This window comes from Lithobates pipiens, unplaced genomic scaffold (genome assembly GCF_037356315.1).
Source record: "Lithobates pipiens isolate NorthernLeopardFrog02 unplaced genomic scaffold, aLitPip1_a1.2 Scaffold_13, whole genome shotgun sequence".
Lineage (NCBI taxonomy): Eukaryota > Metazoa > Chordata > Amphibia > Anura > Ranidae > Lithobates > Lithobates pipiens.
The window spans coordinates 426,022,768-426,311,125 of record NW_027507718.1 but is presented as its reverse complement, the minus strand read 5'-3'; the positions used below and the strand labels follow the sequence as shown (position 1 = coordinate 426,311,125).

Below are 288,358 nucleotides of genomic sequence, written 5' to 3'. Positions count from 1 at the left end.
GCTTTGCCGCCAACACCCCCCCCCCCGCCCCAGTGTAAAAGTAGCCTTAATGCATAAATTGTGTGCTGTATAACAATATGTTCATGTACCTATTTCTGTTTTTATGCATATTGTATACTGTTTCAGATCTGAACTTTAAAGTTACATATACAGCTAGTATTATTAATAATAATGAGTACATGTCTAGTTGTGATTAAAAAGAAAATTGCCAGCTGTCATCTGACGTCTCCTTTTGTCTAATACATCAGTCAATACATTAGTAAACGAATACAGTGATGCACTAATTACTATTTCACCTCTAAATATATTTATTTTTTTAAACGTTTTTATTTATATTATTTTGAATGTGTACTTGCTTAAAAAAATGGCTGATAGCAGGTGCAAAAAAATCCCATTAGGGGTTGCCTGCAATAGAACAAGTATATAGTAACATTTTCAGTGCCCCTGTATCTCTTATTTACAAGCATTCAACACTTTCTGGTATTTTGTATGCCTCTGACCCCTATATCCTTCACTGACCCCTTTCTCTCTAAAGGACACAGCAGTGATGTAGGGCTCAGAGGATAGAACCACAGAACATGGCAGGGGACACAGGCATCTAACACTCCCATGGGTCTTACATACTGAAAGGTCTTTATGTAGACTACAATGATCGAGTGAAATGAAGCTAGGAGACTCATGCCATCAGAAAGTAATTTAGCTGTCTTGTTGCATAGAAATTCAAATTGCATTGTTTATGCGACTGACAAGGCCACTTTAAAGGGGTTGTAAAGGTTAATTATTATTTTTTTTTAATAACAAACATGTCATAGTTACCTCCACTGTGCAAGGGTTTTGCACAGAGTTGCCTTGATCCTCCTTTTCTGGGGTCCCTCAGCAGCTCTCCTGGTTCCTCCTCTTGGAGTGCCCCCACAGAGAGAGCCGCATTCCATTGGGGCATACGTGCGGGCGTACTCCAGATTCCTGCTGTTGCATCCATTGGCACAGACAGCAGGATTCACCCCCCTGACTTTCATGTCACTGGGTTTGATTGACAGCAGCAGGAGGCAATGGCTCCTACTGCTATCAGTCTATCCAATGAGGACCCGAGACAGCGGCTGGAGCCGATGTGCTCGTCCCCGTTGCTGGAACAATCGGGCTCATGTAGGTACAAGGGGGGCTCTGGGGGGGAACTGCACTACAGAAGGTTTTTCACCTTAATGCATAGAATGCATTAAGGTGAAAAACCTTGAGGGTTTACAACCAATTTAAGTAACTCACTTGAAAAAGGTTGAACTACCAGTATGAAAAATGAAAAAAAAAAAAACTCCACTCCTAGGTATACAACTAAATTATTAGAATGAGCAGCCGCTGTCTATCCATCCAAAACGGCAAACATCAATAAATATTCAGACAGCGCTTAAGCTTAAATTAATAAATTATACTTTTAAATATGATGATATGTATTGTGAGTATCTTTAATAAAATGAAAACAATCAGTGTACCAATATAATTCTAATGACTAATAAAGTGACAGTGCAAACATTAAAGTCATTTGTGTAATATTGGGTGATTTGTGCTTTCCTTCAAGCCTGTGTTCTGTATATTCACCATGTGAGGTATGTAGTCACTCCACACTCATCAGATGTTGGTGACTACTTTACTTTACAGCAAGGAGAGTCAACTAGACTTGCAGGCCTCTTATTGGGGGGACCTATCCCACTGGATATCCTCTGCTGCCTCTCACCGGTCCAGATTCCCTCCTGTTGTAATTCCAGCAATCCTTCAAGAGTGTGTTGTTAAAGACAGAACATAAATGGAGAGGTGGCCTCTCATAGTATAAAATCCTCTTATGTTAATTCTTACAAGGAAATTACAGGTAGAGGTCAATAAAAAAAAAACAATAAAAATAGCGCCACCATACAATAAAAATTAGCCCTCTAGTTGTTTTGAGTAATGGACGCTCCCTGTGCCCTGGCATGTGTTCCACTCTCTGTTTCGGAAGTGACGTTTGTGAGAATCATATTGACGCGTTTCGTCATCAAGCGGTGACGTTATCAACATCCGGTGAGTGCGGAGCGACTACATACCTCACGTGGTGAAAATACAGACGTGGGTCCTTGCCCATTTTTTCTGCTTTTAAAACATCAACTTCAGAGACGTGTTTACTTGATGCCCAGTAGATCCCACCTGCTTTTAGATGCCATTGTAACAAGAAAATCAGTATTATTTACTTTACCTGTCAGTGGTCAAAATGTTATGGTGGATCAGTGTATGTGCTTCATGCAAACCAAATTTATATGTGAAATACAGGAGCGGGTTTACCTATCAAAGGATTTGCTAGTTTATCCAGCCAGTCATAACATGTAGCTCAACTAAAACCAGTAGCTGGACAAGGACGGAGCAACAGCACAATGATAAGGCCAACACTCCCCCTTTTATGTCAGCATGTTGCTTATTTTTATTAACTGGTTGGCAAGTGGCTCTCCTGCACTGGATCTTGTATCTAGTATGTGATCTGGCACTTCAAAATAGTGGGTGCGCGCCGCTGGGGGCGCAGCTGTGCTGTGATTAGACACATCACAAGCCGATCAGTGGTTGCCGGCCAATGGATGTCCACCTGCACCCGCTGATCGGTGAGGAGAGACACAGAACAGAGCTCTGCCTATATAAATAAGTTAGAGCTCTGTTCTGTCAGCACGAATGTGATGGATATTCTTTCCCTGCACAATGCATTTAAAAAAAATCGATTTTTTAAATGTTTTTATTGGATATGTTTTATAGCAGAATGTAAACAATATTGTAGTTTTTTTTTTCTTTTTGCCTTATTTATAGCGCAGAAAATAAAAAAAACATTAAATATTGATATTAAACTCCAATTTCAAAAATTAAAAAGAAATCTAGAAATTGGAAGTACTCTGTAGCTGAGGCTGTTTTGCAGGCTGAACTTAAATATATAGCAAATCCTACTGCAGGAACCCAGCAAAAATGAATACAAAAGCAACAGTCTAATGCAGAAATATCCTATAAAAAAGTGGAGCAGAAACCTTTTTTTTTTCTTCAACAACCTTATTTTGAGGAGGGGGAAAACACTGTTCATCTCTTAGCTACAATTGTAAAAGCCCAAAAACCTTTGGCCCATGTGGTAGAATTGCAAGAATCTCCAACTAAAATGGTAGGTACTGCTCTGGAGGTCTCATCAGTGTTTTATGATTTCTTAAAAAATGTATACAGTAGCAAAGTATCTTATGAAGAAGCTAAACTGCAACTTTTCCTTGACTCCATTATGTTACCAGAACTGTCTGCAGCTGACAGGGAGGTGCTGGATAAACCTCTGACATTAGAGGAACGCCAGGCCGCTTACTGCCAGTCTGCCTAATAATAAAGCCCCAGGCACTGATGGGCTGCCAGGGTAGGTTTATAAACCGTATGGAGCTAAGTTACATAGTTAGTAAGGTTGAATAAAGACACCAGTCCATCCTGAGCGAGTGTCTGCAATTGTCCCTATCCCTGTACATTGCACACTCACATCGGTCCCTACCCTCAAGGAGCCCACAATCCAAGGTCCCCATTTATATACTAGGGCCAATTTGGGACAGAAGCCAATTAACCTACCTGCATGTCTTTGGAGTGTGGGAGGAAACCCACATAGGCACAGGGAGAACATGCAAACTCCAGGCAGGTAGTGTTGTGGTTGGGATTTGAACCAGCGACACTTTTTACTGCTAGATGAGAGTGCTAACCACTACACCACTGTGCCGCCCTATGACCAATAGACCACTGTGCCGCCCTAAGTTGCTACCTAAATTATTAGAGGTATTTTATGCAGCACGGGAATGTGGCCATCTTCCTCCCTCTATGAATGAGGCAGTTATTAGAGTACAATTAAAACCTGGTAAGGCTCCTAATAATCCAGAATCATACCATTGAATATCATTGCTCACATCAGACGTAAAGTTATTAGCTAAAGTATTAGCTACCAGACTGGCGAGAGTAATCTCTAAGATTGCGCACCCAGCCCAATCTGGGTTTATTGCAAACAGATCTACCGCTACAAATATTAGACGTTTATTCCTTAATTTGCAGGTTCTGTCTAATAATTTAGATAACAGAGCTATATAGTCACTTGATGCGGTAAAGTTTTTGATAGTATAGAGTGGAATTTTTTATGGTATTGTTTTCAGAAATTTGGATTTGGACCTCAGTTTATACGTTGGGTACATCTTCTCTTTGTGGCCCTGCTGGCTCAGGTTCAGGTGAATGGACATGTATCAGACCCCTTCCCTTTACAGTGAGGAACAAATCAGGGGTGCCCATTACCACACCTTCTTTTTTGCTCTTTGTGCACTTTATCACCCTTGGCCACTGCTATACGTCAGTCACCAAACATTAATCGGATTTTGCAGATCCCTAGGAGAACACAAGATTGCTTTATATGCGGATAATTCTCTCCTATTCCTGGGAGATATTTCGCCCTCCCTAGTAGCAGTGATGTCTTTAATGACTACATATGACACCTTTTCAGGTTTTGCAATAAATTGGGACAATACAGTTCTTTTACCATTAGACCATCCGGTGGCTAATTTTCCAAGCTTTGCATCCCAAATTGATGTAGTTTCTGCATTCAAATATTTACGGTAAGCGTTTAAGTTACACCACAAGTGAATGAGTATGTAGAGAGGAATTTAAATCCACTGCTTAAGCTCCTTAAATAAACAAGGGAAATATGGAGCAAGCTACCTTTAAACGGTAGTTGACAGGGACAATCTGGTAAAGATGGTATGGATGCCACAATTGTTGTATCTCCTACATATATACCTATATGGCTGCCTCAGAAAATTTGCCAGCAGGTCTACACACTTTTTAGAGACCTTATAGATTGTAAGCTCTAACGAGCAGGGCCCTCTGATCCCTCCTGTATTGATTTGTATTGTAAGTGTACTGTCTGCCCTCATATTGTAAAGCGCTGCGCAAACTGTTGGCGCTATATAAATCCTGAATAATAATAATAATAATAATAATATAAACAGCCACGGATTAAACTGGGAGTCCTGCAGTTGTCCAAGGATGGAGGGGGTCTAAATGTTCCTAATGCTAAACTATATTATCTAGCCTATATGGCTGGAATATCATAGATCCTGAGGACCCTATACAGCAAATTGTATTTTCCCAGTTTCCAGTGGTGCAGTTAATAGAAGCATATCATCTCTATAGTAAACTCTCTTTCCCTACATTCCATTTAATCCATAAAGTTTGGACTACTGTTCAACAACTTACTTCTCATGAGGGATATACCCAATATATGCCTATATGGAATAATCCAAGATTACCAGAGGTAGCGAAGCTCAAAAACTTTGATTTATGGAAAAGGCCTGGCATTGTATTTATTTATCAGCTTTTTGATATTGGGGTTTTATACCCATTTGACAAACTGGCAGAGAAATATCATTTGCCTAATAAATTGTTCTTTCAGTACTTGCAGCTATGGCATGCTTTGCAGAGTCAGGCAGCGATGTTATCATTAAATTATATTTCCTCTCCAATTCTAACTAAGGCAGTATCCACAAGTTGTTCCAAAAAGGCACTTATTGGTGATATATATGTATTTTTACAAACAACAGTCAGCGTAGGGACCTGGGGACTCTTAGTGATAAGGAATGGGAGCAAGCTTTGGAGAACCTGACCAGAGTCTCCTTATCCTCCTCAAAGTGTATGGCTGCTATTTATCATTCACAGGTCTCACTACACTCCTCTAAACCTACATTCCTGGGGTAAAGCAGCTACACCAAATTGTCCAAGGTGTACTACTGCCACTTGAACACTAATGCTGTGGCACTGCCCTAAATTACATTGATTTTGGGAATATATATTTGAATCTTTAAATACTTTATGCTCTACATATGTCCACCGTGCCTTGTTAGGAATTATAACGGGAGTGACTCTTCCATTTGAAATGCATGTGATGTGGCTGCGGTCTTTGTATATAGCACGTAAACTCATACTGCAGAAACGGATATCAAACTCTCCTCTGTCAACTGCCCAATGGTCTGATACAATTATTTCTAACTTACGAAGGGTGGAATTGACATACAAACATAGAAAATGCCCCCAAAAAATTCTGAGAATTTGATATTGATAGCTAGAATTCAATCTGTTTACGCACTATGCTGTGTCTACCAATACAGCTGTGGAAAGCTAGCAGTGGGATAGGTCCCAGGTTTGAGATGACTGCTCATATATATTATTATGATGTAATTTTGAAATTCAGTATATTTGCTTGTTTTATATTGCCGTCAATTCTATATATGAATATAACTGGCAACATATTGCTTTGCTTAGAAGGTCTTAAAGCGGTTCTTCACCCTAAAGGGGAAGTTCCGCTATTCTGATCCCTTCCCCCCTCCGGTGCCACAATCGGCACCTTTCAGGGGGGAGGGGGGTGCAGTTACCTGGATAATCCAGGTAACTGTACCCACTTCCGGCCAGACCGACACAGACCCCCGCAGACGCCCCGCCCCCCGTTGTGTTCTGGGAAACACACAGTTCCCAGAGACACAGCGGGGGACCATAAGCGACGCGCAGCGCGACTCGCGCATGCTGTCACGATCGTCCTGGCGTCTCGTTTGCGCACGAGAGACTTACCCACAGAAGTTTGTTGTCAAGGACCCGTCGTGCTCCGTTAACGCGCGCTAGAGCGATCGGACGCACTCGCGTCGCCTTGAACGAACGCACGCGTACACGTGGGGGCATGAACGGGCGCACGTCCACTCGCGCACGCTGACTCGTCGTGCGACCGTTTGGCGCCCTACAGTCTTCTTAAGGCACTTGCTCCCTTCCACTCGTGCTGACCAGTCTACAGCGCGTTCGGAGATCCTACTACCCTATACCTGTATCTGCTACCTTAGTTCCTGTTACCCGGCTTGACCTTGACCCTGATCCGTTGCTGCCTGCCTACGACCTCCTGCTTGTCTGACTACGCCTCTGCCTCATCCCTCTTGTACCACATTGACCGCTACCTGCTGACCCGGCCTGTACCCGACTCTGCTGTTCCTACCTACCTGGTTGGATATCCTGTGACTGCTGTACCCGCTGACGTCCGTCTGCCAGCCAGTCTACCACTTGTGCCTGCCTACACCAGTCTCTTGTCTTCAGCTTCATCTGCTCGCTGTTGGTGTCCTGCTGCCCATCCGGACCAGCATCTACGCGCCAGGCACTTGTGCCCCCTGAACTGTTGAGCTTCTGTTACCATCTCCAGGGGTTCTTTAGCCAGGGGCTACGAGGGGCCGCTTCCTGCATTCCGGGCTCGCCTACTAGGTACGTGACAGTACTGGTCAGCCATGTCCGAGCCTGCGCAGGGAGCCTCCCCCATGGACGAACTGTGCCGCCATTTGGCCGGCCTTACCCAGGCAGTAAAGAGCCTACAGGAAGGCTACGGCAGACTGGAAGAGCAAGTCCAAGCACTATCTGCTTCTCCGCCCGTTGTTCCAGGGGGCCACACCCCGCCTTCAGTGGTGATGATGCCACCTGAGCCCAGAGTACCAACCCCCGAGCGGTTCACTGGTGACCGGAACAAGTTTAGAGCCTTCCGTAACTCTTGTGAGCTCTACTTCGCCCTGCAACCGAGGACCTTCTCCCTCGAGGCGACCAAGGTGGGGTTCGTTATCTCCCTCCTAACGAGCGAACCCCAAGCCTGGGCACATCGCCTACTGGAACGCAAGGATCCATCCTTAGACACCTTAGACACCTTTTTTATGGCAATGTCAAGACTCTATGAGGATCCCCAACTTGCAGCAACTGCAGAGGCAGCCCTACACGTTCTGCAGCAAGGTCGCAGGCCTGTGGAGGACTACGTGTCGGAGTTCCGTCGATGGAGCGCTGACACGGACTGGAATAACGCCGCCCTGCGATATCAGTTCCGCATGGGCCTGTCCGAGCCTTTGAAGGATGAGTTGGCACGTGTTGGCATCCCCGAAACCCTGGAGGGCCTGATAGACATTTCCGTTCAGATTGATAGGCGCTTGAGGGAACGCCGCCAGGAACGTTCCTCTTCAGCCGCACGCCCTGTCTGGATGTTGCCACGGGTACCTAGTTCCGCTCACCCAGCTCCTTCAGTTCCTGCCACAGCCACGCTGGATCCCCCAGAACCGATGCAGTTAGGGCTACTCCGTCCATCACTGACCCCAGAGGAACACCAACGACGCCGGGTCAACAACCTCTGTATGTACTGTGGAGAATCAGGACACTTTGTTCGCTCCTGCCCAGCCAAGATACGTAAGTGCCTACCTGTTCCACCTGTTCCTTCGTCAGTGCTGTCTGAAAACTCCTCTCACCTGGCTGTTCCTGTTCTTTTGCAGCTTCCAGGAAGGACTATTTCAACCCACGCAGTTATTGATTCGGGGGCATGCAGTGGGTTTATGGACGTATCCTTTGCCCTGAAGAACAAGATTCCCCTTAGACCGAGAGAGAAGGGACTCTCGGTATACCTGGCCGATGGGTCCGCTCTAGAATCAGGACCGGTGACTCAGGAGACTAGTCCCCTCTCTGCTGTCATCGCCGGGACTCACCAAGAATTTCTGTGCCTAGACGTCATCAAATCTCCCCTGTTCCCCATCATTCTAGGCATGCCTTGGTTGAAGGCACATAATCCACGTATCAACTGGGCCACCGGAAAGATTGAATTCCCTTCGGACTACTGCCTCCAGCATTGCTATCCAGCAATTAACGGGGACTCTCCGGCCCTCCTCTGTTTGGAAGCAGATGATGACACCCGGCAAGCTGTGCCTAGAGAATACCACGACTTCCTAGACGTGTTCAGTAAAAAAGGGGCTGAAACCCTACCACCTCATAGGACCTATGACTGCCCTATCGAACTACTCCCGGGGGCCGAGATTCCCTTTGGAAGAATTTTCCCTCTGTCTGAATCTGAACTTAGCACTCTGAAAACCTACTTGGATGAAAATCTTGAAAAGGGATTTATCCGACCCTCTACTTCCCCAGCTGGTGCGGGGATTTTCTTTGTGGAAAAAAAAGACCACTCTCTACGCCCATGTGTGGACTATCGGGCGTTGAACAAAATCACGATCAAGAACCGCTACCCTTTGCCATTGGTTCCCGAACTGTTTCAGAGACTAGGTTCCGCTAAAATATTCTCTAAGCTGGATCTTCGGGGGGCTTACAACCTCGTCCGCATTAGGAAAGGGGACGAGTGGAAGACTGCCTTTCGTACCCGTTTCGGGCACTTTGAATACCGAGTGATGCCGTTCGGGCTGTGTAACGCTCCTGCCACGTTCCAGCACTTTGTCAATGACATTTTTAGAGATTACCTTGACCTGTTTGTAATTGTCTACCTTGATGACATTCTGATTTTCTCCCCCTCTCTAACAGATCACCGGGTACACGTTAAAAAGGTCCTGACCCGTCTCCGTCTTCACGGTCTATACGCTAAGCCCGAGAAATGTGTTTTTGAACAATCGAGCATCCAGTTCCTCGGCCTGATTATCTCGGTAAAGGGAATTGAGATGGATCCGCAGAAAATCTCCGCAATTCAGGACTGGCCTGCCCCCTCCGATAAGAAAGGAGTTCAGCGATTTGTGGGGTTTGCGAACTTCTACCGCAAGTTCATTAAGGGCTTCTCTGCAATTATCGCCCCCATCACCGGACTAACGAAGCAGTCTCGGAAGTTTCATTGGACTCCCGAAGCACAAGAGGCCTTCAAAACCTTAAAAGATTTGTTTATATCCGCTTCTGTCCTGAAACATCCCAATCCTGCTCTACCATACATCCTCGAGGTCGACGCTTCGGAGATTGCAGTAGGAGCGATACTTTCCCAGAGGCAGGGGGCCAAGTCCTTACTCCACCCAGTTGCCTTTTTTTCCCGTAAGTTGTCGGAGGCGGAGAGAAACTACGACGTCGGGGATCGTGAGTTACTGGCGATAAAATCCGCACTCGAAGAGTGGCGCTACCTGCTGGAGGGAGCCACCCACCCGATCCTGGTCTATACGGACCACAAAAATTTGGAGTACCTGAAAACCGCAAAGAGATTGAAGCCCCGTCAAGCCAGGTGGGCACTCTTCTTCTCCAGATTTTCATTTCACATTACCTACCGTCCCGGATCCAAGAATACCAAACCAGATGCTCTCTCCCGCATGTACAACCAATCGGAGAGCTCGCCATCCACAGATACTATCCTCTCTACGGGGAACTTCCTTCTGCTCCAGGGGGATGTGCTATCCCAAATTAAGCAGGCTTCCGTAGGCCTAACACCTCCACCCGGTATCCCGTTGTCCTCCAGCGATGACCTTTTGTGGCATGGGAATCAGATCTTTGTTCCCCAAGAAGTTCGGACCCCAGTCCTGGCCGCCTGTCACGATCACCCACTGGCCGGCCACTTTGGGGTATTCAAGACTCTGGAACTACTCCAACGCACATTCTGGTGGCCTCGCATGAAGGACGACTGTAAGAGGTACGTGGAAACCTGTGTCATCTGCACCCGAAGCAAAGGCAGCAAGTCAAGAGCCTGGGGCCTGCTAAGACCGCTGCCTGTTCCTGATAGACCATGGAGGATGATCTCCATGGATTTCATTGTTGAACTCCCCCCGTCAGAGAACTATTCTACGATTTTCGTTATAGTCGATAGACTTACCAAAATGGCTCACTTCCTGCCCATGAAGGGCACTCCCTCAGCTACAGAGACAGCCAACACCTTTATCAAAGAAATCGTAAGACTCCACGGCATTCCCGTTAACATCACATCAGACAGGGGGGTGCAATTCACCTCGAGATTTTGGAGAGCGCTCTGCGGAGCCTTAAAGATCGATCTTTGTCTGTCCTCAGCCTACCATCCACAGACCAACGGCCAGACTGAGAGGACGAACCAGACCCTGGAGCAGTACCTCCGTTGTTTCTCCTCCTTCTCCCAGGACGACTGGGCCTCTCTCCTGCCTATGGCCGAATTCGCCTACAACAACACGGTCCACTCTGCCACCAAACAGTCCCCCTTCTACGCGAACTTCGGCTTCCACCCAGTGTTCTTGCCTGGCACCTTCCCTGAATGTTCGGTACCAGCAGTACAGGATCGTCTTAACTTCCTTGAATCAAACAACAAGCTTCTACAAGAGACCCTGACCAAGTCCCAAGAGCACAACAAGGAAGTTTTTGACAGGAAAAGGAGGGGGGAGCTGGATCTCAAGATTGGGGACCAGGTCTGGTTGTCTACCTTGAACCTCAGATTGTCCTGCCCCTCTAAGAAGTTGGGTCTGAAATTTGTGGGCCCCTTTCCGATCAAAAGGAAACTGAATAACGTGGCTTTCGAACTTAAGCTTCCCGAGTCCTTCCGGATCCATCCAGTCTTTCACGTGTCACTACTCAAACCCGCAGTCCCGGACCCCTTCGTTGACAGGATGACCGGCCCTCCAGAACCCGTGATGATCAATGGAGAAATTGAATTTGAGATCGAATCCATACTGGATTGCAGGAAAAGGCGAAACCAGACCCAATTTCTGGTCAAGTGGAAGGGGTACGGCCCGGAGGAGAATTCTTGGGAGCCAGAATCTAATATTCACGCTAAAAGACTCATCCGTGCTTTTAAGAACTCCCATCCGAGTAAGATGGCTCGGTTGGGCATCCGGAGGCTGCCCTTTGGGGGGGGGCAGTGTCACGATCGTCCTGGCGTCTCGTTTGCGCACGAGAGACTTACCCACAGAAGTTTGTTGTCAAGGACCCGTCGTGCTCCGTTAACGCGCGCTAGAGCGATCGGATGCACTCGCGTCGCCTTGAACGAACGCACGCGTACACGTGGGGGCATGAACGGGCGCACATCCACTCGCGCACGCTGACTCGTCGTGCGACCGTTTGGCGCCCTACAGTCTTCTTAAGGCACTTGCTCCCTTCCACTCGTGCTGACCAGTCTACAGCGCGTTCGGAGATCCTACTACCCTATACCTGTATCTGCTACCTTAGTTCCTGTTACCCGGCTTGACCTTGACCCTGATCCGTTGCTGCCTGCCTACGACCTCCTGCTTGTCTGACTACGCCTCTGCCTCATCCCTCTTGTACCACGTTGACCGCTACCTGCTGACCCGGCCTGTACCCGACTCTGCTGTTCCTACCTACCTGGTTGGATATCCTGTGACTGCTGTACCTGCTGACGTCCATCTGCCAGCCAGTCTACCACTTGTGCCTGCCTACACCAGTCTCTTGTCTTCAGCTTCATCTGCTCGCTGTTGGTGTCCTGCTGCCCATCCGGACCAGCATCTACGCGCCAGGCACTTGTGCCCCCTGAACTGTTGAGCTTCTGTTACCATCTCCAGGGGTTCTTTAGCCAGGGGCTACGAGGGGCCGCTTCCTGCATTCCGGGCTCGCCTACTAGGTACGTGACACATGCGCAGTAGGGAACCGGGCAGTGAAGCCGTCATGCTTCACTTCCTGATTCCCTGACAGAGGATGGCGGCGGTGGCAGCAGCGTCATCTGCCGCCAACATCGCTGGAACCTGGGACAGGTAAGTGTGATTTTATTAAAAGTCAGCAGCTGCAATATTAGTAGCTGCTGGCTTTTAATATTTTTATTTTAGGTGCAGCTCCTCTTTAAGTAACAAATAATAGTGACTGTACAATCTGGAAGTTGCATAATTAATTTGAGCTTTTCAATATAAAAAGAAGTCACCATTTGTTTTTTTTGTTTCTTATTCTCTTGTCGTTTTGTTTTATTTGTGGTTGTTTTGTTTTGTTTTTCGTTTGGTTTTTGGTGGGAATGCTTGATTTTTGTTGTAAACTGTAAAAATCTTTCTATAAAAATCTGATTTAAAAAAAAAAAAATACATTATAAATATTGCCCTACAGCTAAGCTTGTAGAAAGTCTTACATTGGAAACCTGGGTCCTTAAGTAGATCTTTTCATCGGCTCCATGCAATGATGTCATTGACACATGCACAGTACACTCTGCATTCAGGGCATTCTGGGTGTATTCTGATTGTAGAAAGTACTGGGTCGCAATACTGACTCCCGTGTACATGAATGGGAGTGATGCCATCCCGGCCTGGCTAGGGGAATGCACACCTGTAAGCCCTTGTACACACGGTCGGACATTCCGACAACAAAATCCATCGGATTTTTTCGGACGGATTTTGTCCAAAACTGGTGTTGCATACACACTGTTGTCGGAAAATCCAATCGTTCAGAACGTGATGACATTCGTTCGCTACGACGGGACTACTTTGCGGCTAGTAGCCAATAGCTTTGGTCTTGTAATTTGATCTGAGCATGCGTGGCACTTTGTCCGATCGTAAATTCTCTACAAACAATTGGACAAAGTCCGATCGGATCATGTTGTCGGAAAATTTTATATCCAGCTCTCAAACTTTGTTGGTCAGACATTCCGACGTAAAAAGTCAGATGTAGCCCACACACGGTCAGATTATCTGACAACATGGTCCGATCTGACCTTTTCCGTCTGAATTTCTGACCGTGTGTACAGGGACTAAAGAAGACTGAGTGAAAATGGAAGTGCTGAAAGAGGTTGGAGAACTCCATTTGAAAGGTAAGATTGTCTAGTACAATATGGCATAAACCTGCAGGGGGCCCATTTTAACTCCCTTAATGCAGGGGACTTACACCCCCTTCCTGCCCAGCCCATTTTTCAGCTTTCAGCGCTGTCATACTTTGAATGACAATTGTGCGGTCATGCTACACTGTAACTATGTGAATTTTTTATCATTTTCTTCACGCAAATAGAGCTTTCTTTTGGTGTATTTAATCACTCCTGTTTTTTTTTTTTTTTCCTAAAAAACAAACAAACAAATAAAACAAAAGACCAAACATTTTGGAAAAAAAAAGTATTTCTTAGTTTCTGTCAGTAAATTTTGTAAATAAGTAATTTTTCTCCTTCATTGATAGGTGCTGATAAGGCAGCACTGATGGACACTGATGAGGTGGTATTGATGAGGTGTCACTTATGGGCACTGATTAGTTGGCATGGATGAGGAGGCACTTATGGGCACTGATAGGTGGCACTGATGAGCACTGATAGGCGGCACTGATGGGTGGCACTGGGCACATATAGGCAGCCCTGGTGGGCACAGATAGGCAGCACTGGTGGGCACCGATAGGTGACATGGATAGGTGGCACTGATGGGCATCACTGATGGGCACTGATGGGCATTGATGGGTGGCATTGATGGGCAGCAGTGATGAGCATTGAGGGGCACCAGTGATGGGCATAGATGGGCAGCACTGATAGCCTGTACTGATTGGCATCACTGATGGCCACTGATTGCTGGCACTCGTGGCCACTGATTGCTGGCACTTGTGGGCACAGATTGGTGCCAATTGTGGACACTGGTTGGCGCTGATTGCTGGCAGTGGTGGGCATACATTGCTGGCACTTAATTGTAATAAGGGCACTGATGATCAGTGCCCTGATTACATCACTAGATGTCCTCTGTGAGGAGATACCGCTGATCAGCTCTCCTCTCCTTACACTCTGTCAGTTTGAGGTGAGGAGCATCGATTACCGGCATCTCTGTGTTTACATGTGACCGGCTGTGATTGGACACAGCTGGTCACATGGTTAAAGCCATGGCTGGGGCTCTTTACACAGATCGGCATTGCTAGGACATAGAGCGGCCATGGTCGCTGCACTGCCCGCCTCTGGGGGCGCGTGACAGTGGTCATTCTGGATGGCCGTCATATGACGTACACCCAGAACGAGAGTCGCACCGCCCAGCCGTCATTTGACGGGCAGCGGACGGGAAGAGGTTAAAAAAAATTCAGAGTTTAATATCACTTTAATATCAATTTGAATTTAATTACAACAAAAATTTAATCATAATATTAATACAAAATGAACATAATAACAAATTATAGAAAAGGGAAGGCAACCAATAAATAGAAAAGTACATGGCTCTAGGTAACCTTGTTCTATCAAATTATTGACCCTCCCTCTCACATTCTTTGTGGAGCTGAATAGCAGATGGATATCTCCCAACTGTCCCTCATTTGGAACAAAGTCCCTCTGTTCCTCTTTCCTCCTCATTTTTCACTCATTTGGGTCTGATCTATATAGTGTAATAGTGAGTGTCCCTGTGGAAATGGAGCCAAAATGGACACAGAGTCTGCATGTGGCAGACTGCAGAGCTACAGAGCGTAGCTTTGAAAAGGAAAGAACTGCTCTGGCAGAGCCTCTGTAGTTTGGAGATTCCTTTAGAGTCTTGGGTGGGACGGGATCTCCAACCCTGTGTCCAGGTGTTGTGGACAGCCAGTAGGGTGTGTGTCTAGGTGCATATAATGAGGGGCTGGTGAGAGCAGTGAGTGGAGGAAGGTGGGGTGTGAGCAGCTTGCTATTGTTTGTGCTGTGTGAAGACAGACCTGTGTTTGAAAAGTGGTCTACCCTGTGGGAGACTGCAGCCGATGTAAGGGGGATTCTTTCCTCAGGAACTGGGAAAGGCTGGCCAGCCTTGAGTCGAAAAGACTATGAAAGCCAGTGAGTCCCAGGGGCTGGAAAGAATCAACTCTGTTGAGAGCAAGCATAGAAACTGCTGTCAAGAGAGCCAGGAGGCTCGATATGTTTTCCTTATTTTGAGACTTAAATGAAGTTAAACCCCTGCGTGGGAATCCTGAATGGACCTTTTGCTTTTGTTTTTCCATTTAATAAATGTGGGCTACCAGGCCCTTAACTATAATGCCTGTCTGACGTGGACTCACTGCACAAAACTCACTGGCTGTGGACTGCACTGCGCATCTACACTTGAGCTAAACACCCCAATCTCACAATAGTTATATATAAAATGCACTATTCATCTTTCAAAAAGTATTTTTCAGTGCTAAACCTTTCATTCAAATGCTACATTGTTGCATTTGTAAATTTCAAAAGCCAGTATAAAGGATTAGTAATGTAAAAAAACTTTGGGGGGGTTTATAATTATTTTAGGGGGTGTGGCAGGGGGTGTGGTCTATGCCTACATACATTTGCTAATAGGTGTCCTTCATTCCCATCTCAAAATGTTGGGATGTATGCAGAAGCAGTTGGTGGCCCCACACCATAAATAGAGGTATACAGTAGATTTAATAGACATGCGGAGGATGCCACAGACGGAAAGTGCAGTCAAATGAAACTGGTCAGGGATTTTTCATGAGTGTCAGCAACAGAAAAAAGTTATACCTGACATTTTGGTGGGCTACGCCCAACCACTTTCCCTTGAATATAAGTATGCCCTCTGACAGTGCTCTGATATAGTGATGTAACAGCTAGGAAAAGTGGAAGCAATGTTCAGTAAGTGACCCTTTTAGGCTCCATTCATAGATGTTCCTCTTTCTTATGGGCATCCTGGGATTTTTTTTTTTTTTTTTTTTTTTTTTTGTTTAAAGACATTTTATTGAAGTTTAGTGTATAACAAAAACAGTAAAGTCAAACGGTAGGGTACAGAGCAAAAAGGAAAACAAAAAAAAAAATGTTACAATGCCTCAAATAGTAAATGCAATAGTTAACAGAAGGAGAATCGAAGAGTAAACATTTGTACGCTTATAATGGTATAAGGTGAGGATACCTGATAGGTACAGTGTTGTATTCTTAAGTACAGTGTCTAACTGTGATTTAGAAGATGTTAAGTGAGCAGAACAGGCACTGTGTGTGTTTGAAAGAAGCGAGATCCAATACAGAGTCATTGTCCTTTAGTAGATAGATGTAATTGTTGTCATTAGTATGTTAGTGTGACGATGGTATGTGTAGGTAAATTCAAAGAGGTATAGTAGGTGGCAGTCTCCAGTATAGAGAACTAATGCATACTGCAATAAAGGATTTTCATTAAAGGAAGGGGAACTGGTCCAGCCAGTCATTTTCTCAGAACACTGATATAGCTAGTGCTTTAGGAGAGCAATGAAAGATATTCTGGGGATGTACTGAAAAGCAACCAACTCGACCACATGCATGTGAAGGTAGAAGGGGTATCATTGGCTTGATGTATCAGGTTTTCCATCTCAGCTGTTTTGTTAATACGGTTGAACCACTCCAGTAAAGAAGGGGGATGTGTGGATTTCCAGTTGGCTGGGATGCACATATTCGCCGCCATAATCATATGCATAGTTAGGGATCCCATGTATGCTTTTTTGGATTGAGTGGAGACATGAAAAAGAAGTTGAGCAGGGGAAAACTGTATTGGGCGGGTAGAGAATCTTTGGGTGATTCTATGGACTTCTTGCCAAAATGGCTGAACGATGGGGCATGACCACCAAATATGTTCCAGGGTGCCAAGACTAGCCTGACATCTCCAACATTGTGGGGAGACAGAAGGGAAGATACGATGCAATTTTAGAGGTGTGTTGTACCACCTGGATAATAATTTAAATGCATTCTCTTGAACACAGACATTTCGGGAGCCTTTATGTATGACAGAATATGTACTTTCCCAATCCTTGGGAGTTAAGGGTGATGGCAGGTCTCTATTCCAGGCTTTGGTAGACCAATCTTCATTGTTGGTCTGTTGTGGGAAAAGTATATTATACGAAAAGGAGATGAGGTGTCTTTGTGGTTCGATCAGTGTACATGTTTGTTCAAAAGAGGTTAAGGTTCGAACTCCAGCTAGGGAGTGGGGCCTGGAAGTCAGAAAATGGTGTATCTGATGATATGTCCATTGGGAGAACCCACTTTTGAGCATATTTCTCGACAGGTCAGTATAGGATAGAAGATGATTACGGTCATAGAAATCTTTAGACAGGACTTTAGGATGAGGCCACAATCCGTGGAGAAAAGAGGGGTGCATACCCGGTGGGAACGCTGGATTGAGTTTTAGTGGTGTTAGTGGGCCCGTGACTGAGGAGATTTGGTAGGTTTTGCAAGCATATCGAAATGCGTTGAGCGACGCGGCGATTAACGGGTGCGCAGAATAGCTACGGGGGACATGTGTGGGGAGTAACCATGGTGTTTGAGCCACAGGTATTTGATCAAGGGATGATTCAAGTTGAACCCAATCTTTCGTGCTGGAATGGACGTTCCAGTCAATTATTCTGGCAAGGTGACATGCTAAGTAGTACCTATAGATGTCTGGCAAACCAATACCTCCTTGTGATTTTGGTGTAACGAGTCTTGAATAACTCAGTCTGGGTCTTATGGAACCCCAGACAAACGTCGAACTGAGTTTGCGGAAGGAGGCAAAGAACGTTTGGGGAAGTGAGATAGGTATAGTCTGGAGGAGATACAAGATCCTTGGTAAAATATTCATTTTTATGATGGCTGCTCTGCCAAACCAGGAGAATATGCCTTTTGACCACCTCTGAAGATCAGTGGACATAGTGCGCAATAAAGGTAGGAAGTTAAGATCATATAAATTATCTAGGGATCGTGGAAGTTGAATACCTAAGTAGGGTATACTATCAGGGCTCCATTTAAAGGGGAAATTCGCCCGGCATTGGGCGCACATTTTTTCGGTCAGCGATATATTTAGTGCAAGGGATTTCGTGAAGTTAATTCGTAGGTTAGAGATGATATGGAATTGGTTGAATACTTTGAGTAAGGTAGGGATGGATGTTAGGGGTTCTGTGAGGAATAAAAGAATGTCGTCCGCAAATGCAGCCGTTTTAAATGTTCTTTTGCCTATATCCACACCCTTAATGTCTGGGTTTTCTCTAATTTGTCTCAATAATGGTTCAAGGGTAAGGATAAAAATTATCGGGGATAACGGGCACCCTTGACGTGTGCCATTGGAGATAGAGAAGGCATTCGACAGGTGGCCATTGACTTTCACTCTCGCCGTTGGTCCTGAGTAAAGCAGATTGATATAATTGAGCATTCTATTAGGTAGACCAAGAGCTTTTAAAGTCGCTGACATGTAATCCCAGGCCACCCTGTCGAATGCCTTCTCCGCGTCCAGGGAAAGGAAGAATCCAGCTTGTTTTTGGGAAGATAGCCAATGGTGGACATTAAGCGCTTTGAGAGTGTTGTCTCTCGCTTCCCGGCCAGGCGTGAAGCCCACCTGGTCTGGATGTATAAGGTCAGGGAGTAAAGGCAAAAGTCTGTTAGATAAAATTTTAGCGTACCATTTAAGGTCAACATTTAGGAGCGAGATAGGCCTATAGTTGGCAACCTGTGTGGCATCTTTGTTTGGTTTTGGGATTACGGCAACATGTGCAGACAACATATCTCGCGGGGCAGAACACGGGGATGAGCATGTGTTAAAGGAGGATAGAAAGTGGGGTAGTAAAATATGTTCATAGGTTCTATAATAACCAACGGGCAGTCCATCAGGGCCCGGGCTTTTACCTGCATGCATGGCTTTAAGAGCCATTCGAGCTTCTTCTGAGGTCAGTGGAGTATCAAGCATCTGGCATGTGGAGGTGGAGATAGGAGTTGGGCTATATTTATTTAAAAAGTCCGATATAAGTTGAGTCCACCGCTGGTTAGAGATTGTTGGTGTAGTAGACGAAGAGGTAAGGTTGTATAGATTTGAATAATATTGTACAAATTGCGTGGCGATGTCAGGTGTTGTGGATAATTTTTTGCCTGTAGGATCTGTGATATTGTGAACAGTGATTGATGCTTTCTTGGATTGAAGGGCTTTAGCTAATATTTTCCCAGATTTATTACCATATTCATAAAACGTTTTCTGAGATAGTATATATTTGCGCTTAGTCTGTTTTCCCAGTAATTCTAACATTTCTTTCCTGGATTGGATAAGGGTGGCATGCAGTGTGGTGGTGCTCTTTAGACTATGTGCACGTTCCAAACGTCTCATTTTAGTGGCCAAATCATTGAAGTGTTTTTTGTACTCTTTTCTCTTTTTTGCCGCCGCTGCTATGAGGGTTCCTCTTACTACACATTTGTGTGCGTCCCAGTGAATGAGGGGAGAGGTATCTGTGGCTTTGTTTTCTAAGAAGTAATGTTTCATTGTTTGCTCCACTTCTGCAGCTATAATCGGATCAGTTAACAAGGATTGATCTAGTCTCCAGGAGTGGGCGCGTGGGGTGGAAGATGGGATGGATAGTGTGATTGAAACCGGATTGTGGTCCGAGAGAAACATAGGGTTGATGGATGCGTGTGTAAGATAAGGTAAAGCTTCTTGAGAGAGAAAGAGAAAATCAATTCTGGAATATTTTCCATGAGGTGTCGAGTAGAACGTAAAGTCCTTTGTATCTGGATAAAGGGTTCTCCAGGCATCATGTAAAAGCAGAGTTTGCATCTGGGTTTTTATTGATCGAAGGGCAGCGTAGGTAAGGGAGGAGTGTCCATTAGAGGTGTCGAGTATAGGGTTCAAAGGAACATTGAAGTCCCCTCCCATAATAAGTGTGCCTTCTTGAAACGAGACCAATTTGGACACTATTCCCTTGAAGAACGGTACTTGGAGTGTGTTGGGCGCATATATGTTTGCAAGTGTAAATGGTTTGTTTTGGAGGAGTCCTTTAAGGAATAGAAACCTGCCATCATCATCAGCTAGAGTATCAGTGATCTGGAGGGGGCAATGTCGTGCTAGTAAGATGGAAACACCTTTTTTTTTTGCTAGTGTGGTGGTGGAATGGTATACTGTGGGGTAGTATTTGCACTGGAGTTTCGGTATATTGTCTGATCTGAAGTGTGTTTCTTGTAAGAATAGTATGTCTGCTCCACTTTTTTGCATGGCTAATAACAGTTGTGAGCGTTTTTCCGGGATATTTAAACCCTTAGCGTTCAAGGATATAATTTTGAGATGGAGTATATTGGTTGCATCCCCAGAGGTAGTCATGGTGTCGAGATCGGAATGTGAATGTAGATGCGTCTGGGGAAAAGGGTAGTAGAGAGAGGAAGCAAATAATAATAAAAAAAAAAAAAAAAAAAAAATAAATAAATTGGGGGAAGGAGTAAACGGTAATCCGGCAACAGGTAAGAACCCGCTTACCTGTGTCAAAGGGAAGGGGGTATAGGCCGGAATGTGGTAGAGGCCTGTAGGGTATGTCCCGTACGAATGCACTGGACAGTCCTACAAGCCACTAGGGAGGAGGTGATTGTCGAGAGACAAAGATATAAAGTACGAGAACCATCACACCACAGCTTTAAGTTGCAAATATAGAGAGTTTGCCGACATATTGCCAATTGTCACCCTTTTGCAGTGTGCTCGGAAGAAAAAAAAAAAAAAAATCGTGGGTAGGAGCGTTTAAACACTATCGGTGGGGGAAGTACCCGTTAGTAGTATTGATAGTGAACCTAAGAACCCTGTATAAAATATGAAATATGTAGGGGTGGAGCTACCTTATTGGGTAGGTGTTTTCAAGTAACATTAGCGTAACCTAAAAGTCTACAAGCCCTCCTTTGTAAAACAGGAACCAGAGGAACAGACCTATAAGCGAAATCAATAACAGAGATACTTATCATGTTAAGAGGTAGCCAAGGGCTGGAGGAGGATGGGATTATCACATCAAAGCTGTGACGGCACATGGTATATAAAAAGGTTCTTTCCAGTAGGTGCTGGTAAGAGGACCAAACTAATTTTCGATGTAAATAACTAGGCTAGGCCAGAGGTTTAGGTATGGCTTTACCGGATTGATGTGGGAGATCACATCCCCTCGTCCTCAATGCAATAAAAGAATCAAATGTCGACAGGTCTGACGTGTAGAGCGTTTGAGCAATTATACGCTATCTTTTCAACAAGGTTAAAACAATAATGTTAGTAAACACACTAATGAGAAAGAAAACACATACTATAGGTATGCTTATTGGAGTCATGCTGCGGGGCATGAAACATCTTCTGGAACACACTGCATTGGTGTTTGTGAGCCAGTGAGGAAACCTTTGCGTGCAGAAGGCAAGGGAGGCATTGTCCCAGAGATCAGGGCAAAATAGAGGGGTTTAGACTATAGGGGGGATAGGTTAAGGAGAGGACAATAGGTAGTGAGCCCATAGGTTGTGGGACATGCCTGGATCAATATGATAGTGGGTAGAAGATACTGCCTATTGATATGAAAGAACGTGATCAGTAAGTCACCATTAAGGACAAAGGCTGCGTCCGTCCGTTTAAACGATGGGGAGTTCCCGAACGGATTGGGCAGCAAAGATAAACTGAAACTGGGGGCCTACTAGGAGAGTAGACGGTCGTCATAGAGAGTCCTGAAGACAGTTCCACGAATAAGGTCGGGCAAGTGATGAGGCGAAGGGGGAGAGGAAAGAGTTACCTCATCGTGAGCTGAATTCCAAGTTTAGGAATGATCCGACCGGTGGATTCGACATAGCCATAGCCTCAACGGTCACGGCGTGCTCTGCGGGACGTTGGCGCAGCAGTAGGACTGCGCAGATGATCGTAGGCTTCCGTCGGAGAAATTCGTCGGATCGATGGAGAGCGACGTCTTCGGTACGGCGACGGCTGGGTGTCCATCCGATCGGTAGACCTGTAGTCTGAGCGGGACGAAGATCCTTTGAATTCCGCATACCAGTCGGGGAGCGAGACCAGAGGTATGTCTAAGGTGCGGCAGAAGGCGAGCAGTTCCTCAGGAACCCTCAGGATGGCCGAACGACCCTGATGGGTAGCAGAAAGACTGAATGGGAAGCGCCAACGGTAGGGGATGCCATTATTTCTTAAGACATCTAAGAGGGGGCGCAGGTCTCTCCTATTACGAAGTGTAATGGCGGAGAGGTCTTGGTAGATAGAGATACGTTGGCCCTCATATTGTAGATCTTGTTGCAGTCTGGCCTGCTTTAGGATCATTTCTTTGGTTTGAAAGTCACAGATACAGCAAACCACGTCTCTGGGAGGATCTGTGTCGCGTCCGCGGGGTCGGAGAGCACGATGGATGCGTTCCATTGCAATGGGTGAGTGGCTGGGTTGTTCAAGGAGCTGGTTGAAGATGGCAGTGACCACCGGGGTGAGGTGATCGATGTCCACACTTTCGGGAAGGCCTCTCACCCGGAGATTATGCCTCCGACCCCTGTTGTCCAGATCTTCAACGTGTCGCTGGACGTCTCGCAGTTGTGCAGTATGTGTGTCTATGGAGCGGTGCATCGTGGAGATTGCCGCTTGATGGACGGCGGTGGTTTTCTCTACTTCCTGCACCCTTCCCGCAATGGCTTGTATTTCGTGCTTAAGGTCCGTTATGGCAGCAAAAAGTGTGTCTTTGATGTCAGCTGCTACCGTGCGTAGATCTAGCAGGCTTGGAGATTGTAAGGAATCCGGCTGGGCCGCAGCAGTTGTGTGAGGAGAAGGGTTGGGAGTTAGTAGTATCCCATCTCATGAGGGAGCTGAGGTGCTCGTCGCCATATTGGATCCCTGTGATCTGAACAGATCGGCGATATTCCGCGTTCCTCGGCTGGGATGCTCCCTCGGGGATCTCGATCTGGAGGTAGAAGAGTTCCTGGATGCAGTACCCATCATCTGGGGTAGTAGTGAAGGGGTATTTCTTCCTCTCAGGGCTAATAATGAGCTGTGGTGTGAAGGAGCTCAGGAGTTATGCTGCCATCTTCTCTCGCGGCAAGCCACGCCCCTGACAATCGGGCATCCTGGGATTTTGTTTGCGTGTTTTTACCGTTATTTTACTGTGATTCATTGGGCGACAGTTACAGCAAAATTGCACCATGATTTGGTGCCATTCAAAATAGCAGGGATCATAAGGGTATCCCATGATTTGCGGCATTTCTGAATCACGGGCAGAATCATGGAGATTCCACAGGTAAAACGGATTGCCATAGTGTGAATGAAACCTAAGGGTCCAACGCTAACTCTCATTCACAAATTCATATTTCATTAATTTACAGTTGAGGTAGGGTTATAGAGGGGATGGCCATAGAGGTTGCCCTTCAAAGCTTGACAGTGTCCAATCATTTGAAGGTATCAGCCATTTATCCCAGGGTCTTTGAATATTCAGCCTGTGTTCTGTACTGTATGATTAATATAGGTTTTTTACTGTGGTAAGACTTATATATACACTATATTACCAAAAATATTGGGATGCCTGTGTTTACACACATATGAACTTTAATGGCATCCCAGTCTTAGTCTGGGGTTTCAATATTGAGTTGGCCCACCCTTTGCAGCTATACCAGCTTCAACTAATCTGGGAAGGCTAAGCCCCCGTACACATGGTCGGACATTCCGACCACAAAATCCATCGGATTTTTTCCAACGGATTTTGTCCGAAACTGATGTTGCATACACACGGCCGGACAAAGTTTTCGGAAAATCCGATCGTTCGTAATCTGATGATGTTCATCTTTTGTGACAGGACTACGTTCAGGCTAGTAGCCAATAGCTTTGGTCTTGTAATTTGATCTGAGCAAGCGTGGCACTTTGTCCAATCGGAATCCTTTACAAATGATCAGACAAAGTCCGATCGGATCATGTTGTCGGAAAATTTTATATCCAGCTCCCAAACTTTGTTGGTCGGACATTCCGACGGACAAAGTCCGATGTAGCTCACACACGTTCGGATTTTCCGACAACACGGTCCAATCGGACATTTTCCATCGGAATGTCCGACCGTGTGTATGCGTACACACAGTCCGATTTTCCACCGGGAAATGTTGGATGTGAGCTTGTTGTCGGAAAGTCCGACTGTGTGTATGCTCCATCGAACATTTACTGTCGGAATTATCGCACACAAATGTTTGAGAGCAGCTTCTCAAATTTTCCAACAACACAACTTGTTGTCGGAAAAGTCCAATCATGTGTATACAAGTCCGTCGCACAAAAGTTCACGCATGCTCTGAATCAAGCAGAAGGAGCCTCACTGGGTATTGAACTACCTTTTTCTTGGCTTGTCGTACATGTTGTACTTCACTGCATTCTCACGTTCAGAATTTTGGGCCAACATTTGTGTGGACAAGTTTGAGCCAACATCCTTCAGAAAAAAATGAATGGTTTTGTTGTTGGAAAATCCGATCATGTGTACGGGGCATAAGACTGTAATGCCAATAAAGTTCATGTGCATGTAAAGACAGGTGTCACAATACTTTTGGTAATATAGTGTATATATGTATAGCATTAATAATATTGAGGGGACACTGTTATACCCTGATTCATATTTCCCTTACTAGCGAGGAAAAAGGTGAGTGTTGTAGTACATAAACTCCATTACTTTAAAATAATGTAGGTAACATTTCCTCAGGCTTTAAACTGTTGTTTGACTATTCCCCTACCTGTCATATCCCAAATGTCATGCAGTTATTTGAAATACTGTACCAGTTACAGTTCCCTCACATCTCTCCAACTACTGTCTTAGTCAATTCTAAACATGTCAGCGTGAAAGGTTTTGACCCATCGTTTAATCTCTATCTTCTCCCGTTCCCTTGAAACATGAAAAGGAAACGCAGTCAATATGTTTTATTTATTAAAATGCATGAAGCATCTTGGACTTACTACAAGCATCATACAAAATTAAGCAAATACCAGAAACCCTGTTATGTATTCAATGCGTATGCTTTTTGTCACTTCCGATGTTGAATGAATGAATGTATTATGATTTCATAGATTTTTGTCTTGCTGTGAATGTTTTGTTGTATGAATTATTTAATTAAAATGCAAAAGCAGGAAATAAAAATATAACCGCATTATATATATATTATGAATAGATAGATAGATAGATAGATAGATAGATAGATAGATAGATAGATAGATAGATAGATAGATAGATTTGGAAAAAAAATTATAGATAGATATATAGATATAGACTGATAGATAGATAGAATTCCAGCCTGCAATGCAGCTCCACTCTTTCTGTTTAAACATATATATATACAGTATCTCACCAAAGTGAGTACACCCTCACATTTTGTATATATTTTATTATATCTTTTCATGTGACAACACTGAAGAAATGACCGCTGCTACATTGTAGTGTACAGGTTGTATAACAGTGTAAATTCGCTGTCCCCTCAAAATAACTCAACGCACAGCCATTAATGTCTAAACTTCTGACAACAAAAGTGAGTACACCCCTTTGTGGAAATGTCCAAATTGGGCCTAATTCACCATATTCCCTCCCCGGTGTCATGTGACTTGTAGTGTTACAAGGTCTCAGGTGTGAATGGGGAGCAGGTGTGTTACATTTGGTGTAATCGCTCTCACTTTCTCATACTGGTCACTGGAAGTTCAACATGGCACCTCATGGCAAAGAACTCTCTGAGGATCTGAAATGTTGCTCTACAAGATAGGTTCCACTCAGTGCAGGCCTCACCATGATTGACCAAAGAAGTTGAGTGCACATGCTCAGCATCATATCCAGAGGTTGTCTATGGAAAATAGATATATGAGTGCTGTCAGCATTGCTGCAGAGGTTGAAGGGGTGGGGGGTAAGCCTGTCAGTGCTCAGACCATATGCTGCACACTGCATCAAATTGGTCTGCATGGCTGTCTTCCCTGAAGGAAGTCTCTTCTAAAGATGATGCACAAGAAAGCCTGCAAACAGTTTACTGAAGACAAGCAGGCTAAGGACATGGAATGCTGGAACCATGTCCTATGGTCTAATGAGACCAAGATAAACATATTTGGTTCAGATGGTGTCAAGCATGTGTGACAGCAACCAGGTGAGGATTACAAAGACAAATGTGTCTTGCCTACAGTCAAACATGGTGGTGGGAGTGTCATGGTCTGGGGCTGCATGAGTGCTGCTGACACTGGAGTGCTACAGTTCATTGAGGGAACCATGAATGCCAGCATGTACTGTGACATACTAAAGCAGAGCATGATCCCCTCTCTTCGGAGACTGGACCAGAGGACAGTATTCCAACATCATAACGACCCCAAACACACCTCCAAGAAGATGACCACTGCCTTTCTAAAGAAGCTGAGGGTAAGGGTGATGGACTGGCCAGGCATGTCTCCAGACCTAAACCCTATTGAGAATCTGTGAGGCATCCTCAAACAGAAGGTGGAGAAGCGCAAGGTCTCTAATATCGACCAACTCTGTGATTTCATCATGGAGGAGTGGAGAGGATTCCAGTGGCAACCTGTGAAGATCTGGTGAACTCCATGCCCAAGAGGGTTATGGCAGTGCTGGAAAATAATGGTGGCCACACAAAATATTGACACTTTGGGCCCAATTTGGACATTTTCACTTAGGGGTGTACTCACTTTTGTTGCCAGCGGTTTAAACAATAAAGGCTGTGTGTTGAGTTATTTTGAGGGGACAGCAAATTTACACTGTTATACAAGCTGTACACTCACTACTTTACATTGTAGCAAAATTGAATTTTTCAGTGTTGTCACATTAAAGGATATAATAAAATATTTACAAAAATGTGAGGGGTGTACTCACTTTTGTGAGATACTGTATATAAAATCATAAATGCTTTTGTTGCATCCTGATGTTTAGGCAGGGTTGCTCCTAAATTTACCTGGCAGGCGTAGTTGCCTTGGCCAATTGTTAGGGATCAATTTATTTCACCCTAAGTTTGGAATTGCTGCACTTCTCTCTTCTGTCGCTGGGTGGCCTGGTACCTGGTGACATTAGATAAGACAAGGGCGATGCAAGGACAGGTTAGGAGTATATGGGGTGTCTCAGCCAATGGGCTGGGGTTTTCTTGGTCCCCTTAGCCTGCTGGGAGAACCTATATATCTGGGTGGAGTCAGGTGATTGGGGTTCTGTGCCACCTGGACGGCTGTTTGGGTGGATATGTTGTTGGCTACTTGGGCTGCTAGGCTGGAGTTGGGGCCTGTCCTGGGTACATCTGGCTGCTAGGCTGTCTGAGGGCCTATCCAGAAGCAAGAGAGCAACGTGGGGTTGAGACTGCTGCTTGCAGTCCAACAAGAAGTGGCAGTTCTTCCGGCCGGAGCCAGGGACCACAGTGAGCAGCTGAAGAAAGTACCGGACAGTGTTCTCACCAACCGGGGACGGTGAAGAATCGGGAAACCACAGTAGGTGCCAAGCCAGGGACTCAGCCAGTGAGGTGATGCTTGAGGAGTATCTGGAGTGACAAGCTAGGGACCCAGCAGGGAAGCGGGGGTGACGCTTGAGGAAGATACTAAGCAAGAAGATTGGAGGAGCTCATAGAGTTCATTACAACTTGTGTTAGGAACTGTTATAAGACTGTTGCCATAGTAGACATCGCTCCTACACATGCAGATGTGGTGCCTTGCTGGCTACCTTTCCCACCATGGCTGTCTGCCTATAGAAGTCTCAGAGTCTGCCAATTAACATTGCAACTACTAAAGGGTGACCTGGCCCTGAACCCTCTCTTCCACAGTTCTGAATAAGAGACAATAAATCGCTTTCCATTCCAGAAGTGTCTGGCGCTCATGAATCTATCTTGCAATACACCCACCAGGATGTTAACTATTCCTAACTCTAGAGGTTCTCATTAGACTAAAGGAGGCCTGGAACTTTGCTACACTTTTAAAAATGGACACCCAGAAAGACAGCTCAATTGACACAGATACAGATTCCAAAAGTACCCCCCCCCCCCCCCCCGGCATTTTTCGTATTTTGTTGCCTCACAACCTGGAATTAACATGGATTGTTTGAGGATTTGTATCATTTAATATACAGAACATGCCCACAACTTTGAAGATTTATTTTTTTAATGTGACGCAAACAACAAATAGGACAAAATAAAAGAAAAAGTCAGTGTGCATAACTATTCACCCCCTTAAAGTCAATACTTTGTAGAGCCAACTTTTGCGGCTATCACAGCTTCAAATAGCTTAGAATAAGTCTCTATGAACTTGCCACATCTTACCACTGGGATTTTTGCCCATTCCTCCTTGCAAAACTGCTCCAGCTCCTTCAAGCTGAATGGTTTGCACTTGTGAACAGCAATCTTTAAGCCCTTGTACACACGGTCGGAGAATCTGTCGGAATGAGTTTTATCGGACCGTGTCGTCAGATAATCCGACTGTGTGGTATGCATCGGACTGATTCCGTCCGAATCTCCGTCCGACCCAATTTTCCAACATGTTGGAAATATTTCCCGACCAACTGGGCCAGACGGACCTAATCCGGTCATGTGTAGAGGATTTTGATCGGACCAAGTGCCACGCATGCTCAGATCAAATTCCTACATCAAAGCTATTGGCTACTAGCCTGAATGTAGTCCCATCGTAACGAAATTACGTCATCACGTTCTGAAAGATCGGATTTTTCGCCAACTTGGCCCGACCGTGTGAATGCAACAGTTTCGGACACAATCCGTCGGGCTAAATCCGAGGGGCAAAATCCGACGGATTTGGTTGGCAAAATCTCCGACCGTGTGTACGTGGGCTAAGTCTGACCGCAGATTTTCTATTGGATTGAGGTCTGGGCTTTGACTAGGCCATTCCAACACATTTACATGTTTCCCCTTAAACCACTCAAGTGTTGCTTTAGCAGTGTGTTTGGGGTCATTGTCCTGTTGGAAGGTGAACCTCTGTCCTAGCCTCAAATCACACACAGAGTGGTACAGGTTTTGCTCAAGAATATCCCTGTATTTAGCACCATCCATCTTTCCCTCAACTCTGAGCAGTTTCCCAGTCCTGACTGCTGAAAAAAATCCTCACAGCATGATGCTGCCATTAGCATGTTTCACTGTGGGGATGGTGTTCTTTGGGTGACGTGATGTGTTGGGTTTTTGCCAGACTTAGGCCGCGTACACACGCGGGGACTGTTCGCCCAACTTTGTCCGCTGAACAGTGTTTCGGCAAACAGTCCGCTCGTGTGTGGGCTTTCAGCGGACAGTTTCAGCGAACAGTCCGCTGAACAAGGTTTTTCGGAAATTCCGAAAAACTGTCCGCTGAAACCTTGTTTCAGCGAACAGTTCCCTCGTGTGTAGGCTTGTTCGACAAACTAAGTTCCGCGCATGCTCAGAAAGGCTTTACACGCCGAAAGTTATAATGCAGTGTATAGGACGTCGTATTTTTCGTCCCGTCGTACGTGCCGTTCACGTCATCGCGCACGGTTTCAGCAAACTGTTCGTACGTCGTGTGTGGCCATGTCCGTCCATGCTAATTTTGAGCGGACTGTTTGCCGAAACTGTTTGACGGACAAAGTTGGGCGAACAGTCCCCGCGTGTGTATGCGGCCATAGAGTTTTCTTTGATGGCCAAAAAGTTACATTTTAGTCTAAGACCAGAGCACCTTACTCCATACATTTTGGGAGTCTACCACGTGCCTTTTTGCAAACTCAAAATGTGCCATTTAGTTTTTTTGCTGAAAGTAATGGTTTTCTTCTGGTCACTCTGCCATAAAGCCCAACTCTATGGAGTGTACGGCTTATTGTCGTCCTATGTACAGATACTCCAGTCTCTGCTGTGGAACTCTGCAGCTCCTCCAGGGTTACCTTAGGTCTCTGTGCTGCCTCTCTGATTAATGCCCTCCTTGCCTGGTCCGTGAGTTTTGGTGTGCGGCTGTTTCTTGGCAGGTTTGCTGTTGTGCCATGTTCTTTCCATTTGGTCATGATAGATTTGATGGTGCTCCTAGGGATCATCAACGATATGGATATTTTTTTATAACCTAACCCTGACCTGTACTTCTCAACAACATTGTCCCTTACTTCTTTGGAGAGTTCCTTGGTCTTCAGTGTTTGGTGAGTGGTGCCTCTTGCTTGCCTTGTGTTGCAGCCTCTGGGGTCATTAAAAAAGGTGTGTATATGTAATGACAGATCATGTGACACTTAGATTGCACACAGGTGGACATAATTTGACTAATTATGTGTTTCTGAAGGTAAGATCTTTTTGTGGGCTTCATAACAAAGGGGGTGAATACATACGCACATGCCAATTAAAAAAAATTATTTCTGAAAAATTGTTTTATGTATATATTCTTCTAATTTTACTTCACCAACTTAGACTATTGTGTTCTGATCTATCAGGGGGGGGGTAGTGGTTGGGGATTTCGGGGTGAATACTTTTGCAAGGCACTGTATGTCTTCCATTGGCTTTAACGGCCATTAACGGCCATTAAGGTTCTCCTTTTTACCAAACTTTGGGGCAGGTTTGTAAATGCCCTCTGCAAATCAAGCCTAAGCAGTTTTGTCTATGAATGCTACTGGGAGAAGATCAAAAGAAGTATGTAGATCAATCACAGCAGTACAGGGAAAGAGTATGCACAAAAAATAAAAATAAAATTATATATATATATATATATATATATATATATATATATATATATATATATATATATATATACACATACATACATACATATATATATATACACATACATACATACATATATATATACACATACATACATACATACATACATATATATATACATACATACATACATACATACATATATACACACGCACACACACACACACTATATTACCAAACGTATTGGAACGCCTGCCTTTACACGCACATAAACTTTAATGGCATCCCGGTCTTAGTTTGTAGGGTTCAATATTCCAGCTTTAGCAGCTTCAACTCTTCTGGGAAGGCTGTCCACAAGGTCTAGGAGTGTGTCTATGGGAATGTTTGACCATTCTTCCAGAAGTGCATTTGTGAGGTCAGGCACTGATGTGGACGAGAAGGCCTGGCTCGCAGTCTGCGCTCCAATTCATCCCAAAGGTGTTCTACTGGGTTGAGGTCAGGACTCATGTGCATACCAGTCAAGCCCCCCACCCCAAACTCACTCATCCATGTCTTTATGGACCTTGCCTTGTGCACTGGTCCAAATTGGTTGGTGGAGGGGGGATTATGGTGTGGGGTTGTTTTTCAAGGGTTGAGCTTGGCCCCTTGGTTCCAGTGAAGGGAACTCTTAAGGTATCAGCATACCAAAACATTTTTGACAGTTTGGGGATGGCCCCTTCCAACATGACTGCTGACCAGTGCACAAACAAGGTCCATAAAGACATGTAGGAGTGAGCTCGTGGACAGCTTTCCCAGAAGAGTTGAAGCGGTTATAGCTGCAAAGGAAGTCATTAAAGTTCATGTGCGTGTAAATGCAGGCATCCCAATACTTTTGGTAATATAGTGTGTGTATATATTATATATATATATATATATATATATATATATACATACATATACATACACATACATATATACATATATACATACACATATACATATATACATACACACACACACACACACACACACACACTGTATAATGACATAGATATTGAACTATATGTAATCTCATGAACATAAATCAAATTACAAGAAGCGTGAATATAGAAATAAACTGCACAGAACACGATTAGAGGGTAAATTTGATATATGGGATGTAATTTCATAAGTTCATGCATGAATATGAGAAAAAGAGATAAATCAATGCTGCAAAGGATTGCTACACAGAGAACACACTATCAACCAAGAGGGGAATGAGAGAAAAAAGAAATAAGCTACACTGAAACCACACAACCAAATATACAGATGTAAAATCATTACCAAAAATGTAGGATAAAGGCAAAATAAAAATACGTCTGTGTAAAATGTAACAAGGCCTAATGCTGAGGTGTCACTTGAAAACCAAAATTTAAAAAAAGGAGCCCGCAGAAAGAAAAAAGAAAAATACTCTTACTTTGGATGGAAGTGACACTAAAATGTCTTTATTCTTCAAAAATAATCAATACGTGTCCTCTACTTCGTAGCCCTGTAATCTACTTTTCATGCTATTGGTTCTTGTTGTGTTTTTCAGTCTTGTGCTTCGTGAACTCTTGAACCTCTCCATTTGCCGCTCACTTATGTTTGTATTGAATAAGCAGGGCCGATTGTAATAATGTGCACTGCTTAATGTACACTAAAAATCATATAGGGTAGTCTATATTGCCTAATCCAGTGTTTCTCCAGACCTCAAAGCGCCCCAATCGGTCATGTTTTCAGGATTTCCATTATTTTTCAAAGGTGATTTGATCAGTTTCACCGCCTTAGTAATTACCACAGCCGTTTCCTGAAAACATGACCTGTTGGTGCGCCTTGAAGACCTGAGTTGAGAAACACTGGCCTAATCCATCTCCGGCGTGACCAAGAGAGGGTGGCTTCATTCCTACATACAGTGGGGCCATGGAGAACAAACTTAGCCACCCTCTAGCAGGAATTTGGAGCACAGCAATAATAAAAAGGAAGTTGGAGATTTGGAGGAGGCAGAGAGCAATGGAAGGCACGTTGAGTTATAAATAAATACAGTACTTGGATATAACTTTCTTTTTATCTAAGTAGTGTCAATTTAAGCACTACAATCCATGGAAGAATTTTGGTACCCCCACAAAACTATTTTCCTCCCACCGGCACATACATCACTACTGTCATTCAGCGGGGAACACATTTTGAGAAACCCAAAAGTGTATTTGATTTGGTTAAAAATGTGTCAGGGCTGGGCTCAGCTCTCCCTTGTCAGTGCTCAGGTTGCTCAGCTTTTGGTTAAGTGGCTCATCTGGTGTTCATTTCATAGTCTTCAGTTCAGCCCACAGCCAGCCCCTTCTGGCTATTTAAACTGCCTGGCTTATTTATTCGGCGCCTTCGCCCTGGTCACCATATCTAGAGACTCTCTGCTGTGTACCTGTTGAAGACTTGCCTGGCTGATGTCCCTTCTGGTTTCTGATCCTGTCTGCTGCTTCTGACTACGCTGATCTCTGGCTTCCTGATTTCCTGGCTTGTTCTAGCTACCCGATGTGGCTACCGAACCCTGGCTATTTTTTGACTACATTTACTATTTGTACTATTTTTACCACTTTATTAAAATGTGTGATTTTTTAACTGCATTTTCTTTCTCCGTGTGTTTCATAGTTCCTGACAAAGTGATTGATTTACATATTCTGCTGGAGGCCATAGCTGTTAAGAACAGAGATATACGTATTAAAGGTCTTCTTTTGCAGAATTCCTTATGTTGATTTTTCTTTTGCAGGAAACAAAAACACTTTAAAGTAAAACTCCATCTTGCCAATCATAAAACTGTTCTATCCAGGTCAATTGTCAGGACTGTAGCAAATTACAGCTATTTAGTGGTTAACACTTCTGCCTTGCAACACTGGGGTCTGTCTGAATGGGATTTATATGTTCTACCTCTGCTCATGTAGGTTTTCTGTCATACTTCAAAGACAAGCTGGTAGATTAATCCATTCCTTTTCAACCGGGGTGCCTCCTGGGTTCTTCGGGGTGCCTTTGCAAAATGCCTTAAAATTGCCCCAAATTGCCTAAAATTTGCCATCAAGCTGGCGAATGAATGAAGCCTGCCTTTTTTTGTTGCACAAAGCTACAGCTTTTTATTTTGCAGAGATACAACCTCGGGCACCATGCAGGCAAGCTGCTGGCATCCTAACAACTGATGACATCATAGGTTGATAAGGAGGACGTTGGGTGCTGGAGGACATCTTTGTTTTGCCCTTCTCCATCAGCACTGGAGTCATGTTAGTGTGTTAGATGTTAGATGTTGGCAAGGTGTATTTGCTTTGTAAGAATAAATTGCCAATAATGTTGGGTGCCCTACATGTGTGGATGCTGCTACAACATGTAAAACTATTAGTTTAGTCTTTTACATTTTAGAATGGCGTGCGTCAAGACTGCATAATTTTAAAGGGTGCCTTGACTGAAAAAAGGTTGATAAACCATGAATTAATTGATTCCTGTCTAAATTGACAGGAGTCAGTTTACACATGCAAGATATAGACCTTAGATTGTAATCTCCTTGAAGGCATGGACTGATGATAATTGTCAACGCTATACAAATATCTCTAAAAAATAAAAATTGCAGCCCCACCTGCTACCATTTGTATTGAGACTTGCGTTTGTAGAGGTATTTTTTTTTTTTTTTAATTAAAATAACAAACATATTATACTTACCTGCTGTGTGCATTACTTTTGCACAAATGGGTCCTGAACCTTTTCTTTTGGGGTCCTCTGCCAGAGCTCCGGGCTTCTGCTCTTCTCCATGTGCCACTTACTTTGGTGGAACGCCTGTGGGCTTGATTCCTTAACACATGCAGCACAGCAAAGCCCCACCACCTGCTCTCTGCTCACAGAATTTGACTGACAGCAGCAGGAGCCAATGGCTCCCACTGCTGCCTCTGGGAGCAGAGAGAGAAGAGAGGGCTACTGCAGATGGGTACAGCGCTGGATCGAGATAGGAATAGGTAAGTATAACGCAGGGTGTGCGGGCGATACAACCACTAGGACATTGCACAGAATGCATTTTTAATCTAAAAACTGTCCAGGCTTTAGAACCACTTTAATTCTTACTTTTTGAAGCCACATATTTTTTGCTGAGCTGGAGAGGCTAACCATTGGAGCAGTTTTCTCAACTGGGATGCTGCAACAAAAGGACATAAAACTGCCCAAACTCTGTACACTCTGATCTGAAAGCTTTTCTTGGTTGCCGATAAGAGTACAGATAACAGCAGAGAGAGAGAGCTGGGAGGAGGTGCATGCTGTGCTCTCTCCCTTCTGTCTGTATAGAGAAGGTAAAACAGGAGCTTTCAGAGTGTCTAGGGCTTGAATACCACCCCATCCCCTTCCCAGACTGCTCCTATCCTGTCAACAGAAATTGTGAGTAGCGGAGGTAATCAAACCCTGTACAGTCCTAATCTGAGAGTGCTCTGTGTTAACTCCTGTTTACAGACAGGAGAGAGAGAGGAGCTGGAGCCCCCCTCAGGGGAGAGCCCATTTCACACCTCATCTCAACTCTCTCCTCTTTACCATGGTCTGTAATCCTGTAGTGATGGGATGGGTGTGGTGGGATGCTAGGAGTGGGGGTTTGAAGGGGGATTTAAAACCTACAGACCACTTATTCTATTTTACAAACTACATTTTAGGTCTTGTTTTCTTGCATTGTACAAAAATGCTCTGCTTTTTCCAGGCGCGTGTGTGCCGTTAAATTTTAATGGCACCCCCATGCATCTGGAAAATGCACTTATGTTGGCACCCTCTAAAATGCATGGTATTGAATTATTATTATTTTTTTGCGTGTTTCACAAGCACAGAGCAGCCCATTAAAAAAATGTGACCTGTGGGAATGTGCACAAAAAGCTTGTACACGCTCAGGGATGCTCGCCTTCTGCCAGGTTTGGCCCTGGGATTGTGCGCAATTCTGAAAGGTACCTTCAATGAAAAAAGTTTGCAAAACACTGTACTGGTGTCACAATTAAGTGCTAACAAAAGCAGTGAGTTAATCACATGGGCAGGAAATACCATATCTGTGCCAACAACATACAGAATGGCATCATACAAGGAAGCCAAGTTTGATTTTTCTTGACAGTGTGTGACTATCATAGCTGGTAGGCAAATTAACTGACGTAATTTTGATTTGCAATAAACTACTAAAAAGTCTTATATATCAACTATATATATAACTACTTACAGCAAGGATCAACGAATAGAATAGTGCTGCGCTATATAGGGAAGTAGGGTGTGGGAGTGGGTAGGGAAGTACTGGACTATTTGACAAGAGGCATTAGTGCACATAAATTGCACAAATAAAATAACTGCGAATGTTTCATAAAAGTAAAATGAGAAAAAAGAAAGCTTGCACAGTCTTGCAATTACTTGCATGGATATTACTATTATTTTACCTACTGGCACCAGCACTTGATATACTTTATATTGGATCACTATAAGTTTGCACTTTAATTATTTTTTGCAATACTCTGCACGGACAGTTATGCTGATTATCCTATGGACTTTTTCTTCTCATAATTTACTTTAATCAAATGTTTTTTATTACCACTCATTAGCACTTTATAATTTGGAGTAATTCTTGAAAATATTTTGTTTGACATTTTTGCACTAGAAGAGGTTCTTTCACATAATTAGACTGTGACCTTCTTTTTTGTCATTTTACTTTTATGAAACATTCGCAGTTATTTTATTTTTATAATTTATGTGCACTAATGCCTCTTGTCAAATAGTTTAATACTTCCCTACCCACTCCCACACCCTACTTCCCTATATAGCGCAGCACTATTCTATTCATTGATTTTTTTATATCTGGGTCTGGTCACCCCTTTCAGTGCATGCAGCAATATCCATTCCCCCGTATCTGATTGGTTGGCACAGGGATATTTTATTTCATTACTTACAGCAAGGATTTTTACAAATTTTCTGCAGGAAAACTTTATTAAAAACCCTTAATAAGTAGTAAGCACCCAAAAAAAGACTAAAATGTGACCATAGTTTTACTGTGGGCACATTTAGCAGCAAAATGAACTATAATTTTATATGTTAATAAAACTTGTTACAAATGTGTTACCAGCAATGTGACATTCAATTTTAATTTCAGGCCAGAGACGACTTTGTTTTTAATGTTATTCTCACATATTCTAGCACCTCATTTGCACTGACATATAAGATATAACGTACCTTTGTGCTCTCTGAATTGCTGAAAAAGAATGTCTCTTCATATGGTGAGATTGGATTATTGCTTTCATCTCCAGATTGCTCTGCATTAATTAAATAAATGAATAATCACATTCTGAATACAATTCACACACATCAATGTTTACAAAAAGACAGTGGCAAACTTTAATCTTGCGCAATGTTAACCACAAACATCAAGCACAAGACCTGAATGGAATTCTAAGCACACACTATGCATTTGAAATAACAGTTTTTGTGCTGAGACTGTCCCTCTTGTGCACCCAAATCCATGTGTCAATCTTTCCGAAACAGTTGTCTTACTTTAAAGGAATTCTATGGTCACAGCATACACAATGGTCAAGGCTCGATTACCAGAGGGTATCAAGTTAAGTCTAGTGCGAGTCCGAGGCTGTGGAGGAGTCCGCCTGCCATTTGGACCAAACCTTGCCATATTTTTGAGGGCATCCTCTGTTAGCATAGCAATCCTTATAGAGAGGCAAGTTGTTTTTAACCAACTGCTTCCACAGGGAAAAGGGGGGGGGGGGGGGGGGGGTCGTTGGCTTGCACCAACTAAGAGCTATGGCTCTGCAGGCATAAAAGAGAAGTAACCTGACCAGGGTAGGGCTTGCCACCATTTGAATTAGTTGCTCTATCAGGCCCAGCATGCATATCGACATGGAGGGTTGGAGTGGTATGGAAGTGACCTGGGTTTTTACCTTCATCATCTCTTTCCAATATTCAACAATGGCCAGGCAGGTCCAAAAATGATGCGCAAAGTCACCTGGTATTATTCCACAACGCCAGCACCCTGGGGGGGGGGGGGGGGCGGGATTCATTTTGTGTAGTCTGTGTGGAGTAAAGTATTCACAATGGACCATCTTCAACTGGATTAGCCAGTCTCTCAATGAGACCAGGTATCTAAAAAGGAAGTCCCATATGTCATCCCAATCATCATTGGTCCAGACGTGGGGTTCGGGGAATTTGTAGATATGCTCCAGGGTGGGGTTCAACCATAGGGGGGGCAGCAGTAGAGAATGCACTGTTAGGGTATCTTTCAATTTTTAGGCCCACCCTTCAAGCACGCAGCGTGGTGCGCATGGAGGGGGTCAATGGTTATGGGGCCCTGGGGCTGCGAAAAAGCAGGAATTTAGGACTTCCAACGATCTCACCACTGCCGCCTCAACCAAGGTAGTAGGGTTTTTCTTGTTGGGAGTGAGCCACCAAGCCGCCATAACCAGCTGCATGGCCAGGAAATATTTATATAAATCAGGGCATGCCATGCCTCCCTGGGAGGACGGGCACACAAGTGTTGACCATCTGTATCTGGGGGACTGGGTCCCCCAGATAAAGGAGGTAAAGAGGTAATGCAGCCCTGTGAAAAAGAATTTGGGAATCCATTGCAGTGAGTGGCAATGTAAATAAGTAATTTTGGGTAGGATTTTCATTTTTATCAGGTTTATTCGACCCAGCAATGATACGGGTAGTGACTCCCATGCTTTCAGTTTCAGCCGTGTCTCCTGGACCACTGGGGATAGATTCAGGGTCAGTAAATCTGAAGCATGTCTCGAGATAACCACCCCAAGATATCTGAAACTCTCAACCCATTGTAAGGGTACATCAGAGGGGGCGGTGGTACGAGCTGTGGGGTCTATAGGGAACAGCAGGGACTTTGACCAGTTAACTTTGAGGCCTGTGATGATGGAAAATTTGTTTAGAACCTGCAGTGCACCTTTGAGAGATGAATCTGCATCGTTGAGGAAAAGGAGGAGGTTGTCCGCATACATGGCCACCCTCTCCTCCAGCCAGCCAACAAGCTGTCCCTTAATGTGTTGGGAGGTGCGTAGGGCCTCCGCTAGTGGTTCATCAGGATGGCGAAGAGGGCTGGAGAGAGAGGACAGCCCTGCCTCTGGACAAAGGGAAGGACTGTGACAAGCCCCCCCCCCTCCCAGCTTAATGGCTGATGTGGGGTGCCTGTAGAGTACCTGTAGCAATGTGATACAGTAAATAGCAAGGGGAACCCCATTCTTCAGAGGACCTCCCACAGAAAAAGCCATTCCACAGGACATTATGCCATTTAGATATGTTAATACACGTGTAGCACTACTGACAGGTTTTGCCTTGCAGCCAGGAACACAGGCTTATTCACATGTTTCTTCAATAAAATAGTCTAGGGGTGTTGTTTTTGTTATTTTTATTTTTGGAGAACTAGGGTTGAGGATAGTAGGTGGGAAACTCCAAAAACATGAATTATGTACACTTGAGGACTTAGGTATTCTTTCCTGAACAAGCTATAATGAAGCTGTGGCTTGCAACAAACAGTAGAATTCAGCTTATTAGTAGTAGTAGTTAGAGAAACAAGAGCAACATCCCTTTAATCATTTCCTTCCCCGTCCCACATCCTCGGCTTCCCGACTGTATAGGGGGCATACACACGCCACTGCATCACCAAGGAGCCGATGCGCGTAGTCGGCGGCCACCATGTATGCCGGGCACACACAATCACTTATGACAAAGCAGGAACGTGGATCTGTGTGTTTAAACACACAGATCCAAGCCCTGTCAGGGGAGAGGTGACAGATCGTGTGTTCCTAGTATATAGGAACACCAATCGGTCTCCTCCCCTATTCAGTCCCATCCTGCACAGTTATAATCACTCCCTAGGTAACACATTTAACCCCTTGATGCCCCCTAGTGTTAACTCCTTCCCTGCCAGTGACATTGAAGGAGCATGCGTGCTCCTTCATCAGGCTCTACACATAGAGAGATAGAGCCTGATGAAGGAACACACATGCTCCGAAGCGCCGCTCACTCAAGCCCGTTCTCAGAAGCCTTCACTACCTACACACAGTGGAACAGGAGGAATACATTGATCAGCTGCGCTCCAACCACCCGGAAGTGCCGTGGAACACACCACACCGCCGGCTACTGGTTAGAGAATGGATGCTGACACCTTTGTATATTAGCTCCCAAGGTCTGTGTTTCCTAGGGATATACGGATGAACTCAATAATGTTGATGTGCCTGTACACCACTACTTTCATGTGAGTGTTTTTAATCCACATAATAAATCCTTGTTAACCTAATTTCTGCACTTAGAGGGTGCCGTCTCTCTTTCTTTATCTTGTCAAAAAATAAAAACTGCAGAGTTGATCAAATACCACCGAAAAAAAAGCTCTACTTGTGGGGAAAAAAATATCAAAAAATTCATTTGGGTACAGTGTTGCATGACCGCACAATTGTCATTCAAAATGTTACAGTGCTGAAAATTGGCCCGGGCAGGAAGGGGGTGAAAATGCCCTGTATTGAAATGGTTAAGTAGAAGGTTGGATGGACAAAGCTCTTCAGGACACCAGCCGGCGTCTTCTTTAAATAGACCCACAGATGACTATAAAGAATCAGAAGGGTAGCAAAAGCACAGTATTCCCCAAGATCTCTCAAGCATCTGTACTCACAAGGCTCAAGGAGCTGGTAGCCTCCCTTCATCTTCCAAGTGAAACCTTTGTGTTATACCAGATCTACAGCAAACAGCTCCCCTCAGTCAGTTCTCTTTAGCGACTGGGTCTCAGCATTTAAGCCCTTCAGGTCACCCACCTGAGGCATCATCAATGGCAGCTTTCACCTGAGAGGGCAACATACCCCCCAGACTGGACTAATCCACTCTGAGAAAAAACCTAGAGCTCACTATGCTCACAGAATATATAGCCTCCCAGCATGCTATCAGATCCTGCCTCTCTAGAATAGGCCAGGGCTGTATCAATATTTTTGGTGCCATCTGCACAGCTCCACACCTATCATCCAGAAACTTCTCAAGTTCCCTGGATACAGAGGAAGCTATATCTTGGACTGGCAGCAGCTGAACAAGTGAGCAGACCTTACTAGCAGCTTGCAGCTTCATTGAATGCAATGAGCAGAATATGCTTTTACCTAAAAAAAGAAATACAGACACACTAACTACAGTGCGGCAACTAAATGTACCTATTAAAAACACAACTAATTTTAATTTATTTAATCCCTCTCAATTGACAGATTTGTAAATCCTCAGGGAGATTAAGAATTTTAGTCCCCTCTTGGCAAAACTCCTCTTTTAATGAACAATGTTAGCAATGTTCTGGTGTGGGAGAATGTTCTGATGGACAGTTTAAAGGGGCCTCCAGCCCAGAACTACATATATACATTACTCTAATGTCGTGTACACATGACCAGACTTTTTGACAGCAAAGGTCCGATGGAACAAACCTGCCGGACAATTCGATTGTGTGTGAGCTTCATCCTTTGCTGTCTAAAAATCAGACAGACTTTAGATTTAAAACATGTTTCAAATCTTTCCGACTGACTCGAGTTAGGTCAAAAAATCAGTTCGTCTGTATGCTAGTCAGACGGATGAAAACTGACGCTAGGGTAGCTATTGGCTACTGGCTATGAACCTCCTTATTCTAGTCGTATGTCATCACATTCAAATCCGTCTGACTTTGGTGTGATTGTTTGGGGTCAAGTCGGTTTGTTTGGAAAGTCTGTCGGAACGCCACTGAAAAGTCAGTCGGGAAGACCGTCGGACCTAGTCTGCAGGAAAGTCCGGTCGTGTACATACGGCATAACATTTGGTGTATCCTTAGCCTGAAAATTAAGGTAATGGTCTTTCATTAGCAAAGTGCTCTGCTATGTTATCTCAGGAGAGAGCAAACACTTTACTCATACAGCTGGCAAGGGAGCAACACATAACAGGTGAGTGTTTTCCCTATACATTTTAGCAACTCAGTAAGTTCTGGTTAGTGTGACATGGGCCATATAGGTGTGATGAGACTATGGTGATCAGATTTATTTATTTAAAGTACTTATATAGTGCCAATTCAAGCAGCGCTTTAAATATATATTGTACATTCACATCAGTCACTGCCCTCAAAGAGCTTATAATTTAAGGTCTGTACCTTACACATACTAAGGCCCATTAACCTACCATCATGTCTTTGGAGTGTGTAAGGAAACCCATGCAGGCAGAGGGAGAACATGCAAACTTCAGGCAGGTAGTGCCATGGTTGAGATTCAAACCAATGACCCTAGTGCTGCTAGGGGGAATCGCTGTTTTGGTTTATACTCAAGCCAGAGGTGGAAAAAAAAAACTAGACTAGCTTCTAGAAGTTAAGTTATTTAGTTAGTTTCTTTCAAACTATTTAAAGCTAACAATATACTGACAGCTTCATTTTGTGCAACCTGGAAGATGAATGAAAAAAAACACAAAAAAGAGATTCCTCTATCCACAGAAAACAGCATGGATGGACAAAGCCCCCTAATCCCCTCATACAACTGGGCTAATGTATTCTTACAGCTGATTCTGGCAGCTATCAGAAACTCCAAACAGTGACGGCAACTATTGTTTTGCCAACAATTTTCTTGCATGTTCCTTCAACAATAACCATTTTTTCAAAAGAAGTGGTGCTAGGACTATACATGCCCCTACCAGATTTTGGCTGAAATTCAAGCAGTGTATGGCAAGCTTAACTCTCTTCTGTGATGCCCCTTTACATGTTTTTTTCTCTCTGATCTTTTATAATAGATCCTATTGGCTAAAATATCAAATTTCAAAAAATATCAAAAATCATTTTTAAGGGGATTGTAGAGAGCATTGATCTTCAACAAGGTTCTAATAGCAGGGATCTCTAGCAGTCTCATGAAGCCTTTTTCCAGACTCCTGAAACATATCCCAATCTCTGACCATCTCTTATTGCATCTTTGGTGGTGTCAAGGGCTGCATTTTAAGCCCCTGTTTTAAGAAAGTTGACCACCACTGGTGTAAAGTGTGCCGCTCTGATTTTATAAAATTTTGAGATGTTAAGATGGGGGTGTGCATTTAATATACAGGACTTTTATGCAGTTCTTTAAAACCAGAACAAATATGCATGAAAGGCTTTCTAACTCATCTGCTCTGATTTCTCTGATCTTCATACTTGTTCCCCACCAGTAACTACTGAAGCTAGAGAGTCAACATAACCGCTAACAAACCGGCATTTTCAGAAGAAGGTCTCATATGAGATCTCATATAGCCATCATCTTGGCTGACCTGGTTTATTTAAGAAAATCGGCAGCAACATGTTTCGGGCTGGGTTATTATTCATGCATTTCACAAACAAAATTCCTTGTCTGCCCACAATGGTTGCCTCAATGTTTGATGTCTAATTGCAGTCTCTTCACTATTCTAAAAGAATACACAGAATAACTGTAGGGGTTAAGGAATTTATGTACAGTTTTATAAGCCACTAATGTTGGAGATGAATTGAACCAAGAGAGCTGTCTGTTACTGTGTCAGGAGAGAAAGATTTCACTATCCCTCCAGTCACTTTACAAGCAAGATGGCAGCTTGGGAAGTTCCGAGAGTCATACAAACCATCACATAACAATAAATCTCATAAAATAACAAATGTCCTTTTTTGAGCATCCTGCTTTGCTTGGAGGGATACAAATCCCCTTCAGTCATAGCTGAATACAGAGAAAAACACACTTCTATTGCAGTCTTAGTTTCCATCTTCCACCCTCTCTGTCTCACGGAAATCTTCAGCGGTTACATTTCTTCTACGAGCAGAGAATCCCCAGAAGCTAATTCCCCTCTTCCATCTGCTCTATTTTATTATGGCTTGTCAAGATCAGCAACTCTAGTGCTGATATAGTGCTTTGATTGGCAAGGAGTGCCAAAATAAACACAAAAAATATGTATTCATGACTATGAAAAGCATATTTTATACTAAATTCCCTTTCTAGTTCAACGAGACAAACATATTCTAAAATGAAATCTTGAGGGGGTTGGGGGGAGGATTTAGAGCTCAGACTTGACTCAGAATTAGGATACTAAATACGCCCTGGTTTAAAAAAAAAAAAATGAAAAAAGGTTTGCTCAGCCAGGTCTCTGGTCTATTGGATCTTATGAAAATGAAACAACTGTGGCCCTTTAAACCTTTTTTTATGGCAGGGATATCATTGTCCCATGTTTGATTATATATATTATATCTAATTGTTATGTGCAGTTCTGGTTTCTTGTATTGTGAGTGTTTTTGTGCATTTCTTTTATCCTCACTGATTTTTCTGACTTCTTATGGTGTACTGCAGCATTGCTTTTTACAGTATAATCCATCATACACTTCCTTATTACCGTTGAGGGTTATATTACATACAAACTTCATGTTTAAATATTAATTTACCCAGTCTAATGCTTTGAGATTTTTAGGCATTATATGCAATGTTGTCCCATTTTTGATAACTGATTATTTACTATTAATGGACAGTTATTTGCTGGTTCTTTGCTTTTTCTGCATTTTTTTTTGTGCTGAGTTAAATGTTATCTTCACTGTCTATTGGGACCTCTTGTGGTCTTATTAGAGTAGTGCAGTAGGCTCTTTTTTATAGTCCATCATACACATCCTCGTTGCTGAATAAAGATCACACCCATGATTACATTTTTAAAAACTGATATGCTAAATCATATTTTCATTACATTTTGAACTTATAATAGCATACATCATAAAACTGTTGTACTTTGAAGCATGATATCAGCCCCTGCACCAATAAAGCTAACATTATAATACCCCATGTCATGCAAACATTAGTGCCAGTTATATTTCTAAGCCAGTGGCAGTATATTTTTTTATATCAGAGACAATCCAAATTCCCAAGGCAACACTACAGAAATACAGAGACAGCATACTATCTCCATGTGTACCTGATCTCAGTGAGAGTAATTCCCAGAAGGAAAGTAGTGTATAAAGTCAGCAGCATAAGCCACTATGCTGGGGAGCCGTATACTATGGATAAGATGAAAACAGGGCCGGTGCTACCACTAGGCGGATTAGGCAGCCGCCTAGGGCGCACTTCCGCCTAGGGCGCCTGGCCACTGGTGACCCTCTTCCCTCTGTTTGCAGTCAGCTACTATGTCCATCTTAACACAGCAGGCAGCTGCTCCCGAGGCCCCGTACTGTCTCAGTGGCGATGGGTGGAGAACTCTGGTGCTGCCTGTGACCCATCTAAAGGGATGCCGGGGATGCGCCGGTTTTCTCACTTCATCCACAATACATCAGAGCGGAGAACAGATATCCACTAACCCTGGTCACTGGAGGAGGAGGAGGGGGGGGGGGGGGGGGCGGGGGACTGAGCACACTCCATCTCTCCTTCCCGGGTTCATACTCAGTCTGGTGCCGGCTGGAGCTCTGTGGGAATCCACTGATGAGAGCCGCATGTGTGATCTCCTGAGAGCTGGAGAGACACAGAGTCCTCCTGCTAGTTGTCATCCGCAGCTGCCTGACTACCCATCACCATGGGGTAAGTGTGTGCCTGAACACCCCCCCCCCCACCTGTATATGGTTCAGTCCTCCCACTATCACCTCTATGCAACTTTCTCTACATTTGGTCACCGATGTGTAATAATGGGGTTCCTCCTGTGTAGTGATGGAGGGGTCTACCCTGTGTATTAATGTGGGGTTATCTGTAATAATGGGGGCAACTCTGTGCAGTAATTAAGGGGTCACCCCTGTGTAATAATGGGGGTCAACTATTGCGTAGTGATGAGGGTTACCCCTGTATGTTAATGTGGGCTCACCCCATGTGTACTGATATGTAATAATGGGGTCATCCCTTGTGTAGTGATGGGGGGGGGGGGGGATCACATTCCCTTTTCACTTTATTGAGGACTTGCTCCCTCCGAGGTGTATCAGAGTGTGTGTGTTCCCACGTATCGTGTTTTAGTGCCGGTTCACACTTGTGCGATGCCAGACATCGCATGTAATTCGCAGCGCACTGCTGTTCACATTACATGCGATGTTTGTGCGGTGCGATGTCAGCCGTACAGATAGTATGGCTGATATCGCACCGCATTCAGTCCAAACACGCACAGGATGCTTTTTTCTGTTCGGACCAGAATCGGATCGTATGTGTGTTCACATATATGCGATCCGATTCATGTCCAAACTGTCAGTTCGCAGTGCGATATGCGAGCTGAAATGGGGGTGTCGTTAACATATAATGACACTCCCCAGCAGTTCGCATATGGCAGTGTGAACTGCCGTGCGTGTCGTTCGCAGGGTTCTTGCATCGCACTAGTGTGAACTTGCACTTAAGGAAGCCTATTAATATCAATGGGCAGCCGTGTTTGCGTGAAACGTGCAATAAAGATGCAAATGTGATTTTTGAAATTGCTTCACACCAATCTGCATTATATTGCAGTGCAGTCTGTTTTGGTGGGTATGAATACAAGTGTGTTTGCTGCATGTGTGGGGATGCCATAAAAAAAAAAAATTAATGGATCCCATAAATTTCTGTATTTTCATGTGGTGTGGGAAAAGTGCAGAAATCATACAATCTGGTATCGTACGCAGAAATTTTTCAAGCATGTCCGATCGTATATATCAGATGAACTGTCATGATTGGCTCTGGAATGCTGTGTACAATCAGATTATCGCACGATCGATTCAAAAGCAATATTTTTTGTTCTGATCATGTGTATGGGGCCTAAATAAACAAAAATATTGACTACCTGCTGCTGCCTCTGCAGCTGAAGAGGGTAGCAGTTGAGTGCTCAACCATGGGGATTTATAGTTATGTAGCAGGAGCCGGGCCGGTGTTACCACTAGGCAAACTAAACAGCCCCCTAGGGCGCACTGTTGCCTAGGGGCACCTGGCCACTGGTGTACCTACTCTTTTCTCTCTGCAGCAAGCAACTTAGCCTCAGCATCACCAGGCCACCACTGCTCCGTTTGCACAAAGTGTCAGAGGCGCAGCGTTGGCAGAGGACTGTGTCTGTGTCCCAACTCCTGAATGAATGCAAGCAAGCAAACATTCATTGGTAAGCTGCATTGATGGGTGCTTCATTAAAAAGGTGGGGTATACATGGGCAGGGCAAAGGGGATGGAGTCAGGGGTGGAGCCAAGGGGGCGGCAAAATGAGGTTTCGCCTAGGGTGTCAAAAATCCTTGCACCAGCCCTGGATGAAAAAAATAATAAATGCAATGCTTAAAGCAGATCTTCAGTCATTTTTCCCTCTTTCCATCTATTAAATCTTCTGCCCTTGTTGTTTTAACTTTGGATAGTAAAACATTTTTTTTTTCTGCCAGTAAATACCTTATACAGCCCACTTCCTGTTTCTTGTCTGGTCATTAGCCTAGGCATGACATCATTGACATCATTCACAGTCCTCTCACTCACTCTTATGAGAGTTTGCCAGGAAGGGAGGGGGTGAGTCATAAGAGGGCCAATGAGGGCTGCAGAGCTGGGGGTGTGCCTCAGTTTGTCTTTGTAAATCCAGAAAGTGAACAGGCAGCAGCTTCAGCTGCCCACAGTTAAAATGGTTGCAGACAGACTCAATGGAGGGAGATTTCTGCAGCATATTTGGCAAGTACAGAATCACAGTATATATAAAATAATATGCACAGTGGTTGGAGGGAAGCTTCAGAACGGCAAAGATGTTTTTATTACAAATTATGTGAGCAGACTGCAGTTCCTCTTTAAGCCCTTGTACACACGGTCGGAGAATCCGTCGGAATGTGTTCTATCGGACCGTGTCGTCGGATAATCCGACTGTGTGTGGTATGCATCGGACTGATTCGGTCGGAATATCCGTCTGACCCAATTTTCCAACTGGGCCGGTCGGACCTAATCCGATCATGTGTAGAGAATTTTGATCGGACCAAGTGCCACGCATGCTCAGATCAAATTCCTACATCAAAGCTATTGGCTACTAGCCTGAATGTAGTCCCATCGAAACAAAATTACGTCATCATGTTCTGAAAGATCGGATTTTTCGCCAGCTTTGTTCGACCGTGTGTATGCAACAGTTTCGGACAAGATGCGACGGACAAAATCCGACGGATTTGGTTGTGGAAATCTCCGACCGTGTGTACAGGGGCTAAGAATCCTAAACGTTTACACAGTAGATACTGTATGCATAATACTGCACATTTTAACCTCTTGCTTACTGGGCACTTAAACCTCCCTCCTGCCCAGACCAATTTTCAGCTTTCAGCGCTGTCACATTTTGAATGACAATTGCGTAGTAATGCAACACTGTACTCAAATCAAATTTCTATCATTTTTTTCACACAAATGGAGCTTTCTTTTGGTGGTATTTAATTACCAATGGGGTTTTTATTTTTTGCTAAACAAACAAAAAAAGACAGAAATAAAAAAAAAAAAAAAGTTTCATAGTTTGTTATAAAATTTAGCAAACAGGTATTTTTTCTCCTTCATTGATATTCGGTGATGAGGCTGCACTGATGGGTACTGATGGGTTAAACTGATATGCACAGATAAGGCGACACTGATAAGACGGCACTGATAAGACAGCACTGATGGGCCCTGATTGGGTGGCACTGATGGGTGGCACTGACAGGTGGCACTGATGGGAACTGATAGGTAGCACTGATGGGCACTGGTAGGTGGCACTGGTAGGCAGCACTGGTAATGACGATTTATTGGTGATTTATAGGCGGTACTGTGGGCACTGATAGGCGGCACTGTGGGCACTCATAGACAGCACTGTGGGCACTGATAAGTGACACTGAGGTCACTGATAGGTGACACTGTGGGCACTGATAGGCGGCGCTCTGGCCACTAAGTGACAATGAAGACACTGATAGGTGACACTGTGGGCACTGGTAGGTAACGCTGGTGGGCACTGGTAGATGATGCCAGATGTCCCTCTCGTAGCCGCCGGTGATCGGCTTTTTTTTTTCTGGTAGCGTGAGGAGGAAAAATAGCTGATTACTGGCTCTATTTACATTACGTCATCAGCTGTCATTGGCTGACATCTGATCACGTAGTAAGGGGTCGGGATCAACCCCTTACTCCAATCTGTGATTAGGTGAGTCTGATAGACTCGCTTATCACAGAGCACGGTCCGCACTCCCTGCAGGGGGCACGCAGGCCTCTCAAGCACAGGAGGATGTCCAGGGACTAGGGATGAGCTTCGTGTTCGAGTCGAACGTACGTTCGACTCGAACATTGGTCGTTCGGGCGTTCGCCGAATTCCGAACGTTTGGGCCGTTCGCAGCAAAATTCGTGTGGCCCACAATGCACTGCGATGGCGCAGTGCATTGCTGGCTCATGATTGGCCAAGCATGCACTGTGACCCCGCATGCTTGGCCAATCGCAGCGCCAGCAGCGAGGAGAGCCATGATTGGCCACGGGCGTCCTGCCTGTGGCCAATCATAGCTCAGGCTGTGTAGTGCACGCCCCACACTATATAAGGCCGCCTTTGAGGCGGCCTCGTGTAGTGTGTTGGCATCTGAAGCAGTGGGTGTTCTGTGTACCTTCAACACAGTTACACACCAATCGTTTTTGGCTGATTTCCTATCTTGCTCTTGTGTAGTGGTTATTGTCTGTGCCCTGACCGCAGTATACACCACTATATTCACCTCACCTATATAGCTAGTGATCTATCTTTAATAATAGAGCTTGCAGTCAGTAGTGTTAGGAGATAGTGCGTGCTGTCTGCATGCTCTGTACCCAGTACATACCGCTATAATCCACCTACATAGCTGTTCTCTATTTGAGCCCAATTACCATCTGCAGGAGTTATTGGAAGTTGTGTGTGCCTCCAGCACAGCACAGTATACATCTGTATATACCCCTTTATCTCTGCTGTTTTCTGGTTATTGTCTGCATGCCCTGACCGCAGTATACACCGTGATATTCACCTCAGCCTAAGGCCCAATTTTTCTGCCTCTGTTTAACAGGGGCGTTTAAGTACAATTTTTGATGCAATGCTTTGCAGCAGGGCTAATTCCTGCAATAAAACTAGAGTATATGGAAGAGGTTGCAGTGTGGTGGCACCAGCAGCAGTGCCTAAGGCCCAATTTTTCTGCCCCTGTTTAACAGGGACATGTAATTACAATTCTTGATATAATATTTCACAGGAGGGCCCCTTCCTGTGCCCACCCAGAGTAACGGTGAGGACTTATAGTGTAGTGGCACCAGCACCACAACCACCAAAGGTAAATTTTTCTACCACTGTTCAACAATGGCATGTAATTACAATTCTTTTTTTTTTTTTTTTTTTTTTTTATGTATAATAAATTTTTATTGAAAATTTCCAAGAAATCTTACATAAAGCAAGACATAGAATAAAACAAAACAATACAGACAAAACTACCGTGTCATACACTGTGTAATAGAAGCAAACATATCATTAACAATACATGTAAATTAGAAAACTATCCAGTGGTGAATCGATGGACAAAATAGAGCCTGGATATATACGTCAACTATTCCTCTGCCCCGCGGCCACCCCATCTGGGAACAAGCTGTAGCCGGGGGGGGGGAGGAACAGGATTGTGTCAAGCGATTCAACATAAGAGAATGTAGTGCCAGCTGAGGTCAACTTTTATGGTAACCAATGAAATCCTTTAGACAAAAAGTAAAGGCCAGTATTATTCTCACATTAATGTGAGCTCCGAACTAGTCAAGTCATGCCTATCAATAGTGTGGAGAATGTACTAAAAGAAAGAAAAAAAAGTGGTTATAACTGCATGCGCATTGTGTAAACAGTTGTATCAATATGTGGTAGACTTTTTAAAGACTTTATTATACCAAATGGACCAAAGAGACCACTCTTTTTGTTTTGATCTAAGATAGCCTTTGCTGGATGCATATATACATTCATATATGCTATGTAATTGGGTAGTAGCTATGACTTCTGAACAGGAAGGGCTCTGTTTGGAGCGCCAACTGCGTGTTAGAGTTAGTTTAGCCGCTAGAAGGATATGTGTGAGTATGCCTCTGAGCGGATAGGGGAATTTATCAATACCTATATTCAATAGCGCAAGTTCCGGAGAGGGAGTAATCTTAACATGAGTTACTTCTTGGATGAGGTTGAAAACTGCCGACCAAAATTGATTTAGCAATCTACACGACCAAAGGATGTGTAGGAGTGAGCCATGGGTTCCACAATCTCTCCAACATAAAGGGGACTTAGTGGAGTCAATTATATGTAGGACATGTGGGGTCACGTACCATCTAAAAGCAATCTTGAAGGACAATTCCCACAAGTTGGCTGCTTTAGTAACCTTGTAAGTAGCATTTAAGGCCTCTACCCACTGCTCTTCTGAGAATTGAGTCCCTATTTCCGTTTCCCATTTAATCTGGGGACGGGTCTTATTAAAAATTGTCTTATTTTGAAGCGCTTGGTAAAAGATTGATATACCATGAACATGGAGGGTGTCACTGAACCAAAATTTTGAGAGATGGGAAGGCACCACTTGAAAGATATTAGGCGAGTGAAGTAGGCAATGTGTTATTCTAAGGTATTGGTAGTATTCCTTTTTTGGGAGATTGAACTCCTTTTGAAGCGTAGGAAAAGGTTTCAATGCTTCGTCTGCATATAGATCAGAGATTAGGGTTATCTCGTGTTGTATCCATGTTGAGATATTAATATCAGGGGTCAGTAGAGGAATCACAGTTATAGGGATGGGAATTGGGGTCAAGGAGCCATGGCACGATGTTTTAAAGATCAAATGATGGAAGGCCTTCCTAGAGGCCAAAATGGTAGGTGATAGGTGGGGATCTACCTGGCGTTGGTGAAGTGTGCTGAGAATCCATCCATGTAGATTCCCACCGGGGACTTGTAGGTTCTCTAAACGACTCCATATATTATGAGGATGTGGTTTAAACCATGCTTTCAACTGTGTGAGGAGTGTGGCTGTGTAATAATCTCTTAAGTCGGGGAGGCCAAGTCCTCCAGCTGTTTTATGTTTGATCAATTTGTCGTGGGAGCATCGCGCTTTCTTCCCCTGCCAAACAAAGTGGTTTACAACCCTTTGTAGTTTTCGAAAATAATAATTGGGTATGGGAATAGGAATAGTGCGGAAAAGATACAGTAGCTGTGGTAGCTTCATCATCTTGAAAGATGCCAACCTACCCATCCAGGAGAGTGTTAGTTTGGCAAATTCGAGATAATTCTAGAGGAAGGGATTGGAGATAGGGAACAAAATTTTCCTGAAACAAAGAATTAGGGTTAGCCGTGAGTTGTATACCAAGGTATTTTATAGATTTCTCAGCCCATAGAAAAGGGAAACGTTCAGAGATGGCCTTTTGAGTCGCTGTGGGAATATGAAGACCCAGGATGTGTGACTTGGATTCGTTAATTTTGTAATATGAGATAGAACTAAACTCTTGTAGGGTATCGCTTACCGCTGTTAAAGAAGCTTGTGGATCTGATAACATGAGAATCACGTCATCCGCAAACAGGTTAATTTTATGTTCGTCTGTGCCAATTTTTATTCCTACTATGTTGGATTGGGATCGAATCTTCTGGGCTAACGGTTCCATAAGGAGGTTGAATATTAACGGGGAAAGGGGGCAGCCTTGTCGGGTCCCATTAGTTGTAAGAAAAGTGGAGGAGAGCATTGCAGAGCTATAGACTTGGGCTGAGGGTTTGGAGTAGAGAGCCATTATAGCGGAGAGAATATGACCTTGAAAACCAAATTTTTGCAATGTCAGATGGAGATATGACCAATGAATTCTATCAAATGCCTTCTCTGCATCTAGCGCTAGAAGCAGAGAAGGCACTCGATGTTTGTTAGTGTGGTGAATGATATTAATTAAATGTCTGGTGGCGTCCGCTGTTTGCCTCCCCTTTGTGAACCCTGATTGGTCCGGGTGAATTAAAGTTGGAAGTATATCAATAATTCTGTTCGCTATTATTTTGGCATAAAGTTTCAAATCATGATTTAGCAGAGATATGGGGCAGAAATTTTGGGGTGAAGAGGCTTCTTTACCTGGTTTAGGTAATGTGATAATTAAGGCTTTCAACATATCATCAGGGAAAGAAGAAGAGAGTGCAGCCGCATTGAACACCGATGTCAAAGGATCCGTTAAAATGGTTGTGAAATGTTTGAAGTATTCGGCAACAAAACCGTCAGGACCCGGAGCCTTGTTGTTGGGAAGCAATTTAATAGCTCTAGCAATTTCTTGGGCGGTGAATGGGGAGTTTAAAGTGTCAAGTTGAGAAGAGGATATTGTAGGGAGGTTGATGGATTGTAGGAAGGTTGTTATATCAGAGGTCGAGGGATGCTTGGTATGTGGGTCATTTTTTAGGCTATACAAAGAACCATAGTAATCACTGAATGCATTAGCAATCTCACGGGGGTTTATTAATTTTTCTTTAGTGACCGGGTGGTACAGGAAAGGGATGGACGTTTTAGAACGCGCCCCTTTAATTTGTTTAGCAAGAAGTTTCCCAGCTTTATTGCCAGTGGCATAAAGGGTAGATTGAAAACGTTTGTGGGAGATTTCGAATTGTTCCAATAACATGGAACGAAGTTCTAAACGGAGTTGGCCCAATTTAGTTTTAAAGCAGTCGGATGCTTTTTGTTTATTTAAAGTATCCAGCTCTTTGATTTCTTTTAGGAGGTTATCAATGCGGTGCGATCTCTCCTTCTTAGCCCTAGAACTTTGTTGGATAAAAATCCCCCGCATATAAGCCTTGTGGGCTTCCCAAAGCGTCGCTGGGTGAGAAACAGAGTCCTTGTTAGTTGCAAAGAATAGTTCTAGATGGTCCTTTATAATTGTACCGTAGGGATCTTTCTGAAGCACATTGGTGTTCATCCTCCAGAGGAAGGTCGGAGATAGATGTGGTGAGTTTGTCAGGGTGATACTCACTGGTGAATGGTCTGACCACGTGATCGGATGGATATCTGAGGCAGAGATTTTTTTGAAGAGTCCATTGGTCGGTTAGGAATAGGTCTATTCTGGAGTATGAATTATGACACGGTGAGAAGTAAGTGAAATCTCGCTCTGATGCATGTTGGCATCTCCAGATGTCTTGTAACTGAAATTCTTGTAAGAGAGGGCCCAGGGAAAGATTACGGCGTCTAGAGGGGACAGAAGAGTCCAAATCTGAGTCTGGAATTAAGTTAAAATCGCCACACCAGAGGAGAGTGCCCTTTTGCACGTTGTCTATTTTCCTTTTGAGCTTCCTCAGAAATTAGATTTGGTGGACGTTGGGTGCATAGACGTTCACAATGGTAAACAAGGCCTTGTTCAGAGAACATACTAAGATGATGTAGCGACCGTTGTCATCTAGTACTTGATGGTGCAGTTCAAAGGTTAAGGACGAATTAATTGCCGTTAGCACCCCTCTTTTCTTCGAGTTGGTACTTGCTGTAAAGATATGCGGGTATTGATTATTGGAGCATTTCGGTGGTGCAGCCTTGGAGAAGTGCGTCTCCTGTACGCATAAGATGTCACAGTGAGATTCTTTAGCCAATTTCCAAAGAGACGACCGTTTTACCGGGTGATTAAGACCGTTCGCGTTGATGGATAGAAATTTGATAGACATTTTGATTGTCTATTCTGCAAAGGCCCCAGAGACAGCTAGTTACTTTATTGGACGAGGTAGAGATCAGTAAAAACCTCTATAGAAGCTGTAGAGCAGAGAACTAATCCAGCGGAAGTTGTACACTAGATCAAACCAATAAGTATATGCGACAGTGATGACACAAACTAAAAACAGTGCCAAAATTAGGTAACAAGAGAAAAAAAAAAAAAAAAGAAAAAAAAATATAAAAAAGAGTTAATCAATCAACGCCAGAATAAGCGTAACGGAACTTTGTGCCAAGTGGCCGAACAGATGGCCTCGTTGGAAAGTGACTTGCACTTACTTGGCAATAACGTGGGGAAAAAGTTCAAGTGGCCTGAATAGAGCCATGTGAGAATCCGGGATATAAATGATGCATTGATTGGACCTCGTTCAGCGACTGGATGGGTGGTGAGGGCGCTGAGTTGGGTGAGCCTCCGAGTGTGGGATAGAATGCCTGTGAGTTTCCATCGGTGTGGTTGCGGTATCAGGGATTATGCCCCATGAGCGCAGATAGTTTAGTCCTTCCGTCAGGTTGGAGGCTGTAACTTTAGCCCCATTGTAGGTTATCAAGAGCTTAGCAGGATTTATCCATTTGTAAGGAAGATTATGGTTCCTCAGAGCTTTTGTAACCGTATTCAGCTCTCTACGCAGCTGAAGCGTATATTGTGACAGGTCAGCAAATATTTGTAGGTGCGAATACGGATCGGGTAAAGATTTCTCGTTTCTAGCAATTTGCACTATCTGCTCCTTGACATGGTAAAAATGAATACGTAAGATCACGTCACGTGGAACGGAGTCAGGTAGGGATGGTGGTTTCGGCAAACGGTGGATACGGTCTATCACCATTTCCATATTTTTCAAATTGGGTAGTAGTGTTTTGAAAAGCCCTTTAGCATAGGCTGATAGATCTTGGGGTTGCACCGTTTCCGCTATTCCTCTAATTTTTAGATTGTTGCGACGAGATCTATCTTCGAGATCTGCCAATTTGCGTTTAATCCAAGCGTGATCTTCTAGGTTAACCTCATGTGCGTCAACAAGATCATTCACGGTCGATGCGAATCCCCCCAATCCGTTTTCAATATGTGATACTCTAGTAGATACGGAGGCTATATCAGCATGCAGGCGTTGCATAATTGATACCATATCCGTTTGCATAGAATTTCTGAGGGTGGATAACATATCCTTAAGTGTGGTATCAAGAATAGGCTGGTTGTTGGTAGGGAAGCTAGCAAAAGGATCAATGGCATTGCAGGGGTTAATAGACTGTATAGTGTTCAGGCTCACCTCAGGTGCTACTGGGTCCTCTGAGTCCAGCCTCATTCTAGCCTTTGCAGGGCTACCGGTCAATGGAGTGCCTGGATAAGAGGCAGGGAGGCTCTGTGCAGTGCTAGTGAGCTCCATGAGACCCTCCTCTAGCTCACTGGTCTGATGGCTCTGTAACGCTGAAAGCTGTGAGGGGAGACCTGCAGACGCTGCAGCCGCGGCACCATCTTGGATTTTTCCGGCGGCCGGCTGGTGTAAATAGGCCGTTATTTTTTGTGGATGGCGGTATCCCTTCCGTTTAGAGGACATACTGCCACGCTGCAGGGATATCCCAAGAGTTCCCCTGTGAAGTTTTCGTGTGAAAACGAGGTCTCAATGCGCTGTGGTAAGTCGCTAATCCCGGGTGTCTCTCAGCCCTCAGTGAAAGACGTCCATGCCGCTCGGAAGTTGGCCACGCCCCACAGTTTATCATGTAATTACAATTCTTGATATAATCGTTCACAGCAGGGCGCTCCAGCGCCCACCAAGAGTCACTTTGAGGGCTTACAATGTTGTGGCAAAACCAACACCTTGTTCCGCCATTTCTGCAGAGCATATAGGGCAGGCCCCTACTTTCAAACATCCAACTTACAAACATCAGACAGCAGCAAGTGAGATGAAAAAAGATGGACGACAAAACAAATTCTACAGGGGTGATAACCCTTCCCTATGTTTTCCAAAAAGCTTAAAAATAGTTTTTTTTGACTGGAGCTACACTTTAAAAATGTACCAGTTGAAAATTACAAACAGATTCAACTTAACACAACAAACCTACACAGTCCCTGTCTTGTTTGCACCGCCTGTATACTGCTGTTCTGAGTATATAGGGCCTGGGGGCCACACGCATTTCCTTTTTTTAATATGGGTACAGGGTTCCCCTTAATATGCGTACAAGACCCAAATAGGCTGGTAATGGGCAGGGAGGGCTACCCATGCCATTTTTCTCAATGATTTTCAACCATATTGCAGGAACCAGATATAACATTAAAACCCGCAAGCAGTTTTAAATGGTGTTATTTCCGTTTAATGTCATTTTGTGCAGGGACTGTTCTAAACACGGGAAACACGTGGCACTTCACAGGCATACTACAGACACCCCCCCAGGCACCATATTTAAAGGAATATTTCACTTTTTTTTTTTCACTTTAATCGTCATTAAAATCAGTGCTCCCGCCAAAACGGCCGTTTTTAAAACTTTTTTTTGCATTGACCCATGTCCCCTGAGGCAGGAGTCAGGTCCCCAAACCCTTTTTAGGACAGTATCTTGCATATTAGCCGTTAAAATTAGCACTTTCCATTTCGAACGTTCGAGTCCCATAGACTTCAATGGGGTTCTAACGTTCGTTTCGAACGCGGGGTCCGTTCGAAAGTTCTGGTGCGAACCGAACCGGGGGTGTTCGGCTCATCCCTACCAGGGACACCCTCCCGGCAAATTAAGTCCACGCTGTAGCCGTCTTTCGGGCTATAGCGTGGACAGAAAGTGGTTAAAGCTGAGCTGCATGCAAGCAGCAGTATGTATACACACACTATATTACCAAAAGTATTGGGACACCTGCCTTTACACGCACATGAACTTTAATGGCATCCCAGTCTTAGTCCGTAGTGTTCAATATTGACCTGGCCCACCCTATAACAGTGTCAACTCATCTGGGAAGGCTGTCCACAAGGTTTAGGAGTGTGTCTATGGGAATGTATGACCATTCTTCCAGAAATGCATTTGTGAGGCACTGATGTTGGACAAGAAGGCCTGGCTCATAGACTCCACTCTAATTCATCCCAAAGGTGTTCTAGCGGGTTGAGATCAGGACTCTGTACAGGCCAGTCAAGTCCCTCCACCTGAAACTCACTCATCCATGTCTTTTTGGACCTTGCTTTGTGCACTGGTGCCAAGTCATAATGAAACAGGAAGGGGCAACCTCCAAACTGTTCCCACAAAGTTGGAAGCATGGAATTTTCTAAAATGTCTTGGTATGCTGATGCCTTACAAGTTACCTTCACTTGAGCCAAGGGGCTAAGCCCAACCCCTGAAAAACAACCCCACACCATAATCCCCCCTCCACCAAATGATTTGGAGCAGTACACAAAGCAAATTTCATAAAGACATGGATGAGCGAGTTTGGGGTGGAGGAACTTCACTGGACTGCAGAGAGTCCTGACCTCAACCCGATAGAACACCTTTGTGACATAGGTGTGCACAGCCTATTGCATTAGGTTGTGAACCCCAAATGTATTAACCACTTGACCACCGGGCATTTAAACCCCCTTACTAACCAGACCAATTTTCAGCCTTCGGTGCTCTCACACTTTGAATAACAATTACTCAGTCATGCAACACTGTACCTATTTGAAATTGTTGTCCTTTTTTCACACATATAGAGCTTTCTTTTGGTGGTATTTAATCACCGCTGGGTTTTTTTTTTTTGCGCTATAAATCAAAAAAGACTGAAAATTTGTTTAAAAAAAATTCTTAGTTTCTGTTAAAATGTATTCCAGAGTATTGGCGAGTATTGGCGAGTATTGGCAGAGTTTTGGCAGAGTATTGCAGAGTATTGCAGAGAATTTCAGTGTTGCAGAGTATTGGCAGAGTATTGCACAGTGTTGCAGAGTATTGGCAGAGTATTGGCAGAGTATTGTACAGTGTTGCAGAATATTGGAAGAGTATTGCACAGTATTGGCAGAGTATTGCACAGTATGGGGAGAGTATTGGCACTGAGCAGCGCTGTGGGCACTACACATCCAGCCCACAGCGCTGCTGCCATCTCCCCCCTCCCCCCCACACTTTACCGATCATTTGACGGAGCAATCACATGGTACCAGCAGCTGTTTACCGTGATCCATGATGCGCTGGGTCTTCCGGACACGGATATATGCGGCAGCGCACCCCAGGGGGGGCGTGAGAGCAACATTCTGGGAGAACTCCCATGGACGTCCACCCAGAAAAACACGACCTCGCTGCAGCCGTCTTTCGGCTATGGGGCGGTCGGCAAGTGGTTAAAACATGAACAGTGTTAGTAGGCAGTGGAATTTTCTGTATGGCAGAGGTTGATGTCAGTAGAGCAGTGGCCAGTGTAAGTAGTTTTTTATTTCTACTATTTTATAATTTTTTTACAATTTTTTAGAAGTCCTATTGGGGGGCTTTGGTGAAATTTCAACAGGGGGAATTTGTGCCGCACAGGGTGATCAGGGTGTGCCCAGGCATACCCCCTGCACACACCTATGCTTTGGGATGAATTAGAAGGGAGACTGAGAGGACTTCTGCCCATCTCCCTTGCAACACTATTCAGTAAATGATCCCTTCTCCAGCATAGCTCCAAGGGGTATCTTTCCCTAAAGCTTATGGGCTATAGCAAATGCTGGGCCCTAGCACAAGTTTCAGTTTCCCATATACTCAGGTTTCCTCCTAAGGAAAGCCTAAGGGAAGAGAGAGCTTTTGACCAGACCCTTCCAAATATTTATACCTGACTTCTTCCACGGGTAGGTATAATTAAACCCCAAGTTTAGGATAAACCTACAGAATCCTGAAAAATACATTTCAGCTCAGCTGGCTAAAGCCCATAGTACACTCAATTTAACCAGCCTATAGCAGGGAAGCTACAAAGATATAGAGAAATAAGAGGCCAAAATCTCTATCCTTTAGTGGTAGTGGTAGTGGTAGTTAGAATGGCTATTACTTAGCACATGTACTATGTAATTTTTTGTTTTTTTTTTGGTTGTTTTTTTTATGTCCCTGAGCATAATAAATAGTCTTTACAAAATCAATGTGATTTCCAACATTATTATTTCATTTATAACAATGTTGATAGGAGAAACATATTTAAAATTATAACTTTGCAGTATAAATGATGTTATTTTCATAAATCCAGAACTTATTGAATTTTTTTTTACAAAGACTGTACATTTGATGTCAAATAAATTATAAATAAATTATTCTGCATTTGAACAAAAAAAAAAAGTGCAGAGTAAATGCATGTATGCTGAGCAGGTGCATAACTTATATTATTTAGTAAATCATTCCCGTGATGAGATTTGACAGTTCCCTAAATGAAGAAGTAGTGCACTTCAACAGTATTGCATGCCAACCCAATCCATTGTATTACTGTGTGCATACAGCATAGGCAATCTCCAGACCTGGTGACAGCTGCCTTGCTGTAAATCTAAGCTAAAATTCACTCCATCTCTATATTAGTTTAGAATGTACTGTAGATGAATTTATGCAAGTTGTTGTGTAAGATTGACTTACTGTTTTCTAAGTTGATAGTAAAATCTCCTTTGGGATTGGTATGTTTCATAATTTCCCCAGAATGTCTAAAACAAAGAAAACAAATACAAGATTCAGACTGCGTAATAAAATACATTATATTATAACAAATGTTAAAGTGAACCTAAACTCAAAACCGTGAAGATTTGCAATCTTATGGGAAATCTCTAGAAATGTTAATTGCACATAAGCAGTACACTGAAAAATTGACCTTTTGTCTTGAATTGCTCCGAAAATTACAGTGCACTTATTGTGCCTAAACATTCCCGTGCTCATGGCCTAATAGTTGTATTTCTGCAATGTGAGATTCCAGTGTACTGCTGCCTCTAGCTGCTAGTCTCATCGGATTTGGAGTGAGATTTGGTAAAGTCACTATTGTGATGCTCAGGGCTTTTTTTCTAAAAGAATAGGTGCTGGAACACAAACGCGATTCTCCCTTTACCCAACCACAACAGAGGGAGAGCATGCCACATCAGATGGTGGATGTGGCCAGTGGGGTATTGGTAAATACACAAAGTGCAAAGCTTAGGAGTGCCCCATGTACAGAGTGCAACGTTTAGGAGTGTGCTACATATAGAATGCAGAATTCAGGAGTCTGCCATGTACAGAGTGCAGGGTTGAGGAGTGAGCTACATACAGAGTGCAGGGTTCAGGGATGTGCTATGTCCAGAGTGCAGAGTTCAGGAGTTTTCTATGTAAAAAGTGCAGAGTTTAGGTTTGTGCTAGGTACAGAGTGCAGGGTTTACGAGTGTGCTATATATATAGAGTGCAGAGTTTAGGAGTGTGCTACATACAGAGATACAGAGTACATGGTTCAGGAGTACACTATGTACAGAGTGCAGTGTTTAGGAGTACACTGTGTACAGATTGCAGGGCTCAGGAGTGCATGGTGCAGGGTTGAGGAGTGTGCAAAGTTGAAGAAAAGGGTCAAAAATGGTTTGTCCCTCAAATTCTCTCCCCAGTACAGAAACTCTGCCCACCAATAACCTCTCCCTCTGCTGCCAGGAAACAACAGGTGATACTAGTGACTTGTCCTTTGCCCTCTGCTTGCCTTTAAATTAAAAAAAATCTACAATTTTGACTCCCTCCGTCTTGAAACACCACAACTGTGTGAGTATCCATAGTTGAAGCAGCATCCATTCTTGCACTACCAGGTGCACACTTGCTCAGGGGCAATGAGGTTGAACTTGTTCATGTGCTTTACTACATGCCATTACCCTGTAATTAATATATGGCCCCCACAGCATGAGAAGATCTCTATAGTCAAAGTGTAAGTACATAAATGCTAGTTTACAAACACAGCTTCACAAACTATGTCAGCACAATAGCAATGAAGACCCAACTCTTGGTCCTGGCAGGTAGGGCAGCAGTTTGAAACCTTTTATTATTAGTTACTCAAATTACTAATATAGCACCCTCTAGTGATTTACTTGCTAGGTTAGATTTTTCTATAGAGTAAAAAAATCATGTTGAGGACAGTTAGCACTAGAACTATTTCTACATTGTAGGGGCCCAGGGTCCCTGCTCGCAAAAGGTGATTCACTAAGGCTTGGCTGAGTTAGTGTCAGGTCCAACCATATGGTGCAGCAAGTGAGGTGCTGGAGGAGTAATGGTCTGCAGCAAGTGAAGTGCTGGAGGAGTAAGGGAAAGAGGTCTTAAGCAGGAGTGTATATAGTAGTCCCAAACAAGTTATACTGAATCTTTGTAGGCATCCCATAATTTGCCATTTTCCATCCAAATTCAATCTCAATAAAAAAACAAAAAACAAAAACAAAGCTTATGGACTGTTCTATGTCTCTGAGTGCCTGAGAGATGGATGTCAGGCTAGGCAAGGGTGAACCACAATATTTAGCAGCCCCTACAGGGGTTTGGCAAAACTAGCATGATGTATGGATGGCTTCTGGCAGCCCTGCCAACTCTAGACAATACCTGTGTTGACTATGCAGCAACCCAGCCCTGAATAACAAGCCCTAAGCCATTAAAGTGGATGTAAACCCCGAAAAATGTTTTTTTTTTTTTAATGTCATAATGTAGAGTATACGATTTCCTATCATTTGAGCCCAGTCTTGCCACAAAGTTAATCCAGCTCTGAGCAATCCTCTTTTATTGTTCTGTGAGATAAATCTTGACAAACAGAGAAAAACTTTGACAAATCCCCCCCCTTACTGTGAGTGACAGGTGATTTACATATCTCGTGCACTAGCTTTAGAGACATGCATTTTTTTTTTATTCCACCCCCCCCCCCCCACTCCTTTCTTCTGCTGCTCTGCCAGGATTGGATGCTCCCCACCTCAGCATAATTGGGCATGCTGAAGTCATGTGGTTACTTTCCTGTCTTTTCACTGGATGTTAGAGATCATAGCAGAAGTTTAGTGTAAAAAATACACAGGAGAAAATGCATATTGACAAGGGGAGTGTAGAGGTGAGCGGGGAGTCTACTGACATCACGACTTCACCCACTGAGCTCCAGACAGCAGACCCACCCACAGAATCTGCAGTTTTTTCGGGTCTCATAACAGACAGAGGGGAGACATTTGACAGGTAAAGATACATGCAGGAGGCATGTATATCCTTCTAGATAACCCCTATGGCAGTAGTTTAGAAAGGATGACGTTGGGCTTACATCCACTTTAAATATCAGTTTTGGTTGAAAATCTTCTTCACTCACCTGCTGTAGGATGTACTACTGGCAGAAACCGGTAAATCTGGAACAGGTCTGTTTCTTAATATGAATGATCGAGTTGGAACTTTCTTTGTTTTTGTTTTATGTACTTCACCCACATCCCTTGTTCCATATAAATCATTTTCAACCATGGATCCTTGGAACTCAAAAAAACTAGAGCTCTCCGAGTCGTTTTTTTCCCTGAAATCCAGTGTTGCGTCATATTCAGATATTTTGGATTGTTCAGGACACATGTCCTGGTCCTCATCCTTGGAGTCGGTAGAAACACCTTCACCAACTTTCATATAATCTGTTAAATAATCTGTGCAGTCTTTGTTGGATTCATTAGGTAGGGCATTAGCCAGTACGCTGGTCTTAAACAAGCTCTGTTCAGGTAGCAGCACGTTGTCATGTTCTAATAATCTGTCCTGACTTGTCTTCACTGTATCAACAGTGTCATCCTCGGGAGTCCAATATTGTTCCATTAATTCTTGTATCTTTTTAAGAATCCTTTTCCGATGCCCAGTAAGCGATATTCCCATTGTTTGAAGTCTTTCATGATTTAACTGCGTACAGTCTGATATTGTTCTGTAGCCTGCTGTCTGAAAAAGCGGATGATAAATCTCTAAATGGATATCAGTTAGCATCTGGTCAACATCGTATTTATTGTTGGTTGTCATTATGAACTTCTAAAACATCATGCATTGTCAGTAGACAAAGGCAGATGTGTTTTCTGCGAGTCTTCAGTACCTGGAAAATAAAAACATAAATGTGTACTTATAAACATTCATATACAGTGAATAAAAGAATAAAGAGATAAACAAGTAAGTTAATCATTCTTACGCAGCTGGAAACATGTTCAAAGAATAAAGCCTATTTTATGCATGCTTGAAAATAAAACATTAGAGAGAATTTACAATGTGAATAGAAACTCTTGCAGACCCTTGTAAACATTAGCAAGACCTTAGCTCTTTAGATATATCAATTTGCAGGAGCTGGTACTGCATGTAAAATCGGTAAATATGCTTCCTAGTCTTTTGCAAAGGCAAGAACCAGCAGGAGGTGGAAACCACTGCAGAGATTTTAGGATAATAGAATATTCCAATGTAATACCAAATTCTCAAATTTATGTGTGCCATTTATTTTCTTAAAGTGTAACTTCACCCATAACAACTTGATAACAAATAATATTCTTTAGCAAGGAACATACATTCCACATTAATAATTATGATACCAAAATGAGTGTGTGCTGTAAATTGCCTCCAGCATTGCTTCTGTTTCTTCATGCTGGAGGCTGCCATTTTGAACAGCAGTAAATTATAAAGCGAAAACTGAGGACTGGTGTCCTCCACCAAACTGTCAAACCATCAAATGACTGGTGTCATAACTGATCACTTGTTCAGCACCATGGCAGTTTCAGAGCAAACAGGAGCCAGCTACCTTGTCTGTAAAGGATAGGGGGATTTAATTCCACTTTACAGCTGTCAGCAGATCTGCCTTGGTTGGGTTATTTTTCCCTTTTGTGCTGTGGCACAGGACTGCTTGCTTCAGATTTCCTATGCTGTTTTACAGGAGGTTGTTCTCTCTGCCTGATGCTTGTACTGCTGAGTCCGGAGCTGTTGTATTTTCTGCTAATTTCCGGTGTCTGTTGGTATAGCAGCAGAGCTGTTTTAAATCATGCCGGTTTATGCCGTAGCTTCACCCCACTGAGGAAGTTCTGGTGAACATAACACGTACGGGGGGGGGGGAGCTATGTTCAGACGACGCCACCCGCTGCCATCCTAAGATATTACACAGTGCGCTGTCCTGGGTTATGTGCCTGTTTTTAGTGATATCATGTGAATAGAAATCTTCGTTTCAATAAAGCATTGGAATAATTTAATGGAGAACACTTATGCCGTGTACACAAGACCGGACTTTTCGACAGCAAAGGTCCCCGGACAATTAGATCATGTGCGGGCTTCATCAGACCTTTTCTGTCTAAAAATCAGACAGCCTTTAGATTTAGAACATGTTTCAAATCTTTCCGACGGACTCAAGTCCAGTCGAAAAATCCATTCGGCTGTATGCTAGTCCGACGGACGAAAACCAATGCTAGGGCAGCTATTGGCTACTGGCTATGAAATTCCCTATTCTAGTCTGGTCGTATGTCATCACGTTTGAATCCGTCGGACATTGGGGTGATTGTGTGTGGCCAAGTCTGTTCATTTGGAAAGTCCGTCGGAACTCCGCTGAAAAGTCCATTGGGAAGACTGTCGGACCTAGACTGCCGGAAAGTCCGGTCGTGTGTACACGGCATTAGATCTCTTTTTTATTGGTATGGTCCTGGTATATTGTATTGGAGAATCAGAATTACCAGTTTCTGCTGTACTTTGCCCTTGCGAGGGAACTGCACTTGTGACCGCCTGTTAACTCAGGGGTCAATTACCTGAGGTGAGTGAAGCGAGTATTTTGGAGGTGGAGGGACTGTCACTTCATATGTGTGTTCCTGAATTCCTTTTCAACACGTGGAAACTTTCTGCCCACTTTAAGGTGGAACTTTAGTCAGAAAACGAAGTCAAGCTAGATCACTTCAAGCTGTATATGTAAAACATTAAAAATAAGTGCCTATACTGTTTGAAATCCAGTAATGCCCCATACACACTAGTGGATTTTGCGTCGGAAAAAACTTGGATGTTTTTTTTTTACGATAGCATTCCGCTCAAGGTTGGCTTGCATACACGCGGTCACACATACGTTTTCTGCACTTTCGACCGTCAAGAACGCGGTGACGTACAACACTATGACGAGCCGAGAAAACAAAGTTCAATGCTTCCGAGCATGCGTCAAATTGTTTCTGAGCACGTATAGGAATTTTGCGTGTCAGAATTTGTACAGACGAGCAAAATTTCCGTTCAAAATTTTTTCCGAGCGAAAAATAGAGGACCTGCTCTCAATCTTTTCAAATATAGTATGCTGCGCTATCAAAAATGAAATCTAAATAGTAAGATATAGTATGCTATAAAGCCACAGCAAATAAAATTATATTACTGTACTGCATAAATGCACGCAATATTGCTAATAATAAAGTGACAATGTGCATTCACGTGAAAAATATTGTAAATATACCATCCATATGTTAAAATACAAAAGCAATCTTTACAAAGACCTTGCTGTTTAGGCTTAGTCAATGCACGCATTAGAACCACTAAGTGGTTCAGCAGTGTATCCGGAATCCTGGGTTGGCCTCACTTACAGTATGTCTCAGTGTGTCAATGGTATCCCACTTGTGCCTCGGTATATTAAGAGAGAGGAGGACTTCATAGTGCAGTATGTAAAATAATTTATTTATAAAACACAATAAAATCCCACACAGGGTACTCACAATAACATGGCGCGTCAGGGCGCCACTCTAATGCCACGTACACACGAACGAACTTTCCAGCAGACTTGGTCTGGCAGACCAAAATCTGTCAGACAATTCGATCTTGTGTGGGCTCCAGCAGACTTTTTTTTTGCAAAAGTCCGGCGGACTTAGAAATAAAACATGTTTCAAATCTATCCGACGGACAAAAAATTGGGAAAACCATTCGTCTGTGTGCTAGTCCGACGGACCAAATACGACGCAAGGGCAGCTATTGGCTATTGGCTATTGAACTTCCTTGTTTAGTTCCGTTATCATGTCATCACGTTCAAAACAAATGGACTTTCGAACGGACTTAGTCCGGTCATGTGTGGCCAAGTCTGTTTCGTTCAGGAAGTCCGTCAGACCTCCGCCGAAAGTCCGTCGGTAAGGCTGTTGGACCTAGGGCGTCAAAGTCCAGTCGTGTGTGCACGGCATAAAACAGCGTGAATCAGCGGGATACAATGGCCAATAAACGGGTGGTGTACTGATTGTTCTCAGCAGGTTCACTGCCTAGAGTTCCGTCCTGTTGATACAAGGGATTTTCCGTATCTTCCTCAGGGGGCAACCTTTGGCTGGCTGGAATTCTGCCAGCAAAACTCCGATGGAGCATACACACGGTCAGAATTTCTGACCAAAAGCTCACGTCTGACTTTTTCTGCCAGAAATTCTGATCATGTGTATGGGGCTTTGCTCAGTTGCTCTCTGTTTACTGCTGTCCATGGGTTCTGGGCTTCAGCAAAATTACAGCCACTGGCTAGAAGAAAAAGGAACAATGCTGGAGGCAATTTACAACACATACTAATTTTGGTAGCAGATTTATTAATATGGAATGCATAATGTTACAATCTTTTTATCAAGTTGTAATGGGTAAAGTTCCACTTTAAAGAGGAACAAAATCCATCAATTTATGGTTTAAAAAAAAACACGTATATTCCTGGCAAGCCAGGAATGCTAACTGTCACAATGTTTGTGCTTTCAACCACACTGTCAAACCATGAAATGGCTGGTGTCATAACTGATCACATGTGCAGTATCATGCCAGATGGAGGTTGCAAATAAAACATAGACTAAGATGGCAGCTTCCTTGGCTGAAAAGAATAGGAGGGTTTCACTTTAAAGTCATTTAATATCCTCATTTACAACAGTAGATACTTACCTTTCTTTTGCTCCTCAATTAATAGCTTACACAGGGCTGAGGAGATGACCCACCCTATGGACAATTCTGGACAATCACAATTGTATCAGCACTGTCACTTCCTGTGAGTCACATGTTTATCCATCCCTAGAAGGACCCAATTCTTTTTTAATTCCCAGATGGTTAACTGAGCAGCAGGGGGGAAAAAATATGACTTCATGCTCCTGGGATTCTGATTTCATCATCAAGGGACTAGGCTCAGACTGGGACAAAAAATAGGCTCGGGCATTTTAGACTGATCATGGTAACTGGCCCCTTCCCCACTCTCCATCCTGATGTATTCTCTGGGAGAGGGGAGGGGGAAACCGGCAGCGCTGCTGGGGGACCGGGAAAGAGCATGGGGGGCCAGAGAGCACAGGGAGGAAGTTAGAGATAATGGGGTGGGGCAGAGAGCAAAGGGGGGCTGGAGAGCATGGGAGGGAGGCAGAGAGCACAGGGGGAAGCGGGGAGCACAGGGAGAAGTGGAGAACACAGGGGGGTAGGTGGAGAGCACAGGGGAGAGGTGGAGAACACGGGGGGACCAGAGAACACAGTGTGGGGTGGAGAAAACAGGGGTGGCAGAGAGCATAAGGACTGGAGCCCAGGGAGGAGGCTGGAGAGCACTGGGGAGGGGTCAGAGAGCATGGGGAAGGTGGAGAGATCTGGGGTGACCGGAGAGATTACAGGGGGGAGATGGAGAGAACAGGGGGTGGGGGCTGGAGAACACTTGGGGGTCTGAGAGCATGGAGGATCAGAGAACACGGGGGGATGTCAGAGCACTGGAGGGAAGCAGAGAGTATGGGAGAAGAGGCAAAGAGCACAGGGGAAGGTGGAGAGCACAGGGGAGAGGCGTCAAGCACAGGGGGGATGTCGGAGAGCACGGGGGGGTGGAGAGCATAGGAGGATGTCAGGGAGCAGAGGGGGATGTTGGAGAGCACAGAGGGTTGTCGAAGAGTGCATGGGAGAGGCGGAGAGCACAGGGGGATGTTGTAGAGCACAGGGGAAAGGCAACGAGCACAGAAGGGAATGTCAGGGAGCAGAGGGAGATGTTAGAGAGCACAGGGGGGTGTTAATGAGCACGGGGGAGGGGCGGACAGCACAGGGGGAGGTGGAGAGCACAGGGGTAAGGCGACAAGCACAGGGGAGAAGCAACGAGCATGGGGGGGCTAGAGAGCACATGGGACATCAGAGAGCACTGGGGGATGTCAGAGAGCACTGGGGGGCTGGAGAACACAGGAGGATGTCTGAGAGCACAGGGGGATGTGGGAGAGCACAGGAGAATGTTGGAGACATTGAAGACATTTTTGTTGAAGAGGATACTCAAAATCTGTTTAAAGAGGAAACTGCTCAGAAGTAAAACAAAACGTGAAAAAAATTAGTTGCCAACACTTTTAGATCTTGACACAAAATCCTACATATATTTTTATTAAAAAAATGTAGTGCTCAAAAGAAAGCTATAAACAAATTATACAAACAATATTCAAATAAGATCAAAAGTAAAAGAAAAAGTGTCCATCCAAATAAATGGAAAAGAACAAACAGGAGGTAAAAAACAGCGTGAAAAGGGCATTTATAGTTCTAATATGTGATAAATCCACACAAAGAGAAATTCCTATTCGGAAATTGCCAACAAATTAGTAGTGAATCTTCCAAAATAAGTTCATTTTAAAATGAATGGAGTGAAAATGAGACACCTTCACTGCAAACAGGTGCTCTAGTGGATAGATACACCTTACCAGAATGTTTGACCACCTTTAACAGACGGTCACACAAGCTTTGTGTATATTCCATGTGACAAGACAAGGGGGTCATCAGACCCCCTCCAGACTCCTTCCTCATCACACTACACTTCTCCCAGCAAGCCATCACAAAAGCTTGTGATTACACACTAGCACACTCCAACTTCGACCCCTTGGGGAACGCACAGAAACAAGGAACAGATCAGGTCACGTGACGCCTCAAGTCAACCCAACAATTTCTCCATCTAATACATTGAGGACGTGGAAGTTGACGCGCAACACGAGGAAGGAGTCTGGAGGCTTATGTACTGTTACAACATAATGCTTGTTTACGGCATTTGTTTTGTGAGTAGTTTTATTCATTTGTAATAAATCAGCTTTTACTAAATACTACACTATGAGAGTCCTTTATATCTCCTTTTGACCGGAATGGATTTCTTGTGAGTCACTACATGGAGAGCTTTCCAGCAGAAAGTCTGATGGTCGCCTTGTGTTGTCACATGGAATATACACAAAGCTTGTAGGTGGTCAAATAAGATGCATATATTGACTAGAGCACGTATTTGCGGTGTAGGTGACTCATTTTCACTCCCTTAATTTTGAAATTAACTTATTTTGGAAGATTCACTACAAATTTGCTGTGAATTTCTTACTAGTTCATATTAAGCTAAATATACTTTTTTAACGGCTTTTTTTACTTCCGCTTGTTCTTTCCGTTTGTTTGGTTGGACACTTATTCTTTTACTTATGATCTTATTTGTATTTTGTTTTTTATAATTTGTTTATACTTGTCTTTTGAGTGCTACACTTTTTTTATGAAGATGCCCAAAATCCGACTTGTATCTTAGTGCAGACTTCTGGGAAAATCACACACACACAAAATTACATTTCTGGGTTGCATTCTGTACACCAACTGAACAGAACACCTCCAGGTAGCCTTAGGTTACTTTCACACTGAGTCACTCAGTGCACTGGTGGTAAATATTTAGTATATTTAGCAGCTCTTTACCGCCATTTTAGCGGCGCTGAACGACACTGAGCGGCGCTGATTTTTAACCCCCGCTAGCGGCCGAAAAAAGGGTTGAAATCACCCGCAAGGCCCCGCTGCAGTGGCGCTTTGCAGGTGGGTTTGGAGCACTGCCCCATTGTTTTCAATGGGAAGGGGCGCTTTAGGATCGGTAAATACAGCGCTCCAAAGATGCGGCTTGCAGGACTTTTTTGACTGTCCTGCAAGCTCACTGCTCCAGTGTGAAAGCCCTCAGGGCTTTCACACTGGAGTGCACTGAGCGGCTCTTTCACGGCGCTTTGCGGGTGCTATTTTTAGCACTTAAGCGCCTGCAAAGCTCCTCAGTGTGAAAGGGGCCTTATTGTATTTCATTTTACAGATAATTGCAGTGATTGAGAAAGAAAAGCTCATTCTTAAAACATTTAATTACAATAAGACTTGAGTCGCAGTTGTATTTGCTACAATGTATTATTTTTTTCTATTTGCTAGTTTTTGCCCACCAAGTGGAATTACTCTTTAACCGCTTGCCGACCAGCTGCCGCAGTTTAACTGCCACAGAATGGCATGGCTGGGCAAAACAATGTTACCTTAAGTTTCTTCGCCTTTTGACCACTAGGGGCACGCGTGCCCAGAGCCAATACAGATGCCTGCCGGGAACGATGACCGCCAGGCTCCCGTGATAGCTTGTGACAGAGCGAGAACTGGGATCTGTGTGTGTAAACACACAGATCCCGGTTCTTTCAGGAGAGAGGATACAGATCGTTTGTTCATACTGTGTATGAACAACGATCTCTCTCTCTCCTCCTAGACAGACCCATCCTCCCACAGTTAGAAACACACATAGGGGACACAATTAACCCCTTGATCACCCCCTAGTGTTAACCCCTTCCCTGCCAGTGACATTTACACAGTAATTAGTGCATTTTTATAGCAATGATTGCTGTATAATTGTCAGTGGTTTCAAAAATGTGTCAGAAGTGTCTGATGTGTCCACCATAATGTCACAGTCTCGATAAAAATTGCAGATCGCAGCCATCTAGTAAAAAAATAAATAATAAAAATGCCATAAATCTATGCCCTATTTTGTAGATGCTATAACTTTTGCACAAACCAATCAATATACGTCAACTGTGATTTTTTTTTTTACCAAACATATGTAGAAGAATACATAGTGGCCTAAACTGAGGAAAAAAAAATGTAGGATATTTATTATAGCAAAAAGTAAAAGATATTGTGTTTTTTTTAAAATTGTGATTCGTCTTGCTTATAGCGCAAAAAATAAAAACTGCAGAGGCGATCCAATACCACCAAAAGAAAGCTCTATTTATGGGAAAAAAAGGACGTACATTTTGTTTGGGTACAGCGTCACACGACTGCGCAATTGTCAGTTAAAACGACGCAGTGCCCTATTGCAAAAAATGGCCTGGTCATTGAGCAGCCAAATCTTCAGTGCTTTTTTATTCCATAACATTTAAAAACAGTTGCTGACAGTAATGGGTTAAAAGAACAAGCATCTCAGCTTACATGAAGTGTTTATCCCCTCAAAGGTTTGAAGTCTATTTTTTGGTGACCAACCTTGATCAGGTAACTGTTCACCGTAAATTTTCAGACAGCACTGTAGAAACACTAATGAACCACTAGATAATTAGAGCTTTATTTATTTCAGGGTCCAGCGCCATCTGACCTGTACACAAAAGCTTTTACAGTTCTAACTGTGATCTGTGGTATTTGATTTCAACTTTTTAGAGCCAATAACCTTTTTGGCATCAACATCATTATGAAACAAAAATAAGGAGAAAACAAAAAAAATTAAAAATAAAATATATATAAGAATACGTGTTTGGATAATAATGGTGTACAAGGTGCAAAAACAAACACTGTCATTTACAAACTAAATAATTTTTCTCCATAAACAAGCAAGGGTTTTTAATTCACTGTTCTGAAGGAAACCTTAAAGTTAAAATTTCTTCCTGCCCAAAACTTCAGGTCTGTCTACCTGATATCTCAGTTATAAGTGACTTCAGAGGGTTGAATCACCAATTAGCTTCTTTTAACTGGTGGGACTCCATCACAAACACGCCTTCCTACCACATAGTCTCACTAATCACTACTAATACTGTACCTAGAGGTGTTTCAGTCATTTTAGTTCAGTCTTACCTTATTAAAAGTTTTGTTATATACAGAAAAGCAAAAGTACAGGAAAAAAAATGTACTTGCAAAAACAGTTAAAGTGGTTGTAAAAGCACAAGTCTTTTTTACCTTCATGCATAAGGGTAAAAAACCTTCTATGTGCAGCAGCTCCCTAATACTTACCTGAGCACCCTCTCCATCCAGCGATGTCCACGAGAGCCTTGCCTCTCTGGGTACTTGCACTCCTGATTGTTTTTTGGCAGCAGAGGGAGCCATTGACTCTTGCTGCTGTCAGTCACAGCCGGTGAGCCAATCAGAAGACGAAGGGGGCTGTAAAGAGCAGCAGCTCCATGTGTGAATGGACACACAGAGCCGCGGCTTGGGAGCGTGCTTGCTTGGGTGCCGACAGAGCAAATTGCTTGCTGTGGGGGGACACGGCAGCAGCGAGGAACCAGGAGCACCAGCGTGGGACCCGAGCAGAGGAGGATCCGAGTTGCTTTGAGCAAAACCATTGCCCAGAGCAGGTAAGTATAACATGTTTGTTTTTTTTGTTTTTTAAAACAAGGCTTTAATATCACTTCAAGTTTTTACAACACGGGTGGTCTTACATACAAGGGAACAATAAAAAAATGCACAAAATACCACCACATCAGTGTCGTCCTATGGTGTTTTGGTCATTTTGATGGGCTCTCCAGTAATATAAATGAACAGAGTTGTTGTATCCAGGGCCAGATTTGACCCAGATATTTGGGGATAAAGTATGGTTGGATTAAAACTCATGTTTATTTATTTATTTATTTTTGGGGCATTCTGTGTCCCATTTTAGGGAGATTTTCCTTTCCAACAATTGAAAGGGGACCTCTCCAGAGTTGGAGAAAACTTGTCTTAGCCCTTGTACACGCGGTCGGATATTCCGATGGAAAATGTCAGTTCGAACCGTGTTGTCGGATAATCCGACTGTGTGTGGACTCCATCGGACTGTTTCCGTCAGAATATCCGACCGACAAAGTTTTAGAACTGGGCTATAAAATTTCCCCACAACATGATCCAATCGGACTTTGTCCGATTTTGTGTAGAGAATTCCGATCGGACAAAGTGCCACACATGCGCAGATCAAATTCCTAGACCAAAGCTATAGGCTGCTAGCCTGAACGTAGTCCCTTCATAACAAAATAACGTCATCACGTTACGAACGATCGGATTTTCCGACAACTTAGTCCAACCATGTGTATGCAACACAAGTTTTGGACAAAATCCGTCAGACAAAATCCAACGGATTTTGTTGTCGGAATGTCCGACCGTGTGTACAAGGGCTAAAACAGTTGTCACCAAAACAAGTCTTCCCATTGCATGCATTCTCTGCCATTTCTCTCCTGATAAGTTAGATTTTCTCTTAACTTCAGTCCTTCTTGCAATGATCACCAGAACAAATAGGGTGAATACCCCAACATTAGGTATCCCTGACATGTGTCAGTTGTATCATGTACTTGTAATAAAAAAAGGTATCCTGTTTACTTTGCATTGCTTCCTTTGTGTGAAATACCTGGTGATTCTGCTAGTCCCCCAGCTTTCCTATTTCAAACTGACCACATTAGGGCATGGAAACCAATCCATTACAGCATGTTCAGACTTCAATCCTGTGATCCTGTGATCATACTTGTGCAAAGAGGCTTGCATGTACAGCTCTTTAATGGAAAGATCAGTGCGTTGCTGTTTTTCTGTCTCCCGATGACATGCCTGCCCTGCACTATCCACCCCCAGCTCACTTCTTGCTCACTCTAGCGGCCACCGAAGAGGGGTGACAGTTCATTGTACTGGGCTGGCCCGGGTATCATGCGAACACTGCGAACACTGCGAACACTGTGACCAATCACAACATTCACAAGTCAGTTGTACTTAAAGTGGTGTTGCCACCAAAAAAAAAGAAATAAATAGCTGAAAATTCATTAAAAAAATTAAAAATAATAATTTACTCACCTCTAAATGCCTGTTGCTAGGGGGTCCCTCGTAGTCTGCCTTCTTCAATGCCCGGGCTGGTGACATCACTTCCCCTCGCACCACACAGTCATCTGGGACCTGTCACGTGTCCCAGATGACTGTGTGGCGTATCGCGGCACCCGGAGCCGCTCACGCATGCGCAGTGGGTGCCCATCTGTAAAGCCACAGCCGGGTGCCCACAGTAAGAATACCAGTGCTGCGAGCATAGCGGGGAACGAGGGGGGCTTCGTTCCCCTGCATCGCTTGACCCTGGGACAGGTAAGTGTTCGATTATTAAAAGTCAGCAGCTGCAGTATTTGTAGCTGCTGACTTTTACATTTTTTTTTTTTTTTTAGGGGGCACCCCACTTTAATGAATGACTTTCATTCATAGCCATTCATTGTGTACTGTTGTGATGATCTCTGTGATTGGTATCCCTGATCATCACCACACCAATCATCTGGTGACACTATACTGCTCTGGTGACCGTTTGTAAAAATTACTTGATTTAATTTCTTCATTTTCCAAAAAACTCACCATGCCTCTTACTAAATATCTTGGACTGTCTAATTTTCAAAAATGGGTCATTTGGGAAGTATTTGTACTGTCCTGGCAGTTTAAGGCCTCAACAAATGAGATAGGAAGAGGGATCATTAGGGTGGATCAATTTTCAAACATACTGTATATACCCCAGTTTGGAAACTCTATAATGTTCACACAGACTCACAGACTAGATTAGAATAATACATGATTTGGGTTATTTTCACCAAAGAAATGTAGCAAAATACATTTTGGGCTACATTTATGAATAAAGATTCATAAATTATAATTATATTTGTAAAAATGTTGTAATGGAAATGAAGGAAATGCTTGTTTTTTTGTGCAAATTTGTAATATTTTTATAAAAAAAAAAAAAACAAACAAACACACTAGTGATCAACTACTTCCCGACCAGCAAGTTGGTTTTCCCCGGCGCGAATCACTGTCATTGTACATCGGGCGCCTACACGGCAATCTGTGGGCACGCACGAGTGCCCATTCGCTATCAAGGGAGCCAATCAGCGGGTCCGGTGGACTCGATGTCCACCCGCAATCGTTCCACAGAGAGGCAGAACAGGGATCTGCCAGTGTAAACAAACAGATCCCCATTCTGTCAGGGCAGTATCAGGAACAGCGATCTCTCTTTACTCCCTGTCAGTCCACTCTCCCTCAGTTAGAAAGCACCTCCCTAGGGAACATTTAACCCTTTGATCACCCTTGGTGTTAAGCAGCACATTTTTATAGCACTGATCGCTGTATAAATGTCACTGGTCCCAAAAAAGTGTCAGATTTGTCCACTGCAATTTGCAGTCCCGCTAAAATTATCAGATCACCGCCACTAGTAAAAAAATAAAAGAAAAAAATAATAAAAATGCCATAAATCTATCCCCTATTTTATAGATGTGATACCTTTTGCGCAAACCAATCAATATACACTAATTGGGATCTTTTTTATCAAAAATGTGTAGAAGATTTTTTTGGGATATTTATTCAAAACTGTTGCTCTTTTTTTTGTTTATAGCACAAAAAAATAAAAATCGCAGCGGTGAAAAAAGAAAGCTCTATTTATGGGAAAAGAAAGGAGATCAATTTTGTTTGGGTACAGTGTCGCACAACCATGTAATTGTCAGTTAAAGTGATGCAGTGCGGTGTCACAAAAAATGGCCTGGTCATTAAGGCGGAAATCTTTGTGGGGCTGAAGTGGTTAAATACCACCAACAGAAACTGCTATCTCTCTCAAAAAAATGATACCAATTTAATTTGGGTACCATGTTGCATGGCTGAGTAATTGCCATTCAAATTGTGACAATGCTGAAAGCTGAAAATTGGCCAATCCAGGAAGGGGGTAAATGTGTCTGGTATTGAAGTAACTAAAAAAATAAATAAAAAAAATACTTTAAATAGTATAAAAATTTTATAGTTTTAATAACTAATAAATAAAGTATTTAATAACTAATTATAAATTACATTTGTAGTTTTTAGGCACTACAAATATACAATATAGTATTTTTATTTGCATAGCTGATATCCTGTCCCACTTAAAGTATCATGACCCTCATCACTTCCAAAGTCCTTTAGCAAAAAAGATTATTATTATTTAGGACAACGTGTTTAAAGTAAAGTTCTGTACATTATCAGATAACTCATTGGGGTTAATTTACCAAAGGCAAATAGTCTGTGCATTTTGCAAGTGCAGTTGCACTTGTTTTGCCCAAAGCTTAATGAATGTGGTAAAGCTCTGTTGATTGCCATCAACCAATCATATACAATAAAAAAAAAGATTTTTCTTAATTTTCCTTGCACCTATTCGGCATTCTCTACAAAGCGAAGCTTTACTATGTTACATTTATTAAGGAAAACGCGTGCAACTGCACTTGCAAAGTGCACAGTCTATTTGCCTTTAGTAAATCAATTCCTAGGAGTTTGCAAGCCTAATAAAATGCAGCTACCCATATGGCTGATATCTTATCTCAAAAGCAATTAAGCAAGGACTCTGAATGAAATGGTGTCAGACACAGAGCTTTCCCTTTCACTTTCTGGCTAATTCAGAAATCTTTAAATGTAATGCGCAATTGAACCTTCAGTTTAAATCAACTAAATATATTACAGGCATATCAAAACAAAAGGCGTTCAATGCCTTAGCCCGTGTACACACGGTCGGACATTCCGACCACAAAATCCGTCAGATTTTTTCCGACGGATTTTGTCCGAATCTGGTGTTGCATAGACACGGTCGGACAAAGTTGTCGGAAAATCCGATCGTTCAGAATGTGATGACGTTATTTCGTTACGACGGGACTATGTTCAGGCTAGTAGCCAATAGCTTTGGTCTAGGAATTTGATCTGAGCATGCAAGGCACTTTGTCTGTCGGAATTCTCTACAAACGATCGGAAAAAGTCAGATCGGATTTTTTTGTCTGAAAATTTTAGATCCTGCTCTCAAATTTTTTTCCGTCGGAATTTCCGACAATATAATCCGATCAGAGTTATTCCATCTGAATTTCCAACCGTGTGTACAGGGCATAACAGTTTGTTTTCTTTTTAAAGCAGCCACAGCCTAAGTAGAAATCCTGCCAGGAGAATTAAACCCTTGCTCTCTGTATGAAAGCAATGGTCTCCCTGAAGAGGTCATACATAATACCCCTTACCAGGTCAGACCTATAGCTCTGAAATCAGCAAAACTCATGCTCCAATCTGATTGGCTCTGCTCAGCAGGGGCTGTAAAGAGATCACTATTTTCACACAGAGAGTAAGGGTCCTTCTGTAGAGCACACTGGAAGAATACTTGCTTTTCTACCTATGCTGCTACAAATCAGTTGTACGACATTGAACACCTTTTGTTACATATATTGTCTGGGACATAATGTGCACTGAAATGTATTTATAATTGTTAAAAAAAAAAAAATTTACCTTTTTTTATTTTTATTTTGCATTGGAACCTGCAGAGCATTGTAATCATGAAAAGTGGATCATGGGTGCAATGCACAGGCTCCTGCAGACTCTTCCACTACCTTCATACAGGCCTTCATACAGGCCTACCGTTATGGAGCTTGAGGAGGAAATCAATGGCCTACAACTGCGGTGGGGTCCCTCTGCTGTGCTAGTGATAGGACTTACATATCTCTGTGACAGGATCTGTGAATGGATGACGTGGCCGTGAGAGTGGAGAGTGGAGCCATGCACAGTCATGCCATATTAAAAAACCATACTGCAGGAAAAAAACAAACTTGTATTTCATAGAAGTTTGGAGGAGGCAATTTGGGGGTAGGTAGATGGGACTGTAAGGCCGCGTACACACGCGCGGACTGTTCGCCCAACTTTGTCCGTCCAACAGTTTCGGCAAACAGTCCGCTCAAACTTAGCATGGACGGACATGGCCACACACGACGGACGAACAGTTTGCTGAAACCGTGCGCGATGACGTTTCGGCACGCACGACGGATCGAAAATTTCGACGTCCAATACACTGCAATGCAACCTTCCGACGTGGAAATCCTTTCTGAGCATGCGCGAGACTTAGTTGGCCGAACAAGCCTACACACGAGCGAACAGTCCGCTGAAACCTTGTTTCAGCGGACAGTTTTTCGGAATTTCCGTAAGACCTTGTTCGTCCAACTGTCCGCTGAAACTGTCCGCTGAAGCCCCACACACGAGCGGACTGTCCGCCCAAACACTGTTCAGCGGACAAGGTTGGGCGAACAGTCCGCCCGTGTGTACGCGGCCTGACTATTTTTCTTCTCATGTACTTCTAAATATGGGTGTAAAATGAAAGATTAGGGGGGTTACTTACGAAAGGCAAATCCACTTTGCACTACAAGTGCACTTGGAAGTGCAGTCGCTGTAAATCTGAGGAGTAGATCTGAAATGAGTGGAAGCTCTGCTGATTTTATAATCCAAACATGTGCAAGCTAAAATGCTGTTTTTTGTTTTGCTTGCATGTCCCCCTCGGATCTACAGCGACTTTACTTCCAAGTGCACTTTCATGTGCACTTGCAGTGCAAAGTGGAATTGCCTTTAGTAAATAACCCCCTAGGCCTTTAACCCCCCTAGCGGTAATCCCGAGTCTGGCTCGGGTTGGGAATTTACTAGCAGGAGCGGTAACCCTGAGCCAGACTCGGGATCGCATCGCTGGATACAGGGAGGACACAGGGAGAAGTTACTTACCTTGTCCCCTGGATCCAGCGATGTCCTCCGCGCTGTGTGATCAAGCTGTCCTCCGCTCGATTCACAGTGCCGAATGCCGCCGAGCTCCGTTCCCTGCGGCGTTACGGCGCACGGGAGCGGAGAACGGCGGCAAATTCAAAAAAGTAAAAAGACACAAAACACACACAGCACTGTAATCTTACAGATTACAGTACTGTATTAAAAAATACACACCCCCTTTGTCCCTAGTGGTCTGTGCAATGCCCTGCATGCACTTTTATATTATAAATACAGTTTTTTCTGCCTGAAATTTGGAGATTGTCCATAGCAACCAAAACGTGTCCCTTTTTCAGTGTTTTAGGATTTGATTACATTATTGAATATTTTTTATTATTCTTTATTATTTTATAAACTTTATCATACCCGGGATGTCTGCTAGACTCTAGTTTGAACAGATTTAAGAGAGTTATTCCTAAGAATTACAGGACTACAAAATAAAAGCCAGATTTCCATGCAAAATAATTGTACCGCTTTCAGCACCTAAAACCAGAACGAATCATACCGCCAGGGAGGTTAAAGAACCATTTATGGGTCTTCTACTCAGTGTAGGCTGTGCTGAAATGTAGAGGTGGTTTCTAGAACTGCCATATTTTACAGCCCTTTATAGAGAACAGAGAGGCATTCACATGAAGCCTTGGTCCTCAGAATACAACACCCTACCATACTCACTAGGGTCAAATAATAAGTAGAATGTCTTTGGATTATGAGGGGAAGGAGGTACTAGGTAAACAGACAAACTCCATGCAAATATTTTGCTTGGGAAGAATTGCATACAGAGTCGATAGCTGCAAAACAGGCATGCTAGACACTCAATTACATTGCTACCCACCTATATTTGATCACCATTCACCAAGAGTAGCTTTAGGTTGTCCAGGGATGCCACAGTTATTAACTATTAAAGCAGAGTTGCACCCAAAAATGGAACTTCCTCTTTAAGTGATGGTGACCCCCTGCATGCCACATTTGGCATGTCATTGTTTTGAAAGTGGGGAGCGGATACCCTCTTTTTAGAGGGACCCAGCTCCCACTTCCTCCCAGGGCTCTGTGGTGCCAGAAGGACTTTCAGCTCTCTCCCCTCCCTCCTTGCAATCTTCTGGGACATGTCACAGGTCCCAGAAGATTGTCCGGCCATTCACAGTGCACACCGCAGCTCGTGCATGCGCAGTGCATGCACGGCTGTGAAGCCATACCCGGGCGCCCACAGTTACGATGCCGGCGCCACAGAGAGGAGGGCGAGAGGAGTGGGACTTTGTTCACCCACATCGTTGTACTGTGGAACAGGTGAGTGTCTGATTATGAAAAGTCAGAAGCTACCCTTTTTGTAGCTGCTGATATTTAAGTTATACAATAGCAGGTAGCAGAAACTGTGTCGCTTATGCCCAGTGGCAAAGCTAGACAGTCTTTAAAGGAAACCACCAGTGGAGGTCTTCCTTTGCTGCCACTTTGTTTACCTGGCTGAGCTGTCATTGCACTGGCATCCCCAGGATCCCTTCAGGTGTGCCGATCCCTGCTTGTCAGTGCCAGCCGCAAGAGTAGAGATACCGTTGTCAGCAGTATCACCCTTCTCAATGTGACATCCAGGGCACACCCCCCCCCCCCCTTAGTTTCAGCTCTTCTTATGCCATACCATGTGGAGCTATTTATTCCATCTGTTAACAATCATTTACCGTATATACTCGAGTATAGGCCGACCCGAATATAAGCCGAGGCCCCCAATTTACCCCCAAAAAACTGGAAAACTTATTGACTCGTGTATAAGCCGAGGGTGAGACATGGCTGTCCATCCCTGTGTGTCCGTCCATCCCTGTGTGTGTGTCCGTCCATCCATCCCTGTGTGTGTGTCCATCCATCCATCCATCCATCCATCCCTGTGTGTGTGTCCGTCCATCCATCCCTGTGTGTGTATCCATCCATCCATCCATCCCTGTGTGTGTGTGTGTGTGTGTGTATGTGTGTGTGTGTGTGTGTGTATTCATCCATCCATCCATCCCTGTGTGTGTGTGTGTGTGTGTATCCATCCATCCATCCATCCGTGTGTGTGTGTGTGTGTGTGTGTGTGTGTGTGTGTGTGTGTGTGTGTGTGTGTGTGTGTGTGTGTGTGTGTGTGTGTGTGTGTGTGTCCGTGCAGCCTTGTGTGTGTGTCCAGCCTACCTGTGTCCCAAGCCTCCGTCCCGAGCCGCCGTCGTCCCGAGCCTCCTCTGTCCCGAGCCTCCTCTGTCCCGTGCCTCCTCTGTCCCGTGCCTCCTCTGTCCCGTGCCTCCTCTGTCCCGTGCCTCCTCTGTCCCGTGCCTCCTCTGTCCCGTGCCTCCTCTGTCCCGTGCCTCCTCTGTCCCGTGCCTCCTCCGTCCCGTGTCGTGCCGATGGATCGCCGCTCTTCTCGGCGGCCATTCTACAATTCAAAAGCCGCGCCTCCGTCCTCCGCCTGTGATAGGCGGAACACTCAATTTCCCAGCAGCCTGTGTTCCGCCTATCACGGACATCCTCTCATACTCGTCCGTAGTATGAGAATGAACGGATGTCCGTGATAGGCGGAACACTGACTGCTGAGAAATTCAGTGTTCCGCCTATCACAGGCGGAGGCGGAGAAGGAGGCGCGGCTTTTGAATTTTAATGTCCGCCGTCTGTCTGCTCGATACGCTGATCGAGCAGTCAGACAGCGGTGACTCGAGTATAAGCCGAGGGGGCACTTTCAGCCTCAAAAAAGAGGCTGAAAATCTCGGCTTATACGGTATAGATTCATTGGAAACTAATTTATCAGCACAACCATAGCTCCCAACTGTCCTTGATTTTGAGGGACTGTGCCTGATTTGGAACAAAGTCCCTCTGTCCCTCTCCCCCCCTCATTTTGGTCTGATCTATATAGTTGTATATAAAATGCACTTTTTATCATTCAAAAAGTGTTTACCGGTGATAACCCTTTCATCCAATTCCTAACTTGCTGCATTTGTAAATTTCAAAAATCAGTATAAAAGAATAGTAGTGGTAAAAAAGGCACTTGTGGGTTTAACTAATCATTTTTGTATACTTTTCCTTTAAGGGAGTGTGGCAGGGGGTGTGTCCTATGCCTACATACCTTTGCTAATAGGTGTCCCTCTTTCCCATCTCAAAATGTTGGGGGGGTATGAGCACACCTGTCACAATTTGTCCTGTTGAGCCATGTCCCTAAGAAATCCCAAATTGTGCAGCTGTCACCAGAACAGAAATAGAGGTGAAATCTTCTAATGGGACTCCTGTTCTAGTGACACAGACAACTGTCTACAATTGGATTTCCCTGTCTTTGAGAGATTTCTTCTCACTTTCTATTGTGTCTTGAGTAGGAAGTGAATTAGACAGCAATAATAATAATAATAATATATTTTTTTATATAATATTATAAATATAATAATAATAATAATAACAATAATAACAATAATATTAACAATAATAATAATAATAATAATAATAATACTAACAATAATAATACATAATAATAATAATAACAGGGGCCTTGCATTTATTCACTTTATTTAAAATGAGAAATTATTTTTTTTTGCTTTAGAAGTAGCTATATTTTGTGATATCTGCACCATGTTGTAAATAGTTTTGGTTCCCAGTTACACCATATACTATTTATTTAAAAACACATAATTGTATCACTCGTAACTTTGTCAGTATACAATACATGGTATCAGTGATAACATCTTTTATTAGGGATGCACTTGAAAAAGTCAAGAACACAGGCTGATCTTGCTGTGCTCATCTCACAGTGAGAGACAGCCTTGTAAGTGGTGTTTACCATTTATACTACAATAAAGTTAATGGTGAGCTGCAATGGAAAACAAAAAGTTTCTAAGGAAGTCACATAAAGAATAACTGCAAGGCTAATAGTAGAGAGCCCATATAAACATTGCCTGGGGCTATAGAGCGGTACAGACAACTTGAGTTGCATTTCAAGTGACAAAGCTGAGCCAGGACTGAGATTCCAGCATCTCGCATGTCTTCTACCCACCATCACATTTCTCTTACCTTATTGTAGATCTGAAAATGTCATTGTTACTGGATCCGTGTAAGCTCCTTATCACCATTCTGTTCTCCAGTACAACATACATGCTGTGTAAATATGCTAGCCATACCATCTATTAATTCAGCTTTTCCTGGTTCCGCTTCAGACTTTGCCCATACATAAAAAAAAAACGTTAAGAAAGGAGGGCTCAGCTCTTTCCTTTTTTGTGTTATTACCTGAGCAAGTCAATAAGTCACACCCAGTTCTGTAAACTGTAAGACTGAGTCAATGGAAAGGAATGTTTATTTCAGTATGAGCTGCAGGAGATTTCAACACAACATCATTTAAACTAGACAATGCTAATTATTTATTATAGCAAACAATTGGGGGTTATTTACTAAAGGTAACTCCACTTTGCACTACGAGTACACTTGGAAGTGCAGTCACTGTAAATTCGAGGGGGACATGCAAGGAAAATAAGAAACAGCATATAAGCTTGCACATGATTGGATGATAAAATCAGCAGAGCTTCCCCTCATTTCATATCTACTCCTCAGATTTACAGCGACTGCACTTCCAAGTGCACTTGCAGTGAACTTGTAGTGCAAAGTGGATTTTCCTTTCGTAAATAACCCCCTATAAGTTGTAAACATATAGTAAGCTATGGTATTCGATTAGTTATTATTAAATAATGATTCAATAATAATGATTATTAAATGATCTCACATTAGTCTGCCACCATGAAGTTGATGACATTTTATTGGTTGCTGAAAGGTAAAACACTTTAACTTAACCATAAATACAAAAGGGTAGTCGCACAAGTGATGCCACTACCCTAAAGCTTGGAATGCTTTGGAGTGGGGAAAACAGCAATATACTTTCGACATTGTCTGATGTCAGAAGATAAAGTAGTGACTAGAAAATATTTTCAAACCTATCTTATCAATCTTTTCCCTCTGGATTATTTGGGCTGTGATTTTCAGTAACATGTACATTACCTCAACACAATAGTGTGAATATAGTCTAAAGCCAGTCTAAAGCCAGCCATAGACGGGACTGGTCAAGATTCGATCCATCTATGGGCAAGCTGGCTGTCCCTGCCAGGAAAGCACAGCAATTACTGCTAGCAACTATAGCCACCGGCAATAATCGAATGCTAGAAATTCAACATACTGGTTCTACCCAAGTTGATTGATGGATCGACTTGGGTACAACCAGCATGCCGAATTTCTATCATTCGATTATTGCCAGTGGCTATTAGTGATGGACGAACGTTTCGCCCGGCGGTCGTTTCGCGGCGAATTTCCGACATTCGCGGTCCGCACGTTCGAACGCCTTTTTCCGTCGTTCGCCGCGGCGGACTTACGTGTTTAATGTATACAAGAACTTTAACCTTTGGTGACACGTTTATCATGTGATACAGGACAGCCAATTGAGACATGACAGCACATGGACACTTGGACATTCCCCCTAACCTATAAATACACCCGATCCGGTGGCCATTTTACATTCTTTCTTCTGTTACGATAGGGACAGGTTCCTGTGTGGAGTAGGGAGAGATAAACCACTAGCTATTTGGTACACAAAAGTTCTTTTCAGGACTGGTATAGGTGTTAGGTGTTGATAGGTTTGCTGTGCTGCTGATTCTTGCAGCAGCCTGAGTGTCTTTTGTTAGTTTAGAGAAAGGGAAAGGACGGTGTATGCTACAGGGACAGCCAGATTAGTCTTTCATCATCATCATCATCATCATCATCATTAGCTGTTACTATCAAGGTCCACAAAAGAGCTGTTCCAGTAACCACTAATCGTTCTCTTTTTTTGCCAATTTGTATAGGGACAGGAAGGAAGCAGTGTTGTCAGGCAGTGAGGGTAATTTTAAAGACTTGCTGTTATTATTAGTTCCACAAAGGTTCTTTTCAGGACTGGTATCAGTGGTACAGTAATAGGCTTGTACATGTATAATATTCTTTCTTCCAAATATAGAAAGGATATTATACTTGACTGCTGCCCTTCTGCTGCAGTCTGCTAAACATTCACAACTCACTTGTTCCACAAAAGTTCTTATAAGGACTGGTAACTTGGTATAGGGTGCTACGGTACATAGGCTTGAGTGCGGTACAGTCTGCTGTTCTGTAAGGACCGCTATCGGTCCACAATAGATAGGGTTGACGTGCACCACTGCTGACCGCTGCCCTATACTGCAGCAGTCCTTCAGCGGTATAGGGACTGACGTACAGTCTGCTAATCACTAACACACAACCTGCTTGTTCCACAAAAGTTCTTATAAGGACTGGTAACTTGGTATAGGGTGCTACGGTACATAGGCTTGAGTGCGGTACAGTCTGCTGTTCTGTAAGGACCGCTATCGGTCCACAATAGATAGGGTTGACGTGCACCACTGCTGACCGCTGCCCTATACTGCAGCAGTCCTTCAGCGGTATAGGGACTGACGTACAGTCTGCTAATCACTAACACACAACCTGCTTGTTCCACAAAAGTTCTTATAAGGACTGGTAACTTGGTATAGGGTGCTACGGTACATAGGCTTGAGTGCGGTACAGTCTGCTGTTCTGTAAGGACCGCTATCGGTCCACAATAGATAGGGTTGACGTGCACCACTGCTGACCGCTGCCCTATACTGCAGCAGTCCTTCAGCGGTATAGGGACTGACGTACAGTCTGCTAAACACTAATACACAACCTGCTTGGTCCACAAAAGTTCTTATAAGGACTGGTAACTTGGTATAGGGTGCTACGGTACATAGGCTTGAGTGCGGTACAGTCTGCTGTTCTGTAAGGACCGCTATCGGTCCACAATAGATAGGGTTGACGTGCACCACTGCTGACCGCTGCCCTATACTGCAGCAGTCCTTCAGCGGTATAGGGACTGACGTACAGTCTGCTAAACACTAATACACAACCTGCTTGGTCCACAAAAGTTCTTATAAGGACTGGTAACTTGGTATAGGGTGCTACGGTACATAGGCTTGAGTGCGGTACAGTCTGCTGTTCTGTAAGGACCGCTATCGGTCCACAATAGATAGGGTTGACGTGCACCACTGCTGACCGCTGCCCTATACTGCAGCAGTCCTTCAGCGGTATAGGGACTGACGTACAGTCTGCTAAACACTAATACACAACCTGCTTGGTCCACAAAAGTTCTTATAAGGACTGGTAACTTGGTATAGGGTGCTACGGTACATAGGCTTGAGTGCGGTACAGTCTGCTGTTCTGTAAGGACCGCTATCGGTCCACAATAGATAGGGTTGACGTGCACCACTGCTGACCGCTGCCCTATACTGCAGCAGTCCTTCAGCGGTATAGGGACTGACGTACAGTCTGCTAAACACTAATACACAACCTGCTTGGTCCACAAAAGTTCTTATAAGGACTGGTAACTTGGTATAGGGTGCTACGGTACATAGGCTTGAGTGCGGTACAGTCTGCTGTTCTGTAAGGACCGCTATCGGTCCACAATAGATAGGGTTGACGTGCACCACTGCTGACCGCTGCCCTATACTGCAGCAGTCCTTCAGCGGTATAGGGACTGACGTACAGTCTGCTAAACACTAATACACAACCTGCTTGGTCCACAAAAGTTCTTATAAGGACTGGTAACTTGGTATAGGGTGCTACGGTACATAGGCTTGAGTGCGGTACAGTCTGCTGTTCTGTAAGGACCGCTATCGGTCCACAATAGATAGGGTTGACGTGCACCACTGCTGACCGCTGCCCTATACTGCAGCAGTCCTTCAGCGGTATAGGGACTGACGTACAGTCTGCTAAACACTAATACACAACCTGCTTGGTCCACAAAAGTTCTTATAAGGACTGGTAACTTGGTATAGGGTGCTACGGTACATAGGCTTGAGTGCGGTACAGTCTGCTGTTCTGTAAGGACCGCTATAGGTCCACAATAGATAGGGTTGACGTGCACCACTGCTGACCGCTGCCCTATACTGCAGCAGTCCTTCAGCGGTATAGGGACTGACGTACAGTCTGCTCACTTCCTTGACCCAAAAAAGCACACCGTACTATATGCCCCTACCCTCCTCTTTGAAGAGGTTGAGCGGTGTCATATTTCTACTGGGGCTGCTTATGATATCCCTGTGCTGTGCTGACTTCCTCCTGGGGGTTCTTATTATGAAGGGATCACACTATCCCTGTGCTGTGCTGACTTCCTCCTGGGGGTTCTTATTATGAGGGGATCACACCATCCCTGTGCTGTGCTGACTTCCTCCTGGGGCTGCTTACGGTGCTGCTGTCAGTGCTGTATGTCACGGTGCTGCTGTCAGCGCTGTATGTCACGGTGCTGCTGTCAGCGCTGTATGTCACGGTGCTGCTGTCAGCGCTGTATGTCACGGTGCTGCTGTCAGCGCTGTATGTCACGGTGCTGCTGTCAGCGCTGTATGTCACGGTGCTGCTGTCAGCGCTGTATGTCACGGTGCTGCTGTCAGCGCTGTATGTCACGGTGCTGCTGTCAGTGCTCTGTATTACGGTGCTGCTGTCAGATGCCTCTATCACGGTGCATGTGTCATTCCGGTATGTCACGCTGCTGGTGATCATCTCCTGCACCCTCTTCTTTGCCTACCCTGGTCCCTGACCTTCCCTCTCCTCCATTGCCTTCATTAGCTCCATAGTCCTGAATTGTTAGAACAATTTCCCAAATAAAATAAAAATGCTTGTAGTTATCGATCCCAAATTCACCTCATACATGTATTATGTCATTGTCCAGATGGTGGGACTACGTTTTACCCCCTAATAATTACCACGTGGCCGCAAATTCGACATGAAGGTTTGCAAAGTTCGCCTCCCATTGAAGTCAATGGGGCCCGCGGCGAACGTTCGGTTTCGCGAACGTTTGGGTCCGTTCGCATTTCGCTTTCGCGAAACGTCCCGTCGGAAGTTCGTCCATCACTAGTGGCTATAGCCGTTAGCAGTAATTGTTGTGTTCTCCTGGCAGGGACGGCTCCCCATGCTCCCCCACCGAGAGAATACAATAGCTCCACTGGAGGGATTCCCACATCAACACTGGCTGAATCAGGTTGCAGGAAAGGAATTTGCATAATCTATGGCCTGCCAAAGTCAGGATGCCCATGACATCATTGGCCAAATATGAATTTGAATACATGAGCTATTATCTGCTGGACCTTTAATTCAGTGGGAGTGAAGTGACAGAACAAGATGCCATAGCGGGCGATTTTTCTTTTTTTTTGGGCAGGCATTGAATCTCATGACTTGACGTGTAACTACATGTGGATGACGTGACCGATGGAGGATGTACACTGTGGGACTTTTTTTTTTAATTAAAGGCTTTGTCAAAAATGTTGTGTGTGTGTTTTTTTTGTTTTGTTTTTTACTGTATACATTTTTATAAGGAGAGGCTGGTATCTAAGAGCTACCTTATTGATAAAGTGGGCTTCCAAACTCTAATAAGCCACCAACTCTCAGACCCCCACAACCACCAGGCCAGGGTTGTGGGAAAGAGGCCCTTGTCCTCATCAACATAGGGAGAAGGTGCTTTAACAGACCCAAATGGGGGTTCACACTGTTTGGTTTTTTTCACAGGGCCCCCTTAACATTCATACAAGACATGAAGGACCTGGTATGAATTATGGGTGGAGCACCCACACTGTTTTTTAAACTATCCCTGGCTCCTTAGCTTACATGGCCAGGCAATTCCTTTCATCTATATCAGACCCTTATCCTATATGTTAATCAAGGACCTGCACTTGCCAAAAAAAAAAATGGCGTGGGCACTTCAGGTCTGATATGTATTTTAGAGGGCAACCCTACAAAAAAAAAAAAAAAAACAATGATTCTACTGTACGTTATTAAAACAGACAGAGATTTGTTTTGGCAGCATTTAATCACCACTAGGCATATTTAATTAATTTACTTTATGAAGGGAAAAAAGCTGTTACCCTTTCTTCCTGTTAAAGAGGAAGTAAACTTCCATCTTTAAATTTTATAAGGCTTCCCTATAGGTAGTGTAAATATCTCCTAAACGTGAACTGTTTAGGAGATATTTTCTGCACATGCAGTCAGTGACATCACTGGCTCATGCGCTCTGAAGGAAAAGCCACCCGTGCCGTTCCTTCACAGCCCCATGCCATGACCGTCAGCTTCCATGTGTGTGGCATCATTACGGCTTTGGCCAGTGACAGAGTCGGAGTCCGCAAACCCGAAAGCTAGATGGGTTAAGATGGAAGCTGTCTCCAACGATGACATTGCATTGCTGGAAGGCTTCGTTTTCAGGTAAGGTTCACATAATGTGCTAGTATACAATGCATACTAGCACATTAAGCCTTTGCCTTGCAGGTATGCAGCGGTTTACAACCACTTTAAAGTAAAAATGCAAGGGCAGTATGAACACCCCTTTTTGGAAAGTAGACACCCTAAGGTGATCTCTATTTTATATATATATTTTTTTTTTATATATTTATTATGCCACAGTTATTTGGAAATAAAGAAACATGTTGGTATTGAGGTAGTTTAGTAATGGTGCACTCCACTGGGGAGTTGGTGGAAGATGTTAAAGTACTGGTCACAGCAGGAGAATGAAGATGAAGGGGTTAATTTGCCGATATGTAGCTTAAGAGAGGTGAAGAGTTAATATATAGGTCACATTCAGAGACAGCATTTACTGTAGATCAGATGTGTAGAAAAGGAGAGGTAGGGAAAGGATTAAAAAAAAAAATCCTTATTGCTGCTGCCCTGTGGAACTAATAATCGACTTACTCGTTGATTATTTGGGCTGTCTCCTCTTCCTCTGGTGTAAAGTAATGGGAGGGCTTTCAGATGTAAACACAAAGCTGTGTACATTGGCGATCGATGTGATCTCTTTGATCAATCAAAGCAATCAGAAGTTCAGATCAAGGAAGGCTTGATTAGATGCATTAATGAGCATACTGGCTGATTGCAGGTGTTTTCTGGAGTCCCACATACCAGTACCCAGCTTTCTATGCATTTTGATAGTATTTTGCCTATTAAACCTAAGAAAAGGACAGAATTTAACGAGGAACACCCTCCCCCCTTTCTCCATAAACTTCAATTGCATTTGTCTCTAAGTTTGGGTTTACTGGATCTTGTAAAAGATTTGCAGATTCTTTGGCAAATCAAACCCAAGCAGATTTGTGCATCACTAATATTGAAGAGCAAGCTAATAAAAATATCTGAGTCACACCAAAAATATACTGTTTAATATTTGAAATATATGCTTATTATTAGAAATATACAACATATTATCTTTAAAGAAAACGACTTATAGAATGACCCTTGTCCTGGAATGAGCCTGTCCATTAGGGGTGCTCAGGCACCACCCCCTCTATCCACGTCACCCCCTATATGTATAGATAAATTCATGCATAGAATGAATCTAGCCAAGGCAACGCAACTGTGGCTACCCCCTATTCATGCATCCTGCCCCTTTCAGGATGCCAGGTGCCTGAATTACATTGACGGGGGTGTTTTATTGGAGCACCTGATTAGAGCCATAGGCTTTAATAGGCTTCAAAATAGGGTGGGCTTGAGGCGCAGAGCATTGCGCCATGAGCCCACCCAGTTGTTACAATAGCGAATTAATATAGACTGTACTTCACTCTTGTATTCTTTCTTGAACTTGGTTCAGTCTGTGGCACATCTGATTTTTTTTTTTGTTTAATAGACTCTAGCCTTCCTCTTCCTTCCTGACCAGTGGAGGCCAGTGGCCTCCCACCCCCCCAGTCATAGGTAGTACTTACCCCATCACGGCAGCTCTCCCTGCTCTGCGGTGGCAGCCTCCTGTTCTCCTGCTCTCCGTGGGTTATCACGATGATGGCAGTGGCGCCTCCCGTTTCCTCCCTCCACCTCGGTAGCCAATCAGGAGTCTTCTCTTTTTGACCATTGGAAAATGGGTCTCACACCCGATTGTCCGGATTAAGGCTCAGTGTTTCAACAGCGAACATTCATTCGCTGTTGTAACACACCTGGGTGGGCTCCGGTCAGATTCTCTGCGACCCAAGCCCACCCTATTTTGCAGCCTTTTAGAGCCTCTGGCTCTAATCAGGTGCTAAAAAAAGAAAAAAAAACCCTGGCCACTGTAATTCATGCGCCCGGTGCCCTGAAAGGGGCTGGACACATGAATAGAAGAGTGGCCGCAGCGACCGTAGATAGATTCATGCTATGCATATATATATATATATATATATATATATATATATATATATATATATATAGTGGGTGGCCTGGAGAGAGGGGGCGGCGCCCGGAAGCTCCTAATGGACGGGCCACCACTGTTCCTGACCTTTTACACATAATTGAAATGCTTTGAAAAGGTAGAATTTTAATATTCTATTCTATCTAATTTAAATAAAAAATCTCAAGTCACTCTAGTAATTTCCTTTTTTTCTCTAATTCCATATTGAATCCTCAGGGAGATGATGATATGAATTTCCTTCTGAAAAACTCTCAAAACCATCTGTTTATAATTATCTTCATCCCCAAACATGACACAGACCTTTTATCGGTTTGTTTAGTATTTCATCAACTTTTAATTCACCAACTGCATGTTCCACATCGATACAGCACACTTTTGGTTTGTTAGTCATTGTTGAATCCTTATAACTAGTCTCTGCATGTCTTGGAATTATCTGCAGCTGTTCTTATGAACACCTGTAGGTAAAAGTACATTCCATTTCAAAAGGTATTTACATTTCTATGTTGTAATACGTCATTCTTAGTATGTTATGCAATCTTGAATGCACTGTACAGATAATTTGCAAATACCACACAGCGATTGACAGCTTCCTTTTTCCACAAGGTATTTGAATTACAGTGGAACCTTGGTTAACAAGCGTTTTGAAAGACGAGCAACTTTTTTTTTTTTTTTAATCCCGACTTGGTTTGTGAGTGTGTCTTGCAAAACTAGCAGAATTCAAGCTAATGTGGTGTGCAGTACCACATTTAACCACAGGTGAAGGGGCGTCGGTGACGCTCGGAATGGTTCGGAGCCGTTCAGAAATACTCCGTTCCCGGAGTATTCAGCCAAGCTGTCCCTGAGTATTTTCGAGGCTCTCCGGCGCCCCCCCCCCCACCTCTGGCCACATGCGGTATTGCATGCAATAGAAGTCAATGCCAAACGAATTATATCAGTTTCCATTGACTTCTATGCGAGTGCTTTGAATTACAAGCATTCTCCTGGAAGGGATTATGCTCGTAATCCAAGGTTCCGCTGTAGTACAATTATATCAATTAAGTTATTCTACTTTTAGAAGAAATCAATTAAGTCCGCTTCATTGCTTTTAAAGTTGTAAAACTGATATTTTAGAACTGGTTTTCTTTCTGTAATATTTCATGTTTACCTGGCTAAAAATATGTTTAAATATATTTACATAAATGGAATATATACAAAACCACCACACATCAGGCATAATATGACCACCCACCTATTATTGAGTAGGTCCTGCTTTTGCTGCCAAAACAGCCTTGACCTGTCCAGGGGTGGACTCAAAAGTAACATCTACATAAATAACAGGACCCAAGGTTTCCTAGCAGAACATTCCCCAAATCATCAGACTGCCTCCACCAGCATGCCTTCTTCCCATAGTGCATCCAGGTACAGTTTCTTGCCTAGTTAAGCAATGCACAAGCACCCAGCTATCCATAAGATCAGAGGCGGCTCTAGGCTTTGTGAGGCCTTAGGCAAAATTTACACATGAGGCCCTACTCACACTCTTTGCAGGGGTTAATGATGAACCCCGGGGCGGAGCATCTTATTACTGCTGCTGCTTGTGTGGGTGGGATGTGTACTGCGCCAATCACATGGGATGGATAGGAGAGGAGGGTCAGCAAAGATTGACGCAGTACACATCCCACCCACCAAAGCAGCAGCAGTGGTAAGATGTTCTGCCTCAGGGTCCTTCTTTAGCCCCTGAAGAAGGAGGGGTAAAAAAGGGGGGAGTGGGTAGGAGATGAGGGATGCTTAGAGGAGAACTGGAGTGAAACTGGGAGATTCTGGTCTGTATAGAGATAAAAAAGGAGAAGGCTTTGTGCTGGCATGGGGGGGGGGGGGGGATACTGTTGGATGGTGAGGAATAGCCATTGTATAATCCAAGCAAATGGACTGGCAGGGAGGGGGAAAGAAAGGAAGGAAAGAAGGAAAGAAAAAGTATTGTGGCTGTGGGTAGTTTGTGCAGGAGAGGGGCACAGATTGTATGGAGGTGGGTGGTATGTGCAGGAGAGGAGCACGGAGTGACTAGGGGTGGGTGGTATGTGTAGGAGGGGGCACAGAGTGACTAGGGGTGGGTGGTATGTGCAACAGGGGGCACAGAAGGACTAGGGGTGGTATGTGCAGGAGGGGGCACAGAGAGAATGGGGGTGGGTGGTATGTGAAGGAGGGGGGCATGGAGTGAATAAGGGTGGGTGTTATTTGCAGGAGGGGGGCACGTAGTGAATGGGGGTGGGTGGTATGTGCAGGAGAGGAGCAGGGAGTGACTAGGGGTGGGTGGTATGTGTAGGAGGGGGCACGGAGTGAATGGGGGTGGGTGGTATGTGAAGGAGGGGGTCACAGAGTGAATGGGGTGGGTGGTATGTGCAGGAGGGGGGCACGGAGTGACTAGGGGTGGGTGGTATGTGCAGGAGGGGGGCACAGAGTGACTAGGGGGGGTGGTATGTGCAAGAGGGGGCACAGAGTGACTAGGGGGTGTGGCTATGTGCAAGAGGGGGCACAGAGTGAATGTGGGTGGGTGGTATGTGAAGGAGGGGGCATGGAGTGAATAAGGGTGGGTGGTATGTGCAGGAGGGGGGCACGGAGGGAATGGGGGTGGGTGGTATGTGTAGGAGGGGGGCATGGAGTGAATGGGGGTGGGTGGTATGAAGGAGGGGGGAATGGAGTGAATGGGGGTGGGTGGTATGTGCAGGAGGGGGCACGGAGTGAATGGTGGTGGGTGGTATGAAGGAGGGGGGCATGGAGTGAATGGGGGTGGGTGGTATGTGCAGGAGGGGGGCACGGAGTGAATGGGGGTGGGTGGTATGTGCAGGAGGGGGGCACGGAGTGACTAGGGGTGGGTGGTATGTGCAACAGGGGGCACAGAAGGACTAGGGGGGTGGTATGTGCAGGAGGGGGCACAGAGTGAATGGGGGTGGGTGGTATGTGAAGGAGGGGGCATGGAGTGAATAAGGGTGGGTGTTATTTGCAGGAGGGGGGCACGGAGTGAATGGGGGTGGGTGGTATGTGCAGGAGAGGAGCAGGAGTGACTAGGGGTGGGTGGTATGTGTAGGAGGGGGCACGGAGTGAATGGGGGTGGGTGGTATGTGAAGGAGGGGGTCACAGAGTGAATGGGGTGGGTGGTATGTGCAGGAGGGGGGCACGGAGTGACTAGGGGTGGGTGGTATGTGCAACAGGGGGCACAGAGTGACTAGGGGGGGTGGTATGTGCAAGAGGGGGCACAGAGTGACTAGGGGGTGTGGCTATGTGCAAGAGGGGGCACAGAGTGACTAGGGGTGTGTGGCTATGTGCAAGAGGGGGCACAGAGTGAATGTGGGTGGGTGGTATGTGAAGGAGGGGGGCATGGAGTGAATAAGGGTGGGTGGTATGTGCAGGAGGGGGGCACGGAGGGAATGGGAGTGGGTGGTATGTGTAGGAGGGGGGCATGGAGTGAATGGGGGTGGGTGGTATGAAGGAGGGGGGAATGGAGTGAATGGGGGTGGGTGGTATGTGCGGGAAGGGGCACGGAGTGAATGGTGGTGGGTGGTATGAAGGAGGGGGGCATGGAGTGAATGGGGGTGGGTGGTATGTGCAGGAGGGGGGCACGGAGTGAATGGGGGTGGGTGGTATGTGCAGGAGGGGGGCACGGAGTGAATGGGGGTTGGTGGTATGAAGGAGGGGGGCATGGAGTGAATGGGGGTGGGTGGTATGTGCAGGAGGGGGGCACGGAGTGAATGGGGGTGGGTGGTATGTGCAACAGGGGGCACAGAGTGACTAGGGGGGTGGTATCTGCAAGAGGGGGCACGGAGTGAATGGGGATGGGTGGTAGGTGAAGGAGGGGGGCATGGAGTGAATAAGGGTGGGTGGTATGTGCAGGAGGGGGGCACGGAGTGAATGGGGGTGGGTGATATGTGCAGGAGGGGGGCACGGAGTGAATGGGGGTGGGTGATATGTGCAGGAGGGGGGAGCAGAGTGAATGGGGGTGGGTAGTATGTGCAGGAGGGGGCATGAAGTAAATGGGGGTGGTTGGTATGAAGGAGGGGGGCATGGAGTGAATGGGGGTGGGTGGTATGTGCAGGAGGGGGCACGGGGTGAATGGGGGTGGGTGGTATGAAGGAGGGGGGCATGGAGTGAATGGGGGTGGGTGGTATGTGCAGGAGGAGGCACGGAGTGAATGGGGGTGGGTGGTATGAAGGAGGGGGCATGGAGTGAATGGGGGTGGGTGGTATGAAGGAGGGGACATGGAGTGAATGGGGGGTGGGTGGTATGTGCAGGAGGCGGGCATGGAGTGAATGGGGGTGGGTGGTATGTGCAGGAGGGGGGCATGGAGTGAATGGGGGTGGGTGGTATGTGCAGGAGGGGGGCACGGAGTGAATGGGGGAGGGTGGTATGAAGGAGGGGGGCACGGAGTGAATGGGGGAGGGTGGTATGAAGGAGGGGGGCACGGAGTGAATGGGGGTGGGTGGTATGAAGGAGGGGGGCATGGAGTGAATGGGGGAGGGTGGTATGAAGGAGGGGGGCATGGAGTGAATGGGGGAGGGTGGTATGAAGGAGGGGGGCATGCAGTGAATGGAGGTGAGTGGTATGTGCAGGAGGGGGTGCAGATGGGTTGAAAGTGCATGGTGTGAACAAGCCCTAATGCATTGCTCCAGCACTGCAGAGAGTGACCACTGGTATGCAGTGAGGAAGTGAAGCTAGCTGCACACACACAGCACCAGAACTGGCCTCGCACCTCCCTGCAGACATTGCTCTCACGGTCACACCGTCATCTCAACCACAGTAATAACTCCCGGAAACTTGCACAACTCCACCAACTTACCACCCTGCACACACCATGCAGAATGAACTCGCGCTGGTTCTATCCCTCCCCGTGGGATCTCCGATGTCGGCGCTATGAGCTCTCAGCATCCTATTCAATCCCAATCTCAGCACTTGTCAGCTGCAGCTCCGCCTCCTCCCTTGTTGTAAGATTTTTTCTGAAAGTGCAGGAGTACACTGAGCGGGAGCGCCACAAAGAGCTGAGAGAGGGAGAGGATAATCCATGCCCGTGCACGGCCGTGTTTTTAGAAATGTGACAGGAGTCAGAGAGTTACAGGCACGGCTTTGTCTCATCCAGACCATGGGTACTCTGTGAGCCAGCCTCAGAGCCGTCTCTTAGGCAAATTAAGCAGCTGCAAGCGAGGCCCCTTTGAGCGCGAGGCCTTAGGCAATTGCCTAATTTGCCTAATTAGAGAGCCGATAAGATGTAAAAGTAAACGTGATTCATCCGACCAGGCCAACTTCTCCTATTGCTCCATGATCCAAATCTGATGCTCACATGCCCAATGTAGGCATCTTTGGCTGTAGACACAGGGCAGCACAGGCACCCCGACAGGTCTGTAGTAGGGATGAGCCGAACACCCCCCGGTTCGGTTCGCACCAGAACTTGCGAACGGCCCCCACGTTCGTTACGAACGTTAGAACCCCATTGAAGTCTATGGGACTCGAACGTTCGAAATGGAAAGTGCTAATTTTAACGGCTAATATGCAAGATACTGTCCTAAAAAGGGTTTGGGGACCTGCCTCCTGCCTCAGGGGACATGGGTCAATGCAAAAAAAAGTTTTAAAAACGGCCGTTTTGGCGGGAGCACTGATTTTAATGACAATTAAAGTGAAAAAAAAGTGAAATATTCCTTTAAATATGGTGCCTGGGGGGTGTCTGTAGTATGCCTGTGAAGTGCCACGTGTTTCCCGTGTTTAGAACAGTCCCTGCACCAAATGACATTAAACGGAAATAACACCATTTAAAACTGCTTGCGGTTTTAATGTTATATCTGGTTCCTGCAATATGGTTGAAAATCATTGAGAAAAATGGCATGGGTAGCCCTCCCTGCCCATTACCAGCCTATTTGGGTCTTGTACGCATATTAAGGGGAACCCTGTACCCATATTAAAAAAAGGAAATGCGTGTGGCCCCCAGGCCCTATATACTCAGAACAGCAGTATACAGGTGGTGCAAACAAGACAGGGACTGTGTAGGTTTGTTGTGTTAAGTTGAATCTGTTTGTAATTTTCAACTGGTACATTTTTAAAGTGTAGCTCCAGTCAAAAAAACAATTTTTAAGCTTTTTGGAAAACATAGGGAAGGGTTATCACCCCTGTATAATTTGTTTTGTCGTCCGTCTTTTTTCATCTCACTTGCTGCTGTCTCCTTGCGTTTACAAGTAGGAGATGTTTGTAAGTTGGATGTTTGAAAGTAGGGGCCTGCCCTATATTATAGCGGTATGTACTGGGTACAGAGCACGCAGACAGCACGCACTATCTCCTAACACTACTGACTGCAAGCTCTATTATTAACCACTTGACCACTGGGCACTTAAACACCCTTAATAACCAGTCCAATTTTCAGCTTTTGGTGCTCTCACATTTTGAATGACAATTACTCAGTCATGCAACACTGGACCTATATGAAATGTTTGTCCTTTTTTTCACACAAATAGAGCTTTCTTTTGGTGGTATTCAATCACCTCTCAGTTTTTTATTTTTTGTGCTATAAAAGAAAAAAGACCGGAAATTCTGCGAAAAAAATGCATTTTTCTTTGTTTCTGTTATAAAATTTAGCAGATTAGTAATTTTTTCTTCATAATTTTTTTTTTACTGGTTACATGTTTTGAGTTGCAGAGGAGGTCTAGGACTAGAATTATTGCTCTCGCTCTAACGTTCTCGGCGATACCTCACATGTGTGGTTTGAACACCGTTTTCATATGTGGGCGGGGCTTACGCATGCGTTCGCTTCTGCATGCGAGCACATGGGGACATGGGCGCTTTCATTTTTTTTTTTTTTTTTTATTGTTCATTTTACTTTATTTATTTTAGTTTGACATTTTTTTCCCCAAAAATATATTTTTGATCACTTTTATTCCTATTACAAGGAATGTAAACATCCCTTGTAATAGGAATATGGGGTGACAGGTCCTCTTTACAGTGAAATCTGGGGGTCAATATGACCCCACATCTCACCTCTAGGCTGGGAAGCCTGAAATAAAAAATAAAAAAAAGATTCTGGCTTTGATCGTACTGGCGAGTTGGTAGAAGCACCGGAGGGCGGTGAGGGGTGGGGGGAGTCTATGGCTGGGTATTTCAGGGTATCACCGAGTATGGCTGGGTATCTCCGAGTATGGCTGGGTATGGCAATTTATGGCAGGGTATTGCAGAGTATTGGCGGGGTATTGGCGGGGTACTACAGAGTAACAGCAGGGTACTGCAGAGTATTGGGGGTACTACAGAGTAATGGCAGGGTACTGCAGAGTAATGGGGGTTACTGCAGAGTAATGGGGGGTACTGCAGAGTAATGGCAGGGTACTGCAGAGTAATGGCAGGGTACTGCACTGCAGAGTAATGGCGAGGTACTGCAGAGTAATGGCAGGGTACTGCAGAGTAATGGCAGGGTACTGCAGAGTAATGGCAGGGTACTGCAGAGTATTGGGGGGTACTGCAGAGTAATGGCAGGGTACTGCAGAGTAATGGGGGTTACTGCAGAGTAATGGGGGTTACTGCAGAGTAATGGGGGGTACTGCAGAGTAATGGGGGGTACTGCAGAGTAATGGCAGGGTACTGCAGAGTAATGGGGGTTACTGCAGAGTAATGGGGGGTACTGCAGAGTAATGGCAGGGTACTGCAGAGTAATGGGGGGTACTGCAGAGTAATGGCAGGGTACTGCAGAGTATGCACTGGTATTGCAGAGTATTGGCAGGGAATTGAGGGGATAAATTCGGTGAGCAGTGATGTGGGCACTGCAGATGCAGCCCACATCGCTGCTGACACCGATCTCTTTCCCCTCCGCTGTACCGATCGGTACAGAGAGGGGAGGGAGGAACCGGCGTCATAACATGACGCCGGTTTGTTTACAAGTGATCACTCCGTCATTTGACGGAGTGATCACGTGGTAAACGGCCGCGACGAGCGGCCGTTTACCGTGATCCGTGATGCGCCGGGTCCTGTGGACCCGGCGGTCACGGATGCTCTCAAGTGCGCGCCCCAGGGGGCGCGCGAGAGCAGAATTCTGGGAGGCCGTTAATTAACGGCCTCTCAGAGTTAAACAACCGCCCTGAAGCCGTTAATCGGCAATGGGCGGTTGTTAAGTGGTTAAAGATAGATCACTAGCTAGCTATATAGGTGAGGTGAATATAGTGTAGTGGTGTATACTGCGGTCAGGGCACAGACAATAACCACTACACAAGAGCAAGATAGGAAATCAGCCAAAAACGATTGGTGTGTAACTGTGTTGAAGGTACACAGAACACCCACTGCTTCAGATGCCAACACACTACACGAGGCCGCCTCAAAGGCGGCCTTATATAGTGTGGGGCATGCACTACACAGCCTGAGCTATGATTGGCCACGTACGTATCCTGGCTCTGGGAAATGGTGCCCACCGCACCACACTGCAGCCCACTGGGATCTGAATTGCAGGTGTCTCTGGATGGCCTGGAACACCCTCCGGTCCACTGCAGGGAAGAAGCAATGCTCCCCGCAGAGGTCCCTCTGGATATAGCTGTCCGGCTCCCTGCTGTGTAGGCTGCAAAATCATCAGAAACTCACTGTCACTCAGACCTCCTGCTGGCAGAGTGAAACGGCGTCCCGAGAGACTGATCTAGGCCACACTAGACCCTTTTATATCCTTCCCCGGCAATCTGTCCACTCAGCATTCTGTTAATTGTAGTCCAGATCAGTCCTGCTGGCATAGTCACTTCAGCATTCTGAACTACACATCCCATGATGCTTTTCTCTGAATCCCATCACAGGAAAAGGGAAATTGATACAGAGTCCAGCAAACACTAGAGGGAGCCAACCCCACATTAATAACACAGAAATTGTCTCTGGATTTTAGCCATAATAGCCAGCCCAAGAGCTGTAGTTTGGCAGTTGTTCTGACCTGGTCGTCTAGTCATGACTATTTGGCCCTTGTCAAAGTCGCTCAAACTCTTATGCTTTCTCGTTCTTTTCTGCTTTCAACACATCAACTTCAGGGACAATATGCCTGCTTGCTGTCTAATATATCCCACCCACTTTCAGGTGGCATCGTAGCAATATATATATAATGTTATTCACTTTACCTGTTAGTGGTCATAATGATATGACTAATCGGTAGACTTGTGCACAATGGAAAATTTTGTTTAGTTTTGGTTCGTTGTCATTCGTAAAATACATAATTTCATTCTGTTATATTCGTTATGTTACGTTAATTCATTTTCAGATAATTCATTATTTCTGTAGAGTGTCGATATTCGTTATACTAAATCTCAAATAGTGTCGAATCCATTGGTTATATGCGCTATAATTTCATTTGTATTTGTTGAAATTCGATATTTATGTATGCATATATATTTGTGATAATGATTCATACTTTGGAAAGTTGTTTGTTTATTGAATCTATTAACACACACAATGACAATATCTCTTTTCTTCGGCTCAAATACAATACATTACCCTTCTCACTCAGTTCTCAGGAACACACTTTGCCAATAATCCAACCTCCAGCACAAAATTATTCAGCTGATTGGACTGTAAGGTTTACTTTGAGTTGACCTTTTGTTTCAATAGATGTTTAACAAATTACCAAATCATGTAGAATTCATTTGTTATATCCACTATAATTTCTTTCGTATAAGTTGAAATTTGTTATTTTTTTTCCTCAATTTAGCTCCTAAGTCTATAAAATCATTCTTTAGGACACTCCATCTGCCTCTGACTTTGTCATTGGTGCCAACGTGCACCATGACATCTGGGTCTTCCACAGCCCCTCCCAGTAATCTGTCCACCAGATCCGTGATGTGCCGACCCGAGCATTCGATAGACAACATACAGTTCGGTGCTTCAGGTCTTTATTACAGATTGGCCTCTCTGTCCTAAGAACGGAGTCCCCTACCACCAGAATCCGTCTTTCCTTTCTCTTTGCTTACCTGCTCTGTGCAGTTGGTTTTGCTCAAAGCAGCCTGGATCCTCCTCTTTTCAGGTCCCTCTTTTCTGCTCCTAGTCCCTCCCTCCTTTGAGTGCCCCTCAGCCAGCAGCTTGCTACAGGGGTCTCCCAAGCCGAGTCAGCGCTCGGACATGATCATGGCTGGAGCATGCGATAGGCCTTTAGTACATCAGGTGTAATCAAGTTTCAGAGATTGGCACCATAGCTTGTAGACATTATAACTTTCACAAAAAGACCAAATACATCAAATACACCAAAGACCAAATACACACTTATTGTGGTTATTTTTAGCAGTAAAATTTTGGCCAAAATGTAAGAATTCTTAATTTATAACCGAAAGAAAAATGCATTTTTAACAAAAATGTCTACAGAATGTTTTCACTTATAGCGCAAAAAATTAAAAGCCCAGTACTGATCAATTTTGGGAACCAGTGACATTATTAACGACTTAAGGACCGCCGCATGCCAATGTACGTCATCACAATGGCATGTACAGGCACAAGCACGTACATGTACGGGCTTGCCTTCCAGCGGGTGGGGGGTCCGATCGGACCCCCTCCCGCTGAATGCGGCAGTCCGTTTCGTTGCAGGAGCGATCCGGAATGAGGGGATGGCCGTTGGTTTCTGGCCACCCCCTCTCGATCGCTCCTGGCGAATGAGAAGCTTCCTCCCACTGTGTATAGTAAACACAGGCAGGGAGGAAGTGATGTCATTCTCCTCGGGGCGGTCTTTTTGACCGGACTACGAGGAGAAGTGAAAGTAAGTGTGCACCAACACTACACTAACATGTAGGCACACACAGGCACACAAACCCCCCCCCCGATCTCCCCCCCGATCGCGCCTCGATCCTCCCCGCCCCCCCAGTCACAGTGTCACTGATTGCAGTGATCATTTCTTTACTGATCACTGCATTCAGTGTCAGTTGTGACAGTAAAAACTGTCAGGGCAGTTAGTGTTAGGTCCAGGGTAGCCCCCTACCACCCCCCAATAAAGGTTTAACCCCCTGATTGCCCCTAGAGTTAACCCTTTCACCCCCTTTTGCCAGTGTCACTAAGCGATCATTTTTCTGATCGCTGCATTAGTGTCGCTAGTGTCGCTAGGTAGCTAGTTATTTTTTTAGGTTCACCGCCAGGTTTTTATAGCGCTAGGTACCCCGATATACTAACCAATAATGGTTTTAACCCCCTGATTGCCCCTAATTAACCCTTTCACCCCCTTTTGCCAGTGTCACTAAGCGATCGTTTTTCTGACCGCTGCATTAGTGTCGCTAGTGTCGCTAGGTAGCTAGTTATTTTTTTAGGTTCACCGCCAGGTTTTTATAACGCTAGGTACCCCAATATACTACCCAATAATGGTTTTAACCCCCTGATTGCCACTAGTTAACCCTTTCACCCCCTTTTGCCAGTGTCACTAAGCGATCATTTTTCTGATCGCTGCATTAGTGTCGCTAGTGTCGCTAGGTAGCTAGTTATTTTTTTAGGTTCACCGCCAGGTTTTTATAGCGCTAGGTACCCCGATATACTACCCAATAATGGTTTTAACCCCTGATTGCCCCTAGTTAACCCTTTCATCCCCTTTTGCCAGTGTCACTAAGCGATCATTTTTCTGATCGCTGCATTAGTGTCACTAGTGTCGCTAGGTAGCTAGTTATTTTTTTAGGTTCACCGCCAGGTTTTTATAGTGCTAGGTACCCCCATATACTACCCAATAATGGTTTTAACCCCCTGATTGCCCCTAGTTAACCCTTTCACCAGCGATCACAGTATAAGTGTCACTGGTGACGCTGGTTAGCCAGTTAGTTATTTAGGTTCCCCGTCAGGTTTTTATATAGCGCCAGGGACCCCCATATACTACCTAATAAAAATTTGAACCCCCTGATTGCCCCTAGTTAACCCTTTCACCAGTGATCACCGTATAAGTGTTACGGGTGACTCTGGTTAGTTTGCCTTTTATAGCATCAGGGCACCCACCATTTATTACCCAATAAAGGTTTAACCCCCTGATCACCCGGCGAGTGATATCAATTAGGTTTTATGGTCAGGGTCTGCGTCGCCCCAGGCAGCGCTAGGTTAGTGCCAGTACCGCTAACACCCACGCGCAAAGCATAAACCTCCCGTAGTGGTATAGAATCTGAACAGATCAATATCTGATCTGATCAGATCTATACTAGCGTCCCCAGCAGTTTAGGGTTCCAAAAAAACACATTGTTAGCAGGATCAGCCCAGATACCTGCTAGCACCTGCGTTTTGCCCCTCCACCCAGCCCACCCAAGTGCAGTATTGATCGATCACTGTCACTTACAAAACACTAAACACATAACTGCAGCGATCGCAGAGTCAGGCCTGATCCCTGCGATCGCTAACAGTTTTTTTTGGTAGCGTTTTATATTTAAATCCGGAAGGCAGTGCTTGGTTTTCGGGGTCCTGTACGTGGCTAGGCATCCAAAAAGTCCCCCACATGTGGTATCTCCATACTCGGGAGAAGCAGCAGAAATTATTTTGGGGTGTAATTTGACTTATGCCCATAGCATGTGTGAGCAATATATCATTTAGTGACAACTTTGTGCAAAAAAAAAATAAAAAATTTTAATATTCCTGCAACTTGTGGCAAAATATAAAATATTTCATGGACTCAACATGCCTCTTAGTAAATAGCTTGGGGTGTCTACTTTCCAAAATGGGGTCATTTGGGGGGTTTTTGTGCTATTTTGGCATTTTATGGCCTTCGAAACTGTGATAGGTAGTGAGGAGTGAAATCAAAAATTTGCACCCTTAGAAACCCTGAAGGCAGTGATTGGTTTTTGGGGTGCCGTACGCAGCTAGACTCCCAAAAAGTCCCACATATGTGGTATCCTCGTACTCAGGAGAAGCAGCAGAATATATTTTGGGGTGCAATTACACATATAACTATGGCATATGTGAATAATATATCATTTAGTGACAACTTTTTGTAAACTTTTTTTTATTTTATTTTTGTGTCATTATTCAAATCACTTGGGACAAAAAAAAAATATTCAATGGGCTCAACATGCCCCTCAGCAATTTCCTTGGGGTGTCTACTTTCCAAAATGGGGTCATTTGGGGGGGTTTTGTATTATTTTGGCATTTTATGTCCTTCGAAACTGTGATAGGTAGTGAGGAGTGAAATCAAAAATTTGCATCCTTAGAAATCCTGAAGGCAGTGATTGGTTTTCATGGTGCCGTACGCGGCTAGACTCCCAAAAAGTCCCACATATGTGTTATCCCTGTACTCAGGAGAAGCAGCAGAATATATTTTGTGGTGCAATTCCACATATAACTATGGCATGTGTGAGCAATATATCATTTAGTGACAACTTTTTGTAAACTTTTTTTTTTTTTGTGTGTCATTATTCACTTGGGACAAAAAAAATATTCAATGGGCTCAACATGCCCCTCAGCAATTTTCTTGGGGTGTCAATGGGGTCATTTATGGGGGGTTTGTACTGCCCTGCCATTTTAGCACCTCAAGAAATGAGATAGGCAGTCATAAATTAAAAGCTGTGTAAATTCCAGAAAATGTACTCTAGTTTGTAGACGCTATAACTTTTGCGCAAACTAATAAATATACGCTTATTGACATTTTTTTACTAAAGACATGTGGCTGAATAAATTTTGCCCTTAATGTATGACTAAAATTGACTTTATTCGATTTTTCTTATAACAAAAAGTAGAAAATATCTTTTTTTCTCAAAATATTCAGTCTTTTTCCATTTATATCGCAAAAAATAAAAATCGCAGAAGCAATCAAATACCATCAAAAGAAAGCTCTATTTGTGGGAAGAAAAGGACGCAAATTTCGTTTGGGTACAACATTGCATGACCGCGCAATTACCAGTTAAAGCAGTGCAGTGCGAAATTGTAAAAAGACCTCTGGTCCTTAGGCTGAAAATTGGTCCGGGGCTGAAGTGGTTACAGTAAACAGTGCTAAAAATATGTACTGTTGCTGTACTAATAACACTGGCAGGGAAGGGGTTAACATCAAGGGCAATCAAGGGGTTAAATGTGTTCCCTGCAGGTGTGTTCTAATTGTATGGGGGATTGGTTGCCTTGGCAAATACACAGATCTGTCTTCCTGTATAGCAGAAAGACAGATCTGTGTGATCTCCTCTGTCAGAATGGAGATTTGCCTTGTTTACACAGGCAGATCCATGATCGCAGGTGACTTGCGGTTATCGAGTCTGCCCCACCTGCTGATTGGCTTCCCTGCTGGCCAGTGGGCACACGCGTGTGCCCAAAAACTAGAGTTCTTGAGACAACGTACAGTGACGGCAGTTGGTCGGCAAGTAGTTAAGTGCCCAGTGGACAAGAGGTTGATGCACGGTTGTGTAGAAAAATAAGCCCTAAGGGTTAAATTCGATTGATCTGGCAGGTTCGAGAAACCTGTCAGAGCCTTAATGTTTCCCTAGACATAAGTCACCATTGGATCTGTCTGCCTGTGCTTCAATCCTCACTTTGCCAATATGTACCTTTACCCGTATATAATATCCCTTTCATGACTAAGCCTATTTTTGGAATTTGGTGTTTACAAGTTAAAATCCATATTTTCTACTAGAAAATTACTTGGAACCCCCAAACATTATATATATTTTTTTAACAGGGACTCTAGAGAATAAAACGGCGATTGTTGCAATATTTTATGTCACACGGTATTTGCGCAGCGGTGTTTTAAATGCGACTTTTTGGGAAAAGGGACACTTTCATGAATTAAAAAAAACCAAAACAGTAAAATGATCCCATTTTTTTTGCATAATGTGAAAGATAATGTTACGCCGAGTAAATAGATACCAAACATGTCACACTTTATAATTGCGCGCACTTGTGGATTGACGACAAAGTACGGTACCTAAAAATCTCAATAGGCGACGCTTTAAACATTTTTTACGGTTACCAGGTTAGCGTTACAGAGGAGGTCTAGTGCTAGAATTATTGCTCTCGCTCTGACGATCGCAGCGATACCTCACATGTGTGATTTGAACACCGTTTACATACGCGGGCGCGACTTCCGTATGCGTTTTCTTTGCTTTGCGAGCTCGCGGGGACAGCGGGCGCTTTAAAAATTTTTTTTTATTTTTTAATTTATTTTATTTATTTTAAAATGACTAAATTGTTTAAAATAAAAAATAAAAATTTGATCACTTTTATTGCTGTCACAAGGAATGTAAACATCCCTTGTGACAGTAATAGGCGGTGACAGGTACTCTTTATGGAGGGATCGGGGGTCTAAAAGACCCCCCACCCCTCCTTTACACTTCAGTGTATTCAGATCGCCAAAAACGGCGATTCTGAATACCGGATATTTTTTTAAAACAGGCGCCATTGGCAGCCGAGTAAATGGAAAGTGACGTCATGACGTCGCTTCCGTGTTTACTATGAGGAGACTGGAACGAAGCCGATTACGGCTTCGTTCCAGTTCCTCCCTAGCGGCCGGAGGCAGCGCAAGTTGAATCGGTGCTCCCGATCGAACGGGAGCACCGGTAACAGCGGCGGGAGGCGGTGGGAGGGGGGGACGTCCCCTCCCGCTCCTCCGGCATAACAGCCGAGCGGCTTTTAGCCGCATCGGTTGTTATGGCTGGATAGCCAATCGCCCGCTGAACAAAACGGTACCGGGATGATGCCTGCAGGTGCGGGCATCATCCCGGTATACCCCCCGGAAGCCGAGTACGCAGATCTGCGTACGCTCGGCGGGAAGGGGTTAAACAAGCATATCGGTCTGTAGATTAATCTGAAGATAATTTCCTTGCCATACTATCATCCTAAATATATCATCTTTAGAGTGCCAAAGAAGAATGTATGCCTTATAGTTTTAGCTTTATAGTGGTTGTAAAGGCAGAAGTTTTTTTTTTTATCTTAATGATTATACACGTTAAGATATAAAGCCTTCTTTGTGCAGCAGCCCCCCCCCCCCCCCCCAATATTTACCCGAGCCACATCTCTATCCAGCGATGTTGTATGAGAGACTTGGCTGTCCGGACTCTCCCTCCTCATTGGCTGAGCCTGAGACAGCAGGAGGGAGAGGACAAGAGCCGAGGAGAAGAGGAGGATCAAGGCTGCTCTATGTAATTTCACTGCACAGAGCAGGCAAGTATGACATGTTTGTTATTTTAAAACAAAAAACGCGAGACATTAACCACTTGACAACTGGGCACTTAAACACCCCTCGTGACCAGACCAATTTTCAGCTTTCGGTGTTCTCACACTTTGAATGACAATTACTCAGTCATGTAACACTGTACCCAAATGAATGTTTTGTCCTTTTTTTCCCACAAATAGAGCTTTCTTTTGGTGGTATTTGATCACCTCTGGGCTTTTTATTTTTTGCGCTATAAATGAAAAAAGACCGAAAATTTTGAAAAAAAAAATTTTTTTTCTTTGTTTCTGTGATAAAATTTTGCAAATTATTTATTTTTTTTCATAAATTTTGGCTACAATTTATACTGCTACATATCTTTGGTAAAAATAACCCAAATAAGTGGATATTATTTGGTCTTTGTGAAAGTTAGAGTCTACAAGCTGTGGTGCGAATCATACAAAATTGATCACATCTGATGTACTGGTTGCCAATCTCATTTCTTGTGACCCCAACAAGCCAGGAAAGTACAAATAACCCCAGGCATGGTGAGGTTTTTTGTGTTGTCATTTTGTTCCCACAATTCTTTGCAAAATGAAGATGACAGATGGCACTAATATGTGGCACTGATGACACATGGCAGTGATATGGCACTGATGACAGATGACACGTGGCACTGATGATATGTGGCACTGATGTGGCACTGATCACAGATGGCATTATACGTGGCACTGATCACAGATGGCACTTATACGTGGCACTGGGGACAGATGGCACTGACAGGTGGCATTGGGGCAAATGGCACTGACAGGTGGCACTGGGGCAAATGGAGCTGGGGACAGATGGCACTGACAGGTGGCAGTGGGGACAGATGGCACTGACAGGTGACACACTGGGGACAGATGGCACTGACAGGTGGCACACTGGGGAGAGATGGCACTGGCACACTGGGGACAGATGGCACACTGGGGACAGAAGGCACTGGCACACGGGACAGATGGCAATGACAGGTGGCACACTGGGGACAGATGGCACTGGCACACTAGGGACAGATGGCACACTGGTAACAGATGGCACACTGGTAACAGATGGCACTGGCACACTGGGGACAGATGGCACTGGCACACTGGGGACAGATGGCACTGGCACACAGGGGACAGATGACACACTGGGGACAGATGGCATACTGGGGACATTACTCACGGCTGCTGCAGCTGTTCATCTCTCCCTCCTCACACGCTGTCTGTGTGAGGAGGGAGAGCGGTGCTGACAGACAAGCTCATATGTTTACATATGAGATCATCTCTCATTGGGCACGCCGATCGTGCTGTAAACGGCGAATCACAGCGACCTGTGACTGTCCGGGGGACGCGGCCAGCACAGAACTTCCCCGATGCACGCTCGCGGGAGCGCACATTGCGGAAGTAAACAGGAGGACGTCCAGGGACAGCCTCCCGGCAATTGGCGTCCGATCTGCAGCCGTCTTTCGGCTATAGAATGGACGCCTAGTGGTTATTATCACTTTAACCACTTCCCTCCCAGCCTATAACCGAATGAGGGCCGGGAAGTGGTTCTGGTTTCCTGACTGTCATATGATGTCCAGCTCAATAACATGCCGGCTTGCTCGCAGGGGTGCGCAGCGTGGCGATCACGAGTGTGGCGTGTCAGTCTGACACACCACATTGTGATCATGATAAGAAGCCTTCTTACCTTGTGATCAGCTGTAACCAATCACAGCTGATCGTCGCGAGAACCAGGAAGTTCCGGTAAATGGCATTCATCGGCGGCTCTCCCTGTCAGAGAGGGGAGGTCTGTGCTGATAATCAACACATTGATTATCAGCACAGCCCTGTCAGATGTGCCAATCAGCTGCCAATCTGTACCCAGCAGTGCCCCAATAATAAAGTCTGCCAGTGCCCATCACAGTGCCAATCAGTGCCCATCACAGTGCCAATCAGAGCCCACACAGTGCCAATCAGTGCCACCTTATCAGTCCCAACTCATGAGTGCCCATCGGTGCCACCTCATCAGTGCCCATCAGTGAAGGAGAAAACAAAATTTTATAACAGAGAATGAAGAAAAACTTTTTTTTTTTCAAAATTTTAGGTCTTTTTTAGTTTGTTTAGCAAACAATAAAAAAAAAAAAAAAAAAAAAAAAAAAAAAAAAAAACGCAGAGGTGATCAAATACCACCAAAAGAAAGCTTTATTTGTGGTAAGAAAATGATAAAAATTTGGTTTGCATACAGTGTTGTGTTGTATGACTGCGCAATTGTCATTCAAAGTGCGACAGCACTGAAAGCTCAAAATTGTTCTGGGCAGGAAGGTGTATAAGTGCCTGGTATTGAAGTGGTTAAAGTATAAGTTCACCTTTGACAACATGTAACATGTTCCCAGTGCTGCAGCCGCTGCCCTTCCCTCTCCCTGTGACAGCAGTACAGGGAGAAGTTCCTCATACTAGCTGTCAGGTTTTGAAATCAGTGCAGCCATGCAGGTTCTGTGAATAAATGAATGAACTACAAATACTGACTTCCTTTGCAGATGTCGGTTTGTAGTTCTCAATGAACTACCATGGCAGTGTGGATCTCCATAGTGGTTCATTGATTCTTCCTGCCAGTGTATTTGCTTGACTGTATGGGATGTACGGGCACACAGATACACTGACAGGTCTGCAGGAGACCTGCATGGCACCAGTGATCTGCAGATTGCTGGTGCAATGCTTTACAGGCGCCAAAAAATGCACGTTTACCTGCAAAAAAATGTGTATTTGTTTTTTTTGTTTTTTTTAAAAAGGTGAACTTATCCTTTAATCCAAATCTACTATCAGTATAAAACAACAAACACTGTTAGTTTAGTACAATAAGTCACTCCTGTTAAGCCACTCTCTAAATCTATGTTGACATGGAAAGCATCAGGTAACAGTAAACTACATAAACTAGCATTGCAACAATAAACCAGGAAGTAGCAATTACCTCAACACAATCATCCTGTATTCATGTGTTGTAAAGTGATAAAGCATATCAGTCATTTTACAACCACAATCTGGCTAAAATGATCATAGTCACTGCAACTTTTATTAAAGCAAATGTAGTTCTAGCCCCAGAGGTGCCACTGAATAGTTTTGTGATTTCTCAGCACCCCTGAAGATGACCCACCTCGCTCACCCAGCACTTACTGGAAGTGTTTGACATTTAGCAACAATTTTATTTTTAATGCCACTTTTGCTGGAATATGTCACAGGTGCGACATTTTACATGCAGGTTTAAGGTATCCAAGAGTCCTATGTTTTGTTAAAATACACAATTTAGACCTGAAGATTAGTTTAACCGCTAGCCACCCGCCAGCTGTCATTTGACGGCCAGGCAGCGCGCCTCTCATTCTGGAAGGGTGTCATATGCCATCCCTCCATTTAAACAGGGAATGAGCATGATCGTGCGCACGCATCCCTGTTCCTTCTGTGACTGTCCTGGTGCTAAATGACCTTCAAAAGTGTGATAGGTAGGAATAAAATGAGATGAGTAATTTATGATCCTAGAATGCCTGAAGGTATTACTTCAATGTTGGGCCTCTGTATGTGGCCAGGCTGTGTAAAAGTCTCACACATGTGGTATCGCCATACTCGGGAAGAGTAGCAGAATGTATTTTGGGGTGTCATTGTTGCAATATACATGCTATGTGTTAGAAATATCATATAAATTGACAACTTTGTGTAAAAAAAAAAAAAATGAATTTCCACTTTCTTTCCACATTTTCCAAAAACTTCTGGGAAAAAATGAACCATTCAAAAGACTCATCATGCCTCATAGATTATACGCTGGGGTGTTTGCTTTCCAAAATGGTGTCATTTTGTGGTCAATTCCATTGTCCTGGTGTTCCAAACTGTAATAGGTGGTTGAGAAATTAGATGTGTCATTTATGCTCGTAGAACTCCTGAAGGTGCCACTTCAATGTTGGGCTTTTGTATGTGGCCAGGCTGTGTAAAAGTCTCACACATGTGGTATCGCCATACTCTGGAAGAATAGCAGAATGTACCTTGGGGTGTAATTTTTTGTATGCATTTGCTGTGTGTGAAAAATAACCTGATAATATGAAAATTTTGCAAAGGATTGTGGGAAAAAATTACAACTTAAAAAAACTCACCATGCTACTTAATACCTTGGCATGTCAACCTTCTAAAAATGGGTCATTTGGGGGGTATTTGTACTTTCTTGACTTGTTATTGTCTCAAGAAATGAGATGCATCTGATGTACTGAAGGCCTGATCAGATGTGATCAATTTCAGTGTTTGGCACCATAGTCTGTAGACTCTATAACTTTCACAAACACCAATTAATATCCACTAATTTGGGTTATTTTTATGAAAGATATGTAGCAGTATAAATTTATGAAGAAAAATTACTAATTAGCAAAATTTTATGACAGAAACAAAGAAAAAAGCATTTTTTTTCAAAAAATGTACGGTCTTTTTTTATTCATAGCACAAAAAATAAAAAACACACTAGTGATTAAATACCACCAAAAGAAAGCTTTATTTGTGTGAAAAAAAGGACACAGATTTCATATGGGTACAGTGTTGCATGACTGAGTAATTGTCATTCAAGCTGTGAGAGCGTGAAAGCTGAAAATTGGTCTGGGCAGGATGGGGTTGTAAATGCACTGTATTGAGGTGGTTAAACTCTATACAATATATTTTTTCCTGAAAGCAGAGACTCTGTAAAATAAAATGGCGGTAGTTGCAATTTATGTCACATGACATTGGCACAAAAATTTATCAAACCTGTTATTTTTGGTAAAAAATAAAATATACTAGAGTAAATTTTAGTGTATACAAAATCAATATGGTACCCAATTTTTTGGTAAGATGCAAGAGATAAGATTGTGCCAAGTAACTAGATGCCCAACATGTCAAGAGTTAAAAATTGCGTGCGCCAGTGAAATGGTGACAAACTGCAGTATCCAAAATGGTCCATAGGTTACACTTTAAAAGACCCTATAAGTCTTTAGTTTAGCATTAACCATAAAAAGAAAATAAATGTTTGATCTGAGAAAACGAGGAGACGGGAATTCTCTGAACTCTAGTTTGTAACCTAGAGATATTGAGGAAGCCACCCATCTGTCTTGCCATTGTTCCTGCCAGACCCTTGAAAACGGCAGAAGTCTTGAGCAAGTGGGGGTGCCCCTTCCTAATGAGGTTTTAGTATTTAGTTTTGTTGGTTTCCTCCCCCCAGGGCCTCTTTTGACCATGGGACTGACCCTGAGATTTACCTCTTGAACCTGACGGTGGAGGCCGTTGTGACTGCCTGGAGGCTGATGCTCCTGGCACTGGAAAAGAAGCTTGTCTAAAAGAAAAACGCTTCTTCTTAATCGGTAAAAGGGAACTTTTCCCATTATAAATTCTTTGGATGTATTTATTCAGGTTGTCTCCAAATAACCATTCACTGTGAAATGGGAAACTGGCCAAGAACTTTTTGCATGGCGCTTCAGCTGACCAATTTTTCAACCATAAGATTCTACGCACATGTACCAACCCTAGCATAAACTGTGGTATTCACATGATTGCTGTGGAATAGCATCAAATATAAAGCTCAACGCGTTTTGTGGGTTGTCTCCACTCATCAGGAGCAGCTATATATGAGAAGTACCTATAATGAGTTGTAAATTAAATAAATATTAATCAGGGTGTGTATGCTCCATCGGTCTTTTGCTGGTGGAATTCCAACGAGCAAAAGATTGAGAGCATGTTCTCTATTTTTCGGTTGGAAAAAGTTCCTATCCGAAAATGCGATTGTCTGCAATAAAGACGCGCAAAAAAAATCACATATGCTTGGAAACAATTTGACGCATGCTCGGAAGCATTGAACTTCATTTTCTTGGCTCGTTATAGTGTTGCACGTCACCGCGTTCTTGGCGGTCGAAAGCTCAGAGAACTTTTGTGTGACCGTGTGTATGTAAGACAAGCTTGACAGAATTCCGTCGGCAAAACCATCTAAGAATTTCAGACGGAAATTCCACTTGTGTGTACGTGGCATTACACAGTGGCAGGACCTAGCACTGTCACATAATGTACATGCATTGATATAAACTAGGGGCTATATGGGCTATCAATGCATCACATCCCAGGTTTTAACCTACTCCTTTTTTCCTCCAGCACTGCACACCTCAAGGTATTGATATCTGTGCATTGTGGTGTGCTGAAATGCATGCAAGTCAAAGTGCATTTTGTATATGCATTGGAATGCCATCCAAAATGAATGGCAATGCAGCAATATGCAAATAGGATCGTGTGTTAATTTGCACTGTCTAACACTCTCTAAACTACATATTTTACTGTGCTTTATCACAACACAATAGAGATAGCCCATCCTAAATTACATTTATATTTTGCATTATAACTAAACTGATGCTTTTATTGCGCTTACCTTTTTATCTTTTTTCTACCCAACTTTCTCCTCAAGTACAACATAATATATATAAATGTATGTTTTGTACCTATCTATGCAGCAGGTGGCGCTGTAGTATTATAGTGTATAGTTCATGTTTTCAGGATATAATAGGATGTATTGTCTATCTCATTGCATGTAGTTGTATGCTCCTGGTTCCTTTTCCATGCTGTAAGATATGTTCTGCCATTCTCCATAGAAGCAAGATGTTTTGCTGTATACAAGAAGCTTCCAGCCCAAGGATGCTTATCTCCATGTGCAGATTTTCCCCGCTCACCAGAAATATTTACACTTCGAGATAGAAAATCTTAATTTTCAGTTTGTAGCTCTGCCCTTCGGTCTAGCTACTGCACCTCGAGTGTTTACAAAGGGCTCAAAGTATAACAATACTAGCCTACTTGGACAATACAAAGGGCTCAAAGTATAACAATACTAGCCTACTTGGACAATCTACTCTTGATATATCAGTCAGTAGCCCGCTTAAACCAAAGTTTGGTCACTACAGTCAGCTACCATGAATACCTAGGTTGGATTCTCAACCTAGAAAAATCCTCCTTAAAACCATCAAGGAGATTGCAGTACTTGGGGCTGATCATAGATACAGTTCAGAAGAGGGTGTTTTTGCCCCAGGAAAGGATCAGTTCTATAAGGGAACTGATTCAGTTGGTCAAAACAAAGAAGAATCCTTCTATTCGACTTTGCATGAAATTGTTGGGAAAGATGGTGGCTTCTTTCGAGGCCGTTCCTTATGCGCAGTTTCATTTAAGACTGCTGCAAAACAGTATCCTACTTGGAACAGTATCCAACTTGGAACAAGAAAATCCAAGCTCTGGCCTTCCCAATGTGTTTATCCCCCAAAGTGTGTCAGAGCCTCAATTGGTGGTTGATATCCAAGAATCTTCAAAAAGGAAAATCCTTTCTACCAGTTACCTGGAAGGTGGTAACAACAGATGCCAGCCTTCTGGGCTTGGGAGCAGTCCTGGAAGAAGCGCCTGTCCAAGGGAAATGGTCCAAATCAGAAATGACATTGCCCATCAATATTCTAGAGATTCGGGCAGTACACCTGGCCCTGAAGGCCTGGGTGCTCAGACTATGGAATTGTCCTGTCAGAATCCCATCCGGCAATGCCACAGTAGTGACCTATATCAATCCCCAAGGGGGCACGAGAAGTCGTGCGGCACAAATAGAGGTGAATCATATCCTATCGTGGGCAGAAGACAACATTCATTTTCTTGTTTGCCATATCTTCTACAAGAAGAGTATCAGAGTATGCTGCTCTTTCTTGTAAAGAGCCATATTTGATTATTCATAAGGATAAGGTTGTATTATGGCCTCATCCCAATTTCCTACCAAAGGTAGTGTTAGGTTTTAATTTAAACCAGGATATTGTTATGCCTTCCTTTTTTCCAGAACCTCGTTCTGTGGAAGAAAGGTGACTACATTCTCTTGCTGTGGTGAGAGCGGTCAAGGTCTATTTGAAGGTGACCGCTCAGATTCGTAAAACAGATGTTTTGTTTGTGTTGCCAGACAGTCCTAATAGAGGACTGGCAGCGTCAAAATCTACTATTTCTAAATGGATTCATCAAGTGATTGTTCAAGCTTATGGTTTAAAAAGGAAAATTCCACCTTTTCATATTAAAGCGCACTCCACCAGGGCTGTTAGTGCTTCTTGGGCAGTGCATCACCAAGCCTCCATGGCTCAGATCTGCAAGGCCGCAACTTGGTCTTCAGTCCATACATTTACCAGATTCTATCAAGTAGATGTAAAAGGTCATGAGGATATCGCATTTGGGCGCAGTGTACTGCACGCTGCAGTATAAGTCCTCTAGTTTCTTAGTGCCCTACTTTTGTTGTGTCTCCCTCCCTTCAGTTGGCATTGCTATGGGACATCCAACATAGTATGGCTCTGTGTCCCGTGATTTACGATAAGAAAATAGGATTTTTAAAACAGCTGACCTGTAAAATCCTTTTCTTTGAAGTACATCACTAGACACGGGGGTCCCTCCATTCTTTGGTATACATGTGTATTGCTTTGCTACAAAACTGAGGTACTCCCAGTAGTGGGAGGGGTTATATAGGGAGTGCACTTTTTGTCTTAGGGTGTGCCAGTGTCCATCACCTGAAGGTGGCCTATAACCCACATAGTAAGTACTATGGCTCTGTGTCCCGTGATGTACTTCAAAGAAAAGGATTTTACAGGTAAGCTGTTTTAAAAATCCTATTGTTTTGAACTTTCTTTTACTGTAAATAAAATTGGGTCAACGAGCCCTAAGTCTACGTTCACATCTATGCAGTTGATGTGGTTTTTCCGGTGTGTTTTACTGTGTTTTGTGTTGTTAAACCCGTTTTTTGATGCAATTTTGCATGCAGTTTTCATGCATTTGGCATTTCTCTTCTCTTTAAACACACTGTATATAGCTGTATATAGCAGGCCGAGAAGCTGGCCGATGCATCCTTAACAGCCAATGAGTCATCAGCTGTCAGCAGGGCACCCCTTAGCTATTTAAGAAATGTCACACAGTGTAGCAGGCAGACTTCAGGATCGTTTGTCGCGAGTGGAGCTTTTTTTTCTTTTCAGGTCCAGGCGGCGGGCATTGTGATTGACAACGGATCTACATGGGGGGGGGGCATTTTTTTTTTTTTTTTTAATAAAGGACTTTTCAAAAACTCTTGTGTCTTTATTCACTTTTACACCTTTTTAGTGAATGGGTAGGGGTACTATGTACCCCATACAAATTCACATTGGGAGGGCAGGATCTCTCGTTAACAACTTCAGCCCCGGAAGAATTTATCCCTTTCCTGACCAGGCCTTTTTTTTTTTTGCGAACTGGCTATGCGTCGCTTTAACTGACAATTGCGCAGTCTTGCGATGTTGTACCCAAACAAAATGTATGTCCTTTTTTCCCTCTATGGTTTTTATTTTTTGTGCTATAAACAAACAAATGTGACAAGTAAAAAAAAAAAAAAACCACAACATTTTATACTTTTTGCAATAATAAATATCCCAAAATGTGAAAAAAAAACAAACACATTTCTTCATCAGTTTAGACAGATATGTATTCTTCTACATTTTTTAATTTTTTTTTACCAAAATTTCGCAATAAACATATTGATTTTTTTTTTTTACCACAATATCGCAATAAGCGTATTTATTTTCACAAAAGTTATACAAAATAGGGAATAGTTTTATGGCATTTCTATTTTTACATTTTTTACTAGTAATGGTGGTGATCTGTGATTTTTATTAGGACTGCAACATTGCGACTGACACATTGGACACTTTTGTAACTTTTTTGGGACCAGTGACATTTATACAGCGATCAGAGCTAAAAATAGCCACTGATTACTGTATAAATGTCACTGGCAGGGAAGGGGTTAACACTAGGGGCGATCAAGGGGTTAACCATGTTCCCTATGTGCGTTTCTAACTGTGGGGGGAATGTGGCTGACTAGAGGAGGAGACAGATAGCTGTTCCTAATCACTAGGAACAGACGATCTGACTATCCTCCCCTGACAGAACCAGGATTTGTGTGTTTAAACACAGATCCTGGTTCTCGCTCTCTCACTGCACCAGTCGGGCACACGCATCTGCTCTGGGGACACGCTGCGTGCGCCTGCTACCGTGTCTTAAAGAGCCAATGTACAGTTACGACGGGTCGCCCAGGGGAGCCTGCTGCAGTATAACTGTGGTGGCTGTTCGGGAAGCGGTTAAAGGAGGCTTCCAGATTCCGATAAGCCTTCCTGCCCACAGACCCCCATAACCATAACCACAGCCCAGGGTTGTAGGGAAGAGGTCCTTGTCCCCATCAACATGGAGACAAGGTGCTTTGGGGTGGGGGGCTGACAGTTGATGACTCATCGGTTGTTAAGGATGCGGCGGCCAGCTTCCTGGCCCGCTCCTTAGCAACCAGCTACCCACTGTGTGTTAAAGTAAAAAGAAAAATGCATCACTTGCGTTTTTGGTGTGGCTCCCTGACCCTTTCCAAAAACGCATCGGATGAACAATGCATAGATGTGAATGTGTACTATAAAAAACCATGTTATATGGACTGCAAACTGCAAAACACACTAAAAAAGGCATAGGTGAACGAAGGGTAAAACAAGACTAGAACTCATTGGTAAGTACCACACTAAAGCACTATCACAATTAACAAACCAAAGCAGTATCAATTTGACATTTCTACATCAGATTACTACATACTTGTTTTGTAGGGTAAACAAAGAAAAGTTTTTGTCCAGCTGATCTACGCTCTTGCATCTCAGATCACACAGTAAATCCAGATTAGGGATAGGCTAGCACTTTGCTTCTGAGTTCAGGTGTTTACAAAAGAAGACTTCTCAGTGTTGCAATAGGAAAATAAATACTTTAAAGAAAGCTTATGTCATGCAGAAAAATGACTTACTGTAGAGGAAGTAAATCACTAGCTGAAATCTGTGTATTGTGCTGCCACTCCTTCCTGTTACTGGAGTAACTGCTGTCCATAGTAACTCAATGACTGGCAGGTCAGAGCAGGACTGGCTGGGTCATTAAAACAGGCAGAGGACTGTGGACCAAAAGCACATTTCAGATTTCCCTGCTACCTGAATAGATGCAGCCGGCCACAGGATCACATCAATATACAGCCAGAATGGAATTATTATCCAGTAACACCACAAATACTGAGGATCAGATTCATCATCTTCTTCTGATTCTGACACACATTAAACAATTCAATAACCATGTGGAAGATGTACTAGAGGAAGCGTCCCTTAAAAACAGGGAAAATGTAGAGGAATTGGTCTTCGCACTAATTCCACTAATACAAGATCTCATTAGAACTTTCTGCGAAAAGATAAACAGAACAACAGAAACATTAAAGCCTACACTTCACCTCCTAAACAGGATTCAGGACACTTTTCAGGACCTGAGCTCAGTGAACGGTAAGAATAATTGCACTCTATACAGTATATACAGCACACTGACTTATTTGGGAGAAACAGCGTTGTATTATTTTCTTAATATTACATCTGCTCTTAAAGTGTATTAGATATTGTTTTTTTTTTGTTTGTTTTTTGCTGTCTTTTTTTGTAGATTTTTCCAACAGATTGGAGATTGCCCTTTTTAAAATTTTTTTACCAAAAACCTTATAGGGGTATATTGATAAAGCAGTAAATGTGACATTCACCAAACATTCAATGCTGGTAAATCTTTTTGCTGTATGTGTTTCAATTTCAGTGATTTATACATCTGGAATGAAAGTAACATTCACTACTTTAATCATTTGCAAAGAGAATTTGTGAACATTGCTGGTACGGTCGTACCACACTACAGGAAAAAAGGTCTATTATTGTTTACTTGTTATAAAAATGAAACATGAATAAAATATTGAGATTTATAAAATGCATTCAACTCAAAATATAAACTAATTTGTTTTCTTATACCGCTCCTGATTACCCTTCACCAATTGTGATAGATACACACACACACACACACACACACACACACACACACACACACACATATATATTTTTATTTTTTTTTCATATAGCGTTTTTACTAAATAATTACTATGGTGTGGTACTGTTTTAGCCTATCCGTTCTTATTGAAACAAATGTATTCTATTGTTCGGATATGTTACCTCAGCCTAACAAATTTTTAACACTCACTACTTTATAAATGTAGCGCTACCCCTGTAGGGGTCGCTGGTGAATAGGGATCCCCTACCCTGCACAGCCAGACACACCGAACTTCCACAGCACACTCCAAGAGTCAGGAAACAGTCCTGCAACGTTGTTTTGTTTATTAGGGGTATTAAACTTGGATAGGGATATTGTGGGATGGCCACTTGACATCAGTAAAAGAAACTCTTTAGGAACACAACTATATACAGTCCATATACACACTCCTCTTTTGCCTCCTGCACAAATATTGCTTGCAGAAACATTCATACCGAGATGGAGCACTGTTTGGGGGATCTGACAAGGCACTCAGCCAGATCCAGTAACAACCCTTTATAGGCAGGGACTGCAGGTCCCTTTGGTGTGTAGAAAACTCCCAGTGTGCAGCTGTCTTTCAGTGTGCAGCACCCCCTCTTCAGGCACTGCCAGCCCGCCTGGCTGCAGCTGCCCCTTTCACTAGCCCTCCTGGCTAATCTTCCACAGTCATCCCAAACTGACTCTACAACCATCTCAGACTCCTCAGTCCTCCCAGACTGTCTCTCGGTCCTCCCCAACCGTCTCACTCACCAGCCACCTGGCTGTCTTCTCCCTGGGGATCTCCATCTCCAGCTGTCCTCACACCTGCTCCCGTGCCACTGGACAGGACTCTTCCTTGTGCTGTGAGAGGATCCCTCCTGCACCCAAGCCCCAGGCCCGAGGTCCCCCCTCCCAGAATAGGGGGCTCCCATCAAGGGCCTCCAACGGCCTCCTCTGCACTCCTTCTCCAGCTTCCACCCAAACTCCTCTGCCCCTGCTGTTTTGAGAGGTCCCTCCCTCTACCAGCCCATTTGGCTGTGGGGTTGGCAGCACCTCCTAACCTCCTTGCTATACTTCTGGAAGTTTCTGCAAAGGTCCAGCAAGTAGGGGGGGAGCATCAGAGATGCTGCCTGATGAGTCATTCCAGCATCCCTGGATCACATACCCTGACCCAGATTCAAACACATGCTTGGCTGTTTAAATTTGCCTACACTACTGAAAAAAAAAAAAAAAATCATCATACTAAGCTAGAGAGTGCTACCAATATGTTTCTAAAAAGTGTAAGTAAAGGCAATTTTTTTCTTATTGTTAGATAAAGTAGTAAAGGGTTAGACCTTTTGACAAGTTTTTATTGCAATCAACACCCCTTCCTCCTTCTGGGAAAACTCACCACAACCCTAATGCCATGTACAGACGATCGGAATTTCCAACAACAAATTTTTGATGTGAGCTTGTTGTCGGAAATTCCGAATGTGTTTATGCTTCATCGGACATTTCTCAGCGTGTGTACACAATTCCAACACACAAAAGTCCACGCATGCTTGGAATCAAGCAGAAGAGCCGTACTGGCTATTGAACTTAATTTTTCTTGGCTTGTCATACGTGTTGTACGTCACCGCGTTCTTAATGTTCGAAATTTCCGACAACATTTGTGTGACTGTGTGTATGCAAGGCAAGTTTGAGACAACATCCATCTGAAAAAAATCCATGGTTTGGTTGTCGGAATATCTGATTGTCTGTATGTGGCATAAGAAGGGAATTACATTCATTTTGGAAAGATTTCCACTAATTTTTTGTTGCATTTCCAGGGCAGGAAGTTAAGACATAGGCTTACAAAAAATAAGATATGAGCTTTAACCCTTCTCTACTCTAAAATGTAAAAAAGATGTTTTATTTAATGGTAACTCTTTTTCTAGGAGTCTTCCAGGACAACTCTGAGACATAGGCATGTACACCCAAATTGCTTAAAGGTGGTCCTCCAGGCCTCCCTCTTCAGGTTCCACACGAACCGCCAGAAGGCTCTGAAAGACATAACACACTAGCACAACGTCAGTACATACCTCCAACACCAGTCAAAAAAAAAAACACCAGCTGGAAAACCAGGCTGTCCTGGAAGACTCCTAGAAAAAGAGTTACCGGTAAGTCTAACTCCGGTTGCCGCTCTGCAGATATCCTCCAGAGTGGCACCAGCCCTCTCTGCCCATGAAGCTAAGACAGCCCTGGTTGAATGGGCTTTAACTAGCGGCCCTTGCTTCCCTGCCAATCCATATGCCTCCATAATCGCCATTCTAATCCATCTTGCAGTGGAAGATTTTGATGCTTTTCTTGCATGCCAACGCAAAGTTAACAAATAAAGAATCTGACTTCCTGACGTTCTTACTGACCTCAGGATAAGCCACAAAGCTTATAACATCCAATAAACTAAAGGTTCCTTCCTCATCTACTTCTGAGGTGGAATAAAATGTTAGAAAATAATCTCCTGCGTTCTGTGAAATGCAGACGATACATTAGGGCAGAAACAAGGATCTGTTTTGAGCACAACCCTATCCTCCAGAAATAACAAAAATGGGTCTTGAATCAAGAGCGCCTGCAACTCACTCACCCTTCTGGCTGAAGTGATTGCTATCAAAAATATTGCCTTAAGTACCACCCACTTAACTTCCGATTTCTCCAGGGGTTCATTAAAGCTGATGGGACAAGGGCCTCATTCCCACAACCCTTGCCCGGTGGTTGTGGGGTTCTGTGGGTATGGGGCTTATAAGAATATGGAATCCCCTTTAACAAGGGGGCTCCCAGATCCCGCCCCCATATGTGAATGGGTATGGGGTACATTGTACCCCATACCCATTCATTCACCAAAAAAAGTGTCAAAAAGTAAAAACCACAATACACAGTTTTTTACTGTTAAAAAAAAAAAAAATTAAGGAAAGTGTCCTGCGATGTCTATCCATCTTCAATCATGGCGCAGACGGACCCGTAAGATTGAAAGAAAAAAAAGCTACGCCTCGATGGGAGGCATCCTGCCAACTGCTGTATCTTGGCTGTGACAGCTGTTATACAGGCAAGGGCGGGGCCACCCGATGATGTATCTGAGTGACCCCACCCCTTATGACATCATGTGATGTCAGAGGGGGCAGGGTCATCTGGTTACGTCAGCGGGTGGCTCCACCCTTGCTATATAGCAGTTGTCACAGCGAAAAGAGTCGCCGGGAGGCCTTCTATGGAGACACTCCATGGAGAGTATTTTCATTTTTTTTTTCTATTTTTGGGGTCTGTCTGTGCTGTGATTGAAAATCGAATATCATGGGACACTTTAAAAAAAAAAAAATGAATAAAGGAATTGTCAAAAAATGTGTATTGTGGTTTTTACTTTTTGATACTTTTGATGAATGATTAGGGGTAGAATATATCCCATACCCATTAACTACATAGGACGGGGGCCCCCCTTGTTAAAGGGGGCTTCCAGATTCCAATAAGCCCCCTGCAACCTCTGAGCAATGGTTGTGGGGATGAGGCCCTTGTCCCCATCAACCTATAGGTAGTGTAAATATCTCCTAAACATGTACCGTTTAGGAGATATTTACATTACATGTAGCCAGTGACATCATCGCGGCTCTGATCAATCACAGAGACAGTGCCTGCGAACCCGAAAACCAATCACAGAGATGGAGCCCATGAACCCGGAAGCAAGACGGGTGAAAATGAAAGCAGCTGACATCGTGGTGTTGGAACAGCTTCATTTTAAGGTAAATTGCACATAATGTGCTAGTATGTGATGCATACTAGCACATTATGCCTTTACCTTGGAGGACAAACAAAATATAAAAAATGTCCAGCAGTATACAACTGCTTTAATGAACCAAGGTAAGGTTCAATTCATTAAACTGTAACACCAGTATGAGGATCTTTTTTTTGCCCACGTGACTATAATTTTTTGAAACTCATTGGACCCATTGGTTTGAAAATAACAAATTTTTTTGGAGAAAAATAAAAAAATTCTTTTGACATGTGTTAGTTATGTGACTTGAGCCTATAATATACAGAGACTGATCCTCTTCTTGGAGTATGTAATTTAGTTAAGGAATTATTATCTAAATCGCTAATACTTTGAATATATGTTTTAGGTTGCTTAAAAGATTTATTGGTGAGAAGGATTAGACACTATGGTTACAAAACAAAGGCAGCAAGATAAATCCTTAATGCTACTAGCGTTGTTAAGTAATCATGTGGTAGATATGCTGTTTGCCTGATACATACAATTGTTGTCCAGTAAATTATCTTTTTTCCAGCAAGGAATCAACGTGTACCCTTGTAGGTAGTTCTGGAGCAATTCTGACAAGGTTGGGCGGTAAGCTATATATACCAGCATTTCCCTGGCACAATGGGATATGCATTATGTGAAAAGAACCCATTTTTCCCCTTTTACTTTAATGGAGAGTAGATACCAACAGATCCTATTGACTTCAAAATACAAGATGTACAATAAAACCCTCCAAGATGATGTTAAATATGGGTTTACTCTGACAGATTTATTAGAGGGATTTACTCTTTTATTAACTTTTCCATTGTGCATTTTAGTTCAGTTCCTCACTATTATCATTGTGCATTAACCAATAGAATTATAGTGGACTTATACTTTGACGATCCAATGTGTATATGACAGCTCTGGACAGTTTACAGTCTTGTATCAATAGAGGTGGACTGCGTTGTCCTTCAGGGGGCCTTATAACCGATGAAGATGTGAGTGCCGAGGCATGCTCAGTATAAAGGTTAGTCACACTTTTGGTTATAGTTCACAAGTGATAAGTAAAACCAACGTGTTAGGGGGGACAACTAGTATATAGAAAAACATTAAAAATGACTCGTACATATATAAAGATTATGGTATCCAATGTTTAAAAAGAAAATGTTTTGATAAATAGACAAGGTAAGATAGTAAAATATCATAAATTTATAGAAGGACACAAAAGCACAAAATTATAAGTTCAGAAATGCTAAAACTTTACTTAAAGCGTAACTCCACTTTTGTTGAGAAAAAAATATTCCCCTCTGGGTGATCTATGTACATTGGAAGGATTTTAACACACTTTGTTGCAGAGTCCTACCTTTTGTTATTCTGAAGAAATCACTGTTTGTTCCTTTTCCTATTTTGAGTATCTCACCACAAATTTTGGTTGCAGGGGACGCCAAACATCTTACTGTAGACTTCTGGGAAAATCAGTGAGCCAATCACACAAGCAGGAAATTATGTTTATAGGGTGCATTGTGTACACATTCTGTGTACAGAACACCTCCAGGTTGCCATATTGCATTGCACTTTACAGAAAATGACAGATCTGCAGATTGAAAAAGGAAGGGTAATTATTAATGACATTCAGCAACAATATGACTTGTATCACATTTGTATATCCCATATTTTTTTTTAATTTGGATTAATTTTTTTCCATGAAAGTGGAGTTACCCTTTAAGCAACAGCTATTGTAAAATACATGTACAGTATATCTAATCCTACAAATAATAATAAATTCAAGGGCATGTTAGTATGAGACTTTTGGGTATGGGCCATAAAACTAGTCCTGGTTCTAGTTACTGGATTATATTAATAATGACATTGAGCAAATGCAGAATGCCTACCATGCGGTCTTTAATACACATTATTCAAAGAGTAACGTTTCCTATCTCTTGACTTTTAGAAGAATAGGCATAAAGCCACAATATCACATCTAGTACCTAGCACCTTCATGTAATAAAAACAAAAACAGTTGTTGATTGGAAAGGCAAGGCCACGGCTTTATTTATCCATAGTCAACACAAGTCCAATGAATAACTCAAACGTGAACATAAAGGTTCCAGGAATGAACGTGCCTGTCGCAGCAGAGCTGCAAACATACAAACCTAACATAGGGGTTTATTTACTAAAGGCAAATCCACTTTGCACTGCAAGTGCACTTGCAAGTAAAGTCTCTGCAGATCTTAGAGAGACATGCAAGGAAAATAAAAAACAGTATTTTAGCTTGCACATGGTTGGATGATAAAATCAGCAGCGCTTCCACTCATTTCAGATCTTCCCCTTATATTTAGAGCGCGTGCACTTCCAAGTGCACTTGCAGTGCAAAGTGGATTTGCCTTTCATAAATAACCCCCATAGTCTACACGCCTGACCTAAGCATAAGTTCAGGATAAGAACAGTCTGAACACCAACTACTGAGGTGATTACCCAGATAATTTGTAGATGACAAGGTGACAATCTGCATAAAGCTGTGAGTGTATTTAATAGTTTTTTCTCTTTTTAAATGGAGGAGGAGATCTTCTCATACAGGAGGCAGAAGTCCAAAGAAAATGTACTCCCTCCCACAGGTAGTTTTATACCCCTCAACCTGGCTCACCCACCTTAGAGCCTAATGCCCTGTACACACGATCGGACAATCTGCCCGTGTGTGGGCTCTGGCGGACTTTTTTTCCCCAAAAGTCCGGCGGACTTAGAAAGAAGTTTTGACTTTTGAAATGAATGGACTTGCCCGCACATGGAGAAAAGTTTGTTCATTTTAAACGTGGCTCCAGGTAAACAGGACTAGCGCAGGAGGTCAATGTCGCCACCTCCATTGACACCTCACAAGCCCCGTCACCTGGTATTAGGGGTGCAACGGATTGTCACCAATCCGTGATCCGAACGGGTCAACCCGCTCGGATCAGCACATGCCGCGATCCGCAGAGCGCTCCGCGGTCTCGGCCTTAGGAAAGGCCGCGGCTTCGGCCTAGCTCCGAAGAGGCGGCCATCTTTCTACACCCGACGGAGCGATCACTTGTAAACAAACCATGACGCCGGTTCCTCTCTCCCCTCTCTGTACTAACCTGTGCAGTGGAGGGGAGAGATCCTGAGATGGAAGCAGCCATCCCTCCATACCCTGCAGTACCCAGCAATACCCTGCCAATACTCTGCAGTACCCCAATACTCTAGCAATACTCTGCAGTACCCCAATACTCTAGCAATACTCTGCAGTACCCCAATACTCTAGCAATACTCTGCAGTACCCCAATACTCTAGCAATACTCTGCAATACCCGAATACTCTGCAATACCCTAATACTCTAGCAATACTCTGCAATACCCTAATACTCTAGCAATACTCTGCAATACCCCAATACTCTGCAATACCCCAATACTCTAGCAATACTCTGCAATACCCCAATACTCTAGCAATACCCCAATACTCTGCAATACCCCAATACTCTAGCAATACCCGAATACTCTGCAATACCCCAATATTCTAGATAATACTCTGCAATTCCCCAATACTCTAGCAATACTCTAGCAATACCCCAATACTCTAGCAATACCCCAATACTCTAGCAATACTCTGCGATACCCTGCCAATACTCTGCAATACCCTGCCAATACTCTGCAATACCCTGCCAATACTCTGCAATACCCTGCCAATACTCTAGCGATACCCTGCCAATACTCAGCAATACTCTGCGATACCCTGCCAATACTCAGCAATACCCTGCCTGCCAATACTCAGCAATACCCTGCCTGCCAATACTCAGCAATACCCAGCCATGCCCAGCCATACTCAGCCATGCCCAGCCATACTCAGCCGGGCCCAGCCATACTCAGCCGTGCCCAGCCATACTCAGCTATGCTCAACCGTACCCAGCCATACTCAGCCAATATTACAGTGGGGGAGATTGTGGATATTACAGTGGGGACTATATGGTGGTGGAATTTTCACAGGTTTTTGCAAATTAAATTATTATTTGCTGATCCGAAAAATGATCCGATCCATGACTCTGATCCGAGGAACGATTCGATCCGTGAGTTTTTTGATCCGTTGCACCTCTACCTGGTATGGACTTAAAGGGGAAGCCCTACACCGAAAAAACGGCGTGCCCCCCCCCCCCAAAGTCCATATCAGACCCTTATCCGAGTGCATAGCCTGGCCGGTCAGGAAAGGGGGTGGGGACGAGTGAGCTGTTCCATTTCTGTGTAGTACACACAGGAAAATTTGGCAACATAAAGAGACTTAAACTACATTACAGATTACCTAAATCCACTCTCCTTCTCCATTCTATAGTTATTGTCTAGGTGACAACACACAGTCATTGGCTAACAGCACAGTCAGGGCCAGTTCACAGCACATGCAGTCAAGTGCATTTTTGTTTGGCATTAAAATGCATGGAAAGTAGGTTCTATGGTTTCCAATAACATAGTTCACACCAGTGCAGTAAGTTCCAGGGCTTTTCAGTACCAGAAAAATAAGAACATGCTGCATTTTTTCTGCACTGGACTGTACTGAAACACAGTAAAATGCATCAAAAATGCACTGGACCTAGTATAGGAAAAAAAAGCACTGGAATGCGGAAACGCATCAAAAAACGCATGCAGAAATGCATCCGGAATGGATCTGGTGTGTGTTTTTGTGGTGTGAACTGGCCGTCAAGTCCTCACAGCAGGAAGTGGACATTCCAGGTTTTAAACTTCTCCCCTATAAAAGAAACCTGTCATAAGAGAAATGTATAGGTAGCTTTCTCTGAAAATCACAGACTTGTAATGAGCGTTAAGATCAGAAGTTCTGGAACAGCTTACCTGTTGCAGGTCACTGACACCGAAAGTACAGAACCTAAAGGCCATCACAACAACCAGGCAACTAGCATTTTTAGAAAGAGTTCAGTAAACAATGGCAGCCTCTAAATTTCACTAATGGCGCATTTTACTTGATCATTGATCTTCCAATTAATTTAGGATCTGTAGCTATCTTTAGCCCTACCTAGATTGATTTAACTAGAGGACCGACGTTGTCCATATCCATCAGTAGGAAACAGGACCCCTGTCTGCCTGTTCTCACTTCTTCATTTACACACACACTGGAGATGTGGAGGATATGGGGATCCCACAATGGCCTCAGCTGTGGGGAAATTGGTAATTTGGATTATTTTAATGAAAAGGACTTAGGTGAGGTTCGGTTTATCTGAGCAGGCAATTTAAGTCATACAGCTAGGACTTTGCCCTGACCAAGACATAGATCTTTTTGAAGTTATAAAGATATCCATATGTTTATTAGAAAAGATACTGTAACATGGGGGACCATTAGCTCAAGTTGATAGATGAATTTTTGTGCAGTGAGTCCACATCAGACAGACATTTACAGTTAAGGGCCTGGTAGCCTACATTTATTAAACAGAACAAAAAAGTCCACTCAGGAATCCCACATAGGGGTTTAAATGCCATTCAGACATAAATGAAAATGCTAGCCCACTAGGGATAAGCCAAACACCCTCCTGTTCGGTACGCAGCAGAACATGCAAACAGGCAAAGAATTCAAATGAACACACAAACACTGTTAAAAGTCTATGGGACACAAACATGAATAATCAAAAGTGCTAATTTTAAAGGTTTATATGCAAGTTATTGTCATAAAAGGTATTTGGGGACCTGGGTCCTGCCCCAGGGGACATGTATCAATGCAAAAAATGTTTTTAAAAACTGACGTTTTTTCAGGAGCAGTGATTTTGTTTATGCTTAAAGTGAAACAATAAAAATGAAATGTTCCTTTAAATATCATGCCTGAGGGGTGTCTATTGTATGCCTGTAAAGTGCTGCATTTTTCCAATGTTTAGAATAGTACCACAGCAAAATGACATTTCTAAAGGAAAAACTGATTGCGTAATTTAAAACTGATCGTGGCTGAAATTAATTGTCAGGTCTCGGCAATATAGATAAAACTCATTGAAAAAAAGAGCATACGACCCCCCCCCCCCCCAGTCCATTACCAGGATCTTTGAGTCTGGTATGAATATTAAGGGGAACCCTGAACCAAAGTTAGAAAAAAATTGCATGGGGGTCCCCCTAAAATCCATACCAGGTCCTTTGGGTCTGATATGGAAATTAAGGGGAACCCTGTGCCCAATTAAAGATAAAATGGTGTAGGGGTCCCCCCAAAATCCATAGCAGACCCTTCAGGTCTGCTATGGATTTTAAGGGGAGCCCTGCACCTAAATAAAAAAAAAATGGCGTAGGGACCACCCAAAATCCACACCAGACCCTTATCCGAGCACGCAACCTGGCAGGCCACAGGAAAAGAGGGGGGAACGAGAGAGTTCCCCCCCTGCTGAACTGTACCAGGCCACATGCCCTCAAAATGCCCCCAACAAGATATCTCTTGCCTTTTTTTTAACATTTTGATGCTTTTGTTTGTGAAATGGTAGGGCTACATTTGTACCTCATACCAACTCACACGGGGGGAGGCTGGGATCTGGGGTCCCCTTGTCAAAGGGGGCTTCCAGATTCCAATAAGCCACCTGCCCGCAGACCCCCACAACCACCTAGCAAGGGTCACAGGGATGAGGCCCTTGTCCCCATCAACATGGGGACAAGGTGCTTTGAGGGGCTACCCCAAAGCACCCTCCCCATGTTGAGGGCATGTGGCCTGGTATGGTTGAGGAGGGGGGGCGCTCTCTCACCCCCTTCTTTTCCTGCAGGTTGCGTGCTCAGATAAGGGTCTGGTATGGATTTTGGGGGCGATTCCTATGCCATTTTTTTTATTTTGGTGCAGGGTTCCCCTTAAAATCCATAGCAGACCTGAAGGGTCTGCTATGGATTTTGGGGGGACCCCTACGCCATTTCTTCTTTAAATTTTCCGCAGGGTTCCCCCATAATTTCCATATAAGACCGGAAGGGGCTGGTATGGATTTTAGGGGGACCCCCACCCATGCCAAAGGGGCCTGGCATGAATATTAAGGGGAATACTGGTATACTGTTCTAAACACAGGAAAAACATGCCACTTTATAGGCATACCATAGCCGCCCCCCCCCCCCCCCATCTGATATTTAAAGGAATATTTCATTTTTATTGTTTCACGTTAAGCATTAAAAAAGTCACTTCTGAAAAAACTGCCGTTTTGCATTGATACATGTCCACTGGTGCAGGACCCATGTCCCCAAACACTTTTTATGGCAATAACTTGCATATACAGTAAGCATTTAAAATTAGCACTTTTGATTTTTCATGTAAGTGTCCTATAGACTTTAACTGTGTTCCGGCAGCTTTTGAATTTGCCTTGAACACCACATATTGTTCACTATTCAGCGAACAGGGGGAACACCTGATGTTCGACTCGAACATCGGGCTCATCCCTATAGCCCACTTTGCTACTCTTCAGCAGCACTGCTGCTATAGTTACTGGTCACTCAAACTACCTGCTCTTCCAGGCCCACAGTCTTGGATACATACAGGTCCTTCTCAAAAAATTAGCATATTGTGATAAAGTTCATTATTTTCTGTAATGTACTGATAAACATTAGACTTTCATATATTTTAGATTCATTACACACAACTGAAGTAGTTCAAGCCTTTTCTTGTTTTAATATTGATGATTTTGGCATACAGCTCCTGAAAACCCAAAAATCCTATCTCAAAAAATTAGCATATTTCATCCGACCAATAAAAGAAAAGTGTTTTTAATACAAAAAAAGTCAACCTTCAAATAATTATGTTCAGTTATGCACTCAATACTTGGTCGGGAATCCTTTTGCAGAAATGACTGCTTCAATGCGGCGTGGCATGGAGGCAACCAGCCTGTGGCACTGCTGAGGTGTTATGGAGGCCCAGGATGCTTCGATAGCGGCCTTAAGCTCATCCAGAGTGTTGGGTCTTGCGTCTCTCAACTTTCTCTTCCCAATATCCCACAGATTCTCTATGGGGTTCAGGTCAGGAGAGTTGGCAGGCCAATTGAGCACAGTAATACCATGGTCAGTAAACCATTTACCAGTGGTTTTGGCACTGTGAGCAGGTGCCAGGTCGTGCTGAAAAATGAAATCTTCATCTCCATAAAGCTTTTCAGCAGATGGAAGCATGAAGTTCTCCAAAATCTCCTGATAGCTAGCTGCATTGACCCTGCCCTTGATAAAACACAGAGGACCAACACCAGCAGCTGACATGGCACCCCAGACCATCACTGACTGTGGGTACTTGACACTGGACCTCAGGCATTTTGGCATTTCCCTCTCCCCAGTCTTCCTCCAGACTCCGGCACCTTGATTTCCGAATGACATGCAAAATTTGCTTTCATCCGAAAAAAGTACTTTGGACCACTGAGCAACAGTCCAGTGCTGCTTCTCTGTAGCCCAGGTCAGGCGCTTCTGCCGCTGTTTCTGGTTCAAAAGTGGCTTGACCTGGGGAATGCGGCACCTGTAGCCCATTTCCTGCACACGCCTGTTCACGTTGGCTCTGGATGTTTCTACTCCAGACTCAGTCCACTGCTTCCGCAGGTCCTCCAAGGTCTGGAATCGGTCCTTCTCCACAATCTTCTTCAGGGTCCGGTCACCTCTTCTCGTTGTGCAGCGTTTTCTGCCACACTTTTACCTTCCCACAGACTTCGCACTGAGGTGCCTTGATACAGCACTCTGGGAACAGCCTATTCGTTCAGAAATTTCTTTCTGTGTCTTACCCTCTTGCTTGAGGGTGTCAATGATGGCCTTCTGGACAGCAGTCAGGTCGGCAGTCTTACCCATGATTGCGGTTTTGAGTAATGAACCAGGCTGGGAGTTTTTAAAAGCCTCAGGAATCTTTTGCAGGTGTTTAGAGTTAATTAGTTGATTCAGATGACTAGGTTAATAGCTTGTTTAGAGAACCTTTTCATGATATGCTAATTTTTTGAGATAGGAATTTGGTGTTTTCATGAGCTGTATGTCAAAATCATCAATATTAAAACAAGAAAAGGCTTGAACTACTTCAGTTGTGTGTAATGGATCTAAAATATATGAAAGTCTAATGTTTATCAGTACATTACAGAAAATAATGAACTTTATCACAATATGCAAATTTTTTGAGATGGACCTGTACAGTCTTATGCCGCATACACACGATCAGAATTTTTATCGGAAAAAGCTCTGATGGTTTTCCCGATGGAATTCCGCCGGGATTTCACCCAAGCTGTCTTGCATACACACGGTCACACCAAATTCTGACTGTCAAGAACGCGGTGACGTACAACACGTATGACGGGACTAGAAAAAGGAAGTTCAATAGCCAGTAGCCAATAGCTTCCGTTATGTAGTTGAATCTGAGCATGCATGAGTTTTTACGAGTCAAAATTGCATACATACAATCATAATTTCTGATAGAAACCTTTTCCGTCTGAAAAATTGAGAACCTGCTCTCAATCTTTTGCTAGCGAAAATTTGGCCAGCAGAATTCCGATGGAGCATATCCAACGAAAAGCTCTCATCAGTCTTTTGCTAGCCGAAATTTCCGACCATGTGTACACGAAATTAGGCTCCTCAAGCGCATACAGACTCGGGCTCCTTGAACACACACAGCTTAAAGCCCTTCAATGCACACAGCTTCTGGCTCCTTGGATGGACACAGCTTTGAGCTTATTAATGCACACAGTGCCTATCGTCGCATAGAGACTCTTTCACTAGCAGCCACTTCTCCAACGCCACTTTCTTCTTCCTTCTGCTCTCACCAGCCCCTAGTTGTATGGGCTGTGTGCACCTGGACACACACCCTGCTGGCTATCCTCAAGACCCAGACACAGGGTTGGAAATCCCGTCCCACCCAAGACTCTAATGCCACGTACACACGACCGGACTTTCCATCAGAATAAACTCTGACGGTCTTTCTGACTGAGTTTCCGACGGAGTTTCGACCGAACGGACTTGCCTACACACGATCACACCAAAGTCTGTTTGTTTTGAACACGATGACATATGCCGGGACTAGAAAAGGAAGTTCAATAGCCAGTAGCCAATAGCTGCCCTTGTGTCAAATTTTGTCCGTCGGACTAGCATACAGATGAACGGTTTTCCTGAATTGATTCCATTGGAAATATTTAAAACATGTTCTTTTTCTAGGTCCGTCAGACTTCTTGAAAAAAAAAAGTCCGCTGATGCCCACACACGATCGGATTATCCGATGAAATGATTCCGTCTGACCTTGCCGGAAAGTCCAGTCGTGTGTATGCGGCATTAGGAATCTCCAAGCTACAGAGTCCCATCCGGAGATAGCAAAATCCTGAGAAAACTGCCAGAGCAGTTTTTTTCTATTTCAACTGTACACTCTGGAGTCTTGCAGTCTGCATATATGCAAACTCTGTGTCCCTTTTACAACCAATTTCATAGGGACAGAGCCTTGCTCTGTCACAATACATTACAAGCATTTCATGATAAGGACCTAATTATGTCCAGGTCCATCCACTATGCAGGACATGGAAATCTAGAAGGATTTCTCTATTAATTTTCATGCACCACGTGATCCTATCAAGCTGTGGAAGGAGAGTAATGTACCGATGGAGGATCCTGATGTCACAGCTGCCCATACAATAGGTGAGTTTGACAATATATGTATTTTGGATATAATCTCTATTAACTTAAATTCTGTACAACATGGCATAGCTTTGCCTTTATATAAACAAGACATCTGTGACATATTAGTAGTAGAGGGTACATACTTACCTCGGAATGCATAGCTGGTCACCACTAATATGGAGGTGCTATATAACTCAATACCTCATGAGTAGTGAACGGTTCGAGCCGAGCAAAAGTTCAGCCCGAATATCGCCTGTTTGCCTGTGGATGTTCGACCACCAAGCACCCCACAATGCACTGACACTTAGGGCACGGAGCACTGTCAGAGCCCTGATTGGACAAAGTGATGATGACATTCTCCAATCACGGCTCAGTGCTCATAGTCCCTCCCCACACCATAAAATGTTCCTTCCAACTGGAAGCTTTTGCAGTGTGTTGGAGTGGAGATAGAAAGAGCAGGGCTCGGTTTGCTACTAGCGAGTTCATGTGTGTTTACTTATTATGACTCTGAGTGTAGAGTGTTAGTGTAGTGTTAGTATAGTTTGTCAGCATCGTGTAGCATGAGTATAGTGTGTTCACTTATTTTGACTCTGAGTGTTGAGTGTTAGTGTAGTATTAGTATAGTGCGTGAGTAAAGTGTGCCAGTATAATGTAGTGTGTTAGTGTAGAGTGGTGTTTAACACATAATATTTAGTGTTATATAGAGACTAAGGAAACCCCCCAGGCACTATATTTAAAGGAATTTTTCATTTTTGTTGTTTCACTTTAAGCATCATTAAAATCACTGCTCCTTTAAAAACTATATGATTATATTTAACGTTTTTTTGTATTGGTACATGTACTCAGGGGTCAAGTCCTGGGGAAGAAAGTGTGGGAACTCCCACCCAAGATCCACTCCCCCACCAAAAAAAAGGATACGCTCATATGCACAAACGCTTCAAAAGTGATATTTTTCATCCAATTTTCGTATTGTGTATATGAAGCTTAACTGTTAGTACATAAAAAAAAAAACAATCCTCAATAAACATAAATACGGTAATTCTCTGAATAATCAGCATTCATTCCATTGTCCTTCCTTGCAAATGTGAACATCATGTTCTGATCTTTATTGGGGAATGTGTTATTTTGTATATAGAGTGTTTATGTGGTGAGTTTACACTTTTCATTGAACAGAGTTTGGATAACACAGGGTTAAACGGAAAGGTCATAAATTAACTGCACATTATCTGCACAGAATGCCTGGGGAGATAGTGATGTGTTCCTGCTTAGGAGATGTATGTTAGCTTGGGGGGCTGCAAACTCTGCAGGGCTCCAACACACACTCGCTGCTATTCCAACTCATCATATATTTTCACATAAACTTCCCTCCTGGCATTAAACTTTGCCAGGTATTGTGCTCAGCTTACCACCCCAAACTGATGTTCCTCCCTCAGCTCACCTCTCTCCCTGCATGTCCTGTGAGCAGAATAGCTGTGCTCCTCATCTGGGTTCTCTCATCATATGGCACTGAAGATAGAGGAGGGGGGGATTCAGCAGGACACACAGAGCAAGTATGCAGGAGACTGGGGGGGGGGGTGAGGAGACAGAAAATTAGGAGGTGCCGGCGGGGAGGAGCGCATCACGAGAGGTCTGACTAAATACAATCTCTTAGCAGCAGAGACCTGATCTACCCATCAGCTAGCTGTGATTGACAGGTAGATCGAAGCGGAAGCTGTCATGGGGCCCTCTACTTGCAATACCTGAATGGTCAGTTCACCCCTGGTGTGCGGCACTTACTATTGCGAGCTGTGTTGGCAGCTGCTGGTGTAGCACCTGCCACCCAGCTCGCATACTTCAAAGTCTTGCAGGACGCGGCTGCTAATGGGAACTGAGTTCCTGTTGTGGAAAAAGTGCAGGAACTCTGTTCCCATGCGTTCCCGCAGGACTTGAGCCCTGCATGTACTCCAGGGCAGTAGCCAGGCCCCCATACCCTTTCTATGGCCAATAACTTGCATATAAGCCTTCAAAATGGAGACTTTTGATTTATTTTTCAAGTTCCAAACTTTTGCCATGTTCAAGAGTTCTGGCAGGAACCGAACCAAAGGGTGTTCGGCCCATCTTTACTCATGAGAAGAGCCTGAAAGTAATATTTTTTTTTTGGGCAAACCAGACAGTTCCTGTTTTAAGTATGATACAGGTGTGCTGGAATTGCCTTATCAGTAATAATTTTATTTTCAATAGTTCCTACTTCCTACTTTCTCCAGGTGCAGCGATTTCAAATGGAGATGCGTTGAACCCCATGGTATGCTAACCTGTACCCGGAGGGTGGGAAAGGAAATTGATTTCAATTGAATACTCCTCATCAATGTACCTGTGTCTTATCCTTGTGTGTCACAGGTACATTGACAATTGAAATCGAGAGTTTTATAACCCACGTTGCTAAGTATATCCTGAATGGGCAATACTTGTGTCTTTGATAGGGATGAGCTTGATGTTCAGGTCAAACATCAGTTCGACTGGAACATTGGGTGTTCGCCCTTATGGAGTGTTCACGGGAAATTTGAGCGCCCGTGGAACGCCCCATAATGCACTCGCAGTGCATTGCTGTATGATGATTGGCCAAAGCAGGCACCTGACCTGCATGTTTTGGCCAATCCCAGCGCCCTCTGCTAAGATACAAGGCTTGGGGTTTGCTCAGACCTCTGCCTGTGCCCGAAAGGCCATGGACCACGATCTCCATTGACTTTAAAGTTGAACTGCCACCCTCTGAGGACTGTACAGCCATCTTTGTCATAGTTGACCGGCTGACTAAGATGACCCATTTATTACCTTTGAAGGGTACACCCTCTGCTGTAGAGACTGCTCGAGTGTTTATTAATGATATCGTTAGACTCCATGGGGCTACCCATCAACATTTTCTCTGACCAAGGAGTCCAATTTACCTCAAGATTTTGGAGGGCACTATGTGAAGCCTTAAAAATCAAACTTTCCATGTCATCTGCATACCATCCGCAGTCTAACGGTCAAACTGAACAGACTAATCAGACGTTGGAACAGTACATCCGTTGTTTCACGTCGTTTGTCCAGGATGACTGGGTATCACTCTTACCTCTACAGTGGTGTGAAAAAGTGTTTGCCCCCTTCCTCATTTCCTGTTCCTTTGCATGTTTGTCACACTTAAGTGTTTCGGAACATCAAACCAATTTAAACAATAGTCAAGGACAACACAAGTAAACACAAAATGCAATTTGTAAATGAAGGTGTTTATTATTAAAGGTGAAAAAAAATCCAAACCATCATGGCCCTGTGTGAAAAAGTGATTGCCCCCCTTGTTAAAACATACTATAACTGTGGTTGTCCACACCTGAGTTCAATTTCTCTAGCCACACCCAGGCCTGATTATTGCCACACCTGTTCACAATCAAGGCATCACTTAAATAGGAGCTGCTTGACACAGTAAGGTCCACCAGAAGATCCTTAAAAGCTACACATCATGCCGAGACCCAAAGAAATTCAGGAACAATTGGGAAAGAAATTAATTGAGATCTATCAGTCTGGAAAGGGTTATAAAGCCATTTCCAAAGCTTTGGGAATCCAGCGAACCACAGTGAGAGCCATTATCCACAAATGGCGAAGACATGGAACAGTGGTGAACCTTCCCAGGAGTGGCTGGCCGCCCAAAATTACCCCAAGAGCGCAGCGACGACTCATCCAAGAGGTCAAAAAAGACCCCACAACAACGTCCAAGGAACTGCAGGCCTCACTTGCCTCAGTTAAGGTCAGCGTTCATGCCTCCACCATCAGGAAAAGACTGGGCAAAAATGGCCTGCATGGCAGAGTTCCAAGGAGAAAACCACTGCTGAGCAAAAAGAACATCAAAGCTCGTCTCAATTTCTCCACAACACATCTTGATGATCCCCAAGACTTTTGGGACAACATTCTGTGGACCGATGAGACAAAAGTGGAACTCTTTGGAAGGTGTGTGTCCAAGTATATCTGGCGTAGAAGGAACACTGCATTTCATAAAAAGAACATTATACCAACAGTAAAATATGGTGGTGGTAGTGTGATGGTCTGGGGCTGTTTTGCTGCTTCAGGACCTGGAAGACTTGCCGTGATAAAAGGAACTATGAATTCTGCTGTCTACCAAGAGATCCTGAAGGAGAATGTCCGACCATCTGTTCGTGTACTCAAGCTGAAACGAACTTGGGTTCTGCAGCAGGACAATGATCCTAAACACACCAGCAAGTCCACCACCGAATGGCTGAAGAAAAACAAAATGAAGACTTTGGAGTGGCCTAGCCAAAGTCCTGACCTGAATCCTATTGAGATGTTGTGGTATGACCTTAAAAAGGGCGTTCATGCTCGAAAACCCTCTAATGTAACTGAATTAGGACAATTCTGCAAAGATGAGTGGGCCAAAATTCCTCCAGGACGCTGTAAAAGCCTCATTGCACGTTATCGCAAACGCTTGGTTGCAGTTGTTGCTGCTAAGGGTGGCCCAACCAGTTATTAGGTTTAGGGGGCAATCACTTTTTCACACAGGGCCATGATGGTCTGGATTTTTTTTTCACCTTTAATAATAAACACCTTCATTTACAAATTGCATTTTGTGTTTACTTGTGTTGTCCTTGACTATTGTTTAAATTGGTTTGATGTTCCGAAACAATTAAGTGTGACAAACATGCAAAGGAACAGGAAATGAGGAAGGGGGCAAACACTTTTTCACACCACTGTAGCTGAGTTCGCTTATAACAATTCCTGTCATGCAGCCACCAAGCAATCTCGATTTTATTCAAATTATGGCTTCCATCCCACCTCTTTGCCCGACCTTGTCCCTGAGTCTTCGGTACCATCCGTCCAAAGTACTGTGGATTTCTTCGATCGCAACAACAACAAGCTGTTGCAAGAGGCCCTGACCAGTGGATGCTCTGTTGGAAAGGTCTCCAAGTCTGCTCTTGCCCTTAGATATTCCTGCACCATGTAATGCAGATGCTGGCGATGGTTGCTTGAACCGATCAGACCTTGACACTGAGGACTGAAAAATTGTCTAAAGACATCGGTCAGCTGGCCACCTTCTGCACCGCTCTTCCTCTGACTGAACGAAGCCTCAGCAACACGTTGTCCAGTACCAGGAAATTGCAAACTCCCAGGGTCTGGAAATGCATTCCACAAACCTTTCTTCAAGGCCTCCTGAAGATGTTTCATCCTCTGCTCCCTCTGCGAAGGCAGGATGAGTTCTGCAACCTTACCCTTGTAATGTAAATCAAGAAGGGTTGCCAGCCAGTAATGATCCCTCTCCTTGATACCACGAATCCTAGGGTCCTTTCGCAGGCTTTGCATAATCAGGGAGGCCATGCAGCATAAGTTTGCAGAGGCATTCAATTCTGAGTCCTCTGGGTCACTAAGGATCACAAAACCATCCCTTGAAGACTGTTTTGAGTGTTATCCTCCACGTCCATGCTGACACAATCCTCCTCCTCTTCGTCCTGTGTGTTTAACGGGCCGGCAGGAATACTATCTGGATAAAGGGGACCTTGAGAGTTAAGGAAGTCCTCCTCTTCCTCCTGCTGTTCTGCCTCAAATGCCCTGTCCATTATTCCACCAAGCGTGTGCTCTAACAGGAAGACAAGAGGGACAGTATCACTGATGCATGCATTGTTGCTGCTCACCATTAAGGATGAGCCGAACACCCCCCTGTTCGGTTCGCACCAGAACCTGCGAACAGACCTAAACTTTGTGTGAACTTTAGAACCCTATTAAAGTCTATGGGACTCGAACATTCAAAATCTAAAGTGCTAATTTTAAAGGCTAATATGCAAGTTACTGTCCTAAAAAGTGTTTGGGGACCTGGGTCCTGCCCCAGGGGACATGGACCAATGCAAAAAAAAGTTTCAAAAACTGCAGTTTTTTCAGGAGCAGTGATTTTAATAATGATTAAAGTGAAACAATAAAAGTGTAATATTCCTTTAAATTTTATACCTGGGGGGGTGTCTATAATATGGCTGTGAAGGGGTGCATGTTTCCCATGCTTAAAACTGTCCCTGCACAAAGTGTCATTTCTGCAGTAAAAAAAGTATTTTAAAATCACTCTCGGCTATAATGAATTGCCGGATCCCGTAATACAGAGAATACTCATTGAAAGTCATTGATAAAAAAAAAAGTGTGGGGTTCCCCCAAATTCAATTACCAGGCCCTTCAGGTCTGGTATGGATATTAAGGGGAACCCCACGTCAAATTTACAAAAAAAATTGACGTGGGGTTTCCCCTAAAAATCAATACCAGGCCCTTTATCTGAGCACGCAACCTGGCAGGCCGCAGGAAAAGAGGATGGGACAAGAGAGCGTCCCCCCTCCTGAACCTTACCAGGCCACATGCCCTCAACATTGGGAGGATGCTTTGGGGGTCTGTGACCCCTCAAAGCACTATGTCCCCATGTTGATGGGGACAAGGGCCTCATCCCCACAACCCTGGCCGGTGGTTGTGGGGGTCTGCGGGGGGGGGCTTATCAGAATCTGGAAGCCTCCTTTAACAAGGGGACCCCCAGATCCTGCCCCCCCCGTTTGAAATGGTAAGGGAGTACAAAAGTACCCCTACCATTTCACAAAGAAAGTGTAAAAAATAGTTAAATAAGACAAACACACTTTTTAAAAATTCCTTTATTAAAAATAAAAAAAATTAAAAAAAAAAAGATTCCAGCGGTGGTAATCCACTCTTGCTATCTAGCGACAGAGGATCATCTCTCCAGGGTCCGACGATGGCTGATCTGATCCAGCGACGGGTGATTTTCAGTCCAGCGCAGTCCATCCAGAGACACTGTGGGATCCCAGCGCTGATGTTTCTTATATTGGGAGGGCGGGGCCACCTGTCACCTGACCCTTCCCCCTCAGAAGCCAGGGCTTCCCCCATGACGTATGGGTGACCCGCCCCCCTCTGATGTAACGGAAACCTGCATTAAACCAGAGGGGGGCGGGATCACCCATACGTTATTGGGAAACCCTGGCCCCGCCCTCCTAATATAAGAAACGTCAGGCGCTGGGATCCCGCAGTTTCTCCGACAGTGGAGACAGAAGATGGATGCATGGATGGACTGCGCTGGACTGAAAATCACCTGTCGCTGGATCAGATCATCCATCGCTGGAGCCTGGAGAGATGATCATCCGTCGCTGGATAGCAAGAATGGATTACCACCGCTGGAATCTTTTTTTTATTTTTTTTATTTTTAATAAAGGAATTTTTCAAAAGTGTGTTTTTCTTATTTAACAATTTTTTACACTTTCTTTGTGAAATGGTAAGCCCTTACCATTTCAAACAAGGGGGGGCCAGGATCAGGGGCTCCCCTTGTTAAAGAGGGCTTCCAGATTCTGATAAGCCCCCGCCCGCAGACCCCCACAACCGCCGGCCAGGGTTGTGGGGATGAGGCCCTAGTCCCCATCAACATGGAGACATGGTACTTTGAGGGGTCACAGAGCCCCAAAATATCCTCCCAATGTTGAGGGCATGTGGCCTGGTACGGTTCAGGGGGGGCGCTCTCTCGCCCCCCCCTCTTTTCCTGTGGCCTGCCAGGTTGCGTGCTCGGATAAAGGGTCTGGTATGGATTTTTAGGGGGACCTCACGTCAATTTTTTTTTTAATTTGACGCGGGCTTCCCCTTAATATCATACCAGACCTGAAGGGCCTGGTATTTGGGGGAACTCCATGCTTTTTTTTTTATCAATGACTTTCTCTGTGTTCTCTGTATTACGGGAGCCGACATTTTATTATAGCCACGAGTGATTTTAAAAGACTTTTTTTCCTTTTTCCTGCAGAAATGACACTTTGTGCAGGGACAGTTCTAAGCATGGGAAACATGTGCCCCTTCACAGGCATACTATAGACACCCGCCAGGTACGAAATTTAAAGGAATATTACACTTTTATTGTTTCACTTTAATCATTATTAAAATCACTGCTCCCGAAAAACAGCCGTTTTTTAAACTTTTTTTTGCATTGATCCATGTCCACTGGGGCAGGACCCAGGTCCCCAAACACTTTTTAGGACAATAACTTGCATATTAGCCTTTAAAATGAGCACTTTAGATTTTTCCCATAGACTTGAACAGGGTGTTCCCGGCTTTTCAAATTTGCCGCGAACAACCCAAATTGTTCACTGTTCGCCGAACAGGCGAACAGGCAATGTCCGAGTCGAACATGAGTTTGACTCGAACTCGAAGCTCATCCCTACTCACCATCCTCGTAGCCTCCTCTAATGGTGACAGGACAGTGCATGCATCCTTGATCAGTAGCCACTGGTGTGGTGAAAAGAAGCCAAGCTCCCCTGGCCCTGTCCTGGTGTCATACTCACACAACTACTCATTGATGGCCCTCTGCTGCATGTGTAGCCGCTGCAGCATTGCCAACGTTGAGTTCCACCTGGTTGGGATATCATATCTGAGAGATATTAAATCTTAAATATAGTATACGGGAAACAGACTGCATGGGCGGTCGTCATATGTTTGGTCAAGCATGAGGTGCCCAAGCTGCTGCTGTTCTGGCCACGCTTGATCCGCTTCAGACTTGTGATCTGCACATTTGTCAAAAAAGTCCCACACCAAGGAACTTTTCAAAATCAGCGGGGGATCAGCAATGTCCTGCACCTGCGGAGCTCTGCGTTGTGAAGCAGTAGGGTGGCTGCCCTTAAGTTGCCCCCTATTGGACATCCTGCATCACTGGATTTGTGCCTCCTCCTTTCTACTATCAAGCACCCAAATAGAGTCAGTGGGCTCATCATCCCCTCCCTTCTTGTCACTGGAGCAAACTTGGCACTATGCTGCAGCTGGGGGAACATGACTGCCAGTTTCTTGTCCTTCTTGGGCACCCCCTCTCTCTAGGCTCAAGTTACTCCCTTCCTCAACCTGGGAACCAACATCGGAGCCTTTAAATCGCTGTGTATCCTCAGAAGCATGTACCCGACACTGGGGTCGAATAATTTGGGAGGACTCCACCGTGCATGATGGTGGGGTTACAGAAGGAGTGACTGTGGACAAGGAGCCAGTTGAATAGGCTGCTTTGGCAGCTGCAAAGGCAGGAAAACTACTCTGAGCTTGGGTGACAGAGGATGAGGAGGATGAGGACGGCTTTGTTATCCACTCCACCAACTCTTCTTCAGGTTCTGGCTCAATAACATGGCCAGAAGCAGAGAAATAGGACAAGCTTATCCTGGGCAGGACTTAGGGTGGTGGGGACCCCTGGACTTGAGTCACTTTCAGGCCATACCTTCTATACATTACCGCATTTATGGGCATATAACACGCGCCGGCGTATAACACGCACCCCAAGTTTAGGAGGGAAGTTTAAGGAAAAAACTTACATTTAAATGCCCATCAATGCAGCCTTGTCCAGTGTCATTTGCAGCCTTGTCATTGTAGTCTTGAAGTTTAAAAATGGTGCCGCCAAGATACAGAGTCCTGTGTATCTTGGCGGCTCTCCTGTCCTCTTGGCAGCTCTTGGCGGCTCTTGGGTCCTCTTGGCGGCTCTCGTGTCCTCTCGGCAGCTCTCGGGTCTTCTTGGCGGCTCTCGGGTCCTCTTGGCGGCTCTTGTGTCCTCTCGCAGTCCTGAGCGGAGCCGAGAGTAGCCGAGTGATCTCGGCTCGGCTCACAGTCACGCCCATTCCCTTTGTTATGTCCATCATAGGGTGGGACTGGGCATGACTGTGAGCGGAGCCGAGTACACTTGGCTATGTATCTCGGCGGGCCCATGGGCTTGAGCTCAGTCAAGCCCAATGGTAAGTCCTGCCCTGTGCGTGCCCCACGGCCACCTGCAGAGGATGCACCACATCCAGGTGTCCATGACCTGCACTGTTGACTATAGACACAGAGCCTGCTTGCCCTCTTTTAGTGGCCTGTGAGCATCTACCTCTCCGTGGCAGTGGCATTTTAAGAGCATCATAGGCCCCCGGGCAATACAGTGCACTGAGGCCCTGTCTACACAATTACGCATGAGAATAAAAATGCAAATTATCAATAAGGCTATATTTATTGGTACTTCCAACAAAATCAGTATTTAAACATAAAAAAATTATAGGGTGGTGTTGCGCTCCTAACGTGACGGTATCAATAAATATTAAAATAACCTATAAATCCATATAAATCCAAAGTGAAAAAGTGCTGCAATATAAAGTGAATAGTGCTATTAAATAAAGTGCCAATGTGCTACTAGATGGCCACAATATTCACAATAATCATATACAATCAAAAAGTAAAAATGGTGAAATCAATAATCAAAACAAATGCATGCGGGTGTGAGCATAAATAGTAAAGAACAGATAAAAAATACCAACATGTGTGGCACACTAATGTAGATAAAGTCTGTGACCTGCAACATTTACATATAGCAAAATATAAAGTGCAAAGTGTCTCTAAAGTGAAAGTTCTCATGTGGTGAAAAAATCTTCCAAATGACAGTGAAGTCAGTGGAAATCACACACAGGTGGCAAGCAGTGTTCAAAAGCACTGGTGATTCTCTGGAGATTCTCTGGTATCTACAGAGCCCGTAGGAGTACTATATAATTGCCTTACTGTTGTAAGGTGAACAGCGTGAACCATGAAATCCTCCACACAAGGCTGGCTCCTGTATTTTGCTTCTCCTGTTCAAACTACCTTCTTTTTGTCCAAAGTAGGTATCAAGGGTAACTTGAGAAAACTCATAAAATAAAATATGGGGCCTGCTATGGTGTAGTATTTTATATAAATCAAGCTTAATTAAAAAAATTAAATTACTACTCACATTCCATAAGATCAAATCGCACAATACATAAATACGAGCATTTTTCATTCATACAGTATATAAGGAGGGATAGGCTGGTATTTGGGCAGTTGAATCTAGGGTCTTTTATAATCATTTTGGCTTTTTTTTTAGAACTTACTCCCTCCTGGCTTGGATCCTGGGATATGCCATTCTCCTCTGAGCTGTCCATCTCTCTAATATTTGTGGTATGGTTTTGAGCATGCTCTGCATCTCTTGGGGCCTACCTTGGGGGTTGTAAATATCCTAAATACATTTACAATACTTTTTTGTGTTTTCAGTGAAACTTGTGCCAGTGCTTTACTCTGACCTGGATCAGTGAATTTACCCTGAGGGTGTGCTCCCCCAGGGTTGGTTTGGGCTATGTGAAGCATCCCTACCATACCTGGATTTTTAGTATGTTAGTGATACCACTAGACCTTTACTTCTTGATATATTCATTTTGATGTAGATTGCTCTTTTGTCTAATCAACCACTTGCTGCATATTATCTAAGGAAATTTTATTTAATGTTTTGTATTGTTTATTTGTTTATAGCACATAACTCCTGATGAAGCTGCAATGCAAAACATGTTAAGTAGGAGGCAAATTTTATATTAAAGATATCAGCTTTATTATCTTATCTGTGTTGACATATTTACATCTGTAAAGCGTGTTATATACTAGCGTGAACTAGTTCTTGGTATAGTCTCTTCTGGGTGTAAATATATTGCAATTCATTGTCATGCACTGTGTTTTTTAGCATCGTTTTTCATTTTTGGGCACTAAAAAAAGATATGAATTTTATGTTTATGTGTGGATCATTTGCTGAGGGGTAAAGTCCTGCCCCACCTTTTTCATTTTTCACTGTTACAAATATAGTTGGATGTGGTGTGACCAGGTACTCCTTTGGTTATACGCCTAAATCTTTGACTTTGAGACCCCTGGCATCAGTTAGGGGGTGGGAACTACCTATAGTTCTGATTTTATTTAATCACTTGCCGCTCGCCCTATAGGCAATTGACGGCTGCAAAGTGGTTTCATAATCCTGATCGGACGTCATATGATGTGATCAGGATTTCGAGCGCGCATCGCGGCGATCATTGTTGCGGGGTGTCAGTCTGACACCCTGCAACTACGATCTCGGTAAAGAGTCTCCGATGGAGACTCTTTACCACGTGATCAGCCGTGTCCAATCACGGCTGATCACAGTGTAAATAGGAAAAGCCGGTGATCGGCTTTTCCTCACTCGCGTCTGTCAGACGCGAGTAGAGGAGAGGCGATCGGCTGCTCCTCTGACGGGGGGGGGGGGGTCTGTGCTGATCGATTATCAGCGCAGCCCCCCTGTGGATGCCCACACTGGACCGCCATGGATGCCACCAGACCACCAGGGGTGCCCAGCATAAGGCAATCCTCCCTGGACCACCAGGGATGACAGTCAGTGTCCACAATGGATGCCAATCAGTGCCATAATGGATGCCAATCAGTGCCCACAATGGGCATCACTGATTGGCATGCATTATTGTTTAGGCACTGATTGGCATCCATTAGTACAGTATAACATAATACAATGCCGCCTATCAGTGCCCACCTGTGCTGCCTATCAGTGCCCACCTGTGCCGCCTATCAGTGCCCATCCGTGCCACCTATCAGTGCCCATCCATACCCATCTGTGCCACCTATCCATGCCCATCTGTGCCACCTATCCATGCCCATCTGTGCCACCTATCCATGCCCATCTGTACCGCCCATCCATGCCAATCCATGCCAGCTATCAGTGCCAATTTGTGCCACCTATCAGTGCCCATCCGTGTCACCCATCAGTGCCACCCATCAGTGCTGCCTATCAGTGCCCATCAGTGCTGCCTATCAGTGCCACATATCAGTGTCCATCAATGCCACCTCATCAGTGCCACTTCATTGGTGCCACATCATTGGTGCCCATCAGTGCTGCCTTATCAGTGCCCATCAGTGTAGCCTCATCAGTGCCCATCAGTGAAGGAGAAAACTTACTTATTTACAAAGTTTTGAAACTGAAACAAAAAAAAAACATTTTTTTTCAAAATGTTTGGTATTTTTTTATTTGTTTAGCAAAAAATAAAAACCATAGAGGTGAGCAAATACCACCAAAAGAAAGCTATATTTGTGGGGAAAAAAATGATAAAAATTTGGGTACAGTGTTGCATGACCGCGCAATTGTCATTCAAAGTGCGACAGTGCAGAAAGCTCAAAATTGGCCTGGGCAGGAAGGTGTTTAAGTGCCCGGTATTGAAGTGGTTAAGCTTCTAAAACATAGTCATTCTAAATGTTTGGATAGATTTAAAATATGTACCACCCACTTTTTCAGGGAAGCATAAATTAAATATTTTGTTATCCAGGACGGTCATTTTTGAATTCGAAATCTGAAAGTAAACCAAAAAGTCTGGTTGCTATTAGCACAAGAATGCTTGATTTTTAGAGGAAAGAAATTGGCCAAAGTCAGTAAACATTGTGCAAACAAGCACTATTATTATTATTAGTATTATTATTTTTAGAAAGTGAAAACAAGAAAAATGCTAGTTTAGACAATCCAAAAGAATTTTAAGGTAGGAAGAAGAAAAAATGTCTTTTCCTGTCTGTGAGGCACCAGAATATGAAGTGCAGGCTTTTACTGAATGCTAACTCTGGAGTCAGCTTTGTGTTGTTCTGTAGAGAACACAACATTGAATTATGACACCTCCGTCTGCTTAAGTGCTCTAAGCACATGATTTGTTGCTACAGTATTTCTTCTGTAGTGTGATAGGTCAAAGGGAGATGGATGGCATGCACATGATAAGGAAAGTAGGAAGGAAGAAAATGTTACTGGCAATTAGGAAAACAAACCAGCAGGGTGAAGAGGAAATAAATAAAGCTTAGCAAAAAATGTCATATACCTCAAGTGCACTTCCCAAAATATGAGCTTATTTAAAAGAACTGGAGCAAGAATAGCTGAACATGTTGCTCACAACAACCAGACTCTAGCTGTCTGTAAAAACAGGTCCTAAACAAAGCTCATTTTTTTAATCAAATGCTTATTACCTACATGCTATATAACTGCAACATAAACAATATTATCTATAATGTTTTATAGTTATGGATTTCTTTTATCTAGATCTCGCTAAGGCATTTGATACCTTAAAGGGATTGTAAAGTCAGAAGGTTTTTTTTATCTTAATGCATAGAATGCATTACTATAAAAAACCTGACTTTACAACCCCTTTAAAAAAAGCTTTCTGTGTTCAGCAGCCCCCCTCAGCCCCCCCTTACCTGAGCCCCATGTCTGTCCATCGATGTCCACAAGTTTCTCAGCCATCAGACTCTCTCTCCTGATTGGCTGAGACACAGCAGCAGCACCATTGGCACCCACTGCTGTCAATCAAAGTCTTCTAGCCAATCAGGAGAGAGAGGGGGCGGGGCTTTAATGTGTAGAATTATACCTGCTCTACAAAGGCAGTGCCAGCAGAAATCAGAGATTACAAAGTTAAACTTGTGTAGTACAGCTAGTGTCCTGTACCAACAAGACAATATTTTGTAATTATTCTCCTAGATGGCCCTTGTGAATGTTGCGAAAAATTAGAATCCAGTCATCGTGTGCTAAGTCTAATTTTAGACCATGGGCCCATGCTTTACAGGCTTACCCCATTTCTGAAGATTTATTTTCCCATAAGAGATGGTAAATTGGGGAGATTACATGTGATTGGGGTGTTGTTTTAGTGCAAAGGTTCTTAAACTTAGTAAGGGGTCTAGACATCACAGGGGCTTGGGACTTGGGGCGCAAAATATTATGAAGTTGAAAATATTCCCATAAGGGCGGATGAGCAGTTAGTTCGGAAAAATCCTACTTGGGCAGAGTTGTTAGATGTTAGCTAGAGTAATCAGTTTACCCCACAGGGATCCTTTTAAGAAAAATGAACGGCCTTTTTCATCTGTGAGTCAGTGATCGGCGGAGGGAGATGTTTAGGAATTACTATGGAGACTCCTTTCATTTTGGCGAGTGGGTTTTGGCATGGTAAACAGTTGGGCATTTCCGATTATGTAATTTGGGTATATTATTAGAGCAGAAATTAGTTTCCTGTAGGAAAATAACATCTGCATTCAGACTACGCATGTTGTTGAGGAGTTGTGAGCGCTTTTGCAGGATATTTAGTCCTTTAACGTAAAGAGAGATGATTTTTAAATTCGCATTAGTAGTTTATTAGTGTTAGTAGACATTGTGCTTGGTGGGAGAATGAAAATGCATTAACTTAGATGAGTAAGGGAATACTTGAGGATGAAATATGTGTTTAAAAGATGGTAAAGGGCTGGAAGAACTTCCAGAAGGTATTGCAGGAGAAGGAGGAGCAGGGAGGGAGAAAAAAAAGGGTTGGTAGGGGAGTAAGGAATATAGATTTAAGGTGGGGGAATAAATAATTATTTAGATAACAAACCCAACTCGAGATGGTCAGAGGGTTCTGGGGGTGTTAGCAAATCATTGTTAGGATTAGACCTGCTAATCCTTAATCTCCTTGAGCTGTTTGTGGTCAGCACTAGGAGCATGAAGGTTCGGTAGCATGAAGGTTTGAATTGAAGTGGTCAAAAGAGTATAAATGAGCAGTAAATATGTAAGTGAGCAGGGTCTGCCGGCCTACGAGAGGTCAAGCATTACAATGCTTGCTGAGAATATTTACAATGCTTGCTGAGTATATGAAACCTTTAAATATATCAATCGGGTGAATAAGGTTCAAGAGGGCAGTTTTTCCAATATGAAACCAAAATCAAGAACATGTGGACCTGACCTCAAACTAACTGGAGGAAAAGTCAAAACTAACCTTAGAAAGTATTATTTTTGTTAGAAATTCTGTATATAGCCCTACGGAACAGACAGACAGTGCCCAGTCCACATGGGCTTTGCTGCTTAACTGCAGACAGGAAGCATTAAGACAGTATTGGCAAGTTCTTTATAAAAAAAATAAAATAAAAACATGTCCCCTGATTTTTTTTAAAAAATGCTGCCTGCCGAACTCATCCAGTACTGTCAAGAGATATATGTGCCAAATAACAGCCGCTTGCCAGTAAGTAAAAATGGGGGCAGGGTCACCGAGACTGTGACATCAGCGTTTAATTATGCCCCCATACATCACTAGTGTACAGCGGGGGAGGGGCAGGGTTTTTTTGGGGTTTTTTTGTGTGGGTCGGCTTTTGTCATGATTGACACTGGATTTACATTGGGGGACATGTTTTTATCTATTTGATCTTTTAAAGCACAGGAAGGTTTTACCCCCTTCATGACTGGAGCATTTTTTTGCTATTCAGCACAGCGCTACTTTAACTGGAAATTGCATGCAACACTGTATGCAAATGAAATGTTTATCATTTTTTTAAACAAATAGAGCTTTCTTTTGGTGGTATTTAATTATCACATTTTTTTTTTTTTTGCAACATAAATGAAAAATGACTGAAAATTAAAAAATATAATATATATTTTCTACTTTCTGTTATAAAACATATTCAATAAAAACATCAAAAATATTTTTTTTTTTTTTATAAATTTAGGCCAAAATGTATTCTGCTTCATGTCTTTGGTAAAAAAAAAAAAAAATCACATAAAGTGTATATTAATTGGTTTGTGCAAAAATTATAGCATCTAAAAACTATGATATATACAATATATAATTTTTTGTAGCTATGACACTATATTGGCAATGGCGGTGATCAGCAACTTATAGTTAGACTGTAATAGTGTTGCGGAAAAAATTGGTGCCAGCTGGTGCTGGTTGGGAGATACACTAACTGACAATGACATCAATACAGTGATCAGTACTAATATTATACACTGTCACAGTACTAATGACACTGGCTGGAAAGTAATTAAAATCTAAGGGCAATGGTACCCATTTGGGGTGCCCGGAGAGGGGCGGCCCTTCCCCCCCCCTTATGTTTGATTAATGTACCTTCGCCCACTAACCACAGTTGTTTCTAAATATATCTATTTGAGATTTCTTCTCTTATACGTTGCAGTACTATGCATTTATTATTCCACTATGTAAAAGAATTGGCCGGCGGACATCGTGGCCATTGGCCACACGCAATGGCTTCAGTGCCATGCAGCGTGTGCACGTGTGTCCGCTGTATCTGTTACACAAAGCACCGTACCAGCACAGAGATTCACACACTAGAACCACCCTGCCGCAGAATATCTGTGGCGGCTGGTTGGGAAGTGGTTAATGTTAGCTGTAAACAACAAGCTCACACTGGATAGATAAAAACACTTACATTTAAAGCGGTTGTATCCCCGCTGCCACTTTTATTTTTTTAATACCCCTGTAAGGCAAAAGGCATAATGAGCTAGTATGTACCGCATACTAGTTCATTATGAAATACTCACCTTAGAACGAGGCGTCTGTAACTCACCTGGTCCACGCTGAGGGAGATGACATGTTGCCTTGGCGTGTCTTCCGGGTATCACGGCTCCAGCACTGTGGGTGGCTGGAGCCGCGATGTCATCACTCCCGCGCATGCGTTCGGGAGACTTCTTGCCGACAAGGTCCGGCATCTGCCGGTCTTTCAGCCCAGAATCCCTTGTGCGCATGCAGTCAGCGGCTCATTGCATGGGGAATATCTCCTAAACCGTACGTTTTTTTAGCTACAGGTAAACCTTATTATAGGCTTACCTGTAGGTATAAGTTTAAAAATAGACTATACAACCGCTTTAAGAGAGCCAATTTGACAAGGATGAGGGCTGCTCTCTAAAATTTAGACTGGGTGGGAATATTGCCATCGATGAACACAGAACATAAATGGAAATTCTTCAAAAAGACAGTATGTGAATACACTGCAAAAAATAATCCCATGGGCAATATGTTTAAAAGGCTAAAAATAAAACCTATGTGGCTCATGGCCAACATTAAAAAAAGCTATAGATAATAAGAAAAGAGCTTTAAAAATATATAAAAATTAAGGAACACTATCAATGTTTAAATGTTACAAAGAATATAATAGAATATGTATGTAAAAAGGAAATCAAAGTCGCAAACATTCAAAATGAACTACAGATTGCAAAACAGAGTAGGACAAACCCCCAAACATTCTTCAAATATATGTTAATAGTAAAAATGTCAGGTCTGAGCATGTTGGCTCTTCATAAAATAACCTAGAGTGGGTGACTAGCTCTGTGTATATAAAGGAGCACAGGGGAGCTCATGTCCATAATGAGGATGGTATTGACACAGCCCCAAATGATCCACCATGACTCAAAATTGATATGGTCCAGAAATATTTAGCCCGCATAAAGGTGAATAAACCGCCTGGACCATATGGCATACACCCACGGAACCTAAAAGAATTAAGCTCTGTCATTTCAAAGCCACTGTCTCTAATTTTTAGGGACTCTTTAATGACTGGAATGGTACCACTGGATTACCGTAAGGCCAATGTGGTGCCTACCGTATATTAAAAAAGAGATCAAAGTCTTTACCAAGTAACTATAGACCTGTTATGCCATGTACACATGATCGATGAACGCCAGACAATTCGATCGTGTGTGGGCTCCAGCGGACATAGAAAGTAGTTTTGACTCAAAATTTGACTAAGAATGACGCATGCTCTGAAGCAAGTACGAGACGGCGGCTATTGGCTACTGGCTATTGAACTTCCTTTTTCTAATCCCATTGTATGTGCTGCACGTCATCACGTTAGAAATCGCCGGACTTTTGGAGAGTCCATGTGTGGCCAAGTCCGTTCTTATAAAGTCCGGCGGATTGTTTGCTGGATTGTTTGCCGGACCAATTCCGCTGGACAATTTGATCGTGTGTACGTGGCATTAGTTTAACTTCTATAGTCAGGAAGATAGAGTGTTAAATAAAAGACCACATAGATGAGTTCTTGCTGGAAAAAATAAATATTTTAGGCAAAACACAGCATTGGGTTATGAAAGACAGAAGTTGTCAGACAAACCTTTTTTTATGAGGAGGTAACTAAAACCTTAGACAAAGGAATGGCTTATAATGTAGTATCCTTGGATTTTGCAAACACATTTGATGTGTAATGTATAATGTGTAAGGTAAAGTCCACAGGCTTGGAAAAATCTGATTGTAAATGGAAAGAACAACCAAAATACAATTTCCCTATGGGACTTTTATGAGTGGTGCTGAATAAAGTAATACCTTGAGTATGCAAAAAAGTACAAAAATATATTTCAATTTTTACTCAAAAGACAAATACAATTCAACATAGATTATATCATAATAAAAATCAGATTAACCAACGTACATTAAAGATGCCAATGTGGTTAATAATTAATTATTGATTTGCGGAAGTTGTAGTCTCAATGCATTTCACGGGACAACACCCATTTCATCAGGAGACATCCACAGTTGGGTTATGTGTACATGTAAGGGTTAATAACCAGACCCCATGTTAAAGGCCAGGAAAAATAACAGCTGGATCCTATGCTGTGAAAACAATATCACAGCAGGGTTCCCTCCGGGAGCTGAGGGTACGTGGGTGACCCAAGGGGGGTGGGGGGCAAGGGCCCCCCCTGCAGCACCCCTTGTTGGCTAAGAAGACAAGTGGCTGCATGGGGAAATGCTGCAAACCCCCAAAAGATCAGTCTGCAGTATTTTTTCACTAATTGTCATTGCCCTATAGGATCATACACCTGGCATCCTTATGACTTCCTTTCATTTTCTACATTATGAGTCTTTGAGAGTAATGAATAAAAGTGAAGTTTTAAGTCATAGGGGGTTTGGTGCGTGGGTGTAGAGCACCCCTGCTGTTGTTTCTGTATTACCATTTCCCACGTAAAGACCAATCTTACAGTTTAAGTGTACAGGTAGTATATCAAGTAGTTTTTTTGTGTGCTTTGAAGCGGCTAATAAAGGATTTGTCAAAGGCTGTCTTTGTGTTTTTATTTACATTTGACATTTTTTTTGGCAAATGAGTAGGGGTACTGAGATCTGGGGCCCCCCTTGTTAAAGGAGGCTTCCAGATTCCGATAAGTCATTCCCCCAAACCCCACAGCCACTGGGGCAGGCATGCCTTCAGGGGGATCCCCCTCCCCTAGAGCACACCCCATGTCTCCATGTTGAGGGCATGTGACCTGGTTCGGATTTGTTTCTGGCTTGCAGGGCTGCATACTCATATAGGGGTCTGGTATGGTTTTTGGGGGTAACCATGCCTTTTTTTAAATGTTGGCATGGTGCTCCATGCCCCTACTGGAAAAACCAGGCCCAAAGGTCCTGGCATGGATTGGGGGAGGGACCCCCACACTGTTTTTTTTTGTTTCATTTTAATGCTCACAAATCTTTTTGTTTACATTCTGCTATCAGTGGAGAATCCTAGACATGTGCAATAGGTTTATAATGAACCTCAATAGGTTTGTAATGAATCAAAATTCGGCCACATTTTGCATCTTTCAGACATTCAGATGCATCCGAATGTCCGAATAAAAAAATAACGAAATTTCAACGAATACAAAAGAAATTATAGCAAATATAACTAATGAATTTGACATAATTCAGTAATTTGTTAAAGATTTAATGAAAAAAAGGTCAACTCAAGGTAAATCTTACAGTCCAACCAGCTGATTAATTTTGTGCTGGAGGTTGGATTACTGGCAAAATGCATTCCTGAGAACTGAGTGAGAAGGGTGTATTGTATTTGAGCAGAGGAGAAGAGATATTTTCACTGTGTGTGTTAATAGATTCAATAAAAAAACGACTTTCCAAACTACGAATCATTATCACGAATATATATATACACATAAATATCGAATTTCAACTAATATGAAAGAAATTGTTAGCGGATATAACAAATGAGTATAACAAATGAATTTGAGATTCAGCATATAGGCACTCTATGAATGAAACAAATGCATTTGATAATTTCGCTATACATTTTTTTTTGAGATTTGATAAAATTCTTTACTATGTCCATTAGGAAATTTGGATACATCCGAATCTCCAAAAATCAAATTTTGATCCAAAAACAAATCTGAATAAAATTAAACACACACGTCTACTACTTACCCACTGTTCTCTGCCCTCCTGACACACTGTCCTACAAACTAATAGCCCATTTACACTGCCCTACAAACTGGTGAACCTATCCCATGCCCTGCTCAGTCACTGTACACTGCCCTACCACCCATCCTCTGCTCCCCTAACACTTTTTACTGCACCCCCACATCAGACAGGCTAGATCCGGCCCTGTTTATGTTCAGTTTATACTTCACAGAGTCTTTAAGTATATTTGGAATTGTTGCTGGTGATAAAGTGAAAGAATAGCATATTGAGTCCACTTTTTACACTTATGTATAGAGCTGACTGAACAAATTTACATGAGTCAGAGTTCAAAATAGATCACACTGCTTTGCTGAAGACTAACCGATAATGGTGTCTGCTTCAACATAATCTACTCTTGTTTGCAGGTTCATATGCATCTGTTGCACCATGGGCAGACCTTGTCATCATCCTTAGCATCCGACGCAAAACAAAGCCTTCCTGCTGTTCACAATGGTGTGAAATAAATGAGCTCTTCCATATGAAAATCTTAATGCAAAGGAACAGACTGTTGTTTTATGTTTTGTGTGGCGAGATAGAAAGAAGGGTGAGAGAAGTGGCTGCTGGAAATTAGATCATTTTTAAGTTTTGCAAAAATAACAACATAGCTTCCAAATGTCCCTGATTTGGAGCAATGTCCCTCTGTCCCTCATTCCTCCTCATTTGTCCCTCATTTTGGTGTGATCTACTGTATATAGATGTATATAAAATGCACTTTTTTTTCTAGCAAAGTGTTTTTCAGCACTAAACCTTTCATCTGATTTCTAAATTGCTGCATTTGTAAATTTCAAAAGCCAATATGAAGGAATAGTAGTGGTAAAAAAAAAACACTTGTGAGTTTACTCAATCTTGTTTTTTTGTACAATTCTCCTTTAAGGGGGTGTGACAAGGTGTCTTCTAGGTGTGTCTTATGTCCTACTTTTGCTGATAGGTGTCCCTCATTCCCATCTCAGAAAGTTGGGAGGTATGTAACAAAGTTTTGCAATATACAATATTAGTTATGAAAAGATGTATTTAAGGTACAGTAAGGCATAGTTTCTAAAAACAGAGATCACAGTCCATGGACCAGGAGTGGCCAAAGTGTAGTACAGAGTCCTAAATGTGATGTCTGAAGACCAGCATTAGGAAAGACTACAGGGACTAAGAGAGTTCCCTGGTGGGATATTCTTAGGCCTGCTATTGATCATGTCAGATGGACCAGGGGTTATTAAACATTATTATGGACATCATTTCAGATTACGGATTGGATTATTTTAAGCACTCTACTCTTACTCAATTGACTCAGTACTATAAAACTAAGACCAGGATTGACATTCTTAAAGAGGGCCGTTAAAAAAAAAAAATAATAATTAAAAGTCAGCAGCTGCAAACACTGCAGCTGCTGACTTAATAAGCACACTTACCTGTCAGGGGCGCCCGCGATGTCGGCCGCCCGAGGCCGACCCGTCCCTCGGCTCCCGGGTCCCGGTGCCGCCATTCCTTCTAAGGGAAACAGGCAGTGGAGCCTTACGGCTTCACTGCCCGTTTCCTACTGCGCATGTGCGAGTCGCGCAGCGCTTTGTGAATGGGACGCGCTGTGTTCTGGAACACACAGTTCCCAGAACACAGCGCGACCCATTACCCAGAAGACAACGCGACGAGGAGAGAAGACAGAAGATCTCCGCGGAGGAGGAAGAGGAAGATTAGGATTATGTGCCTAGCAACAGGCATTTCTGGTAAGTAAAAAATAATAATTTTTTTCATTTTTTTTTTTTATTTTTTTGTAATTTTTTATATATTTTTTTTCAGGGTGGCCCTCCGCTTTAATTTATTTATCATAGTCTGGAATACATTTACAGTCTACAGGGACATCCTGCTGCAAACCACACCTTTTAGCCTGTCCCTATAATAAAGCTCTCATCACCAAATACATGATAGACCATTTGGTGAACTATCTTCCTCTAACACTAGAATGGGAAGTAAATGGCATCCTCGACTGAAAGGAAATAAAAGTCACCATAGATAGCAAGATTTTTATTAAAGGTATCCCTAGAAGCTAAAAAAAAGTGATACATGGATTTATCCTGAACGCCAAACCCTGAAAATCTTTCCAGATAAACTAATGTTAATTTTCACATGGACTAAACAAAACCAGTCATTTTATATATGCATCCAACTAGCATTCTGCATTTTCTGCTTACAGGTGAGACTAATGCCGCGTACACACGACAGGACTTAAGTCCGGCAGACTTTCGACGGAGTTCTGACGGAGTTCTGACGGAGTTCTGACGGACTTTCTGAATGAACGGACTTGGCCACACACAATCACACCAAAGTCCGACGGATTTGAACGTGATGACGTATAACTGGACTAGAATAAGGAAGTTCATAGCCAGTAGCCAATAGCTGCCCTAGCGTCGGTTTTAGTCCGTCAGACTAGCACACAAATGAGCGGATTTCTGGGTCCGGCAGAGTTCTGTCGGAAAAATTTGAAACATGTTGGGCGGCACAGTGGTGTAGTGGTTAGCACTCTCACCTAGCAGTAAAAAGGGTCACTGGTTTGAATCCCAACCACGACACTACCTGCCTGGAGTTTGCATGTTCTCCCTGTGCCTGCGTGGGTTTCCTCCGGGTACTCCGGTTTCCTCCCACACTCCAAAGACATGCAGGTAGGTTAATTGGCTTCTGCCCCAAATTGGCCCTAGTATATGAATGGGGGCCTTGGATTGTGAACTCCTTGAGGGTAGGGACCGATGTGAGTGTGCAATGTACAGGGATAGGGACAATTGTAGACACTCACTCAGGTTGAACTGGATGGACTGGTGTCTTTATTCAACCTTACTAACTATGTAACTATGTAACTATGTTCCATTTCTAAAGTCTGTCAGACTTTTGCGTGGTTGCAGCCTTTGCTATTTGGCAGTAAAACTGCCACTTTTTTTTTTATAAATTTCAGTCTGAAAATTGTTTATGATGTGCTTGTGAATTTACCGGAGAGAATGCCAAGCATCAGACACTATCTGTTCTCATGCTTACAGAAAAGGCCTTAACCTTTAACACTAATACTGATACCTGCAAAGTGCATAGAAAACACAGCACTGTATATCTTGAATCGCATACTCCTATGCATATATATAATTATGAAACAACAGAAATGTCAAATATCAACACTGTAATTGCTAGTTTGAGTATTAGAGGCCTCCTGCTGCCTTTCATGTTCTTCTCCATGTGTGACCTTTATAGCTATATTTTATTAAATAAACAAATGTTCTTGTCTTACTGCTGCATACCATTTGTAAAGAACACATTGTCTCTATTGTGATATTTATTGCTTTGTGTACCTGAATTGTACCTCACAATTCTTCTGCAAATCTGCAATACACGTGTCACCTGTGCATTTGTCAACACGTCATGTATTTTTATAATGTCATACATAAAAATATAACAGAGAGTGGGACCCTCGTAATGGCCACAGCAGGCTTGCAGGCACAGGAACTCTAGCAGAGAATTCTCATCTCACCAATAAAATTTAATATAAAGTACTCAAGCGCTGATACAGATGGAATTAATTTTGACCCAAACAAACGACTAAATGTACTGAAAAAAGCTGCACCAAAAATGATCCCTCAATAAGCAATATAAATGATTAAATGTTAGTGTGCTAAAATCAATACTGTGGTCAAAAATATATATAACAAGATAACACTGTATCTATACTTTACATAGACTCACAGTGATCTATCATACCATGATATCCATATAAAGTGCTCCAATGCATATATGTGTGCAAATCAATTCATCAATAAAGTGCCTAATGTGCATATGAAGTGCATTCCTCGTTTGTGCTGGATTATGTAAACTTCAAAATAAAGTGCTCTGAACGGAATAACTATCCCAAATCTTCATATAAAGTGCTATAAGTGCTACAAAGATGGTATATTAAATACCCCGATCATCTCACCAATAATGTCTCTCAGCTTGGGTTCATACTGATGCGAATTTACAGCAGGTTTGATGTGTTTAGGAACATACAGATTCACTGGTCATGTAAAAAGCATAGTATTCCATGGCTTTGGTTCACATCTATGCGTTGCGAATTTGGTGCGAGAAAAAAAAGGGTCCTGTGCGTGTTGATTGCAAGTGCGAATTCCTATGGAGCAGTGCAGATTTTATCTTCATAGTCTTCAATTGAACTTGCAGTAAATTTGCAGCACACAGTTCACATCTCTGCGAATTGTTCACTGTCTGCCTCCTGAAATTTGCAGTAAATTTGCGGTAAAATCGTGGTAAATTCGCATCTGTCCACCTCAAAACGCAATGCAAATTCGGACCTCACACAGGACAAAAAAATGTATCAAATTTGCAGTACATATCATTGCAGTAGTGTGACCCTAGACTGAGGGATCTAACAAATGGTGGATATGCTCTTTCACAAACTTGAAAAACACTTTCTGCTCGGTCTTTGCTCCTCCACAAAAAACCCACTATTGCAGGAGAGCCCTTTTGGATGCAACTTTAATATCTTCTAGGATGGTCAACTAACCCTTTATATTCAAAGAAAATTTGTGGAAAAGTAAGTATACCGAAATAAGAAAACCAACCCACTCCCAGCGCTTACGGTCAAAAATTTGAGGAAATATATTATTCTAGCAGCTACTATAATAAATTAACAAGCAGAACAGATATTCTGAATAAAATCCAACATTAGCAGTGCTCAAATTGAAATTCAAGGTCCACACTTGGTGGGATATCTGCACCTTTGACCACTATTTAAAAGAAAAATTCATCATGCGTAGCCTAAGATGGGAAGTAAATCCCCAAGATGGCCTGAATGATGAGGCATCAATGATAGAATGGTGCGATTTCTTTAAAGGTGTAGGTCTTATATTGCAGGAACTTATACTTAAACGAAAAAGGCAGAAAATTTCACTATTGGAAAAAAAAGATTTACAGAGCAAACTTTATCCAATCAAGGATACACAACAGGCTGTCAATTTCAATGGTGAGATTAAAAGAAAGCTTGAAAAATTAGATAGTGAAACACAAAAAGAGCATGACTACGCAGCCATCCAGTCTGTCGATCAGCGGTCAGCTCGACCCCGGCAGGCCGTCGTGTGGGAGATCCATCTGAGTGACATGTAGATGGAAATACCGACTTTGCTGCTCCATGAATGGATGATTATATGGGCATTTACCTATATGTTTATCCAGTGAGTTCACTACCATGGGGTTATAACGCACGAGGTGTGGTGACGGTCAAACAATAAGGATATATACCGCATATATGGATGAACATTTATCTGTGTTTTTTTTTTATGTAACTGCATTGTGTGGTTATGTAATCAATTCATAAACTATATAAAAATTTGAATTTGAGTGCTGCTAATGTTAGATGTTATTCAGCATATTTGTTCTGTAACCCTTTATACTATTTTAGGACACCAACATTGCTTGTTTTGTTGGATTGGCTATACAGAATAGATCTATACACTGTACTGTTTTCACTTATCTGGCCTTCTGCGTGGAATGGTTTCCAGTTTGATATCTCAGCACACTAAATATCTATAAAAAAAACATGGAATGTCATCAATTAACAATGTTACTAATAATTAACAAAATCACAACATTCTTAGCCCTTGTACACACGGTCGGAGAATCTGTCGGAATGAGTCTTATCGGACCGTGTCATCAGATAATCCGACTGTGTGTGGTATGCATCGGACTGATTCCGTCCGAATCTCCGTCCGACCCAATTTTCCAACATGTTAGAAATATTTCACCACCAACTGGGCCGGACGGACCTAATCCGATCATGTGTAGAGCATTTTCATCGGACCAAGTGCCACGCATGCTCAGATCAAATTCCTACATCAAAGCTATTGGCTACTAGCCTGAATGTAGTCCCATCGTAACGAAATTACGTCATCACGTTCTGAAAGATTGGATTTTTCGCCAACTTGGCCCGACCGTGTGTATGCAACAGTTTCGGACACAATCCGTCGGACTAAATCCGACGGGCAAAATCCGACGGATTTGGTTGGCAAAATCTCCGTGTGTACGTGGGCTTAGAAGAGTGGAATACCTTTTTTTAAAACTGCTCTTAGATATCTCATTGTAGTTTTAAGTAACTAATTAGATCAAAATTGAACAGAATGCTAAAGGTCAACATTGGGCAAAATCAATGCATGAGGAAGAAATGCAAATAAGTTTACTGTATTATTGTCAAAAGACCTATAAGTTCAAACACCTTTTTTTTCTATTTTTCTATAAATTAGGCCAGGGGTGATACTAACTGAAAGCCACAGATGTTTGTTGAAAGATCTTACCAGGATCAAAATTTATGTCATTCACAACCTCCTGTTGGACCAGTCTTTCTCATGCGCATAGTAGAGGTTCTGTTGATAAAGAGACATGGAGCTATGAGCAATGCTGATTTATTCTGTACAAAACGTAAATTGAATATACAGCCATTGAATAAGGGAGTGGCAGTTATGTCTCATCATCTCATCATCATCATCTCAAAGGCCAAGAAAAAATAGCAAAATTCACCCCTATTTAGTTATACCTTAGGACTATTGTCAGATAGTTAACCCCTTCCCGACCAGCTGGTTGGCAAAGCTGCGCGAGCCGTCATAGCTGTATGTCGGCTCTTTACAACGCTGTAGCAGACACACATGCATGCCTGCAGCCAGTGCGTGTACCCAGTGGATGCAATGACTACCGGGCACCTGCGATCACTTATGACAGAGCAAGAACCGGGACGTGTGTGTGAAAGCACACACACACATCCCGGTTCTGTCAGGGGAGAGGAGACAGATCGTGTGTCCCTAGTAAGTAGGAACACATGATCTGTCTCCTCCTCTAGTCAGCCACATCCCCCCCACAGTTATAAACACACACAGGGAACACAGTTAACCCCTTGATCGCCCCCTAGTGTTACCCCCTTCCCTGCCAGTGATATTTATACAGTAATCAGTAGCTATTTTTAGCTCAGATCGCTGTATAAATGTTACTTGTCCCAAAAAATTTCAAAAGTGTCTGATGTGTCCATCGCAAGGTTGCAGTCCTGATAAAAATTGCAGATCACCAATAGTAAAAAAATAAAATAAAAATGGCAACTTTTGCACAAACCAATCAATATACGTTTACTGCAGATTTTTTTTTTTACCAAAATATGTAGAAGAATACATATCGCCCTAAACTTATGAAGAAATTTGCTTTTTTTTGGGATATTTATTATAGCAAAAAGTACAAAATATTGTGTTTTTTTCAAAATTGTCACTCTTTTGTTTTGTATATAGCGCAAAAAATAAAAACCACAGAGGTGATCAATTACGACCAAAAGAAAGATCTATTTGTGGGGAAAAGGGACATCAATTTTGTTTGGGTACAACATTGCACGGGAGCGCAATTTATATACCATTCCTAAAATGGTATAGCGCTTAGTAACTCACAGAAAATTTCAGCAGTTCCAATTTTCAGGACCCTCTTTAAGATCCAGATCAATGCAGAAAAATAGATGGCCCTTGTAGAGATACTAACCGGCTTGCTATCAAGTTTTGAAATCATAGTGTTGGGGGGAGTGCATTCCCCAGTATATGAGTGTCAGCTCTCTTAATAGACCCTTTTACTATTGTAAAAAAAAAATTGTAGGGCAAAAGGCATCTCCACCATGGGAAATTCCAGGGCTCAGGTAAGTAAAATGAGGGGCTGGTCACTGCCAGGTGTTTTTTCACCTCAATGCATAGGATGCATTGAGGTGAGTAGACACAAGGGTTTATAACCCCTCTAAGCTTTTGTCTATACCACTATTGTTTTGGACCAAGGGGATGCTGTGGACATTTGTATTTCAGAAAAACATTTGTTATACTGTACTTCCACATAGTAAACTCATAAAGTTGTACAAACTAGGATGTAACCCTTGGGTGGTTCGGTGGCTATGCAGTTGGCTAAAGAATAGATGTCAAAGTGTGGTTCATTTGGAACAGAGACTAGTGGTGTACCAAAAGGCTCCATACTAGGCCCTGTTTGTAAGTGATATAACTAAAGATTTGGTGAGTGAAGTATGTATCTTTGCTGATGACACAAACGTTTGAAACAAGTTTGATATCCCTGGAGATGTTTGTAACATGGAACATGATTTGACATGAAAGTATTATTTTATCAAAAGAGTAGGTGATGCTTAGAAAATACTTCCAGTAGATGTAGTTTATCAGTCTACAGTAAATGGATTCAGACATGCTTGAGGCAAACATAGATCTTGTAACAAACAAAGCTCCATACTCTATACCAGTGATGGCGATCCTTTTGAGCCCGAGTGCCCAAATTGCGAAACAAAACCAACTTATTTCTTTCAAAGTGCCAACACAGAATTAAACCTGCCAGCATCTCTGTACAGAGGATGGGACTGATCATCCCTCTGAATGAGCCCTAAGAGACCAAAAAATTAAGATTCTGCCAGATTCGCTCAGAATGCACTGTGCAACATGCACTGACCTACCTGACCATTGCACTCACCTACCTTTTCATTACACTCACCTACCTAACCATTGCACTCACCTACCTGACCATTACACCCACCTACCTGACCATTGCACTCACCTACCTGACCATTACACTCACCTACCTGACACATGCACTCACCTACCTGACACATGCGCTCACCCACCTGACACATGCACTCACCTACCTGACCATTATACTCACCTACCTGACACATGAATTCATCTACGTGACACATGAATTCATCTACCTGACCATTACACTCACCTACCTGTCCATTATGCTCACCTACCTGACACATGCATTCACCTACCTGACCATTAAACTCGCCTACCTGACACATGCATTCACCTATCTGACATATGTATAAACCTACCTGACATGTGCATTCACCTACCTGACCATTACACTCACTCCCCTACCTGACGCATGCACTCACCTACCTGACATATGCATTCACCTACCTGACCATTACACTCACCTACCTGACACATGCACTCACCAAATTAACACCTTTATTGTGCAAAATTTAGTCAAATCTGTAACTGTACTGTACATGTCCACTCCACATTGATCTTACCTGTCTCCAGTCTCTCCGGCAGCTCATACCCGCCCGCAAGTCTCCTCTGATCCCAGCCGCATGCTCTCCCAGTCATGTCCAGCACGTCACTGCTGAATTGTTTGATGGTGGGTGCGGTGTGGATGAGACAGCTTCTATGATTGGATTAGAGTGCGCACTTATTCTTTGTCATGCCCACTCGGACATGTCAGCGCTAGTCTACAGAACTGTGGGAGATGTAGTTTGCGGTGCATTGTGAACGATTAGGTTTTTCACTGTGTGCTTTTTTCATTTCATGGCGTGCCCACAGAAATGGCGTGTCGGCAGTGGCACGTGTGCTATGGGTTCGCCATCACTGCTTTATACTATAAAGAACATGCATACAGTTCAGGGAGAACAGTATGCTATATCTGTTTCTGGAAATTTTCAAACCTTTACTTCGCATGTGTATGTGTAACATTTGTTGATCTTAGGCTGACCATAAACTTTAAGATTTCTCTCGTTCAGCCCTTGGAAAAATCATTTCACTCCACAATCTGTGTTAAAAAGTATATAGGGACAAATCTGCCATACTGCCTATTGTATTCTGGCAGCTGGTACATGCACCTCTCAAAATACCCAAATAGTGATTGCATTGGATTGGCTGCCAGTGTTGTTCAGCCAGGAGATTTCCAACCAGATTTTTTGGTGAATGTAAATTTAAAAATTGACTGTTGAAGAGCCAGGTAGTGCTGACAGGGCTATTTACAGAAGATCGTCTAAAGCAGGAATCGTTCAACCCTTGCCTGGACAGATTTAGTAACTAGTCTAACTTAAATATGTTAAAGAAATGATGGACAAGGACTTCCAAAAGAAATTGGAACTCCAAGCCATTTAAAGAGACAATGACTGAATAACATGGATGACCATTCTATGAGTATATATAGTTTATATTTTTTTCAATTATTTTATTAATTACTCATTTAAGATATAGATTTGATCATTGTGTTTCTTACCAAAACAAAAGTTTATGTTTTGTAATTGCAGAACCCATCAAATATATTTGTGAAGTCAGCCAAATACTTAAGAATGCAGCAAAAGACCTTGACCAAGCCAAAGAGAAATTAAATCTCACTACTCGAAATAAAGACACTGTGCGTGAGGATGAGAACAGCAATCTGACAGACAAGCTCACAAGCGATGAAACTGAGGGACCTATTAACAATAAAGAGGTTACGCGTACCACTGAATCTCCTGAACTAAAAGTGAATTTATCTGAGAATAAAGAATCACTTTTAAATGCCCAAATGGGTGAAACTGACAACACAGTTATAAGTGATACAAATGATCAGTGTTATAAAACTGATAGTGAGGAAGAAACCAACCAAACACTGGAGCAGATGGAAAGGAATAACAATACCTCATTAGATGAGGAACAAACCTATAGAGTGGATGAACATATGGCCAGAAACCAAGAATTAAATGACAAAACGGATTACCTGCAAGAGTATAGAGGTAAAAAAGAAAAGCTAATGGATATATCTGCTACTGAGATCACTTTAAATGAGACAACTGTAAACATCTCACCAGAATACCTAGCAGACTCTGGAAACTGGACCTACAAAGAGTAAGTAAATTTATGTTCAATAGTTAATATATATATATACATATACATATATATATATATATATATATATATATTTTTTTTTTTTTTTTAATTCAACATTTTTATTAGCACCAATTTTAGTTTACCTTTGGAAAAAATCAACTAAATACCAAAAAAAAACAGTAAACAAACCAAGGGTCCAACACATATACACCACATATATTTCTCTTAATTACATCAACACTATTATTCATGTAAATAACTCATCCCTTTCCCCCCTTCTTCTCTTCCCCGGTTTTATCTAACTCATCCTATATCCATCCATGGGAAGAAATCCCCCTGCAATAAGACCAACAGTCATACAGGTATACTGTATATCTATAGGTACGCCTATCTATACAATCCATTTATATCTTAAACGTATCCCTCTACTCTTCCTTTCTCTTTTTCTACCTTTTGTCCCTTTCTCTCCCTCTCCATTTCTTTTTTTTTTCCACCTCTCTCTTCCCTTTCCCTTTCTCTTCCTTTTCCTCCTCCTACCTTTTATTTACTTTCCCTTAATCCACCCTCTTTTACTTATCCTTCCCCACATTTTCTATAATTTGAAAAAGAACCATCCACCCCTGGAGTTCCATCTATTGCTATTATAAAAGGAGTCATCCCGAGCATGGCCAACCACAAATCCCATATTTTATTGAACTTTTTTATTGACCCCTATTTCGACAAACCTGCAATGTCATTAACCTGTAAGAGCCATTCCTCATATGTTGGCACATTCGAGGAAATAATTTTTTGTGTAATTAGCTTGTGTGCAATAAACAGCTGCCCCTAAAATAAAAAATATAATACTGCTTTCTAGTGTTTTGACACTTTTACTCCTATGACGCATCTCAATAATATAGATCTTCTTCAGTTCCTTTGCTGTTACCTTTTGTCTACATGCATACACTCCAGCAATGCGCGATGAGTGATTAGCATTTCTCAGGGTGGGTTTTCTAATCTTGCCTCGGTAATGTGTGTTGAAACAGCCACTTGAAGTTTCCTTCAGAAGTTTGTGTGATGGGGTGAAAATGTAGTAGTAAAATTGAGAGTCAGGAACAGAGTAAAATTGAGAGTCAGGGACAGTTTTGTCACTCTAAAACAGAAATTGTCTGACCAAAGACCTTTATTGGCAAGATCCCCAGGATATATGCAGGGTATATGCAAAAGCTGCAGATTTACAAAGATTGAGAATGACTTTTAAAATTACATTTAGGTGTAAAAGTGACTCTATCGCTATATAAATTGTTTAAAATAAAGCATACCCGTAAGAGAAGACAAAACATACTTACCTTTACTGGTGTCTCCAAACTCTACTATGATGCTGGAAATATACTTTTGGAGTCTGAAGGGAAGACAACACTTCTGGTATTGTCAATTTCTGGGTCCTCCACTGACCTCTGTCATTAAAGTGATACCAAAGTCTCTTTTTTTTCTTTTTTAAATAAAAAACATGTCATACTTACCTGCTCTGTATGGTGGTTTTGCACAGAGCAGCCCAGATCCTCCTCTTCCCTCCCTCTTTGGCACTCCTGTCCCCTCCCCCCTGCCAATTGTCCATTCAGACACAGAGCCACGGTTCGTCCCCACCTCTCTCTCCTCATTGGCTCACTTGATTGACCGCAGCAGGACCCAATGGTGCCTTCCTGTGTGCCTCAGCCAATGAGGAGGGAGAGTCCCAGACAGCCAAGTCTCTAGCAACATGAAGGTGTTCTGTGCACAGTTGGTATACAGAACAGCACCCAGAGATTAATTTCCTGCTTGTTTGATTGGCTCACTGATTTCCCAGAAGCCTGCACTAAAATACAAGTCATATTTTAGACATCCTTACAACAGAAATTTCCTTTTGGTGAGTTACTCACAAAAGATGAAAGACTAAGTTCACCTTTAAAAAAAAAAAAAATGCACATCTTTTTGCAGGTAAAAAATGTTCATTTATTGTCTTTTTTTTTAGGAGCCTTTAAAGCATTGCACCCATGATCAGCAGATCACGGGTGCAGTGTAAGACTCCTGCAGACTGTCAGTGTAGTTTTCTGCTTGTACCTTGTACAGGCAGACAGTTACTGAAGAACAAGAATCAATGAACTACCTAGAGCTTTCATCATCAGTGCCCTGGTAGTTCATTGAAAACTAAAAGCCATCAGCCGCAATGGATGATGGTAGTTGTATGTCAGTGTTTAGATACAGGGAGCCCAATAGCAGGGGCACACACCTTGGCTAAGGATACTAAGGAGGTGAATCCAGCACAGTTTCCAAAAACGTGGTACAAAAAGGGAAAGTGCATAATCAAAGTGAAACGTAGAATAAGGTCAAGGCAGGCAGCAAAGGATCAGAGTCAATAAACGTAGCAAAGGTCAGTTAACATAATCACATGTCTAGCAACAGGTATACACTGTGGACAGCTCTAAAACAACTGAGCACTCTCTCTCTGGAGATATATAGTGGTCAAACAGGAAATGTGCTGGAAGTGATGCAATTGCTATCTATAACAGGAAGCAGTTCAGTGCTGCATTTTGAAATGAGTATGCCATCAGACATGTGAAAGAGGCCACACCATCCTCACACGGGGTTGTCACAAGACACAGGTCACCAACAAGAGTTGGCAAGGACTGACATGCTGTTAGTGCGAGGACCCCTGCGGTTGGTACAGGTAGGATTTGGATTGTGACATTGTAGTTCCCTCATTCACAGAACTGAATAACGTGGTTGGGTGGATGGAGCCACATTTTTTTTTTAAATTGTGACAGTGGGTGTTGGGAGAACATTCCCTGTCAAAATGGAGGCTCGGGGGGGCTGCTCATTTAGTAACATTTTACATGTTAAACCCTGGATATGAGTGTAACAGGTAACAAGTTATGATATGTGAACTTTAATCATGTCTAAAGGGATTCAGACCCTGCAATTTTCCTCATTATTAGTTGATCGATAATGAAAGTCGCTTTCATTCAGATTCACATTACACATTAATATATATATATATATATATATATATATATATATATATATATATATATATATATATATATATATATATATATATATACAGCTATTTCTTCAGAGCAACAAAAGGTAGGAATCTGCAACAAAGTTTGTTAAAATCCCTGCAATGCACATTGATTTCCCAGAGTGGATTGTTTTTTTCTCAACAAAAGTGGAATTACTCTTTAAAGCTAAACCCCAGACATTTTTAGGACAATTGGAGTGGAGAACATTTCCCTTAGATTTTTTTATTGCAATCTGCATTGGGGAAAGTTCCTCACACTTCCAGTCACACTTCCTGTCTGGACAGGAAGTGATGGAAAATCTCTTCCATGGAAAAAAGGACAAAACACTTTTGTCAGCAAAATGAGAAAGCCTTTTGTTAGCAAAAGAGTTAGAAATGCTGTCAGGCTTTAATTGCTGTCTGTGTCTTCTTATCCCATTGATAACTGTTGTTTCATGTCCTGCTGTCATAGTTAAAGGAAGTGAGATGAAATGGCCATCTCCTCCATTTAAAGAGATTTATGCCGAGCTTCCACTTGTAGCATATCATGTTGCATGCTTTAAAGAATATAGTATGTCTTAAGAAAGCTATGCCTTTTTACAGTACACAGTAAAAGTACGTTGCACTTTCAATGCTTTTAGTAACGCATCAATGTTCTGATATTTTGTTTTTAGCTTAGCACTGGTAGTTTTAAGTACAAGGCACCCGGCATTAAGAACTTGTGTGAATACTGAAGGTGTCCAGTGTTGTACTAATAATGAATGCCACTAAAGCACCACTCAATGCTTAACCCTTCACTGCCTGAAGATTTATAACCAAACCATCCCCTAAAATTAGCACTAAACATTTGATGCACCCTGAAAACAAAAACACTTAAAGCTTAACCTGTCCCTTGAAGGGACAATAAAAAAATTGAGCCAAAACGCACATGTATAATAAGATAAAGTAGGTGCAAATTCATTAAATATTTTGCTTTATAATGTTTAATGTCTCAGCCCCCCTTCCATGTTCTGTGGTTCTACTAGCCAGTCCTTTCATCAATACAGGACATAAAAAGGGGTGTTTAATATTAGAAAAATATTATTTGCTGAATAAAAGAAGATATAAGTTGTGTAACCCATGATCATGTTTTTTAGAGATGTTATAATATCAAGATTCCAGAGTAAGGTTTTATATATGTATTTTGTTATTGTATTTTGTTATTATACCTTTCCCTAAATGCGGGACTCTTTACTTTTTTTTTGCTTCAGTAATGGCAGTCTTGATTTATTTAAAAATTCTCTACTTTAAGCTTGTCATCAAAATTTTAAAGAAAGTTTGATTTTACATGATTGGACTAACTGTAAAAAGGTGCTCTTTCAGTTGGCATCTTATTTCTATTTAAAGAAGTAAATCATCTTATCAGCTTTTTCGGCATTTGTTTTATCTTGTTGTTGTTGTTGATCTCCTTTAGCCTCCTCAGCCACATGATACCTACTAGTTTTTGCTCCAGTAACAATTACAATAATTGCTCTGGTGATGACAATGGTAAAACATGCCTTTAAGGTCAGCTCCTGCATAGCCATTTATTTTTTACATTGGATGTTTATAAGGCTGGGTGGCAATGTTTGAGAGCACTTGGAAGGACCAGAGTGTTGTCACCCTATTATATGAGATGTATGAGCAAGGAGTTTTTTTGTGGGAACCATAGGTTTTTTTTTAAAGAAAGTTGCTGATTTGAAAAGATTGGCAATTACTTTTGAAATTACATTAACTTATTGAAGATTGTATAAAATGTTGGAGATTCTTTTTTTAATCTCTTTAAATACGTTTGTCATGTGTGCACTTTAAACCTAATAGCTTACACTTTTATTTAAAACAAAAAAAGATATAAAAATAGGTTGTCAAATTAATCTAATAACATAGAAATAAAGTTTCCAATTTGACTATGTTATTTTTTACAGATACACAGTAGAAGTCGAAGGTGAGGATGAAGAACAGTTGGCCTGCTTCATTAAGGCTCCTTCTTTTGTCCTACAGAGCCTAAAATGTAGATTTATTGATGAAATTAGCTCATTAGTGGTGTCAGATGGAGAAGAATTGGTCAGCAGTGTTTTGAACATTTCAAGTCAAGAAGCTGATCTTAAAATCCCATTTCCCATAAGTATTTCAATTCCATTCAACAGTCATTATAGAGGAAGTTATAAGGACGTGATGGTTAAAACAATTGATGAAAAGCTTCAAGCGAGTTATTTGACACCAAACTCTTTAGATGGTTATCATGGGAATCACAAGGTTAGTACAATTTTGTATCCATTTTACTTCTTTGCTTGTAATACAATTTTTTTGTGATTGTTAATATATAACTATTTGTTGGGGGCTTTAAAGGAAAAGATTCAAAACAAATCCCACCAAAGCAATTTATTTCCTCATGTAGTTTAATCATTTCTAGAATGAGCTCCTAGCATGCTTATCAGAATGGAGTGGAAAGTGCAATGACCCATTTATCATAGATTATTGTTAGATGCTGTAGAGTTAAAGCTGAACCCCAGGCACACTCCATCACCTACCCCCAACAATTTTCTAGGTGGGCTTAAAGCAGAGGTCCACAAAAAAATATAAAATTACATTCAAATTCTACAAAAAAAAAAATGTTTTAATTTGAAAAAAACTTTTTTATTACTTTCCAGAAACCCCTGTTGCTAGGCAGTCTTCCCAATCTGCCTCTTCCTATTCCGCGGCACTGCTTTGTCACTTCCTCTTCTTCAGCGAGCTTCCCCGTTTTCTTCTGGGACATGTGTGTGTCCCAGAAAACAACAGGGCCATTCACAAATCACTGGATGGCGGCGCCGGCACCCGATCTGATGTATGGATTAGCCTAGGGGGGCCGACATTGCGGGCTCACTGGACAGATAAGTGCCCTTATTAAAAGTCAGCAGCTACAGTGTTTGTAGTTGCTGACTTTATAAAAAAAAAAGTCTGGAACACCGCTTTAAATAAAAAAAAAAAATTGACACATTAGAAATATTATAAATATAATATCAGACATGTACCTAAATCTGTCGTTAAGTAATGTGGTGGATCCTGAGTCCAGCCCTAAAGCTGGCCAAATGCTGATTGAAATTTGGCAAGTTTAGCAGGTACCAGCCGAATTTCTATCACTGTGCAGCTGTCTTTGCTCAAAAGAACTTGATCATTTAAATGACTTCTGTTGGAGGGACAGACTGGAAAACTTTTGTTGAGTGTATCCTGACAGTGTTGGGTCCTACTCTCAGAATACAATGTCCTGGCAGGAAAAATTTCTTCATCCACCCATCTTGTTTGTGTGGATAGAAGAATCCTTCATTTTTTTTGTTTTATTCAACCTCCTGAAAGAAAAGAAAAAAATCACCCATCTATGGCCAGCTTAGGTGACGTGAGGGGAAAGCATACTATATCTGTTCCCAACCTTATTAAGGCTGGGTTCATACTTGTATGACATACGCTCCGACATTGGGAGCTCATGTCACATGAAAATCATTCCCTATGAGAGCCGTCTTAACTGGTCTGACACAAGTCGATCCGACTTTGAATATGCTCCCCGCACTACTTTGGTCCAACTTTGGTCCTACTTCAGCCCATTGAATATCATTGAAGTTGGATCAAAGTAGGATCCTTGTCCTAATCATCCAACTTGTGACAGCAGCAGGAACAGGAATTTATGTTACACTGGGATTGTTTTGATTGGTCAAAGGACAAGTCATACAATCACAAAGTCGGATCAAAGTAGTATCCTGTTCATTCAAGTCGGAAGGATGTAGGACCGATGTAGGACTGATGTTGCAGAGCAAAGTAGGATGACAGTCGTGTATTATCAGTGTGAACCCAGCCTGAAAGCTGAACAGGCTGAAGATGAGAAGTGGCCACACTTCAGATCCTACCAAGGTTGTTAGAACAATGTGTATCCGATAAACAGTGTTAACTAATGGTAGTTTGAAGCCCGCTATCTGTTTATAGGAGGTCTGTTAAATAATAAGCATGTTTTGTCACTGCTGTGAGATAATCTAGCACAATTAATGGTCCAAAGTTAGTATTGGTATATACCATTGTAAAATAAAGTTATCCACACATGGTGGCAGCATTGAGCAAGGCATTACATACTGCTAGAATTACTCAGAGGAAAGTAAGGTTTAGTGTATAGAGAAATTGCCTTTAAGTAGTCACAACTGTAAGTAAAGCAAACAAGTTGCATGTGTATGCTGGTGTACAGACTATTGGTTTTGGAGGATACCCAATGAAATCAGTGAGGCTGGTACGCAGTTCTTATTTTGGTACCAATTCTGCAGTAGCAATGAGGAGAGATGATTGCTGTAAGTACTTCAAAGCAATTTTATTTAAAAAAAAAAAGGTGTTCCTCTCTTGCAAACTCCAGCAAACTTAGAAAATTCAATCACAGCAGTGTGACTGTGCTCATCGTCTACTGTTTATCTCCTCTACATCATTTATCTTTCTCCTCCATAATAATTGCATGTTGTCTGGATTGTTACTTTATCTAACATCTCTTAAGAGCTGCTGTTTATTATAAATGCCTGAATAAGATGAGAATACCCTAGAGTCAGTCCAGATACTTTTGTAGTGCACTTTGTATTTACATTTGTATACATGGATAAAGAAACAGGCAATTAGCATGGATATTTAACTGGCTATGTTCCATATTTTTACATTTCAGCTAAGGGACTAATAATTTGACAATACCTTTATGTCATATATTAGATGAATGAGACATATATAACTTTTTCTGGGGCAAAAAAGGCTTTCTCGTTGTGATTTGCCAAATTATGCAAGACAGTATAGTTACAATACAATTCAATACAGGAGGAATCAGAAGACCCTGCTTGTTAGGGCTTACAATCTAAAATGGAGGGTCACATAATACAAAAGGTAATAACTTAGGAGGATAAGCTAAAGGAGAAAATTAAAGTAAAGTTGTTAGGTGGAGGCAAGATAGGCTTCTCTAAAATAAAGGGCTTTCAAGGGTTGCCTAAAAGTGGACAGGGTAGGTGCCACAGTCTGGAGTCAGAGTTCAATGTTCAGCAGAAGGCACAAGACAGGATTGTCTAATGGATTGGGGTGATATCTAGCATCTCAGGTAGCTCAGCGAGAAGAGTCATTGCCAGACACTGCAGAGGTCCCAGATTCAAGGCCAAGCCCTGACAGTAGGAGATAGTCAGTCAGACAGATTGGGTTAGGGAGTCCCAGAGGATGGGAGAGGCTCAGGAGAAGTCCTGGAGACGAGCATTGGAGGAGCCAAAGAGGGACCTGTAGAGCAAGAGGTATTGTGAGGAATGAAGAAAGTAATTTGGTTGGTATTTTGGGCAGAGCTTGGGCAGAGTTGTGGATGGCTTTGTAAGTTGTTAGTATCTTGAATTTCAAAGGTAAGCCAATGATGAGGGAGTTGCAGTTGTTGAGGTGAGAGATAACAAGGGAGTGAATTAGAAACTTTGTGGTGTCGTTAGTTTAGGTGGGTGCATATTTCGGAGATGTTGCAAAGGTTAAGGTGCCAATATTTAGACAGTAATTGGATGTGGAGCCAAAAGGGAAGTTCAGAGTCCTGGATTACACCTGGTACCCTGGCATGCAGGGACGGATTGAAAGTTATACCATGAATCTTGACAAATAAGTCAGGAGAAGAACCACGTGGAAGAGGTTTTGGATAGATTGAGTTTGAGGAAGTGGTATGACCTCCAGAGTGATATGTCTGTCAATAAATTAGTGAGGCATGATTAGACTGATGGAGTGAGCTATGGGGTAGAGAGATATATTTGGGTGTCATGTAGAAATGGTATTGAAAGCCATGGAAGGCTGTCAGCTGACCAAGAGATAAGGGGGTAGATCGACAATAAGTCCAAGGTCCAAGAACAAAGCCTAGGGGGACTCAGATGGAAAAAAAGGAAGAGAGAAAGAGGAGGTAGAATTGTAAGTTACACTGAAAGTGTGGTGGGATAGGTAGGATGAGAACCAAGGAAGAGTACAGTCATGGAGGCCAAGGTAGTGGAGTGTTTTTGTTTGAGGAGGGAATGGTCAACTGTATTAAAGACAGCAGAGAGGTCTAAGAGTATGAGTACAGAGTAGTGACCATTGGTCTTACCCATTAGTAAATCATTTTCTCCCTAGTTCCCTTGTTACCTCCTCTCATGCTTGCCTTCAGGACTTCTTCAGAGCTTCTCCCGTCCTCTGTAATTCCCTGCCCCAGTATAGCCAATCAGCCCCTAACCTGTCCACTTTTAGGAGATCCCTGAAAACTCACTTATTCAGGGAAGCCTATCCCACACCCACGTAACAACTATCCCTAAGCCACCCCCCATCAAATCATTCCCTGCATCTATTACCTTTTGTACCACCACCCCTTCCCTTTAGAATGTAAGCTCTATGAATAGGGCCCTCCTGTCCCTTCTGTATTGAACTGTACTGTAATTGTGCTGTCCCCCCTCAACATTGTGAAGCACTGTGTAAAATGCTGGCGCTATATAAATCGTGAATCATAATAATTTGTTGAAAGTGAAGTCCAGACTGAAGGGGATCAGGAAGTTATTCTTACTGAGGAGGTAGCTCAGTCAGTTGTAGACCAGTCTTTCAAGGGGTTTGGAGGTAAAAAAAAAAAATAAACCTGTAAGACAAAGGCATAAGGAGCTAGTATGCACCGCACACTAGCTCTTTGTGAAATATTTACCTTAGAACAAAGCCCCCGCAGTGGCGCCCGGTCACCGCTGAGGGGGCTGACATGCTCCCCTGGCGTTACTTCTGGGTTTACAGGCTCTGGCTCTGTGAGGTCAATGAAGTCACTCCAGCTCTCGGTTCTAGCAAGAAGCTCTGAAGTTCCTGCACGATACGCCAAACCTTCAGATCGCATGTGTCGGTGACGTCAGTGGCTGCATGCAGAGTGAATATCTCCTAAACGGTGTATGTTTAGGAGATATTCATTTTACCTACAGGTATGCCTTATTATGGGCTTACCTGTAGGTAAAAAATCACAAAACTGAGTATACAACCACTTTAAGATTGGTGGGATCCAATGAGGGCTTTTTAAGTATGGGTGTGACAAGTGCATTTTTCTTCAGTGAGAATAAATGTAGTGTTTACAGGAAAGACTGCAAACACTAAATTTATTCTCGCTAGAGAAAAGATGCTTAAGAGGAGATATGATAGAGATTTACAAATACCTCAATGGTGATCCCAGCATAGGAAAAAAATGATTCAGTCTCAAGGAGTCTAAGGCTGCGTACACACGGGCGGATTGTCTGCCCAACTAAGTTCGTCAGACAATCCGACAGACAGTCCGTCCAACTTTTGAATGAACAGACTTGACCACACACGATGAACAGACGGTCCGCTGAAAGCTTGCGCTATGACGTGTACAGCACGTACGACGGGACTAGAAATACGACGTCCAATACACTGCAATGCAACCTTCGGCGTGTAAATCCTTTCTGAGCATGCGCCATACTTAGTCCGTCCAACTTGCCTACACACGAGCGGACTGTCCGCCGAAACTAAGTTTGGACGGACAAAATTACGGAAATTCCGAAAGACTTAGTCCGTCAGACTGTCCGCTGAAAAAGTCCGCTGAAGCCCACACACGAGCGGATTGTCCGCTGAAACACGGTTCAGCGGACTAAGTTGGGCAGACAATCCGCCCTTGTGTACGCGGCCTAAGAGGACAAGGGGCCACACATTGAGATTGGGGGAGAAGAGGTTTAAACTGTGCAGGGGCTTTTTCACTGTCAGGGCAATAAGGATGTGGAACTCTCTTCCACAATTGGTGGTGACTGCGGGGAGTATTGATAGTTTTAAGAGACTCTTAGACCTTGTACACACGGTCGGACATTCTGACAACCAAATCCGTTGGATTTTGTCCGACGGATTTTGTCCGAAATTGTTGCATACACACGGTCGGACAAAGTTGTCGGAAAATCCAATTGTACATAAAGTGATGACGTTATTTCGTTACAATGGGATTACGTTCAGGCTAGTAGCCAATAGCTTTGGTCTAGGAATTTGATCTGAGCATGCGTGGCACTTTGTCCGTCGGAGTAGGCTACACATGATCTGAGTATGTCCGATCGGAGCATTTTGTCGGAAAATTTTACGGACAAGTTAGAAAACTTGGTCCGTCGGATACTCAGACGGAAACAGTCCGATGCAGACCACACACAGTCGGATTATTCGACAAAATGGTCTCTGACCGTGTGTACAAGGGCTTATGCCGCGTACACACGACCAGACTTTTCAACATCAAAAGTCTGACGGAATGATTCCGGCAGACTATTTGAACGTGTGTGGGCTGCAGCGGACTTTTGATTTGCAAAAGTCTGACTGACTTTAGAAATGGAACATGTTTCAAATTTTTCTGACAGAACTCTGCCGGACCCAGTTCCTACTGAGAAATCCGCTCGTGTGTGTGCTAGTCCGACAGACAAAACCGACGCTAGGGCAGCTATTGGCTACTGGCTATGAACTTCCTTATTCTAGTCCAGTCGTACGTCATCACGTTCGAATCCGTCGGACTTTGGTGTGATTGTGTGTGGCCAAGTCCGTTCATTCGGAAAGTCCGTCAGAACTCTGTCAGAACTCCGTCAGAACTCCGTCGAAAGTCTGTCAGACTTAGTCCCTCGAAAAGTCTGGTCGTGTGTCTGTGGCATTAGATGTACATCTTAAGGAACAAGACATACAGGGATATGGGACATAATTAATGACGCTGACACCTACACAGGTTGAACTGGATAGACGATTGTCTTTATTCGACCTACGATGATACTATAATATTTTAGAGAGTTGGAGAACATACCAGAAGAGAGGGCATATTTTAAAAAGTAAAAGTAGAATCACTTTTTTTTCAGTTTTATAAGATATCATTTTAAAGCAAGTGCTACTCTAGATATAAAATGTATTAACATATATGACATTTATGATATATAAAATGTATTATATGACATCTAATATAAATGTAATGAAATGTTATTTTATTTGTCATTTTCTCACAGTTATTATGACATCAAAATCACGTTTATGGTTATAAGCGTAGTGAATACATTTACAAATGAAATGAAGGCTTAAAACATTTTGTCTATTTGTTGCTATGTTACAAAAAATGTAATACATCAAATACTTTTATAAAACATTCATTGCACAAATCATTTGTTAAGCATTCGTCTACGCTGAACAAAATGGAATTGTATTTTTGGGATTAGTGCCTGTATCTTCATCTCCATCTAGTGGCCAAAATGCAGTCTTGTTTTCTGATCGAGATGTTTCAGAAAATGTAATCGCATTTTTGCCATTTTAGGCCTCATGCACACGAGACGCAGTTAAACGCGCGTTCAGATGCAGTTGGACAGTTTTTTCAACTGCACCTGAACTCATTCAATGTTATCCTATGTGTCCATGCACACAGTCTCGTTTTTTTCCGTTTATATGCAGTTGCGTTTAATCTCGTTTTTCCAGAAGCAAAAAAATGCGTTCAGAAACAAAAATTTCTGCGTTTCAGACGCAAAACGCGGCTAAACGCGGCACCCGCGTTTAGCCGCATTTGCGTTTATATGCGTTTTTAAAGGTGACCTTTTTTTTTACATTAAAAATCTCAAAAATGATTGCAAATGATGAAAAACCATTAGAAAAATATTTTAAACAATTGCAATTGCAAGTGGACAATCCACAACTTGTGGCAAGTGACGTGGCAAGTGGACAATCCACAACTTGTGGCAAGTGACATGGCAGGTGGCAAGTGATGTGGCAAGTGGACAATCCACAACTTGTGGCAAGTGACGTGGCAGGTGAAGTGGCAAGTTACGTGGAAAGTGGACAATCCACAACTTGTGGCAGGTGACGTGGCAAGTGACCTGGCAGGTGACGCGGCAAGTGACTTGGCAGGTGACGTGGCAAGTGGAAAATCAACAACTTGTGGCAGGTGACTGGCATGTGACGTGGCAAGTGGACAATCCATAACTTGTGGCAAGTGACGTGGCATGTGACGTGGCAAGTGGACAATCCACTTGTGGCAGGGGACGTGGCAAGTGACGTGGCAAGTGGACAATCCACTTGTGGCAGGTGATGTGGCAAGTGACGTGGCGAGTGGACAATCCACAACTTGTGTCAGGTGACGTGGCAAGTGGACAATCCACAACTTGTGGCAGGTGATGGGGCAAGTGATGTGGCAAGTGGACAATCCACTTGTGGCAGGGGATGTGGCAAGTGACGTGGCGAGTGGACAATCCACAACTTGTGTCAGGTGATGTGGCAAGTGGACAATCCACAACTTGTGGCAGGTGATGTGGCAAGTGGTGTGGCAAGTGGACAATCCACTTGTGGCAGGTGACGTGGCAGGGGACGTGGCAAGGGATGTGGCAAGTGGACAATCCACAACTTGTGGCAGGTGATGTGGCTGGTGACGTGGCAAGTGGACAATCCACATCTTGTGGCAGGTGACGTGGCAGGTGACGTGGAAAGTGGTGTGGCAAGTGGACAATCCACAACTTGTGGCAGGTGATGTGGCTGGTGATGTGGTAAGTGGACAATCCACAACTTGTGGCAGATGGCATGGCAGGTGACGTGGAAAGTGGACAATCCACATCTTGTGGCAAGTGACGTGGCAGGTGATGTGGCAAGTGACGTGGCAAGTGGACAATCCACAACTTGTGGCAGGTGACGTGGCAGGTGATGTGGCAAGTGATGTGGCAGGTGATGTGACAAGTGGACAATCCACATCTTGTGGCAAGTGACGTGGCAGCTGACGTGGCAAGTGACGTGGCAGGTGACGTGGCAAGTGACATGGCAAGTGGACAATCCACATCTCGTGGCAAGTGACGTGGCAGGTGATGTGGCAAGTGACGTGGCAGGTGACGTGGCAAGTGACATGGCAAGTGGACAATCCACTTGTGGCAGGTGACGTGGCAGGGGACGTGGCAAGTGACGTGGCAAGTGGACAATCCAAAACTTGTGGCAGGTGACGTGGCAAGTGACGTGGCAGGTGACGTGGCAAGTGATGTGGCAAGTGGACAATCCACAGCTTGTGGCAAGTGACGTGGCAAGTGGACAATCCACAACTTGTGGCAGGTGACATGGCAGGTGATGTGGCAAGTGACGTGGCAGGTGATGTGGCAAGTGACGCGGCAAGTAGACAATCCACAACTTGTGGCAGGTGATGTGGCATGTGACGTGGCAGGTGATGTGGCAAGTCACGTGGCAAGTGGACAATCCACAACTTGTGGCAGGTGATGTGGCTGGTGACGTGGCAAGTGGACAATCCACAGCTTGTGGCAGGTGGCATGGCAGATGACGTGGAAAGTGGACAATCCACATCTCGTGGCAAGTGACGTGGCAGGTGATGTGGCAAGTGACGTGGCAAGTGGACAATTCACAATTTGTGGCAGGTGACGTGGCAGGTGATGTGGCAAGTGGACAATCCTCAACTTGTGGCAAGTGACGTAGCAAGTGGACAATCCACAACTTGTGGCAGGTGCCGTGGCAAGTGACACGGCAAATGCAAGTGTACAACTGCTCTCTATGCTGCTGCTGCTCACTCTGATCAAAATAGCAGAAATAGTTAAAAAAAATGCTTTGAGAGCTTGGGGAGGGTCTACATGATGTTATCTTTATAAACGCGTTTAAACGCGTCTAAACGCGTCTAAACGCGGCATGCAAACGCGGCAAAAAGCGCGTTTCTAAACGCGCGTTTCAGCTTTTTTTTAACAGAGGTTTCATCTGCGTCTCGTGTGCATGAGGCCTTAGAGCTAAAGATACAGGCATTAATCTCTTGTAAATATTACGGTCACATTTTGTTTAGCATGCATGAATGCTTCTGACATTTGGGCAATGATTGTTTTATAAATAAATCCCCAAAACACTCTCTTATTACATTAAAGGTCTGGATTTTTTTTTTTTTTAATAACAAACATGTTATACTTACCTGCTCTATGTAATAGTTTTGCACAGACTAGCCCCGATCCTCCCCTGCTCATGGCTCCTACCCCTTGATCAGTGCCCCGAATAGCAAGCGGCTTGATATGGGGGCACTGGTGCGTGCTCACCCCCAAGCCCAGTTCTGTGCGTCCATAAGACCCATAGCACCGGGGCTCAGGCACCACCCCCGCTCTCTCCTTATTGGCTCATTGGCTGTGATTGACAGAAGGGGGTGCCAATGGCACTCGCTGCTGTCTTAGCCAATGAGGATAGTGAGTGTCAGGACAGCTGAGTGTCTTGTACACATCATGTGATCGAGAGAGGGCTCGGGGGAGTATTGGGGAGGGGGAGCAGCAAACAGAAGGTTTTTTTTTTTACCTTCAGGTAAAGATTCTGCCTCCACTTTAAGAACACTTCAGAGAAAAAAAAAGAAACTTTTTTTTCTGCTTTCAGGTTTGCTTCAGAAACTGATTAAATAAATAAATAATAAACAGCTAATGCAATGTATGAAATTTGATTTACGTTTTAACAAGCGCTGAGCAGAAGCACCTGCATGGTCAGCAAGTGATTGCCATAATTGTGCTTCTGTATCTTAATGCATGTCAGAAAAGTTAGCCTTTGATTGAGGTTCTGATGTGCAGTTTTATGAAGGGGTCTATCACAACATCTCTCCACATGCAGTTATTCTTTGGAATAAAAGCAGGAATGAAGTTCAAAAATTAAAGCAAGAAAAGTTGGGCTTTGAAAAGGGTGAACTTGTTTCAGGTGAATCCTCATGTGAATCCAAAGAATATAAGATAGGGAGTTAGAAGCTGATACAAAATCAAATTTAGGAACTTATACTACTTGTATTTTAATAAATACATTTAAAGATGTATTGATGAATACAGAGTAATATGAATTTGTGTCTCTAATATCTGTTTGGCAATCACATTTAGAAACAGTGCATTTAAAGTAATTTGTAAACCTCTGAAATTAAAAGATAAATAAAACAATGAATACATCATATCCTTCTATAGTGTTTACTAGCCTCAAGCTAAATCACCTAGTGTTGTTCCCATCTGATTTCTCCTCCCTCTGTTATCTGCATGAAACACTTCTGACAGTCAAGAGCAAGCAGTCTACAGAAATGTCCTCACTGACCCTCCAGCACACCGCAGGTGATTGACAGCCTCAGCTGTGCATGTTTCTCGTGGAGAGATGAGGGTGTGTCCAATTTCCCTGCACTCAGGTCTCAGGTTACACTGAGCTCTTCTCTTATACAGTGCAATATGTGACACTAAATCCCTGCCGCTAGCTTTCTGGCGCTGAGAAAAAAGTCTTTGATCATTGTGTTTTAGGAGGCTGCACAGGAGAGAGGGCTGCAAATAAATAGGTACAATGTATGAAGAATTATTTGTTTAATCTCTGTGTATCACATGAGGATAGTCACTTCAGTGGGCATATGTTAGCCCTTGTACACACGGTCAGACATTCCGACGGAAAATGTCCGATTGGACCGTGTTGTCGGATAATCCGACTGTGTGTGGGCTCCATCGGACTGTTTCCATTGGAATATCCGACGGACAAAGTTTTAGAGCTGGGCTATAAAACTTTCCGACAACATGATCCGATCAGACTTTGTCCGATTGTGTGTAGAGAATTCCGATCGGACAAAGTGCCAAGCATGCTCAGATCAAATTTCTAGACCAAAGCTATTGGCTACTAGCCTGAACGTAGTCCCGCCGTAACGAAATAACGTCATCACGTTCAGAACGATCGGATTTTCTGACAACTTTGTCCAACCGTGTGTATGCAACACCGGTTTCGCTCAAAATCCGTCGGACAAAATCCGACAGATTTTGTTGTCAGAATGTCCGACCGTGTGTACAATGGCTAAGGGTTTAAGTAAAAAGTGTCATACAGTATGAATGCAATGGGCAATAATGTAATGAAGGATACAAAGTATACCAGATTAATGATGCTTTATGAACAACAATATTCAAGAAACTGTTGTTGCCTATATTTATTTTTTAAATATGATTTATTTTTTTAAATATGCCTTTCTAACAAACATGCTTCATTGTTTTGTATTTGCCATTTCTTTAATACAGGGAAGTTTTTCAGAAATAAAGGTCTACAAGCTTGGGACATTTTCTGTCATATCATGTTTAAAGAAAGAAAATTTTACTGTTCCTAGGAAAGGATTATCTTTAAAGCTGAGCGTGGATTCACGAATTTCTTTAACTTACCCCCCTGGCTGCCTCAGCTCCTCTGTAATTGTACAGTTTAAGGTATGTCTGTAGCGGTGCCTTTTTTGTAAAATGTACTGCATCTGCAGCATAAATTGTGAAAGTTATTTCCCAAAACAGCAGTTCTTGAGACAGAAGTAGGAAAGACATTATTACAAGTTAGAATCATTATGATGTACCAGCAATCATAAGGACTCTTTGGGGGGTATGTAATTTAGCATACTGACTTTTATGTAAGCACCTGGAATTTCAACATCTGTGGATATTAAGACACCTAGCCTTAATGGATCTTCTAGATGAGGTATGCTGTTTTTAGTCCTAAAAACCATAGATAATGTTACAAGAAATGTGACCTTTAGAAAGTAAAATCCCATGGAGCAAAGAAGGAATGAATAAGCTACTGTTTCTGTATAAAGGTAGGTATAATTTACTAAAAGTATCAACTACAGGAAACGCATTATTCACCAGCTAAATATCGATTTATACAGTATAATATCATTTATTTTATAAAAGCAATTTTCATTTGTGGCACCCATCTGACACCTCAAAGGCAGGATTATGCCCCGTACACACGAGCGGACTTAAGTCCGACAGACTTCCAAAGGAGTTCCGTCGGAGTTCTGCTGGAATTCCGACGGAGTTCTGACAGACTTTTCGGCCGAACGTACTTGGCCACACACAATCACACTAAACTCCGACGGATTCGAACGTGATGACGTACGACTGGACTCGAATAAGGAAGTTCATAGCCAGTAGCCAATAGCTGCCCTAGCGTCGGTTTTAGTCCGTCGGAGTAGCATACACACGAGCGGAGTTTTCGAAGGGGACCGGGTCCGGCGGAGTTCCGTCGGGAAAATTTGAAGCATGCTTCATTTCTAAAGTCCGTCAGACTTTGGCGAATCAAAAGTCCGTTGCAGCCCACACACGATCGGATAGTCTGACGGACTCGGTCCTTCGGACTTTGGATGTTGAAAAGTCCGCTCGTGTGTACGGGGCATAACTCTTTCAGAGGCAAGGGGCAGGTTAGCATTTTACCTCAGAGCTGTGTCCATGCCTAAAATAGTGGGACTTAGTAAGGATATTGGGCACCAATCACTTTTTAGAGTTTTATTGTGGAACAATTAAGGAGGTAAGAGGTTCCCAGATACCGTAGCAAATGAGATCAGCTTCACATTGTCAGAACCTTTAAGCCATCCAAGCAACAATGTAAGTACATTCCCAAATTTCAATGTGTCCTCCAAGTGAGTCACCAGGCCCTTCTCAGAGTCCAGCCTTTTTCCTGGCTCTCTCAAGCATGGGGCCTCCCCTGGGTCTCCCCCTTGGCACAGCTTTTTTCAGACCAGGCCAGACAGCTTAAGAGCAGAGGAGGAAAGTGAGGGGGAGAAACAACCCCAATGAGGCAGGATATCCTCTAGAGGCAGCCAACATGGAAGAGTAGAGAGCAGCCACCCTATTCCATCAGATTGTGGCGCTGTTATCTCCAGGGCCATTTCCCACAGCTCAGCTATATGGGCCTTTTTTAGCACCTGTGCAGCCGTCCGCACTGTTGCAATTTGCAATCTCTGCCGCAAGCAGATCATGCATGGCAAAAACACCAGCCATTTGGGTACCACAGACTTGACAAGGCATTTAACCTCCCAGCACTCAGATCATCTGAAAGCCGCACACAAGGGACACAATTCTCCTCCTCACTCCTCACATTTCATGTCCACCCCTGCTATATCTAATGACCTCTCAGCAGCCTTCACCGACAGGGATGATGGTATAACATATAATATCACAGGTCCTTGCAACATGTCTGCCAGCAGCACACCACCAGCTGTAGAGTATAGCAGGCACATTTCTCTACCCCAGCTGCTGTAGTGAAAAAAAAAATCAATCCCTGCCACGCACATGTCCAGCGTCTAACAACTCCTGCCTTTCAATCTGGTGGATTCTGCTCCCTTCCATGACTTTGCAGAATGTGCTGTACCAGAATGGCAGGTTCCCAGATGCTATTTCTTTGCACATAAGGGCATTTCACCTCTGTACCATCACATGGAAGGCATGGTTTTGGCATCATTGGGCAAGGCAGTCAGCTGCAAGGTCCACATTACTTCTGACACATGGTCCATCAAGCATGGTCAAGGACAATATATTTAATTTACAGCCCACTGGCTAAATCTGCTTACAACTAGGAAGGATGCAGGACAGCTTGTTTTGCCACCACTTCCCCATACAGATGGTGGTGGTGATGTGAGATCTGTCAGCTCCACACCTCCTCCTTCTCCGTGCCTTCCTCTGCTGGATTGTGCTATGAACCCCCAGTACCCCCTCAACATTCAAGGGGCCTTTCAATGAGTCATGCTAAAAAATTCCATGCAGTCCTTCAGCTGCTCTGTCTAGGGAATAAGAGCCACATCGGAGCAGAGATTATTTCAGCTCAAGGTTCATGCCATGGAAGATTGAGTCAGGAATGGTGGTTTGCAATAATGGCACTGACCTTCTATCTGCCCTTCGACAAGGAAAGTTGAAACATGTGCCATACTGGGAACATGTCCTCAATTTGGTGGTGCAGCATTTCTTAAACATGTACCCGGGTTTGCAAGATCTTCTAAAGCAGACCAGAAGAGTCTGTAGCCATTTTAGGTGGTCATACACAGCAGTGTTCGATTTGCAAAATTCATTGGGAATTCCACATGCCCATAAACCTCCTGATTTGTGACAACTTTGGCAATGCTGTAGCAGCTGCACATGTAGCAGAGGGCCGTCAATGAGTACACGTGTGAGTATGGCACAAGGACAGGGAAAGGGCTTTTCCAAGTATGCGCTATGGAAAGGCGTGCTGCAATTAAAATGTGGGTTACGATGGGATGAATTTAGTTGGCCAGGGAGATAGATCTAGACCAAAGAGAGCCATTTGCAGGGTTAACAAATGTGAGACTTGGGTGATTATAGATATTAATGAAGAAATGTTCCTCCAATGACATTCCCACCAAACATGAAAAATAGTTCCATCAGCGTTGCAGTTTCTCCAGCATTTTGGATAGTGAGATGAGTATATGTGGGCTAATCTTGTGGGCGTGAAGTACCACTTATAGTATATTTTCATGAGGATTTCCCAGTGAGTGATGTTTTTGGAGAAAAGGGATGAAGTTCTGAGAGCTCAGTACCATTCAGCAGAGGGTGGTGAGATTTGTAATTTTGATTCCCAAAAGAATATACTTGGAGATTTTTGGGTAGAGGTTGGAGGAGATGGTAGGTTATATATGTATGAGATGCCCTTGAGTTGGTAGTAGACAGTTGGTAGAGTTGGAGTTGGTAAAATACAGAAAGGTAGTAGCTCTTTGGATACTGCTCCTTTGGTGATGGGTATAGTATAGAATATATGGCGAATCCTGAGATACAGTATATGTAAAAGTCTTTACTAGGCAGCTTGTATGAGGTGGTGATTTGCTGGAAAGTTTTGAGGTCTGGATGTTGATATAGATCTCCAATTCCAGTCCAACGTTGAAGGGAGAGATCTTGGGAGAGGAGTTGCAAGGCAGACAGAGGTAGTAGAGATAATGCTCTAAAATGGATCCCATTATAATATTGTTGTATGGCCCTCCAGGCTACAACCATGCCATTGACTGTGGGTAAGAATGAGCGAGGTGGGTGGTAATTGAGCCAAGTAGCTGCAAGTAGTAGATGCAGAGGCTTAGGGAATGCAGTAGCTTAGATTTGGAGCCAGGTTGCAGTAGAATGTGAGGACCACCATTGCTTGCTATGGAGCCACAGGTCCCAGCTCCAAATTGCCTCTTCATAGGGGGAGAGCTTTGGTAGGAGAGTGAACAGGGGAGTTAGCCAGTCTCTTACCTCTGTCCTCCTCTGATGGTCTGGCGATTCCTCCATGTCTGCTATGGTGTCTCCCTCAGACATGGCTTCATGCTGTGGAGGCAGCGGCTCGTGGTTGATGTGTTCCTGGCCGGTGCCATCTCGGGCCATGGAATGTGCGGGCCTGCATGTAGTAATTGAGGAGTCATCCAGAACCCTTGTGCTCTGTGTGCTTACGGGACATAGTCTGGGGAACCGGGTGTGGAGGCCCTCCTGACTGGAGGGAGTGTTCGGGGCTGAGTTGGTGGATGTCACAGGGATATGTTGCAAAGGAGCAGAGTTCCGTAATCAAGCAACCATTTCATTCAGTAGCCAGGCCATGCCACGCCCCTGTCCCAAATCTTTGTTAAATATATACTGTATATATTGATAACTTTAAGCAAGTTTTTTGTGAACTCTTATACTATGACCAGTGATACCAGTGACAAAAACAGCCTGAGTTAACTACATCCCAGCCAAAACTAAATTGACATAGTAGCATCTGTTTAGAACAAGGGGTTTACACAGTGAATATAGCTCTAAAAGCTAAAATGCATAGTTTGCCCATAGTTTGTAAAATATTTATATGTTAGATGTCCAATCTGTTCAGTTTGGGTACAAAATGGTATATCTGGAAACCTTCTGTAGATTAGCAGAAGTGACAGCAGTATCATTCCTGTCAGGCAGTGTAGGATATTAGATAGTTGCTGAATGGAGAAGTCTACTCTCTCCTACCTCCAATGGCAGCCTACTGTGCGTGGAATAGAGCAGAAGGAGTGGGTGCCTCCTTCTCAGTGCAGAAGTCCACTTGAAAGTCAGGACAGACTGACTTTCTTCTTGTTCAGCTTTGAATCATGGCATATCACAATGACCAGAGATAGGAAGAAGTGAAAGATGCCTTCATTCCTGGGTGGGTGCCTTGGGGAGAAGGAGATCTGTAAGGAGTGTGAGTACATATAGGGTGCGGAGAATAACCCTCTACCCCTTTACCATCAAAAAGTCGATTAACCTCTCTACCTACTTCCATGCCCTTCAGTTCCCCTTCCTCCTGTAAAGCCACACGGGGACTCCTAAGTCAGTGTGCTCCAAATAACAACCCCCCCCCCCCCCCCAACTTTCCAGCTTCCCTCCTTCATTTCACAGACAAAAAATTGGAGAAAAAAAAGTAGATATCTCCAAAAGTAGATCACTAACGAACACTAGGTATTGTGCAAAAATAATTTTATTACAACATTTCCCACTACTTTAATTGATACAACACCATATAGAAAAAGGATTTTACAAATATCACAAACTCATTAAAAAACCATTGACAACATTGTCAATAATATTAAAAACATACAAGCGGGGCCGCGGCTGTATACATCACTTTCATACCACAGACACCAAGCCAAACAAAGTTACGCTAACTCCTCTCAAATCCTTTAGAATTGCCACTAATGAGTTCAGCTAGTAATTAATAGGATACCAGGTGTACTGGGTAAATGAGCAAAATGACTAAATAAATTATTGTCCACTTCCTTGTGAGGTTTTTGTTTAACTAGTTGCTGACCGCCGGCAAATGACGGCCAGGCGGCGCAGCTATTGTGGCGGGAGGCCATCATATGACGGCCTCCCGTTTAAACAGGGATGCGCGCGATCGTGTGCGCGCATCCCTGTTTCTTCGGTGGCGGCGTGTCACGGAGACACCGCTCGCCACCGAAGGTGGTGAACAGCCATTCGTTATGGCTGTTTACCACGTGATCGGCCGTGATGAAGTCACGGCCGATCACAGATGGTCACACCCCCTACGTGCACGGCGCATGCACGCGATCGCGAGCGCGCTGCGCGTGCACGTCGGTGGCGGCGTGTTCCCCGGGAACACTGCTCGTCACCGACACTGGTAAACAGCCATTGGCTGGCTGTTTACCCACGTGATCGGCTGTGATCCTTTCACAGCCGATCACTAAAATGTAAACAAACCACGGTAACGGGATGTTACCGGGTTCTCCTCCTCACACACCGATCGTGTGTGAGGAGGAGATTGCGGTAACATCTCGTTACCGCATACAGTGTACACCAAACATACTGATTGCCCCCCCCCAATAAAGAGGACCTGTCACCACCCCTCATAGTACCTGTCAATCACAGTCCATCAGAGTACCTGTCACAGTCCATCAGAGTATTTGAGTACCTGTCCCAGCCCATCAGAGTACCCGAGTACCTGTCCCAGCCCATCAGAGTACCCGAGTACCTGTCCCAGCCCATCAGAGTACCTGTCCCAGCCCATCAGAGTACCCGAGTACCTGTCCCAGCCCATCAGAGTACCCGAGTACCTGTCCCAGCCCATCAGAGTACCCGAGTACCTGTCCCAGCCCATCAGAGTCCCCGAGTACCTGTCCCAGCCCATCAGAGTACCCGAGTACCTGTCACAGTTCATCTGAGTACCCGAGTACCTGTCCCGGCCCATCAGAGTACCCGAGTACCTGTCACGGCACATCAGAGTACCCGAGTACTTGTCACGGCACATCAGAGTACCCGAGTACCTGTCACGGCCCATCAGGGTACCCGAGTACCTGTCACGGCCCATCAGGATACCCGAGTACCTGTCACGGCCCATCAGGGTACCCGAGTACCTGTCACAGTCCGTTAGAGTACCGAGTACCTGTCACAGTCCATTAGAGTACCGAGTACCTGTCACAGCCCATCTGAGTACCCGAGTACCTGTCACAGTTCATCTGAGTACCTGTCACCGCCCTTCAGAGTACCCAAATACCAGTCACCAAACCATCAGAGTACCTGTCACCAGGCCATCAGAGTACCCGAGTACCTGTCACCAGGCCATCAGAGTACCCGAGTACCTGTCACCAGGCCATCAGAGTACCCGAGTACCTGTCACCAGGCCATCAGAGTACCCGAGTACCTGTCACCAGGCCATCAGAGTACCCGAGTACCTGTCACCAGGCCATCAGAGTACCCGAGTACCTGTCACCAGGCCATCAGAGTACCCGAGTACCTGTCACCAGGCCATCAGAGTACTCGAGTACCTGTCACCAGGCCATCAGAGTACCCGAGTACCTGTCACCAGGCAATCAGAGTACCCGAGTACCTGTTCCAGTCCATCTGAGTACCCGAGTACCTATCACAGTCCACCTGAGTACCCGAGTACCTATCTCCAGCCCATCAGAGTACCCGAGTACCTATTTGCAGCCCATGTCTCATAGAATATACGTTGGGGTGTTTACTTTCCAAAATGGGGTCATTGTGTGGGTAATTTCACTGTCCTGGTGGTCCAGGACCTTCAAAAGTGTGATGGGTAGGAATGAAATAAGATGTGTCATTTATGCTCCTAGAACGCCTGAACGTACTACTTCAATGTTTGGCCCATCTATGTGGCCAGGCTGTGTAAAAGTCCTACACATGTGGTATCGCCATACTCGGGAGGAGTAGCAGAATGTATTTTGGGGTGTAATTTTTGCTATATACATGTTATGTGTTAGAAATATCTTATAAATTGACAATTTTGTGTAAAAAAAAATGCGTTTTAATTTTTTTCCACATATTCCAAAAACTTCTGGAAAAAAATGAACCGTTCAAAAGACTCATTATGCCTCACAGATTATACGTTGGGGTGTTTGCTTTCCAAAATGGGGTAATTTTATGGGAAATTCCATTGTGCTGGTACTCCAGGGCCTTCAAAAGTGTAATAGGTGGTTGAGAAATGAGATGCGTAATTTTTGCTCATAGAACGTCTGAAGGTACTACATCAATGTTAGTGCTCTGTATGTGGCCAGGCTGTGTAAAAGTCTCACACACGTGGTATCGCCGTACTCGGGAAGAGTAGCAGAATGTATTTTGGGGTGTAATTTTTGCTATATACATGCTATGTGTTAGAAATATCTTATAAATTGACAATTTTGTGTAAAACAAAATGCGTTTTAATTTTTTTCCACATATTCCAAAAACTTCTGGAAAAAAATTAACCATTCAAAAGACTCATTATGCCTCACAGATTATACGTTGGGGTGTTAGCTTTCCAAAATGGGGTGATTTTATGGGAAATTCCATTGTCCTGGTACTCCAGGGCCTTCAAAAGTGTAATAGGTGGTTGAGAAATGAGATGCGTCATTTTTGCTCGTAGAACGTCTGAAGGTACTACATCGATGTTGGTGCTCTGTATGTGGCCAGGCTGTGTAAAAGTCTCACACATGTGGTATCGCCGTACTCGGGAAGAGTAGCAGAATGTATTTTGGGGGGTAATTTGTTGTATACATATGCTGTGTGTGAGAAATAACCTGATAATATGACAATTTAGTAAAAAAAAATAAAAAAAAAATAAAAAATCTTCATTTTGCAAAGAATTGTGGGAAAAAATGACAACTTAAAAAAACTCACCATGCTACTTACTTGATACCTTGGGATGTCTACTTTGTAAAAAGGGGTCATTTGGGGGGTATTTGTACTTTCCTGACTAGTTAGAGTCTCAAGAAATGAGATACACCGGATGTACTGAAGGCCTGATCAGAAGTGATGAATTTTCAGTGATTGGCACCATAGATTGTAGACTCTATAACTTTCACAAAGACCAAATAATATATACTAATGTGGGTTATTTTTACCAAAGATATGTAGCAGTATAAATTTTGGCCAAAATTTATGAAGAAAAATTACTAATTAGCAAAAATTTATGACAGAAACGAAGAAAAAGGCATTTTTTTCACAAAATTTACGTTTTATTTTATTTATAGCACAAAAAATAAAAAACCCACTAGTAATTAAATACCACTAAAAGAAAGCTCTATTTGTGTGGAAAAAAGGACGCAAGTTTCATATGGATACTGTGTTGGATGACTGAGTAATTGTCATTCAAAGTGTGAGAGCGCTGAAAGCTGAAAATTGGTCTGGTCAGGAAGGGGGTGTAACTGCACTGTACTGAAGTGGTTAAAAAGACTGTGGTATGAAAGTGATGTATGCAGCCGTGGCCCCACTTGTAGGTTGATATCAACACAGAGCAGTATTTTTCCCTTCCACTGATGCTGATGCAGCAGCATTTTCCATTTGCTGACACCAATGCAGAGCCAATTTTTTTCCCGTGACTCCAACGCAGCAGCATTTTTATCTCCCATTGACACCGAAAATGTAGCTATCCTTAAAGCATTGTTCCATTCTAAACTGGCATTAGTTAATTGCAAATGCCCTTAGTTTGAAGTACTCCATAGTTTCCACTATCCCTCTAGATATCCGCCATCTCATCCATTCCCTTGTAGCCATGACAAGAGATTTCACTTTCCCGGTTAAATCTTTTGTTTACTCCCATTTTGGAGATGACACTTGGAGGCTGTGGAGCCTTGATCAGTGTGGAGCCCTACTCTAGTAGGGAGCACTTAAAGTGTAATTAACTAAAAAAAATAAAAACATTTTTAATGCTGCTTACAAATTCTTTAATGCAATGGCTGTTTTAGTTTTCCTTATTTAAGCTTTTGTTTTTTAACTGTTGATCTGACCAGGAAGTCTGTAATTTTTCAGCTTCCTTTAACACACCAAGATGTCCAGCAAAATTGGCATTTAGAGAGTTGAGCCAAACCATTTAACAGAAGTGCCTACAATGGTCAGCTTTTCTTTATTTGCAACTTGTAACTGCTTAAAAAGTGTAAGGCCGCGTACACACGCGGGGACTGTTCGCTCAACTTTGTCCGCTGAACAGTGTTTCGGCGGACAGTCCGCTCGTGTGTGGGCTTCAGCGGACAGTTTCAGCGGACAGTCTGACGAACAAAGTTTTTCGGAAATTCCGAAAAACTGTCCGCTGAAACTTGGTTTGAGCGGACAGTCCGCCCGTGTGTAGGCTTGTTCGTCAAACTAAGTCTCGCGCATGCTCAGAAAGAATTTACACGCCGAAGGTTGCATTGCAGTGTATAGGACGTCGTTTTCTAGTCCCGTCGTACGTGCCGTTCACGTCATCGCGCACGGTTTCAGCGGACTGTTCGTTCGTCGTGTGTGGGCAAGTCCGTCCATGCTAATTTTGAGCGGACTGTCCGCTGAAACTGTTTGACGAACAAAGTTGAGCGAACAGTCCCCGCGTGTGTACGCGGCCTTACTGGAGTTTAGCTTTAGTATGATAATCACCTAGGTTTGCTTATGCCCCTAACACTACCCTCTCTCGAGATTAACCACTTCAGCCCCGGAAGGATTTACCCCCTTCTTCACCAGAGCACTTTTTGCGATTCGGCACTGCGTCGCTTTAACTGACAATTGTGCGGTCATGCGACTTGGCTCCCAAACAAAATTTGCCTTTTTTTTTTCTGAAAATAGTGCATTCTTTTGGTCGTAATTTATCACCCCTGCAGTTTTTATTTTTTGCGCTATAAACAAAAAAAGCAACCATTTAAAAAAAAGCACATTATTTTTTACTTTTTGCTATAATAAATATCCTCCAAAAATATATGTACATTTTTTTTTCTTCAGTTTAGGCAGGTTCGTATTCTTTTACATATTTTTGGTAAAAAAAAAATATATATATTGCAATAAGTGTTTATTGATTGGTTTGCCCAAAAGTTTAATGGCATTTTTATTAATATATTTTTTTTACTAGTAATGGCGGCGATCAGTGATTTTTTTTTTGGGACCATTGGCATTAATACAGCGATCAATGCTTTAACATTGCATTGATTACTGTAAAAATGTCACTGGCAGTGAAGGGGTTAACCACTAGGGGGCGGGGAGGGGTTAGGGGAGGGGAGTTTTTCTAACTGACTGGGAGATGGGCTTGTGTAACGTGGACACTGATCACTGCTCCCGATGACATGGAGCAAATGATCAGTGTCCTGTCATTAGGCAAAACTTCTTGAGCTCCGTGACACGATTGCGGGTATCTTCACGGCAATCGAGTTCGCGGATCCTGTGGGCACAGTCACAGAACTTGCGTGCATGGCGGGAATTTCAAAGTAACGTACGGGTATGTTACTTTGCCCTGGCATGCCATTCTGTCGATGTATATATGCCGACAGCGGTTGGCAAGTGGTTAACAATGCTGCTCTCCAAGAGTGTTTCTATTGCTTCTTCATCCAGAGTGGAGCTACCCAAAGACATGCAAAACTCTTGCAGCCACTACATTAAGACCCCTTTCACACTGGGGCATTTTTCAGGTGCTTTTGGGCTAAAAATAGCGCCTGTAAAGTGCCTGAAAAACGCCTCCCTTGCAGCTCCAGTGTGGTGCGGTGTGCTTGCAGGACGTTAGAAGAAATCCTGCAAGCAGCATCTTTGGGGCGGGGGGAGGGGTGGTGTATACATCGCTCCTCCATCGCCCCTGCCCATTGAAATGAATGGGCAGCTCTGCTGAAAGCGCCTGCAAAGCGCTTCTGCAGCAATGCTTTTCGGGTACTATTAACCCTTTCTTCAGTCGGGTTAAAATCGCCCAGCTAGCGGTAAAACGCCACTAAGACTAGCGGCACTTTACCGCTAATGCGGCCAATTGTCAGAGTAAAGAGGTCTTAAAGATTGGTAAGCTACAACAAATAAAATTTTAGTTTTTGGATTTAATAATGCTTTAAAGCTAGAGTGTTAATGAGGTGGTTAAGGAGATAAACTAATAGACCAGCTTATGAAATGTTGACCCTTTAAAAAATGTAAACAATATTTTGTACATTTTAAAATGTTTTTGCTCTTATTTTACAGGTACAGCCTATTGATACTTCACTTATTTCTCTACTCAAGGTGAAACATGATATATACCATCCATTGGTATCTAGCAGTCCACTCATCCACATGAAGCAGCCATCAACTCAGGTGTTCCACAAGCCAGTTACAGTTTTCCTACCGTGTCCTCCAAACCCAGAGAAAAAAAAAGGAGGAGATGATTCAGATAAAAGAGCATCAAGTGCTGCAGCTTCAAAAGCCACAGGAAACCATCAGATTAGGTAACATAATCATTACATTAAAAAGCTATGTGAGATAAAAATAACACCCACAAATCTATAGTACAAAAGAGAGAGTGCCACTCATGGGTCCTGAGAAGTGAATGTAAAGTGAAGTTTTTATTATGACGTTACAACAAAGCACACGCTCGTCTTCCTTAGGACAACAAACAAGTAAAGCAACACAACATGTATACCCTAAAATCCTGCCATCATTACGATCCACATATGATGACATCAACATGTGCAAATGTCAGAGTTCCAGCTAAAAACAATAATGGGAAAATGTCCAAACTTGGGAGAACAGAAAAACAACAAAAGTACATACAAAGTAGACATAAAATAAAGGAAAAAGCCAAATCCAGGTACTAAAGATAGCTGTAAGAAACAAAAAAAACGTAATGGCAGAGTATCATGCTGCCTAAGCAAGATGGCAGCCCAAGCGGAGTCAGGGTTGGAATAAGAGAACATGATGAACATGTTATATGTATAGGAAAACATACAAAGGGGACACTGCAGAGCAGCTTGAACAACCGGGAATGCAGATTAGGTCAAAAAACAGATATGAACTCAGTGTAAAGTCACCAAATGAATGTGCTGAAGGTTAAGATTAACAGAAAAGTGATACATTAAAAACAGTAAGGCGTTTGAGCGCAGCACAGGGAGAGCACAGAAGGTAGCAACAACCATAGCAGAGTAGTCCCACTAGTTGTAGAAAACTACATAGGGATGAAAAGGAGGAGAAACTCCACAGACCTGTGATAGGTATCATCAGAAAGGAGACCACTGCAGAGTGAACAGCAAGCAGGAAGTAATGGGTGTAAACAATGTGTGAGGGCCAGAGTAAGCGAAAGTAGAAAATGGCTGCAAAAAAGTGTACTGATTACATAGTAAAGGTAAACATAGTGAACACTATTAGTGCAAGCACATTCCAGACACACACTTCTATACCACAATAATTTACTTTTATTTTCTGGAACACACAATGTCTGTACAATGACTGTCATCCAGCTTACATGACTCTGCTGTAGGGGTCTGTGTTTTAATTACATTAGCCATTGTTTGATTATACAGAGGATAAGCATCATCCACACGCTGGTAATTGTATTTATAGGTATGTGACTCTTGAGATTATGCACACACAGGTGGAGTGAATTTTGCCAAAATAAAAAGTGTATATATTTATATGGCTGTGAAGAAAAAGGCAAAACTCACAGTCAGTGCTGATTTTAATTTTTTTTAACATCATTTGAGTGTGGTGCCTTTCTCCGTAGAAGCTTGTGTTGCATTGATCAAGGCAAGGAAAGGCTCCTTGGATCTTTGCCAGCCATCTGATTTGCACTGCAGGAGGCTTGATGGGAGTTCAGGCATGATCATCATCATGTATGCTTGATCCAGCATGTATGCTTGATCCAGACCACTGACCAGGTAGGGAATCAAGAATCAGGGTGACAATCCTTGGTCCTCCCTCCTAGAAAATCCAGTTCAGCAATACCACCTTTCATTTGTCTATCCTTACAGATTTAATTTAAATTACTCTTCTAAGTGGTAACTGTGTCAGCAGTATGTTTTAAAATATTACTTTCTTCATTCTGAATATATACAGATCTACTGTAAAATGTCACTTGGACAAATGATCCAAACATTTAGCATAATCACTTGTATTGCTGTCTATGCAGTCTTGAGTAGAGATGAGATTCGGATTTGCTGTTACCATGGGTTTGTGGTTGAAAATTTGTTATCTTGACAAACATTCTGAATTTGCCTGGCAATTATTTTTTAACTGCAATAGCCTTTGAACTATGGCCAGCAGACTTAGAAGGGTCAGTAAGAGGGCTGTTGGATGGGCCAGTTAACTCACTATACTGGTGGTGTTGGGGTCGTGGGGGGAGGGGGGGGGGTCTATGTGCTAAAATTGCTGTAGGGAGAGGATAGGGAGAGATTAGAGTCAGTTATGAAACTGTGCTTTAATTCTGACTAATAATTAATCTCTGACTAATAATAATCTCTGGTCCCGGGGCAGAGAGTATCGTAATCTCGAAAGTGTGTCCATTTGTCCCAGGTCTGAGCAAATTTATGTGGGGAATCTCGAGCGATATGAATGAGTTCTTCCATCTCAGCTATCTTCGCTACTCTGTTTAACCATTCGTTTGTGGAAGGAACATCCGGAGAACCCCAGTGGGTCGGGATACAAAGCTTAGCGGCATTAAGTAGGTGTAAGCTCAGTGATTTCACATATGTGTGGGGTGAAACGGGTGTGTGATGGAGGATCATGCGGGCTGGTGTGTAATCTATTGGGCTACCGGTAATGATGCTGGATATTCTGTTGACCTGGGTCCAAAAGGTCTGTATTCTGGGGCAGGACCACCAGATATGTAGGAGTGAGCCCTCATCGTTTAGGCATCTCCAGCATTTGTTAGGGATTTCCGGGTTAAATTTGCTATTTACTTTCGGAGGTCGGTACCATCTGGAGATGAGTTGGGCCAGTTAACTCACTATACTGGTGGTGTTGGGGTCGTGGGGGGAGGGGGGGGGTGGGCTATGTGCTAAAATTGCTGTAGGGAGAGGATAGGGAGAGATTAGAGTCAGTTATGAAACTGTGCTTTAATTCTGACTAATAATTATTTGGGAAAACAATCCTTTGCTGCATTTTAATGTTCTGTTTACTTAATATGTCTATAGAAAACTGTTTTTTTTGTTTTGTTTTTTTCTGGAGGTATTTTGGATTTTTTTTATTTTTTTATTTTTTTCCATAAGGTATTTATTGGGTTTTCAAACAGTACAAGGAAAAACATGCGACAATTAATGTACTAAAAGAGCACAGTACATAATATAACCGCAATCATCTAAGAAGACAAAGAGAATACTTGAACATAGCAGTAAGATGTGAGGTACTCTTATTCCCATACCTCCAACTTGATCCGAACTAGTTGTCCCCATACTCCACAAAATGCTCGTGTCAAATCCCTGAGGGGACATTTTTGCATATATTGGGGGATTACGTAGTCCAGGGGTGAAGACTCGTGTCTCGGGGAAGTCCAGTCAGTCAAAGGTTAGTCCGTCTTCCTAAAGCTCCATGTGAAGTACAGGGGAAAGGGAGAGATGTCAGAGGGTGGGAGCAGTAAATAGAGGGCAGGAAAGGTACTTGCCCAGCTGAGAAGTAGCGGTCAAATGTTCGCAGAGATGGAGCGTCGGTGTTAGCAGACAATCTTTAGGGGGGGTCATAGGGGTGAAAAAAAAAACCCGGGGGGGACAAATAAATAAGCAGGGAAAAGGGGGAGAGGCAGGAGGTAGGATGGTTGGGAAGGAAGGAGGGGAATCCTCTCTCCGGGCTCCCCCAGCTGCACAGGCACATGTGTAGACGGGCAAGCAGCCCATCATGTTAGCTTATTTTGTCTGTTTTAGTAAGGAAAGCTCTTGTCTACGCATGATCAATTACCAGGTCAAGCAGGGACCCGCGCGGGGTCTGAATGGCCATTTGGACTGGTCCCGGGGCAGAGAGTATCGTAATCTCGAAAGTGTGTCCATTTGTCCCAGGCCTGAGCAAATTTATGTGGGGAATCTTCCATCTCAGCTATCTTCACTACTCTGTTTAACCATTCGTTTGTGGAAGGAACATCCGGAGAACCCCAGTGGGTCGGGATACAAAGCTTAGCGGCATTAAGTAGGTGTAAGCTCAGTGATTTCACATATGTGTGGGGTGAAACGGGTGTGTGATGGAGGATCATGCGGGCTGGTGTGTAATCTATTGGGCTACCGGTAATGATGCTGGATATTCTGTTGACCTGGGTCCAAAAGGTCTGTATTCTGGGGCAGGACCACCAGATATGTAGGAGTGAGCCCTCATCGTTTAGGCATCTCCAGCATTTGTTAGGGATTTCCGGGTTAAATTTGCTAACTACTTCCGGAGGTCGGTACCATCTGGAGATGAGTTTATAATTGTTCTCTTGGGTATTTATATTTTTGGGAGGTTTATTTGTTTTTTTTTTATGTTTATGTTGATGGTGAAATTTTTTGTAAATTTGAAGTGCTCAAAGTGCAGCAATAATTTGTTGGTGGCCATCTGTTCTTGGAGCTGCCTTTAATTTGCACATTGCTACATCCAGGAACTACTCCAAATGATATCCCCAAAGTAAATATAAAGAGCCTAACATCTGTGATTGGTCTTGCAGATGGCATATATTTTCATTGATGTTTTATCTGGGGTCTCTTAAATCTTATATATATATGGGACTCGTCCATCAGTGGTTGGACCATAAATTTGGACCATACTCCTCCTCCTCCTTCTGCCACACCTCCAACACCACAGCCACAGCCTGGAAGGAAGCATGGAAGGAAGACCAGAGAGTGATGACCTGGGTTCAGTCTGGTCTGACAGAAGATGCAGGCTCTTGTATGACCACAGCCTGAGGACATAGATGTCATCTGCTGCTGCTCCTGATCTCTTGGACTTTTGGACCAGACTGTTCTCCCTTAGATATGAACTCCTCAGGCCACCCATTTTTGCCTTTAAATAATTGTGTGCCCTGGGGACCAAAGGCTTCGCCAATTTCACCAGTTTCTCCAGCAGTGCCTCCCTCTTTATTTGCTTATGACACCTAATAAAGTTTTTTTTTGTGAGAAATACTTGCCTATGTGTTTTACTTCAAAAAGGACAGTTTATTTGTGAGTAGGCAGGTACATTTCAAAAATACAAAGTCAAATTAACCATGGGCATCAACACCAAACAACCTCCTCGAGATTAAAAAATTAAACAATAAAATAAAAAGATAATAATGGTGTTGTGATAAGTTGACACACAAAACACACCAAAAATATTACGAAGATGAGCAAAATGTAAAAAAAGGAGATCTTGATTAAAAAAGCAACCACAAAATTAAAAAAAAGTAAAAGATAAAAATACAAAATGATTCGGGAGACCTGACGAATAAAAATATTCTATTCATGAAATCAGGAAAAAGAATAAAGAAATACGTTTTGGAGAAGTCTGTGTGAATATGAGCAGCAAAACAACTTCATTCATCTAGCATTATAAAGAAAAAGTGAATGCGCTGCATTAAACCGTTTTTAACATTGCAGCGTGACGAATGTGCTATATCCATTATGAAGGCTAGTTTTACCTGACCGAGAGCTTCCATCTCAGAATGCATGGCACTTTGTCCGTCGGAATTGACACGATCAGATCATGTTGTCCGAAAATTCGAGATCCAGCTCTCAAACTTTGTGCGTCAAAAATTCAGGCGGAAAAAGTCTGATGGAGCCCACACAGGGTCGGATTTTCTGACAACATGATCCAATCGCACATTTTCTGTTGGAAATTCCGACCGTGTGTTCAAGGCATAAGACTGGGGTGCCATTAAAGTTCATGTGCGTGTAAAGACAGGTGTCCCAGTACTTTTGACAATATAGTGTAAATACCAGTTTGTAGACTCTTATGCTGCATACACACGACTGGACTTTCTGGCAGACTAGGTTCGACGGTCTTCCCGATGGCCTTTCGGTGGAGTTCCAACGGACTTTCCGAATGAACGGACTTGGCCAGACACAATCACACCAAAGTCCGACGGATTTAAACGTGATGATGTACGACCGGACTAGAATAAGGAAGTTCATAGTCAGTAGCCAATAGCTGCCCTAGCGTTGGTTTTCATCCGTCAGACTAGCATACAGACGAGTGGATTACTCCATAAGAACTGGGTCCGGCGGAGTTTCGGACTAAAAATTTGAAACATGTTCTATTTGTAAAGTCTGTCAGATTTTTGGAAAGCAAAGGTCAGATGGAGCCCACACACGATCGAATTGTCCGACGAATTTGTTCCGTCTGAACTTTGCTGTCGAAAAGTCTGGTCGTTTGTACGTGGCATTACAAAAACTAATTATTATACACTTATTGGAATGTTTTTTAACAAATTTATGAAAAAAATTGATTTTATTCGATATTATTTAACAAAAGTATAAAATATAATATTTTTTTTTCTATTTTCTTTCTTTTTTTGTTTATATCACTTAAATAAAAAACCCAGTGGTGATCAGATACCACCAATTTTTGTAAAATAAATAAAAAAATAAACTATAAAAATGTGTTTTGTGTATTGTATTGCATGACCGTGCAATTGCCAGGCAAAGTAGCATTGTGTTGAATATAAAAAAAAATCCCTGGCCATGAAGGGGTTAAAACCTTCTGGAGCTGAGGTGGATATATGAAATTCTGCACCCGCTAGACAAGAAAAAAGTTACTGCCATGATTAGGTCAGCACTGCTCCTCTGCATAATTACACTGTAAGTTCAGGGAACCATGGTGACACCCACTCAGGGGGAAAGGCCCATGATGCCCTTCACTCACAATATGTCCTCAGTCTTCCAGGATAAATGATGCCCACCCCAGGAAAACTGAGCAAATCTGGTGGCAGGATGGGATTACTGAGAGGACAGCTATGGATGGGATGTATTTTTCAGTTAGAGGTGTTTTTTTTTAATTTTAAACACAGGCTGGGGGTCTTGTAAAATTGGAGTTTTCATGATTTAATTTCATGATTTCATAACATATAGAGGTGCATTCATTGTGTTTTTTATATCTGCCTGGAATTAGCTTTAAACATTTGCAGATGTATATGTGAATATTATTATGTCCTGTGCTAATAAAACTTGTTATTTAGGTTTAGTGATATTACTAAAGGCAGAGCAGCATAGATTTTTTGATTATAGACAACTCTGAACACACTATTGTCCCAGTGGAAAATAATGGAGTCGTATGTCATTGTATTTGCAGGCAAGTTCACTGTTCGGAATCTGTGTTCCATTTTATGTCCCCTTTGAAAAGTCATTGCTAGCTGAAACTTATAGTTTACGCTAAACAATTTTATTCTTTGATGATGTCTTCTATTTAAGATATTAAATTAATTTGGCCCTCAACTGTCTGTGCTATGTTTGAGGTTTGCCCTTGGATTTCTTATGATGTTCAAGAATGTCATTATGTTCAATGCACCTGCAAAGATGACTTCAATAAATTTGCTGATTTTTACAGTCTTTAGATTGTGCGCTCCTTAAAGCCAAACTATAGCCAAAATGTTTTTTAAAGTAGTGAATAAAATGGAAAAGGGTTATGACTAGGAATGTTCCGAATATTTCTGGGTTTCAATTAGCAGGGCATTCAAGACATGCAGGTAGGTCAATTGGCTTCTGTCCAAAATTGGCCCTAGTATATGAATGGGGACCTTGGATTGTGGGCTCCTTAAGGGTAGGGACCAATGTGAGTGTGCAATGTACAGGGATAGGGAGAATTGTAGACACTCACTCAGGTTGAACTGGATGGACTGGTGTCTTTATTCAACCTTACTACTAACTAACTAACTAACTAACTATGTAACCTAACTGATTGAAAATGTTGGGAATTGCAAACATTAATGCAAACTCCATTGAGGTAGATAAGAACTTAGAAGTTCTGCTCCCCCATGATAATTATTCTTCAAGCCCCACTGAACTCTCTGCTAAAATAATCCTGCATACCCAGTTGGTCTAGGACTAGCATCACCACCATAAATGCACTCTGGCAGTATAGGTCTAAGCCCTTGTACACACGGTTGGACATTCCGACAACAAAATCTGTTGGATTTTGTCCGAAACTTGTGTTGCATACACACGGTCGGACAAAGTTGTCGGAAAATCCGATCGTATGTAACATGACGACGTTATTTCGTTACAACGGAACTACGTTCAGCTTAGTAGCCAATAGCTTTGGTCTAGGAATTTGATCTGAGCATGCGTGGCACTTTGTCCGATCGTAATTCTCTACACACAATCGGACAAAGTCCGATCAGATCATGTTGTCGGAAAGTTTTAGCTCTAAAACTTTGTCCGTCGGATATTCCGATGGAAACAGTCTGATGGAGCCCACACACAGTCGGATTATCCGACAACACGGTCTGTTCGGCCATTTTCCGTCAGAATGTCCGACCGTGTGTACAAGGGCTAAAACTTGGTAGGTTAAACTTTGCTGCTGCACTTGTGGTTTCTTTGCTACTGTTTATACTGATCTGGATGCCAAATGTCATCCTATGCCTAGTCCTTCCTCTTAATCATGTTGTATGCTAAATAGTGGTATTTCCATTGTTAATCCTTTATGCTTGCCCAGTTATCAATCATATTTGGTGACAATACATTAGGTTTAACTGTTCTGGTGTCTGTTTTCTTTGATAAAGCACTACTATTGGGTACTAATATTACTTTCTGTAATTTCCTGTGATATTGTATGTTTATACACCTAACCTGGTGGGTCAGAAGGGCTGAAGTTTTTGAGAAGGACGAGACCAAGAAAAGATGGCCCATCCTATCCAGCTGCTCCTATAGGGGTAGTGCAACAAATGCTTGAAGTGAAAATTTGAAAAGGCACAATTCCTTTAAATAACATGCCTTAACCCTTCCTGTGAAGTTGCACACTTGCAGGATGTACACAATCAAAAGTGGCATTTAGAAAGATGTGGTGAAGCCTAGATGTGGGTCCTAGATGGTATGGATTATAAGGGGGACTCCTCCCAAAAACAAAAAGCTGCCTCTGTACTAGCAATCAAGGATAATGCCATCTGTTGGTAGGATGCCCAAGGCTGCATGGTCATTGATGTATGGTGCAAAAATTAAAAATTGGGGGTCTCCCTAAAATAAATACCAGGCCCTTTCTTGATATGGATCTGATATGAATTTTAAGTGGTAGCCCGACACAAAACATTTATAAAAAAAGTACGAGGTTCCCCAAAATGTACACCAGATCCTTATCCGAGAATGCAGCCTAACTGGCCAAGTGTACACACTCCCTCTTGAACCATATCAGGCCACATACCCCCAAAATGAGGAGGGTACCTTGCCATAGGGCACCTCCCTTGTAACGAAAATTTAAGCGTAGGATAGTTTTGCCTTAGCAAGATGTGATGTGATCTGTAGAAGTAGTGTAACTGTAGATGTAGTTTAATTCTGGGTTATTAAAAATATAGTATTCTATGTCAGTCATGCACATATGTTCTTTCATTAGCATTTGAAAAGGACAGAGACAGTTTTCTAGGATCAAAGTGACACCTAGATGCCAATAAACGTTCCAATTAGAGTAAACATAGATTGCCACCTTCCTGAGGCCTCAAAGAAAACGGCTAGTCATTTTAACTACATGGATCTGCAGGGGGCATTCACAAGGCCCCGGCCAGTCTGCAAACTTTGATTAATATCAACAGATCTAAAGAACCTATTTTATCTCTCATAAAAGCGAAAATATTAGTGACAGAGAGATGAAAATAATTCCTTTTGATCGTACACGTGATGGGTTACGTGGACATGTAATTCTGTATTTTTAACATGTGTGGAATCCTAGAGAACTGCACAAAACCGTTATATGGAGCCTGATTGTGGCAGGCAGGCATTGATTGGTACTGTTTGCGATCGGACTGATGCGCTGGTATCGGAAATCCAATCCATGACCCAGCAATCAGCGTAGTTCTGGGCCAATTTGACTCTGGTAATTTCAGAACACAAGACATCCTGTGGGTTGAGATAGGAACACCCCCCAGGGTTGATTGGGCAAGGGCTAAAGTCCAGCCCACATCCATATTTCAATAAATTGAGTAGCCTGAGATATGGGCATTGTTCTTCCACGAAGCCAGTTCGAAACGGGGGAGTTCCCACATGTTCCAGTATGCTTCTACTAATGGATAGACTTCGGTAAAGTTTATTTCTGTTTTTTATCCCCTTTTATTTTCATAGCAAATTGCCAATTGTGTGTCTTTATTTTTTGTATCTTTTTGGTAACTTCTTTTTCTTTGTATATCACTTATGCGCTGCCCACTTTCGGGATATTAAATGATAAAATTAATAAGTGACTTCCGTGTACTAAGCTAGGACTCATATCTCTGGAGAGGTTGTTGTATTTTAGTGCATAAGTACTCGGTCTAAGTTACGCACCAATCGGTATGCAATTGCACTGTGTGTTGGCAGATTGCATGCAGATTGTAAGCTAACAGATCTTCCAGACAAAGATCTGTGTTTGTTTGTGTAGTGGCTCAGCAGACCAGTCTGCGGACAAACTGTTGGGTGGTGGCAGGCTATCGTTTATTGTGTGTCTGGTGTGCGGGTGTGGGGACAGTGGGAAGAGTGATTAACACCGGGGTTTAAGCTTGCAGGATAGCTGTAGGAACCCTAGAAGTGTGTAGTAATTGCTAGACTGCTCCCCAACCCTTAGAGTGCACTAGATTGTATGTAAGATTCGTATCTGCCTGTATGTGGACAGCTAGCTGGATTGGAGTGGAGTCTCCCTCTAGTGGTGGCCAAAGGTAGTGCGGGCTGTGAAAGTAACACAGCCAGTCTTACATGCTCAGTATAAATTCCCCCTTATTCCCTTAGTTCCTCATATACCCCAGTCACGGAACGCACATCACGGTTGGCTAGTCGCCGTGGGCGGGTGTGATCCATGACAGATTGGCGGCAGCGAGCGGGATTTGCTTAGTACATTAGTACATGGTTTATTAATTTAACCTGTGTACTAAAGGTTGGAAGCTTGTTTGAAGCAACTGACCTACAGAAGCTCACTCACACTCAGTGCATCATTTTTGTTTTGTAGAAGATATACTTGGCTATTTGCTCCCCACCCCCTTTTGTTTTTCTTTTCTATCTTTTATTTGGAGATGGTAACACACGAGATGATATGCTGGTACAAGAGGCAATCCGAAGAGACCGCAATTGACCTCTGTTAGCTAAGAGGCATCAATACAGTTGGCAAGACAAGGACCCAGCTTTTATGTACGTTGATAAAGGATGACAGAGAACAGCTCACCTTGGCATCTATACCCAGAGACCGTGCCATTCCAGATGACTATGCGAGACAGCATGACTCTGTTCTTAAACCCTCTCAGTGGGAAAAATCACCACAGCAGGTGAAGTATATAGAAAGAGATCACCACCAGAGTGAAATAAAGCACCATCAGAGAATGTAGCAAAGAAAGAGAGTGCACAAACTGAACAGCACCCAAATCCAGCATGGAAATGCAACATCACCTCCATCTGCATCAAGAACTACAAGAGGCAGACCTACCTCAGTGGAAATCTTGAAGTGTTTTGTCTGTAACCAAGGTGGACATTACTCAAGCCTTTGTCCAAAGAGGAGGAGGCCTAGCCCACCAGCAAGTGTGAAAAGTGCTCCCCCTACTGTGTTGCTTGTTGGGGAAAATGTAGGAGACCGAGCGGATAACCTGCAGCCAGTTACTGCTAGTAACAGCGTTACAGTCGGACTCCGAGGTATGGGATCAGAGGATGTCCTAGCTCTTCCAGGATTGAGGAACTGTGAGGATGTGATCCCAGGGGAAGCCATGGTTGTCACAGGAGGTGGAGGAGCCATCCCTGCCATGACTATGGCTTGTGTTTTGTTGAACCTGGAATCTGAAAGTCAAGTGAAAGAAGTGGGCAGAGCAGATCCCACATATGTAGGAGGCGGATGGCCTGCAGCTGGTTACCGCAAGTAACTGTGTTACAGTTGGACTCCAAGCTATGGGATCAGAGGATGTCCTAGCTCTTCCAGGATTGAGGAGCTGTGAGGATGTGATCCCAGGCATGGGCGTCCGCAGCAGGGGGCAAGGGGGGTCAAGTGCCCCCCCCTGGAATCCCCAAGGTGTTGCCACTGCCACTGCCGCCGCCGCCGCCATGCTGCATTATTTTTTTTTCTGAGTCCGCTCTCTCCTGTGTATCACAGCGCTGGATGGCTGTGTTCGGCGGCCGCTCTGTAACACAGTCCCGCCCCCCCCCCAGACCTCGTGTGATAGTAGAGAGAATCAACGCTCCGCCTATCACATGAGCCGGTCTGGGGGGGGCGGGACTGTGTTACAGAGTGGCCGCCGAATACAGCCATCCAGCGCTGTGATACACAGGAGTAGATGCCCATTCGTGCTACAGTGCCTGGATAGGAGGATCGAGGGGGAGGGGGGCTGCAGTGCTCTCCGCCACCACCGCACTCTCCTGCCCCCCCCTGCTCTTCTCTTCCACCACCGCACTCTCCTGACCCCCGTGCTCTCCTCCACCACCACATTCTCCTGACCCCCCCCCCCCAGTGCTCTCTTCCACCACTGCACTCTCCTGCCCCCCCCCAGTGCTCTCCTCCACCACCGCACTCTCCTGCCCCCCCCCCTGCTCTTCTCTTCCACCACCGCACTCTCCTAACCCCCGTGCTCTCCTCCACCACCACACTCTCCTGACCCCCCCCCGTGCTCTCTTCCACCACTGCACTCTCCTGCCCCCCCCAGTGCTCTCCTCCACCACCGCACTCTCCTGCCCCCCCCCCCTGCTCTTCTCTTCCACCACCGCACTCTCCTGACCCCCGTGCTCTCCTCCACCACCACATTCTCCTGACCCCCCCCCCAGTGCTCTCTTCCACCACTGCACTCTCCTGCCCCCCCCAGTGCTCTCCTCCACCACCGCACTCTCCTGCCCCCCCCCCTGCTCTTCTCTTCCACCACCGCACTCTCCTAACCCCCGTGCTCTCCTCCACCACCACACTCTCCTGACCCCCCCCCCGTGCTCTCTTCCACCACTGCACTCTCCTGCCCCCCCCAGTGCTCTCCTCCACCACCGCACTCTCCTGCCCCCCCCCCTGCTCTTCTCTTCCACCACCGCACTCTCCTAACCCCCGTGCTCTCCTCCACCACCACACTCTCCTGACCCCCCCCCGTGCTCTCTTCCACCACTGCACTCTCCTGCCCCCCCCAGTGCTCTCCTCCACCACCGCACTCTCCTGCCCCCCCCTGCTCTTCTCTTCCACCACCGCACTCTCCTGACCCCCGTGCTCTCCTCCACCACCACACTCTCCTGACCCCCCGCCCCAGTGCTCTCTTCCACCACTGCACTCTCCTGCCCCCCCCCCCAGTGCTCTCCTCCACCACCGCACTCTCCTGCCCCCCCCTGCTCTTCTCTTCCACCACCGCACTCTCCTGACCCCCGTGCTCTCCTCCACCACCACACTCTCCTGACCCCCCCCCCAGTGCTCTCTTCCACCACTGCACTCTCCTGCCCCCCCCAGTGCTCTCCTCCACCACCGCACTCTCCTGCCCCCCCTGCTCTTCTCTTCCACCACCGCACTCTCCTGACCCCCGTGCTCTCCTCCACCACCACACTCTCCTGACCCCCCCAGTGCTCTCTTCCACCACTGCACTCTCCTGCCCCCCCAGTGCTCTCCTCCACCACCGCACTCTCCTGCCCCCCCCAGGGCTCTCTTCCACCACTGCACTCTCCTGCCCCCCCCAGTGCTCTCCTCCACCACCACACTCTCCTGACCCCCCCCCCCAGTGCTCTCTTCCACCACTGCACTCTCCTGCCCCCCCAGTGCTCTCCTCCACCACCACACTCTCCTGCCCCCCCCAGGGCTCTCTTCCAACACCGCACTCTCCTGCCCCCCCAGTGCTCTCCTCCACCACCGCACTCTCCTGTCCCCCCCCAGTGCTCTCCACCACCGCACTCTCCTGCCCCCGTGCTCTCCTCCACCACCACACTCTCCTGCCCCCCCGTGCTCTCTTCCACCACCGCACTCTCCTGCCCCCCCCCAGTGCTCTTCTCTTCCACCACCGCACTCTCCTGCCCCCCCCAGTGCTCTCCTCCACCACCGCACTCTCCTGCCCCCCCCCAGTTCTCTTCTCTTCCACCACCGCACTCTCCTGCCCCCCCAGTGCTCTCCTCCACCACTGCACTCTCCTGCCCCCCCCCCAGTGCTCTCCTCCACCACCGCACTCTCCTGCCCCCCCCCCAGTGCTCTTCTCTTCCACCACCGCACTCTCCTGCCCCCCCAGTGCTCTCCTCCACCACTGCACTCTCCTGACCCCCCCAGTGCTCTCATCCACCACTGCACTCTCCTGCCCCCCCCCAGTGCTCTCCACCACCACCGCACTCTCCTGCCCCCCGTGCTCTCCTCCACCACCGCACTCTCCTGCCCCCCAGTGCTCTTCTCTTCCACCACCGCACACTCCTGCCCCCCCAGTGCTCTCCTCCACCACTGCACTCTCCTGCCCCCCCCATGCTCTCCTCCACCACCGCACTCTCCTGCCCCCCCCCCAGTGCTCTTCTCTTCCACCACCGCACTCTCCTGCCCCCCCAGTGCTCTCATCCACCACCGCACTCTCCTGCCCCCCCCCCAGTGCTCTCCTCCACCACCGCACTCTCCTGCCCCCCATGCTCTCTTCTACCACTGTGCTCGCCTCCACCACCACACTCTCCTGCCCCCCCCCAGTGGTCTCCTCTACCACCACACTCTCCTGCCACCCCCTCCAGTGCTCTCCTCCACCACCACACTCTCCTGCCACCCCCTCCAGTGCTCTCCACCACCACACTCTCCTGCCTCCCCCCCAGTGCTCTTCTCCACCGCCACACTCTCCTGCCCCCCCAGTGGTCTCCATCACCACCACACTCTCCTGCCACCCCCTCCAGTGCTCTCCTCCACCACCACACTCTCCTGCCCCCCCCCCCCCACAGTGCTCTTCTCCACCACCACCACACTCTCCTGCCCCCCCCCAGTTTTCTCCTCCCCTGTTCTTGCTGCTCTCCAGCTCTCCCCATCCTTCTCTAGCCACCATCCCAGTGCTTTCCCCCCCAGTGCTCTCCGCCCCTGTTCCCCCCAGTGCTCTCCCCCCCCGTGCCCTCCACTCCCCCCAGTGCTCTCCCCCAGTGCTCTCCTCTCTCCCCCTGTTCTTTCCCCTCCAGTGCTCTCCTCTCAGTGCTCTCCCCTCCCCCCAATGCTCCCCCCCTGTCCCCCCCCCCCCAGTGCTCTTCATCTCTCCCCATCACTCTCTAGCCCCCACCCCAGTGCTCTCCAGCCCTCCTTACTCCCCACCCCTGTTCTGTCTGCACCCCTGGTGCTCTCCAGCCCCCCCCCCAGTGCTCTCTACCCTCCGTGCTCTCCACGCCTGTTCTTTTTGGCTCCCCCTTAGCACCCTCCACTCCCCACCCCTGTACTCTCCTCTCCCCCTGCATTTTGCGCCCACCCATGTGCTCTCCACCCCCCATAGTGCTCTCCAGTCCCCCGTGCTTTCCACCCCTGTTCTTTCTGGCCCCCACTGGTGCTCTCAAGCTCCCCCCCCATTGCTCTCCACTCACCCCTGCTCTTTGTGCCCCCCCCCAGTGCTCTTCACCACCCCACACTCTTAGCCCCCCCAGTGCTCTCAGCCTACCGTGCTTTCTACCCCTGTTCTTGTTGGCCCCCCCAGTGCTCTCAAGTTCCCCCCAAGCGCTCTCCGCTCCCCACCCCTGTGATCTCCACTCCCCCTCGCTCTTTGCCCCCACCCATGTGTTCTCCAACCCCGCCAGTACTCTTTGCTCCCCCTTCTCTCCAACTCCCACTCAGTGCTCCCCACTTCCCCAGGACCAGAGGGCAGGCTGACTGGGGCCAGAAAATGAGGACGGCTGAAGGTGCAGGTGGCCAGGGACCACTCCATCTCACAGCAGACAAATCCTCTGGAAGGAGCACCGTCCCCATCCAAAACGAGAACAGACCCTGCCTGCTGCTGGCCGTCATGGATATCCTGCTGGCATGCAAGGTACCGTACCAAGCATCAACAACACAGCTTCCCACAGACAGAGACTGCAGACTGGGACATGGGGCACAGGAGGGGCTGCAATGATGTGCACAGTGAGACTGCATTCACGGCACAGTAAAGCTGCATTTGATGGACACAGTGAGGCTGCATTTGATGGACACAGTGAGGCTGCATTTGAAGGGCACAGTGAAGGCTGCATTTGAAGGGCACAGTGAGGCTGCATTTGAAGGGCACAGTGAGGCTGCATTTGGTGGGCACAGTGAGGCTGCATTTGGTGGGCACAGTGAGGCTGCATTTGGTGGGCACAGTGAGGCTGCATTTGGTGGGCACAGTGAGGCTGCATTGGTGGGCACAGTGAGGCTGAATTTGATGGGCATTGGTGAGGCTGCATTGAGCTCTTGCATCAAGTCTGCAGTCTCTGTCCATCTCCTGTAGCATGTCTGCAGTCTCTGAGGGAGTCTGGAGAGGAGTCAAAAGTGGGAGCACTGCCGGGATGGGGGTCATGGGAGAAGTCAGACTTGTGTGGACTGTGGATAGGAGACTATAGGATAAAACCTCCAAGCTGGAGCCGACTGACTGAGCCTTGCACAGTGCACCTGAGAGGAGGTCAGTGAAAGCACCGCCAGGCCAGACGGGGGTCACTGATGTAAGGGGGGAGTGAATACGATAATGTAAGGGGCACTGATATAAAGGGTTTCCTCCTTATATTAGTAACCCACCCCCCTTACCTTAGAGTATTCTTTCTGAAGAAGGTGGTTCCCCCCCCCCCCCCACGTTCTGAGTTTCTGGGGTCCCCCTTGATGATTGATCACTTACCACTATTAACTGGAATTTGAATATATATATATATATATATATATATATATATATATATATATATATATATATATATATAAAGCCCTATGTGATTTCATATCTATATCTAATGCTCTCTTCATCAAATGTGCTTTAAAATGTATGGTTTTCCCTTTCATGAACAAGAAAATAACGACGTTATGCTGTTGGGCTGGTATAATAATGCTGTCGGGCTGGTATAATAATGCTGTCGGGCTGGTATAATAATGCTGTTGGGCTGGTATAATAATGCTGTCGGGCTGGTATAATAATGCTGTTGGGCTGGTATAATAATGCTGTTGGGCTGGTATGAAATTTTTTCCAGGGCTGGTATTTGAAAGCATGGGCGTCCACAAGGTTCCTCAGGTGGCTGGGTACCAGGCCCATATAGCCTAGAGAATGTACATCTCTTTACATTGCAATACATCTGTTGTTGTCATATTTTTATCTTGATGAAAACAGCCAATCCAGTGACAGTATGAGATCAATATATGACCACAACAGATGTATTGCAATGTAAAGAGATGTAGATTCTCTAGGCTATATGGGCCTGGAACACAGCCGCCAGAGTCACTCCCAATACAAAGTGAAGATGAATTATCTCTTATATAACACAAATGTATTACCAGTGGAAAGATTTTCATGAGATTGTCGAAAAGGGGCGGAGCATGAGCGGCCTTGAAATGATGCCCCCCCTTGGAAAAAGTTCTGCCATGGTTGTCACAGGAGGTGGAGGAGCCATCCCTGCCATGCCTATGGCTTGTGTTTCATTGACCCAGGAATCTGAAAGCCAAATGAAAGAAGTGGGCAGAGCAAATCCCACAAATGTAGGAGGCCGTGCGGATAGCCTGCAGCTGGTTAGCGCAGGTAATAATGTTTCAGTCGGAATCCGAGATACGGAATCCACGGATGTCCTAGCTCTTTCAGGATCGAGGAGCCATAAGGATGTGGTCCCAAAGAAAGCCACAGTTATCACAGGGGTTGGAGGAGTCATCCCTGTGTTACCAACAGCTTGCGTTGCTTTGCTCAGAGGATCAAAAAGCAAAGTGAGAGAAGTAGGCATAGCAGATGCCAGTAATGTACTATTGGGCACTGACCAGGTGCAGTTGGTAGCCTGCTATGAGCCAAATTCAGCTCCCCTGGAACCTGAATCTTCACCGGATTCACATAAAGTACTGTTAGTTGACTCAGTGCATGTTGGGAACACTGGGGAGGGTCAGGGGGCTAGTTACTGTGTGTCAGGTTCTGGCCCTAATGTGTTTCTGGAACCAGCACCCAGAGAGGAACCTAAAGTCACAATGAACCCCTTAAATTGATAATGTTTTGTGTGATGTAAGTCATGATCTGTGCTGGGCAGACATTCCCTCTGCTGCAGTGGTGACTCCCGGGGCCCACCTGTCTGCCCCGAACTGGTCATTGCCCACTGCTACAGAGGGACTGTCTGTGAAAGGGCCCAATCCAACTGGGTCGGACCCTTGTGAACTTGGCTAAGCAGGCCTGAGGTCCCCTCACACTGTTGTCTCCATGGCATCTGTGGCAGATCACTCTGAGTCCCCTGAGGCTGTTAAGATTGACATCAGCCTGGAGGAGTACAGAGGTCTGGCTGACGGACTGCCAGTTGGGGATGGCAGGATGAGAGTGTACGGGGAACAGGACTGTAAATCGGTAACCATTTGTAAGGAAAAGGAATGTTTTGAAGTACCTGCTGAAAAGGTAAACTGTGTTTCAGTAGATCCTGGTAAGGACAAGCAAGGTGTGCTTGCAACTGTATGTGAGGCCAAGTCTTCTGTGGTATGCTCCTCTGCCATCACAGCTACCAGTACTTCCATTGTGGATTCTGGGCTGTGCATCACAGAGGAGGGACAACAGGGTGAGGGGGCAAATCTGAACCAATCTGACTCTTAGGGGCTGATACCTTTGTTGCCAGCCCAGAGGAACTCAGGTGTTGTGCCAACAGGTGCTCTGCTGAGAACAGAGTAGGAGTATGTGATATGGGTCAGAGGACAACCCCTGGTGGAATTCAGTCTTCTGTGGATTCATTGCTGTGGGTCACGGAGGGAATATTACAGGGTGACAGGGAAAATCTGGCCCCATCAGGGCCTACCACCTCAGCAGCTGCAGCTGACAACACCAAGTACTTTCTGGCTGATAAATCTGATGATTGCCCAGAGAAACTGAGGGGTTGCGCTGGCAGGCCTTCTGCTGAGGAGGACAAAGTAGGAGAGTGTGACACGGGTCAGAGGATGACCCCTGGCAGAATAAAGTGTTTTGTGGCTTTATCCTCTGTCCACACAGCTATGACGACACGCAACTTTATTTCCGGATCAATGGAAAAAAAGATCACCAACAACAACTTGAAAACTGCCTCAAATCAATAGAGGACTGGATGACCACCAACTCCCTCCAGCTGAACCAATCAAAGACAGAGCTTCTTATCTTACACCCAAATCATAAGCCCGCAACCAAAACCTCCTGGTCTCCACCAACCGTCTTTGGGCAGACTATCTCCCCAAAGACCAAAGCCAAGAGTCTCGGGGTTATTTTAGACGCACAAATGTCAATGGATGCGCAAATAGGAGCAGTAGTCAGTCGATCTCACCATCTGCTGCGCATGCTTCGCAGACTCATCCCTTTTATCCCAAAGAATGACAAAGCAGTGGTAGTTGGAACAATCATTAATTCACGACTGGACTACGCAAACTCGCTTTACATAGGATTACCACAATATCAACTTGCGCGATTACAACTGATCCAAAACACGGCGGCAAGGCTGATAACAGGAAAAAAACCCTGGGAATCCATTTCTCCTTCACTGAGGAGCTTACATTGGCTAACCGTAAAAAATCGGATCACGTTCAAGACCCTTTGCCTCACCCACAAATGCGTGCATAGAGAAGCTCCGCAATACCTAATGGAGAAAATAAATCATTACACACCAAACCGCAGTCTTCGATCAGCCAACAAAAACCTCCTCCTCGTGCCCAAAGCCCGGTATAAATCCAAGGGGGATCGGAGATTCGCTGTCCAAGGGCCTCGGCTATGGAATGCTCTACCAATAAACATCCGCCTGGAAGAAAATCACCTGGCTTTTAGGAAAAAACTCAAGACCTTCCTCTTTTAGCAGATGATCAAAGCTCGCCACAGCGCCTAGAGGCGATTCAGTTCGCATTGTGCGCTATATAAGTATTTCATTCATTCATTCATTCATGAGTATCATGATTGAGGATTCGTTGCTGTGTAGGACAGGGGAAGAGCCACATGATTATGGGGGGGGAAACTAACCCCGTCTGAATCTGCCCTCTCAGAGGCTGCAGCTGATGACACTGCGTTCCTACAGGCTGATATGTTTAGTGTCAGCGTAGAGGAATTCAGGGGTTGTGCTGGCAGGCCTTCTGTTGAGGCAGAAAGAGAAAAAGTGTGGGAGACAGGCCAAAGAGTGGAGGCCCTGGTACCCAGGCCATGGAACCAGGCCAAGACCACCCAGGGATGGCCTTATGCCAGGCTCAAACATCTGGGTGTGCTTGCTAATAGAGTACCCCCAGATGGCCAGGGCCAATGGCTGAGAATGATGACAGCACACAATGATAAATTTGCCTGTACCCTTTCAGTAGGTAGTCAGTGGCTAGTGGATGAAGTGGATCCGCAGGACAATCTGCTAGCCGATCCTGATTCAGACATGTTAGGATCAGTCAGAGAGGGGTGGGGTCGCCCTTTCCTATCTGCAAGGGGACAGGCTGAAATGTCACGGTGTCAAGCTTCAGTTGGGGGAACCTTAACCTCCAACCTAGGGAATCTTCCATGTAGACGCATTAGCTGACCCATTTAGGCTCAGCTGTGCGTCATCTGGAAGGGGGAGATGTAACGAAAATGATTCCTTTAGTTCCCCTTATACCCCAGTCAAGGAACACACGTCATGGTTGGCTAGTCGCCGTGGGTGGCGCGATCGCTGACAGGTACCCTCTGAAAAGGTACTTTGTCCCAAAAGCCTGGTCTGCTGGTTGCAGGGTTCAGCAGAGGGAAGAGTTTTCAGAATCTGGAAGCCCCTATTAAAAAAAAAAGGCCCCCCAGATACTGCCCCACCCTGTAAATATGTAAGTAGTATATAGTCCCCCTGATTACTCATTCAAAATCTCTTTATTAAACAAAAAATATACCACAATGTAAATTTATAATCAATCACAAAATTTTGTGATGCTGATCAATGTCAATTACAATAAATGACAACACCTGGCAGAAAAAAAAAAATACTCCTACGTGCTGATCTGCGAGAAATTAAAAACACACCAAATTGCTGACACATCCTTTGGCATCACCGACCTACAGGAAATTGGTCATGTTCATTTTTGGTCAATGACATTACCCAGGTTACTTCATCCATTTGTTTATATTCACCTGCAGGCACAGGAGCTATTATACCCAATGAGCGGTCATCAGAAGCGAACATGTTGCATGATTTTTTTTTAGGTTATCAGGATCGTCATTCATAATGATTGACTTTGATCTACATCTTTGGATGATGCAATTAATAATGTACAGTAAAAACATCATAAGCATTTTTTCTAAATAAAGGACTTTGTCACAGCATTCACTTCATCAATATGATAGCAGGCTGCTTTGCCAGGGTAGTTCTTCCTAGCAAGGTACCCACCCCATGTTGAGGGCATGTAGCCTAGTATTGCTCAGGAGGTTAGTGGATAAAGGACTGGTGTGGATTTTTTTTTTGGGGGGGGGGGGCAATTGTTTTATTGCTTTTGGGACCCCCTTAAAATCAATACCAGAGCCTTTTAGGATAAATATTTGGTTCTAATTTTAGGGGGACCCCACACTGTTTTTCTTTTTTTGCGGTGTGATGAGGGTCTGGTATGAATTTTAAGGGGGAACTTCATGCAAAAAAGAAAAAAAAAAACTTGGGGTTCCTCTGAAATATAAACTACTATTATGTGGGTGACTTGCTTATCCAGCTAGACTTTTAATTTTTTTTTTTTTATGGAGACTGTAACAGAAGAACATACAAAGGGGTTGATTTACTAAAACTGAAGAAAGCATAATCTGGTGCAGCTTTGCATGAAACCAGCTTCCAGTTTTTTTTTTTGTTTTTTTTGTTTTTGTCAAAGCTTAATTGAACAAGCTAAATTTGAAGCTGATTGGCTACCATGCATAACTGCACCAGATTTTGCACTCTCCAGTTTTTGTAAGTCAACTGTGAGAACTGTGAGGTAAAGGACAGAGCTAGGATATATAGCAGTATTGTGCAATCCAAGAAATAGAACAAACTAGAGCTTGAGCCAACAAGCTACATTTATAAATCACATATCATATTTGGTTGAACATCAACATTATATTTAAAGTAGAGTTCATCTAAAACTTTAGTTATTATAAGTGGATGCTGCTGAGCTAAATCACGCAATAGTCTCATGCCCGGGAATCTCTTTTCTCTAGCTGCAGCCTCAGCGCTTCCCCCAGCTCATTTTATATTATTAAAAATATATGACAGGGAAATTGAAAAGTCATTATAATGGTCAATACCAAAAAACAGACTTGGCAATTCAGGTAAGAGGATCTAGCCACAAACATTTGTTTGTAATTCATGATCACGCTAAAACTAAAATATCATTTTTGAGTGTATGGATCCTGTAATTTAAAAAAATAAAATAAATTGTTGTTTCCATTGAGATGTTGCCTGTTTTTAGAAAATTAGATTAAAGCTGAATTTGTCAGCTCCATCACTGAGCAAATCATCATAAAAACAATTCAAGGCTTTTGTTTTACCATCATTGCCCTCCACCGCAACTGTCCTCAATGCATTCTGTAATTTGGAAAGTAAATGTGAATATTAGCCACCTGCTCAGAGGATTTTATACACATAAATATAATTATTAAGTTTCATACTTCAAATCACTTTCAATATTAGGATTTTAATATTATCTCCAGATGGAAAGCTTTGTTTATTTGTAAATGACTTGGTTAAATCCACAAATACCCTGTTATTATATTACAGGGCTGTCAGTGCCTCGGTAAGGAAGCATGGGGATAATCCAAGTGAATTTCTGAAATTGCTGGCATTAAAGGAAGATCAGTGGATTGTCTTGGATGACATTGTGGTGAAGAATGTGCAGAATGGAATTGTCTCATTTGAAATGAGTGAACATTTACAAAGGTAAACTATTCCACTCACTTATATGACATTATTTTGCATTTTTATAGGTATGATTGAAATTCAAAACTTTTGAGAGCAGATAAACGCAAGGCAAGACTATTAAAGTTGACTTAGCACAACAGTCATTCCTTGTATTCTATAAATCATTATTGACTTTTAGGGCCCCTTCACATTCCCCACATGAGCCTATTGATGTTAATTATGTTAAAGGGGTTGTAAACCTTCGAGGTTTTTCACCTCAATGCATTCTATGCATTGAGGTGAAAAACCTCCTGTAATGCTGCAGCCCCCCGAGCCCCCGTTTTACTTACCTGTACCCCTGCTATCTCATCCCGGGGACCAGCACACCAGCAAAAGCTGTTGTCTTAGGTCCTGATTGGATGGATTGATAGCAGCACAGCCATTGGCTCCCACTGATGTCAATCAAATCCAATGATCCAGGGGGCAGGGCCGAGTCATACATTCGGTTTCTATGGACGCCGAATTAATGACCGGGGTGCGCGCCCACAAGATAACCCCCTCGGGATAGTGGTTCTCCTAGGGGGATATCTAACGTGGGAAGGATCTGCCGCTGAGGGACCCCAGAAGAGGATATTGGGGGGCCACTCTGTGCAAAATAAGGTGCACAGTGGAGGTAAGTATCATATGTTTGTTATTAAAAAAACAAAATAAAAAAAAAAACTAAGCTTTATTGTCACTTTAAGGTAGCCATCCAATGTTTTCACCTTGCAGTGCAAGGTATATCTTTTTGTGCTTGAGCATTGGGGCTGACATTTGGAATAAACAGCACTATAACTCACAAGGTGGCCTTAGGCTGGATTCACACTGTTGGGGCGTGGTAATGAATATTATGCTACTCTATAATATGTATTGTGTCATCAAGAATTCATCAGGAAAAAACACTTTCAAGCCTGAAAGTCCATTGACATTTTTCATGTTGTAGTAATGACCACTAAAATATACGTTTTACCATGAACTAAGGCACCATGTGGTAGTTGATAAACTATAGTGGATTATGGTGTTTCATTTTTTTTAAATAACCCTCATGCACTAATACATTAGTAGACAAGGCATCTGCTATATATACACTATAATATTATATATAGAAATATATTGCCGTTATGCAGGGAACATACATTGATCCCCTTATTGGAGACAAATAGCTTGCGAGGGGATAAAGGATTTTTGACAGGCAAACTTTTTGCTAAAGTATGGCAAGAAATGAAAAGTATTACTAATATTACAGGTTATATATGTTATACCCCAATATGGAATAATGTAAACTGTGAGGAATTTTAGAAACTGGAAGGGTTCAAGCTGTGGCAAAAACATGATTTGAGATATTTGAAGCATTTATTTCAGAATGACAGTTTAAAATTCTTTGCTCAAATAATGGAGGAATATGGAATTCCAAAGCAAAGGTTTTTCCAATACTTTTAACTCAGGCACGCCATACAGGCTCAGGCCCATTCCTTTGAATTCAAACGTAATCATTCTACAATAATATCATTATTAGATGCTAGAGGGCATAAGCAGGGTCTTATATCATGACTGTATGGGGTACTACATAATACGTTTCAAGATTCTGTAGATCTCCCCTTAGGGCTCAGTGGGAATGAGACCTGGGACTGTTAATGGACAATTATTGGACAATGGCTCTGTCTGTGGTCCCTAGTGTATCGTTGTCCACTACGCAAAAATGAACACAATTATTTATTTTACATAGGTCGTATTATAGTCCTGGAGATTCCCCTTTGTGTCCTCGCTGTAGAGGAGCCCCTGAAAATTTAATACATATGCTATGGAGATGTCCTAAACTCCACCGATATTGACAGAGCATAATCAAGACTATTAATAGTCTCTTTGGAATAAAATTACCATTAGAACCTGACAAATGTTTATTAAATCTAATAGAGAAATCTAGTATTCCGAATTTCACTTACTGTATATTTCAATAGTAAGAAGTTTGCTTCAAGCTCTTATGCTGATAGCACAAAAATGGATCTCATGGTGAATGCAAATAAAAGAAAGCATACTAAAAGAAAAATATATTTATCTGCATCAAGTTTGTCAAGGGAAATTTGAGATTTGGAGAAGATGGATGAATGCTCTAGGCCCCGATTTGGAAGGAGCTCTAAAGCAAAAGAGGGGGAACAGAGAGAGGGATTGGAGTATGGGGGGGGGGGTAAGGGATACAAATGACAAATTTTGGTTGGGGCGTTTGTTGTTGTGTATATATATATATATATATATCTATATCTATATATATATTATTATTTTTTTTCTCTTTTTTTTGGGGGGTGTTCATAGTTTTGTTGATGGTATGTGTAATGGGACTGTATCTGGGTAGTTTGTAGGTACTGTGTTTTGAAATTTTCTTTGTTCATTGTATTAAATCTCAATAGAAAAATGTACTGGATTTAAAAAATAAGAAATATATTAAGTATTGAGTGTTGTGTTGGTGTTACTGTAATTCCACTTCAAAGGTTGGCCTTTTTTTTCCCCTTATCACATCTCACATGAGTGGTAAACAGCAGCCTTCTTGGACTCATCCACTCAGGCTGTGCCCAATATACACTATATTACCAAAAGTGTTGGGACACTTGCCTTTACACACACATGAAATTTAATGGCATCCCAGCCTTGGTCTGTAGGGTTAAATATTGAGTTGGCCCACCCTTTGCAGCTATAACAGCTTAAACTCTTCTGGGAAGGCTGTCCACAAGGTTTAGAAGTGTATCTATGGGAATGTTTGACCATTCTTCCAGAAGCGCATTTGTGAGGTCAGACACTGATGTGGACAAGAAGGCCTGGCTTACAGTCTCCACTCTAATTCATCCCAAAGGTGTTCAATCGGGTTGTGGTTGCAGGTCAGTTAGGTTCCTCCACCCCAAACATGTTCACCCATGTCTTTATGAACCTTACTTTGTGCAATGGTCCAAATCATTTGGTGGGGGGGGGGGGGGGGATTAGGTGCGGGGTTGTTTTTCAAGGTTTGAGCTTGGCTCCTTAGTTCCAGTGAAGGGAACTCTTAAGGCGTCAGCACATCAAGACATTTTGGACAATTTCATGGTCCTACCATTTTGGGAACAGTTTTGGGATAGCCCCTTCCTGTTCCAACATGATTATGCACTAGTTCACAAAGCAAGGTCCATAAAGACATGGATGAGCGAGTTTGGAGTGGAGGAAATTGATTGTCCTGCACAGACTCCTGACACCTGATAGAACACCTTTGGGATGAATTAGAGCAGTCTTTAAGCCAGGCCTTCATGTCCAACATCAGTGCCTATATATTTTACAAACATTCATACTCACCTAGGCTCATGCAGCATTGTTCTGATGCTGCATCTGTCCCCTGCTGTCTCTAAGACCGAGAACTGAGCAAACACATGGCCACGGATCGCTCAGTTCTTGGTCTTCACTGAGTAGAGTGCCGGTGACTGTCATTGGAGAGTGTAGGGGGTGGGACAGGTAAGTGTCCGATTATTGAAAGTCAGCAGCTGCAGTATTTGTAGCTGCTGACTTTTTTTTTTTTTTTTTTTTAAAAGAGCTCCGCTTTAACCACTTGCCGACCAGCCGCCGTCATTATACGGCGGCGGGACGGCTCTCCTGTGCAAATCGCCATACCTGTACGGTGGCTCACGCAGTCGCAGTTGTGGGCGGGCGCGCGCCAAAAGCGGTGCCCTCTTGCTCATGCACTGTGATCGCCTAGTAGAGAGGCAGAACAGGGATATGCCAGCGTAAACAAGCAGATGCCCCTTCTGCCAGGAGACATGACAGAGATCTACTGTTCCCAGTGATCGGAACAGTGATCTCTGTCATGTCCCAGTGAGCCCATCCCCCATACAGTTAGAACACACCCAGGGAACACACTTAAGCCCTTGATCGCCCCCTAGTATTAACCTCTTCCCTGCCAGGGTAATTTTAACATTTATGAGTGCATTTTTTTTATAGCACCGATCAATGTAAAATTATCTTGGGTCCCCAAAAAGTGTCATTTAGGGTCAGATTTGTCCGCTGCATTGTCCCAGCCCCACTAAAAATTAGCAGATTGCTGCCATTACTAGTAAAAAACAATAAAAAAGAAAAAAGTCCCTAAATCTACCCCATAGTTTGTAGCCACTAGAACTTTTGTGCAAATCAATCTATATATGTGTATTGCGATTTTTTTTTTTTTTTGTTAACCAAAAATATGTAGAAGAATATTTATTGACCTAAACTGATGAATAAATGTGTTTTGTTATATTTTTGTTTTGGAAATATATTATTGCAAAAAGTAAAAAAAAACTATTTTTTCAAAATTGTCGCTCTTTGTTTGTTTATAGTGCAGAAAAATAAGCCGCAGAGGTGATCAAATACCACTAAAAGAAAGCTCTATTTGTGGGAAAAAAGGACGTCAATTTTGTTTCGGTACAGCGCTGCACAACCGCACAATTGTCAGTTAAAGCGACACAGTGCCATATCACAAAAAATGGGCTGGGGGGCAAATCCTTCCAGGGCTGAAGTGGTTAAATCTTGTGCCCTTGTTGTTTTAAATTTGGATAGTAAAACATTTTTTTTTTTCTGCCAGTAAATACCTTATACAGCCCACTTCCTGTTTCTTGTCTGGTAAAAAGCCTAGGCTTATGACATCATTCACAGCTCTCTCTCTCACTCTCATGAGAATTTGCCAGGAAGTGCGGGGGGGGAGGATGAGTCATAAGGGGGCCAATGAGAGCTGCAGAGCTGGAGGCGTGTGTCTGTGTGAATCCTGGAAGTGAGCAGGCAGCAGTGTCTTCTACTTACAGTTAAAATGGTTGCAGCCAGACTCAGTGGAGTGAGATTTTTGCAGCATATTTGGCAAGTACAGAATCTTTGTATATTTAAAATAATATGCAAAGTGGTTGGAAGGAAACTTCAGAATGGCAAATGTTTTTATTACACATGATGTGAGAAGACTGCAGTTCCTCTTTAAATTGCATGTTTCGTTCCTCCTATTATCTAATAGCTATTAGTGAGTTTATTTTGTCAGACATGATGTACTTGTCTTACTTGGATAATACCAAATTTTGGAGAAATCCAAAGCCTTAAAGTAGAAGTAAATCCATCCATAAAACAGTTTAATTTCTGGCACATGCCGGAAATGTAACACTCTCATTGGTTGTGCTCCCAACCAAACTGTCAAACCATCCAATGGCTGGTGTCATAACTGATCACATGTGGAGCATCATGATAGTTGAAGATTAATCAGAGGCAAAGATGGCAGCTTCCTTGGCTGAAAACAATAGGAGAGTTTACTTACACTTTAACACAGGATGTTGCTGCTCAGAAATTACCCCCACTGTGTCCTATTTAAAATCAAACTATGCTAAAGCAGTCAAATCTTTATTTAAGTTGCTCTTATTACTGGGGGGACATGCAACCTCTACAATACAAAAGTACACAAAAATCTTTGTCAATGTACTAGTTGGATGATGAAGCAATAATATTTCTAAAAAATACTAAGTAGTCTTTTTTCGGTTACTACGATTTAAACATTGTTCATGCATAAACAGTCATACATTCATACAAAAAATGTATTGTTTGAGAGATTTTAGCAACTTGTTTATTAGAAGATTAAGATTAAAAGCAATTTTTAATCGATAACTGTATGTTTTAGCTTTATTATAGTTCGTCTGTCTTCAGCTATGGATGCCCCACATTTGATTAAATTTATTCATAGTTTGGAATTTGCTATACACAGCACAATGGTCAATGTGGTTTTGTATAAAAGGAAAGACAACTTTCACAACATCATTGTAGAACTGGTTCCCTCTAAGGAATTAAACTGGGAAATCTCAGCTTTGACAGAAACTGGATACACTGGACCACCTGAGCCCACTGAAGCAATAGCTCTTCAAGAAGGAGACCAAATTCATTTTCAGTTTTGTGGCAACATATCAGCATCGGGTGAGCAAACATTTTTCTATTACAATGTTATCTCAGTAGATGGGCAGTAGGCTGTATGTCATGTGTAGTACTTAATTATGAGCTTCCTTTCTGCATCACAAACAACATTTTGACTTATAAGGTAGGACTGAGTGTGATTGGTGGATCTAAAAGAACATTTAGTACTTTTATATATACATATATTTTGTACATCTGGCTTTTTGTATGTGAGAGGCAGCAGTGAACATCATCAGAGTGTGAGTTTTGGACTTTTAGAGCCCATTTAAAAAAAGGAAGTTTGGCGGAAAAACTTTGATAATAACCCCCACCCCAATTGCCCTCCTCAAGACTTACGGGAAATAAGAATGCAGACCTTAGACTTACTTTGACTGTGGTTTGTAGCTTTCCAGTGTGGAGTCAATACTTACATCAGCTCTCACTGTGTCTACTGCACTCATGCTGGAATGTTTTATATATTTATAAGGCTTGCTTATTTATGGGCTAAGATTTGTAAAGAGGAATATTCCAAATAATGTTCATGACTATGCAAGTGTGATCAGGTGGTTATGGCTGGTAAAGGTGGTTATATACAGTGGGTAAAATAAATATTGAAGTTGTTACCATTTTTCTAGGTAAATATATTTCTACAATAAATGTGCTATTGACATGGAATTTTCACCACATGTCGGTAACGATGCATACAATCCATACATACAAATAAACCAAAACAAATAAGTTCAGAAAATAGCGTATGTGTATTAAAATGGAATGACACAGGGAACAAATATTGAACTTGCTAACTGAAATTTATTTAATGCTTTGTACAAAATCCTTTGTTGGTAATGACAGCTTCAAGATCCTGTATGGAGAAACTAGTTGCGTGCATTGTTCAGGTGTGATTTTGACCCATTCTTACACACAAACAGCCTTCAAATCTTGAAGGTTCTGTGGGTCTCTTCTATGAACTCTTTAGTTTAGTTCTTTAGTTCTTTCCTATAGATTTTCTATTCGATTCAAGACAGATGATTGGCTGGGGCATTCTAACAGCTTTATTTTCTTTGTTTGAAACCAATTGAGAGTTTCTATGGCTTTGTGTTTGAGATCATTGTCTTGCTGAAGTGTCCACCCTCGTTTCATCTTCATCATCCTGGTAGATGGCAGCAGATTTTTATCAAGAATGTTTTGGAACATTTTTCCATTTATCCTTCCTTCAACAATATGAAGTTTTGCCGGTACCGTAGGCTGAAAAAAAGCCCCACACCATGATGTTCCCACCTCCAAGCTTCACTGTTGGTATGGTGCTTTTGGAGTGATGTGCAGTGCCATTTGACCTCCAAACATGGTGTATATTATAGCATCCAAAGAGTTAAATTTTTGTCTCATCTGACCTGACTATATTCTCCCAGCATTTCACAGGCTTGTCTAAATGTTGTACAGCACACTTTAAATGAGATTCAGCATGCATTTTCTTCAGCAAAGGAGTCTTGTGTAGTGAGCGTGCATACAGGCTATGGTGGTTGAGTGTATTAGTTATTGTTTTCTTTGAAACAATTGTACCTGTAATTGCGGGTCTTTCTGAAGCTCTCAACAAGTGGTCCCTGGCTCTTGGACAACTCCTCTGTCAGAAATCTTGCAAGGAGCACCTTGTTTTGGCCAGTTTATGGTGAAATTATGTTCTTTCCACTTCTGGATTATGACCCCAACAGTGCCTACTGGGAACATTTAAAAAAAGTTTAAAAATCCTTCTGTGACCAGTGCCATCAGTATGTATTGCAAAAATAAGGTTGCAAAGGTCTTGAGAGAGCTCTTTGCTTTTACCCATCATGAGATGTTTCTTGTGTGACACCTTGGTAATGAGGCACCTTTTTATAGGGCATCAGTTGAGATTGAACCAGCTGATATTCATTTTCACTGACAGGTGGCAGGATTTCTTTCTAATTACTGATAGATTTCAGCTGGTGTCTTGGCTCCCTATGTCTTTTTGCACCTCCTTTTCTTCATGTGTTAAATACTTTTTCCCTGTGCCATTCCATTTTATTACACATAACTTAATTTCTGAACTTTTGGTTTCATTGTATGTATGAATTGTATGGGTTGTTACCAACATGTAGTGAAAATTTCATGTCAATAGCACCTTTCAAAATATATTTACCTAGTAAGAAGGTAACACGTTCAATACTTATTTTACCCAATGTACAGTAAGGTACTAATGCAAGAAATTCAACTTCTTTTTGTCTAGATTTGTTTTGTTTAAAACACAATTCCAGGCTTCATGTCCCCCTCCCCCCCAAGTTTTTCTCATGATGCTTCCCATAAGTATGTTATGCAGTATTTTTGGGGGGGCAGAAGGGGTTACTATATTTTACTAAGTCTTCAGGCAGGTCATGTGATGCCAAAGAGTTTTTTCTCTTCCCTGAGCCATATGGTCCTCAGTGATGCAATATTACAAAGCAAATGCAATGCATCATGATACCCTGAACTCAAAGTTTGTCCTCAGTCCTCTGTGTTGAGTAATGCTGAGAATTACAACTTGGAAGACTGCAGACATTTTGTAGCAGAGAATATGTATTTCAGGGGACAGCTCTGGACTGAAAATGAGTATTGTGGACAGAGATTTTTTTTTTAACAATCTGAGGGGCATTTAAAAAATGTAGCCTTAATTTTGACTTTAAGGTATATGCTCAATGAAAATATAAATAAATAAATACAATTGATTGCATTATTTGTGCGAGAAGAAGTTTTCTTTCGTTCTTAAAAAGAGAACAGCTTGACTATATATTAAGGAAAATCCTTGTAAAAATGTGGGTAATTACAAAATTCTTAGATTAATTACTGATAACATTTATTAGCAGGTGTACTACAACTAACAATTACTAGCATAGTAAAGACAGGTTCCAACTTGTGTAAAATATTTAGTCTTTAATGTGGTTCTTTACTGCACCACAAACCATAAACGCTATTTAATTCATTTTTAATATTTAGAACAAACTTCCTTATCTATCCCTGTCTCAATGCTTTATTTTGCTGAGAAATATCTTTGAAAATCACCTAGTATTTCTGGTCATGGCCATCTTGAGTAGGGATGAGCTTCGAGTTTCGAGTCAAACTCATGTTCGACTCGAACATTGCCTGTTCGCCTGTTCAGTGAACAGTGAACAATTTGGGCTGTTCGCAGCAAATTCGAAAAGCCGGAAACACCCTATACAAGTCTATGGGAGAAATCTAAAGTGCTAATTTTAAAGGGTAATATGCAGGTTACTGTCCTAAAAAGTTTTAGGGGACCTGGGTCCTGCCCCAGGGGACATGGATCAATGCAAAAAAAAGTTTTAAAAATGGCAGTTTTTTCAGGAGCAATGATTTTAATAATGATTAAAGTGAAACAATAAAAGTGTAATATTCCTTTAAATTTCGTAGCTGGGGGTATCTATAGTATGCCTGTGAAGGGGCGCATGTTTCTGGTGCTTAAAACTGTCCCTGCACAAAGTGTCATTTGTGCAGGAAAAAAAGTCTTTTAAAATCACTTGCGGCTAAATTGTCGGGTCTCCGTAATACAGAGAACATTCAATGAGTGTTCTCTGTATTAGCCGACAATTCATTCATTCATTGATTAAAAAAAAAAAAAAAAAAAAAAAAAGCGTGGGGTTCCCCTAAATTCAATTACCAGGCCCTTCAGGTCTGACATGGATATTAAGGGGAACCCCGCGTCAAATTTAAAAAAAAATTGACGTGGGGGTCCCTCTAAATATCCATACCAGACCCTTCAGGTCTGATATGGATATTAAGGGGAACCCCGCATCAAATGTTAAAAAAAAATTGACGTGGGGGTCCCCCTAAAAATCCATATCAGACCCTTTATCCGAGCACGCAACCTGGCAGGCCGCAGGAAAAGAGGGGGGACGAGAGAGCGGCCCCCCCTCCCTCCTGAACCATACCAGGCCACATACCCTCAACATTGGGAGGATGCTTTGGGGGTCTGTGACCCCTCAAAGCACCTTGTCCCCATGTTGATGAGGACAAGGGCCTCATCCTCACAACCCTGGCCGTTGGTTGTGAGGGTCTGCGGGCGGGGGGCTTATCAGAATCTGGAAGCCCCCTTTAACAAGGGGACCCCCAGATCCCGGCCCCCCCTGTTTGAAATGGTAAGGGGGTACAAAAGTACCCCTACCATTTCACAAAGAAAGTGTAAAAATGGTTAAATAAGACAAACACACTTTTGAAAAATTCCTTTATTAAAAATGAAAAAATAAAAAAAAGATTCCAGCGGTGCTAATCCACTCTTGCTATCCAGCGACGAATCTCCGGGGTCCAGCGATGGATGATCATATCCAGCGACGGGGGATCTCTCAGTACAGCGCTGTCCATACATCCTTCTTCTGTCTCCATTGCGGAGACACTGCAGAGATCCCAGCGCTGACGTTTCTTATATTAGGAGGGCGGGGCCACCCGTCACCTGACCCCGCCCCTCTGACGCTGGAGAGGGAAGCCAGGGGTTCCCCAGTGACGTGTGGGTGACCCCGCCCCCTCTGATGTAACGCAGGTTTCCGTTACATCAGAGGGAGCGGGGTCACCCATACGTCACTGGGGAACCCCTGACTCCCTTCACCAGCGTCAGAGGGGGCGGGGTCAGGTGACGGGGGCCCCACCCTCCTAATATAAGAAACGTCAGCGCTGGGATCTCTGCAGTGTCTCCGCAATGGAGACAGAAGAAGGATGTATGGACAGCGCTGGACTGAGAGATCCCCCGTCGCTGGATATGATCATCCATCGCTGGACCCCGGAGATTCGTCGCTGGATAGCAAGAGTGGATTAGCACCGCTGGAATCTTTTTTTAATTTTTTTTCATTTTTAATAAAGGAATTTTTCAAAAGTGTGTTTGTCTTATTTAACCATTTTTACACTTTCTTTGTGAAATGGTAGGGGTACTTTTGTACCCCCTTACCATTTCAAACAGGGGGGGGCCGGGATCTGGGGGTCCCCTTGTTAAAGGGGGCTTCCAGATTCTGATAAGCCCTCCGCCCGCAGACCCTCACAACCAACGGCCAGGGTTGTGAGGATGAGGCCCTTGTCCTCATCAACATGGGGACAAGGTGCTTTGAGGGGTCACAGACCCCCAAAGCATCCTCCCAATGTTGAGGGTATGTGGCCTGGTATGGTTCACGAGGGGGGGGGCGCTCTCTCGTCCCCCCCTCTTTTCCTGCGGCCTGCCAGGTTGCGTGCTCGGATAAAGGGTCTGATATGGATTTTTAGGGGGACCCCCACGTCAATTTTTTTTAAAAATTTGATGCGGGTTTCCCCTTAATATCCATATCAGACCTGAAGGGTCTGGTATGGATATTTAGGGGGACCCCCACGTCAATTTTTTTTTTAATTTGACACGGGGTTCCCCTTAATATCCATGTCAGACCTGAAGGGCCTGGTAATTGAATTTAGGGGAACCCCATGCTTTTTTTTTTTTTTTTTTTTAATCAATGAATGAATGAATTGTCGGCTAATACAGAGAACACTCATTGAATGTTCTCTGTATTACGGAGACCCGACAATTTAGCCGCAAGTGATTTAAAAACTTTTTTTCCTGCACAAATGACACTTTGTGCAGGGACAGTTCTAAGCACGGGAAACATGCGCCCCCCCAGCTACGAAATTTAAAGGAATATTACACTTTTATTGTTTCACTTTAATCATTATTAAAATCACTGCTCCTGAAAAAACGGACGTTTTTAAAACTTTTTTTTGCATTGATCCATGTCCCCTGGGGCAAGACCCGGGTCCCCTAACACTTTTTAGGACAGTAACCTGCATATTACCCTTTAAAATGAGCACTTTAGATTGTGAACGTTCGAGTCCCATAGACTTTAATAGGGTTCTAAAGTTCACACGAAGTTTAGGTCTGTTCGCAGGTTCTGGTGCGAACCGAACAAGGGGGTGTTCGGCTCATCCCTAATCTTGAGTAAGGGAAGATGATTCCTGTAGCATTTACTTCCTGACCTTAGCTCAAGTATGCATACAGGAGAGTGTGCTTAGTTGAGAAAACCTCTCCTCCTGTTCTCCCCTCCGGAAGACTCCTGGGATGCATGACCAGGAAGTAACTGAAGAAAGGTAAGAAAAAAAAAAGCTGAATAAGGATTAAAAATAATCAATGTTGATTGGGAGAGTGAAGTTCCACTTTAAGAATAAAATGGGGTTGATTTTACACTGTCCAGTTCTAGTAAATCAACCCCAATGTCTAAGTGGTTAAAGATCTTCTATAATATCCTAATTTTCTAATGTCTTTCAGATGGCACTGAATCCAATGAAACATACAGGTTGACATTTCACTCACAAAAAATGCACAGAATATCCTTTGATCTCAGTGTTGTTGATGAGTTTGGAAATTACAGCTCACCACATTATAAAGGGACAGTAGCATTCTACAGAGTATCTAAGGAAGATATTGTTACAAGCTACAAGACTGGACAATCAACTGATAGCTCTTTACGACAAAGGTCACCAGTATGCAAGCTTCCTATTACTCTCCCCAAGGTAAGGAGAAATAGTAGCATTCATCTCATACTGTATGTTTGTAACCAAGTGAGAGATGCAATTGAAAGGAAAAAATCAATACAAGTGCATAGAAAAAAATACTTTGTGTACTTTTTTTGCTAGTAAAGAATAGCAATACAGTTGCATGGATCTGAAAATGTATAGTATGTAACATTAACTCATTACAAGGGAGCAGCTAAAAGAAAATACACCTGCGTTGACTTGTTCCTACTACAAATGTCACCAGGATTTGCAGTAAAAATAGACAATGCCCCAAACAATGACCATTTTATGAAATCCAAAAGGGGTACACATTGACTTCTTATAACGCCACACAGGTTGGTCATAAAGCACCAAATCTATTACAGCCATCCTCTGAAAAGCACCAGGAGCTGTTTGTTTTTTTACCTCCTTTTTGACCATATACACTTGGTGTAATTACTTCTAGTAAGTCCTTAAACTGTGGCACCTGATACTTTTCCTATCCCATCCCATATCCCTCATGGTCTTATGCACTATTATTCATTAGGACCCTATCTACTGTAAGTGTTCCCAACTATGGCCCTGATTGCACTCCATCCTATCAACTCACTTCAGAATAGTTAATCTCCTGTTTACTCTCCATGCAATCATTGGTACTTGGACAATTGGGGAAAGCCCACACCTACAAAAAGAGTACAATTTTTCTTAGAACAGGATGTTTAAGGAATACAGTAGACAAAAAAGGGGGGCAATTTGGGACTTTAAATGAGGCTATTGAATTGTGGAGGTAAAAATTGTTGTAAAATATTTTATTCCTGACATAGATATGAAACAAGTGGAAACATGATTTTATATATATATATATAATATAATATACAACATGCACAAGGCATTAACATGATGGATAACCGAATACACACATATCGGCTTGACAGCACATGATCATAACAAATAAATATGGTAATTGATATAAACATATATATATATATATATATATATATATATATATACACATGTCATAAAAGTGGCATTTGGCAAATTGATGAGAGGTGTAAAGGATCTTTGAACATGATTAGTTGTGAATATAATATCGAGTATCTTCCTGTTGATAGGCATGTAGATGCATCCTGAATTTCCGACGTGTTTCATGTAAAAAAACCCTTCCTCAGGGGCGGATGCTACAAGTAGTCTAAAAAGGAACAAAGTATAATTAATCTAATGTGATACTGAGCACAACAGGGAAAGGCAAATTTCCAATCCTGAGTACTTACATGAGATAGAATAACATGATGTAGGATGGATATGGGGCAGAGGGCCAAGGAGTGGACACAGGTCGTCGATCTCCTTAATGTATCAGAGTAAAAATATGAGAAGTGACCACCAAAGGGTGTATATATATTCAGTGACGGCTGGTGCTCAGAACTTTGGGGGGGGGGGGGTGCAAACAAACTGAAAAATACTGAAAACCCCTTTCAATTGCAGCCTCATTGTGCCCATCAAATGCAGCCATTTGAGGGTCTGACGCATGGATGGGGGGTTGGCCAGTGCATATACAGTGCACGGGCCGCCACTGTATATATTTAAACATGATATCAATAAGTTAAATAGTATTGTTGAGTAGGGATGAGCTTTGTGTTCGAGTCGAACATATGTTTTGCACTACAATTGTTCTCCTGCTAGACTGGAATATATTCTTTATTGTGGAGACCCAAGGGGGGGGGGGGGGGGGGTGAGTAGTTGGGGGAGAGGGGGAAAAAAGGAGAAAAAAACACAGGTGAACAAATCTACTAGGTCATGTTTTTCAGCTTAGGTGTAGGTAGAGCTGGGGACAATTGAAGTATATCCAAAGGGGTAAGAGAGGCATCTTGTTTGAGGGACAACCATTGTTTTGTTAGGCTGCGTACACACGGGCGGATTGTCTGCCCAACTTAGTCTGCTGAACCGTGTTTCAGCGGACAATCCGCTCGTGTGTGGGCTTCAGCGGACTTTTTCAGCGGACAATCTGACGGACTTAGTCTTTCGGAATTTCCGTAATTTTGTCCGTCCAAACTTGATTTTGTCCGTCCAAACTTGGTTTCAGCGGACAGTCCGCTCGTGTGTAGGCAAGTTGGACGGACTAAGTATGGCGCATGCTCAGAAAGGATTTACATGGCCGAAGGTTGCATTGCAGTGTATTGGACGTCGTTTTTCTAGTCCCGTCGTACGTGCTGTACACGTCATCGCGCAAGTTTTCAGCGGACTGTCTGTTCATCGTGTGTGGTCAAGTCCGTTCATTCAAAAGTTGAACGGACTGTCTGTCGGATTGTCTGACGAACTTAGTTGGGCAGACAATCCGCCCGTGTGTACGCGGCCTTACTTTACCAGTCTAAGACTATTTAAATGGGAGACACTATGGTATAGTCGGACATCTGGGAGTGCCATGCTTTCAGAGGACCAGACAAAATTGTTGAAGAGAGATTTGGGGAACTGGAACTATGATACAGATATGTGAATTGGAATTGTTTGTAGGAGGTAAAGCATGCAGAGTAGGACAATTTGCTTAATAACATTGCATCTCTACATCTATGAAAAACTGTTCATAGCCCAATGAAATGAGTTGGACAAAGCTGAGAATAAGCTGAGGACACAAAGTTGCAAAAGGTCATTTGGCAATAGGGTTCCAAGGTATCTATTATGGGAGAAGGTCAATTTAAAGCCTTCAGACTATGTAGTGTGGTCAGCAAGAGGGTCAAATATAAAGCTCCTTATAGATAATGTTAAATTGGACAACTTGCCATATGTGTCAAATTTTGCATTAAGGTTAGGGAGGGTAACTTCTGGGTTACTCAGGAAAGCAGGTCAATGCTATCTCAATGCTAACAGCATCAAAGAAAACTTTAGTCTCAAATATAAAATGGTGTGACTGGAGATCATTTACTGCCCATCCTTGAGGAAATGAAAATCAACAAATGTATTGTGGCAGAGATGTTAAAGGGCAAAAACACACACAATTGTAAAAAATAACTACTTTATAAATCATGTATTGATCTAAAAACACACAAAAAAACACAGTCTCATAATTAAAATGTAAACAATATTCAAAAGCTCAAAAAGAACCAGTTGGCTATGTGATGTAGCACAGAACCCCTAAAGTGGAGTTCCAACTAAAAGTGGAATGTCCGCTCATTTTTCTCCTCCCCCTCCGGTGCTACATTTGGCACCTTTTGGGGGGGGGGGGCTTATACTGTCCGATTTCCAGGAGAAATTACGTCAGCAGTTTGGCTCCCTCCTCCTCCGCCCTCCTTCCCCTGCCTCCGGGCCAGCAGGGGAGCGCAGCGGGGGCCTCGCACATGTGCGGTAGGGACCCGATATTAAGCCATAATGCTTCACTACCAGGTTCCCTTACCAGCAATGGAAGCTGCACCTGACAGATGCGGTGCCGAACATTGCTGGACTCCAGGAAAGGTAAGTGTTCTATTATTAAAAGTCAGCAGCTGCAGTATGTGTATCCGCTGGCTTTTAATTTTTGCACGGGTGGGCAGAACTCCACTTTAATATAACATAGGCTGGGGAATTTATTTTAGTCCAAATAGTATGGTTCCAATGTCCAATGCATTTCAAGACTGAGGCTCTTCTTCAGGTCATTCTTGGAACCTTGGCATTCAAAAACAGATACCCATCAATACTAATTATTATAACAGATACCAATATAAAACATGAAACATTAAAGGTATCACTTAGAACACTCAGGACTAAGGTCAAGGATCACATATGAGGATAAAGCCTGTGGAAAATGCTTAAAAACATATTTTGAAATACACATGTGCTCAATCGGGCAGGCACTGCCAAAAACATGAAGAAATAAATAAAAATATAACAACCTAACAAACTTGTTTTTAGTTACAAACAATATATAAAAAGAGAAAAGCATGCCTGTTGCCAATCATACAGGAGACCTCATCCAGCCACATAACCATCCAACAAACAGTAAGCAATGTCAGTCATGTGTTCCCTTAAATACAAAAGACACAGGGAGCGGAAGAAAAGTTCAATATAGAGAAACCAACAAGTTTGGTCATGATAAACAGGGCCAGAACGTGTCCTATCAAAATAGCCACTTTGCCAAAATCTCCAATCACATCACTTCCGGTTACTGCAAAGCATCGGTAATTGCAGATTTCAAGGAGATGCTGTTTTGACACTACATCGGTAAGCTTATACACTCAAGTACATGTAGAGTTTGCTGTTTTTGACAGAACAGCACCTAAGGAAGAAAAAGTTGTAGCTGCCTTGGAGGCAGCCATGTTGTTGGTTAGTATCAGACGGACTAACAATGTCCGCTTATAATATCATGTACCAGAGTATATACACTTACTGGTGTTGTGTCAAAACAGCAACTCGTCGCAATCTCCAATTTCTGATGCTGTAGAGTAACTGGACCTAACGTGATTGGAGATTTCCACGAGTTGGCTAATTTGACAGAACACAGGCAATCACAGCTAATATATATATAGAATAGCTTTCAACAGCGCTGCCTTGTTGGATCCCCAACCTAACAAATTGTTTTTATTGCATACAAATGAAAAGAGAAAAACATATCTGTTGCCAATAAATATGGGAGACCCAGCCAGCCGCTTAGCCACACAACCGCCCAAGATAGGGTGAGGAGTGTCAGCCAGGCAGCCAGATGTGTCCAATTAATATATACGAAAAAAACTTTAGTCTGCAAAAGATGCTTCATTTAAAAACAGTTTTTCAATCTTAAATTATCTTAGAATGCTGCAAATTGTTTTTGAAATAATATCCTTTTTGTATAAAGTAAAAGATATAATTGTTTTATTTGTTCTGTTATTAACATTGTAGCTGTTGACTTATTCCATTTTGTAAATCACTGATATAATTTTACATGGTACATTGTTTATTGTTTTATACTCCCAGGTGGAGAAATATATCAGTCGCCCATCCAGTACAAAGTTAAAAACAAGAGATCCTGGAGGTAATCATTTCTGCATTAAGTATAGCACGTTTCTTTTTAAAGTACATCCAGTTCCAAATCATAGTATTTTGACAAAAAAGTACCTCTTTCTTGTCATTAAAAACAAGAGATCCTGGAGGTAATCATTTCTGCATTAAGTATAGCACGTTTCTTTTTAAAGTACATCCAGTTCCAAATCATAGTATTTTGACTAAAAAGTACCTCTTTCTTGTCATTAATAAATTATAAGCAAAGACCACCTGCTGCACAAGGTCTAACAGTTGGATAGAACCTGCCTTGTAGGTTGTCGTGAGTTAAGAGAAACAGCAGGGCACTAAATATATTGGCTCCATTAACTAATATTGATTTTCTCAACAGTGCGACTTGGGGCGACCTGAAGTCGGATCCTGAGTTGCCCCTGTGTGAATGGGCTCTTGGGGTATATTTATAAAGCACTCACTGGGAAATCCTTTATTGTTTTTGGCTTGAGTGACATTCAACATAGTTTGCCTGGAATGCTACAGTCACACTCCCCCTATTTAAAATAGAACAAACGTGGACCAGGTGAATGTATCAGCTGGGGAACAGCTGTCTAATCTTCCTTGTACAGTAAGTGACGAAAAGACCACCTAAGCTTGCAGGCGAACTTGCCAGCTGAAGCCCTCCCCTCAAACCTCAGCATTTCCTTTAGCATTGGGAGCTGATTTTAACCCGTTTACTCTGGTTTTAACCCTTTCACTGCCAGATCCATTTTGTGTATTTTTTTTGTACACATATTAAAAAAAATATTTTAGGCCTGCAGTTTAGGTAAAACCCCCAATGAGTATATATTTTCTGAAATTAAACACCCTGTAGAATAAAATGGTGGCACTTATATTTTTTTATGTCATACAATATTAGCAAAACAGTTTATCAACACATTTTCAGTAAAATAATACATTAAGGTTAATATCTTGCTGTTAGCCTCTGATGCAGCTGTTGTCATACTAATGAAACAGGTCAGGCATTCTTCCCATTACCTGAAGTTCCAGTCGATCCCCGATTTACCCATGCAGCACAGATAGGGGGATAAGTATTTGGCTAACTATTATACCATCACATTAGATGGATGGTATTAAATTTTGCAGCTGGGAACATTGACGCCTGTTACCACCAATATAATTAAGAAAATTATGTTTTGCTGATCCTATTGGACATGTGTTAACTGTTATTTTGGTCCAGATGCAGAGTCAGTCCTGCTATACTGCAGTGCTCTGTCCAGTACATCCGATGTCATGCATACTTGGAGATGTTCTATCCCTCTTGTGGTATATACAGTATATAGATACAGGCCTAGTTGAAAGATGCTCCATCAGTGTGTGCAATCTGCATCCTTAGCATATGGGGCTTTACTTACAAGATCAACATACCGTATATACTCGAGTATAGGCCGACCCGAATATAAGCCGAGGTCCCCAATTTACCCCCAAAAAACTGGAAAAAATTATTGACTCGTGTATAAGCCGAGGGTGAGACATGCCTGTCCATCCCTGTGTGTCGTCCATCCCTGTGTGTGTCCATGCATCCGTGTGTGTGTGTGTCCATGCATCCGTGTGTGTGTGTGTGTGTCCATGCATCCGTGTGTGTGTGTGTGTGTCCATGCATCCGTGTGTGTGTGTGTCCATCCATCCCTGTGTGTGTGCATGCATCCGTGTGTGTGTGTGTGTGTGTGTGTGTGTGTGTCCATGCATCCGTGTGTGTCCATCCATCCCTGTGTGTGCATGCATCCGTGTGTGTGTGTGTGTGTGTGTGTGTGTGTGTGTGTGTGTGTCCGTGCAGCCTACCTGTGTCCAGCCTGCCTGTGTCCGTCCAGCCTGTGTCCGTCCAGCCTGTGTCCGTCCAGCCTGTGTCCGTCCCGGCCTGCGTCCCGTCCCGGCCTGCGTCCCGTCCCGGCCTGCGTCCCGTCCCGGCCTGCGTCCCGGCCTGCGTCCCGGCCCGTCCCGGCCTGCGTCCCGGCCCGTCCCGCAGCTCTTCGTCGGTGGCCATTCTAGGATTCAAAAGCCGCGCCTCCGTCGGTGATAGGCGGAACACTCAATTTCCCACTGACTGCTGGGAAATTGAGTGTTCCGCCTATCGGATGTCCGTGATAGGCGGAACACTCAATTTCCCAGCAGTCAGTGGTCCGCCTATCATGGACGTCCGCTCATCCTCATACTACGGACGAGGATGAGAGGACGTCCGTGATAGGCGGAACACAGACTGCTGGGAAATTCAGTGTTCCGCCTATCACAGGCGAAGGCGGAGACGGAGGCGCGGCCTTTGAATCCTAGAATGGCCGCTGTCTGTCTGCTCGACACGCTGATCGGGCAGACAGACAGCGATGACTCGAGTATAAGCCGAGGGGGGCACTTTCAGCCTCAAAAAAGAGGCTGAAAATCTCGGCTTATACTCGAGTATATACGGTATGCATTGTATGTAAGCGAAATTTAAAGGCATAGAGGCTGGAGTTGTGGCATTACAAACATTCTTCGAGAATGCTTTATCCGTGGCTTCTTGGTGGCTATAATTGAGGCTCAGTCCTAACAGTGGAACATAATATATATTTTATTAAAATACTGGTTACAAGTCAACAAGTCAATAGGAAAAATCTCATATTTTTGCACATACTGTAGTTTTAGACTGACCTATATACCAAGCTCAAAAAAAATTTAAGGAATATTTTTCATCAGCGTATAACATCAAATCAATTAAACACCTGGGGTATTTATCTGTTCAATTACGTAGCAGAGGGGGTTATTAATCAGTTTCAGCTGCTTTGGTGTTAATGAAATTAACAACAGGTGCACTAGATGGACAACAATGAGACAACCTCCAAAACAGAAATTGTTTTCCCTACTCATCTTTTCTGACAGTTTTTCCTGTAGTTTTGCATTTGGCTAGGGTCAGGGTCACTTCTGGTAGCATGAGGTGATACCTGGATCCTATAGAGATTGCAAAGGCAGTCCAACTCCTCCAGGATGGCACATCAACATGTGTCATTGCCAGGTTTGCTGTGTCTCCCAGCGCAGTCTCAAGAGCATGCAGAATATTTCAGGAGACAGGCAGTTACTCTGAGAGAGCTGGACAGGACCATAGAAGGTCCTTAACCCATCAGCAGGACCGGTATCTGCTCTTTTGTACAAGGAGAAACAGTATGAGCACTGGCAGAGCCCTAAAAAATCACGAGGTGGCCTCCCAGGTTTGTGACTTGGGATTCGTCTTAGACTCAGGTTTAACCCTGGTCCCTCATGTAAATAAAGTGGTCAGTGCATTCCACTGGCAGCTACAACTCCTGAGGGTGTTGTTCAAATACCTGGATCTTCCAGACAAGTAACCGTCATCTGTGCCATGATAGGCAGCTGTCTAGATTACTGCAACTCATTATATTTGGGATTGCCAAAGAAAATAGTGCAGAGGCTTCAACTTATACATAATGCTGCGGAAAGGCTACTTTTGGGTGTCCCTTTTGTGGGATTACAATACCCCATTCTTTGTTCCTTGAATTGGCTGCACTGTTTACCATCGTACTTTGTTTAAAGCAGGTTGTATCATGTTTAAAATCATGAGAAGCCTTGCCTCTGTTCACGTTTCCACAAATAAGTTTTGGATAGATCGCTTAGATTGAGCAGAAGAGACCTCCTCCACATCTCTGTGCCTAAGAAGGTCGAGCTTTCTCCCACCAAGGTACCGTGCTGTGGAATAGCCTCCCTGCCGAGCTCCAGGAGGCCCCTACCATCCTGGTCTTTCGCAGGTAATTGCAGACTTTGCTCTTCACACAAGCCTTTCCTACATAGCCTTTCTGGTACCATTTTTCATGCTGCTTTCCTGTTGCTGTCTCCTCCTAGGCCCTGGGTTTCTCCAGGGACTCCGCCAAGCTCGTCAGGACCCTTGGGGGTAAGACTATATCAAGATACCTCTCAACTCAACTCAACTCAACTCAAAATGACCTCCAGCAGGCCACTGGTGTGAATATCTCTTACCAAACAACCAGAAAAAGACTTCATGAGGGTGGCCTGAGGGCCTGACGTCTTTTAGCGGGCCCTGTGTTCACTGCCCAGCACCGTGGAGCTCAATTGGCATTTGCCATTTAACACCAGAATTGGCAAGTCCACCACTGGGGCCCTGACCTTTTCATAGATGAGAGCAGGTTCACCCTGAGCACATGTGACAGACGTGAAAGGGTCTAGAGAAACCGTGGAGAACATCATGCTGACTGTAACATTGGTCAGAATGACGGGTTGGTGGTGGGTCAGTGATGGTCTGGGATGCATATCCATGGAGGGACACACAGACCTCTACAGACTAGACAATGGCACCCTGACTGCCATTAGGTATCGGGATGAAATCCTTGGACTCATTGTCAGAAACTACGCTGGTGCAGTGGGTATTGGGTTCCTCTTGGTGTATGACAATGCCCGGCCTCATGTGGTGAGAGTATGAGAGTATGCAGCTAGTTCCTGGAGGATGAAGTATTTAATACTATTGAATGGCCCCCATGCTCGCCTGACCTAAATCCAAAAGGACACCTCTGGGAGATTATGTTTCGATCCATCCGACGCCACTAGGTTGCACTTCATTCTGTTCAGGAGCCCAGTGATGCCCTGGTCCAGATCTGGGAGGAAATACCCCAAGACACCACCCGTCGTCTCATTAGGAGCATGCCCCAACATTGTCAGACATCCATACAAGCATGTGGGGGCCAAATAAACTGCTGCATACCATTTTGAGTTGCTGCAGTTAAATTTTAGCAAAATCGGCTAGCCTGCTGAATCATTTTTTCACTTAGATTTTTGGTGTGTCTTTGAATCCAGCCCTCTGTAAGTTGACCATTTTAATTTCTATCAAACGATGTGGCATCCATTCCTAACACATTACCCAGTCCATATCAGTATAGATATCCAGCATGATATTTTTCCCTATTGGGATCTGATGTGTTTTCAAAGTGTTCCTTTAATTTTTTTGAGACGTGTACAATATTTTGGATGCATTGCCCTGACATCTGAACTTTGGATATTGGTACATATATGTATTGGGGGCTCACTTAGGGGCTGGATGTGGGTGTTGTTATTAATTTTGTGCTTCTCTTGACTAGACTTTTAAATTGTTGTCTATTGCATTGATGTGAATATAATATTGGTACATTTATATAAACATATACATGCCTAAATGTGTTTCCTACTTTTCATAATGTTTTTAAAGATGGAGTCACAAGTCATAGTCAGGCTTTTAGCATTTTTACGAGATTTTGTATTGGATTTATACCAGAGACTCCTCCACCTGGCATTTGTTTGGTTATATTTTGGTGTCTTCTTCCTCTGATAATTTGGGGATTTTATCATTATTGTTTTGTTTTTTTTTGGTCATGTGTATTACTTTTTAATATGTTAGCTGTACTTGTACTCGGTTACTATAAACTTTGCTTTACAATTTTCCCTATACTGTTATTAGATTAAAGTTATTTCCTTTGTTGACAGACCTTCTATGGGACAGCGTGTTGAAATGGTTGGCTCGTGAACTCTCAGAAGACGATGCCAGTGAGTTATTTCTGTCTCTTCCTATTCAGCGGAGTACTGTCCAGTTGGTGAGACTAAAGAACCCAGATAACCTGGCTGCACAAGTCTATGAACTGCTAAGTCTTTGGAAGAAAAGACTTCCAACTTCAACAGACAAGTTCCAACTCTTAGCACGACACTTAAACAAAATTGGCAGAAGTGATTTAGTTGAGCAGATGAAATTAAAATGGGAGTCCAAAATATCTTTAACAGCAAACCGCTAGATTCAAAAAGTAACACATGAGACTGGAATGTAATGGCTGAAATGTAATATTTTAAAATGTTAGTTTACTTGGCTTGTATGGTGGTCTGCTTTGGAAATATTATCCACCACCAGGATTGATTTTCACTTTTTCTACTTTAAATAGAATTTGCCAGAAAAAAAAAGAAAACTGTTAGAGGTACAAATTATCTTCGGCCGGGCCCAAAAACCTTCTGACGCACAATGCTTTGGACTTAATTGCATTGAAGTTTGTCCACCACTTCCTATCTCCTGCACATTCTTAAGGCAACCCATTAAAAAGTGGACCAATAGGAATGTGTGACAACAGGAGGTATAGGAAAACATCAATGCTACACTAGCCTGTTGAGCCTTTGTTTGTTAGAGGCTGCACCTGCAGATTTCTGAAGGCTGGTACAGATATGTTGCATTGTTTTGGTCACACTCCTTGTAGTGAGTAGATTTTACCACCATACAGACATAGGAAAATAAGGATCTACACCAGCACACCTAGGTAGTGATAATCTTGTCCATTATTCACATAAAACAACAAGAGTCACAGGTCTGTTATGCCTGTTGCTTAATGTGAATACAAGACAAGCTTGTCAGTATAACAAGGTTTCCTGGTGAAGATCCTTATTTTTCTATGTTGCAGATATGTGCCTTCAGCCCTGGATGCAGCGGTTTTGTCCTTTAACAGAGGTTTCCTTTAAAAATCCCTCTATATGGCGCCACCAGGTCTTACAAATTTCCAGCATGCCCAACCGCTTGTAGACTCAATGGATTCAATAACTCTTAAAACAAAGAGAACAGGAACACAATAGGAACACAATAGGAGCAGACGTGCTCAGCACTTAAAGAGAAATTGCAGTCTGCTCACATCATTTGTAATCAAAACATATTTGCCATTCTGAAGCTTCCCTCCAACCACTGTGCATTATATTTTATATATACTGTGATTCTGTACTTGCTAAATATGCTGCAGAAATCTCCCTCCTCTAAGTCTGGCTGCAGTCACTTTAACTGTGGGCAGCTGAAGCTGCTGCCAGGTTTACTTCCTGGATTTACACAGACACACAGAGGCACGCCTCCAGCTCTGCAGCCCTGCAGCTCTCATAGGCCCTCTTATGACTCATCCCCCCTCCCCTCCTGGCAGACTTACACGAGTGTGAGAGAGGGAACTGTGCAAGATGTCATAAGCCTAGACTTTTTACCAGACAAGAAACAGGAAGTGGGCTATATAAGGTATTTACTGGCAGAAAAAAAAAAAATATTTACTATCCAAAGTTAAAACAACAAGGGTAGAAGATTTAACCACTTGCCGACCAGCTCAGGCACATATACTGCGGCAGGTTGGCAGTTCTGCGCAAATCACCGTACCTATATGGCGGCTTGCGCAAACGCAGATGAGGGGCGCGTGCAACCACCAGCATGCTCCCACTCCCGCTGCATGCTGCAGGAGCATGCCCTTGAGTCGGGCCAACTCAGTGTCCACCGGCGACCCGCGATCGCCTAGTGCAGAGGCAGAAAGGGGATCTGCCAGTGTAAACTAGCGGATCCCCATTCTGACAGGGGACATGTCAGAGATCTTTTTTTTCCAGTGATCGGAAAAAGTGATCTCTGACATGTCCCAGTGAGACCACCCCCCCACCCTACAATTACAACACACTTAGGGAACACGGTTAACCCCTTGATCACCTCCTAGTGTTAACCCCTTCCCTTCCAGTGTCATTCTTACATTGTTCAGTGCATTTTTATATCACTGATCAATGTAATAATGTCACTGGTCCCCAAAAAGTGTAATTTGGGGTCAGATTTGTCCACCACAATGTCACAGTCCCAATAAAAATTGCAGATCGCTGCTATTACTAGTAAAAACAATAAAAAAAATAAAAGATCTAAATCTGTCCCATAGTTTGTAAACGCGCTTTGTGCAAACCAATCAATATACACCTATTGTGATTTTTTTTTACCAAAAATATGTTGAAGAATATATATTGGCCTAAACTGATGAATAAATGTGTTTTTTTTTTTTTATTAAATTTTTGGATATGTATTATAGCAAAAAGTAAAACATTTTTTTTTTCAAAATTGTTGCTCTTTGTTTCTTTATAGCACAAAAAGTAAAAACCATAGAGGTGATCAAATACCACCAAAAGAAAGCTCTATTTGTGGGAAAAAAAGGACATACATTTTGTTTTGTACATCATTGCATGACCGCGCAATTGTCAGTTAAAATGATGCAGTGTCTTATCGCAAAAAAATGGCCTGGTCATTAAGGGGGCAAATCCTCCCAGAGCTGAAATGGTTAATAGATGGAAATTTTTAAAAATGACAGAATTTCCACTTTAAACTTAGACTAATTAAATGGGTACGTCACTGATCGACTTACATTTTAAAGTGCTTGGAGGACTTCCAGCATCTATTAAACCATTCCAAAGTAGAACATTTCTGTTTTACTAAACAGAAAGTTGCTACTTTGAAACAAAAAAACACGTCTCTGTGGGCACAAGGCAGTTATGGCGTGTACACACAATCAGAAAATCGTACGGAAAATACCGCTTTCAAATCGATTGTATGATAATTGGATCATTAGTACAGAGCTTTTGAGAGCAGATCATGACAGCTCAGCCGATATTATTCTATCGAACGTGAACAAAAATATTTTTTTTACGATGCCAGATCTTACAATTTTCATTTAATCAGTATAGCTATCGTTCAAAAATGCAATACAAATGAATTACAACACATGACATCACTCTTGATTTTTTTTTTCTGCCGCACGGGAATTTTTGTTACTTTAGTAAACTCATCAGATTCAATCTGAGGTTAATATGCAAGAAAAAAAACCGGATGATCATTCGTCCGAAAATCTCATCGTGTGTACGGGGCTTTAGTAAAGTGACAATTATATTGCCTGTAAATTTGTTGTAACTTACATACTTTGTCAGTTTGTTTACATATGTTATGCAACTCATTCAGTATGTGTCATAAATTTATACACAAAAAAAACTTTCTTTAAGAAAAAAAAAAGATATATCTTTTTAAAATCAAATGTTCATAAAATGATATGCATTTTTTGCAATTGTGATACCAATTAATGAACATACCTAAAAGTATCATTCTCAATAAGGTGCTTGGTCTTTCGAATGTAAATAGCAATATTCAAATAAATTGTACCGAGTACAAATAGAACATCTATGATATGCTTCATAGCAATTGATAAAATATTTATATACCTTATGCTAAATAATAGTTGGATTTTTTGCTGTTTTGGATTATCCCAGTTTTGTACTGTTTGTTATATATATATTTATCCTAAGATAGCTTAATGAAAAATGCAAAATTTTTAAATAAACCAACTTTCAGATTCAGGTCTGAGTTTTTCTTTTTGGGGTAATAATTATTTGTACTTAAATTTCCACTAAAATCTAGTTTAAAAAAAATAATATCTATTTGAGTATATATTCTTAATGCAGAAAGCCCCTTCTATTGTTCTAAGCGTCCTCTAAATCTCCAATTTTTTTTCTGCTGTGATCAAACTTCCTTCTAGAAGGTGGCTACATCAGTTCTCTGTGGTCTCACTGTATGTAGCCAGCCTCTCTTACCTGAGATGGACTAGAAAATATGGACATTGAGCATAGGCATGTGCAGGGGGTATGCCCGGTGTGCCTGGGCACACCCTAATCACTCCCTATAGGCTTTAGTCCGGCCCACATATTGGAGGCCACAAGGGCACTCCAACAAGTACACCACCCCCTCTGTGGAGCAGGTAATGAACGGCTCTATATTGTAGACCTTGGATGTACTAGTGGACCTAAATGTCATGCTCCTCCTGGTTCTACATCCATTAATGCTTTAAGCAGGGCATTTCCTACACTGGTAGTAACCAGTGAGGTCTGAAAAAAAGGAGGGTCTAATCGAGGGGGGGGGTTTAGAGTATTGGGGGCCACTCTATCCTTTAAAGATGGCACTCCTCTATATACTAACTGTGGCCTTTCGGGCAAGATGGTTTTAAGTACCGAATCGTTTTTCAGTATATTCCCCCTACTGCCCAGGCTTCCTCCCCTGTGTTATCCCCCACATCTCCTCCTCTCCCCTTGGCTGCTTGCGGGGGATCTACTTTTGGTAATATAGTTTATGTGAACCTAATGCTATATATAACATTTCATATTTACTTGATTGAAACTAAATCAAAATATAGAAGTTTTGTTTGTTGTACTAAGCATAATAAAGAAAGAAAAAAAAACAACAAATATAGATTTTACTAAATTATTGTTAATGATTGAAATAGCTATTGACGTTAGGTGAGGTCTGTTTCATATAAGTGACTTGGCCATCAAGAAATTTTTTTTTTTAAATATAAAGGTAAGATTAGGTAAAATGTGATTGCCTATGTGGAGATCAATTATGTTAAAACCCCTCTCTAACTAACAATTTAAAAATGTGTTTATTATGATGTGTAATTTCATACATGAGCAGAATATTAATGACAAGCTTAAAGAATGTAGAAGAGGAGGTTTTAGTATTCCCCTGCCACCAGTTGGATCAATCATATCTCATCACTAGCAAGGCCAGATTTGAATAATGTGTCTCCTGGGACACTCTGGTAGTGCTGTGCTCTATGATTATAAGGATTTACATTCAATTGGTTTTATACACCTCAACTAATAAGAATATGTTTACTCTACACGTCTGGAATCCTGATGTGCTAATATTTCCTGCTGAAGACAACTAAAGATGGTAAAAAACACTACAGGCTGCTGCCCTTATCTTGGTAGCCTAGATTGCCATCTTTTACATGCCAATGCCTGGCCTAGAGCCCCTCTCTGATTATGACTGTTGGCCTATATCCAAAGTTATAGTATTTCTGCAAATTAGTAAAAAAAAAAGAAAAAAACAAGCCAGAGAGCTTCAACACTGAAAGGTCAACATCGTGCTATAGATTTCATCTATGCATTTCACTGGATTGTTGTTAATCAAGCCGTAATCTACAGCTTTTCCCTTAGGTTTCCAGTAGTTATTTAAACAATAACAGTGTAAGGATATGAGCTGCCATTTAGTTTTATGTTATGCTTCCTCTAAATTGTCTGTAGGCTGTAATATGAAAAACAATAATAGGAAAATCAAGCAGCATTAAATTGTCCCTGAGTGTAATGCTGCTTAGATACTGGTTATGATAAATGCAATATGCATAAACTCCTATATCCTGAAAATGATTACACTGTAATATATGTTTTGCCACAAGATGGCACTCAAATACCTTTTCTTTTGAAAATCTAGTAGATGCATTCTGCTTTTTGATTATCAAAATGAAAAGTACAAATCTAGGTCAACTGATATGGAAAAAAGGTAAGAATTAGGTTAAATAAACAGTTTATCTTTAGCTATAACTATAAATAAAAGCCTGAGATAATTTCAAGTTTGATTTTCCAAATTGTAAGTTAATTTATGTTTGTGGGCGGCTGAGCACATATGTGGAAGCTTTGAAAGAATTTATTTGACCTAGGTATCCCACCTTAAAGTGTGTACTAAAAATAAATTATATATGGCTACACTTTTGGTCCTGTTTATTTTTCTCCACCCTTTATAAACAACTCTGCCTTAGCCATTTTAAAGGGTAACTCCAATTTCGTCAGTGGAAAAAAAATAGCAAATAAAGAAAACTATAGCGTGTACAATTGTGATACAAGTCATACTGTAATTGAATGTTATTAAAAATACCCTTTGCTTTTCAATCTGCAGCAATTTTCTATAAATGCAATGACCACTCCCCAGAAACATAATTTCCTGCTTGTGTGATTGGCTCACCAATTTTCCCAGAAGTCTGCTTAAGATACAAGTCCTGATTTCAGGTATCTTCTGCAAAAAAACAGCTCCTTTTCTTGGAGTACATTGTGGGACACAGAGCCATAGTAGTTCCTATGTGGTTTACATAGGCCACCTTTAGGTGATGGACCCTGGCACACCCAAAGACAGGAAGTTCACTCCCTATATAACCCCTCCCATTACTGGGAGTGCCTCAGTTTTTGTAGCAAAGCAATATACGTGTATCAAAAGAGGGGTGGGACCTCTATGTCCTATGATGTACTCCAAGAAAAGGATTTTAGAGGTAAGCTGTTATAAAAATCATATTTTCTTTATTGTACATCGCGGGACACAGAGCCATAGTAGTTACTATGTGGGATGTCCCAGAGCAATGCTATCTGAGGGGAGGGAGACACAAACAAAAGTAGGGAGCCATCTGACTGGAGGACCTATACTGCAGCTTGCAGCACACTGTGCCCAAAGGCAAAATATCCTCATGCCTTTTTACATCCACCTGATAGAATATGGTAAATGTATGAACTGAAGACCAAGTTGCGGCCTTGCAGATTAGAGCCATGGAGGCTTGGGGATACACTGCCCATGAAGCACTAACAGACCATGGTGGAGTGTGCTTTGATTTGAAAAGGTGGAATCTTCCGTTTTAAACCATAAGCTTGAACTTGCCGAATCCACTTAGAAATAGTAGATTTCAATGCTGCGTGTCCTCTTTTAGGACCTTCAGGCAACACAAACAAAACATCAATTTTTCAAATCTGAGCAGTCGCCTTCAAGCATTTTAGCATTGTCTACTGGACAAGTCAAACTTTTATTCACAGAGGATATAGCAGCGTCAATTGCTGGTATCGCCCACTTTTTAGTGTATTTTTCCTCCATGGGATAAAGTTCTGAGAATTTTTTAGGACGAAAAAAATGTTTATCTGGGTGATCCCACTCAGAATACATAAGCTGCTCCAGCAATGAATGGAAAGGAAAAGCATGCAAAGCTTGAGGAGGCTTTAGCGAACCCAAACAAGAAGTAGGCTTACCAACCGACTCAGTTAAGGGTAACATAAATGTGGAGTGGACCATTTCAGTAAGAGATTGCACCAGCAATCTTTCAGATTGTGAAGCTGAAGGAGGTCCTTCCACAATTGACCCCTCAGAAGAGGAGTCATCAGCCTCTTCACGGTCCCCTGAGGGGAATTCATCTTCTCCAGCCCCCAGTTCCTCTGTTTGAGGGCCCTGGGTAGTAGATGGGAACCTGTCTCCCGCTCAGGGAAGATGCGATAAAAGCTGCTAACCTTTCTTCCAATCCCACCAAAGCCGAGTAAAAAACCTCCTTAGTAATATAGACAGGGGCTGCAATGTTGGAAACAGTTGCAAACTTGCCGGCCCCGATGGCTCACCCTGACCAGCCACCACAGAACTCTCAGGGGAGGATGACATTGTAAGGATGAGACTAGGGTCCTTAAAGCCTGTCAGAGACACTTTTGGGCCCATTTTTGGGGTGTTTCCACCTCCCCTTCTGACCATAGTCTGATGCACAAACACAGAGGTACTACCAGAAGAAAATGCACCCACTGCTTGAGCAAATAGTCCAGCAAATGCCACTGCTATTAATGCTCAGCCTGATGCTCAGTAAATGTGCTTAGGGAATACCTGTGTCATCACTTACATGCCCCCATCTGCTCTTGTGTCCCTCCATCAGCCTGCAGTATGCAGGGGGGTGTTTTAGAAAAAATCCCATCTCCAACATCTTACACATCTTACCAAAGGCTTGGGACTGCTTAGCCAAATGAAGCCTGCAGCTTCTCCTGACACAGAGTGAGATATGGAAAGCATGAACAAGGTACGTGCTCTATACAGCCCCCGGTGGTGACTTTAGGCATGACAACATTTCTTTTTAAAGGAGAAAATCCATAAGACAATTTTAAATTCCTTAGGAATCTCCACTTACCTTATCCCGCTGCAGGGATTCTGTGGTAAAACCAAACAGACCCAATCTTCATTTCTCATGGCAGGCTCCGTTAAAAAACCTTTATGGACCGGGGTCCCTTTTTATCAGAGGTTCCACTCCCTTGGACCCGTATAACACCCTGCCAAGAAGCTTTATGGCTGAAAAAAACAAAGCACTGTATCCCGGGGTCCAGCTGTTAAAAAAGATAAGCGTTACTGGCTAAACCTCATTTCTTCCACCATGAGGCCCAGGTGCCATTCAATTTGGCCTGAAAAGACACCACTTTGGATGGATCCGGCTGCATAACTTGCCCCAGCAAAGGATTACTCCACTGGAGCTCAGCATAGCACATCTTTACTCGTGACCAAAACCTAAGACACTGGCGAAAAAACTGAGGTACTCCCAGTAATGGGATGGGTTATATAGGGAGTGAACTTCCTGTCTTAGGGTGTGCCAGTGTCCATCACCTAAAGGTGGCCTATATAACCCACATAGTAACTACTATGGCTCTATGTCCCATGATGTACGATAAAGTAATTACATTTTTGGTGAGATATTTCCAATAAGAATACGTCTAAAGGGATGCAGGCCCAGCAACGTTTCTCATTAGTGCTCTTCAGCTACCACAGCTGACTGATAATTATGAAACCACTTCCATTAGACCCACTCACAACAGAGGCACAGACAAACACACAGGGATTTCTTCAGAATAATAAAAGGTAGGAATCTGCAACAAAGGTTGTTATAATCCTTGCAAGGTACATAGATCACCCAGGGGGGATGTTTTTTTCTCAACAAAAGTGGAGTTGTGCATTAAATATGCTTTAAAAGACTTAAAATGCTTTTGTTTCAGCAAAAACTGCCATACTCTCAACTGCTTTTAAATGTAATTTGTTTCTAGATTTGTAGAATTTCATTGTATGACTTGGAACTCTTGGACAAAAAGCTATCCACACCATGCTTCGCAGTTGGAATAATGTTTTGATATTAGGATGATACGTATTGTTTCTTCAAAAGTAACAAAAATGATTTACCTTTTGACTCATCACTCTATGAAACATTGCAGCAGTAGTAGTGTAGAACATCGAGGTGGCCTGAGGCAAACATAGTAGTAACCTTCTGCGGTCTGAGGCTCACATCCATTTTTCATCATAGACTATGATTATTTAAATCAAAGTTGTTGCCCCCAGCACCAGGGCCATTGTAAAGCATGGGTATTCCTTGGCACTGCTCAGGGGCCTCTAGGTGCATGGGGGCCCCATGATAATATTTCATTACATCATACTTGCCACCTGTTCTGAATTAGCTGGGACTATCACAGTTTTAACGTAAGCTGTCGAGGGATGGCCATGTCCCAAGCAGTGTCCCGGAAACTGTACTGAGCCCTCCTAAATCCAGGACTGTGCCGTCCTGACCCCCCCCCCCCATACTGTGCCCTTCATTTTGATTAGTCTTTGATTTATGGCATGTTTTCTTATTGTGTAAAATCAATTTTATTGAAAGTACTGTTAAATATATGTTTAATTCCATCAACTATACTTGAATTCTTGAGAGTAGGGGTGTTAATTGGGTCAGGCTGTTAGGGGCCCTAGTACATTTCTTTGTCCAGGGGCCCATGATGCTATTAAGAAGGCTCTGCCCACTACTCAGGGCAAAAATAAAAACAGGTGAGATTAGACTCCACAATCCACAGCCACATCTCAGGTGCTGACTTATCTCCACTGAAGCTATCAGTTTTACCATCTTACAAGGACACTGCCCACCGAGATGCAAAACATTATTCTTTCTTTATTTAGGTAACCAGTAGGAACAAATTCTGCTTTGATGCAATTCATATTAGGCCCATCACAGAAGCAATGCTGTTGGCTTGATTTCCAAGTGTCTGCCCATGCACCGTGTGTAATGAAATGATCCTTATGAGATGTCGTTTTAGAGGAAGTGCTTGCATCAGTTAGAAATGATCTTACAGCAGCTACCCCTGCATTAATTTTGCAGCCCACATGCTGACTTCACAGGGCTTTATTTTACCACTGGAACATGGAAAAAAAATATGGGTTATGCCTATTAAAGTATTTTAAAGCCTACAGTGTTTTCCTTGTCTGTGACCCTCTTTTCCTGGCCTTGTGACACCAGCAGATTTGGGGAAATGATCATCACTAGGACAGGATGGCACAGACAACAATAAAACGTTCTTAGAGAAAAAATAAGAAAGAATCCTACTCAAGAATTATGATTGGCCATGCTCTCACATGGACATAAGTTGCTCCCATTGGGGTGTCCAGATGTGCCAGTAGCATGACCATTATCACTAATATGTTGTGGACCTAATATTACACACTGCTCATTCAATTTTGAAATACCCCTTTTATTATTATGTACATTTTATAGTCTAAGTTTAGCATTCATATATGGATCTTACTATTAACAGAAGCTTCTAAATTTTATATCTGAATGCTTGTAACTTCTATTTTGTATCTTTCTTTGAAAAAATTTCAATAAAAATATGGTAAAAAATAAAAATAAAAACATTTTCAGAAATTCTAACCTTTGCCTACACTGCTATCCGCAGTAAGAACACTAACTGTAAAAGAGTTAACTTTTTTTTAAATCTGTGCTCCTGTTAAAACAAAAATAAATGCAACAAATTTTTTATTTTTTTTTAGCATTTTTACTTGTTACTTTATAAAAGAGAGTTGTTATACATATAGAGGTTAGTTAAAATAGCCACAAGAGGGAGTACTGTATTTCACTGCAATATTAAATCTTGTATTAATAGATTTTTTTACTAAGCCACAAGAGGGAGCATTGTATTATACTGCTATACTGTATTTAGTATAGAGACTTTTTGATTAGCCACCAGAGGTAACACTGCATATTTTATTATTTATATAATACCAATTCCAGCACACACACTATAAATAACTACGTTCGAAGCAGCTCTTTGTCAGTGTGTTGGAGTTTAGTGACTGATGTGCTCACATCATTTTGCTATTGTTTGTATCTTTGTTGGAGTCTTAGTTTGTTTAATTCATTATTCTTTGCAGGGTCAACATCAACAGGGTAAATGTATTGGTGACACTGCAAAAGCAGTTTTTTTGTTTGCAGCAAAGCACAGTGCAGCTTAGTCCTCTAAAGCAGTGCTTCTCAACCTTTTTTTTCCGTCAAGGCACCCTTTAAAATTATGGACAGCCTTGCAACACCCCATTCTAAAATTTATACGCTCACTGCATTTAGTAAATGATCAGTTTGTCAATAGTAAACTTTCTTGCAAAGTTCATCCAGGAAGTGGCCAGGAGTGGCAGAGTTCGGCAGCAAGAGGACTGGTGTATACAGAGCTGTGTCAGAAAGCTGCTAGATAGTAGGCCGCATCCGGGGAAGCAAGCAGAAATGCAAGCTGTAGGAGATGCAGCTTGGGACTTCCAGGCTCGTTTCAGCTGGACTTGGCAGATGATGTCACACATCGTCATACTTGCTTCTCATTTACTGAGTGCATACAAGCTTTTTATGGTTTTATATTTATTAATAAATGTCTGAACTAAGATGGTGGCGCCCTCTCTCTTTTGCTTACTATATGTTACAGTTCTGTCACTTTTATGGAGGTCAGGAAGGATGTAGGACAAGGCACACCACTGGATACACATCCTGACACTTGGTGATGGGGACAAAAAAATAATCATTTCCATCCCCTGGTCTTCAATGCCCTCTTCTGGGGAGTTAGGCAACAGCACTAGCCACATGCTTAAAATATATGCAGTGCTGTATATGTGCAAAAAATAAACAAATAAATAGTCAACAAATCACACATAACAGATAAAAGCATAAAAAGTCCCTCCTTGCCCTGTGTTAAACAGAAAATATCCTCCTGTAGTTCCAATTGACACATGTGAAGAGTAAGAATATTCTTCCAGTGATTAAGAATAGAGGCTTACCAGAAATATTGGCTGCTCATCATCAAGTGCAGCAAAACACGCATAAACTGAATCACCCCCAGGGGACAAATGTTCCTTCTTAGTAATCCTCTCTATTAGCAATAAACAAAACAAAAAAGGTGCTTCATAGTGTTTTATTTAGTGTAGTACTTGGACATACAGTTAAAACATCAGGATAAAATCCAAACACATAAAAACAAATAAAATGGATGACTGCTTCACTCATATCATATGCGGCCACCAGGTACAATGTTGTGGTAGCCTGACGTTCATGCTATGGGTCACTATCCAACTAGGGACCTATAACGTCAATGTCAAGCACTACTCAAAGAAAGGAACGAGTCTGGGAAGGAGTTTTCAGTTTGATGCCTGCTACCAGTATCCACTTCACCCATAACACTGTTTAAAATCCAGTTGGCGGTGAGTGTGCATTGCATGGGGGTGAAGGCTGATGATCGGTGATTCCACACTTATCTGCACTTATTGTCGCTATACTCAACTGGGTGCGATTATCACTTATATTAAGCAGTATCACACTATATTTGTTTTGTTTTTTGGATTTATGTTTGGAATACTATTATCAAGGATTACTAAGAGGAAATATCTGTCCCCTGAGGGTGATGCTGTTTATGCGTGTTTGCTGCACTTGATTGAGCAGCCACTATTTATGGTAAGCCTCTGATCTTAATCACTAGAATAATATTCTTATGTCGCGCACACACGATCGGACATTCTGACAACAAAATCCATCGGATTTTTTCAGATGGATGTTGGTTCAAACTTGTCTTGCATACACACGGTTGCACAAAGAACGCAGTGACATACAACACGTACGATGAGACTATAAAAGGGAAGTTCAGTACCACGTGCGCCAACCTTTGGGCTCCTTCTGCTGATCTTGTGTTTATCGCGCATTAGTAGAAGTTTAGTTAGCGAAGATTTGCGCTTTTCACTTGTGCTTCCGATCGTTACTGCTCTTCAGTTTGTGCTTATGGGTTCGTATTTTTTCAGTGCTTTTCAGTGCGTGTAGTCAGTTTGCATTTGTTTGTCAGTGCGTGCTATTTATAGTACCGTATTTGATATCTAGTGAGTTCTTGTTCACTCGCTGCTGATTTGCAGTTCGTTCTTTCAGGCTCTGTTGTTTTCCAGTGCTTTCTGTTAGTCCGTTCTGACCACCCGACCGTTTTGAAGCCATGTTGCGTGTACATACTCGTCGTAGAGTTCGTGCTGTACAGGGGCTTGGTGTTGGGCTTCTAGCTTTGACACAAGCCCAGTCCATGAACAGGGCGAGGAGGAGTTCATGGACGATGAACTGGTTACTCCAGCATAAACAATTGTCGCACATGCCTTTGGTTCGTGAGATCCTGGAGAATAATCCTGATGATTTCAGGAATTATCTCAGGATGATGGACCCTGTTTTTCACCGTCTGTTGGCTTTGCTGTCCAGTTATATCAGCAGGCAGGGTACCTGCTTGCGGCAAGCCATCACTCGGGAGCAGAGGCTAGTCGCCACGTTTTGGTACTTGGCGACTGGGAGAAGCCTGCAGGACCTCAAGTTCTCCACAGGCATCTCCGCCCAGGCTCTGAGGATCATTATTCTAGAGACCTGTTCTGCCAGTATTCAGGTCCTGCAGAAGGACAATATTAAGGTAAGTTTTCTCCTATAACATCACATTATATGTAATTAATGTTAATGCTAATGCTAATGTATTGTATTTCTTTCATCAAAAAATGTTATGTGTGTCCTTAAATTCATGCAGCATGCCAGAGGCTTTTTTTTTGGTAGCCCAAACACATTTGCAACCCATACCCCCACAACTGCTAAGTTAGCTGATGGCAATCATCTATCTGCTGACTTTGGCAACCCATACACAACACACCTACCTCTTGTGTGGTCATATTTATGGATGAATTCATTAAAGCATGTAGTGCAAGGGCCTGCCTGAATACTTTCAAATGCTACTGTTTGAAGTTTGTTTCTCATGTTATTATCATGATAGGTAATAGCAGAATGTAAAAATGTGCTTCCATTTGTTCAGTGTTTTTTTTTTTTTTTTTTTAATTATGACACTTCTTACCTGTCCAGTGGGCTGCCAATAGTGTAAGTAAGGAGGAGCTGGCCAAAGTTAACACACATTGTTTATGCATTCAGCTTTCAATGAAGTGGAGAGGGTTACCTGTGCAAAACATCTCCCCCCTTACATTTTTGCAATCGGCTATCAGATGGGGTGAGAGATCTGATAAGTGGACCTTATATGTTTGTCTTGAAATACTAATTTCAATAAATGTTATACTTATGTGGGCCCAAAATGTTTGTGTCTAATATGCTTGCAATGTTTATGTGCAAAATGACTATTTTTTTTCTTGTTGGACTCAACTCCCAACTGTGGAGGTGCAATTGATGGGAAACACGTCCACATCGTCTCACCCCCCAACTTGCAGTCATACTATTATAATTACAAGGGGTATAATAGTATAGTGATGTTGGCGGTGGTGTCAGCTACTTATGAGTTCCTCTATGTGAACGTGGGGAAAAATGGCCGGATGTTCTACTGGCATCTCCAGAATGGCAGCTTGGGCTTGCCACCTCCAGAAGACAATGTGGAAGGACTCCCCTTCGTCTTTGTCATGGATGAAGCCTTTGTGCTGGGGGACCATGTTATGTGGCCATTCACTATGAGGACCCTCACCCCGGACCAGAGGGTTTTTAATTACCAGCTGGCCAGAGCAAGAAGAGTGGTGGAGAATGCTTTCGGGATAATGGCCAGCCAGTTCCGCCTATTTTTAACACCGATCCACATGGCAGAGTATAAACTGAACCATATAGTGCTTGTCTGCTGCATTCTGCACAATTTTCTCTGAAAAAATTTACCAAACTATGTGGCCTCAGTTGGGCCTGAGGCCAACTTTCCAGAACCTTCAAACCTGACTTGAAGCTGGCCATCCTAACTTGCCCCCCCCCCCCCCTAAAGTGTCCACGAAGTCAGAAGCAGATACATGGAGTACTTTGAGGGTAGGGGGGCCATTGATATGCCAGACAATGTCTGAGAGACTTTTTTTTTTTGTTTACAAACTTTTATTGAAAAAGTACATATTAATACAAAGAAGAGTATGTTACAGGTACAATGATCCAAATCGTTGTGTCATATAGATCAAAGATTTGCGCCAAACAGAACATCAAACCATATAAAGTGCCAAGGAATCTTTGGTGCATTGTGGACACTCATAATATATTATGTGCGGTAGTATTTTGTATTCTCTTCAATGCCAATCTTAAAACATAAAAGAAAAATTGGACATACTGCTTCTGGTGTTTGTTTTTTCTTACGAAAGTATTTCGGTTAGAGTAACTGCCTATCTATCACTTCTAGATTCGTTGCCTTGGGAGGTTCTAGTCTAGGACCTGGTGGTGTTGGTTTTTATATATATAGAGAAAGCAGGTCAAACCTCCCGCCCCCTGTCAATTATCGAGGTGTTGTCTATTGTCCACGAAGTGAGACATGTATATTGGCCCACTAAGGCGTAGTCCCATTTTTTTTCAAAGACTCACATAGAGTCCATAAGCGTATGGTGTACATGTTCCATCAATTTTATCGACTCCATGCGATGTAATACCTGGGACCAAGGGACTGAAGGTTTGCACCAGTTCAGTGCTATAGCCCATTGTATAGCACTGAATAGCGCGTGGACCAACTTTTGTTCCGTGGGTACGACCCCAGGGAGGTCTGAAAATAAAATACACATTTGAGGAGTCAGAGCGATGTTCAGGCCTGTTATTTGTAGTACCTTCAAAGTTACCTGTTGCCAGAGGGAGCTTAATGCCCCACAGCTCCAGAAAGTGTGGAGGAGAGTACCCTTCTCTCCACAATCCCTGAAACAGCTATCCGGGACTGTAGGGAACATTCTGTGAATCCTGACCGGGGTATAATACCATCTGGTATGCAACTTCACCACTGTTTCCTTAATGGCTACTGAGCATGTGCATTTATGCATATTATTGATCATGTCCCGCCAGTCTTCAGCAAAAAATTCTACATTCATCTCAGTTTCCCATCCTAGCATTGCTTGGGACTTAGCTTCTGTATGGTGTTTGTTCAAATGCATATATAGTATAGATATCGTCCCCCTATCCCTGGACCCTCCATGACATACGTTTTTGAACATTGTCCTAGTACCATCCCCATCAGGGAGATAGCTTTCTGAAAAAAGTGGCGTATCTGTATATATTTATAAAAGTCCGAGTGGGGTATGGCACAGTTTTGGTTCAAATGCTCAAAGGAGCATAGTGTGGTACCCTGAAGTAAAGAGTGCAATGTCACCAGCCCTTGGGAGGACCAGTGAGCAAAGTCCAATTCTGCACCAAAAGCCACTGGGAAATCCGGATCACCCAAGAAGGATGTTAAAAGAGCTGGTTTAGAAATAAGCCCAAATTTCTCCTTGTACATGGTCCAGAGATATAGGGACTGCCCAACTATCCCACTGAGCTGAGTGATATCTCTATGATGTTAGTCCACAGGATGCCTGGGAGGTAATATGGTTTAATAGACGCTCTTTCAAATGGTAGCCATGGAATTTGAAATGGTGGTGCATGCCATTGGGCTAGTTGAACCAGCCTGGCTGCCATATATAATTTCCATAAGTTCGGGCACCCCAGTCCACCTTTGTTGCTGGCTGTAAACATCAGTGACCTACTCAAGTTTGGTTGTTTGCCCTGCCAGATGAATTTCAGTAGATCCGATTGAATGGTCTGTATTGTAGATCTAGACACATACAATGGGAAGGCCCTAAAGTAGAACAACAATTTTGGGAGGACAGACATTTTCATCGCCTGTATACGGCCTAAAAAGGATATGTGATATGAGGACCATTGAGCTAATAGCCTTTTAATATTGGAGAAGGCCTGTGGATAGTTTTGGGTGAATAATGATTTAAGGGTCGGGGCTAGTTTAATACCTAGGTACTATAAGGATTCTGTGTTCCAGGAGAACTCAAAGCTGCTCTACAGGGATGAGACCAGGGATTGTGGTAAATTAATTGGCATTGCTACACATTTGGAAGGGGTAACTCCCAGACCGGACACTTTATAAAAGGAGCCAAAGCTGTGAAAAGATTGGGCAGCGAAATTAAGGGGTCAGATAGAAAGAGAAGGACATCGTCCGCATACAGACTGAGTTTATATTCCTGGTTATTACTGCTGTATGCTCTAATATTAGGGTTGCTATTAATGTTTCTAGACAGGGGTTCAATCGCAAGGGCAAATAGTAAGGGGGATAAACGGCAGCCCTGTCTAGTTCCCCTCCCAGGGTAAAGTATTCTGACGAACAGCCTGGAAGTTTGATACTAGTTTGTGGTTGGCGGCAAAGAGCATGAAAACTGTTTACAAACTTACCCTGGATCCCAGATTTAAGTAGTATAGTGTCTAAATAAGGCCTTAGGACACTATCGAAGGCCTTGTTAATATCTAGGCTCAGCATCAACACTTTATGTGAGTGCAAGTCAGTGTCCTGTATAATATTAGATGCAAGGCGAATGTTATCCGTGATTTGTCTAGTGGGGATGAATCCCGTTTAATCAGGGGAGATTAGTGTAGTAATTATGGCTGCTAGGCGATCCGCTAACATACGGCTGAATATTTTTAAATCATTGTTTATGACCGAAATAGGTCTAAAGTTTTGGGGAAGCGAGTGATCTTTTCCTGGCTTTGGGATCAGGGGCATGTTATCCAACAGCATATCCTTAGGGAACGCTTCTCCTGCCAATACTTTGTTAAAGAGCTTTGTCAGTTTAGGGGTCAATAGTCCTGAAATTTTTTTATAATAAAGGGCTGTAAAGCCGTCTGGGCCTGGGGTTTTAAATGTTTTCAGTGTGGATAGTAGTCAATCTCTTCTCCTGTGCAGGGGGCATTCAGGGATTCTAATTGTTCCTTGTAAGCTGGGGTAGAGGGATGGAATCTAGCCATGAAGTGGATGCTGGGGTATTGGTGGCCTGGGGGGCAAATAGCGACTGATAGTAGGATGAGAATAACTGCAGGACTTCCTTTGGGTTTGAGGTGAGGTTTCCTGTCTTATCTCGCAGCTTATAGGTGTATGTAGGCTGTTGGGTTTCAATTTTCTCTCAAACATGGTTGAAGATTAATTGCTATTCAGCAGAAATCTGGCCTTGGACCACCAAAATGATTTTTCAGTTTGCTTAAAAAAGGATAGTGTCCAACGCCCTTCTCTTTTGATCAATCTGATCAAGCGGGTCTTGTGTTGGGGTTCGACCATGTTTGTGATACAATTTTTCAAGGTCGGCAGTGAGGGAAGTAATCTCCAGAAACTTTTGACATTTGCGGTCTGAGGCCAACTGCATAAGCTGTCCCCTCAAGAGCGCCTTGTGTGCTCCCCACAATGAGGCCAGGGAAATCTCACCATTATCATTGTGTGTGAAGTATTCTGAAATATATGCAGTTATTTGGGATAAAGCTATAGGAACTGTGAGCATTGAGTCATTCAGTCTCCAAGCCCCCACAGGGAGAAAAGACACAGGACACCATATGATAGTCCGACCATGGGTAAGCATGAATTCTAGCCGAGGTAGAGTTGGCCATCATTACTGTTGTAGAAAAAATTTAGTCCAACCTGGAGTAGCTATTGTGGGGGTGGGAGTAAAAAGTATACTCCCTAACCCCCATGTTATGAGCCCTCCAAGTGTCTAACAGTTGGTGGGTTCTTATTTGGTACAGAAGTGATTTTGGGAATATATTAGCTGTATGGCCCTTATTACTTTTGTCTAGGTCTGGGTGTGCCACAAGGATAAAGTCTCCACCCACAAGTATATGTGGGGAGTGATATCTATCTAGCGTTCTTAAAAAATGAAGCCTGAGCATCTTTTGGAGCGTATACAGATGCTATGGTGATGCTCTTTCCCTGGATATATCCCTTTACAATCACAAAGCGGCTATCTGGGTCCCTATAGACATGTTGAACATCGAACATAACCGTATTCCTAATAACAATCGCAGCACCACGGGTTCTGGATTCATATGTGGTATAATATCCTTGTTGAAAAGCCCTATCAAAGAAGTGTGGGAGGAGAAATGGGTCTCCTGGAGAAGCAAAACATCAGCCCCCTCTCTTATAGGCCCGAAAGGCTTTCCTCCTTTTATTTGGGGAGTTAAAGCCCTTCAGGTTGTGTGAAATTATTTTAATACCCATAATTCAGTAGAATCAGGAAGCTCATGGTTATAGATAAGTCCAGAACCCATTGGCGCCTGTGGGCCAAGACTAACAAACCGCTTTATTGTGTCCATTAGTGTTAACCTGGCCATAATACAAGCTATCAGTGAATCAGCAATAAACACTTTGGTATAAACACAAATATGGTATAGCAGTGTCTCAGGTATCAGATAGAAATCGTGAGAGTGGTAACCAGTGCATCAGTATAATACTCAGAAATAGAAGCAGTAAAAAAATAAAAGTACCAGCAAAATAACTACAAAGCGTTTGCAGTGACTACTGTGATTTCTTATAGGATACTGATATTTCCATAAAGAGCAGCGTTACTGATATGGGAGTCAGGGGAAAAACAGTCACCCTGACTAAAAAAGAAAAAGAAAAAAAAACTTTTTTTTAACTCGGACCACATGGTCCAGAACTCCAATCAAGGGGTGGAAACTGATCCGATGATCGCACTGACTCCAGTCCAGAAACGACCAGGAGGAGACAAAGTTTCAGTCCGACTTGATTGAAGTGGGGGGTAAATCAGATGGGTGCGAAAGGACATCCGCCCACGGTATAGACAGTATTTCTGTTACTGTACATGCGGGCAACATTGTGGTCTAATCCAACTTTGTAGGATCCATAGGAATTAGTGTGCGTTGGGAGGTGGTGGGGCCCAGATGGCCGGCGAGCAAGGAGTGGAAGGCATTCTGGGGCGTTCCGCCGCATCTAGAAGTCCCAGTTTTACAAATAGGTCTTTCCCTTCTGGGATCGTGGTGACAGTGTGAGTGGTACCGTTATGTGGGACTTGTAGCTTGAAAGGGAAGCCCCAACGGTATCTAATTCTAGCTGTCTGGAGAACTGTTGTTATCTCCTTCATTCTCCTGCGCTTGTCCAGAGTGGTTGGTGAAATGTCTGGGTATATCTGGATCACAATGCCCTCCAGCTGGATGTTTGGTGTGTTGTGTGAGGCTGTGAGGATATCCAATTTGATCAAATAGTCCTTAAGACACATTACAATATACCTGGGTGGTCTGTCCAGAGGGGGTTTTGGATGCCAGGCCCTGTGAAGTCTATCACATATGAACGATGCCACTGGAGTTTCAGGGAGAAGTGCTTGGAATAGTTTCTGCATTGCTTGGGGGAGGTCTGTGACTGTTTCTGGGACCCCACGCACCCTTAAATTGTTCCTCCTGTTCCTATTATCAAGGTCTTCAAGGTGGGCTTGCAGAAGCTGGACCGTTTCAGTGAGGGACTCATGATCTTTCCTAAGGTCTGAGTGAGAGAGCATGTCTGTTCTACTGCCCGGGGCTGCAATCTCAAGGGACAGAGTGTTTGTGGACTTATTCAATTCTGATTGAAATTTTCTGGCAAGCTTATTGTACATGCAGGAGAGGCTGTCCTCCAGATCAGCTTTCGTGAGCTGTGTATTATACTCACTTCCCCTGGGTGGTGTTCCGGAGAAGAGGCTGAGGCCTGTGAGCACGCTAGAGCTGTATCTGACTGGGCGCCATCTTGGGATACCTTGCTCTGCTCCCTCACACGGACTAAATAGTTTGTTAAAGATCTCTGGGCTGGTTTTCCACGGCAATTCTTTGGGCCTGGCATGCGCTGTATGTTCCGCCAGGGGTGCTGGGCCTTGTGGTGCTTGTTGAGCTGCTTAATAGCCCCAGGGAATCGGCTTTTGTCTCCGGTTCTTACGGAGCTCTTATCCCCTGCTTCTATTCAGGATCGCGCTGCGCATGCACCCCTGAGAGACATTTTTTTAAATGCATTTATATTTGAAACTGGAATAATATATAATATAATATAATATAATAACCCCCATCAAATCATTCCCTGCAGCTATTACCTTTTGTACCACCACCCCCTCCCTTTAGAATGTAAGCTCTATGAGCAGGGTCCTCCTATACATTTTGTATTGTACTGTAATTGTGTTGTCCCCCCTATACATTGTAAAGTGCTGCATAAACTGTTGGCGCTATATAAATCGATAATAATAATAATAATAATATTAATAATAATATTTGTTTTCATTTACTGCTTGGGTTTCTTTTAGCTGTCTCCTAGGTTTTTTTTTTTTTTTTTTTTTACCTTTTTCTTCAACAGTGCAAACCAAATTTCTTTGAGACATGAGGTGACAGTCTTTCTTCAGATAATATTATTATTATTATTATTATGTTGTGGATCTGCTACACACACACCTTGTTTTTGTTGTTAATGTATGTAGTGCATTACTGACAAAAATATTCAACATTTTCAGCACCATGACAGAAATTTGTAGAGTCATGAAAATGACTGATTGGGGCAAATTAAAAAGCACTGTGGGTGTTATTTACTAAAGGCAAATCCACTTTGCACTACAAGTGCACTGCAAAAGTGCACTTGAAACTGCACTTGTAGTGCAAAGTGGATTTGCCTTTAGTAAATAACCCCCATTGTCACAGAAAACACCTACTTTATTACAAAAACTGCTTTTGTGCATTGTAAGAAGAAGCCACACATTGTTGATGATAATACAACTTTTTACTCAAAGCACATTCACATGTGCGTTTATAAAAGAGTTTTTCAACAAATCAACATATTTGGTGTATATAACATTATTTTTGGCAACATTAAAATAACTAGCCATTTTTTTTTAAACAGGCATGTTTCAAAGCATAAAACAACATACACAACTCAGGAACTTACAAAGTTCAACTTTGAAAGTGAAGGTATTATATCAGACATGAGTATGTCCAAACTGTGTTGATATTGCCTTCATCAGATGGGGTGATGTCACCCCTGTAAAAGCCAAATTTGCAAGATGGACACAAATTGGGATTCAAACTGGGCGTTTTCCTCCTGATCCCATGCCTAATGTCAACATGTGCTATCTCCCATCATGGGGGATCATTGTATGTGTTTTGGGGGTGCAACCCCTTCATCTCAGCCACTTTAGCAGCAAGGAAGGGGTTGCACCCACAAAACGCGTACATTGATCTACCGTGATGGCAGATAGCACATAGAATATCTAAAGAATTTTGATGGGACTTTTAAAGTTCAAAGACAAATCAAAATATGAAAAAAATATACATTTTAATAAAGATAACATAGAAGAGTGAATACATAGAATAAATATTTCAAAGAGTAAATCACAGAGTACACAAAAATATTTGCAAAGCTGATTATTCTCGACATGTTTCGCCATAAAAAGTTTGGCTTCTCCGGGAGAACTACTAATATCAGACGTTATGCATGTAATCACTAGAATGAAAAATAGACAAAAATCAAATGTTCAAAAGACCCAAAGTAATATAATTTTACACATTACGGCTACAGTATACAGAACACTGTACAAAGATTTGTTTCCAAACCTAACCAGTGTATTCAATGAAGTGATGATATTCAAAGAATGAATGGATAAAATGGATCAATTTGATGATACCATAGAGAGAGATAAGTTATATTAGGAGATGAAAGCAGAGGTCCATCTATCAAAAATGAAAACAAAGAACTAACTAACTAACTGTGTGGTTTCACATCTACAAATAAATAATTAGACCAAGGGGTTAATAAGAGATTCCTACCTTCATTTGTCATATGAAGAGAAGCCAAGAAACTTCCAGATGGTATGTGAAATAGCTTCAAGAAAAAACTCTTGAAAGATTACCGGGGTTCCCTGAATATGCCCAATCCAGAAATTTGGAATAGTCCAAGGAGAGGGAGCCCCAAGGTATAAATAATACTAGGTTTCCCTTCTATAATTTAAAATACCAATTAGAAAGAAGTTAGAGACTAATACAAGATGTTAGAATAAAGTGGTTCCTCTTCAATATGTCCACCATCTCCAACATCTCTACAAAGGACATATTTGAGGCCTTAAATCTTCTCCTCTGGGATCAGAACGTTTCTGGCTCCAGGCTTTCCTCATCCTCCTCGTTGCTGTAATTAGCACGCACCTGCTGTGTCTCCGCCATGTGCTCTTCCCACTGTACTGAAAGAAAAGTGGCGGGGAATAGACTAGAAAGAACATCAGGGGCGGGCAGAGTTTCATGTACAGTGTATATAAAACGTAACACGTATGCGTTGTACGTACAATCTGTGAGCTGAAAACGGAGTATCAGAAGTGATGATCGTTAGAACAAAGGTACAATGTAAACTTGGAGCATCAGTGGCCTATACTGCTTATAGATTGTGCCCTATATTGGGTCAAGATTAGGAGAGTTTAGTCTGACATTAGGGTTTGTCTTGTGTTGTGTCTTGCAGAGAAAATGGATGGGTTCAAAGACCACAGTTTTCTCTCACTCTTCATTGACAAGTATAGGGAGCTGCCCTGTCTTTGGCAGGTGAAACACCCCTATTACAATAATAAATCAAAGAGGCAGGCAGCACTGGAGAAACTGTTGGAGTTGGTGAAGCCGGTGGACCCCACGGCAACCATCAGCTATTAAAAAGTCACAATTGGTGGCCTGAGGAGCACATATCTGAGGGAGTGCAAGAAGGTCCAGGATTCCATGAGGTCAGGAGCTGCAGCAGATTACATTTATGTCCCCAGGCTGTGGTACTATGAGAGACTGCATTTTCTGTTAGGCCAGACTGAAGTCAGGGAATCCCTCTCAACCCTTCCTTCCACACTTCCTTCCACACTTCCTTCCACCCCAGCTGAGGCTTCCAATGTCCAACCTGGGACTTCCAGCCAGGAAGAAGTGGAGGAGCCCAGCTTGAGCCAGGTATAGTATTGTTCTACATATTTTTTTGTCAAAATGAATGAGGTTAACTAGATGTAATTATTGATCACTAAAGGGTGATTTAATAAAGTGTTTTACATATCAATAGATAATAGTAGCCAAAAATAAATGTTGGGGTCAGAATGATAGTTTTTTCTATTTGTTAACATTCAATTTGCAACAGTCATGAGATGAAAATTGTGTGTGATTGATGAACCAACTAAAAGTATGTCCCTTTTTCATACACAGGAAGACCTCAGCCAGAAGGAGGCCGTGGAATGTGGCAGCAAGGAGGTGGCTGTGGAATGTGGCAGCCAGGAGGAGGCAGGGGTTAGTGGCAGCCAGGAGGTGGGCCGAATCCCAGGTTCCTCCCCTCCGCCTTCCAACCAAAAGGCCCAGGAAGGTGACGAACGGGGAGGAGTCAGAGCTCAGGCTGATTGGGGAGGCTTCTGCATCCCTCAAACCACCCCCACTCTTCAAGAGGCCTTTGCTACCATGGCTGCATGCAGAAAATGCATAAAATGGAGGAGGGGCAATGCCTCATGTGTGAAGAACTCATTTATTACACACTAAATAAGGTGTTGAGGGGACAACTCACCAACAAAACCCACCTGTGTGAGTTGGACCATCCTTCTCCTCCTCCTTCTGCCACACCTCCAACACCACAGCCACAGCCTGGGAGGAAGCGTGGAAGGAAGACCAGAGAGTGATGGCCTGGGTTCAGTCTGATCTGACAAAAGATGCAGGCTCTTGTATGACCACAGCCAGATATGTCATCTGCTGCTGTTCCTGATCTCTTGGACTTCTGGACCAGATGGTACTCCCTTATATATGGACTCCTCAGGCCACAAATTTTGCCTTTAAATAATTGATGTGTGCCCTGGGAGCCAAAGGCTTTACCAATTTCAGCAGTTTCTCCAGCATTGCCTTCCTCTTTATTTCATTATGACCCCTAATAAAGTTTTTTTGTTAAAGAAATACTTGCCTATGTGTTTTACTTAAAAAAAAGGACAGTTTATTTGTGAGTAGGCAGGGACATTTCAAAAATACAAAGTCAAATTAACAAGGGACACCAACATCAAACAACCTCCTCAAGATTAAAAAATAAAACAATAAAATAAAAAGATAATAATGGGGTTGTAGTAAGTTGACACAAAAAACACACAAAAAAATTATGGAGATCACCAAAATAAAAACAAAAAGGAGATCTTGATTAAAAAAACAACCACAACATTTTTAAAAATATTAAAACAAAACTAAAAAATGATTCCGAATATAGATAGATAAAATAATATATTCATGAAATCAGGAGAAAGAATAAAGAAAGAAGTTTGTGAGAAGTCTGTGTGAATATGAGCAGAAAAACAATTTCATTCTTCTAGCATTATAAAGAAAAAGAGAATGCGCTGCACTTAACAATTTTTAACATGGAGCCCACACACAATCTGATTTTCCAACAACATGATCCAATCACACATTTTCTGTTGGAAAGTCCGACCGTGTGTATAGGGCATTACTCTTTACATGTGTAATTTGGGACCACAGGAGGATATACTTTTCACTATCTATACTTTTATCTGTGGACTATTTATTTGTTTATTTTTTTGCACATATACAGCGCTGCATATATTTTATGCTTATTTTGGAGGTTTTCGTATATTACCTTTTTTTGCTAGCAGCTGTGTAACAGTGCACATAGCAATCACTATTTATATTTTATTACTAGCCAAATGCCGCCACAGTTTTTCAGTGTATATGCCTAGGGGACAGGTGTCACACTGTTGCAATGATTCTGTCATGCCCAACCACTCTACCTACCATGCTGCAGCAGTTGCAAATACAGTATATCAGTGGGCCATACATGAGTACCTAAATGTATAAAATACCTCTGCGCCAACCAACCAAACAAAGAAATGGGAAGCTGCTGCAAACACTAGAGAAGAGCTTAACCTACTCCGTGAATAATGTAAATTATAGATTTTAGTGTTGCGCAATGTAAGAGAAGATGGGGAGGGGGTGGAAGGGGGGGGGGTGTGGGGGGAGGGGGAAAGAAAAAGGGGGGGATGGAGGGGAAATAGACAAGGAGGCAAGGGAGCTACAGGTGAAAAGATACTAGAACAAAGCTAGAGATATGGATAGTGACTAAATGTGAAAAATGCCTTTAAACGTATAAAGTGCGTAATGAGCTAGATATCAAAATAATGGTATTAATCATAGGTAAATACCTAAGCATACGAATAATAAATATATACACTCTAATAATGTTCAAAAAACTGTGCAAAACTGCAATATAGCATGCCAAGTGAATATATAAATAAAGTACCAATCCAAGGTCTACGACCAAATAACAGAAATCTATATGCAATCACTTAGGTGAGAATAAACACAATAAAATATAGCATGCCAGGTGAGTGTGGAAAATGAAAACAAATCTCAGTAGATCCAGTAAAAAATATATATAAAACATGAGCTGGCATTCCATGCAGTGCATTACATTGTGCAAATGATGCTAGCAGCAATAATGAATGTGACCATTGCAAGTGAAAAATGAAAAGGGGTAAAGTGCTAATAGTATATATGGAATATTCAAAAAATATATAAAAAATATATAAAATATATAATAAGCGTGCAATATTCTGGAAAAATAAAAGTTCTTTGTCTCAAGCTCCAGTGATACGTGCAAACATATAGGTGCAGTGGCTTTTTCTTTCTTTCATCCAATGAGTGAAAGGATGTGCCCTTACCTCACGGCTGTGAGGTTACAGCCTTATTAGGATAATGATGTATATATCGCTCCAGTTCTATGGCCTTAGGGTAGGTATACAGGCAGTGAACACAGGAGGGCGCCGCTACCTATGGTACATATGGGGAGCTCTACACCTGCCTCTCCCCCCAAGGCACTCGCTGCTGCTCCAGTCCCGTTATGAACTATAGAGAGTGGGAGGACCGAACAGACAGAGCGGCACGTACAGAGCTAGAGAGAGAGAGAGAGGTCAGCTCTCTCTCTCTAGCTCTGTACGTGCCGCTCTGTCTGTTCGGTCCTCCCGCTCTCTATAGTTCATAACGGGACTGGAGCAGCAGCGAGTGCCTTGGGGGGAGAGGCAGGTGTAGCGCTCCCCATATGTACCATAGGTAGCGGCGCCACTTGAAAGTGCACTTGGAATTAAAGTCGCTGTAGATCCGAGGGGGACATGCAAGGAAAAAAAAACAGCATTTTAGCTTGCAGATGATTGGATGATAAAATCAGCAGAGCTTCCAATCATTTCAGATCTACCCCTTAGATTTAGAGCGACTGCACTTTCAAGTGCACTTGCAGTGCAAAGTGGATTTGCCTTTTGTAAATAATCCCCTAAGGCTACTTTCACACTGAGGTGCTTTACAGGCATTTTACCGATAAAAATAGCGCCTGTAAAGCGCCTCTCCTGTCACTCCAGTGTGAAAGCCCGAGTGCTTGTGTGCTTGCGGGGTGTTAAAAAAGTTCTGCAAGCAGCATTTTTGGGGTGCTTTAGCAGCAGTGTATCCTGAAATCAATGGGGAGCGGCACCGAATTGCCTGCAAAGAGCTTCGGTAGCCACTATTAACTCCTTCGTCGGCTGCTAGTGGGGGTTAAAAGCGGCCGCTAGCAGCTGAAAAGCCCAGCTAAAACGACAGTAAAGCGGCTCTAAAAATAGCGCCGCTTTACCTCCGTCGTCCCCCCGCCCCAGTGTGAAAGTGCCCTGAGTGTTTTTATTATAACACTATTTGAGTAAAGAGACTTTCTTTACTCAAGAATTACTTGTATTTTTGCACATATTGCACTTTATGGTGGACAATAAGGATGTGGTTTTTGTGGATTAAACAACAATAATCGTGGACACATCGTTTGTGGACTAAGTTGGACAACTATTGTTTTTTCAGACCAAATTTTTTTGAATTTTTAATAATTTTCATACAATTGCCATTTATACAATCTGCTTGCTCTCTTCCTCAGAAATTGTGGCATGTCTATACAAGCTGTGATGCAAAACTGTTTCATTTTTCTGACTTTATTCTCTGAATCAAGATACTATTTGTGGCCTATTCAAAAATAGCTGTGATGCAAATGTGTGAAATTTTATGTTTACTATTTCAAACAAACTAAAAAAAATAAATAAATAAAAAAACACTAGATACAGCTTAAGAGCTTCAGTGCAAAATTTGAACCAGTTTTCCATCTTCATTCTCAGAAAAAAAGACATTAATATTTTAAATTCCAGATTCAATCTTGTTACCTATGCAATAAAAGCTTAAAATGTGTGCTTTAAAACGTTATTATTACTTTTTTTGTAATCTTCAATCATACTAAATAGTAATCTATCTGCTCTCCTCCTCTGAAATAGTGGATTATAAAAAAGTATTCAAAAACTCTGCTGCAAATGTGTGCAACTATTTTATATACAGTCTCGAGGATGAGAGGTGGTTTTCTGGGGTCGTTAATTTGAGTTTCCCCAGTGTGTTAGTAAGTTTATGTTTTAAATACCATTCAGTGTATCTAAATGGGTAGATGATAGAAGAAATGTCCTCTGAGTTGAACGTGTGCTCTATGTACCTTCTCCATCTGATAAAAAAGCGGGCGGTAGATCGAAAGTGTAGAATCATGGTGCCCAATTTTTCTATGTGAAATAAGGAGACGATGGCTTGCTTTACACCTTGTATGCAAGGTGGAGTCGAGTTAATCCAATGGTTCATAATAGTCCTGCGAGCTGCCAGTAAACAGATTTGGGACCATTGAGTAAGGGTGGGAGATTTCGTATGTGTCAAAGGTGGTATTGGTGGGTCACATCCAAACAAGCAGACAAGTGGGTCTTTAGGCAGGCGTGTTTTGGTAACTTCCAGTATGTAGTTAATTACAGAGTCCCAAAAGGTGGAAATTGAGGAGCATTCCCACAAGCGGTTCACCAAGGTGGGGCGAGTCGTAGAGCACCATGGGCATTGTGCTTGGGAGGGATCAAGGTTGTTAGTACGGTATGGGTAGAAGGCTCTGTGAATAATTTTAATATGAGTTTCCCTCCACTTTTCTGAGATAAAAAGTTTGTGCATTTGGCGATAACTGTGTAGAATTTTTTCAGGTAGGTCTGCGTCGTTAAATATTGAGGACCATTTATGAAATGGGGCAAGGTGATATTTAACCGCTTGGTAAATGATGAGATGAGAGTAGAGGCTGGCTATAGAATAATCCCCTTTTTGGAGAACAACATCCAAGTAAGATTTTTGGTGAGGGTTTGAGCGAGATCCATGGCATGTTTTCAGGTAACTAAGCAGTTGGCAATAATGGAATACATGAGATGGAGGAAGCGAGTATTCTCGAGAATTTACTGGGGTCATCTCCATATAGGGAAGCCACTGTGACAAGACCATGTTTGCCCCAAAGGTCGAAGGCATTTTAGATGGTGGATGGAGGAAACATGGGGTTGCTGTGGATGGTCTGATGATGGGATATGGTTGAGGGTAGCCCCAGGAGCCTCTGCACCTCCCTTCAAGCGATTACTGTGTCCCGTATGAGGACATTTGTTTTAAGATGGAGAGGCAAAGCTTTCAGGGTGGAGTGGAGAACAGCTGGAAGTGTATGTGGATACACCAAAGCTCCCTCAAGCAGATAGCTCGAGTAATGAGATTTACTTGTTAGCCAGTCCACGCCCTGTCTGAGAAGGCAAGAGATGTTATAAAAACGCAAATTGGGCAGACCTGTGCCACCCTCGGGCTTCGGGAAACATAGTTTCTGGAGGGCTATGCAAGGTTTTTTGTTAGCCCATATAAAGGCATTTAAGGCCTTGTGTATCTTCTGTAAATCTAAATGTTTCAATAGAAGTGGAATGGTTTGCATTGGATACAGAAGTCTCACAAAGGAAATCATTTTGAACAGGTGACATCTCCCAAAGCGTGAGAGGGGCAGGCCCGCCCAAGCTTCCAACTCCTTTACAATCTTTGTTATTAAAGGTGGGTAATTAAGGGTGTATAGTGAGGCAGGCGCTCGACCTATGCATATTCACAAATACGTGATGTAATGCGGTGCCAGTGTAAATGGCAAAGACGGCCGCCAAGTACTAGATTTTTGTGGGTTTAGTGTGAGAACCTAGCTTTTATCATAGTTTATTCTGAAGCCGGAGTTGAGTCGAAAGGCCGCAAATAAATCCCGCAGAATGTCAAAGTCTGAAGGAGGGTTGGACGAGAAAAGTAGTATATCATCTGCGAATAAAGCGGATTGGACTGTTTGGTCCCTAATAGTGATACCGCTAATACCAGCAGGTGAATTCAAAATTCTGGATAAGGGTTCAATCACTATATTGAAAAGCAGGGGGGAAAGGGGGCACCCTTGTCTTGTTCCTTTAGTAAGAGGTATGGTGTAAGTCTGGAGTAACTAGTCGAGCTGTCGGAACAGTGTACATCTATTGTAGAAAATGTGTAACTGGACCCGAGAAGCGAAATGCATTCATCACCTTAAATAGCCAAGTAAAGCTGATGTTATCAAAGGCCTTTTCGGCGTCAATTGATATTATGGCGGTGTCTAGGTCCGAGTGCAGTTTGGTGTTTCAACACCATCAAAACTTTACGAATATTTAAAGTTGCTGACCTCTCTGATACGAATCCTGATTGGGCTGGGTGGAGTAGGGAGGGGGGGATGGTGGCCAAGAGCGAGGCACTTATTTTATTTTACTTATAGTAATGAAAATTGTATCATTAGCAGTAATCAGCATGGATTCATGAAGAATCATTCTTGCCAAACCAATTTATTAACCTTCTATAAGGAGGTGAGTTGCATTTGACACAGTTCCCCATAAACGTTTACTGTACAAAGTAAGGTCAGTTGGCATGGACCATAGGGTGAGTACATGGATTGAAAACTGTCTAAAAGGGCGAGTTCAGGGGGTAGTGATAAATGGGTATTACTCAGAATGGTCAGGGGTGGGAAGTGGGGTCCCCCAGGGTTCTGGCCTGTGACCAATCCTATTTAGTTTATTCATAAATGACCTTTGAAATGGGATGAACAGCTTAATCTCTGTATTTGTAGACAATACTAAGCTAAGCGGGACGATAACTTCTCTGCAGGATGTGGAAACCTTGCAAGTAGATCTGAACAAATTAATGGGGTGGACAACTACATGGCAAATGAGGTTTATTGTGGAAAAATGTAAAATAATGCATTTGGGTGTCAAAAATATGAATGCAATCTACTGGGGGGATAACCACTGAGGGAGTCAAGGATGGAAAAGGACCTGGGGGATTCTAGTAGATGATAGGCTCAGTAGTGGCATGCAAACAGAATATTGGCATGCATTAAAAAAGGGGATTAACTCAAGAGATAAAGCAGTCATCAGTCCTCAGGAAGGATGTGCTGGAAATGGAGCGAGTACACAGAAGGGCAACAAAACTAATAAAGTGACTGTAGGATATTAGTTATGAAGAAAGGGTACAAGCACTGAAATTATTCTCTCTGAAGAGACGCTTGAGAGGGGATATGATTTCAATTTACAAATACCGTACTGGTGACCCCACAATAGGGATAAAACTTTTCCGTGGAAGGGAGTTTAATAAGACACATGGCCACTCAATAAAATTAGAAGAAAAGTGGTTTAACCTTAAACTGCGTAGAGGGTTCTTTACTGTAAGAGTGGCAAGGATGTGGAATTCCCTTCCACATGTAGTGGTTTCAGTGGGGAGCATCAATAGTTTCAAGAAACTATTAGATAAGCACCTGAACGGCCGCAACATTCAGGGAAATACAATGTAATACTGACATAAGGGCGCATGCGCGAAGTCTAGCATGGCGGTCGCATCCTGCTAAGGCTCCGCACTCTCCACCGCTGTTTCGGGACCTAACTACGGAACCGGACCTGACACATTCGTTATATTGGACTGTGCCTCCACCTCGCAAACCCTGGCATCTAACAGTATGGTGCTCACGGGTCACAGAGGTAAGAACAAACCCAAACCCATCAAGGAGGCCCTCGCCCGTGCCTCGTCTAAAATGGCGGCTAAAGCCCTTGCTCTCCAGCGAGCATCCTCCGCCCCCAGCCGAGAAACTTCGGACAGCGATAATGACCATGAGGACAGCATACATGACCCCACAGATGCTTCCTCGTTACCATCGAGTATGATTCCCAGTGACTTTCTTAAACACATGGAAGCCATGTTACAGAAAGCCCTGAAAGTTACCTCAGAGCAGATCACTGACAGACTCTCGCGGGAGATACGTGACATTGGTCAGCGCACTGCTGCCTTGGAATCCAGAATGGATGACATTGAACTCACCTTACAGGAGCAAGCCCAGGAACAAATTGCCCTCCGAGAGGAGAATGTCACCCTCCTCTCACGATGGGAAGACGCCGAGAATCGCTCTCGTAGAGCCAACCTAAGAATAAGAGGTATTCCCGAGACAGTTGACGATGTTCAGTCGTTCGTAACGGCTATGTTTCAGGAATTAGCCCCGGGCATACCAATCGAACGCCTAGAATTCTATAGAATCCACAGGGCATTGACTCGCAGACAGGCGGACGGACCTCCCAGGGATATCATCGTTAAGCTGCACTTTTATCGCACGAAAGAGCAACTACTCAATGCAGCACGCAATAAGGAATCATTGCAGTTTCAGGGCCACACTTATCAGCTTTTTTCAGATTTGGCTCCCCTTACCATCACCAAGCGCCGGGCCATGAAGCCACAGCTACAGATCTTACTTCATCACCAACTGAAGTACACCTGGAGGTTCCCATTTGCTATACAATTTTCCTATCAGGGACAGCAACACACCTGCTCGTCCCCGGAATCGTTGCAACGCCTGCTGGAAAGTCTTCATCTAGCTCATCCTGACACACACTCGGAGACCAGCTTACCCCGCACTCCAGCCCGTTCGGCAGCGCATCCTTACTCAGCTACGCCGCACCGTAACCAGCCTGGCCCGTTATCTGTCCGCAAAGGAACCCCCGCCAGATTGCCGGATGGCATAGCTTCTACTCCCAAGTCTCGCCCGCCGCGCTGAACTAACTGCTCTGAAATTTTCACCCTTTTTTTTCTGTTTTATTTTCGCTAAACTTTTATGTTTCCTTGTGAGATTTCCAGGATTCGGACATCCGAGCGGAAGATGAATGATGTCCTCTACTCCGGAGGACTTCTTCCACCGAATCCTTTCGACCTGCTGTTCCGTACGTACTTGATCTTGTTTGTTCTTCTTCTTTTTTTTTTTTTTTATTCTTCCAAGTTTTTCAGCACTGATGACCCCCAAATTGAAACCTTTTGACTTTTTAACCCCTTTTTTTTCTTTTGATCTAGGGCTCTGAGCCTACATGGAGCCTAACTCCCATACCTGACCTTTATATTGTGATTAACTTTTTATTGATGAGCCAAAGGCGCCTTACACTTGCACTATATAGGTTCAGTGATGTAAGGTTATTCCCGCAATTACTGTCTCTGCATGATCTTACAATAACAATTATAGATGATGTTAGCTCCTTTTAGTAATCTACTATATACCTACCAAACCCCCATTACCCCTCCCTCCTCAGTTTTCTCCTTTCCTGGCTCCTATCCCTTCCCACTTCTCCTGATGCCCTCCTTCCCTCCCCTTTCCCTCTCCCCTCTTCCCTAGCCTATCCTTCCCTATCCTTACCAACCCTCCCCCTTTCCCCCTCTTCCCCATCCCCGTACTCCTGCACCTTCAAAGACCCCTGTACTGCTGTCTTGGTGGGGTGTTTTATATCATTCTAATATCACGTCCGACACCTCTGGGTGCCATGTCCATTGAGATGAGTCCTAATGTTCACTTTTTATTTTATTTTCCCTTTTTGTTATGGTTTCTTACAGGTTCTGTAAATTGCAGTGTTTATGTACAATTGCTGTCCCGACGGTGGTGGAGAACAGCCACTGCTCCCCTCCCTTTTAATGCACTCTCTCCTGGGCCGCCTGTGTTGGACCCCGGGGACTGAGCATTGCTCGGCCGAGCAACCCATTTCGGTAGCAGACTGTTTCTGTCATCTCATGGTTTGCCCTGCAGACGAACTTCCTCTCTTCTCCTCTTTTTTCTCTCACTGTCCTTTCTTTCCTCCCTCCCTTTCACTTCTTTTGTCTTCTTTTGGTCGGTCGGCTCCTACTCCTTATGCATTACTCTATAGTATCTCTCATCCTGTTTGTGGATGGCCCCTCTGAATATACTATCTCTTAATGTCAAGGGCCTTAATTCCCCCGGTAAGAGGGTTAAGGCCTTCCGAAATTTTCATTCTCTGAAAGCTGGGATAGTAGCCTTGCAGGAAACGCATTTTTCAGGTTCCCAAACCCCCAAGTTTTTCAGTACCCGCTACCCTCAGGTCTTTACGGCCTCTGCAGACACTAAACATAGAGGTGTATTGATAGCATTCCATCATTCCCTGCCCTTTACGCCCACAATAGAAATTAAAGACCCTGCGGGGCGTTATATCATATTGGTAGGCCTACTCCAGGATACTGAAACCACTCTGGTTTCTTATTATGCCCCGAATGGTAACCCTAACCCTTTTTTTTCACACCTTTTACAGGTTATCAAGACTCACAGCAGGGGCACACTTTTTATTTGTGGGGACTCCAATCTAACTCTACAACCACATATAGATAAATCACCGTATACGCCTGAGGGTCACTCCCTTTCGGCACAGCTTCGGAGACAGTTCCTTTCGGCTTCCCTCCTAGATACCTGGAGGGAGTGTAATCCCTTGAAAAAAAATTATACGTTCTATTCATATCCTCACAATTCATTCTCTAGGATTGATCATATTCTGACACCAGTGGCCTCCTTCCCAGTTGTACTCCAGTCTAACATATGTCCGATTCCCTGGACTGACCACTGCGCTGTAGTCACTACTATTGCCTCACTGATCCCTAGAGCCAAGGACAGGTCGTGGTGCATGAACGAAGCACACCTTACTGATCAATCATACTGCTTTGATATTCGTTTTGCTCTTACAGACTATTTGCAACATAATTCCAACGCAGACATCTCCCCGGTGCTACTCTGGGAAGCTCATAAGCCAGTAATTCGAGGCAGCTGCATCTCCCTAGCCACACATATTAAGAAAGACCGACAGGCCAGACAGCAAAAATTAGAAGAAGAGTATCACTCACATTTTCTCCAGTTCCAAAACTCACCGACGGAGTCCCATAAGCTTATACTTGAAAAAACTAAATTGGAGCTAGATCTTTTGTTAGCTGAATCAGCAGATAAGGTTCTTCGTAAGTCTAGTCACACGATATACACCAAAGCTAACAAACCGGATACCTTTATGGCTTTACGCCTCAGGCAACCAGATAAAACCCGTAAGCCAATTAGACTTAAAATCGCTAAGAATTCCCACACAAGCAATCCCATCAAAGTTCTAGCCGAATTCCGTGAGAAGTTGGCTGACCTTTACTCAGACAAAACCCAGTTCTCTCCTCAACATGCTGAATCCCTACTTCAGAACTTGTCTTTACCTGAACTATCCCGCACAGCCAGAGATTCCATTGATGCTTTAATCACTACAGAAGAAGTACTTGTAGCTATAAAATCGCTTAAACCACATAAACGCCCAGGTCCGGACGGTTTACCTAGTAATTATTATAAGAAATTCTCTGATATCCTAGCTCCCTTATTAGCGAATTCATTTAACGCCCTGTTGAGACAGCAACCTCTTGGTAGAGACTCTCTAATGGCCAAGATAGTTATGATCCCTAAACCCAACTCTGATGACACCCAATGGTCCAACTATCGCCCCATTTCCCTACTAAATGTAGATATAAAAATATTATCCAAAATCCTGGCATTACGTCTCAACCTGATCATAGGAAATTTGATTCACAAAGACCAGGTAGGTTTTATTCCCCGTAGGCAAGCTAGCGATAACATCCGCCGAGTAGTCCTGTTACAACACCTTGCGAGGACACGCTCCATCCCCATGCACCTCCTATCCTTAGACATCAGAAAAGCGTTTGATACAGTCTCGTGGTCTTATCTCCACTTCATCTTGAAACGCTGGGGTTTTGGCCCCCACTTCCTACAGTGGATCATGTCTTTGTATGCCGACCCGCGAGCATCGGTGACATACTCTGGGTTTAACTCCCAGAGTTTTTCAATACGAAAAGGGACACGGAAGGGGTGCCCCCTGTTGCCACAACTCTTTGCTTTAGCGATAGAGCCCCTGGCCGCATTGATTAGAGTACATCCGGATATTAGAGGACTAGAAGTTGCTTCTACCACTCATAAACTATGCTTATTTGCTGACGACGCTCTGTTGTTCATCACCTCTCCACACATTTCCATTCCTAATCTAATAAATCTCCTTGATAAATTCTCTAAAATCTCTGGCCTAGAAGTTAATCAGACAAAATCCAAAGCCCTTAATGTATCACTGTCAGACGACACCTTAGCGCTTCTTAAGACTAATTTTCCATTTCAATGGTCCGGTTCGTCTATCCCGTATTTGGGCATTAAACTTACCAGTGATCCTGCAGACCTCTTCCGAGCAAATTACCTCCCAATGTTGAGGCATCTCTCATCTTTACTCCAGGATTGGCGCCCCCTCTCCATCTCTTGGATGGGACGCATTGCCGCAGTCAAAATGTCCCTACTCCCTAAGCTTCTTTACTTATAAGGAGTCCTTCCCATCTCGGTTCCCCCTTATTTTCACCGCATAATCCAAAGCCGGGTATTTAATTATATATGGGGCCCCGTGAAACCACGAATCTCTAGATCCACCTTACTTCGTCATCACAGGGCCGGTGGTCTGGGTATACCCAATTTCCAACATTACTACCACGCGGCCCAACTTGCTCAAGTCACGCTTTATCATGCTAAAGTGGAAATCCCCATCTGGGTAAGTCTTGAAGCGATAGATCTTCACCCTATACCCCTAACTAATCTTCTCTGGCTCCCCCCTGCGGCCCGAGGCCTAATTTCCAACCCCGTAACCTCTACCTTTGTCAAACTCTGGGATAAGCTCTGTAAATCGTTTCATTTGATCTCCCCGCACTCCCCTTTGTTGTCCTATATCGGTCATCCAAAGTTCTATCCTGCCTACACTTCCCCTTCCTCATTCCGAGCTTGGGAACACGCAAACTTAACCCGCATATGCGACCTGGTGGCTAGTGATACAGTCAAATCGTTCTCTTCCCTGCAAGCCCAATCACAGCTATCAAATAATGAATACTTTCGTTATCTCCAAATTTCGCACTTTGTACAGCAGACTATTAGCTTGACCAGGGATACGAACACATACACGTTATTTGAAAAATTATGCAATACTGATCCACATGCCCCGGGACAGATATCACAACTGTACACACACTTCACCTCCCAGCCGTCAACTCTCCTGACATATGCGCAGTGTTGGTCCAGGGATCTGAACTTTAATCTGGATGAAAACGACTGGTCTGATATATGGCTACATACTAGACTCTCCTCACTAAATATTGTGGCCCTAGAGGCGAGCTACAAAGTTCTCATGCGCTGGTACTTAGTGCCAGATAGAATTGCAAAGTTTTTACCCTCATATTCTCCAAACTGTTTCCGTGGCTGTGACGAGAGGGGCACGCACTTGCATATTTGGTGGACTTGTCCAGTGGCCCAATGCTTCTGGACTGAAATATTTCTGGTTTTATCCACTCTGTTCGCCAGACCGCTAGACCCTGACCCAGCATTGGCCCTTCTCAATTTTTACCCCGATTCTTTCACCAGGGCCCAGATGCGCCTTGCTCTGCAGATCACCACCGCAGCTAAACAAACAATAGCTAAAGCGTGGAAGACCTCCACCCTGCGTCTGACTGAAGTTAAGAATAGAGTTACGCAGGCAATGATACATAGTAAAATTGAAGCTACTGTTCAAGATACTGTCCCTAGACATACTAAAATTTGGCAACCATGGGTTGACCATTACTTACCCCCACATTTTGACCATCGGCTACTAGTACCATAGGACCCAGCCCCCCCCGATCAACAACTTGTTCCTGACCTTTGGTAGTCGTATGGGAGCCGGCCGGCCGATCTACCCACCTTTCTGACCTCTCTCTCCTTATTCCCTCTACAATCCCATCCCACCATCTCTCTTCCCCTTTCTCACTTTACTCTTCTCATTTTCCCCCCCCTTCTTTTCTCTCTTTTTTCCTCTTTTTTCTTTCCTTCTTCTACTCTTTTTGCCTTGTACCTTAATTTCCGTTCTATTGATGTACCCAATTGTGATAAATGTTCACCCTAGTGGTGACCTTGGGTATAACTAGTTATGGTTTGAATGTTTTGTATTTATTTGCAAACACGGACGTAGATGTTTTGCACTCTTTTTTCCGTCAACATCCTGGCCTGTTTACGAGATGTATACGTTTTCTATATACTCTAATGGCCAGATCGTGTAAATGTTCGATCTCAAGAAGTTATATATTACATTGCTTTTATGTTGCTCCTATTGCAACTTGATGCAGACTTAGGTACCATCTGTTGTTATTTTTCTTAATGTTGTACAAGACGAAATGCAGATTTCTATGCGTTGTATGTATCTTGTGTTAATAAAAAATTTTTTGAAAGTAATACTGACATAAAATCACACACATAGGTTGGACTTGATGGACTTGTGTCTTTTTTCAACCTCACACACTATGTAACTATGTAATATCAGCAATCAGTGTAGGTACATTTTCCCAGAAGGGAGCAATGACAGGGCACTCCCACCAAATATGAAAGATCGCATCGCAATTTCTCCAGCATTTCGGGGAGTGAGATGGGTAGAAGTGGGCCAGTCTGCCAGGCATATAATACCATTTATGGTATATTTACATGAGAGTTTCCCACTGAGAGATGTTTTTGAGAAAATAGATAGCAGCCTGATAGTTCGATGCCATACATCTGGGGGAATTGAGATCTGCAGTTTTGATTCCCAAAATACCATAGTTGAGGATCTGGATGTGAAAGCCAGCAGGGAGAGTAGACTATAAATGTGGGATATCCCCTCAGTTTTGGTGGATAGTCGAGTGTAGAAGGAGAACAAATCCTTAGATACAGTTCAATCAGTAATGGATATTGAGGAAATAATATGACGGATCCTGAGGTAAGTGTAAAAGTTCTTACTAGGGAGGTTGTATGAGGCCGAGAGTTGCTGGAATTCTTTAAGGTGTAGTTTGTGGTATAGGTCACCAATCTTATGAATCCCTGCTGTAGACTAGTGGTCAGTTTGGTAATAGTAGTTGGAGGAAGAGGAGTATAAGGGTCTGCAGGGCATTTATGTGGATCCCTTGATACGTTTTTTGTATAGATTTCCAGGTTATGACTGTGGCATTGATAGAGGGTGAAAAGGAACGGGGTGTATGAAAGTCTACCCAAATAGTTGCTAATAGAAGATGCGGGGTAGAGAAATTGCTGTAGCTTCAATTTGGAGCTATTTGGCAGTGGAGAGTGGGATCCCCACTGTTTTGCTTGGTCCAGGATGATTGCCTTGTAATACAATTTGATGTTGGGTATTCCAAGACCAGCAAAGGCAGTAGGGGTACTCAATAGTGAGGACTTTAGCCCGTATGAAGGTGTTGAGTGTTTGTTAAATATTCACTATGTCAAACGATAGAACTGGTAACGGCAAAGTCCTGAAGACATATAGGAGGAGGAACATCTTGGCTAATGCTATGCATCCAGCCCTGGAAGCATTAATGTATGACGTAGAAGTACTTATAAATTTAAGTTTCTAAAGAAGAAAGGTGAGATTTGTGTGCAAAAGTATAGAGGATGGAGAGGTAAGCTGAATACCCAGGTATGTCATGAATGAGTTGGATGCCCAGGAGAAGGGGACATTTTTGGAGTGAAGATGATAGGGAGATTCCAATTATGAATGATTTAGAGTGAATTAGCTTATACAAGGAGACAGCACTAAAGTTCTCCAGGACTTCTATTTTTTTTTTTTTATGATAAAACCTGGCTAACCTTTCTATCTTTCACTGGCAAAAATGCTTACTTGGTGTGCTACTTGTCTGTGAAATATTTCTAGATCTTGGTTGTGCCATAACAAACTGTTTTTTTTCCACAATAAAATATGCCTCACCTTTTCTGTTAACATAGTGTCCAAGTACAATTGCTTCCATAATGTACGGTGTGTCTATCTATTATTTATGACTGCTGTTTTTAAAATATCATACTCTATTTAAAAAAAAAAAAAGTCTATCTCTTCCTCTTACATTGCTACCCCGGGCCCAACTCAAACTGCTTACATACTGTATTCTCCACGCTCTATACCATATGTTTGGCTGTTGTCTTTGAAATATAGCACTGTATTTTTTTAGTTCACCTTAACAACTGTATGTCTATGATGTGGGTGTCATAGCACCATCCGCAAGGGAAGTACTCTTATGCCGCATACACACGGTTGGATTTTCTGATGGCAAATTTTCGATGGGAGCTTCTTATTGGAAATTCTGACCGTGTGTAGGCTCCATTGGACATTTTCCATCGGAATTTCTGATTGTGTGTACACAATTCCGATGCATAAAGTTCTACATATGCTCGGAATCAAGCAGAAGAGCCACACTGGCTATTCAACTTCAATTTTCTCAGCTTTTCATACGCCACCGCATTCTTGACGTTTGCAATTTCCGACAACATTGTGTGTCTTTGTGTATGCAAGACAAGTTTGAGCCAACATCCGTTGGAAAAAATCCCATGGATTTTGTTGGTGGAATGTACGTAGGTAGGTAGGTATAAGACCTGGCATTCCTGCCAGTACTTTGCATAGCCACAGGTATTCGCAATGGTGCATAACAAATTTGCAGATGCTCACAAGAATGCGCATTGGCACATGTATGTGCGAACAGGCGCACGCCGGACCACGCAGGTGCACTGGCACACGACCGTGCTTGCCCCCAACATAGTTTGGCACCAAACAGTCTTTATAAGGAAACCGGTCTGTGGCCATAATTTCTGGTTGCTCTTTGGCTCCTCCAGTGCGTTATCCCTGTGACTCTCTTGTTCATGTGATCTTCTGTTGCTGACCCGGCTTGTCCTAGACCTGTCTCCTGCCCGCCTCCTGTGTTTGAACTCAACTAACCACCTGTCCCCATCTGCTCTGATTCCCACCTGGCTCCTGACCCTAGCTCTCCACTGACCACTCCCCAGTCTCTGCATTACCCTAGACCTGCAAAGTCTCATGGGTGCCACCTGTCTGCTGACTCCAGCACTTCAGCTATACTCCAAAACTTCCTGCACTCAGTCCAGCAATGATCTGTGCTACTTTGGGTCTGACCTCTCCTGTTTCACCCTCACAGTGGTCTGGAACTTAGCCGCAAGGGAAGCTCTCTCTCTATTGGCTTCCAACACCAGGTACGTGATAGTGAGTTTGTGGTTTTGAAATGTATTGGTGCACTCTGGGTTGAAATTCTGTTTATATGGTATTGAAAAGAAGATCACAAGCTACACTATATGACTTGTTTTGGTACTGTTTAGCAATCTGTATGAAACTGATATCATTTGCTTTATTTTTTTTTCAAAGTATACATTAGTATAGAATTTAACTATATTGTCTCTGCTACTTACAGTGCTCAGTTATTGTCAACCACAGCTACACAAAAAATTGTTGTCTTTGAAGTAAAACTACCTAATAAAGACTTTTTTTTCCGTGTAAATTATTCAGATTTGATTGCTGCTGCTGTGTAAGCAAATGGAAAATGATGAATAATATAAAAGTAAACTCAATTATTGCACAGGCAATGTATGTGATGCCACAATATGGTGTTTCTGATGCTGTACATAAGAATTGTAATATTCTGTAAAACAATGTACTGCTTTAAAGCATCCACAAGCATGTAAATGAAAGGAATGACCTCTAAGCCACCTGAAAAGACCATCTCACCGCTAAACAATATTTTTTTTTATTTTTTGTTTGCATTAATACATTTCCCACAGGGCACTGCGAGGTTTCAGGGTTAATATACAATATCTTGTATATTAGCCCTGAAAATGGCCATTCCTGACTTCTAAGATTCAGTCCCCATAGATTTCAGTGAGGTTTGAACTTAACATTCAAACTTTCATTAAGTCTGCAAACTTACCTTGAATCCAAACTCTGTTAAAATCAGTGTTCCATAACGCATAGAGTGCATTGTTTTCAGCTAGTCAGCTAACTCACACAGTAAAGCAAATATAATAAGATGTAAAAATACAAAAATATGGTCACACATTAACAAGATTATTTAAATAAGATTGACCTATTTTATATGTAAATCTAAATAAATGCATGTTTACTGATAATATTTAAATTAAGATGTAGTTTTTACTAAAATAAATCTTTACAATGATCCTAATTATTTATTAAACTGCAAATAGTCTAAATATATATTTTTTATTTGCTTATTATATTTATTAAAATAGCAAAATGTGCATACATGGTTTATAATCATTACTTTAAATTGTGCATTATATTATAAATAGCATTTTAAAAATAAATGGTAAGCATCAGATTTTTAGTACATCATAGTGACAGCAGTGATTATATTCTAGCATCAAACTGACAGGCCTTCAGCAAGCCGAAAGATGAACTGGACCCTGAAAGTAGACACATACACATCCTATTACCACAGACTGTCAGGTAGGCTCTGGCAATCTCTGTCCTGATGACTTGTGAATACTGTGCGATGACTCAGAGGGCAACATTTGAAATGTTGCTTTAAATATTGATGCTAATTATATTAGCGCTTTCTACATCAAGACGGTTTGAAAATCACTTTGACGCATTGCCAGAGTGTCGTTTTCAATTAATGCAAAGACAGACACAGTTTTTTTTTTTACTCTATAGCAGCAATATATTGAGCTTAGCAGATGGTTCAAATGGATGCTCTTCTTGCAAATAAATACTTTAAACTCTGCGTACAGGCATTAATTATAGTGTCATATTAAAAGCTTGTTTTTGTGAACATGGAAAATGGAAATATTTTACAGATGCATGAAAATGTATGAATTGTTAAAGCTTAGATTTGGCTTTATATTTAGATTCCATGTACAGAATCTTATACCCACAGCTGAAGTGTAATGGTTTGTATCCCACTACTTTCAGGAAGTTGCTTATGGTGAAAATCTTTCATGCATTGCCTCCATCAAAGTCATCAGACACTGCCCTGAGAAGCTGTCTTTCAGCGCTGTTAAGGTTAATAACAGCAGCTGCTACTGAGAAATGTTGCTCTGCTCACCTGACCCTTCTGCCATCTCCAGCATTCATATTGCTTGTATTACAATTCTCCCACAATGCAATGCTTTGAATGGGTGGTAGAGATCTTGTCATTCAACTGCTCCTCCTCCATTCACGGAATGCAATGCATTTGCAGGAAAGTAACTTTAGCAATATAATTGGCAGAGAGGACAAAAGGGGGTAAGTGAGCAGCACAACTTTTCACAGTAGCAGCAGCTGCTGTTAATTGTCATAATGCTGGAAGACAACCATTAGGGCAGTAGCTGGCAGCTCTGAAGGAGGAACCTGCAAGCATGTACTAAAGCTTGAGCTGGCAGAATCTGTAGCAGCTATACATAGTAACCAATCAGATTCTAACTTCAGCTTGTTCAGTTAAGTTTTGCATATTAGAGCAAGAAGTTGACTGGTTGCCATACACAGCTACTCCAGGTTTAGTAAATTCTTCTCAATAAATTAAATATTTTTAGCAGAAACAGGTAATGGAATACAAACTATACACTATAACAGAAAACCAATGCTGTAACCCTCCAAAAAAATAAATATAATATAAATCTTAAACCAAAACTTTTTTGTAGTTTTGTACAAAGTGAGTGCCAGTGGATCAAGGTTCTGCCCATGCTAGCTATATTTTTTGCTGAAGATTTGCTGTAAAAATGATTCTGCTGTTCTTTACGCATCCTCCAACACTCACCTTGGGGAATATTCAGTCACAGCACTTTCATTGATTACAAAGGCGCTGAATGTTAGCAGTAAGGGTGTGGGGAATCCCATCAACGTCTGCATAGCAGCTCTGTTAGTTTTTGACATGCTAGGCATAAATTAACCTTTGTGTACTGATCAGAGAAATCTTCCAGAATCCAGTGAAATCTGTCTTGATAAAATAAAGAAAAAAAATCCAAGGCTGGGGTATGGCTTGGCGTGTGGTGGAGATGGCAGCCTAACCGAGGAGCTCCGTTAGACCCGTGGCCCAAACTAGTCTTCCTACCATACAGCAACCGATGATGAGCAAGCAGAATTGCCTCTCACAGCACCTGATCCCGCCACTCTACTGCTGCTGCTCCAGCCGCGAGGAATATCTCAAAGATTTTCAAGAATCAAGCGGTGATACAGAGAGTCACAGCAGGAGGAAAGATGGCGCCAGTGCGAGGAGGACTTTAGCGAGGGCTCCCACTCTGCTACGGAGGAAAATGGTAGGAGAAGTGCATGACCTGATCATCCCCTCACTTATGCAGACATGTCAGGCTTTGCTGCCGACATTAAAGACAAATTTTCTGCAGCTATCACAGATCTTAAAACCAATTTGTTAGTCCTCACAGAGAAGATGGCCACCGCTGAGGCAGCAGGAAAGCACAGAGACAAAGCCATACACAGGCTGGACAGGGTTGCCTCCTCTCATGCACTCCACTTTATCAAGATGAACAGGCATCTGGAGGATCTCGATAATAGGGGGAGAAGGAACAATATTAGAATACGAGGCATACCAGAATCAGTCAATGCAGACCAAATAGTTCCTGTCCTCCAGAGGGTATACGCTAAAAAAACACAAGGCTCTGTGACTCTTGCTAGATGTGCTGCGGGAAAAAGATCTCCGTTACACATGGCACTTCCCCTTTGCTCTCTTAGTGTCGCATAATGGCAAACAACACATACTCCACACTCCGAGTGATCTGGAGTTTTGCAATGCCCTGCAGCTAGGATGGATTGGCCTTATGAAGTGGTACCAGTAGTTCACACTCCCCTCTGGCTACTCCGGAGAAACACCATTCAAAGAAGCAGAAGCAGAGTTGGCAGGAAGGTCCAATGGCTGGTATCCCGCACAGCAGGGCGCACTCCTCCAGGAGCTTACTGGATGCTTGAGTACCAGGGCTCTACCCTTCACCAGTTTATTATTACTCCACTATGTTTAAACTGCCATTGTAACACTTTTGTTGGCTGAGAAGAAACTCTGTTAATCACATTTATGATATCTCCCTGCAATATCTTTCTACCCCGGACCATCTGACACTTGGAAAATACCCGTCATTGCAACTGTACTCATTGTTCACAGTTCCGAAACGTGATATGAACAGATGTGCAGCATTGAACTGGGATTCACCTAGCCCCCTTACAAAATGGCTTCACAGGATCCCTCCAGTGACCCCTACAGACCCGTGTCTTGCTTGTTGAGACTATACCAGCATTTTGGGATCTTTAGAGACCAGATTTCACCCCAGAGTAATGACTTCCTTCCCTTTCAAGAGGCTTGTCACACACCACAGGAAGACTTATCCCTGTAGGGGGTTCAGGTGATACATGGTGTCTGTTAGGTCTGCCCAGAGAATAAGCAAGATCCCTATGCCAACTATTCACTATTAGTGTTATTACAAGTCTAAAGCCCCATACACACTATCAGATTTTCTGATGATTTTTTCCTTCAGATTTACCAAAACCATATAACATGAGGTCAAACCTTAGGGGTTTCAATTTGTATGCAATTAGGCGGGCCCTTGCACTACATGGTTTTGGTAAATCTGAAGGAAAAAATCAGCAGAAAATCTGATAGTGTGTATAGGGCTTTAGTGGGTCACATAGTTAAATGTACACTTGGCGCACATTTCTCTTTTTTTCCTTTTCACCTGTTGTCTGTATTCTCACTAAGCTGCATCTATGTGCGGGGGGGTGAGCGGGTTGGGGGGCAACACTGGCTTTCCCACCTCGGTCATCCCATCCTATATTTCCTTAACAGTTATGATATTTGTTGATCGTTTAGTTCATTCGGTTGAAGTTTTACTCCAATTTCATATGGCATAGAAGACCATCAGGCACTGTCCATTTGCTAAGCTGGGCTGCGGTCTGGCTGTTCCGAGTTTTTGACAGTGTCTTCTTTTTAGAAAACTTTGAATAAGTTGAGGCTGGTATCTAGCCGCAAGCCTCCCTTGTTCCCACAAAGTGTTCTGGTAAGAGGATTATAAATCTACTTCCGCACACTAAGAATTGACTTGCAGTGTAATTGTCCAGGATTGTGGCACACCTCCTTCTACTCTCTTAGTCTTATCTACTTACTATATTTATTTCCATCTGTTTACTTACCTCCACTTTTCTTAGTTGCTGACTCAAGTGATGAAATTCTATAGAAGTGACCAGCTCTAACAGGTGTTTTTCCATTTGTGGTTATAGGTACAGTCTCTCGTCTCTCTCTGGTCCTGAACAATGGCCTATTCTGCATTAGGTCAAGCTCCTACGGTGGTTTCTCACAATGTCAAGGGCCTAAACATACTGGAGAAATGTTCCACCCTCTTGCGGGAACTGAAAAAAGGTAAGCCCAAGATTGTCTTCCTGCAGGAGACCCATTTAAAAACAAACCAGGTTCCCAGGCTCACCAACTCCTACTTTGCAGAGGCATACCATGCCACAAACGACATTTCCAAATTTAAGGGAGTGTCAATCTTGCTGAGCAGGGAGGCCTCATTTGAGATAACAGACAAAGTAATTGATCCAGGGGGAGATACATTTTCATCAAAGGGAATTGCTCTGGAGTGCCCAACACTTCCCACCTGCCCTTTAGCTGGAAGTTGGTGAAGGAGTTGGAAGGTTTCAGTGCAGGTCGCAGGTTGCTTAATCCTAGAAGGGGATTTTAACATCACCCTAAATAGAGTAGATACCTCATCAGGGAAAACTTTCATTACCTTTAAAATTTTAAAAAGAATCAAAACCCTCCTCCACTCTCGAGACCTAGTGGACACCTGGCGTTTCTTACACCCAAAAGACAAAGATTTCTCTTTCTATTTGATCCCACATGATCGCCACTATAGGATTGATTATCTCTTTATTACACAGAGGGACCTACATACAGTTATAGATGCCAACATAGGAATACAGATGGTTTATGACCATGCCCCAGTTTCCATTAGCTTAAATTTGCTGGATACATCTGCCAAGTCAGGATTATGGAGACTAAATTCCTCCCTCTTAACTGATCCAGTCCTATTACCCAAATTGAACACAGCATTAAAAGATTTCTTTAGGCTCAATGTGACCCCTAGTATGGACCCACTGATAGTTTGGGAATCCCACAAGTGCTCCATAAGGGGAGGTTTACTGCACTGGCAGTATCATCTATAGTTAGATGTATGAAGGATGCTGAGAAGAGTTATGTTTCCTACTAAAGTGCTGAAAGGGATTGTATATCTACAGTACAGTTGAGGAAAATGTTCCCATCTTGCAAAGTACCCTTGTCCCAGTGATGACATAAATCAGTCTCTTTCCCCCCTTTGTGTGTCCAAAAAAGGAGGTTGGTGTAATAATAAAATTGGTGGAACTTATGGTGCCACCTGGAAATCCCCATTATAAGTAGGGGATCCAGATATCTGCCCCCTCCCAGAGGACTGACTACAGGGATACACTGGTTTAGTTTACCCGTTTATTAAAATCATTTAATAAAATAAAACACCAACACATATTTACCAGCTTTTAAAATAAAGTTTATTAAAGGCCTTTCACACTGCATCTGAGCACTATAAACCAAAAAACATAATTTAATTCATATTTAATATTCAAATGACATTTGCATCCTTTATTTTGCTGAGACATCTATTTGAAAAACAGACCCCAGCTGTCCAACTTGAGTAGGGGCAGATTATTCATGTAGCATTTACTTCCTGGAATCCATTTGCCTTTAGCTCAGTAATGGGATAGGAGGGTGAGTTAAGCTGAGAAAACCCCTCCTGAAGATTCCTGGGATATATGACATAACTTGCCTAGGCAAAAACCAGGAAGTAACTGAAAAATAGTTTCCCTATTAGGCAGGGTGCATCTTTTTAAAATAAAGATCCTCTCCAAATATATTTAAGAACTTCCCACAGTGGATCCAAAAAATGTTTTTAGTAAGCTTAATTAAATGCCATTCTCCTTGTGGGGCCCTCATCCAACACATTACAAATTATTGGCCTTAATGAGGTCCTCCTCTCAGGGTTGAATGGTCCTGCCAGATAGATATAAATATTTTATTGCCTCTCACTTGGTTACAAGGCAGCAGTTCTATTGTGACTAGAAGCTCTCCAATCTCTCTTCAGGGGTCTTAAAGCTCCCTATAATCTGCCCTTTTCCATGATCACCACCTTTAAGGCCTGAAGGGTAGGATTGAGTTGTGAATTCCACTCATGGCAGCTGATGTCTCTGAATACTCCTTTATGGTTCAATCCCAATCTGTTCCACTTATATTCACTTCGGGACCCTTAAGCTTTAACCAAATATAAGATTAAAACAATCTCTCAACTAGTGGATCAAGGTAAATTGCACTCCTTTTCCATCATTTGCACTAATTATAATGTCCTGGCAGATATCCCACACCTTTGGTAGCTAATTTTCTCATTCCTCCATTGTTCTTTCCTCCTTGGATCGTCCACCTTGACACTCTACAATCACCTTTGCATGATTAGTCTTATGGATATTAAAGTCCATTTTCTTCTTTTTTTTCTTTTTTTTTTTACTCTTAGGGATATGTCCTCTCTTTGGCAGAAATGGCTAATGATGTACCGAATCTAGACAGTGACAGCTGGTTTGACATCTGGTATCTTCCTTTCTAACAATTGGTCTCCATATGGGATAGGCTTATCCTGTTTAAAATAGTCCACAAGGTTTATTTTACCCCATAAGTTAAATAAGCTAATGGGAGAATAGGAGACCTTCTAATTTATTGGACATATGATGTTCAAAACCACATACTTTGAAATATGTACACATACAAAGAAAAACCTAGCTATAGAAAAGAAGACTTTAAAGGTACCACATATTTGTATAATAAAGTTAATGTTTTAATGTTAATGTTCTACAAATATTAAAATACATACAATATATGACATTTTAAGAAGAAAACAATATTACATGTAAACATTGCAAGTACATGAGAAACTATTATTTATCATCAGTCATCATCCCCATCAGACTTGGATGATGTGATGCTTGCTGTGACTTAAACGCATTTCACGGGTCCATGCCTGCTTCATCAGGAAGATAGCAACAGTCAAGCTCTGTACTTAAACAGTAAAACAGTCATAAACAGAATAATACACACAACCACCATTTGTAAGCTTTCTGGAACAGATAGGTCAGCTCCTCCAAGGTTTACCCCATATCGAGTACACAAAATGGATCAGAACACACCCCAAAACTGCTGGAAATGCTCTCACCCACTTATGTTATCCATGTATTTTGAACATGTCCCACTATCGCTCAGGACTGGGAGTCAAAATTCCAAATTATCCATACATTTTCCAGTATTGTCATTGCCTCTTCACCGTATGTCTGCCTGTTGGGCCTAGTCACGGAAATGGCTCCCACAGAAGCAGAATGGACCATGCTGGGGCTCATTCTATTT

At 43.1% G+C, this 288,358-nt stretch overlaps 2 protein-coding genes across 4 annotated transcripts in view; one reads left to right on the top strand and one right to left on the bottom strand.

The window, feature by feature from the left end:
- The window catches only part of ARAP2 (ArfGAP with RhoGAP domain, ankyrin repeat and PH domain 2), a 609,403-nt gene extending 526,371 nt beyond the window's left edge, over positions 1–83,032 (bottom strand). For 2 of the 3 annotated variants that reach the window (XM_077477663.1, XM_077477664.1), the window contains exons 1-4: positions 82,835–83,030; positions 62,682–63,425; positions 59,996–60,060; positions 37,130–37,209 (exon numbers count right to left, since the gene is read on the bottom strand). In XM_077477663.1, coding sequence (XP_077333789.1) covers positions 37,130–37,209; positions 59,996–60,060; positions 62,682–63,355 — 819 coding nt within the window. In that variant the 5' untranslated portion in view covers positions 63,356–63,425; positions 82,835–83,030. Of the gene's footprint in view, positions 1–37,129; positions 37,210–59,995; positions 60,061–62,681; positions 63,426–82,834 lie in introns of all 3 variants that reach the window. The other variant, XR_013272356.1, reaches the window with a different exon arrangement.
- Positions 83,033–117,897: 34,865 nt separating this feature from the next.
- On the top strand, positions 117,898–242,609 carry DTHD1 (death domain containing 1). The gene is made up of 10 exons (XM_077477662.1): positions 117,898–118,399; positions 164,100–164,679; positions 169,624–169,954; positions 181,687–181,866; positions 193,309–193,550; positions 215,925–216,083; positions 221,722–222,011; positions 228,265–228,509; positions 233,409–233,466; positions 238,938–242,609. The coding sequence occupies exons 1-10, from the start codon at positions 118,069–118,071 to the stop codon at positions 239,237–239,239; spliced, it is 2,718 nt and encodes a 905-aa protein (XP_077333788.1). The 5' UTR covers positions 117,898–118,068; the 3' UTR covers positions 239,240–242,609.
- Positions 242,610–288,358: the final 45,749 nt, after the last annotated feature.

Coding starts and splice junctions, on each gene's coding strand:
- DTHD1 (XM_077477662.1), top strand. CDS start 118,069: ATGCAGCCGGCCACAGGATCACATCAATATACAGCCAGAATGGAATTA. Junction 169,955..181,686: donor GTTATCATGGGAATCACAAG/GTTAGTACAATT, acceptor TCTTTAATACAG/GGAAGTTTTTCAGAAATAAA. Junction 216,084..221,721: donor ATGAGTGAACATTTACAAAG/GTAAACTATTCC, acceptor TGTATGTTTTAG/CTTTATTATAGTTCGTCTGT.